Raw genomic sequence first — 282852 nt, forward strand, 5'->3', positions numbered from 1 at the left:
ATAACCTTTTAAGATATATATTTAAGAATATCTACTTAATTCATCAAAATATCACATATTTGCAAAAGTGCTCCCACATTTTCGGAGAGCTCTGTTATCCACCAGCGCGATAGCTGACCGGGAGGTCAAGGCTTCTGCGAGCACAGGTAACTGCTGGCGTATCGTTTTCAACCCCCCTGCGGACTTTTGCTACTCAGGTTAAACATGATGCATATAGTTAGATATATATATAGTAAGATTTGGGGAAACCTGCAGTCAGCTGAGACTGAAGAAGTCACTTGGATGAGTGACGAAACGTTTCTCCCACAAAACGCTACGTCCAGATGAACAGAATCAACTTTTGGAGATATAGTTAGTTAGTTAGGGCTATGGATTGAAAATACACCCCACCCCCAGCGGCTGCACCTCCCGAAGAATTTTGTCTGGGCTCACTTTTTTTATTTAAAAAAAAATCAACAGAAAATTTCACAAACAACACATTTGTACCTTTCAATTGTGTCTGTTTGTGCGTCATGCAAATAAACCTTTGAAATGAATGAAATGACACTAATATTTCACTAGTGTTGTAACATCACATGTCGTTAGTGTAGTCTGCCTGTGTCTTTTCTCTGCGAACAAACATTTTAGAGTTGGTTGTTATATACAGTCTGTATAAGTGTGGTTAATCTAACGAACATTTGTAAGGAGATGGCAGTTACTGTGAATGTACAGCAGGTGATCAGTAATAAACAGTCAGATAATGACTCTGACAATCTCATTCAATCTTGCAGACTGAATGCACCTTCTGTGGAAAGTGGTACCACACAGTGTGTGTGGACTTCCCCTGTGCAGAAGGCGACTACAAATGTTGTGGGTGCTAAATAAACAGAAAAAAGTGATCCCTGTTGTCTTTGCTTACTGATTGTTTTCCACATTGCTGGGATTGCATCTTTCAACATATTTGTGGGTAGATTTGGATGTACCAGGGGTAAGTGCAGCCACTCAGCCTCTACTCAATGTCATCATAGCAGCAGGTGCAGATGTGTCACAAGTTAATCTAGTAGTAGGCTATGGTACTTGGCCACAGGTGGCAGCAGTGGACTGACCTCCATTGGAGACTGCTCCAGCTGCTGTGTGATAGTGGATCTGCTACAAATTGAAGATCATATGCAAGTTTTGGAAATGAACCCTTGTATTATGTTGAAGAACAAAAAAATGACATTGATTTTGTTGCGGGTCATTTTGACCCGTACTGTGTAAATCCACTCAGAATTGTCAAAAAACTGCAATAAAACAATAGCACCTTTATTTTCGATTAGATAAACATGTAGAACACAGACATACAACAGTTAGACTTTCCATAACTATTTTAGGAACAATTTGGTTTTTCGTTCTTACAAACACATTTCTTTTGAACTTGCCCAACGTTCTCAGTTTTTCAATGCTCAACATTTTCTATTTTGTCCACATGATGGACAGAATGTAACTGTGTGCTTTCTGCAGATGTACTTCTTGCATTTCTCACAAAAAGTGCTTGTTTTCAAACAGGAACCTTCCTAACTAAGATTTAAAACAAAAGATTTCTGCGTCTCCTCCAGTCTCACAAACAGATGACAAACCAAGTGACACACCTGAGTCACTGACTTTCTTAAATCCACTCACTCTCACTGGCTCTGTTTATTACTAATCACTGTGTAACTGCTGTGAATTCACAGTAACTGCCGTCTCCTTACAAATGTTCATTAGATTAACCACACTTATACAGACTGTATATAACTACCAACTCTCCAGCCATGTTGATGGATTGCCTATATTGGCTGGAAATATTAATTTCCAGGGAAAAGACACAGGCAGACGATGCTTACAGGATGTGATGTGACAACACTAATGAAATATTGATGTGTCATATTTGTCCAAGGTGTATTTCATTGTTATGGGAAAAGAGAATATTAAAATCATGATGACCAATTGGAGTGGTGATTTCTATGACTTTGTGTATATAATTTGGAATTTTGTACAAATTTAGGCCAATATACGGTGGCCCTGAGAGGCCAAACGGACTGCAACTTCAGAAAACACTTGCAAAAAGGAAAACGCTGCAAAAAGAAAGACGCTGCAAAAAGAAAGACGCTGCACTGCAACTTCAAGAAAAACGCTGCACTGCAAAAAGAAAAATGCTACAAAAAGAAAGACGCTGCAAAAAGAAAAGCGCTGCAAAAGTACACAAAGCACAACGGAAATAGGAAAAAAGACAACGGAAATGTTCCTGGGGAGACAATAACCCGACGGACCAGTTGCACGAACCAAAACATGCTAACCAGTGCGCTAGGACTGGGACACACTTCAAAGAAGTGGAGGAGAGGTAAATGTGTTGTAATCTCATGATTCTAATAATACTACAGATATCTGGAATATACATTCAAAGATAATTCTAACAAAGATAATGTTTAATGTAGCCTTAGAAATGAAGCTTTTTTAAACTCGAGAACAAATACTAATAAGTCAAAGTCATTAAGGAATATTGCAGTTAATGTGTTCAGGTTTTAATTTGGCATTGTGTCTTCATCAGGCAATGTATTGTCCATATTGTGGAATCCAGCTAGTGGGGCAAATTGGAGTTTTTTGTGGGTCCTGTGGAACTAACATTCAAGTTTTAGCACCTTTTATAGAGAATGGTAAGCACTTCACTTTCCTAAGTTCTAGTATTTATTGCTCACCTTTTAATTGCTTCATAATGACTTATATACACCACAGTAGCTTCAGTAGTGAATGTTAAACTTTTTTTTTTTTTTGGGGGGGGATTATTATTCATATGCCATTCCAAAGTACTATATTCATTTCCTTATTCTAAGGTTTTTGTATTGATAAAGACTCTGTATGCCAAGATAAATCAGAATTCCAAAAACGCAAAGGCATGAACTGCTAGGTACTAAGAACTGTATTCTGGTTTAAGCCTGCCACCGGTTCTACAGCATAATTTTAAAAACTAGTTTATGACTTAATAGGGCATATGTACACAGTGACGAAATTCTTCTAACTTCTCTAATTTTGCTCATTTTGAGTTGTCAGCATAGAGGTCTTAATGAGAGTGATAAGTCCTGAATCCTGGTCCATGTTCTTTGAGCTTTTGCTGGCCTTTATTTAAGCACACATCAAGAAGATTAAATACTTGAGTCATGTTTATTGAGACTTGTTTCAGATGTGGTATTTTTTTTTAAAAAACACTTATTAAGTGCATTTATGGATTCCTGCGGTCGTAATTATCTTTTCATGTTTTCTCTTCAACATTAGGCCCAGTCTCAGTCACAGACATCATCACTAAGTATTTCTCTGAGGGCCATACATATGAAGTGATCCTGGATTTTCTTGAAAACAAGCATAATATTTGTATGAGTCTGAGAACATTAAAGAGGAGGCTAAAAGATGCTGGAATGACTAGAAGGACTGACTTTACTCCCACTGACATTGTCATTTCCACTGTTACACAAGAACTGAGAGGCTCAGGTCAGCTTCTGGGTTACAGATCCATGTGTCAGACACTGCGACAAAAGTATAATCTGAAAGTTAAAAGAAATGATGTAATGCACATACTCTCAAGACTAGATCCATATGGTGTTAAGCGTCGCTGTAAACGCAGGTTTGTTCGAAGAGGATATTTTTCAGAAGGACTAAATCAAGTGTGGCATGTGGATGGTTATGATAAGCTGAAGCCCTTTGGTGTTGCTATTAGTGCATGTGTCGATGGATTTTCAAGGAAAGTTATGTGGCTCAGCTGTGGCAGCTCAAATAATGACCCAGGTATCATTGCAAAATATTATATGGAGTGCTTGTCACGGTTTGGTCAACTTCCAGCATGCCTTCGTACAGACTGTGGCACAGAAAATGGCACAATGGCAGCCATTCACTGTGCTTTAAGATCAGACCATGGAGATGAACTTGCAGGAGCCCACAGTCATATGTATGGTACCTCAACTACAAATCAACGGATTGAAAGTTGGTGGTCTTCGTTCAGAAAGCAAAGGTACATGGCTTTTAAAATATATTCTGAAACTAAAATTGAATGGTTCTGAAGGTGTTTCGTGGTCAGCGATATACTTTTTTTTTTTGTGGGTGGGGCTTTATACTCAAATATTAAATTACAGTCACAAACAAACAAAGAAAAACATAGTCACCTACACATTTTTCTCATGTGATGCACAACTGCTTCAAAAAATATAATAAATGGTTTGGTATACCAGTGACATTTGTTTGTATTAAAACAACACACTCAAAAGGAAAATCCTACTCAGACATTCCACAAAGTCCTAAAAAGGAACTATAAAAAACAACAAACAAACTGACATTCAACATTTTAATAAATTTTTATAAATCCTAGAGGCAATGGCATCAGTAAAGATTGATGTATTTAAAATTGAGTAAAATTTATTCAAATTTGTGTGCCTACGTAGTACCAAACTAACATCTAGATCAAATAGTTTACCTGTAGGGAGTCATATAAATAAAAGAACAAGGGATTCTTCAAATTTGAGAACTGTAATATGAGTAATATAAGAACATTGATCCAACATGACAGAAATTTGTTAGAGGAGGTCATTCGTTTCAGACATTTCTTCGACTTTGTGTGCCAAAAAAAAAATACTGATGTTTTCACTAGTTTTTGGATTTCTGTGTGGTATCTAACAAGTGATAACAGCTTCAGTGTTCATGTAGAAACAAAATAGTACATTTATATGGACAGATCTGTATATTACAACTTTTCTTAAGTTCAACCGCCAAATGCAGGAATAACAGAAGGATTAATCATTTTGTTAAATTTTGTTATTTGTGTGAAGTTGCTTTTGTTTTCCTGCAGTGCATTGATGAAACACTTCAAAACATGTGAATAAGCTTTTCTTTGAACGAAATTGCGCACATTTCAATATTCTTAAGATTACGACTTTTGTTTAAAGAGGACAATTACATTGAATCACTTGTGTTATTAAATTTTATATGCCTTGTCATTCCACCATTAGAACTCAGTTCTGGATTGAACTCTTCAGTGACCTGAGGGAGAGGCATCTTTTCAACGGCAGTCATGAACATAAATGCCTTCTACGATATGTCTTCCTCAATGTCTTGCAAAAAGAGCTTGACGAGTACAGAGATCTCTGGAACACTCACACCATCCGACCTGTGCGCCAATCTTGTTGTCCATCTGGTAAACCAGAAGCCATGTATCACCTGCCTCATAGGTATGTATTTAGTCCATGGATTTTATTTCATAGTTTTACTAAAATTTTTCTTCCTCAGTATAGTGTATTGTATGTGCAGGATACCTGTCCAGCTTGCTGTTATTAAACCTTTTGTTCATTTATAAAATGGTTCAGGAACAGTCCATCCCTTATGTGCACTCTTTTCTTTCTTGACCTAACCACTTGAGTTAAGTAAGCAGTATGTCATTTAGGTTTAACAATTTGCCCTAACTGTTACTCACAGCAGGTATCACACACACTTTAGCAATTGAATAGTGTGTTTTGTTGTTTTCACCTTTTTGCTGAATAGAAATTAAAGCTGCCACTTGTGTTTTGCCATTAGTTCTGTTCTCTGACTTCATGCACTTACGTTTTATTTTTATATTTTTTTCCAAAAAAAAAATGTTAGACAATCATATTTTAACTTTGGATCACATCTTGGCTAAAAATGACAAATGTAGATATATGCATAATTAAGATTCTTTAAAATCACAATTTCCAGAACTGACTTTTAATTATAAGATTGACTTTGCGCTTTTGCTGTAACCTTGAAAGATAGTACCTGGAGAAGTGACTGAATTTGTTCATTTTTCTGACTGACCTAAGGTATGGTGGAAGAGAGTGTGGATTCCAAGTGCCTCAAGAAATCCTGCACCAGTTTGATGACATTCTACCTGCTCAGTACAGTCTATGTGGGGACGACAATCTCCAGGTTCATTTCACAAACTTGGAAAGACAGAGTGAGCTCCCTCGACCAGTCAACTGGACTACTGCAGTTGAAAATTATATAACACTCAAAAATATGACTGGACTTTAGAAGTCAATGTAAAATCATCTGCTAGATGTGAGTATAATTACCACTGACACTAATTCTCACAAACCAACTTTAATGAGTATTGAAAAAAATAGTACCATAGTTTTTATATAAATAGTTTCACTACCGTCAACTTTTCAGTGTGTACGCTTTCTACCTGAAGAAATCAAAAGACCATACTGTACAAAATAACTTGTTCCTTTTAATTAGGTGTTGTAACAAACACATTGATTAATTTGGAGATCTGTTTTACAAACAAAGGTTTACAAAAGCATTCAGCGAGACCTGTATTTATGTGGGTTTTTCTTTTTCTAACTCCAAGAACAACTTGCATATCTTACAAAAAATGTAATCAAACACAGAAGTGTTTGATTAAATAAAGCCTTTTAACTGAATTTATCAGATTTTTTTCCCTGTGTTATTATACTAGCGTGTCTCAGTACATTAGAATACTTCAGAAATGTTTTATTTTGTTACATTGGCAATTTCTTAACACAGTGAAATATGTCTAACTTGTTCAATTGCCCCACTATGATACTATGCTTTTGAAATTCCAAAACCTGATTGAACTTTCTGCGATGCATTAAACTTTATGTGATTTACAGAAATTATTAGAAACAAAATTTTCAGATTTTAAAATCACAAACTTCAAATGTTTGCTAAAACCATAAATGTGGCTTAAAAGCAAAAGGACTTGGACCTTAGGGAAGCCCAAACCCAGGAGAGTTCTGGATGCCATAATCCATGGCTTCTTGGAAGTCCTCATAACTGTGTAACACTGGGATTTTGATAGTATTTGCACAGACATCTGCTACAGGGAAGCGTGAAGTGGTCTGGAAAAGAAGTTGTGGCTTTGGCTGAATTGCTGCAGGAGGAATTTCTCCCAGTCCAGTTGCAAACATAAGGATGTCTTCAAGAGACAGACTTCCATTTCTCTCTGAAAATGTAAAGAGAATAAAAGTTATTTCTAATGATAATAAACAGGAAAAAGGGGCCATTACACTTTGCTGACATAAATGTACTCATTTCAACATTTTCAACCAAATTTAATACCTTCTACAGAAAGCAGATAGTCTTGCCAGTAGCTTAGTACTCTTGTCTCCTCTTGACGCCTAGAGCTGCCAGGTGGACCAAATTGCACATGGAAGATGTTCTCAAGAAGATCAGCTGTCTGCCTGGTCTCAGTGTAGCACATGAATGAGAAGAAGAGTGAAGGATGCTGTTCCAGGGCGTTTAGAAAATCCAGTGTTGCTAGACCCTTTCTGAAACTAGAAAACAGTCTAATTTTTAATAAAATGTTTAATGTTATTTGTGCAAGAAAGCAAAACTTCACATCGGAAACTACTGTGTTAAGAAAGTAACCAACATTCTTATCTAGCTAAGACACTCATCCTGCTACAAAAAAAAAGTCCTCCTGAAAAAGGTCTTGCATTTAGAATATGTTTTTTCCATCCTTTAAATTTCACAGGAATAAAAAAAAGTAACAATTTATTCTTCTGAAAAGATTTCGTTAAATGGGCACATAATAGTCTGAATTCTATACCTTTGGATGGAAAGATGGTTTCGGTAGATGAAGTACCACTGAATGTAATCCGCTACTACCTTCTTCTTATCCTCCAGTGTCCTCATGAATCGACAGCATCCTGCTGTCTGGAGCATGCTTGAGTGTTTTTCTGAGATTACTCGGAGCTCACTTAGAGATGTTGCATTCTTTATCTAAAGAGAAAAATATATATTACACACACATACACATGCACAAGTGACATCCTTCGCATGCTGTCTATTAATGTGCGATGTAACAGTCTTGGATTACACACTCCGTAATCATTTCAGGCATCAGTTAGTTACCAAGATTATGTTAAGTGGATAACTAAAACTAAAAATTCGCATTTATTGGTGTTTGTCATAATCATAACATCATAAATTTACCTCTAGTAGAGCCTTCTTGATTTCTTCATCTGGTATATCATCAATTGGTGCCTCGAATGTCTTGTCTTTTCCAACAAGGTACATAAAGAAGTTTGGAGATAAACAACATGGCCCTGGACCACCATGAACAATGGAAACTGCAATCATTCTTCCAACGTAGAAATATTCATTTTCATCTGCAGCTAAAGATAAAGACGATTCATTATAATAAAGTAATTTTGACCATGGAAAAAAATGTGAAAAAAATAGATACAGGCACTGTTTTTGCTGCAGTGGTTATTATTATATTTACATGCTTCCATCTCCCTTTTCTGCTAGGTGAGAACTCATACTTTTCCACTTTCCTTTTCCTCACTCCCTGGCTCACAGAAACTTCACGTGTATGGCAGTCCATTCTCCCTGCAGCACGGACTACATGAGGGCACATCCTTTATCGCTATGCCTGTAATACTCTGCCTATTGCCTTCATATTAAATAATTTTTTGAACAATAATTATTGAAAATATTTTGAAAACATTATACTGCCGCAAGTAGAGGTGGCATGGGGTGCGAAACTGAGACACAGGCATTAGAGCCTTTTAATGCTTGTTTTGTTTGGGTTTCCACCAGAGTGGAATTAACAAAAAATAGAGAGGGCATAGCCTAACATACGAAATAGGAAAATAATGATGTGTAATCTATTTATTTCAACAAAAAAACTGTATTCTGAATACCACCTATTTATCTGTAGTATTATTAGAATCATGAGATTACAACACATTTACCTCTCCTCCACTTCTTTGAAGTGTATCCCAGTCCGAGCGCACTGGTTAGCATGTTTTGGTTCGTGCAACTGGTCCGTCGGGTTATTGTCTCCCCAGGAACATTTCCGTTATCTTTTTTCCTATTTCCGTTGTGCTTTGTGTGCTTTTGCAGCGCTTTTCTTTTTGCAGCGTTTTTCTTTTTGCAGTGCAGCGTCTGTCTTTTTGCAGCGTTTTCCTTTTTGCAGCATTTTTCTTTTTGCATGGGTTTTCTGAAGTTGCAGTCCGTTTGGCCTCTCAGGGCCACCGTACCAATAAGGAATATATGATATCATTTCATTATTTTCAAAGGTTTATTTGCATGACGCACAAACAGACACAATTGAAAGGTACAAATGTGTTGTGCATGAAACGAATTCAGACGTGCTGCAGATGTGTGTCACAGGTTGATCTGGCTGTAGACTGTGGCACTTGGCCAGAGGTGGCGCTGGTTGACTCGAGTCCATGTTAGTGCACAAAGTAAACAGCACGCTGTACTTGTGGAGCAAAAACGCTGAAACCGGAGAAATAAAACGTGCGAGGGGAACGATAACGACGACAAGAGTCTCCCGATCGTTTACTCTTGCTGTCCCGTGAACAACATCGGCGTGGTGTTAATTGTTTGCTGTTTTCGCGATCGCGTCGCGCGTGAGGATATCACGCAGGTAAACTCGCCACATTTTTAAACATTTTGTTGTTCAACAGCATCAAGACTGACGGAGTGTGTTTGAGACAACCTCACAAGTGTCACAGATGACACATTTGGCGTTTTTTTGCTGGTTTGTCGGTAGGAGCTACTGAAACGCAAGACTGCCACACATCTGTTCGACCAACGCCAGTTGATCTAAACGCCAGTTGATCTGGAACACCGGCAGCAGCAACGCTAGGCTAACACTAACTAGCTAGCAAGACTATAAACCTGGTGCTAAACTAAGAGAAGCCACAAAATCAGTTTGAATAAGAGTAAACATTTACTCACCAAGTCAGTGTATCACGTAAAGATCCACAGCAATGACAACAATAATATCTTGAGCTGACGCTTCTCCAGGTTTGCTAAACATATTCCATAACAAATGCTGGCACCATGAACATGTGGACTGATCCGCGAGGGAGGAGGACGGTAGTGACGTGGCATTTTCAAAACACATCTTTCATCCTTCCGCACTAAGAAGCAAAACTTCCAGCTTACTTAGTTTTTCTATGTTAAGACAACTCAAATAAATTGAGTTTATCAGCGTTTTTGCATAAAAAGTACTGGTAACTTATTTAAATCGAGTTCTAATAACAATTTGATAAAAATTGAGTTCAGCCTATTTAATATTTTTAATTAAGCACAATATTTAAAAGTAGAATGAGAAGCAGAACCGCTTTTAGGCCCCTCTTCAGTGGAACCAGCTTCCACTTTGGATTCAGGAGACAGACACTATCTCTACTTTTAAGATTAGGCTTAAAACTTTCCTTTTTGCTGAAGCATATAGTTAGGGCTGGACCAGGTGACCCTGAATCCTCCCTTAGTTATGTTGCAATAGGTGTAGGGTTTTAGTCTAAAGTACCACTCAGTAGTGAGCAGCATAACCTCTGAGGAATTTAAACCGGCAATTCAAAGTTTTATTTATATTGTACCAAGTTACAACAACAGTTGCTCATATTGCTTTATAATGTAAGGTAAAGACTCTACATAATATAGAGAAAACCCCAACAACATATCTGATATAAAGATATTATTTTTTTAATGGTTTTAAGTTACAATATGACAGAGGCTATATGACAAAGAAACTTAAAGTAAAGAAAAAATCTTTTTTAAATTAAAAAATAAAAACTATTTAAAAATTAAAATCAGTAATAACTGTTTCTAAAGCTACATCTACAGGCGTTATTATGTAAACATATGTTTTCAGTGAGATCTGAATCTCTTTTTTGAAAGAGACCTGTGTACAAATCCCCAAACAAAATAGATTACAGTCACTTTTTTCTTTTGTTTTTTTATATAAGGAGACATTTATATATTCACATGATTTTACAGTAAGCAGTAAATGCCCTCTGCACAGTCAGCTTTGCTGCACACAGTTCGTCTTTACACCCACTAGATGGCACAAGAAAATACATTTAACGTTTGTGTCAGTTTTTTCCTTTTTGTTTTCGCTCTCTATATATTTACATAACAAAATATATTTTGTTGGGTTGATATATCACAGCCTTGCATGTTATGCAGTAAGTTGCGTTTTGGTGTTAGCATTTATCAGAAAAGAAAAGAAACAAGTTAAGAAGTCTTTTCTTAACTAAAACAAACCAATTAAAACCAATTTTGAAAAAAAAAACTTTTAGTTGACTGAAATAAATGTTAAAACTAACAACACTGGAAATGTGCTTGGTTTTGTAGTTTTTGCGAATTTGGTTTAAACTACACAACCTAAGAAGGCTTTGACGTATTTTATTACTGAGACATTTTATTGATACTGAGATAGGGTTTTCTACATTACTGGTTCATCAGTAATAAAACACTTTTTTATGCTATCTCTGTATCCTCGGGCTGCTGTTGGAGCTCCGTGTGTGTGTGTGTTTTTTAGAGGGTGTGCCGCTGGTTTCAGCGCTCCGTTGGAACTTGCATCAGACAGACCGGGAATGACCCGGATGTTAATGGTGGAGTCGGTGTGTCGTTGGTGTAACGGGAGTCATATTCGTGTACACACGTCCTCTTGCCGTCCTTTGATATTTAACTGTTATTGATTCTAGAAAAACGTTTCTCTTTCTCGGTATTTAATACAGGATGGTTACTGCTTTTTACGTGTAATCGTGTTTGTTGTACTGACCTTGATTTACGAACAAAAGAATATCTGGCGCTAGCTTGCAAGCTAACACAATTTTTAGTAAAAGGTCGTCTGTCTGGGCTTACACTGGCTCATTAAAACATTTTATTTTGTGTATGTGTCGGTATTCACCTTACGCTCTTTCACAACTATCGAACAAATCAATCCACCTGCATGTACAGGGAGTGCAGAATTATTAGGCAACGTCCTTTCCTTTGGCAAAATGGGTCAAAAGAAGGACTTGACAGGCTCAGAAAAGTCAAAAATAGTGAGATATCTTGCAGAGGGATGCAGCAGTCTCAAAATTGCAAAGCTTCTGAAGCGTGATCATCGAACAATCAAGCGTTTCATTCAAAATAGTCAACAGGGTCGCAAGAAGCGTGTGGAAAAACCAAGGCGCAAAATAACTGCCCATGAACTGAGAAAAGTCAAGCGTGCAGCTGCCAAGATGCCACTTGCCACCAGTTTGGCCATATTTCAGAGCTGCAACATCACTGGAGTGCCCAAAAGCACAAGGTGTGCAATACTCAGAAACGTGGCCAAGGTATGAAAGGCTGAAAGACGACCACCACTGAACAAGACACACAAGCTGAAACGTCAAGACTGGGCCAAGAAATATCTCAAGACTGATTTTTCTAAGGTTTTATGGACTGATGAAATGAGAGTGAGTCTTGATGGGCCAGATGGATGGGCCCGTGGCTGGATTGGTAAAGGGCAGAGAGCTCCAGTCCGACTCAGACGCCAGCAAGGTGGAGGTGGAGTACTGGTTTGGGCTGGTATCATCAAAGATGAGCTTGTGGGGCCTTTTCGGGTTGAGGGTGGAGTCAAGCTCAACTCCCAGTCCTACTGCCAGTTTCTGGAAGACACCTTCTTCAAGCAGTGGTACAGGAAGAAGTCTGCATCCTTCAAGAAAAACATGATTTTCATGCAGGACAATGCTCCATCACACGCGTCCAAGTACTCCACAGCGTGGCTGGCAAGAAAGGGTATAAAAGAAGAAAAACTAATGACATGGCCTCCTTGTTCACCTGATCTGAACCCCATTGAGAACCTGTGGTCCATCATCAAATGTGAGATTTACAAGGAGGGAAAACAGTACACCTCTCTGAACAGTGTCTGGGAGGCTGTGGTTGCTGCTGCACGCAATGTTGATGGTGAACAGATCAAAACACTGACAGAATCCATGGATGGCAGGCTTTTGAGTGTCCTTGCAAAGAAAGGTGGCTATATTGGTCGCTGATTTGTTTTTGTTTTGTTTTTGAATGTCAGAAATGTATATTTGTGAATGTGGAGATGTTATATTGGTTTCACTGGTAAAAATAAATAATAAATAGCAGTTAGCATTTTGCAGCTAATGTGACCTAATTGATATTTTTGGGTATAATGTAGTTAGCAGGTATTCACCCCTTTGGTGTAGATTAATAAAGCACAAAGACACGCCTGCGGGAGATGACATCTATCCTGTTCATATATAATCAGTCTGTATTTTTGTGTTAACTATTCCTTCTTTTAAAATCCAGATTCACATTAAACATTTCAGTTTGCTCACTCACACAGCCCTGAAGTCAGAAATGCATATAGATGTGACGCATTGCTGCAACTAACTGACTGAAATTGTTTCATGCTGATTATTTGGGAAACACTGGTTATATTTAATGATTTCGGGAATCATTTCACCTTTATACCTGAACCTAAATGAAGATGAACTAATGAGATCATACTAATATAAATTGATAATAATCACACATTTTATTAGTGTTGAATGCTTTATTGAACATATTCAAAATACTACATTTGCAATCAGGAAAACACATTTTATTAGTGAGAGAAATAATGTTTATTTGTATTTTCTAATACAATATTTTAACTGGGTTACAAATCAAAGAGTGGCATATGGGTCAGGAGATATCAAAGAGGCATTTCAATAAGATGAATTGAGGCTGCAATGAAACAAAGTAGCAAAGGCCAGACGTTATTTTACCCTGCAGACTGTTAAATGCATGCAGTCTTCTTAACACTTGGAGTGTGAAAGAAATGCAGATGAGAGCCAGGAAACCTAAAGGGAATACTCTGAAAGTGTGAACATGAGTGTGTGGAGGGTAGCAGCCAAAAGCAAATGTGGGCCCAGCAATGTGTTGCAAATGTGCTTTATTTGCATTAACTGTCCCCATTCCTGCAGCTCATTCAGGGTGTATTTGCATACACTGTCTGTGCTGACATTGCAGTTCAGATTGAGTTACCTTAAACTCTGCCTGTATGCACATGAATGCCAATGACGTGGGATTTTCTGAATGTTAGCAGTGATTTTTTTTTTTACCCTGCACCCACTCAGACACACCAGTTATGTTTCTTAAAAACTGGCTCACAAAGAAAACTCTGATGTACCAGGACTGAGTGGATGCTGCTGCCGCCCACTTTTAAATCAGCATCAGCATCTTTTCTGTGTGAGATCTTTGCTACACTCTATACCCAAGAGTATGTGGGCATGTTTGTTCTGGAGGCTACAACGCACAGTACGACATTAGATTAATACAAGGGTGCCAATTGTGTTGAAATGATATTTTTTCAATTCAATTTCATTCATTGCTCTTCCTGGTGGGGTGATGCTCGATCTATGTAAGGTTTTTTAAGGTTTCATCCACTTTTTTCTTAAGATCTATTTTGCAAATAGTTGGTTTTTGAATACTGACACCATGCCAGATGTGTTTCTTTCTTATAATAAATGCATAAGTCAGCAAATATAATCTAAATACTGAATTACTGCCCAAAGATAGTCCTGAAACTACCACCATAAGACTATTAATACACCACAAAGCTTAAACATGTAGCTGCCATCTTGCTGAACAAACATATACAGCCATCTCTCTTCTCTCATATCGTGACGCCCCAGATGAACAGAGACAGACTGTGAGCGATACCAGAAACTGACTTCACCGTGAAACTCTTGTTAGTGAGAATAGTTATTTTCACAATTCAGTTCAAGTATATTTATTTATGTATCCAGCATCTTCTACAACAATCCAGAGGAAAAAAATTAACTCTATAAAGCTTTGGCTAATGGTGACATATTAAAAAAAATGTTATATGTCATATTATGACATTTAACATCAGCTATAACACATTTATGAAGTAGAATCTGTATAAAATACAATGATAAAGGAAAAACAAAAAATAAAGGAGAACAGTAAAATTGAGTTCAGAAAACAAACGTCAAAGTAAAATACAATATACTACTATAAAATAAAAATATATAACACTCTGACTCTACTATAAAGTGGCTCCGAGAAGTAGAATAGGTCAGCAAAATTATAGACATTTATTTTAAACTATTACAATTAACTATTTTAGTCAAATGTTTAATGGTCTAACCTGCATAAATGCAAAGTTTAGATTTTTTTTATTGTGAAGTGTCATTTACTCACCATATACAAGCTACTTCAGTCTAATTGGACCTAAGCATGTAGATAAGAAGAACAGAGGCTACTTTCAGTTTTAATACTTTATTTAAAATACTAGCGACCATTTACAAAGCCTTCATTTAAAAAAACAGATAATGTGCTGACAAAATGACCTTTTTATTTATTTATTTTTACAATAATGTTACCCAAGTCTGCACTCATAAAATTGTCATTCATTTCTCTCCAAATAAATAAAGCTGATCCCATATTGTTATTTTTCTAAACCCAGACTGGACTTTACCAGATATGTTAATGCCTTTAACTGCTTTTTAATACGTTTTTAGTGTTTTGAAAGGGTCCATCTTTGATGAAAAGCAGCCATACTTCCTTTGTAAATATTACCAGTTATTGGAGGGTAAATGTGAAATAAACAAACATAATTCACATTAAAATGAATTTTTAAAATGTGATTTCAAGTAAGATAAGAACAGGATGTTTTTCAAATGACATTGTGTTTACTGTGGGAGGTAAAATTATTCAAATAAAAATGCGTTTTATAAAACATTGATTGAGATGTATCCTAATATTAAATCAAACTGATTTCTTTGAATAATTAAAAAAAATCCTAGTGTCATATCAGCAGTTAAATGTCCGAAGTTATGAAAATCAATCTGTGTAGATGTAATATTTGAGTGTCCAAATAATTTTGGAACACCAGAGCCTTTTCAAACCTATGTTGAGGATTTTGTTACTTGAGGCATTTGAATTTGGATATAACACAAGAGAAGGAGAGAAAAGCATGCATATCTAATTGCAGTCAGGGTTTTTCCACTCAAATTCAGACGTTTGGGGGTGGCGGGGGGTGGTGACTACAGACGTCAGCACAATTGGCCACACATTTAGTTAAGTCACTGAGTCTGTGATAACAAAAGCAGCTGAGCATATATCTGTCAATTCTGGCTCTTTAACCCTCAGATGACTGCCTAAAGTCATAGACGGCCCCAGCTGTAAATCTATTAGTGCCGTTTATTTGTAAAAATATTTAACATCACATTTGTTGACCTACTTCTTCTACTTTTTTTGAAATGAGACACTAATACTGTAGGTTGTATGGCGTAACATTATCAGGTTTTATTTTATTGTAACGTCCCACTTCTAATCAATTTGTGATGTTTTGCAGTGACCTGTGGCTAACAGGTGTTGAGTAGATACTTGAGGTTTGTATTTAATGCTTGAGGTGACAATGAAAACACAGATACTTTGGATTAAAAATTACTGAAACTTATAATTAATCAGAACTTTTTATATTATCTCTTATAAATAAAAATAGTATTGATATGATGTACACAAGCAGAGCCATTTCCTGTGTAAAATATTATAGCTAGGTAGTCTTAAATAACCCACTTGGTCATATTGGGAGCTTAATCAATAGAGGGTTTATAAATAAAATGTATTATAGTTTAGAATAGCCATTTATTGTCATTGTACATGTACAATGGCACTATGGAAAATTATATTTGAAATTAAATGCTTGACTACATGGTTATAAGTAGTTAAAATGTATATTTATTGCAATTCTGATATGTGTCTATCTATCCTCCTCACTAACAAACATGTTTTCCCACGTCAGTAGTGAAATGTTCAGATCTGCCGTTGTCATGACCACCGCTCATACCTGATGAGTCATCACTGACGTGCTGCCAGGGACTGACTGCCGGTCGGTCGGCCTGTTGAATCACATTCTCCTTTTCACTCACACAAACACACACACAGAAAGAGTCATACTTCTTCCTCTCTGCCGCCCTGTTCTAGCTGGTCCCTGAAATAAGAGCACAGCCGTTGTACTTCACTCTCTTCACTCGTCCTATCATTAACAGACTAAATCTTTATGAGCTGGAAGAAGAGCACCCACGCACTGCTAGTAAGTTGGACTTCTAATTAATGTGGCACAAATATCCATGGTACCCAGAAAATGAGTCCAGTGAGACAGCTGATCCCCTCACTTTTGATTTAGTGCCACAGTGAAGCTAAAATTTATGGTTTTGAGTATATACTGTTTGACTTGGCTGCAAAACTGTAACTACTGCGAGTTTAATCTCACTTGGTAGCAAGTGTTAGGAACTTAGATTTGGACACTATAAGCATCAGATGGGCTCATCAGTTACCATTACTCACACCATATATGTGCTCCTAAGGCTACGTCCACACTAATACGTTTTCATTTGAAAACACATCGTTTTCTCTACGCTTTGGCCTCCCATCCACACTGAGACGGCGCTTTTGCTGAAGGAAAACGAAGCGTTTTGAAAATGCTCTCAAAAATATTTGAAAACGGTGCTTTCGCGTCGCGTTGTGGACAGCGAAAACGGAGACTTTCTAAAACGATGACGCATTTTAGTCATGTGATGCAGTCAAGTGACCAATTAAACTAAGATAGCGGAGGGCAATAAACAGCAGTTGTTTTGTTTGCTCTCAATTTTGACAGCCCTATTAAAGATTAATATCAGTTTGTACATGCTCCAGTTAGATTTTCTTCAAATTCTTTAATTCTCACTCGCTTTTCCAACTTTGTACTTTTGTGTTACTCGCAACAACAACTGCACCTCATTGTTAGTCTATTTAAAAAACTCGGTGCAAAGAGCTGGAAAGTAAATAAACTGCAGACAGAAATGAGGCAGACCGAATCGTCTTGCGTTTCACGCATGCCCAGTACTGGAACGTAAGCGTTTTCGTCCGTTTCAATGTGGATGCACAACTCTGTGGAAATGACTGAAAACGATAGTGTGGAAGCGGAGCGTTTTCAGACGAAAACGTATTTTCAAATGTATCCAGTCTAGTGTGGACGTAGCCTAACAGAATAAAATGTGGCACATTTCAACAGAGCCCACTCTCATCCCTGGGGCGTCAATGCTAAAGTATAGTTGTGGTCAAGTTCCCTGTGTGATGTCATGCACACACTGCTTAAGAGCTGCTAGCATATTTGGATGATGTGAACACCAGTACATAACCCAATACTAGTAACCGACTGGTTGCTAGCACCAAAAACCTCCATGTGATTGCTTTGGTCACAAGCAAATTGCAGTAGTTGCTTGTTTGTCTGTAGGATGCTGACTTGGGCCTCAGCGCTGCAACCAACACAAAAGGTGAACTTTTTACCTTGAAGATGAGCAATCTCTGTTTTCGGTTTGTGTTTCACGGTTTCACTGTCACTCAGAGATTAGCTAGCAAGTGTTTACAGACGAGATGGTACTTTCCGTAGAAACTACAGCTGACTACGACAATCTGTTAGTGCCAATCACTGCAATCACAAGGAGGTTTTTGGCAACTGGTCAGGGAATACATGTTTTTCCTGGTGACCAGAGGGTCTCTGACTCCCTCTATGCCTGTGTGACTAGGGCTTTAGTAATCAATTTCCCTGCAACTGCCAGCAACCTTCAGCAATCACTCACATGGTGAGTGATTACATGACTGCAAAACCTCAATATTGCCCAAAGCTAACCAAGTTGTTGTTAGTGCCTTGTAAAAATGAAACTGCTATCTGTAACTGGCTGACACAGCCTCGAGCCCTAATGCTAAAGGATAACGATATGTAACAGGGGCAAACAGGAAGCATACATTGCATTGTGATGAGAACAGGTTGATTCATGTTATCCCAAAAATAGATCCCGCTGATATTGGTGATCCCAGTTTTTCCCTTTAGCACCACAGTGAGACTAAAATTTCTGCTTTGGAAGGAACAAATAAATGAATGAATGAAATGAATGAATGAATTGGTTCAATAAATAATTTGGATCATTTACTAATGCCCTAACTAGGATGCTTTGAGAATTAGTTTTCATGCTCAGTACTTTATGGCTGTATAGCTGCAAAACTGTAAACACTTTGTGTTTACTACAACATTTATGTTGAATATAGTGAATATCAAACCTATTAATCAAGTGCCGCTGCTCTCAAATCTCTCTAACTAATAAGCAAATAAAAGAACAAGAATGCTGAATGTCTTTTTAATGTGCATCAAATAACTGAGCACTGCTTGAAACTAGTGTAATTTGTTTAAACAGTTTTGCTGGTATTCACGATCTCTACAGTTTTTTTTAAATGTCTGGTCATTTTATAAAATAACTACTGAAAAGCCAAAAAGTGAAATGAGGACCGAGGTGGGACTTGCTTTCAGAAGGACTTTGCTCAGCTTTATGTTTACAACTGAGGTCATTATTGGAGGAAATATAGAGTGATATAATATGATGCAGATGATCAGAAGCCCAGTGGATTTTTCAAATGAGCGCAGTATTACCACAGAAAGATCTGTTATCTAAAATATGGGTGCAAAGGTCGTGAGATCTTGATGTGCCAAGTGGTGACCGGCGACCATGAAAGTGAATGCAGCTGGGTGGTGTGTTTGCCTGCCAAAGACGCAGCTAAAGCCACTTTCCTGGGAGAACAGGTCAGGTGCCTACGTGTCTAAATCACCTTGAATGCTGAATTCACCCCTGGATCTCTGCCATGTTTCTTCACTCCACCTTTCACAGACTGGAAAACTGACTTTCTAAATTTCAGGTCCTTCCTGACTCCTTATTGACTCATCAGTGACAACCTCATAAATTAGGGAGAAAGGTTAAATAGTCCCTATTTTATCACACTTATCCTTTTTCTACGAAGACATTTTTACAGCTGTCAATCAGGCTCCAGGTCAGAGGCAACACCTCAACGGTACAAACTAACTGCCTGGCAGAAGACGCCTGTCCACATTTTTGTGCGCTCACAAGTCAAAACCAGTCACCTCGTTTGAAGACCGCAGACAAATTGTAATTAATAGGTACAGTTATGGATTTGGGTCCTGTGTTTGGAAAATCATTGTTTTATCTTGTGATGGAAACTAAATATCCAAATAAGCTGTGTGTTACTATATGTGTCATATTTTAATATACTTCTCTTTTTTTTAAGTATATTTCCCCAAAATATAAACCAGTCCTAGAGATCAAGCAATTGATCATTTATCATCAAAGTCAAGAAAAACTGCATCATTTCTGGTTCACAATGGCTGATTGTCAGGAGGTATGGTTTTATCCTCAAGCTGGGTCTCTGAGGTGCGACTATGCACATAACCACCACTAGTCCCCATGAAAGAATCTGTATTAACTTACTTCCCTGAAGTCGAAGCATATTCCTGTTATTTTTGGCCATTTAAATCAATGAACATGCATAAATTGCAAACGAAGCTGACAAGAAGTCGCTGTTGTCATACTTTTGAAGGAGTAAATTTAAAAATTAGCAGACATGTGGATGTCCTCACAGGTCCTGGAGATCCCATTTGATTATAACATTTATATGAAATTTATGAGAGCGGATCCTTGGATGCTCGCAGATGGGGAAATGATAACATAACAGTAGCATTTACCTTCTTTAGACATAAATAATGATGATCTATGTTAGTTTGGACCTCAAGTGATTTTACTTTCTCAAAGTTTAAAAGAAAGATTTTAAAAGAAACCTATACTCTATTTAAGGAAACAGGTTGAAACCTTGAGCACCTTTGTGGCTTTGTTTGGTAGAAGGGCTGCACATAGTAGTTTTGTACTCTCAAAGAAAAACTGCAAGTGTGTATAATCTGAACTTGTTCATTTGTATTTTATTGCAATGCAAAAAAGTTTATGAGTGTACCTACACAGAGGCACATTTTTTCTGTTAATACTGCTAGTGCAACCTTTCGGCGCTAGAGCATTTATTTATTTTTGATTCATTTATGGTTGACTGAAAGTTCATTGTTTATTTTTCCAGGTACACTGCCACCTACTGTGACAGCACAAAAGAGAAGTGTAGCCTGACTAATTCACAGAAACAATGTGAAAAACTCCGTAATGATGGTGAGATAGTCCAAATTTGATGAATTCACAGGGTGTTTCCTGGCTATAGTTAAGGCAATGACCCTGTGTTACCTTACTTAACTGAAATTCTTGGCCATTTAATAAACAAAAATGTATTTCATGCTCATGTAGCCCCTTTTATGTGCAGGGAAAACACAGATTTATGATGAAAGGGGTTCACAGAATCACATCCACAGGTGGTGTGTTTGGTTACCAGTTACCTGCAAGCTTGTTGAGGCTCACATTTTTACACCCTTCCTGGAGAATGGCAGTTATCCACCCTGTGAATACATTTAAATCTCTCATCGTGTTATTGGTGTGGCTCCTCATCTGTAGCTCGTCTGACGAGTTATATTTAAAGATGTAAAACACAGCAGAACTGGTTTATAGTCAAACATTAAGAGCAATTCACATGCATGCATAAGCAGTGCATTTACTGGTGTTTTGCGTATAAAAAGACCTACACTTTAAAAGGTGTCTGCCAAGATGAGCTCTTTAACAACTGTAAATGTCCTGCTGCTCCACACCACGCTCTTTCTGCTCTTATCTCCTCCGTGCTCTCTTCTTATCTCCCTACCCACCTCTCAGGCTTTTCACTCTGTCCCCCACCCCCCTCGCCATCGCTGTGCTTGGTGCTGAGTGAAGGCAGCAGCTGCCAAGTCGAAGTGCCTGCTACCTGAACTGCAAAGAGAAAGCCGAGCCAGTATTTAGTGTGTATGTATGTGAGAGAGTACCAGGGGAAGCCAGCTGCCTCTGTGCTGGGCAACATGCCAGAGTGACGAGGAAGAGGCAGAATCTGACCTCCTGACCTCCAAGCAGCATCCTCTGACCGAGTTCTCAGCCTTATTCCACCTTTATTTTATTTGTTTTAATTATTCACAATGTACAGATTTACCAGGGAGGTGCACAGAGAAAATGTGGCCACATTAGCTGTAAATATTCTTAAGATTTAGATATATATTTTTGGATTTCCCACCATGCTTTGGTTTGCAGTTGTAAACAAGCCCCCACTTTTAATTCAATCAAACATGTTCACACCCAGCTGCCAGGAATGTAGATGTGTGGCTGATAGGGTGTCTTGAAAACAGTGGGGTTTCATCTTTCCCCCCACCCTGGGTGCTCTTTGAATCTCATTGGATTTAAATAATCTTATCAGACTGATGAGACGACCCAGTGTTAACAGTAGTTGGAAGTGGGGAGTGTCCTCAGGGACTTTGGATTGAGGTTTGAAACTTCTAAAACATAAATTGTGATTAAAATAATCAAAATTCTGTTACCTGTGTGTGACGTTTCTGCTCGGATGTCCCTGAAAAACATAAAATCAGTGAATTATCATGAATATTTAAAACATTTTTTAAAAATAAAGCACAGATGCAATCCCCTTTTCCCATTATTTTCTGAAGGGTTTGACTGCAGTGCTAATTATAAGCCTGAATTATTATAAATAAGAATCAGGGTTTTTCCTGGCATAAAGAGACCTTTTGGGAGACTGGAAGCTTGACTGTTATGGACACGAGTCTTTTTTCCCTTAACAGAGGTTTATGCATCTTCCAGTCATTTCTTGGCCACCTAATATATAAACGTGTATACGTAGCTTTAGTAAAGTACATTCTACTAGTTAATTTTTTCCTTGACTTGAGTGCTGCTAATGTTTTCTTTCTAAAAGCTCTATGGGTGCTGCCAAATTACATCATTTATACCTAAGAAAAAAACCCTAAAATATAATAAAAGTACTCTTTAATGTACAACAATACTACACATATTTCACTTAAATAGCATTAAAGTAGATTATTATTATTTTCCCTCAGCATCCTAGCATTTTGTGTTCTGATGTCTGGAAAATGTAAAAGTGTGCACCTTTTCATAATAAAAGTGGAGGAATTTGTGTGAAATCTAACTTTAAAGATGTGTTTTTCTGTATCTTTTAAGTCACCCTCGTTTCTCCCCTGGAGATTTTTTTTTATTTAATTAATTAATTATTATTATTATGTTTTTTGATTTTATTCATATCACTGATGAGACATGATGCATGTTGCAGGGCTTCATTCGGCGGCGTGCTGACGTTTTTTGCAGGAATGTGTGTGATTTGCGGGGTTTTGCGCCGGGGAGGGTGACGGGAAATGAGGCCGCCTCCCATTGAGTATAAAACCTCCCAGTCCGGCCCCACTCTTCCTCTTTCTGTTACCTGGCTTAGGGGCAGCAGCTTTGGCCGTGAAAACCCAGAAACACCGGTGAGTTTAGCTCCCATTCTTCACATAGAGAGGGACCCGGCCTCGGGCCTTTAACGGTTGTAGTTAAACGTGATTTGTTTAGGCGTTAGCATCTTCTTTGTGCTTCTTTCGTTTAATCCCAAACTTTGCTTTTTCGGTTACGTAACTTGACACTAACCTGTGGATTTAATTTTCGAGGGAATTAATCCTAAAAAAAATGGTAAAGGTCGTTCTCGCCTGATTGTATTTAACATGATAGTTTTTTGTGAGGTTTGTGCGTTAGTGGGTTTACTGGATGCTGTTTTTAAACTTTTGACGAAAGATTTTTTACGAGGGAGGCGAAAATGTAGAGTGGGCAACGGGAACAAAGGAGGGCTGCAAGACCGGAGATCCGAAGATGCTTGAATGGCATTTCTTCTCTCTCCTCACTGAAACAACTGCCCGTATTTATCCGGCAACAGGTGCTTGAAGTCCGGACGAGAGAGCTTCTGAATATTTGGCGATCTTTGTAACTTTATCCGACGTGGCCCAGTGGAGTAACACGTGTCTCGGCTGGCTTGTGGCCGAGTGAGGCCTAGCAGTAGCAGCCGCCTGCTAGCGGCTAAAGCCTAGCGCCCGAGTAGCCATGGAGTTGAATTTCAGTTTTTAACTCCGTATAAATTAAAAAGACAATACGTTTCAGTAGGCTTTGTTTTTGTTTTTTTTCACCGCCTTTCATTATGCCTACATGCCGGGATGGTTTCCTAATGTAGCCGGGCTCAAGATGCGATAGCTTAGTTGTACATGCATGTCTGTTAACGAAGCCTAACGGGTACTTAATAGTAAGCCTAACGCAATTTTTTTATTTTTATTTAATCTTGCCCACAGAAACTAAAACAATGGGAAAGGAAAAGACCCACATTAACATCGTGGTCATTGGCCATGTCGACTCCGGCAAGTCCACCTCCACCGGTCACTTGATCTACAAGTGCGGAGGAATCGACAAGAGAACCATCGAGAAGTTTGAGAAGGAAGCCGCTGAGGTAAGAGCTTGTGTATTTAGTTACATTTTATCCATTTTGTCTTGAAAACAGTTTCTGTTAAAAAGTCCAAGATGGCGGCGTCGGCATGCCTTCCTCTGAGCTCAACTGCCCGGCATGAGGGTGTAACAGCCGTGTGCGCGCATGCGGGGTGGGGCTTATCGCGCGCAGAGCACTGGTGGTGAATGTGCACTTTGTCTGACAGTCTGAGGCCTCCAGTGAAAAGAAATCCTTAAAATTTATACACAAAACAAAGTACAACCTGTTTGAATATGACTTGCATACACTAAGATTTAGAAATACTTTTAATGCTTTTGGAAAATTGTGGGTTTTATGTTTGTACCTATCATAGGTGATTTAATGTCCCTTTTTGAGGAGGGGGGCTCCTGGTAATTTGAATACTGAATGCACTTAAAATTTATATCTTAGGATCCACATTGAAATTTTCCATGTAGATATTTGGATTGTGACCTTAAATTTCATTAATTTCTTCCCGTTCAGATGGGAAAGGGCTCCTTCAAGTACGCCTGGGTGCTGGACAAACTGAAGGCCGAGCGTGAGCGTGGTATCACCATCGATATCGCTCTGTGGAAGTTCGAGACCAGCAAGTACTACGTGACCATTATTGATGCCCCTGGACACAGAGACTTCATCAAGAACATGATCACTGGTACCTCCCAGGTAAAAACAATAAGCTCCAACATGAGGATTTGACTCCTGCAAACTTCGCCTTGCAGCAGACTTGGATCTAATCTGCATCCTGGTGTTCATTTTCAGGCTGACTGCGCTGTGCTGATCGTTGCTGCTGGTGTTGGTGAGTTCGAGGCTGGTATCTCCAAGAACGGCCAGACCCGTGAGCACGCCCTGCTGGCCTTCACCCTGGGTGTAAAGCAGCTCATCGTTGGAGTCAACAAGATGGACTCCACCGAGCCCCCCTACAGCCAGGCTCGTTTTGAGGAAATCACCAAGGAAGTGAGCGCCTACATCAAGAAGATCGGCTACAACCCCGCCGCCGTTGCCTTCGTCCCCATCTCTGGATGGCACGGAGACAACATGCTGGAGACCAGTGACAAGGTGAGGACTGCTAGCCATTCCACACATCTCAATTTGCTAATCTGACTGAACATGGACTAAACAATCAATGACTTTTGTCTGTAGATGAGCTGGTTCAAGGGATGGAAGATCGAGCGCAAGGACGGCAATGCCTCTGGAACCACCCTGCTGGAGGCTCTGGATGCCATCCTGCCACCTTCCCGCCCCACTGACAAGCCCCTCCGTCTGCCCCTGCAGGACGTCTACAAGATTGGCGGTGAGAACTGTCATAGTACTACAAGGCTAGTATTGCACTACACCCATGTTTTTCTGTGCTTTAACAATGTTTTAATTTCTCAGGTATTGGAACTGTACCCGTCGGCCGTGTTGAAACTGGTATCATCAAGCCCGGCACCGTCGTCACCTTCGCCCCTGTCAACCTGACCACTGAGGTGAAGTCCGTGGAGATGCACCACGAGTCTCTGCCCGAGGCTGTGCCCGGTGACAACGTTGGCTTCAACGTCAAGAACGTCTCCGTCAAGGAAATCCGTCGTGGATACGTTGCTGGCGACAGCAAGAACGACCCACCCAAGGGTGCTGAGAGCTTCAACGCTCAGGTTGGTGTGGCGACAATGGTGCTGGGAGTCTTCAGGGTTGGGTTGTATTATGGAATTTGCTAACTTTTAGCGTGTCCACAGGTCATCATCCTGAACCACCCCGGTCAGATCGCTGCAGGCTATGCCCCTGTGCTGGATTGCCACACTGCCCACATTGCTTGCAAGTTCAGCGAGCTGGTTGAGAAGATCGACCGTCGTTCTGGCAAGAAGCTTGAGGACAGCCCCAAGTTCGTCAAGTCCGGAGATGCCGCCATTGTCAAACTGATCCCACAGAAGCCCATGGTTGTGGAGTCCTTCTCCAACTACCCTCCCCTCGGTAAGTTTGCTTCCCAGAAGCCCTACTTGATTTGACTAGGCATAATGTACAGCAGCTAACCCCACCTTTCCCCTGCTCCTATTTCAGGTCGTTTCGCCGTGCGTGACATGAGGCAGACAGTGGCTGTCGGTGTCATCAAGTCTGTTATCCCCAAGGAAGTGTCCGGAAAGACAACCAAGGCTGCAGAGAAGGCTCAGAAGGGCAAGAAATGAATGGCCGTCCAGGGAATCCATCAACAAGACGTGTGCTGGCAGCAGCGGGCAACATCTTCCCTTACATCTTCCTCCCACCCTGGATCATCCTCGCTGAGGCACAGCTCTATACTCAAGGACTGGCTTATGCTGATTAAAACCCATCGCAAGAGTTTTCGCAGGAAAAAGAACTCTATGGCATTGTCACTTACCTGAATCACATGACAGTGCCTCTTCTCAGTTGAGTTTAAGTTGGAAATGGTTTAGAACTGTATCTAAATGTTAAAATGCCACATTTGATTGGAAAGAAGCTGCTGGTAACTAATAAAATATTGTCTCCGAAAAAATTGAAATTGGCTTGTCTGTATCCTTCACAGTTGCAGTTGGTATGACAGGCGAGCCTCTGTCAAGTGCTGCAGCTGTTTTTTATCCATGCTATTTGTGTCCAGTGATGCACTTGTCATCCAATCACCTCCATAGGAGATATGCCACCCCAGCCAATAGCACCCCTTATTTTAGTCTGACACACAGCAAGAGCAATGCACATCCCTCCCTCTCCTCTAGTTCAGTATATAAACACCGGAGAGATCACGCTCTGTCCTTTTTTTGCCTCTGCTCGAAATCTCTGGACGTCTTGGTAGTTGCTGGACACAGGTTGGTGAATTTAATTTAAAATGCAGCTGTTGGAGCTAAATTTTTAGCATTGATGCATTTCCACAAAAGCTGGGGTAGTACAGGGCTTAAATCCTTTAAATCAACTGATGGCTAGAGCCAGAAACCTTAGTAATCCATTCAGTGAAACGTAGCATTAAGAATTCTCATTGAAAGGTTTAAAACGTGCCAGCTCACCTTATTTGCTTCTCCTGGCTCGTTTTAGCCTGTCTGGCTCACTTGTAAGGGTCCACATCAGGATTTTTAGGCAGGCGCTAGGGACAGATGTCAAAAACGAGTTGCCAGGTTGTTTCTGCCAGTCATGGTAGCCCTGTTCTTTCCACCTGCGTGAACGCGCGCATTGACTCTCAATGCTGTATGTTCGGGTGCGCGCTTGCATCAGTTGACAACATGGCGGCTCCGCGCTCCCGACGGGTGCAACATGGAGGAGAGGAGCCGGTTTTCATCCAGCACGCACATGGCGTGTGACTCATCAGCGTCCCACCTCGGTGTCCTTAATGTTTATAGATGGTGTCCTTTATTTCAAAAGGGAAAAAAAGCACCCCCTCCCCAATAGTCTCTTATGTTCAAAACGTATATTAGCATACTGCAGCCATTTACAATTCATACGACTTTGCGTATTTTTTGTTGCGCAAGGACCGCCTAGCTAACAGTACTTAACCTCTAATGCCGCAGTTACAGCAAAGTGGAAAGAAACAGTTTATTACTACATTTTGACAAGTTAATTTTCAATTTAATTGGCTTCATAAAACTCCTGGGGAATGACCAAGAACAAGGCCTGTGAGATAAATTGGAGCCTGAATTATTTCATTTTATTAAACACGAATCCCCCATTAATTTAATAACTGCAGAAAAACAGGGATCCTTAACGTTCGGTGAAGGCAATGAGCCACAATGGCGTTCACTGGGCTCACACCATTTTGGGGACAACTACTATTATATATGGCACATTATGTATTTGAAAAGTGGAAATGACTGCTCCTCATGTTGTTTAAAAACAGTAAATCGAAATGGGAAAGGAAAAGACCCACATTAACATCGTGGTCATCGGACATGTCGACTCCGGCAAGTCCACCACCACCGGTCACCTGATCTACAAGTGCGGAGGAATCGACAAGAGAACCATCGAGAAGTTTGAGAAGGAAGCCGCTGAGGTGGGTGACTGAGGCCTAATCTTAGGCTTTTTACCGCATAAACACTGTATGGGATATAACAGTGAGACTCTGAGGTAAAATGCCGTAACAGTAGACGGTGGGGTGTGGTGGAATAACTGTTCAATGATATTATTTGGGTTAAACCGCCATCTACTGTTAAAAAATACACACTGCCCTCAAGTGCAAAATACGCATAAAGATTTAAATGTTAGGTTAATTTATGTCGTGCAAAATAAGAGTTAAAATCTTGCTTGTATATAATTATATATTTAAGATTACGCAACATTTTAGGGGAAACTGAATTAATTAAACATTGAAAGTGAAATTTATTAAACATTCGATTCATTTTTTGATATAGCGACAAATCACTGCTTTCCCCTTAAGGTGGTTTATAATCTAATGTAAAGACCATACAATATAATATAATCATTATACATGATATATATCATGAAAATTATATGTTATAATTTTTTACTTGTATATTATAACATGAAATGTTCCAATAACCAATGTTTTTGGATACATTCTGTATTCTACGATAGGACTAGGATGAATACAGGATATTAGCACTGAAACCTAGGGCTCAGTAAGGCACAGACATTGAAGGATGCCAAAGAATGCTTAGCAGACCTTGAACACAAGAATTTAACAAAGACAAACACAAGGCAGAAAAATGCAGCATTTTCATAAGAAAACCTGTTTTAATCAATTCACAAAACATACAAAAACATACAAAAACATACAGAAACTATTCTGGTTGACTGTATAAGGTACAAAAAAATGTTGTTTTACATAATTTTTCTCACCTAGCCTGTAAATTTTTTGGTGCTATTAGGCTGAACAGAGGTTCATTTTTTAAAAGTATGCTCTCCTGAATGTAAGCTGAAGAAAAACAGCTTTAGGTCTAGAAAAAAATTATTTAAAAATAAGACTTATTTATGAGGTACTGAATTAACCAAACCGAGTTTTCCCTGCTCATTAAAGTTTTTGTTGCGCGGCAAAACATGTTTTGGCCTTACATCACAAAAGATTTTAACCATTTTTTAGTAGGGTTTACTTTACTTAAGAATAAGTTAATTATATATTTTTTGTTTGCTTATGAAATGGGTAAAAAAACAGTAAAATGCATATACCTCTGAAAACGCTGCAACCAGATTAACAGAATCAACCTTTCAGAATGTACCTCTGTTAAACAAGCTAACTCAGATTGTCTGCCTAGCATAGTTGCATAATCACCCCTTAAAAAGCTCATTATGAGCCAGTTAAAAGGTGATTTTACCTTTTCAGATTAAGGGATTAACTGGAGTTTAGTATTTGTATTTTGTCAAAGGTTCAAGGTCATGAACACTGGTGAAGGATGCTTGTATTTCTATAAGATTAACAATAAATTAAAATAGTAAAGTAAAATTCTCTAAATTCAGTTCTGATAAGGCTGGACTTCAGTTTTCTCAGATCTATGAATAAAACCGATTAAATAAAATCTCTTCTGTTAAACCATTCTGACTGATTCTTCCCTCTACTTTGCTTTTTGTGGTTCAGATGGGAAAGGGCTCCTTCAAGTACGCCTGGGTGCTGGACAAACTGAAGGCCGAGCGTGAGCGTGGTATCACCATCGATATCGCTCTGTGGAAGTTCGAGACCAGCAAGTACTACGTGACCATCATTGATGCCCCTGGACACAGAGACTTCATCAAGAACATGATCACTGGTACCTCCCAGGTAAAAACAATAAGCTCCAACATGAGGATTTGACTCCTGCAAACTTCGCCTTGCAGCAGACTTGGATCTAATCTGCATCCTGGTGTTCATTTTCAGGCTGACTGCGCTGTGCTGATCGTTGCTGCTGGTGTTGGTGAGTTCGAGGCTGGTATCTCCAAGAACGGCCAGACCCGTGAGCACGCCCTGCTGGCCTACACCCTGGGTGTAAAGCAGCTCATCGTTGGAGTCAACAAGATGGACTCCACCGAGCCCCCCTACAGCCAGAAGCGTTTTGAGGAAATCACCAAGGAAGTGAGCGCCTACATCAAAAAGATCGGCTACAACCCCGCCACGGTTGCCTTCGTCCCCATCTCTGGATGGCACGGAGACAACATGCTGGAGCCCAGTGACAAGGTGAGGGATTCAAACACACCCCAGTGTAGACGTCTGCTCGAAGAGTCTTTCTCTTCACTTCCTCTCATTTTCTACACTTTAGATGGCCTGGTTCAAGGGCTGGAAGATCGAGCGCAAGGAAGGCGGAGCCACAGGCACCACCCTGCTGGAGGCTCTGGACTCCATCATGCCACCTTCCCGCCCCACTGACAAACCTCTGCGTCTGCCCCTGCAGGACGTCTACAAGATTGGCGGTAAGTAAAGCCACACAGCACCCTGTAAAACCAGTAAGTCATCACGCATCTCAAGGAAAAAGTAAAACCTGTGTCTCTTCCCACTCGTGGCTGGCTCCAAAAGCGAGTCAGTGCCCACAAACTCCCATTTTTAAATGCCTACAGTAAAAAACTACCTCTAAAGGTAGTTTTTAAAAAGTAATTTATTTGGATTTGGTTAAGGTTTAAAGTTAAGAGGTGTGATTGCTGAGATTGACACAGATTTATTGTTGACTTCCTGACCTCACTTCCACTAATCGGTGTCTGGACTGGACCTTCAGACCCTGTTTGTGCTTTTTGTGCCTTCTGGAACATTTTTAATGCAATAATTTGAATAATGATACGACTTGCTGTGTGGTAAAAACCATCCAAGTTTATGCTTTTAATTAGTTTATTATTCTTTTATTATATACAGATTTGCATCTGTGCAGTGCACCTGCAGAGTTTATGGATAACTTTTAGTGGTTTTTGGACCCTCAAAACTAATATAGCTGCAAACAAAACACAAATAGTCTGACTCCGACAACCGCTGTGTTCCTCTACTCTGAAATCACCAGCAACAAGCTTATTAATTTCCCTCATTGCCGTTTCAGAGCTGTAGCATCAGCATCGTTCTCCTCAGTAGTATCTGAGCACCAGCAGGAAATAATGAAAATACTTAAACAATCTAAAGGTCGACCTTGCTGTCATTACGTTTGCTGACCCCAGCTGCAGGATTGCGTGAGTGTAATGTAGAGCTGATTGTTATGAGAGTCAAAGATGGACAGAAGCAGTACAAATATTTCAGGGGTTTTCTATTTTATGTTTTTTGTTTTGTCACAACAGAAATAACAAAGAAATACCTTATAACAGGATCTGATTGCTGATTTGATGATTGTAAAAGTAACTAAATCACTGGCAAATCACTCGTTGTGTTCATTTTTACGACAAAAAAAGTAATCTAAATACTTTGCAGTGTTGCTTTGTATTGTGTTACATCCAGTGCTTTTAAGAGTGATTAATAAGAAAACTGTAAAACCTCCTTCATAAACATCTTGGGTAGTTTGAAATAATATATCAGGAAAAGCAAAGAGGATATTTAATTATGAAAATCTTGTCACCTCAGTTTAGTTGATAACATTAAAGCCACATTAGATTCCAGAATCAAAACACCTTACTTTTATTGTTTTAAGTTGTTTGAGCTTTATTTAGCTTTAACTATTAAAATGTATTTCTTTGTTTGTATGTTTTTGGACCATTTTATTTCTTTACTGCTGCTATTATTTTAAATTCTATGAAGCTTCTTCTACCTCTGGTTTTACAGGACTTACAAATGTAATTTTATTATTAATACTAAAAACAGTACACAATAAAAACCCAGCTGCCTCTTCCTCACTGTTTTAAGTGTTTAACCAATCAGATCAGTCTTTATTTACAAAAGCAGAAAAGCTTGAATACTAAAAAAAAGACAAGTCAGATATGGAGGAGCGCTGACTTCTCTCCCTCCTGTCAGGTATCGGAACCGTTCCCGTCGGCCGTGTTGAGACCGGTATCCTGAAGCCCGGCATGGTCGTCACTTTCGCTCCCCCCAACCTGACCACAGAGGTGAAGTCCGTGGAGATGCACCACGAGTCTCTGTCTGAAGCTCTGCCCGGTGACAACGTCGGCTTCAACGTCAAGAACGTCTCCGTCAAGGAAATCCGCCGTGGAAACGTGGCCGGCGACAGCAAGAACGACCCACCCCAGGCTGCGGAGAACTTCACCGCCCAGGTAAGCATAAAGAAAAGATTAAACATGTGATAATAAACATGCACACAGTTATTTTTGTAGATTATACATGAAGCAGGTACACAGCAACACTTCAGTATAATGCTTTACGCTGCTTAAATCCAAACTAATCTCAGGGCCACCCATAAATACATACATTTAAAATGAAATAGTTTCTTCTTATTAATTCACTGATTCCTTTCAGTCTTCCGATGGTTTCCATGTTAAGAGTGATTCCCCATTTATTTATTTATTTATCAGGAAAGACTCTGGCCAAGAAGGCACATCATTACTTTACCTCTGCCTCCTGACAGCCCCTACTTCAGTCTAAGTTCTTTAGAAGTAATTTCATTCTTTAATGTCGATATTTGTTGATAATTGTGAACTAATTCACAAAACTGAAAATGAAGCCTTTCTGTTAACAGGTTAATGATAAATGACTTCTCGTGGCTTACCTGCAGCATCTGCAGGCCCCACCAGTGTACCAAAGCCCTGATTTCGGGAATCAGCTCACCCAGTTTGTAAATCAATCATGATTTATTAGTTACACATTTTAACCACTGAGCATTAAAGGGGATCTTTATCAGTTCAGTGTAAAGAGCACTTTGTTTTCTTTAGAGCTGTCAAAGGTTTGAGAAACATCTTTTGTTTTGCTGTTTTAAGGTTTGTCTTGTGCTTTATTTGTCCTGTTTCCCATATCTGCATATGGAAAAAACAAACTGACCACTAAATAATGGCTGACAAACAAATAAAAGCAAAAACAAAATACAGGTGGACCCCTGCTGGATTGTGAAGGTACTGCAGGCAAGAGGTCCTTCACAAATAAATAAATAGCTTTTGTTTGAAAAGTTTTAAACCAAGTATTTTGACACCTTTTAATTAAAATGTAATTTTTTAATTACTCATTTATCTGATTTTTTTTAAATCTGAAAACTATGGTATGCCTCATCACTGTTTATGTCTACATTTATTCAGGTAAAAAATGACAGAATTACATGACTGTCTATCCTATTCTGAGGCGAAGTCTCCCGATAGTAGAGAAAAAAATCAGCAAGTGGAGTTCTTATTTAATGTAGTCTAAGTATTTCCACTTAGGCCTCTTAGCTGTGATTAAACCAAGCATGAGTACGAGAATTTAAACCAGTTTGTTTAAAAGCACATCTTCATCGACAGACATCCCCCTAAGAAAAGCTGCACAGAAAACTAAAAATGTTAAAGTTGAAGGAAATGTTTTTGGAGCTTAATCCAGAAAGGAATACAATCCTGGATAGCCCCCCCCCTCCTCATTTCGGTTATTTCTGTCACAAATAGAAGTCCAGTAATAAACTGAGGAAGGATATTGATCTCTAAGTACAACACTTCCCTCATTTCTCCCTTCATAGGTCATCATCCTGAACCACCCCGGCCAGATCGCCCAGGGTTACGCCCCCGTGCTGGACTGCCACACCGCTCACATCGCCTGCAAATTCAGCGAGCTCAAAGAGAAGATTGACCGTCGTTCTGGCAAGAAGCTTGAGGACAACCCCAAGGCTCTGAAGTCAGGAGATGCCGCCATCATCACCATGGTGCCTGGAAAACCCATGTGTGTCGAGAGCTTCTCCCAGTACCCTCCCCTTGGTGAGTAAAAACGCTGTTTGTCTCGAAGATAATTATGTGTCAGCCTTTCCTTTAAAGCTGCAGTAACAGTGCAGTCGTGGTTAAGATTACTGTGTGCTTGGAATGTTACATCAGGTCGGTTTGTGAGTGTTTCCATGAATTATTTTGGGTTTTATGGTAATTTTATTATCGAGTGAAATTAATTGAAGCTTCATCATGACAAAGTTTGTGTTTTTGGGGTGCTCATTGTGGCCCAAAAAAAATATTTCAGCACCCTGGGCCTTTAAAGGGATCACATCCAGCTCCATATTTGAAAGTGTGGTCAGGTTTAACAATATATCTGTGACTTGAGATCATTTAACCTCATGTGATCTGTCATGATTAATAGAATAGAATAGATCTTTATTGTCACTGTTACAAGAACAGTGAAACACAGTTTGGTATCTCTCCGTTAGCAGCATATAGAAATTTAACATTAAAATTCCTTCAGAATAAGAGAAAAAAAAACAAAAAGAAAAAAAAGAGAAACAAAAAAAATGGACTTGAAGTTTAAGAGGTGCCTACACAGTGAATGTATGTAACAACGTAAGTGTCTACACAGAAATGTACAAGGTATATACAAGTTATATATGCTATATAAAAGAGCAGGTGCAATATAGGGTGCAATGTGATGGCAGTGAACTTTGAGTAAGAGCTAGGACTAGAGGTAGGAATGCTGGTTGCATTATACTACAATAAATGCAGTTTATAAATACAGTGAAAATGTCCATAAATGTTAACAGCACAGTTAACCGTTAACCTTCAATCAGGGTGGAGGTAGGGCATGTTTCTATTGAGCCTGTTTGTCTTTGACCTGATTGACCTGTAGCGTTTATAAAAGGCCCGGGGGGGGGGGGGGGGGGGGGGTGTGTCCAGGTGCGACAGGTCCTTGATGATGATACTGCTTCTCTGCTGAAGTCCGCCAGTATAAATGTCTCTGAAGGGGGTTAGTGAAGTGCCAATTGCCCGCACTGCTGCCCTCTCCACCCGCTGCAGTTTTCTCTTGTCCTCCACGGTACAGCAGTTAAACCGGAGTGTACAGCGGTAGGTCAGAAGGTGGTGGAGCGGTAGAAGTTGATTAGCAGTCAGTTTTGGTCTAATTGGGCCCTGATGCAGCTTCCTGACAAAGTACATTCTTTGTTGTGGTTTTCCTACCTGATGGAAAATGTTTGTGGAGCAGGTAATGTTGGCCGAGATATGGACCCCAGGGAACCTAAAGCTTTCTACCCTTTCTATCCCTTCCCATCAATGTAGAGGGCGGAGTGCTCAGATTGCTTTGTTCGTCTGAAGTCGATTACTCCTTGGCCTTGGCTGTGTTCACATGTAGGTTGTTGTTGTCACCTATTAAATGTTACAGCAAATATTTCTGGCACAGAAGAGGATGAAAAAGTCACAAAGAGGAATGATCTAACCAGCCCTGTTGCAAGACACTTCAATGATAAACATCCAGATTCACCTCTATTCTTTCTAGGCATTGAAGCCATTAAACTAAACCAAAGAGGTGGTAATATTAATTTTATCCCGAAAAAACAGAGAAGCATTTTGGATATTCGGTTTTAAGAGTCTGCACCCTAGAGGCATGAATGAGGATTTTTCTATCAATGAGTTTTTGTGAACTGTACCCTTTTTTAAATTCTTTTTTACCAGTTACTTTGCTCTGTCAATCATTCTCGCATGGGTAATGTTTATCTATTTATTTATTTATATTTATTTTTTCAATAAAAGAAGGAGTAGCATTCTAGATGTCTAGCATTCTGTCTTTCTACAAATGTTTTTCCATGTGATGATGTCCTCTTTTTTTTATCTAACTGCTGCACTGACTTCTTTTTGAATAAATTTTTTTTCTTTTTAATCGTTTTTTGTATATTTGTAATATTCTTATTATGTATTTCATGCATGTATTTTAAGACAGGTGGGGATTATGTCTCCTCACCCCCGTCTTCATCATTAATGACTTAGTCCAGTAGCCGACCTAGTCCACAAGCCGAAACTTGTTGGTCAGGCAATAAAGTTGTTCCTCTTCCCTTCAAGCGTTGCTGGAGTTCCTGTATTGTGACCTATTAAATGTTGCACAATATTCTTTAGTCTAAGGAGCTTGGAAAGAAAAGCGTCTGGACTTCTTTAAGTTGCTTGAAGACGTTTCACCTCGTCTTAATGGGCCCCCTAATGATCCTCTACCTAATCATCGAGCCAGGTGTGAAAACGGGTGTAGGTCACCATCAGCCAAGGTTTCGGGTGAGCTCATTGTGAAACCTAGCCCCACCCTATCATGTGATTTCCTGAGGTCAAATGGCCCAAGATATGAGTGGGCGTTAAGGCGTCTGGGAAGGGATCTCAAAACTGGATTATAGATGGCAGACAGTTTTTTGTTGTAAGCCACCGCCTCTGTTCAAAGATGGTCGCTCACAGTGGACACAAATGGCTTCTTTCACTCCTCTTTCAAACCATCTGTCTTTTCTGTCCAAAATGGGAACATTTGTGTCCTTGAAAGAGTGACCTTTGACCTTTAGATGCAGATGGACAGCCGAGTCTTGTCCCGTGGAGGTGGCTCTTCTATGTTGTGCCATACGAACCTTCACAGACATATTCTTTAATGTAGTTATAACCTGTTATAACTGTTGTTATAACCCATTATGAGACTTAACCAAGCTGTCTTTTGAATTGTGAAGTTCAAACTTAAAAACTTTTTAAGGTTTTGTTTCAAGCCTCTCATTGACTCCTCTCTCCATTTCCTCTCAGGCCGCTTTGCCGTGCGTGACATGAGGCAGACCGTTGCCGTTGGCGTCATCAAGTCCGTCGAGAAGAAGGTTGCCAGCGGTGGAAAGGTCACCAAGTCCGCACAGAAAGCCGACAAAAAGAAATGAATCCTCGTGCAGGAGGTCCACCGACAAGTCGCGTCTCAGCAGCAGCGGGCCGCCCCATCCTCCCTTCCCCCCTTCCATCCAGCGCCGTCTTCTCTGAGGCAGAGCTCTCTACTCAAGGACTGGCTTATGCTGATTAAAACCCATCGGAAGAGTTTCCGTAGGAAAGGAAGGTTCGTGCCTTCAAGGGAAAACTACCATCATGATTACATTTAAACCAAAACAATAAAAATCTCAAACATTGCCAAATGAAAACGCCTCTTTTGTGTTTATTGACTGCAGACAGTGGCAGCACTGGTTCTTTTATGCACTTTTCTGCTCTACCTGAGCACTCAAACACTTCATACATGCCTCATTCACCCATTCATACCAGCATTTTGCTCTATGCTTCAGTGCTTTCTAGCTACCATTTCATATCTTGCCAAAAGGATATTTGGCATACAGCACCGAGCAGAGGGCATCGGGTCAAACAGGTGGTGGGCGGGGTGCAAGGGGTCACCTGTGATGGCCCTGGTTTTCCAGACACAGGAGGATTTGGCGATGGCATCCAGGGGTGACTTAGGCCTCTCGATGATTTCTTGGGTGGTTTTAATTACTCTCAGTGGCAGCAAAAATACAGACATTCTGTACTTAAGTAGCAGTACAAATGCTACTCATAAAAATACTCCAGTAAAACTTATAGTACTGATTTATCTCAAGTAAAGGTAAAGAAGTACAGGCTCTGAAATGTACTCAAAGTAAGAAATAAAAGTAGCTCTTTGTAGGACGTTTCTATTTTTGTGCAAACTAACTGAACCTTGTGTTATAATTATGATAAAATAATATCAGCAGATGGGAACACAGACTTCAGTCTAACTTTCATTTATTCTAATTATACTCAGCTTGAATCTGAAGAAGATGAAGGAAACTAAAAACTATGTCTCTATTTTCTGTTCCCTGCTTTGTTTTTGCCTCTAAACAGGAAAATGTGTACAGTCTCAGCAGGTGGGTGAAGCCTAGAATTAGTTGTGATGGCTCTGTGTTGGCAAAAGAATCAGAACTCACAATTTCTATTGAGAAATATTCTTAATGTACAGGCTGTGATCAGCTGACCTGATACTCTTTGTGGATGTACACAACTGAATTCGAACAGATGTCAGCAGATGTGTCATGAGTTGTCCTGGCTGATTTCCATCCTCTGCACTGACAGTACGCTGTTTATGCTGGAATTCAGTCAATCAATCTCAGCATCATCAGGTAAAATTCACATGAATCTCTGCTACACTGGGTGTAACCTAACTCTGACTGATGAACCACAGCCACTGTGCACCAGTCGCACCCTCATCTTTACTTTTCGAAGTACAGCAAACTAACCTGTTCAACCTGTACTAAATGTAAAGAATTTTCATGTAACTTTAAATAACACAGCTATACCTCGCCTAACCTCTCGTCCTCCTCTCCTGTCCTGTCTTTCTTATCTTCATCTCTGAGTGAAGTTAACTCTCTTTCTTTTCTCTCCCTGTGAAATACAGCAGCTGGACCTTCAGCTAGCAACACATTGTGAGACCAACTGGACACAGTTTAGCCGCTTTTGGGCTTTCTTTCTTTACCAGGGCGTTGGTGTTGTGGGTCCAGGTGAGAATGACAAAAATGTGGGTGCCCAGAAACCTCGAGTGGAGACAGATTCCACCCATTCTCCATTTATAATGAGAGGGGAGTGGACCTGTCTGTGTCTTCTGAAGTTCATGATAAGCTTCAGTTTGTTTTCTAAGCACCAGCAGGACAAGTTCTCTGCTCTCTCATCTCCATCAGAGTATGCAGAGAACAAGAATAAGGATTATTTATGCCCTCATTTATTTCTGCAGTAGAATCAAAGGTGACACAGCCTTCGCATTTTCTTGAAAATGAAACCAAAAAAATCAGAGGATATTTCCAGATTGTGCAAGATTACTTGGAACAGTGTTTGGTTGAATGTATGACACATTCTTTCCACTTAAGTGATCCTGACCTAACACGAGCAGGTAAGAGATAAAAGCCACAAAAACACAAGTAAAGCATTAAACCTCACACTTGATTCATAGAGCCTAAATGCTTCCTGATGTAGTGGTGTCTTTGTGGGAATTCATTGTTGGGCACACTTGAACGTAAAAGGTGTGTGAGCACATACCCCAGCTCATTGCGCAACATTTTCCCATCAGGGGTGATGAAGCTCAAAACCGGATCCCAGGTAGGAGGAGGAGGAAGAGGGCTTCATCCCTAGATTCTGCTTCATGATAACTGAAAGAGAAAGTAATCCTAGAGTAGGAAGTAAAACACAACAGTCAGGGCTTCATCTCCATTTGCAGAGGACGCTGCTCAGGTGAGTCAAACCGCTGTCGGATTGTTTCATTTGCTTCTTTTCACATCACAAATCACTCGCTTCGGTGTTTTACGGCAGAGGTCACAGAGCCGCGGCTCTTTCGCCCCTCAGCTGTGGTTTTTGAAAGCCAAAATGATCGGATCCGGGATCCGTGAAGCCGAACTTAATATAATGTGCGTAAATGATCAGTATTTATTCAGGTTTGGACGTACACGTTTATAAAAGTGTTATACCTGTGGTCGGATCGCTTCGTATTTCTGTGTGGATTGGAGCACGCGCGTAGGAGTCCTTAAACATTACACAGAAATCACTGGTACGCGTGTAACGCTTAGTTTACGCTCGTGGGTCACATTGTACGCATATGCAACCCTTTTCAGTCAAATTTACCTCCATATTTCTTTGGATCTTTGGATCCACTTACGCAATCAGGTTTTCTTAAACATTAACTACACGAACTCCTTCTTAACACTGCTGGCCTGCAGGGATATTAAAGGGACCTCGTACAGCCCTGATGGGGAGGAGCAGTGATGTTCATAAACACAAACAACGCTAACCGGCCCACTGCTACATTTTGTTTATTTGAAAGTTGGGTATTTACCATCTACTAGTATAAATTATCATAGAGCTCATTTAATTTCATGAGACACATACAGCCAAGTTTGATCCAAAGCGTGGCAGACGACTAAAAGTATTGCTCAATAACCTATAAAACATCTCACCTGAGTTTTTTACTGTAAAGAAAATCAAGGTACACGATAAATTAAATAACACATCCTTTAATCAAACGATGCTTTATCAAATTTGATGAACAGCCTGAGATGTAAATCCGTAAAATTACAGAAAAAGCAAAAAGGACTGAGATTGTCCTCTAACTGAAAAGATGACATTTTCTGTTCATTCACAGAAAATCACATTCATTTGACTAATCTGAATAAATGGCCACAGACCCACAGCAAACAAAACAAAGCAAAACTGTAATGAAATAGTGGAATAGTGAAAAAAGAGAAACTTTTCGGTAATGAATTGTCACCCTGACAAAAAACAAAACAAAACAAAACACACCTTAAATTGTATAGTTTAATATTTCTTTCTTTTACTTAGTTTATTTTATTATGCAAGGCCATGGGCTTTATCTTAGTCAGGAGTTGAATATTTCCCTGCTTCTGCAATTTTCTCATCCATTTATTGCTCCAGAGAAGTCTAGAAGTTCATTTTACTCATAAACTTTAAAACAAACCGGCCATGACTGACCGGCCTTTGTTTTTTTACACCCTGTACATTATAAATGTTTTGCTCCCTGCTGACAGCTGAGCTGCTGACATTACATTTCAGCTGGCTTCTGTTTGAATTTTGCTGTACTTTGTTTGGAGGAAGTCTTCTGATATCTGTTAAGTTTTTCACTGTCTCAATGAGAAATTCCTGCTTTTTTGCAGTGGGTAATAAGAAAGTGAATGACGTGTGTATGAATGAAGTGTATGAGAACAGAGCATTGGTAACTTGATTTCAACCAACAGTACAGCACTTTGGTGCAGCTTTTACAGTCAGGTGGTGTTAATGAAAGTCCAGCTGACACAAACTCTGGACTCCAGTGAGTCTGACATGTTCATACCAACTGGGCCCAAAGGGCTCAACTGTCCTGTCAGTTTGTTTAACCAAAGCGTGGAAGGGAGCTGTGAATGTGCAGGATAGCAGCAATGCAGGGTGTGGCCGGATGACTGAAGTGTATGTAGGATGTTGGTCAGGGCTGCAAAAACAACACAACCTTACCATACTGTAATATCATATGGAATACATCAAAGCCAGCAAAGACTAAGCAAACACTTTTTTTTTAGAAACACACAGTCCTAAACTTCAATAATTAAAGACATAAAATCTAACTGTATGATATCTGTTGTAATTTATATAGAATGTATAAATGTTTACCACGTGTTAATAAACCTCTACAATTAGATCAGCAATGTCCAAAGTGTGGGCTGTGGCCCCCTGCTGGGCATTTAAGATGGTGCAGTTGGTCTGCAGAAAAAAACAAAACACAACCATGTAATTTACTATTGTGTAATTAAGATTTACAATTTGAAATGAGTGAGTTAATAAAAAGCTTCGTGTTACTTTTTCTGTTCTGACAGATGTTTGGTCCTGAACTTGTCTCGGGAAAAACAAGTGTAGCAGCGGTTAGCAGCTGCTGCAGGTAAAGCGTTTAAAGTGTTACTGTCAGCTCCAAAAAAAGAAAATTGTCAGAAGATCAAAATGAATCAATGATAACACGAAGAAATAAATGAACAGAGCAGTGGTTAAAGGTTAAAGGTTGGATAGGTTGCAGAAAATTTGCAGATTTTAGAATGGGCAAAGTCAGTGGTGTGTTTCTAATATTTTTTTTTACATCTCCCATATTTACGTTTCATAGATTTAATTAAACGGCAGGTTATTTTATCTGTGTTAAAGGCTGAAATAAACGAGTTATGGAGTTAAAGGACAAACAACAACGATCCCCACGTGAGGCACGGGTGGGAGACAGAGTAAAGCCTGTCGCCAGACCAAAAGAGAAGATTCAGCAGCAGCAGTCAGGTGACACTGCCATAATTTTGGGGGCTTTACGTGAATCTTTAACGCTCACCTCTCTGCTTTGCCTAAAAAAATATTATCTTTGTCACTTTGCAGAGGAGGGGGAGGTGGCTGAGGAGTCCGCCATCCCCACAGATCTGGAGACCTGGATCAAAAATAATGCCGAAGACCTGAAGATCCGGCTGACAGACCGTCGCTGGGCTGCTGAGGTGGTCAACGATTTTCGTGAGAATCTGCTGAAATTCCTTAACAATGAACCTTTATTCAAGTCAGCAGAGTTCCTCAACGCCGGCAGCTACTTTGAGAAAGTTAAGGTGAGATCACAGCTTCTGAATTTTAATTCAGACGTGACTATTTTAATGTTTATGTTTTTTAATCCAGTTTTAAGTATTCGTATGTCCTGCCTTTGTTCTTATTAAGTTCACCTGTTCATCTGATCTTCTGACTGCCTGAAAAACATCAAATCACGTCATCAAATAACTCTTGATGCACGAGTATCACTTCAGTAGTTTCTAAAACATCTCATAGCACCTTAGTGATTAATATATAATGAAAGCCTTCCTGCACATCCCTTCCCAGTCTCTGCTCCTCCTGATTGATGTGATCTGATCTGACTTTTAATTCATCCTCTGCTCCCAGATCCACATGCCTGATGAGTTTGACATGATGCTGACGTTTCCAGGCAGCCCAAACCTACGCCTCAACCCGATGAAGCTCGACGGGGGTCTCTTCTACCGGCTCGATCTCACCCGGCCCACTCGACAACCCATTAAGGATTTTCTTCTGGAGAACAACCTCACCCTCTCGTCGAGCAAGGTCCTGAATGAGATGCATCGCCTGGTCCGCATATTCCTCAAGACCTACAAAGGTTTTCTGCCTCACCTCTAATCTTATACTTCTGTTTCTCCTGCTGGTCTTCTGGCTTTTCCACCTTTTAATGGCTCAAAACTGTTTAGAGAATTTCCTAAAGTTGTCTTGTCAACAGGTCTTAATTGGGTGGGATCTGATCATGGTTTCATGGGATGTAAAACAGACAATCATATTGGGCTAAATTTGGATCAACTTTTACTAAGCAGAGCCCAGTTTTCACGATTATGAGGCTAAATAAAGGCCAGTCAAACAGGCACAAGAAATGATCTTGTTTGATGCTTGTTAGGATCATTTAAAATCAATACCTAGACTGAAAAAAGAACTTGTTAACTCATTTGTGCATTACAGAGACATTTTTTAATTAACACTATCCTGATATTTTTTAAACACAGCTGTATCTTAGTCCCCATCAGAGTTATTATAGTGTCACGTTTTCCATTATTTTCATTTTAGTTCAGTTTAGATGCACAGCAGCAAAACTGTGGTTTTATCATTAACAGCAAAAGAATGTAACAGTGCAAGCACTGCACAGACAAAACTATCCCAGAGTTTATGTGCATATCCATCAAACTCTCTACAGTCAAACTGAACCAAATAAACAAAAAGAGACTAAAGTTGTTATTTTTGCTGATTTTGTAAGTATGCACTATCGTTTCTGTTAGCTTTGCAGTTTTGATTTTGATGTTCGTTAACAAAAAGGTTCATCAACACCAACCCCGAGTCTCCATCACTAGATTAATAAAGTGAGATTAGAAATAATTGAGATTTTTTTTATTCTTTATTCCCAAAATATCTGCAGTGAATAACAATTTTATAACGAGTAGTCAGTAAACTCTGATGTTACTGAACCACAAGTGTTGAGAAGTGAAGCCCAACATGTTCAGATGCATTTTAATCACAGTGGTACCGGCCTCTTAATGTGCACTCTTCAGAGTGGGATCCTTACACAAACAAAAACAGAGTTTTTAACATTTAACCTGTGCCTGTTTTCAGTGCCCGATGAATGCTATCGCTGGGAGGTGAACAGGAAGCGCGTGCACTCTCCGGCTGTCACTTTGTCTCTCTTCAAAACTGACAAGAACAGCGAGGAGCTGATCTCCGTGGACGTGGTTCCTGCGCTCGAGGTAATCACTGAATCTGCTCTGTGGTCATAAATAAGATTACTGACCGCTTTATGTGTGCTGCTCAAAATCACAATTAAAGGTATGAAGCCTGGAGGACCTGTAGTTTTGTCTGAATGGTGCATGATTCACCTTCAGCACTTTTGTAACAATGCTCAGTTTGTTTAACTTGGACATAAGAGAAATCATCACTGGCTTCTTTCTCCTCCCCCCAAAATTACTCATACCCCTTTAAAGTGACGCCGGAAACTATTGGCAAAATAAAACCACACATCTGCATGTATTGTCTGTACTTTAAGGGCTCTGGAAACACTGGGCTCTCCCAGTCTTGTGTTTCTAATGTTTCCCTCTCAGTAACGTAAAATTTTTAAGTCTTTTGTCAAACCTATCTTGTGCATCAACTTGTAACTTTTTTTGGTTTGACAGTTTGAGACTTGTTTTTTTGACTAGTGTCAGTTTCAAAGTTTGCTTATAAAGTGAGACACAGAGCAGTGAGTTTAAGGTGTTTATTCACTTGCAAGGGAAGAAATGCCATACATATTTATTCTGGGAGCAGATAAGCTTCAAAGAAATCAGTTTAGTTACCACAAGGAAAAACTACAGGAATATTTACTCCTTACCAGACAGCAACAGCACATAACACACCTCAAAATGGATTACAATAATAAACATAGCCCCCAGTATGCACCTACATTTTTTTCCCACTATACACAAAGGTCACAAAACTAATTTTGAGGAGATAGAATCACTTGGAAATCTAGCAATGACATCTCCCAAAGGGCAAAACAAAACAGGCATCCCAAAAAAGGCTTGACAGAGGAATAACAACATCAGGATGCCATTGAAACCCACCAAAAAATAAATATTAAACAGTGAACCGGGACAGTTACATGACACGTGGCAAAAGAGTTAACTGTGTTTTGCACCTGCTGCGAGGTAATGTTCCTCCTCGTGTCTGTTTGTAGGTTCAAAGTTGGCCGGCTGCGGTTCGTAATGGCCTGGATGTATCCAACTGGCTGGGAAAGAAAGCTCTTCAAGACATCCGAAGATTGCCGTGTTATTTTGTACCAAAGAGGCAGAAAGGACGAAACCTCAGCGAGGACGCCAAAGGTGAGAGGAAGCTGACTCCTCTCCAGACCCCAAACTCAGAGAGGAGTTTCTGTGTGGTTTGTTTTAAAAAAGACTGGCAATGCAAAGCACATTCATTTCAGTTCAATTCATTTTCAGTTATATAGAGAAAACAGAGAAAACCAGAACAATCACATGACCCCCTATGAGCAAGATCTTCAACGACAGTGGGAAAGAAAAACTCCCTTTTAACAGGAAGAAACCTCCAGCATAACAGCCTGAGCGTTTGGCTCATGGTGATATAGTGATATAGTGATACATACTCTGATTTATCATTATGAAACCTTGTCCGTCTTTAACATAAGGTGAAACAGTGACTGAAAAAAGTATTATCCACCATTCATCCTTTCATTTTCTTAACTGCTTAACCCACAGGTGTCAAATTCCAGGCCTCGAGGGCCGGTGTCCTGCAGGTTTTAGATGGATTCTTGATCCATCACAGCTGATTTAAATAGCTAAATTACCTCCTCAACATGTCTTCAAGTTCTCCAGAGGCCTGGTAATGAACTAATCATTTGATTTGAGTGTGTGTACCCAGGGTGATATCTAGAACCTGCAGGACACCGGCCCTCGAGGCCTGGAGTTCGACACCCCTGACTTAACTGGACAGTTCAGCTAACGGTAGCTATATGACAGAAAATAAGGAAAAGCCTGATAGATTCACTTCAACAACAGCCAGAAAGTTTAAAAAAGTATTATTTTTCTGTAAGATGATACAAATGTTTTGTTTAGGATAAAGGTCGGGGTGTTTCTCAGTGTTTTTCCAGCATCAGCTTTAAAGATTCCCATTATGTTGGAAGCTTCTTGAGCTAGGTCCTTCAGTGTTTTGGGGCAAATATCTGGTGCTATGCTTCAGTGACTCTCAGGGGTGGAGCTCATGTTAACAAAGTGACGGATTCTTGAAGTCACTAAAATATTTGGATGTCCAATTTATGACAGCAGGTTTGTATATGTGTAGAAATCCCAGTTTTGCAGGTAGACGACTGTTTTATTTACATCTTCTCATGGACAAGACATATAATAATATTTAAAACAGTCCAAATCGTGTGAATGGTTTCAGAGATATCGAAGTTTGAGTACTGGGGAAAAACAATCAATACATTTTGATCCATCTTCAGTGTACAGGTATGACACCATGACCGAAGTCCAAAATAATAACAACAACTAAGAGCAAAGACAAAATATAAAATAAGACAAACTATGACAGGTCATAGATAGGTTTGAATCTCTGAAGCTTTATTGCACAATAGACAGTGCTCGGTTTTGTTGTATGCTGTCCGAATACGTGGTGATATTATGTTTTGCCTTCCCTCATCAGAGAGCTGGAGGATCTCTTTCTCTCACATTGAGAAGAAAATCATCACGTCTCATGGTAACAAGAAAACCTGCTGTGAGAGTCGTGACACCAAATGCTGCCGGTGAGACATCTTCTCACACAAGATCTGATCATCTTGGAATCACAGGCCGGAGTAAAGCACTTAAGTGTCGAGTGTCATTTAGACAGAATCTTAATTGATAGATTTAATTGGTTTGACCACAGTATTCAGAGTTGATGATGTCGCTGTGTAAAATGACATAAGTGCAATTACAGATCTTGTGCCATCCTGTGCAGTTCTGTTTTAGAGCTACACTTATTATGCTTGTAGAGCATTTTCGATAAGATAATAAACAAATAATTGAGTAATGTAGAGCTGGGATCAGCTCCAGCCTGCCTGTGAGCCTAGACTGTCTAATTGGCTAATGAAGTGGATGACAAATGTCACAGATTTTAAACTTTTGGATTGTGCCTTTCTGCCATATGTTTTTTTTTTTTGGTTTTTTTTGCAGAAAGCGGTGCTTAATGCTCCTCAAATCTCTGATTGAGGGTCTAAAACAACGTTTTCCTGAAGAGCTGAATGACCTCTGTTCGTACCATGGGAAGACCACCTTCCTGCACACCCTGTCCACCAGGTATTCCTCAAAACTCTCGTTACAGGGGTAGGCTAAAGGTAGAGCTAACGATGGTTGGCTTGAAGTCCTGATTTCTCCTGACGTATGTGTGGGTGATAAATTCATGTAAAAAAGAAATGTGATGTACTGGCGGCTTCCAACTCACTTGCTGTTATGTTTTCCTTTTTGTTCTTATATGTTTATATATATACATATATATATATATATACATATATATATATACGTGTGTGTATATATATATATATATATATATATATATATATATATATATATATATAGATAGATAGATAGATAGATAGATAGATAGATAGATAGATAGATAGATAGATAGATAGATAGATAGATAGATATCTCAACCTTGTTTGAAATTGCATTGTTCAAACATAAATGACTTTACTAATCTCTAAATAAATTAAAGAACTACAAAGTGAATTCCTAAATGAATTTGCTAATGCATATTTTCTTGCACAAGTCATTGTTGAGGCACAAAATCAGCATCTGCAACAGATTATGTTCCCAGCTGTGAGAAGCTCCACCCACCTCCTGTTTAAACCTTCTGTTAGTAAGGGACAGCCAATCAAAAGAAGGTCTAATGCAGTGGTTCCCAAACTGTGCAGTGGCCCCTCTAGTGGCACACGAAGCCACTGCCAATGGGTTGCAGACATACATGCCCATAATGGAAAGAAGTTGAATACAATAATAACATTTTTATTTATTTATTTGTTTTTGGGGAACATAAGTAAAGTAGAGTATTTGATGTTAGTGCATTGATCTTTATTTAACTAAAGTTCAGCTTGGTCCCTGGTTTTGTTGTGAAAAACAAAATAAAAGACAAAATTGTTGCATGTGGAGAATTAATCGTGGCTCAGGGTCCAAAGCTACCCTATTAGACTCCAAGAATAAAAAATATGTAAAGATTAGCACAATCGTTTCCTTTCAGTTGAATAACAAGCAAAACATTTCCTATTTAAATCTCTGCAAAATATTACAAGTAAATATAACAAAGTATATTTATGCTTATTACTAATTATAATGATAAGAATGAGTGACCTGTAATCTGCCCACAAATTGATATGACTCTTAACTTACATACGTGATTTCTCTGATGTTTTCCTCCCTGCATCCTGTCTTTCAGGTATGACGATGCCAAATGGAACCCTCAGGACCTTCCTGTCTGCTTCCTGTATCTTGTCCGGGCGCTGGAGGACTATGCGAGCAGAGGCAACCTCCCTCACTTCTTTGCTCCCGAATGCAACCTCTTCTCGCCGTCCTCCTTCTCTCGTAAAGCTCTGGCTTTCCTCGTCAGTGCCCTGAAGGAGCAGAGGAGGGAGGGCCTGCCCCTACTGAAGCCTCCAGCTCTGGTGCCACCTCTGATGCCCAGGGAAGATTTAGATGAAACCTGCAATGAGACGTTTGAGGAAAGGTCCTTCGTACTGGTTCACTTTGTGGACGCAGCACTGATGAATAAACTGGGTGTAGCATTTACTGTCCTGGTGGGTTATGCCTTCTATATCCTGTTATCCTGTTAAGTAATGAGAAATGTGAAGTATGATGCTGATTAAGTGAAACCCTGTGACCAAAAACTGATTTCAGACATTTCAGGTGAAATCAAATTAACGTCATTGTACATTGTTTGATGTTATGAAGTAGTTATAAAAAAAACATTTTACATCCTGATATTTTCTTTACTTAATAATAGCATTAAACTTCCAGGTGGACCTATAGTGCATGTCGTAGAGCTATTCCATGGCAGCCTTTCGAGCCATGAAATAGTTCATTGATGTCATTAAAGGTTAGGTTGTGTTCACATTATTTACCTTTATTATTATTATTGTTGTTGTTGTTGTTGTTGTTGTTGTTATTTCCCGTTCCCTCACTTTTTCTATCTATGTAGAATTTTAAATCTTTTTGAATTATTGTGTTTTTGTGAAAATCGGATTTAATGTGACTTCCTTGCAACCTAAAAAAACAAAATTAATAAATCTATTTTATAGAGAGGTATTTAAAGTGTAATAAAGGCAAATAATAATAATAATAATAAAATACAAAAACATTAGTTTGAGTTTTTTGTGTGCGTGTGGCTCAATTCACCATTTTAAATGTTGTGTTTTTGAAAAAATTAAGTGTAATATGACTCAGCTTCATAAACAAAAATATTAATAGATCAAAAAGGGAAACTCATCCAACAGCTTTTCCATTAGGTGTAATTATTGCTTAATTAAATAGCAATATATAGAAAAGATAATACATTGGATGATAATTATTGTAATTTTTTAATTGTCTTGCTTTCACAAATAATTATAAAAGAAATGAGGACGGCTTGCTTCGTCTTGAAATTGTTTTGTCTGGTAAAAACTCTGAAGACAAAAATATATTTAATCAACATATATTTAATTAATTAATCCTGTAAACAGATATTTACAGGATGGTAGTGAGACCTGCTAGTGTTTGTTTGGAAAGGGTGGCTCTAAAAAAAGACAGGAGGCCGAGCAGGAAGGCACAGAGTAGAAGATGTTAATATTTCACTGGGAATGACCTGAATGGACAACATAAGAACTGAGTGCATCAGCAAGACAGCTCAGGTTGAGCGGTTAGAGAAGCGAGGCTGAGGTGGTCTGGACATGTGCAGAGGAAGGATAGTGGATATACTGGACAGAAGATGTTGAATATGGAGCTGCCAGGCAGGAAGGAAAGAGGAAGAGGAGGTTCGTGGATGCAGCGAGGAAGGTGGTCGAGAGGGTTAGTGTGACAGAAGAGGATGTTAGAGGCAGGGTGAGATGGAGGCTGATGATCTGCTTTGGTAACCCCTAAAGGAAATAGATTGAAAAGACATAGTAGTTAACAGTGATACAGAAGAAATACACATGAGCATCTTTCAATAGACTTGAAGCACCTGGCAGCCAGCATAAATGCCTCCTCCTGCCTATTAGCGCAGTTATGTTGAATTTTGAAGCGTTGCTTAAATTATAGTGGGAAACAGGGCAAAAAAAGCACTGTGTGTTAATTTATCAGTCAAAACTGCTGATTTTACCTTCAAAAGAAAAAAGTTTAAAACTTTCTTTTATGACGTCTAATATTTTAGCTCTATTGTCATTTTAACTTTATGATATATTTTTAACTTTATTTATTTTTGTTGTTGTTGTTGATGTTTTTAGCTGTTATTATTATTTCACGTTACACGGAACCTTGGCTCTCTCCATCGATGTTTCCTCAAGCCGCGTTTCGGTGAACCCACGACTATAAATATACGTCGCCGGAAACGAAACGCCCTCTTTTAGTGATCCAACATGGCGGTGAGTATCGTCTCACGTCGTACTGTGGCGATGAAATGTGAAGTTACGGTTAAAATCTGCAGTCATCGGAGCAGCAGGCTCATCCTGATGGCTGATCCGTCAACAGAGCCATAGACCTCACTGTGGTTGATCACACTGGGGTCGTATTTGTACATAAAAGTTGGAGAAAAGTGATTAAAAGTAGGAAAGCGAGTAATGCTAACCAGCTAGCCGCTAACAGACTCTGTGAACCCGTGCGCTTCCGCTATTAAAGTTCAGATTGCAGAGACGTTCAGGCCGCTTTTTGAGCGTGTCGTTATTTAATCGAGGTGTTTTTAGGCAGTTTAACGGGGTTGCCAAAAATCAGGACGTGTATGATTCTTGTGTCAGTGCTAACAGTAGCATTAGCAGCGGGGATATGTACGGACATGTTCTCCGGCCGGCATGTGTTGATCTCAGGCTGAAGTAGATCAGATCATTGACAGGACGTAAGAGACTGAAGGAATAAACTGAAGCTCGAGTAAGGCTGGTTTTTTAGCGGAACAGGAGCAGCTAAGATGGTGTGAGGACTTTGGATGATGGTGGTTTTGTCATGTTTTATATTTTTGAGTTGCTGATCCTATGTGTTGTTCCCTTTCAGGACCAGGGTGAGAAGAAGGAGAACCCCATGCGAGAGGTCCGCATTCGCAAGCTCTGCTTGAACATCTGCGTGGGAGAGAGCGGAGACAGACTGACCAGAGCTGCCAAGGTGCTGGAGCAGCTCACGGGGCAGACCCCCGTCTTCTCCAAGGGTAGGTGTCTGTCTCACTTTAGCAAAAAACACAACTTTGTCACAGTTACACAGTACAACCAGGTTCAAAGGTAAAGTCCCTGTGTATATGATAAAGGACAGTACAAATATACAACACAAGAGTGCCATATGGACAGGTGAGGGTAAGACCAAACAGAATCTAAGCTATTGGGATGAAATGGTCTCTGAGGCCTGAGTTGTGAGTATTGAAGACTCTTGTGTTGCCATTATTTGTATTTTACTTTGAAAACTCACTTGCCAATGGCCTCTCTTGGACTTGCGTACCTCCTGACAGGAGATGGTGACTGTAGTCCTCGTTTGGCACACCGGTACATTAGTGATATTGTTGCCTGTTGCAGGTTCTAGTCGGGTCCTCCTGCATAGAAAAACAAAGTTTTCACTTTCTAGCTGTGGTTTAGTCTTAGTTATTAGTTGTACTGTAATAAAATATGCATAATTCACTTAACTGACTTCTGCAACTGGTGCTGATGAGTGAGGGCAACAAGCCAGCAAATCTGTGGTAACGGCTCCGGGTTATGTTTCTGTTCTCGGTTGAGTTTAAGCCTGTTTCTTAAAGTCAAGAAAACTTCTTTGAAAAGTCTATTTTACTGTTAAAAAACAAAAATGATCACCAGACTTTTTCAAATCCTAAAGTCAAATGTAAGCAGCTGAACAGAGGTTATGATTAACCGCGGCACACATCCCGCCTTGTGTTTGATGGGCCAGTAGTAGCTCAACTTTTTAAACTACTTCCTGTAGCCCCTTGCTATGTGTCTAATCTTAAATGTGTACCTCCTTGAGGAGGAATGGACTGCATTTTGGAAATATTTCACTCCGCTTCGTGCTGTTATGGGGACTTAAAGGTTGTTTTTGTTTCCTCCTCCTGCAGCCCGCTACACTGTGAGATCCTTTGGTATTCGCAGAAATGAAAAGATTGCTGTCCACTGCACCGTCCGTGGAGCCAAAGCAGAGGAGATTCTGGAGAAGGGACTCAAGGTCTGTGTCTCCATGTCATGTTTTACCTGCATCCATGTGATCTTTTTCCACTTTTCAGCCCTTGGTGTCGCTTACCCAGACTGATAAATGTTAAGGTTTTATATTGTAGTGTTTAAAATTAGAGTAAAATTTAAAATCATAGAAAACTTTTCAATAAAAAATTCATCGTTCTTCACAAAAAAAATTTGTATTAATGTAGAGTTATTCAAATTGACATGAATATTCAGATTTGTTGTCGTGTTTTGGGGGAATTTTCTTGTGCTGCTGCTGTAAATCGGTTCTCCTCTGCTGCTTCCAGGTGCGTGAGTACGAGTTGAGAAAGAACAACTTCTCCGACACCGGAAACTTTGGCTTCGGCATCCAGGAGCACATCGATCTGGGCATCAAGTACGACCCCAGCATCGGCATCTACGGTCTGGACTTCTATGTGGTGAGGAAGACTCAAATGCCTTTAAGAGTAGATAATTGTAGCGCTTATTTGGTGGGTCAGTAACGGCTACTTGTCTCCTTTTGCTTTGATTGTTCGTGTGTGGGTGCTTGATGTTGTTTGGACCTGTCATTCAAGGTTTTTGAGGGTTTTATGGTTTTAGATGACATTAAGACAACAAATCATAATAAATACGATGTAACGGGGATTTATTTGACTCATTTAATCCTCGGAGCAGCTTCCTGCAGTAGGTTTGTCTCAAGTGCTTATGTTTAGCAGTGTTTTATATTCATGTCAGTTTATTTGATGCCATCATTGTAGTGTGGCCTTTGCAGTGAGGCACAGAGACTTTGTTCTGATGTTGTCCTTCCATTTTTTATTTTTTATTTATTTATTTATTTATTTTGCTCATTTTATAACCACAAAAAAATATTTTAAGCTTGACTAAATTAAATCAGTGAGGGGGAACAAAAGTTCTTTACCTTTTAAAACCGAAACCTAAAAAAAAAAATTTAGCGTGAAAAAATAGCATACAGCTTGACAGGTTTTGCTGTATAATAAAATAAATGAGAATTTGTCTTCAGGGCTGCGATACGCAGATTTTCAGCCTTTTTTTTTTCTTTTTTTTCTTAGTACTTTTAATGTAAATCCAATTTTCCAAAAATACCAGGAAACTTGACTGAGGAAGGTGATTCTTTTGAAATCCCAAATCAGGAAATCGACAGGACTTCAGTATGAATTTATACACAGTGTAACAAACAGCACAGTCACACAAATATAAGTGCTGGAAATGGTGTAGACTTCATCGTACTCTCTACACAGAACACGCTAATTTAAATTGAGCTTTAGACCTCCCACCAGAGGAGGTGAGCAAAGACACGAAGAGAAAGTTAATTTTTAACAAAACAGCCTAGTTTAATTTTAATGTGGTGACAGCTGAATGTGAAGTGCGGTGCAGCTGCATAGACTGTCATTATAAACCCACTCACAGCTGCATGCTGTTTACTCGGATGTGACGTCTGATTTAAAAATCACACCCCAAGCTGATCGTCTTTAACTGAAGCAGTACATAAAAAGTTAAGCTCTGCTTTAATGGAGTTTACTTTCTCCTATTGAAGTCGTGCACTGTGCAGCCAATATTTGCTAATGTTTTTGTAACATTCATAAGTATTAAATGATTGTTTTTATTTCATAAGCGAATCAAGTTTTGAAAACTGTTTTGGGGGCTGTACTGAGGTCAAAGCTTTGGCTTCACAGACGCGCATCCATGCTGCTCGGAGCCTTTTCTGAAGCGCTCTCCCCTGTTTGTTGCGTTCAGGTTCTGGGCAGACCCGGCTTCAGCATCGCCGACAAGAAGCGGAAAAGGGGCCGCATCGGTTTCAAGCACCGCATCCGCAAAGAGGAGTCCATGCGCTGGTTCCAGCAGAAAGTGAGTACACAGATCCTGATTGCTGCCAGATTACGTGTCCTTTATGGAAGAATTACCCTCTGTAGGGCAACACTTTCACCACCAGGGGGAAGAGTTTCCCACTGGGTGTGCAGCTCATTTCCTGTAGAGGCTTGACCTTTTTATAAGACCACTGTTAAGAACGAGAATGTGCTGTTAGTGACCTGCATGAGTGAAGGTTGGGTTGATTTGGTCATAGCAGGTGCTTCTTTACATTTTTTTTTTTAATAGCTGACGTTAATTTTTGAAGTTTTTAAACAGTTTCGAAAGAAAGAAATTTAGAAAACGCTCCTTTAAAAGCGACAAAGAGGAGGAACAGGATGTTTGACTCAGTTTGAGTGTCATAAACCTTTCAAAGCTCAAATGTTGACCAAATGTTAAACCTTTATTTTGAAGGGGAAACCCTGATATTTGTTGAACTTCTAATTCAAGTTAAATGCTGAACATGTATCATAAGATTTGGTGGATAATTTGCTGAAAAGTAGCACCTTTGAATCAGAGGAGGCTGATTGTATTATTATTTTTGAATTATTGAAAAGGGTAATTAAACTATTTTTAAAAGTTTTGCAGCTTTTTAAAAATTCACGTCCTTTTTGAGTGAAACGGTTCTTCTGAAAATTCAAATTCCTTCATGTGTAACCTCTCATTCTCGTCTCCTCTCTTTCAGTACGATGGCATCATCCTCCCCGGCAAGTAAAGGACCACCTTTTGATCTTGTTTGTAACAAAGTAATAAAATGGGAAAAAATAAGTTTTTGTCTCGTGTTTTTTATTTCTCAGATCTTTTAATTGATTGTGGGAGGGGAAAAAAAACTGACATGCAGAAATGTTGTGCCGATTATGAGGGAAAAATTTAAGTGTTAATTTCTGAAATGCAGCAGCATTAATTTTACTTGCGTACAGTAGTACTTTAATGTGCTCGCTTTAAATGCAAACATGTTTAAAACTGGAATAAAATTCTGATAAAAGTACTAACATCCTTCAGTTTATCAACATTCGAGGTATTCTGATTTCCGAGTTGCAGTTTCATTATTTTGCTAATAGTTTTTATTATTATTTAAGCTTTATTTATGCAGGTAGTCCCATTGAGACTCAGTGTCTCATTTACAAGACATTAAAATTGAACAATAAAATGAGTTCTGCTTAACATTCTCACAGCAGTAGAAGAACATGAAACTGCTTAAAGGCAACTTCTTTAAAATACTAGAGGAGTTACAGTTTAAATGTACCCCTGCTGTGACACCAGCAATAATTCACGTCATGCAATAGACACATTAATAAAGAAATAAACATAATGCGTGTTCTGCAAAATGAGTTTATGATAAATCACATGCTAAAGAAAACGATCCTCACTGTGTAACAGGAAGTGTTGAGGTGGTTGAGAAGCAGAAACCATGGCAACAAAGGACAACCCTTCACTTTGCAGAGCTCAGCTAGCGCTCTTCCTGTTTCTCCAAGCACAGAGGAGCAGGTACAACTCCTGCTGGATTAGTGGGTGGATCCATGAAGGTTTATGCTTCATAACTGATCGTGATCAAAGACACTTGACTTCAGTAGGATTGTGATTTATCCTTAAGGCTTTAAATGCCTGCAAAATACTCAGTACGATTTCCAGGCTCCTGCACAGTGCCATGTTGCATGTGATAAACCTGTGTTTTTGCACATGATAAATATATATTTATGCCCAAAATGCTGACTTATTTGATTGTGTAAATTCTTCATGTAACTCTGTTACACAAGGGTGATGTAAAATGTAAATTAAAAAGGAATCTGGTCAAATAAAATTTAATTTTTTTTATACCAAGCGCATACATCTATATAAAGCAAATACATTTTTAATTTTATATTTTTGTTGCATTTTACTCAAAACTATTGTTTCATGTTTACGAGGGACAAGGATAATGAATTTTTTAGGTTTTATTGAAATCGTGCAGTCATGTTTCCTGCACTGATTTTCTGCCCTGAAAAGCAGTAAGTCGTTCGTGTCTCCACTTCTAACGTGACGTCTAAAAAAGAGTGTCCACAATAAACAACAGGCAGAGTCGACTTGTTTTGATCAGATTGTCTTTATTCAGTGAAACTCCACAGAAACCACCCAAACACATCTTCAGCCAATCAGATAAAGTGCAGGATGCAGAGTATTTATCTGTGAAAGTGCTCCACAGCTGCTGGAGTCTCACTGGTTCTGCACTTTGTCTTAGTTTCAGTTAAAACAGGTGAGCCATGACACCACTTAATTCTTTATTTGTATATTTTTATCCTTTTATTCAGATTTTTATGCTTTTTTTTATGTTTTGGGGAAACTTAATTGTTTAGTGTTGAAGCCAAGTTGCTTAACCTTTTTTATTTTTTTATATATTTTTCCAGGCACTGCATCTGCATATTTTTTGTCTTTTTTGTTACGTTTAAGCTACACTACTTAAAATTAAATATTAAATAAATAAATCCTTGACTACATAATCGTTTGTTGCTGGTTTTCTTGAGTTGATCTTGAGTATTTCAAGTTTCCTGATGATAAATCGTCATATTTTTTGCAGTTTTTGTCAGTTTTTTTTCTCTCGCTGTAGCAGACACACACTCCTGCCATCACTCTCTCACACTCACACACACATTCACACTTGTTTTGACAGCCACGCGCTGGCTTAGAAACATCTTGGTGCACAACCTGCGGATTCACAGCGACGTTTGATCAAACCACCCCAGACACAGATAACCTTTTTTCCATCTATCCGTCCTTCATCATCCACCTGTCGCCTCTCTTCCTCCACCGGCTCCACCTTCCCATCCATCCGTTACCTTTTCTGTTTCCAATCCACCTTAAACCTCCTTTGGACCACGCAGTCTCCTATTTATTCTTTTTAAAACAGCTCGGGTGCTGTGGTTGTTTGCATCATCAGTAAGGCTCAGATTCTAACTTCATAAAAATGGAGGACACACGCACGTGGACAGAAATGTGTCTTTGAAGACGTTAAATTGGACAAATACAAGACTGGAACTTTGAACCTGAGTTTCAAATCAATCAGCTTACAATTTTTAAAACAATAAAATAGATTATAGCGTCTGAGCCCGTGATCTTATCTTTTGTTGTGTTTTGTTTGTATTTCACTACTTTTTGGATAAATAAAGTATTTCATCTTCTTATTCTTACATACATGCCCTGTCACTTGTACTGGATATTGCATGTTTTCATGTTAGCTGCCTATAATTGCAAGTTTAAATGTTTAAATCTTCAGTCAGATTGTCGATTTGAACGAAGTGAAACACTCTGGAGCCCATTTCTTACTGAACGTCCATCACAGGAAACGCTGACGTCGGTGCAGAGACACTTTTAGTTCACCTTAATCAGATCAGATATAAGTTGACATGCAGATGAATGGTGATGGCTCAAACTGTGGGAGCACCAGTGTGTGAACATGGGGAAGATGTGCGACTGTCGATCAGACGTCATTATATAAAAAACAAAAAAACAAAGACACGTGTATTTAACTCCTCGACGGTCTGTGGCCTCTGTCGTACCTGAAAGCAATGTCACCATAGCTGTTTTAATAATGTTTGCTGAGTATGCTCACTTCTGTTAATATGAACTTAATATGCATGATAAGTGTGACTTTACCATGTCTACATTCACATTTGAGTGTTTGAGTAAATGTTTTCTCAGATGTTTACATTTATTTTGTCATTTACTCAGCACTTGCGGCAGTTTAAAGGTATTTTTTGTAATTACCCTTTAATTAAACCTGTCACCAGCAGGGGGCAGCACTCTACTGATGTTTGTTGAGATTTTAATTGAGATGTTTTACTTTTGATCTTTCTTTTGATCTACCCCTATTTCCTCGACAGGCTTTGCCTTTTTCCTGACAGCCACAGTAAATACCTTTAAATTTATTAAATTAGTGGCTGGTTAAGCTACGCTGACTTGCTGCAGCACATCGTGTTATTACACAAAAATCTGGCCCGGCCCTAGTTTGCCTCTTACACACAGAACACAGATGCTTTGGACATAAAGTCATAGCAGCTTTTCAGAACTTTAGATCGTTTTTCAAAAAGGTTTGGAACTTTTTTAAAATGTAGAAATTTACAACATGTACCTTTAAGTTTATCTGTTTTGTTCTTAAATTGTGACGTTTACTAAACTTTTCAGAAAAGACATCAGACATGATCCAGATGTTGTCCTGAGGTTGACCCCCTCTGCTCTCCTCTGGTCTCTCTCCTCCTCGGTGTTCCTATGCGGTGGTGCTCTGTGATGAAGACATGCTGCTCTCTCTACTTCGGTTCTTGGCGACCTGCTGCTGGTCTTCGTTGCCCGGGGTGTTGCGGTGCTGCCGGCGCGGTGTTTGGCGATGCGGGAGCGTCAGGGTGCAACAGGAGACTCCAACCGTGGGCTCGGGAAGATCCTCGGCCATAGACCAGCTGTCTGTGGCCGGGTCGTATTTCTGCACGGCCGCCTTGTAGCGTTTCTCCGCTTCATTCCAGCCGCCCAGCAGGTACAGCTTTTCTGCCAGCGAGGACAGACCTGCAGTGCTCACACCAAGAGGCAGCGGGGCGGCCCGGCTCCATGATCCACTCTCAGGAGAGTAGACCTCCATTGACAGCACATCCACCCGCTCTCCACCGGGCCCCAGCTGGCTTCCTCCCACCACGTACACCTTCCCTCCAACGGTGGCGGAGCAGTGCCAGCCGCGGGGCGTCTCCATGGGAGGCTTCTCGGACCAGGTGTCGGTCTCCACGTTGTAGCACGCCACAGAGCGGGAGTAGGCGCAGTTGATGTAGCCACCGGTCACCAGGATGTCTCCGGAGGGCAGAGTGGCGCTGGCGTGGCAGCAGCGGGGCATCTCCATGGGGGCACGCATCTGCCAGGTGTTGGAGGAGGGCAGGTAGCTCTCGCTGGTGGCCAGGAGACCTTCCACGTTGCGCCCGCCAATGGCGAACAGTCGACCGCCGCTGGCAGCCAGGGAGAAGTGTGTGCGGCGCTGACGCATGCTGGCCAGGTGGAGCCAGGTGTTGAAGCGAGGGTCATATCTGATGTAGGGAAATGGATGAGGAGAGAGTCAGTTAAAGGCTCGTTCAGGGAAAAGTGGGGCTCTAATATATCTGATTAGGTAAAACCAAAGTAGCAGGGACGGGTTACTGATCTCAAGGTCCTGTTGATGTATTGGTTATAAATGTTTTTCCAGATGTTCTGCAGTAATATTCTTTTTATTGCTTTAATATTTTCTGAGACGTGATCTTCTATCAAAGTCACCATGATATAATCAAAGAGCAGCATTAACCCCCTTGTGAGCTTCACTACAGTCAGATATCTGAGAGCGTCCTGCTGGTTGTTCCTGCTCCCACCTGCTGAGGGTGCTGACGGCGTGTTTCGCCTGGTTTCGGGCGTCGTTCTGGTCCTCTCCTCCCGCCACATACAGAAAACCATCCATCACAGCCACGCACTGGTTGAAGCTCTTTGCTGGCAGCTGGGTGAGGTGACGCCAGGTGGCTCCTCCGTCACGAGGGTCCCTCCACAGCACCTAAATGCCAAGGTCAAAGGTCAGTTTGGCATTTTATTAGTTTTAACTGAATATAAAGAGTACAAAACTAGCAAATAAGTCCATCTCAGCCCCAGGATCAAACTACATGTCCTCTCACTCATATTTCCCCATTGAGGGACAATAAAGGATATTTCTGTTCTATTTCTATTCAGTATAGTCACACATTTTTAGCACCGACCTCTCGGCTCAGAGCTCTCTCGGTGAGAGACGGACGCCCTCCGACGATGAGCAGAGTCTGATGCCCGGCGCGGACCCGCGTGCGTCGGGACTGCAGGGTGTTTTGCTGGTAGGGCAGGAGGTGGTAGTTCATGGCGTCCACCAGCAGGCGGTGACACTGGGGGTCCTGCATCATGCGCGGCACAGGCTGGATCTGGCTCACCAGCTCGCTGGCCGGGATGGTCTCAAAGCGAACTTGCGACAGAAGCTCTCCGGCGTGAACCTGACGGGAGGCGTCAAAGTCGAGCCACTTCATGGCGAGCTGGAGGAGGAGATGACATCACTGGATATGAGAGATTTAAAGATTTAGCATAAACTCTCTCATTTTCCAGTCCTGCGGCGGCCATAGTTTTTCAGGAAACCCACATCTCCTGATTTCTGTTTGTCATGAAAAAGTTTTAAAATGTCTTGTTTTGGCACTTATGATTTAGGTTTAATTAATATGATTTGTGATAATAACTCACCGTTTGGATTCAGTATGTGTAATTTGTTGTGCTACTAAACCAGTCCGGAGATGGTACCAGTTTAATGTATCTACTGAGATATTCACAGACTCACATATGGTCCAGTTTATAAATAAAATCACTTCTTCTCAGCTGTTTGTCTATTTAAGTTTGTAATGGGCTGAATATTAATAAACAGGCAAGGAGTTATACTTGGGGCCTTATGCTCACAGCCGACCTGCAGCTGACTGGTTTGGATTGATGGGTCTGTGCTGGGTTCTCAACAGCTGGTCTGGGGCCTGTTTTTAGTCCTGGATGAAAATAGAAGGAAGTCCCAGAGGGTCAGCGAGTTAACACTGCAAGTGTCAGGAGTCGCCTCCTAGAAGAGCCGGCACTACTTCTCACCTGAGAAGTTGATATTATTTTCCCCCAAATTCACAGTAAGAAGCATTTTAGTAGAATTTGGATTAAAATAAACTTAAGATTAAACCGCAGCTGTGATTAATTCGGCTGGATGTGCTGGAACGATGTTTTATTAACAAATAAACACGATGTTTGACCTCTGACCTTGAAGGCGGTGACCTCTGAAGGCAGCAGCAGTGAGTCGTCCTGCAGGAAGGCCGAGATCTGCTCCAGGGTCAGCTGGTTGAAGAGCGGTGTCTCTGCAAACTGCACAAAGTTCTCCAGCACAAAGCGGCGGGCGGCGTCGCACACAGGCAGGAGGGCGTAGGCGGCGGCGATGTTCCAGATGTAGACACAGGTCTGCACGTTGAGCTCGGCCAGCAGGAAGTCCACGCACATCTTGAGGAGCTGCGGGATCTGCAGGGTGGCGGCGGCGGACACGGTGCAGCTGATGGTGTACAGGGACATGTGGACGCGACCCAGGTAGGCGAAGGTGATGACATTGGCCAGACCTGCAGATGGGGAGTCACCACATAAACTGAAGAACTTAAGAAAGTTGTTTAGATAAGGAGTGTCATGCATCGGTAGGAGCAATGGATAACTGTTTTATTTAACTGTTTTATTTTAACATTTTATTGCCATTTATACTTGAAAAAACTGATTTTTTTCTGCTTCATAGGATGTAAATCCAATCCAATTTTATTTATAAAGCACTTTAAAATACCCAGCACAGGAACAAAGTGCTGTACAGAAAATAAGTTAAAACAATAGAATAACAGAAAACAGCAAAATAAATAAATAAAAAACATAAAATTAAAACATAAAATTAAAACAGCCCTATGTTAAAACAAAAACAAGATAAAACAGCATCGAATCACCTAAAAACAACTAAAATAAAAAACCAACATCTCACGTGGTGTCAAAGGCCAGGGTAAAGAGGTGGGTTTTCAAGAGTGACTTAAAAACAGGTAAAGAAGTGGCCTGTCTAATCTCTAAAGGAAGCTCGTTCCACAGTTTGGGAGCTGCTACAGCAAAAGCACGATCTCCTCTAAGTTTACGCCCAGTCCTGGGTATCTTCAGGAGCAGCTGATCAGCTGACCTGAGAGAGCGGGTGGGTGTATAAGGCTGTAGCAGCTCAGAGAGATAAGATGGAGCTAGGCCATGGAGAGCTTTAAAAGTAAATAAAAGAATTTTAAAATGAATCCTAAAAGAAACGGGCAGCCAGTGAAGTGAAGCTAAAACAGGGGAAATGTGCTCAAACTTTCGAGTGCCTGTTAAAAGACGAGCTGCGGCATTTTGCACCCTCTGTAGATGACTAATATATAATGCACTGACCCCAATATAAAGTGCATTACAGTAATCCAGCCGAGTGCTAACAAAGGCGTGGATCACTGTCTCAAAGTGCTGCCGTGAAAGAATTGGCTTTATTTTTGCCAGCTGCCTGAGGTGAAAGAAGCTAGATTTTACCACTGCCTTAATTTGATTATCAAACTTCAGATCACAGTCCACTTTGACCCCCAGGTTTGTGACAGTTGGCTCAACATACTGTGCCAGGGAATCTACATACACATTGGGGGTCTCAGTGGAGCTACCAAAAACCATCACCTCTGTCTTTTTATCATTGAATTTTAAAAAGTTAACAGACATCCAAGCCTTAATGTCATCGAGACACTGAAGTAATGGCTGTGTAAGGTATCTGCCTAAATAGTCTGCAGCACGACATGATTCAACAAAAACATCTAAAAGACAGAAAACTATTAACACGCACTCTCTTTTTTTAAGATGTTATTGCTGTAGCATCGGTATAAGAGATGCTGTGATTGGCCATTGTAACAAACTTGGAGGAAGAAGCTGTACATTTGGCCTGGTAACCGTCATGAGGTGCATGAAGTCTGTGGCCAAAGGAGTTTGACTTATGTTGTAAGCTTTATTTGAAGGTTACATGTAAGAATCTAAGCTTTGTCTTAACATGAATTGAACCTACCAAGAGGCGAAAGGGAGGGGAGCTCGAGGCGCTTCATGCTGGGGTCTTTGGCCAGAATCTCCCTGAAGTACTGACTGACTGAGGAGATCACCAGTTTGTGGACATCAAAGGCTTTTGTCTTACAAGCCAACTCCAGATCAGTCAGGAACCTGGGAGGAACAAAGAAGAAGAAAGCTCTAATAAAACTCTAAACTGGTCATTTTCCCAGGTTGTATCGTTCCATAACTGAATTACTGATGTGTTTAATTGAAAGATTCATTAAATGTGTGGGTTTTGCAATGCACTCAATCATAGCTGTAGCCTAAGAAGGTTATATTGTATCATGCTGTTTTGGCGCGTACTGTAAAGTGCCAATAAAAGTTTTTCAGTTCCTTGAAATTTTATTGATGAAATTCTGCCTGAATCTTGAAATTACCCTTGTGTGCCTCAGCAGCCTGTAAACTTAAATTATTGCACAAAAACATATATTACTCTATCACTAACTGAAAGTGTTTTATAGTGTGATGCAGCAGTCAGCATCAAACTAACTTCTCCTGGCGCATCTTGCTGAGCTCCTCCAGCAGGGCGTTGCCGTGCAGGGGTCGCGTGAGCTCGCTGCCCAGGCCGAGGCCTCTCTCTCCGGGCTTGATGACGGGCGGCGGCAGGGGTAGGTTGAGGCTGTTCAGCTGAGCGATGTCCAGAGCTGCCATCTGCTCAATCTTCTTCACCCCGCTCTCCATCACCACAACACCGTCGCCACGGTTCTCCACTTTCAAGGTGGCTGAAACAGCCTCCATGGCGACCTGAGAGATGGTTTCCACGGCAGCCTTCTTCGGACGGGAGGCCTTCTTCTTGGGAGGCATCGTTGGACTGTGGGCGATGTGTTTTTTTTCTTTGTTTTAGTCGATCTTTACTTTAATGACTGAGTTTATTAAATTCACCCACTGAGTAACTTACTTTTACAATAAAATGTACAAACGAGTTGGTTTGATCTTCTTTAGGGGAAAATAAGTGTTCAGTGAAGCAGCCTTGGATCAGTGTTGATAGCTGGGTAGGTTGGTGGTTTCACTCTAACACAGCACACAGCACCTGGAAGAAAACAGAAGCAGAAATTTGGAGTTCACCAACTTGTCCAAGTACTTTGATGTTCAGCCTGGGGGAGCTGATGACCGACCCAACAACCGTCCAGTTGGTCAATGACCAACTTTGCCTCCTGGGCCACAGCTGACCACAGGTTTACAGGAGCTGCTCTTCCCAGGTGCTCTCAAATTCAAGTGCTGACCAGGCCTCAATTTGCTTAGCAAGGAAAACAGCCCTCAGGTCCCTCCCTCACTACCTCGGCAAACACTTTGCCGATCAGCTTTTGGATTATGGTCATTATCAGAGTCAGAATGGATGATCACCTGGGATACACTCATTCACTAACAACCAATCAAATCCACCCCTCAGTCTTCACATCTAGTTTTAAAATGGTGACTCAGCTTGAAGCTTCATGATGTGATTTCCCTCTCTGGTGTAAACAGTCCTGTTACATCATCCCAGTTTCCTTTATAGTTATTGTTATCTGGTATTTCCAGTATTTTATTCTCATACATTTTTTTCATTATTGCTGAAATTTTGTTTAACATCGCAGTTTTTATATTTTGTACATATTGACGAAGCACTTTGGATCCACTTCTTACATTTTCTGTTTACAGTATCACAAAATCCACGAGCTTTTCTTTTCTTTTTTTTTTTTTTTAAATGACATCAGAAACAGCAGTATGCGACATTACGTGATGGCAGAGCTTCAGTTCATCCTTTGTCATTTTTTTTTTTTTTTTTTAATAAATAGGACAGGAATGAGAGAAAGAGGGGGAGAGAAAGAAAGAAAACCAAAGGGGAGAAGAGACGGTGAGAAGGGGGGGGAAGAGAGAGAAAAAAAAAACAAACAAAAAAAAAAAGAACTCCTGGGTCACCTGTATGGAGAAAAAAAACAAACAAACAAAAAAAAAACAAACAGAGGAGACAGCAAACAACAAAGAGCAACATAATAATAGAGAAAACAAAGTACCATCACAATAAACTAGCTAGTCATAGATATCAATATTTACTAAATAATAAACGATATTGTGCAGCACGCAAGATAGACAGCGCACAGTGTGCTTTGAGGCAGCAGCCAAGAAAGCTTTAGTCCGCGTCTGTGAATACCCATGTGTGCATACCTGTGTGGATCAGCATGCTTGCATTCCAAAGGTTTCTCCATGTAATGATCTGCTAGGGAGTGTGGGGGGGCCGCAGCCCCGTCCTCCAGGGTGTGAAGCGGGTATGGAGGAGATCAAAACTCCAGACATCCAGAGGCCCCCAGAACACAAGAGACCAAGGAAGACCAACAGAGGGGCAGCCGCGCCACTGTCCCAGTAAGAGCTGAGGAGAGTCCCAGATGAGGGCTCGCCCAGCAGCCGCGGAGCAGAAGTCAGGGGGAGTTGCAGTGACGCGCCCGTGAGCTCCGCCGGCCCCCAGCTGTGCCTGAGTGACCGAGCCCCAGGCCGAGAGGCCGGGGGCACCCCACCTCCAAAGGGGCCCGAGCGAGCCCCAGGCTCCAGGCCCCGACAAGCGGCCGCCAAGGAGTGAGCCGGTGTGTACCCGGACGCCCACCCCCAGACACAAAGAACCACCAACACACCGACACCTGAGGGAGTCCGCCACCGGCAGGGGAAGTGGTGGTGGGTGGAGATAGGCCTCCAAACCTTGGAGGGCCTGAGATGTCCCCAGAGAGGTGGCGTCTGATACCCAACCTGACATATAGACACAGACATACAGGCACACACAGACACAAACATCCATTCCCACCCTCATGCTCTCATATGCACTCACTCCACACTCAACCAACGTGGAGACAGACATAAAGAGACGCTGTACACACAATCACACTCCCCAAGCGTACTCTACGAACCGGGTCTAGGTACCCTTGCCCCTGGAGGGGGGAATTGCACCCAGACCCAGGTGGTGTTACCCTTTTCCCTGCGGTGGGGAGAGGCAGACCACCCCGACTCCGCAGCAGCAGGGAGGCCCCACACCCCAGACCGCAGTCAGACGGCCAACTCCTCCTACTAGCCCTCCCGCTCCAGCAGGCCGCAGAGAATGGGGGTGGGAGAAGACTCCAAACCTCCCTCCACCCGCTCATTGTAGTGTTGATGCATATGTGTTCTAAGGTGCAATTAAAACCCAGGAGGGCATGGAGCTACCTGCCAAGGAGCAGCAGGTAAGCGCATAGTCCCTCCTGCTAGCCCTCAATGACTAAGTGTATTTAAAATTGAGAGGTGGGCAACGTCGTCAGGGGTGAGGTATACACCCTGATGGTAATTTGGACTCCGTGATTGTGCCCACCCCCAAGATCCTATATGTATGTGTAATGAGAGTGTGAATAATGTGCTTTTCAAAAGTCTCTGTATTATGGTGACTTCAGAATCACTCCCCGCCTACTGACAGATGACCAGTACTCTGACACAACACAACAAACACCGACTGATCATCAGAACCTTTTCCAAATCCCGCAGAGGCTCGCCCGAGGACAAACTCCACGTCTGTAGCTGTGAATGACAGCTGCATGTGTCCTGAGGCTCGGCTCGGGGCGGTGTTTGCGGTTTATAGTGGCCCACTGTTGCACATCACACGCTCCGTATTTCACTCACAAAGCGACCGGGGAATCTTAGTCACGCTCGCAATGAGTCGAGCTCTACAAACTGCCAGAGCAGTGAGGTGACCGAGAGGAGGCGATACATGGATGTTAGAGGGTGTCTGAAATAAACAAAGAGTAGAAATGTTGCATAGGGGACGTCCTGCATATGCTGAAAGCATATAGGTTCAGTTGTGCATGAAGGATGGAGGGTGTCGTCTTGTCTTTTCAGCTGAAAACAGTAACATCTTGTATATTATATGCATAAATGTATTTGTGCAACTGGTCTGGGATATTGTTTACAAACAATTTTCACTGAAAGCTTTCGGATTCTACTTATTCTGGTTTGGTTGGTTATATATCTTAAATCAGGGATGACAAACTCATTTTACATCGTGGGCCGGACTCTCCCCTTTCTGTCAGTGTAAAGAAGTTTGACTGCACATTTAATCTCTGAGAATAATATAAGAATAAGAAGTGCAATATCAACAGCACATCTCAGTTTTTCTGCACGATAAAGAAAAGCTGCTCTGGTAAAACAAAAAATGTATCTGCACGGAGCTTTGGGCCAAAATTGTAAGAAATAAATGTGAAATGAGAACTGATTATTTCTACTGTAGATAGTAAAAAAAAACAACCAAAACCCAGGAACTTTTACATCATTTAATCATTTATCTATTACTTAATAACGTTGGTGTAGTATGAACATCCATTGGGAGAAAAAGCTATAAAAGAAAATATTAGCAATCTTTACTGCAAAGAATCTGTCTGTTTGTGTCTTTTGTCTTTGTGTGGCACTGTTTGGTTCACACTGACAAACACATCCTTCTCTGACGATGCAGGACAAACAACAAATTTCAAATCTTTTGATAAAAACTCCTCATCTGAAACTCGGCGTGTCTGCTTTGTGCTTTATATGCAGCTATTTTCTACATCAGCTGCTGCACTCGTGCGCGATGCAGTGAATGAGCGAAGGTCACGATGACACGGTTATAAATGTTAGTGACACAAACGCAGAGGCCTCCCTGCTCTGTTTGCAGAGTTTTAAAGTGTTGTGGACATGCAGCGATAAACAGAGACGGTGATCTTTGTTCTTGGCTCACAGTTTGTTGATAACGAGCTCTGCCAGTTATAAAACCACACAGCCTTGGAAATAGCAGCTTTGCCCTTGTTGTCATTCCAGAACATGTTCAGTAAGTCCGCATTTCCTTTGTTTAGTGAAGAACTGGGCACAAGTGTAGATTTCAGGAGGGATAAACCATTAAAGCATTAAGAAGCAGAATTTGTCATTTTTGGTGTAACTGTTGCTCTCTTAGCAAAATAATCTGCAAAACTTATGAACGTGTGCTTGCACAACGACTGGACGTAGTAAGGTTTAATATGTTAAAATATATGAGCTTATTTCTAACATGTTATTAATGTGATTTAAGCTTTTTTAGATGGTGTAAATTAATGATGTTGTCTCTCTGCCTCCGTTATGTTTCTCATGCTTCCTTTGCTGCAGAATGTGGCTGATCTAAATCGTTAACAACATCCTCTGATGCGACCACCAGTGTTACTGTATCTGTAATCTGATGCTGTCAAACCTCTCAGCTCATCAAAAAGACGGCTCGGTTAACTTCTAGCCTCATGGAAAAAGTATTCCTACACCCACAACTCAAACATAACTGCAGTGAAACCACCGAGACCACAGACGTGATTCACCGCTCTTTCCACCCTCCTCCCTTAAATAGCGCCTTTGGGCTCCACATAAGGACGGGCAATGGTGGGAGATGGGATAGTACAGGACGGAGCAGCAGCTGTTGTTGGTGTCATATGAAGAGGAGGAGCTCAGAGTTACAAATGGTCACTTGGAGTGTTGCAATCCCTCCTGAAACAGTTGAAACAGTAGCGTTTAGCCGACTGCTAAGCTGCTGTATAACCTCATACATCAGAAGAAGAAGAGTGAAATCACTCCACAGACTTTCGGATCTGTGAGTCTATACAGGGTTTCTGTGACTGTGACCTTGGCCGCTCCCCTTCAGTTTGATGGTAACAGCAACGCAGAGCCATTAAAACATGAAGCATCAGCAGAGATATGAAGACAAAACCAAACGTAAATGTAGAAAATTGAAAATTTACAGCCTGATCTTAAAAGATATGCAAACTTTTACTTATAGAAATTTCAAATAAAGTAAGAATTTCTTTTTCAGTCCCATAAAAATCGCATAAACATGGCACAGAGGCCCCAAGGGGTGCACGATGAAGTGAGATTAGTGGCTCAGCGGGCTATTTCAAGCTTAAAGTCAGAGTTTTCAGTGTCTTTGTGCCTGGCTAAATCACAGCAGTAACATATGCTGAACACAGAACCTGGTCAAGAGCAGGTTATGTTCACAGTTTAAAATCGTCTGACAGACCCAGGTATTCACTAATTCTTTTATTTAAAGCATGATGTAAGTGCAATACAGATTCTTCAAGCTGGTAATCGGAATATTGATTAAACCCAAACTGAGTGCGAGTCTCTTTCACACTGCTGCATCTGCCAGAGCACAGAACACACACCAGGAATACCTACTTCTGTATCTGCTGGCAAACTAAAGCGATTTCCACGTCTCCTTATCAGAGCTCTAAGTCTCAGATATAAACAGCAGCACTGAGGGCGCACTCTGCCATAACATAAATAAACAATAAAATGTTTATTTTACCGCTCAGTGCGATAAATCACCAGATTTAACCATTTTCTGTGACTTAATCTCTTTTTGCAACGACTATGCATTTTAATGATTTTTATCACCATTTTATTATTATGATCATGTGATAATGGAAGCCTAACAGGGAGAGCTGATAAGCACCGTCATACCTGTTAACTCCAGCTGGGATTTCAGGTTTTGTCAGTTAACACAAGGAAAGTCTGTCTTATAGCATACCATGGTTCATTAATTCTAATTAGCAAAGGTGACAATGCAACAGCTGGTTACTGGTCCCAACAGCTGTCAGTGAAGGTGGCCACGCCCCTCAGAGAGAAACTATCCACAGAAAACTGTAAGCAGGTTTATTCCTGCTGTGAAGCTGGATGTTTTAACCTGAAGGTTTATGGGGACTCAGTTTAGGAGCAAGCCTCAAGTGGCCGTAAGAGGAACTGCAGTTTTTTTTTATCACATTCAGGCTAATCAACGCCTGCTATTTAGCTAAATCTGATTAAGCACCTTTTTCTTGGTTTACACAATTTTATGCTCATGGTTGAACACCGGACAGTTTTTGTTCTTCCTCATAAGACAAAGCCTACATCCTAAATCCTAAAGGGAAAAAACGTCCACCGGTATTTTAACCTAACTAGTTTAGAAGAGTAGCTTCAGTCTCTGCAGGCTACTGAATTTCATTCCCTTTCAAAAGTTAAACACAGTGTAGTTATTTATACATTTGTCTACCATATGAAAGATCCCCACTTCAGTCCATGGAGGATACACAAATCCCTTTGAGGTTGAATCAGGAAGGGAAAATCAGCCAAATCCTCTGTGGTGACTCCATTGAAAGAGGAAGCAGCTGAAAGTAGCCTAGCTTAAATGTTGAAGCATTACTTAAATGCATGTTTTACAAGTGTAATTTACTAAATGTGGCCTGTCACAAATATTAATAAGCCCACTCTCTTTCATATAAATGCATCTGGAATAAAAAAAAAGCCACTAGCTGACGCTGTGCTCTCGTAGTTTAAACATAAATAAATCCATCTATCATTTCCTTTAACATGTAACATCTTTAAAATCAAGATTTCAGACAAACTTGCTAACGAAGTGATTCAGTGCTGTGAAAATAATCTTTGCTCTGTGTGGGTCAGCTGTCACAAATATCTGGGACCAAGGTTAGAGGTGTGAGCAGCTGCTCCGTCATCCACCGTACTGGGAACCAGACCTCCACCCCCAGCTCCAACCACCAACAACAACAAATATACCTCTTTCAAAACAACAAGATTGAGCATTAATCAGTTTGAGTTCAGGTGTTATCACAAAAACTGTGAGAAGATCCTGCCTTCTGTGGTTAAATAAAAGCTCTGGACTAAAGCGGATCAGCCCATATGTGTAATAGATTACTCTGAAAGTTATTAATGTAAACATGCAGCCGAACACAAATAGAGTTCAGTTTGAATCGCTGCCAGTGATCACATGATCCATCTGTGGGCTGATTATTTTCTTATTTACAAACATAAACATTTTTAACATTGTTGCCCATTTCAGCTTCAGCTCTGCTTTTCTTTGAATTTGATTATTGAAGTTATGGAGCTGTAATGAGCCTCACAGTTTCTTCTCTGCAGTCTAATAGATGTTTGTTTGTGTCTGGTGGAAAAGAAAAATACATCTTAAATGATGTTGAAAACACTTTTTAACTGTATTAATTTGCTGTTGCCACACGTGCTTTTTCACCTGAAGAAATAGGAACTATTTTACTGTGAAATACAAGGAGGAGGCTGGTAATCTAAGCACTGGAGGTCCAGCTTCAGCTCTGAAATTTTATTTTTAAACCTTGAGCTCTGTGCTCCTGTGAAGCTGCTCTGAGTGTGTCGCACTTCTCAAAGAAGCACAAATTTTGTCCAATAATTGTCACTCTGCAGAAAACGAGCAGCGTCTTTTCAGTTAAACGTGTAAGAGCTGCACAACACAAGCGCAGTCTACAGATTCTGATTTTCCGAGTGTGTTTATTGTTCCTTTTTGTTGTTTTTAAACTTGATTAGAGATGTGTTTTCAATCAGCAGTGATTCAGGAGTGAAAAACTACTTATGAGAGGGAAAAAAACTCTAATGTGCCAATTTAAAAAAAACAACAACTATGTATTAAGTGTGAATTTATCTGCTGCCCTTTGTGACTGGATCACAGTGTGGGAGGTTTAGGAGACGGAGAGCACCTGTCGATGAGGAGGAGCAGCAGCACTCCTCACATCCACAGTGAACACACACAATTATTCTCTCTGGCATAAAGAGCAGCTTAAGTCAGCAAACTTTCATTTATTAAAGTATAATTTTGAATTAATAACTCATATATAAATGCTCTGATTATTTGCTGTTTGATGCTCAGCAGGAAGTGACTGATTTTAGAGCAATTTCACCGATCAGCTGCTTGCTATAGTCTGAAACATCGGCGTTATTTACAGAGTTAAAACTGGTCGTTGATATTGTTTCCACGGACAGAAATAGAAAGCCATCTGATTCATACCTGAATTGTTTGGGAACAACCGTCACACACAGTCTTCTCCATAGTGTGCGTGGAGAGGATATCCCTAATCTGGATTACACATAAACAACACCTTTATACAGACATCTACAGTGTCTGTGTGTAAATTCTGCCTCATTTGTTGCCGGGTAAACCTATTTATCTGGTCTCTCACAGCCTTCAGCTCTCATGTGCGAATTATAAATATTGATGTGAGAATTTCACACGTTTGTTCTTCTTCTTACAAGCTAGAATCTTCTGTTTGTTTCACTTTGTTTGAAATCTTGATCACAAATTTGCCCGTGCTGGAAAATCCAATCAAACTTTTTAAACCAAGAGTCTCAAGAAAAGGCGATCAGCTCGATGTAGAAATGGTTGCATTTATAACATTCATCGTTAAATAAAGAAATTAGTCAATAGAGAAAAGATTCAAAGCTGCTGAGGTCTTACCTGAGCTACAGAGACAGGTGGGCTCATGCTGTTTTCATGCTTGGGCTCCACAACCAACTACAGGCTCACATACTGTGACAGTAATAATAACCCATAATAACTGTGTGCTATACTTTGTGCTATACTGCGTTTATGTCACCTGTACCTGTGCAGCATAAATCCACACGACACAACAGCAGCTCCCGGCTTCTATCACCTTTCACATGTGGCTGCATTCCTCTGCTTATCTCATACGGGTATTTATAGAAGCTGACCAGCACTACAGGCGTGTGTGTGTGTGTGCTCTAACACCCCCTGCGGTACAGTAATATTCCAGCAGCAGCTTCTTCACATTGTTTCCACTCAACAGTTAAATATAAAGATTAGAATAAATTCTAGTTTTTATGATAATAGCATAATTTCATATTGAGATAATTTCATATGTGTTTTGTTTTTATTTCACTTTAATAAAATCTCCTCAACATGCTGTTAAGCATTGAAATTAAATGTATTTTACCTCTTTCTCTGGCCTCGCTCTTGCTCTTCTTCTCTTCCTTTTCGTCTTCTTTCACCGTCTTTCTTTGTTCTGGGTGGTTGTTCACTCACAGGTTCCTCTTAGCTCCGTCCCTCTGTCCTCTGTCCATCTGCAGCAGTGCTGTGTGTGTGTGTATGTGACTGTTTGTGTGTCAGTATCAGGGTCCCCAACAAAGCTGTAACATATGATTCAACCCCCCCTCAGACCCTCCTCTTTCGTTTCCCTTCTCCAGCATCCACCTCCATTTCCAAATACAGGCACCCCCTCATCACCCCTCCCCTCCTAGAATAGAATCCATAACAGGCCTGCTCTCTTCTCACCACCCTCCCTCCTTTGGGACCTCAGGGTGTCAGGTGTTAAACTTGGCTTCTCTCTTGTGTGTCTGTTTTCTTTGTTAGTTTGTTGCTCAGCTTTTTCACACCAGCAAACAGGGTTAGCATGGCTCAATAGTTATTTTATGATTACTGCAAACATTAAGTTGTCTAGTGTTTAGTGGATAGTAATAAATGTGCCTGGAATTTAAATGCAACAAAAACTGACAACTGGAGTCATGCACAGAATTGACATCATATAAAAATATCACCTGTGTTGTCTCACGTAAACATGCACTCAATAAATATCAGCAATTCAAATCCAAACAAACCAGACAGCTACAGGTTTGTGATTCCTGATGAGATGCTTGGATAATGCAGTGGTTCACATATCACATAGCAAGCAAATGACTCCTGGTTTGATCCCAAGAAAAGACACATATCCTCTTGGCGTATGTCAGGAGGGCAACTGGTGTAAAAAAAAAAAAAAATCTGCCAAATCAAACATGTGAAGCTAACTGCTGTGGTGACCCTTTGTGAATAAGGAGGTAGCTGAAAGTAGCTTTCCTTTGTATAAAAGAATAAATTAACTGTAAGTCAACCAACACTCTAGTTTTAGGAATGAATCTTATGACATAACTCTGAGGAAAACATCCAGCTCCAAGTTATCGCATAGTCAGTGATACCAATACATTTAACGTGGAAGACATTTGTGACTTTTTACACAAGCTCCTGGAGACGCTACAGTATATGCAAGTGCATTCAGAAATGTTGAAGCTGGTCCCCTGGAAACAATTGTTGATAGAGGAATTCAATGAATGGGTGTTCTTGTTTTAAAGTGACCCTTCCAGTCAGTCTGTGGTTGACAGCATCTCTGCTTTGTCTGTGCTTATGAACATTTTTTATGTTACTTTAGTGAAGCTTAATCTGTTTGGGGGTATGGTAGCCAAACTGAATAAGATGGGGTGAGTTTACGCCATAAGCTTAGTTTTTTATGTTCATTTTTTTTTTGTGGAAAACAAACTAATACTTTTATAGTAAGTTCACTTTATTGTGTTTATTTTGCTTTCAGATTGTTTTTAAATCATTAAGGGGTAATAAATAAATAAATAATTCTACATCTTAAATGAATGTACGTGTTGAATTACGTTTGACTTATGTTTTGTTTTTGTTTTGTTTTTTTCTTCCTGGCACTGGGCTTTTATTTTTTAAACTCCGTCGTCCCAGGTACCGGAAGTCGCCTCGTTTCTTCCCTTTCTCTGATCGGTCTGGATCAAACCGTTTCCGGGCGACAGGGTACCAGCAGTAAACATGGCGGAGGAACTGCTGGAAACAGTGGAGAGACTTCAGTCCCGGCTCCAGGAGAACCAGGAGCCCCGAAAGGTAACGGCCCAGCAGGTCGACACGGACACATTTGGTGGTCGGCACCGATCGTTCCGCGAAACGTGACCGACAGACGTGAGGAAGCCGCGGTCACGGCGACGGCTCCCAGAAAGTCGTAACGTTTTTTAAATGCTGCGTTCACGGCTCGCTCTCCGACTCTGTCTTCTCACATTTCTCGGTTCAGACTGTGATAATGAAGCATCAGCAGTTTCCTGAAGTGGCAGCTTTATTTGCAACACAATGCTAATCTAATTCATTTGCAGAGTATTAAATTAGCATTGGGATAACTGTATGATAAAGAAAGTATTTAAAAAAGACATTAGGAGAATAAGATCAACAGTTCACATTTCTAATACTTCTCATCATTTCTACATGTTGAAATCATGATATAAACCATAGTTGTACTGTAAATATCTCCACTGTCTGTTGCTGTGTACAACAGATGTTTGGGATTATGATTTGGGTGTAATTTATTATAGGGATAATGAAAGTATACACCAGGGAAATCATACCTGCCACTAATCTGACACTGATTCTGGGCATTGATGTGTTTGGTATATAAACAGTTACTCTTGCCTCCTTAAACCAATATAGCTAATAGGATTTCCATTTCTCACTCATGTGTGAGGCTGCAGCTTCAGCTGTTAACTAGGCCACTGAGGAAGACTCACTCTATAGGTCCCTATAATGACAGTCCTCTGTAGATATTGGGGCAGGTGTCTGTCAGTCAGGAAATTCAACATGTTTTAACACTACAATGCTTATGACAGTTCGTCACTCATTCAAGTGAGTTCTTCAGTCACTCAGTGAAGCAGAGACTGAAAAAGTCACTTGAATGACAAAACATTTCTCCCACTGAAAACGCCACATCCAGATTAACAGAGTCAACTTTCAGGGATTTTATTACCTGGAAGATTGAGCATGCATCAGGTCATTTACTTGTTAACAGAAGCTGCATCTGTGCCAGTCGTACACATTTACACATTTCTAAAATGCAACTTATTGAGTAATAGATTAACAAAAGCTTTTGGCATGGTGTCGTTCATATTTGTGATTTTTTTTACTGTGTCATGCAGAAAACACCAAATTCCCTAAACAGCTCTGCATTTTTAAATCTTACCTCATCACAGTAAGAACAATTCACACAGCCTGTCGTCTCCCTGGATGTTTTAAAATCTGAATCTTTTTTTTTTTCAACCATTTATTTTCAGTTATAGCAAGTAATTGTAATATATTTATATATTGTAATATATATTGTAATATAATTAAACTTATTTAAATTAGTCATACACATTGATTATATAAACTGAAAATGTCATGACCCTCTGTAGCCCACAGAATTGTGGGATTTATTTCAGAGATAGGATACATTCAATTTAAAGTGTGAGTGATACCAATATCTGATTAGATAAAAATACAATATTCTTTTATATATCTAGATATTTCTAATCTTTAAAACACACAAAACATAAAGAAATTTCCCTGACATCAGCCACGTTTGATTATTTATTTACTTGTTTGTTGTATTTGTCTCCTGTTGCCAGCAGGGAAGCTGCAGAGCACCCTCTGGTGGACAAACTATGGAACATCACAACTAATAATATGGTTGAATGGTGTTTCTCCCATCTCTTTACTTTCTTAACTTTCATTTATTGACCATTGTAAATTCAGACACCGATTCAAACACTGCAAATAGCTGATATTGGCTAAGGGATCGGCCAGGCTCTAGTTAAAATATATTAAAAATAAAAAGCTGATCATTTAGTAAATCATAATTATGTAGCAGTGTTTAAATTGATATTTCAGGGACCTTTAGGGACTTTAAATGAAATGCAAATGATTGAATAAAATGTAAATGCATGTTATTTGGCTGTTTAGCTGAATCGTTTGGCCAGTTTGGACAAGACAATATCTGGGTATTTATTGCTAAATGACCATTATCTGTTATTGCATCAATTCAAATTGTAGAGAGGCATTTACCGTATTTATGTGATTTATTATTGTGTCTAACGTAATCTTCTTTTTTTTAAATTTATCTTAACAACAGTATTTCAGAAGGGCGTCACCACAAACACAGTCGTTTCTTAGTATCTCAGTGTGTTCCGACAGCCTGTGAAGGCACCGTGTGGGACGTCACAGTAATTAAGGGGTTTTAACTTGTTATAACGTAGTTGTTTAACCCTACATTTTCAGCTCAATGTAACGATTGTCAGCTCGTTGTTAGTACATATGGATTTATTATCTGCCTTTTATCGGAGCAGCTGCACCAAACACGACATATTTTACCCGAAAACCAAACTCGAAGCTAGAGCATTCGTTAGCCGTTCAGCTAGCTAACGTTAGAAAGTAGTGACAGCTCAGCGGCGACAGGCCTCTGAGATTTACCCGATTCTGGTTAACTGGAGCTGGGCTCCTACTCATGTCCAAACCCGGAGTCTATTGTTAAAGAAAACTGGAGATAAAAGCGTGTAAATGGTGACACACGGCCTCTTGGCTTCGCCTTTGTTTACTGCTGGTGTGTAACAAAGCAGCGTGGATGCGTGTGATGCGTTTGCTGAGCACAAACAAGCTGCACAAGTGAAGCTTTAACTGCAAAAGAAGACGCAAAAATCAGGAGGGAAAAGGTTTTCTAACAGCTCTGCCACGTTAGGCCACCTCATCCTTTAGCAGTGATGGCGCAGAGCTGAGCGCAGATAGTGTGAGTCAGGCAGCAGCTGCAAGTTTCATATGAAGCAGGTCCACGGAGCAGATGGAGCCTCTCTACCGAGAAAATCTCAGAGAGGAAATGCATGAAAATCTGCTTTAACGCCCTGTTTACTTTTCCAGTTTTAATATATAATGAATTGTGATGTACCAGTTGTTTAAGTGACTCGGACTTTGCAGGACAAACAAAAACACAAAGCCTTGCCACTGGGTCCCAAATAATGCAAACCTAATAATGCAATCATGTAATCAAGGCGCACTGAATCTTATCCCTGCCTTTATCTCATCATGCCTGACTGTAACAGACCGATTGCCTTTAAGACCCTCTGTAGTCGCCTTCAGCTACATCTCAGACTTTTTTTTTGAACCGTTTGCAGCAGTACCTTGAAATCCTCGGGCAGAGGACTTATGTCTTCTCCAGAGGCTCGGTTGAAACCTCAGAATCTGTTACTGAACATGGAAAAGGTTGAAAATGGAGAGTTAGTTTATTTCAGACATGGAAAAGTAATATTTTAAGAGGTTACCGATCCAAATACAAAGACTCAAAAGCAGTCAGCTCGTTACAGTCTGACTGGTCAGGAACCAGGCAAACTAAAGACAACAGAAGAATAAATATTGATGGGCGACAAAATGTTTTAAAAATTGATACATTAGAAAAATTGAGAATAATTATTTGAAAATAGCTTAGAGTCTCATTGCATTTCATTTTAGATTCTTTTGAACTGATTCCTGTGTTTTCCTTTACATAAAGGAAAAATCCTTTATGTAAAAAAAAAAAGGATTTTTCCTTTTTATTTTTCCTTCTAAACTGATCTTGGAAAAAGTGCAAATTGAGGCATGAAATGTAGGAAATTAATTGTTGAATGCTCAAAATTTCCTTGAGTTTACCCTAGCTTCCCCGGTTTATTGTTTTTTAATGTAATGTGTTTAATTTAAATGAAATGTTTTTGAGATGTTTTAGTTGGTTTTGCAGTCGTTGAATGGTTGTGTTCAGTGTTCAGACTGTTATTACAGCTGCCGTTCTATGGGATAACATCTTTGGGTTTCAGTAGGGATCCATCTGTAAATGTGTCGACCTTTATTTAAACTAGAAATAGTGCGGGACATTTTTAAGGCAAGCACAAAAGGGTAAATCATCTCGTGTTACTTGTGAAGACTCTGCAGACGTTAAAGAGAAAAGTTAAGAATAAATATTTCAAATTGGCACAGGAAATATACCCTGCTTCTTCATTTTATGTTTTTCTTATTCACTATGACAAAATAACAGGAAACCGCACAAATGTATGAATAAAAATTCATCACCCATGATTCTTTACTCATTATCCAGATGCACTCATTCCAGTGTATGTTATATTAAGGGTGACCGCATGTCCTACTTTTTACCTGGGCCTGTACAGCATATCAGCCCTCCACCCATCTAAGGTATTCAGACAATGTCCCACATTTTAATTGGCTCTGCTGAGTCTCAAAAGGAGGTGTTGTGTGGATGCATCCCTGCTGAAACCTAAAGATGATTAGCATCTGAATCCTCTGTTTTTACTGGGAAATAAAATGAAAAGACAAAAGTGTACAAAGACAAAACCCCCACAAACTTTAGCTCTTGTATATGCTCATAAGAAATTCCTCACATGGTCAATGCCAAACCAGTGCCAAAGAATTTTAGACTGCTAGTAAATACATTATACATTAAAAAGCGACACAAGACGAGCAAATCTCTTCCAGTGTGGATGCAAATTTAGGCCTCTGAAGGTTCTTATCTGTATCATGCTACGATTACATTATGTTGCCTAGCAGTCACCTGTTAACAGGCCACAACAGTCCCAGCAAATTTACTGCTGTTGTTACAATTCCTTATAAGGATTGTTTTTATGAAACACTTGTGTATATGCTTAAACCACAGGTGTCAGGCGGGCCACACTACAGCTCAATTTAATATCACGTGGGTCAGACCACTTATACAGCTGTATAAAAATCCGCCTTTATTTTAACGTAAAGAAGTTCTAAATACATTTAATTAGCTGTCTTATGTGTATTTTAGTACAAAATAATAAAGTTTGTGGTCTTTCCATTTTTAGTCCTCACACTTCACAGTGTTCACTGTCCAAAGCCATTCACTGGGCTAGTTGGGACCAGGTTAGTTGAGGATGAGCTCTCAAAGTTTTTGAAAATTTTAAAGCAGGTTTTATGTGTGAAAACAGTAACAGTGGGCTAATTAGAAGCTTTAGTAAAGTTAACAGTTGTAGCTGATAAACAGGCGCAGCGTGAGCTGGTGGAAATCCAGCCTGGGCTGCTGCTGTGTGTCATAGAAGCACCTCAGGTTCAAATGGATCTGCTGGACTTTTCCACTGCAAAGCATGAAGCACAGCAGCAGCCAAAGTCACAGCGATAATCATCATATCTTCACGTGTTCAGTATCAGGCTGAGCTCACGACCAGCAGAGCCCAACCCTCATGTAACGAGCACTAAATGCAGCATCAGGTTATTCCTTTAACTGTACAACACCAACACGCCAACTCTTCATGTGGATTAAAACAAAGGCAGGAATAATCTCCTCTGTCACCTTTCGGGGGCTCAACAGTAATATTTACCAAAACAGCAGCTTCAGTAACTGTTTTAGGAAAATAAATTTAAACAAACTCATTCTGCTTAATTTCAGCTCTATATTTTTATTGTTGGACTCAACCAGAGTAGCTTTTACACGGTTCTTGATTCAAAATAATTTATCTTACACTCTGTCTCCCTTAAGTCCAACTTTCTTGTGATTGACTGTATCTCACAAACAAAAGGTTTGAAGAACAGGTGGTCACGTCTGCAGTATTTGAGTCTTTGGCTTCGTCTAATATGAACAACCATCACTGTAACATAAAATAAGGAAAGGCTCTGTGGTGGAATCGGGACTCTTTCTCCAAATGATACATTTTTGTTTTTCCTTTCTTTTTATTTCAGCTGCTGAAGACTCTGAAAAGACTCGGGGAGCTTCCTATGACTGTGGACATATTGGTGGTAAGGATGTGTTGCTTCATCATCTCCAAACTGTCGATGCAAAAATCAGAGGGAAAATATTCTAGATAAATGAGTGGGACAGCAAGTTGACAGCTTCCCTCCTGAACTTGTTTCTGACCAGTTAAATCGCTTGCCTGGAGCTGCCAAAGCATGACTGTTAAATCTGGGAATTTCTCTCGTAGGAAACTGGAGTGGGAAAGGCTGTGAACTCCTTCAGGAAACACGAATTAGCTGGAGAGGTGGCAAAAAATCTCGTAGCCAAATGGAAGAAACTGGTTCCTCAGTCTGGAGACAGGTATCGGCTGCACACCTCTGCCTCGACATGCATGACTTTAGCTCTCATGTGTCTGTACGCTGTGTGCTCTCTTTCTGCAATGGTCGTATGTAACGATGACTTTTCAGGACAGAAGATCCAAACCTTCAAAATAAAACCCCAAAATTAAATGGCGTCATCTGCAAAAACTGAGTTCTGTCTCCATCTTTCTTCCTCAGACCCAACAGCCACGGCTCCAGATCTCACACACAGGCTCGAGGCCATGACGCGAGCGGCAGAGGAGACCATAAACGTCCCCGAGAGCCCTCGCCTGAGGAAGACCGCTCCTACGTAGAGGAGGAAGAGGAGGAAAGAGGTTACCACACCAACTATTCGCCCTCACCTCCTCAGCACGACCAGTACAGTCCCCCACAGCGAGGAGGGTATCACTCAGACGAATACGAAAGCCCTGAGCCCGAACCTGAACCCAGCCCGCCACCACCTCCTCCCCCTGTTTCCCGCAAAGACGTCCGCCACACCAAACCAAACAAGGAGCCGAGCAAGAACCACCACAGCGACCGAAACCGAGACGAGGAGCGGCGGCAACGCCACGCACAGACGAATAGCGATAGAGAAGGCGGAGGAAGTCAGGGGAAGAAGCGAAGCGGAGACCGAGAGAGACATCAGAGTCCGGTACAGAAGGCTGCCAAACACAGCAAGAAGTCAACCACGCATGACAGCAGGAAGGAGGAGAAGAAGAAAGGAGGAGATGAAGGTGAGTTCGATACTTGTTATTAATCTCGATCTCTCTTCCACAGCATGTCTTTTGTCCTGTCTTCCTACCGGTCGCAGCAGATGGCCGCCCCTCCCTGAGCTCGGTTCTCCTGGAGGGTTCTCTTCTGTTAAAAGGGAGTTTTTCCTTCCCCCTGTCATTAAAGTGTTTGCTCATAGGGGGTCATATGATTGTTGGCTTTTTCTCTGTATGTATTGTTGTAGGGTCCACCTTACAATATAAAGCGCCTTGAGGCGACTGTTTTTGTTATTTGGCGCTTTATTAATAAAATTCACAAGAGCTACAGCCCCTGCCTATGTAGGCAGCTGCCCCCAACCACTACAGGTAACAATAACCAGCTGCTCGAGTAACTGATAGCAGTGGTTAATCTAAAGATAACAGAAGAAAAAAACATCTGCAGAATTATGAGGACTTTAAAACAGTTTAAAATCAAAACATCTGCAGCTCGCTGAGACAACTTCCTGTTGCCTTGCTTGTGGGCGCATACAGGTGACTGCATCACTCGAGTCTCATTTGAATAACAAATTAACCTTTTAAAAGCAGTTGACCAGTCTTTTTAATCTTTAAAAGACTGCAGTCAAATATCAGGTTCACAGAAAAAAATGTTCATGTTCCACTCAAGATCCCAGTTTATCTAAAGATACCAAACATGTCAGAATTAATTTGTTACATGTAGCCTGAATAACAATTTAAACTATAACTACACCATCTTCTCCTCACTAAAAGCCCATAAATGTCTTACTGAAAGATAATCATCTTCTTGTTGTACTGTGTAATGTTTTACTTTGCTATGAAGGAAATAAGCCGTGAGATTTAGGGGCACTTAAATAATCTTCTTTCTGTCATTTAACTCTTGATTTCTGGTACTTATACCACAGCCAAAACAATTACTATAGAAGGTTAAAGGCAATCATTGTGTGGTCATTTGTGCAGCTCTGTGCAACAGGAAGGTTGTGTGTGTTTTATCAGCTTGGATCAAGAAATATGGCCACAACACAGAGTGACTTCCTGTTCTGAGGAACTGAGCGATCGTAGAAACAGCACGAGAAACTCCTCTGACAGGAAGTGACAAAGTGAAATTTTCAAACTGTTTTCTTGTTTGGTTCATTAACCACAGCATGCATGTGTGAATCAGAAGAGGAGTGTGTGTTGTTTGGTGATTGAGTAATTAGTTAGTCACTAGTAATTAGGAGTTAACAATTTTTATAATGTAATAATAATTAAAACTTCACTTATGAGGAGGCTGTAACGGTCCGTTGTGCTGGAGGGAACGGAGCGTGTCGATTTACCGGTCAGTCTGCATCCTCACCCTCACCTATAGTGATGATCGTTGATGCAATCAGCAGAAATGAGTTTCATCTAAAGGATGCCTGGGCTCTACGTTAGAGATCGGACAAGGAGACGCTGTTCCTCCACATCGACAGGAGCAAGATGAGGTGGTTTAGGCATCTGACTGGGACGCTTCCTGGACGCCTCTTAGGTGAGGTATTCAGGCGTGTCGGTGTTGGTGATGTCACTGTTGGTGCTCTTGCAAATGGCGGTGCGTACAAAAAATTATGGTTATGTCAGTTTGTCATGCACCTCTCGGTTTTTAGCTCATCTGGCCAATAAAATAGAAACGCTTATGCTGTGGCGAGGCACCCGTCTGTCTGTCCGTTCACAAGAATCACTCCTCCTCCTCAGGTTTGAATCTAGTTTACACAGAGTGGTCACCTAATGGGTCTTCACAGACATTGTGCTCAAAGGTCCAGGTCATATTTGTTGTTTTGTGAGCAGTAACATGTGAATTGTGCTGCACCGTTAGCCAGATAGGCTACTACGTCGTTCCGATTGTGGCTTGAACCTCCAGACAAGATTTCTGATTTCTTTGCTTCCTGCCTTAAATTCTACTCTTATAAAAGTGCTGATGTCCATAAATCCAAAATAAAATCCTGGATTAAAGTCTTTGTTTTATATTTGTCATTTGTTGAATATTTTAAGAGAAATTAATGCAGTATAATAAATTATGATCTTCATCTTTTAGGGCGACCACGAGTGCCGAAGGACTCTCCACCTAAGGAGGAAGAAGAGGACTTCGAGGTGCCCACCATGTCCTTCGAGTCCTTCCTCACATACGACGCCCCGACGTCTGTGAAGAAGAAAAAGAAGACACCGTCAGCTTCATCTTCATCGCACAGTCGGCCGTCTCACTCCTCCTCGTCAACGTCGTCTTCCCATCGCACACGAACACCTCCACCTGCATCCTCCTCTTCGTCCTCTTCTTCTTCCAAAGCGCGCAAGGCAAACGGCGCTCAGAGTACCAAGAGGACGCATTCGGGGACAGCGGTGACGACGCCATCGAGAAGCAAGGAGGTACCGACTGTTTTTAAACATGTTATTTATCTTTTTATTTAACCAACATAGAAAATAAGCAAAATGGGGAAATCTGTCAGGTCTGTGCGATGCCATGATCTGTTCAGCTATTGTAAAGAAACTCCTGCTTAACACTGTGAAAAGGTAAAACTAGACCTCTAACAGGTGTTAAATCGTCCTTAAGGATTCAATTCAATTCAATTTTATTTATATAGCGCCAAATCACAACAAAAGTCGCCTCAAGGCGGATGACTTGGAGAGTAGAAGAAAATGACCCAGAGCAGATTTCTGATAGCATCGATGAGCATTTTTTTAATTTCAAGCATGAGTCAGTGTTTAAACCGATGACTCAGCTTTAGTTTTCAGGGTGTAAACGTACTTTTCTAACCTTGGAGTGAGCCGTAACTCAAGCTCCCTCTGTGAGCGTCTTCTGCAGCTGTCAGAGTTTTTTCAGTGAGGAAAACTGCAGCTGACATTTGTGTAGGGTTCCTTCTCTTTATTGATAAAGACCGACAGTGCAGAGGGTTCATCCACTCATTGTGACATTAAAGGCTCTGCAGTGATTGTAGAACTTGCTGCTTGCTGCCGTCGGTTTTGCAGTTAGAACTCTGATGGTGTCATGTTGGTGAAAACATCAGATCCGTGAGATGCCTTTAGCCTTTAGTTTTGCTTTTATCTTGTGGGATTTTGTTTCCTAGCAACAGTTGATAACTCCGGTGTCAAGGTGATGCAGAGAGAAGCAGAAAGTAGAAACACCAACCACAGATTGCAGATACAACATAGGTGTGGCCTCCGGGTCTGAAACGTGAGGCCTGCACAGGAGTGCTTTAAACCTGCATTGTTCATTATAACAGCCAGCAGGGTGCGACTCCTCTGGTTGCAAGAACATGTTTAACTTTGTAAAATTCTGTGGGAAAATTACCTATAAGCCCACATGGTTTATGACTTCAGTAAACACTTTAATGATTCATTTATGGCCTAAACCGCTAGTTTAAGGTCTTATTTAATAAAAAACGTTCCTCATTTTGTAAATTATGATGCAACTGTGAGAAATACAGATGATAAAGCAGAGAAATGCAAACAAAGGTCAGTCCATGTTTATGCTATGCTGAACTAACCGTGTACTGGAAGAGCTTCATATTCAACATAAACAAATAAGAGTGTCAAAAGCATCTTGTGCAAGTGTCAAATGTTGGACAATATTAATACGATTCATTTCAAACTTATTTATATAGCATCAATTCTCAATAAGTCACCTCAGGGTGCTTTTATATTATAACGACCCTATGTTATTAGAATGAAAACTCGATAAATAAGTCAATCTTCGAAAAACAGACACTTGGTGAAAGTGGGGAGGAAGAACTCCATTTTTAATTAAAGGAAGGAACCTTCAGCAGGGACAGTGAGAGGAAGGTATCGGCTGCAACAGTTGAAAGCTGGGTCTCCAGCTGGAATAAAGCAGTTTCCAATGAAAGCGTTCAGTTTAAAAGCTTGACGTCAGAGCATCAGGTCAGCAGCACAACCAGGGGGATGCTGTTGTGTTTTACTGACATTCACAAGGTTCTGCAACATGAGTTTGTCAGACTGAAATGTTCTTGATTGTTTGAGAGAGAAGGTTTAGCAGAAATGACCTTAACTGTGGAAACTCTTGGCCACACAAACACAATCTTTACCTCCTACCTCCCTATGAGTTCATCTATTTCCCCAAAATAAAAACAAAGTGGATGTTTTACAAAAGCAAAAGGATAAAGAGCAGCTCGTGAAACCATCTGAATGTGAACAAGAAGACGACCTTAAACGGGGGATTGGCCAAATCTTGAACTTGTTGAACTCTTCTCTTTCTGAGTAAATCCCTCACTTTGATGAGCTGTTTCCACATCACTGCATCCAGTTACTGTGCAGGTTTAGTATCCATCTCATACCCCAGGACCAGCATTCATTTTAGAGTTGTGCTTCTTCTTCTGTCATATTTAGATTTTCTTTTATTGAGGTCTTGACTTTTGTTTTTATTTTTTGTTTAATTGATACCCTACTTTACCTTTCTGAGCTGTTGTTACCTTTATGATAGTTTCAGACAAATAATGAGTTGTTTCTGATTATTTGGCTGCTATAAGTCATTTCCCATCTTTTGGGATAAATAAAGTGTTTCTTATCTTGTTGTAGGTTTACGAAGCTGTGCCGACTGTTCCTGAAATCCAGCTGCCAGCGATTCAGCCCAATTACAGACCTCTGCCCTCCATTGACATCACACCGCTGTCCCCTCAGAGACGCAAAGGTAAGGCCCTCGCCCCCAATATCAAAACTTTTTCATTATGTTATTTCTCGTTTAACTGCTATGAGAACACCAAACTCTGGCATCAAAAAGGTGAACCCTTCCATGAGTCTTTCTGTGCCTGTATTTGTGCATAAATTAAGCGCCTTAAAATGTTTTCTTTCTTTTTTTAAGTGGTTGTTGTTATAACTTAGAAACAAATACTTTTAGTTAACTTTGTGACATAACGTCTCACTTCATGCAGAAACTTGAGTGCAGTTGTGGCTGAGGAGCAGGTGAAGAGAGGAACCGCTTCTGACTGAATGACAGATGCTTTCTAGACTTTTTTTCCTCATTCTGTATCTTTGCACTTCTGAATCAGGTCACACATGTACCTGCGAGCGATTTCTCACATTCGTGCACATTGCGATCTGATCTGGATTTTCTTGCCAGCATCAGCATATCTGCAAACATTCTTCCTCATCCTCTACATTCAGGCTCACTCTGACGTTCGCTCGCTTCACTTTCAGTTCCTGTGTGCAATGAAGAGGATGATGCAGGCTTCACGGGGAAGCGGTTTAACTCCAAGATGGTGGTCTACTCAGGATCGAAGACCGCCTACCTGCCCAAGATGATGACGCTGTACGAGCAATGCATCCGTGTCCTGCAGAACAACATCGACTGTGAGTGGATATGCAGTATTTCTCTCAGTCTCTGAGCCTCCCTGCAGGGGGCAACAAGGGCCTGATGATGCCACGGAGTTTGACCATGAATATTAAAGCTGATGAGAGGAGTTTAATTTTATCTAAAGTGTAGTATAGCATGTCGTTTTTGAAGTTTAATTTCTGTGTTTTACTTTTATTTCTCTGCCTGCTGCTTTTAAACAACTGCAGGATTTTACGTTTTAGTTTTTAGTTTCATCACAGAGGCATGTGATTGGTTTGATCTGTTTCCCTGTTTGTTAGCAGGATTACTCAGATAGTGATGGACTGATTTGCAGGATAATTTTAGCAATGTAGGTCTGGGCCCACCTTGAACAGAATAGATTTTGGAGTCGGTACAGTTTCAGATCAGGGTTAGCTTTTGTGTATTGAGAAGTTTAGTTTCTCTTTCTCTTTACGATAACTCTAATAACCTTGCCGGAGACTAAGTTCATGAATAGCGTGGGGGCAATTTCATAGCCTTGAAGGTGCTATTGTTTTGCTCTTCACTCACTGTGATGGTCTGTGTAGGTACCAGGTGATCAGAGTTCACAACAAAGGATAAAAGTACAGCAGAAAGTCTCCACAGTCTTTCAAAGTCAGTATCTACTCAAATGTGGTCCTCGCCTGAACTCCACCCAACTGCTTTTTGTGTTGTCGAATAGGAACGTGTCTACGGTCTGCAACTGTGCATGCACATGAACAAAAAGTGTAATCCCACCCTGACGATGCCTCTCTGCTCTTTCAGCGATCGCTGAGGTGGGAGGAGTGCCGTTCGATATCCTGGAGCCGGTTCTGGAGAGATGTACCCCAGAGCAGCTGTACCGCATCGAGCAGAGCAACCAGGTAACATGTCAGACTTCAGTGAAACTTTTAATCTTAAAGCTTAATCTGAGGAAGGAGCGTGGAATCGAAAAATGTAGCCACAAAAATAGCTAAAACGTCCACATTGACCTCTTTGATTTTTATCCTTCAGCCATAAAAGACTGATGGGATATTTTTGTCACCCCGTTGTACCGGTAGGTGAGCGGCGTGGACACCCAGGTTTGTGAATGCGATAACTCGAGAACGAGGCGATGTAAGAGTTTCAGATTGATATCATAGGTGTATCTACTAGGAGGCTGAGTGCTAGCATTGGTGGCCACCGGTGTTTTTATAAGAAGTGAAAAATCTAGAGAATTTTCACTTCTTATTTTATTCCACTGAAATAGAATTAATTTGCACAAACTGCAAAAGTTTTGTTTTCACAATAGAAATATAAGGTGGATAAATCTTTTAGCATCATTTGCTTTCTTTTTCCAAACTTTGTTAAAAACTATCAAGCTGTATTTTATGAAACTTAGGAGGATGAACTCTGAATGGCTGCTACACATGTAACACTTTTACAAGCAGAGCAGTTATTCATCATTAAAGTTCATATTCGTCATTAAAGTCGGTCGCCTTCCTCTTTGTCTCCATCTTTTCTGTCTGGCGCAAGTTTACAGCTTTCCAGAAAATATTATAAAATATAAAGTTTGGATGTTGAGAAAGTTGTATTAATGTCACTTTTTGTCATGAGAAATATGGGCATACGTCCCTTTTTGAAGATTCTTCTCGCCTCCTTTTAGTGGTTCACGGAGGAATCGGACGAGCTGTGGATGCGTCACTGTCGGCGCGACTTCAAGCGGGAGTCTCCGCAGGAGTACGAGTCATGGAGGGAGTTGTACCTGAGGCTGCACGACGAGCGCGAGGAGCGACTAAGGATGCTCACACAGAATATCACGTCTGCGCATGCCAACAAACCCAAAGGTGGGACGAGCTTTTGCAGTTTTGTATAAATCGACACATAAAGCACAAAGAAAAAGCATTTTGGGATTTTCTGTTTGTTTCTGTAGTTATGATTCATGATGGTTTTTTTAATATTTTTAAGGCTGTTGAGTGTTTGACCGAGAGTGTTGTTTCCTCTAACAGGACGTCAGGTTAAGATGGCGTACGTAAACTCTGCCGCCAAGCCGCCCCGTGATGTTCGCCGCCGACAGGAGAAGTTTGGAACCACCAGTGGTTCGACAGCCAGCTCCACAGCAGCTGCAGCTCCTATCAAGTGAGTACAGAATAAGATCAGGGAGAAACTGAGAGGATGTTTAGAGATTTCCTGATAAATATCACAGACTGAGTTTCAAATCACGAGGAGGAAGATCTTCTCTATCGATGCACACGGCTGCAGACAGAGCTGTGTAGGGTTTTTTTTTAATATTCACCACAGTGGCTTTCTTCCTGTGTCCTTCAGAATAAGACCGGCTACCACTGACTACTCCGGAGAATCAAGCCAGTCGTCTTCCTCCCAAAACAACCCTCCTCCCGCTGGTTCATCCCGCTTCTCTGCACCGAGCGGAGTAGGACACGCCGCCCGGGAAAAACCTCAAGTCAAAAGTAAGTCTTGCTGAAAGCACCATTGAGGATTTCTTTTTTTCTGTGTGTGTCTTTTAATCTAACAAATCACTTCTTCCTGTTTCCTTCTTCCCCACAGAAATCGCCCCCATGATGGCCAAAACTATCAAAGCATTCAAGAACAGATTCTCCCGCCGGTAGTGTGAAAGAGACTGAATGTATTTTATGTGATTTTAATTACAGTGTAGCGGAATTGGACTGGAGACCCTCCAACCCTGCGCGCACACTTTCAGCCCCGCAAACATCACATGAACTTTGCAGTATTTGTGGAAAAATGGTTAACTTCCTTTTTTTTCTTTGTTTTTTTTTTTTTGTGGGGGTGGGTTGATGTTTTTTTTTCTGTGGTGACGTCTGTTTTGCGGGTCTTAAAATTAAGTATTTAAATCCTAAACGATGGTACACATGGTAGAAGGACACACACAAACACAGTCAGTCTGTTACTGAATCATGTTTTCCAGCAGACGGTTTTTAAAGAAAGAGTTTTTGGGGGAATTCTTGCTGCGAGGTTAGATTAGAGGATTTTTCTATCGCTTTCTCCGGCAGCACAAAGACTGGAAAGAGGGGAGCAGCTCGTTTTCAGCTGTAACAAAATCAGCCCCAGCAGAACCTTTAATTGTCATTAATTAACATGTACATTTGTACACAGCCAAAACGTGCACAAAAAATTTGTGACTTTTTAAAAAATTTGCCTCAAACCTGCATTCTTTCTAATGGCCAGTAGGGGGCGTCTCTGAAATTATATTGTATAGAAGTCCATGAGTAAATTCTTCTAATGTGATCCGTAAACTCAGTTAACATTTTCCTGAAGAGTTTATGGACTCAGCTGCTAATTTTAAGTCTTAATCAATGAAAAATAAAGTTAATGCTGTAAATTATTTTTGCTAAATAATTTAAATTATTTATGGGTGGCCAAGTCACTATGTTAGCCACCCGAGTTTTAAAACTCTCAACTCAGTGCTGCACTAACCAGTGGGTGATGTCGTGATGGCCACATCCAGCTTTTATATACAGTCTGTGACTAATTGCACTAATCAATTTGTTTCAAATTTTCATTTTTTTTAACCCCTCGCCTGTAAAAGGCTGACAGTGTACTGTCATCACTTGGGTGGCAGGGAGGGCAGCGTAGGATTTTGAAATTGATAGCATCGGTGCATCTACTAAAAATCTCAGTGACCTCGACCTCAAGGTCAGGGCTAGAGGTCAAGTGTATGAATGTGATAACTCAAGAAGAAACTCACCTAGGATTTTCACATTTATAGCATAAGTGCAGTATTTTTACTGCTGTGACCAGACATTGAGCATCAAGGGCTCAACCTTAATGCAGTCAATAACTGAATCAAGTTTTCCTTTCATAAATAATAATAATAATAATAATAATAATAATAATAATAATAATAATGGGGGGGGGGGACATTTGAACAAAGTAGCATTTCCGCAAAAGCTCCCCATCTGGTCAGAAACGATAGACTTGACATGCAAAATGTTAATATTTATGCTTGATTTTCTCTTTTCATAACAATTAAAGAGATTACATTTGTTAAACAATGAACTTAAACGTTTGTTTTTCTCCCTTGTTTCCTGTCTTTGTGCCAAGCCAAGCGGTTCATATTTATCATATGAAAGATGATAGTTTTATCTGTCTTCTAATCAAACTAGTAATGAGCATATTTCCCAAAGTGCGAATCTTTTCCTTGTAAGGGACAGAAAAAGGGCTCTTATTTTAAAAACAGTCAGCTGTTGTTTCCCCTATGACCAAATGATACACTACAGTGGGAAACTTTTACACTTTTACTCTTGTTTTGTCTCTTAATCGCATGCACCGTGGACGTCCCGACACCCGAGACATCAGCTGGATGGTGGGGGACTTTAATCATGTTTTGCCTGGTGCATTTAAAAAAAAATGTGTTTGGCTAAGATGAAAGCACAGCAGAGCGTGCGGCGTCGTAGACTTACTTTAACCCTCCTGTGGCTTCAATTCATGTTTCCCTGCTGTCGAATGTGTGCTTCCCTGTTTTTATCTGCTTCACTGTGACAAACTGATTGAGTGAGGGGAGATTTGGAAAGAGAACCATAAGTTGTCTGCAGCTGCAGTCCATGATGATGATGATGATGATGAAATGTATTTATTTTCAACACTGGGACCTGGCACCCCACAACATGGGCCTGAATGGAAGTAGATTACAAATTGTAATTTTATTAGATTTTAATAAATGTTATATGGTCATTTTTATTAAAATTGACTTTTTTCCCTGAAGCTGTTTGTGTGGGTCTCTTTGTCACTCAGAAAGTCTGCAGTGCAGGAGGTTTATAGAAGTGATCCATCTTACCAAAACTACCTTATATTATTAACATAATAATATCTGTATATTTTTTTCTACGGTTATTATTCTTAACGGCCAGCATCACTTTTAGTAGTTCAGCAATCGCTGAGCGTTTTACAGGGCTCAACGTGATTAAATGAATGAGAGACAGAAACGTTTTTTTTAACAGCTATTAAAAAAACTGAAGCAGGAGCCTCCTTTATTTTTGTTTTTAACCTGTATAATAGTCACTTTCTTTTACACATAACTTTTCCAGATTCCTTGTAATGAACGTGTTTTTGATATGAGGACATCATTAAATCCAGGTTTTTGTACATTTTGCTTTATGCTCATGTCGCTTTTATTTTTATGTGACACTTGTAAACAGTTTGCGACACTGCCGGCGTTTGGTGGTAAGACTCGTGAGCCAATCTGATAGCACATCGCTTGTGTTTTCCTCTTCGCGTCGTAAAGTGGCTACGTTGTAGCAGATGACAATTTCCTGTGGGGATCTTTTTCTTTTCAAAATAAAGTGTCTTGAAAACTCATAAGTTCCATTGAAAAAGCTCTGTTTGCGTTGGAAAGCTGAACTAACTGAATATACCAACCATTTCTTTTCTTCAAACTAAGACTAACCCTTTCTTTTATAACAGTCAAAATCAAAGGCTCCAGATTCACATCACCATGCTGATAATCTACAAGTTCAATTAAATAATCATTTACATAATCATACAAGGCGGGTGTCGGAGTGGAGGATGCCATCCTGTACCTCATACACAGAGCCCACTCACACCTGGATGGGGGAAAAGGCACGGTCAGGATCCTGTTTCTTGACTTTTCCAGTGCCTTTAATACCATCCGGCCCTGTATGCTTCAGGAAAAACTGAACAGGATGGAGGTGGACCCCTGCCTGGTCGCTTGGATCTCCGACTACCTCACCGACAGACCACAGTACGTCAGGCTGAAGGACATCACGTCTGACACAGTGGTCAGCAGCACAGGAGCACCACAGGGAACTGTGCTGTCCCCTCTTCTCTTCACCCTGTACACCTCTGACTTCTGCTACAACTCTGAATTATGCCACATTCAGAAGTTTGCAGACGACACAGCCATCATGGGGTGTATCTGGGATGATCAGGAAGAGGAGTACAGAAGTCTGGTGAGGAACTTTGTCGCATGGAGTCATACAAACCACCTGCAACTCAACACCTCAAAGACTAAGGAACTGGTTGTGGACTTCGGGAGGTCTAGAGCAGGTCCACTGCCAGTTCAGATAGAGGGGGAGGAGGTGGAGGTGGTCAACAAGTACAAGTACCTCGGGCTGTGGGTGGACAATAAACTGGACTGGTCATGCAACACAGAGCACCTGTATAAAAAAGCCCAAAGCCGACTGTACTTCCTCAGGAGGCTGAGGTCTTTTAACATCTGCAGGAAGCTCCTGAGGATGTTTTACCAGTCGGTGGTTGCTGGAGTACTTTTCTATGCTGTGGTGTGCTGGGGGAGCAGCACAGCAAAGAAGGACTCATCCAGGCTGGAGAAACTGATCAGGATGGCTAGCTCTGTGGTCGGCATGAAGCTGGACACTCTGGTGACAGTGACAGAGAAAAGGACATTAAAGAAACTGATGGACATTATGGACAATGCCAGGCATCCTCTGCACACGGCCATTAACAACCAGAAGAGTCTGTTCAGTGACAGGTTGCTTCTCCCCAAGACAAGAACTAACAGACTTAAAAACTCCTTTGTCCCACACGCCATCAGACTGTTTAACTCCTCTCTGGAGGGGAGAGGGAGGGGAAACAGGAGGACAAAGGAGGGGGGAACAACTAAGCTGTAGTGCCTCTTCACCTCACTGTGCAATACCTTTTGTGCAATACTTTTGTAAATAGTCAACAGTGCAATAGACTCAATACTTGAAATGTGCAATTCACTTGTATTTTTATTTTTTATTCCTATTTATTCTATTTATCCCCTTCGTATATTTTATTTATATTGTCTCTGTATTATATATGTGTGTGTGTGTGTGTGTGTGTGTATATATATATATAATATTCTGTAACTCTGTAACTTCTGTCGGTGCTGTGCTTTTTTGGAAATCGAATTTCCCAGAGGAACCCACCCGAGGGATTAATAAAGTTCTATCTTATCTTATCTTATTTTACTTTTAAGGATCTTTATTACTGGGCCACAATACATGCAACACATTAGATATCTTCTCACCTACAAAATGTACAATGCACAGTATCTGAAGCACAAATGAAGCATTTGAATTAAATTCCAAAGGCTATTATTCTGTTCACCGCATTTTAATTTTAAAATTAGCCATTTTTAAAACTTCTCAGTCTTTTAAGTATCAGCTGCTTAATTTGATGTGTTTCCACATGATTATTAGTAATTTAACAGTTCAGAAAGGGAATTTGGTCTGAATGCACGAAAGGAATCTGAAATAATTCAGTGCAAAAAGTTTTTTTTTTAGTTTTTTGGATGTTGGAATCACTGCAGTAATGATAATGAACTGTGGAAAAGACACGTACAGACAGCTCATTCTGGAAAGAAAAAAAGGTTAGACCTTATTTCAAATTTACAGAAAGACAAAGTTACTGCTTAGAATGAGAAGGATCAGTCAAAAAAAAAAAAACGAATAAAAAAACAATTTTTAATGGTAATCAATGTGAGACAGGTGATTTCAATCACACGACCAAGGTGCACATGAGCTAATCAGTGAGTTTGAAAAAAATTAAAGGAGATGTAGAGGTGTAAAAAAAAAAAGTACTTAAGAGATTTTTTCAGGTTTTAAGGGGGTTTTTTCACTGAGTGATAAATAATACTAAACCACGTTTCGAATTGACGCAAACCTTTGAAGTTTTATTTTGAAATTCTTGCACCGGAACTTACCTCGTGACTTCACGTAACTTGACGCAGACGTCACTACACGCTTCCAAGTGAAACTTGCTGAGCTCATTTCACTTTATAAAAACGCTCCAGCGCGAACGCTACGTTTTATTTCTACCTGGAGTGATTAACGAAACCGGCCACGATGTCCGGACACGGTCATGGTCACGGGCACGGATGCGGGTGTGAGGGTGAGCATGAGCCCGCGGAGAGGGGCCTGGAGTATGGACTGTATCAGAAGATCGACCTGGAGAAGCTGCAGTGTCTCAACGAGAGCCGGGACGGAGACGGCAAGCTGGTGTTCAAACCGTGGGACCAGCGGAACGACCGGAACAAGGTAACGCCTCTCCCCCGGGCAGGTGTCCAGGTAGAGCGCACGCTGCGGAGCTGCGCAATATCCAAACTAAACTTTACCGAGCTTTGAGGTGCAGGTTCAGCCTGGTCATGGAGTCAGCAGCTTGACTTCAAGTCCTATAACTTTACCAGATATTGATCTATGAAGGTAAAGTATTGATTTTAGATTGGTTTGTAAATGGGTGCACCAGGAGCAGGGCAGCAAACACGCGCAAAAGACACTGATAGAAACAAAATGGTTATAAAGAGAGAAAAAAACATTACCACAAAGTGATCACAATAAGAGAAAACGACCACAGAATTGCCTTAAAGAGAGAGAGCGCCTCAAAAATGGTTAGAATTAAACAACAAAGACATAAAATGACCAAAGAGGTACACAAATTATCCACAAATAAAGCATAAAATTGGCACATAAAACCATTATATGATCACAGAGGACTCGCATAAACTCAAAAAACCCCCACAGAAGAATGTCAAATGACCACAGAGACATATAATGTGACCCCCGAGCAAAAAAATTGAAATGCAAAGAACAACCACAAAAAGAAGCTCCAAGTTGCCTTAAAGTAGGACAGAATAACATTATGACCATTATAAGCAAAATCTGATGCATAGTGACTTCAAAATATCCAAAGTAAAAACAAAAGAACTGAATAGAGGTTCAAAGCAATCACAGGTATTTATAAAATGACCAAAGAGTGAAACTTGACCACAGAAATACCTTTAAAAACAGAGAGAAAATGGTTACCACAAAATGACCACAGTCAGGTGCATAAAGTGTCCAAAAATAATCAAAGTAATGGGTAAAGCAACCAAACTGAGACGTAAAACAATCAGTGATCGGTAAAGTGAGCACAAAAGTCAGAAACAAGACTCAAAGCACCTGCACAGAGACACAAGAAATTACCAAAAAGACACTCGAAATAACCACGAATTTACTTAAATGGCCTCAAACAATCAAAGCAAGATACAATATGACCACAGAGATGCGTGACAGGATCACAAAAGTGCAAAATAACCATAAATGACCAAAGTCAGGCATGAAATTACTGCAGAGAGCAGCAGAAAAAAAAAATCACCAAAACTGGACCCAAATTGACCTGTCAAGTCAACAGTCAAGGACCCAAATCTGGAGCTGAGAGATTTCAATGTTTTCAGTCTTTTAAGAAGTCGAGAATAAATGTGGGGGAAAAATGTATATTTTCCACCACAGTTAACTGATCGTATTTGGAGGGGGTTTTTTTTTTTGTTTTGTTTTTTTTTAAAAGGACATTTTAAAAATCATGAAAGGTGATTTAAAAAAAAATTGTTTTCTGAAACAATCACAAAATGAGTCACATTTAAATGGAAAACACCTTGAAGTCTTAGAATTTCTCAACAGGGACTTTAATGAAACCTCCCACACAGTCTTACAGATCCAAAAACACTGTTGTTGACTTCAGATATGTAATATTTTCATATGTCATTTATAAAATATTTTTAAAATAAGCCACATTTGACTCTGAGCTTCACAAGAAGCCTCGGGACAGCTGAGGAGGGATCAGCTTTGTGAATATTGTTGTTTATGATTTCCCACGCAGCTGTCTGCTTTTTTTTTTTTTTCACCTGAGCACAGTTTCAGTATGAGACATTGTTGTGTCCGCTTTAATTTTAGTGAAGCTCTTAATTAGAACTGGTGACGTCATATCAAACGCAAACATCTGCGGCTGCCTCTGTTTTCTGTAACCATAACGCCTTGTTTTTCTGCTTGTAGTTTGTGGACAGCGACGCAGATGAAGAGCTGCTGTTCAACATACCGTAAGTCCCAAAATGATAATCATCATCATCATCATCATCATCATCATCATGCCTGCATGTTCTTCTATTTCTGTATGACACAAAAAACACTGTATGCGTCTCAAAGTGATTTAGTGTATAAAATCTGTGGGCAGATACTTTTTATACTACGGAGCCCCGTAAGGGACATGGGGGAAAAAAAAAAATTAAGACTGACTTTTGCTAGATCCCGAGTTAGTTTTGCGAGATCTCGCAAAAGTTCATCGTAATTTTTTTTCTCCCATGTCCCTTGCCGGGCTCCGTATTATACTTTTAAAAAGAAAAGTAAAAAGAAAATATTTGGAAATTACTATTATAGTGCTGTCAGCGTGACGTTAACGCCATAACTGCATCAACGGGGCAAATCTCTGTTAACGAGTTACCGCTGATCGTCCAGTGCGTGGGGCTGGACGGTGTTAACGAGCTAACCGCGCTAACGAGCTAACCACGCTAACGCCATGCAATGATTTTCATTTTCTCGAAAGTTGATAGCGCGCCTTATGTATAAATTCCGGCTGTGCTTACTGACCGCGAACCGATTTTATGTGGTACACGGCGCTCAGCAATCTGTCAAAAAATGTTTTAGTACGACTTTGGTAAGCTACGGAGCTGCACCGCTTAATGGATTGTCGGAGCATTACGGCTACCGTAGTCTGGAGCCTCGCGGAGTAATACGTACTGTGCCTTAACGTAATATTACCGTATTGTGTGTGTGTGTGTATAAGGACCACAAATGGCACCTGCTCAGCGACATGTTTACGAAGCGGATTTCAAACTCCAGGCTGTGAGTCACGCAGTAGAACTTGGGAACAGAGCAGCTGTGAAATCTGTCTTTGTTATGCTCATCGTCTTTTAGTTTACATTTTGACTGCACAATTGTGAGCTTTTTGTTATGCACAAAAACAACATTGTTTTCTTTTATTTATGGAGCATTATTTTTAATAAATGCTCATAATTTATTTTTGAGTAATTTTTTTCATGTACATCTATGCTGTATGTTAATAAAAGTGCCTGTGTGACATCTGGGACACAGCTTTGATTAAGAACTCTGTTTGTTCTTACTTTATGGCTTTAAAAAATATCGAGATATATATCCTATATCGCCATCCAGCTAAATAAATATCGAGATATGAATTTTGGGTCATATCGCCCAGCCGTATGTCAGAGTTTCTGTTTGCACATCAGAAGTCTGTAGCATACTAACGCACGTGTTGCAGATGTGAGACATGACAAATGGTTCAAAGGACATGAGGCCCGTGGGCCAGAATCAGCCCTCTAAAGACCCCACTATCCCACTGGATAAGGACCAAAGTAATTAAGTAATGGATAAACAGTTAAATGTTTTGACATCCTTGATTCTTAAAGGGATTCACTTTTAGTCATGGGGCGAGCAGAAGCTCGGAGTTTCATTAATGTGTTCATCTTCAGGCAGCACGGTTCTCAGGTGCCCCTCAGCAGGCTTCCTGAAAGTGGTCAGTTAGATAAAGATGGGCTGTATCAGTCATTTAGTCAGTGCCTGTATTCACAAACATAAGAATCTTCTAACTTGGGCTGAAAATATCAGCAATTGAAATCGGTCAACAATCAGCCATTCAGAATCCTCTAATAATGAATTATTGTAATTATGTGAACTACAAATTCTGCCTTCTCACTTGGAGTGGCTTTTCAGCAGCACTACACATTTTCTCTTTGCTTAAGAGCCTCTTCAGCCTCTTCGAGTCCTCTTCAACACTTCTGTCAGTATTTATCTTGGGAGTTCATGTAAGAGGTAAAACAATTTGTGATTATCTTTTATCTTTGCCAGATTTAATGCCCAACTATTAGAGGGATTCTTAGAAAACTTCTCAGTATTAACTTCACCAGGATCTACTTTGTGAATACAGGTCCAGCTCCAGTGGATCCCCCTGAATTAAAAATATGGAGCAGCAAAGGTCCCCTTTCATCAGTTATATATAAATTTTAGCCCTGACTCTTGTAATTTTAAGCCAAAGCTGGTTCTAATTTCATTTCTTTGTTTTCCCAGCTCTGCATTTGTTTATCATGACAGCTCCTGCCTCAGCGTCTCAGCGTGCGTCTGCACCAAAGTAACCGTGTGTCATCTCTTTCAGTTTTACCGGCAGTGTGAAGCTAAAAGGCATCATCATCTCCGGAGAAAATGATAGCTCTCATCCAGCTGAGATACGACTGTGAGTGCCTGTCTCTGTGAGTTATTGCAGGAAAACGTAGATGGAAACTGGAGGCGGTGCATCTACATGGTTTGGTCATCGTTTTCCAACTTAGACATGATACTTTTTCTATTTAAGAAAGGAAAACATTAACATTTTAGTTGATTTGTTGTAAGTTGGCTTGATGGTGATGTCTTATGGCTAAATTGTTGGACTTTTGGGGTTTTTGGGGTTTTTTTGGGGCTTTTCAGCTACAAGAACATCCCTCAGATGTCCTTTGACGACACCGGCAGAGAACCCGAACAAGCTTTCAGACTCAACAGAGATCCTGCCGCTGAGCTGGAGTACCCAACAAAGTGAGAGCATGAACGCCAGTAAATGACAGAGTAATACCCAGTAAAACAAAAGAAACAAAAACACATAAAAATGCTCCTGCACTCCAGAGAGATGGATGTTAATCTTTCTGTGGAAGAGCTATAAAACTCATCACACTCACTGCTACATTAAGCATCCAGTTTAATAGCTGCAGGAAGAAAACGCCCACGCAGAAGACGCTTGATGTGTAAATCGCTCACTGCAGTGCACGTGTTAAACAGACATTTTCGTCCAAGTTGACAAATCATCATCACATTATTCTCACTTTTCTGTGGATTCATGAAAAGCAAGTTTTCCGGTGTGTTCTCACGCCACGCGTAACAGACTGCCTGCGTCTCTACATAATGTAGAAATTGTGTGTGTTGGTGTGTTTTCAGCCGAGGTTCAGGGAACTACAGTATGCAGATGAACCTCCTACGTTGTTGGGCCGAATTCGCAGTACTGAGTTGGTCTGTTTGAGTTGGCTATGCAGAGTGACGGTTTAGCGTGTAGGACATCCTTAATTAATGATCCTCACACGCCCGGCTGGGGTGTTGAGGTTGAATGCTGATTGGTTGTTTATCATGGCAAGAATGGATGGGGAGGAAAAAAAAAAACAGTAAAGATTTTAAGAAAGCAGCAGTAGAGAGACAGATGGTGGCTGCAGTGGACACGTTTCCTTTTTAACACTGTTTTACTTCATTTCAAAGACAGTGGCTGTGTCCAAATTCAGGGGCTGCATCCTTGAATGGAGGCCGGGTCCTTCGAAGGATGCAGCCCCTGAATTTGGACACCACTGTTATTTATATATTTGTATATTCTGACTTAAGTTGGCTGAACGATCAACAACAGCACAAGCGAGAGTAACCCACAGGCTCATTTGTTCATGACACTGCCCCCTAGTGACAGTAAACAGCTCCAACATGCTGGAAAAGTCTGGAAAGCTCTCTGAAGGCTCTGCTTGGGTTCAACACACAATCATTGCCGGTCATGTATGAAAACTTGTTTCAGCTGTTGAAAAAAGCCTTTTCTGCCTTCAGTAAGTCAAAATTTTGAGATAATATCTCAAAATTTCAACTTACTGACTCAAACAACTGAGAAAATAACTTGAGAATTTGAGATAATAATCCAAAATATTGATGAACGGATGGCAGAACATGTTTGTTTAAGTGGAAGAAACAAGCTCGCGTGCTAATATACTTTCTATTCTTTTTCTTTTACCCACTCACAGATTTCTTTCATTTTCACTCTGGTTAGGTGTGGGCACGAAAACATTCACCCCAGCCTCTTAAAACTACTTAATTAAGAGTAGAAATAGAAGGTGAAGTTCAGTTAAAAAAACACCAGTTGGGAGGTGGCCTGTTTAATTGAAATTTAAATAAAAGTAGTTACATTTTTCAAAGACTACGAAAGTTGTGGTTGTTTTATTTTGGTTTGGTCTTTCCTTCCTCTCTGAAACTCCAAGTTATAGCTCTGACAGTCTAACGGCTTTCGTTATGTTCGAGCCAAAATGACTGATGCTTGTTGTGAAACTTAATCTGGTCAAAGAAGTGTTTAAAAGATGAGAGGAGACATTTCTTTCGCTTGTCTGTGTTCTTTTGCAGCATTAACGCGCTCATTATAAATGTCATGAACACGCTTACTTCATCCCATCATCCTTTAAGTTTCCACCACTCTGCCAGTTTCTTTTCATAGACTTGTATAATATTACATATAGTTCTCACACTGAGACCACATGATGGCTTTCCTGGAGTACATTTGCATTTCTGCTGTCTTTGTCTTTAACTAAAGGCTCTCTCGTTCTCTCTGCGTGTCTAGAATCGCTCGTTTTTCCAACGTTCAGCACCTCTCCATCCACATCTCGAAGAACTTTGGAGCAGAGAGCACCCGGGTGTACTACATCGGCCTCAGAGGAGAGTATTCAGAGGTTAGTCTCAACTCCAACAACAATAAAGAAAAGCAGTGTTGATGAGCTGCTTCCTGTGTTTCTCTTTTCTAATCAACTGATGTGCTATAAGGGATCATTTCAGCATGTTTATTTGTCACGACTGTGCTTTAGTTTTGTTTTTAGTTTTTTTTTTTTTTTGCCCATGTTTCACTGGTTCAGTCATAATTTTGAACCACTGTTATCAGTGACTATAAGAAGATTCTGATGTAGGGGAACCATTCTGTTGGTTTTTTTTTGTTTGTTTTTGGGGGGGATTTCCCCACCTGTGTTAAAAAACCCAAACTTCCACTACATGATGTTTATTTCTCGAACTGTCTCAGTGAGGCTGGTTCTCTAAAATCCGCTGAGGCAGAATCTTCCTTCAGGGTGTTGTCTGCATTTCAACCTTTTCCCTGAAGGTCCTCTGAGAGCTTCGCAGTTCCAGCTTTAATGAGGACTAAATGTTGGTAACCTCTGTGTGACTAATCTACAGCAACCACAACCTGCAGGATAATCATGTTTACACTTTCCTAAGGAGGAACCTTTGCAGGACAATTACATTAGATTACATTAAATTAAGGTGGGTGCACCTAATAAACAGACGGGTACAGCTAGGTTGTAACCTATGCGTCTTGGAAACAGGATACAAGTGTCTATGGATGAGACTGTTTGGCTTATTTATAATCTTATGTGCGAGAATCTATACTCATGGATGTTTCCAGGAATCAGTTCTGATAGCATCAGTTTTATTCTGGCATTTCCATGATTGATTTGGCCGTTTGCTTCACATCATTAGTACACTCAAACAAGATTTGTTTTTTTGTCACTTATCCTCAGGGCAGCAGATTCATTCCCGAGTACTTTGCCATCTTTCTGACGTTACAGAGTCTCTGTGTGTCAGTCACTTCGCGTGGTCCTGTGATAGCACTTTAAACAGTGTGTATTATTTGTATTATTCCTAAATATTTGTTGCCTCGATGCATTATTTGGTAGACAGCATTATGTGTGCATCAAAGGAGTTACAAAGCACGCTTAAAGTTAAAGATCAGTTCGGCTGTGGCACCATCAGGTTTTTTGTTTGTTTGTTTTTTCTTCTTTTTTTTTTTTAAATGTATTTATTTATTTTTTAGATGATTTTGATTAAGATTAAAGGTGTCTTTAGCTTCCTGATCATCACTGAAGATCTAAACATTTAACTATCGAATGGAAATCACTGAAAATTAGTTAAAGATTAATTTATCAGCATGTTTTGCAGACGTTACTCCAGCTGAAAGCATTTACATGTGACTGGAGAGATGATGGCAGAGAAACATTTGCAGGCACTTCATGAAGTATTTAAAGCTCTTTGCTTTTTGGCCACTTTATTGTGTTGTTCCTTAAAATGCATGGGTAATGGTTATTATTTTTTCTTTTTATGTACTGTTTTGTTGTCACCCTCTACAAATGCTGGGATTTGTATCTGTGACAGTCTTGTTCAAGTCACTGCTAAAAGCAAAATAAAGACTTTGAAGAAGTCTTTTTTCTTTTTAACACAAAATCTACAGTTTTAACACAGTGTGTGAATTGTTTCTTCCTGTTTGCCCCTCTTAAGGCTCACAGACATGAAGTGACCATCTGTAACTACGAGGCCACAGCAAATCCTGCAGATCACAAAGTGGAGAGCATCATCCCGCAAACCAACTTCATTTCCTGAGAGCTCAGAGAGACTGGGAGAAGAGGAGGAGGCTGTTAAGGGTTGTAGTGACATCATTCTGACCGTCACAAAGTCAAAGATGAGTTTAACGCTGCGTACTGGCAGGGTGGTCGAGATCGACCGGGACTGAGCACCGATGTCTGAAGACCAGTGGAGCTTATGTGCATCTGGAAGTGCTAAGATGTATGTCTGATTTCTATGGCAATAAAGGCTTAATGTTGACAAGCACCTGAATAATAAATGCATGAAACATTTCAAACTCAAAGTCTGCTCTTCTCAGTTCAATTGAAAGATAATCACCTCTATAATAACATTACAGGAACTCAGAAATAAAACATTAAAACCTGAAAATTAAACCAAACAAAGTTGTTTTTTGTATTTTATTAAAGTCCTGATTGCCAAGTTTACACCTTGGTTGAAAAACTAGCCTCACACAAAAAGGCTTTCAGGTTTAAAACCTATTAACTAACATGCATAATAAACATACAAATACCAATTTAGTATTTTTAGTAGTTCAATTTAGTTATTGGAGTTGCTTAAATAATTTTAAAGACTTTTGTGAAGCCAGCAAATTGTTCTTTATCAAGTGGAAGATATTTTGTGCCATCTAGTGGATCCTTTTGTCACCGCAGGCATGTTTCACCAGTGTTTCAGAGCCTTTTCTTACCTAATACATTTCTTTCTCTTCCGTTTGTCTCTACAATAATATCACAGTGCTTGTTTGAGTGAAAGGAAGTTTATGAAATCAGGAAGGAAATAAAGCTGCAGTCAGTATTCAAGTTTCTCTTTTTCTTTCACAGCTCTATAATAAATGTGTCACATCCATTTTGCAATTTCCCAGAGCTTTTCAGTGAATACTTATTCCTATTATACCATTAACAATGACCTATACACTCTTCCCCTCCTGCAAATACATCATGGCACTCTTAGTAATAGTCTGCTAGTAAAAATAAATTGAGTCTTCAGTCACTCTGTGGGAGTCATTTACAGGAATGTGTGAGCTCGGTATGAATGGCCTTTTTGTAAAAAAAAAACCCACCTTATTTTTAAAATGCTCCGATGAGCTCATTTTAGGTCAACAAGGAAAAAAGTGGCACATAAACAGTTCTTGCGATATGATATAAACTAACCTCTACATGTGTAAACTATAATAGAAGCAAATTAAATATATACATTTTTTAAAAAGCAATTTACATACAGGATTTTTTTTAAATTCTGAGAAGGAAATTCTTCCAGAAGGAAAATGCTCCATGTCACAAAGCTCAAATCATCTCAAACTGGTCGTTGAAGCATCACAATGAGTTCACTGTACTCAAACAGCCTACATAGTCACCAGATCTCAATCAAATAAAGCACCTTTGGGATGTGGTGAAACAGAGATTCATATCATTGATATGCAGCCAATAAATCTCATGGGAATGCTTTCCATGAAGAATTAAGGCAACTCTGAAGATAAAAGGGAGATTCAGCCTGGTACTAGCTATTCAAACACATCTAGAGCTTTAATGTTTTATTCTAGTGACTAGTGATTTTTGTTTTTTATAAAAATGATCGAAAACCATAGTTAATGAAATTGGAACATTTTAGAATATCTTTTATGGATACAGAAAAAAGTATATGTGTTAAATATAAGCATAGTCATTCAAAAAAGACGTTTGTGCAATAACGGTGTTAACAGTGGGCAGTTAGTAAAGCTATATATGCAGTTAATGGGATTATTTGTGAAGATTTTTTAACTCGAAGTAAAAATATAGAATCGCTCACATTTACTCCCTAATTTGGATATAATGTAAAACTGAAAAAAATTACATTAAAATAAGAATAATAAAAGCAAGAGTATGCGGACCACAGCGGGCGTGGTTACACGATGACGTCTCCACGCACTGTACCGCCCCTTGCTTGTGAGCGGCCAGTAGCGGAAGTTCCGCTCCGTCGTGAACTGGGACAGCAAAGCGGTGAGTGTATGAGTCTGTGTTAGCTAGCGGGCCGTGGGTGTAATTTTAAATCATTTATCCTTACTCGAATGGGACCTTAACGGGGTCCTTTTAGTGCTTAAAGGGTCTCCTAAAAACGGGCGTGGTTTGGGGTCTGAATTTGATTCGTAACGTTTGTCCGAAGTAACCAAAAACAGAGACACACCGGTTGGAGACAATACAGTTAATGTGTGTGTGTGTGCGCGCGTGCGCGACGTTAGCTAGTAGCAGCTGTACTCCCACTGTTCCCGGTTATTTTGTGTGTGTGTGTGTGTGTGTGTGTGTGTGTGTGTGTGGGGGGGGGGGGGTCGGCTAAACCTGGATTAAACCCGAGCGCATGGTCGGGAGTCAGGCAGTGTGTGTTTTTGGGGCAGCAGAGGCTTTGCGCTGCTGAATGCCATCACTACCGAGGATAAGGATGAGGCGCATATCAGTGCTAAGCTTCAGCCATTCATTGTCTCTTTCCTGTTCGACACCACCCGCTTCCTCTGCTTCACACACACCCATATCAACTCATTTTATCCGATGCCGTGAGGCGTTCTACAAATTTCGCTTTGTCTTCTTTGACATCAGCTAGCCAGCCGAGCTGTAACCCTCCATCAGCAGGCGGGGAGCGGGGTTAGCTGCTGCTACTGCTGGTGGTGGAGGGGGAGTAGGATGGTGGCGTGTTTGGTGGTGGTGGGGGGGTGCCTGTCACTCACTGGCGCATATTATCCTGTTGTTTGCCAGCCATCCGTAGCCACTGAGCTGAGTGCAGCAGCCTGCTGCTGCTGCGTGTGTGTGTGTGTGTGTGTGTGTGTCTTTGACGTGCACACGCGCACACACTGCAGCACGCCTCTGGTTTTTGTGTTTGATTTAAATGTAATTGGAGTCACGCAGGATGGAGACTCGTGATGTCCAAACAGGCTACATTTTCTTTCTTTTTTTGGCCTGTTTTACCTAAAAGTAGTGGTGGGAGCTGCTGCTTTTCATTGAATATAGTTAATCATTCGGTCAGTCAACACTGGAGTAGTGCTTTTTCTAAGTGTCACTTCATCACATTACACCCTTTAAAATCAGGGAAAGATGAACTATAAATCGAGATACTATGATGTGATAATGCAGTGTGGTGTTACAGCATTAGTGGTTACATTTCCTGCCTGATTCAGTAACTTTTGAGTGTTCTGTATAGGCAAAAATAGCAAAATTACGGCACGAAGTTACAATGATTTTGATCAATAGTGAGGTCAAATTTCTTTAATATGATATCCAACGCGATTGATGGAAAATGTGTATTTATTATACTTTAAGAAGAACAAACAAGTCTTGTTAGCTCTTGAGACAAAGCTATTTTACAGACTAAAAAGACAGTTTTTATATTTTATGTAGATGTACCTTTTATATAGAAATACTTTTTTGCTACGAAAGATGTCTAAAAAATGTTTCTAATTTAACTGATTATGGTTTTTAATCATTTTTATTGAAAAATACATTTTAAAAATTATCAGAAGCAACTTTATTTATGCAATCTCTGCTGCTCCTTATTACAAACCTGTGGTTAGTGTTTGTTTCAATAAAAGTGGTAAAGAAAAATACTTTATTTATTTTAAAACGGAAAATATGTTTGAGAGTTTTATGTATTGCAATGTACTTGTGTTATTTTTAATTCCAAAAAAAAGAACAGATGGAGTGGTTATTAAAGGAAGAGTTTGATCAATAACACATTACTAGCAGTTTTACTTTTATCGTTCACTACCAGGTGTCTGCATCACACCAAATCTTAACAAACATGTTGTTTGTAGATGTGTTGTGTTTAAAATACTAATTCATCATCTCTTTGGACATCTGCCTCAAGGCTTCCACTGCAGCACGTGTTGTTATTGTATGTCTGTTATTCATGGTTCACTGTCGTGATTAGAAATGGAAAATTACAATCATAGCATTCAGTATAGAAAAACATGCATATATTATGTGTGTGTGTTACAAAAAGTACCTTTATGCTATCCTCTCCATGTCGTTTATCAATTATTATAAAATACTCCGAAGTTATTGTGAAAAATTGCAGTAGTAGACTGATAACATTCATGGTACGAATTAAACGCATCACAATAGCACATATAAATTTACAGCGGGATCATAAATGACCGCGCTTGGTCACTTGAAGTGTTCTTAATAGCATTTTCTCACCTCTAATTTGTTTACTTGGGATGGGAGCAGGAAAAGTGCAGTTTTCTTGGACTACAGTACGAGGTGGGGAAGTTACTTCACTTGGTTCATTTTATGGCTAGTTGTTTCAGTTTGTGTACTCTATATATCTATGGTACTCAACAGGAAGGTATTTAGCTCAAAATTGCAGCATTGACCTCTTCACTATAACAAACCTGTCTGGAGTTCTTTCGAAACTGACTCAGACTACCCCCTCCAAGCTCCCTTCAGTGCGGTTACTGCACCTGAGTGTGATTACCGTGTTCACATCTGCTCACACGCACCACATCATGTGTGAAATAACAGTTTGATTTAAACAGATTGAACAGTGACACAAAATAAACGTGCTTTGAATTAAAGCATCTACTTCCTGGTGGGGAGTTAACGTTTAACGAGAGACAACATCAGAGGGAATTATTTCAAATTGTAATGGGGCACGGCAAATAATAAGAATTGTTCTTACGCGGTTGAAGTATCTAAGTAAGTAAATAAAGTATCCTTTATTTCTCTGACTGCAGTCCACTGTAGAATGGAGGGAAGCAGTTGTTTATGATGTTTAGCTTAGCTTAAACTAACAGGTTAGAAACACTGCCACCAGTTTTTGAAAATACAATGAAAACCTGTTTGAAATTAAAAAGAAAAAACTGTTCAGAACCGGGAATGCTAGAATTTGCAGTCAAACAAAACTGTGAAAAAAGCAGCAGATCCTCATTATTTTGGAGATAGAACCAGAAAGACTTGAACTGATGTAAATCTGAAATGCAATTTGGGATAATTTTTAATTGAACATCAGGAAACAGATCTTCATTTCTGATGCTGAGGTGTTGGTCCTGGCTGTAAATCTTTGAGTACTGGAATGTTATCAGTGGTTTCAGTTTTAGTGTTTGTGAGCTTTAAACATATAATCAAGCTAAACATTTAGTGTAAAGGCAAAAGATTGGCCCCTGGAGCACATGATTTGTAAAATTTCCGGCATATTTTAGATGCCGTTCTTCTCGTCATTCCATAACTGGTTACCATTTGTGGCATGATGCATAAATATGAACGTTTTGGCTGCTTTGTTTTACATAATTATTGAGTAAAGTGAGAGATTTTTGATGATGGAAACTGCAGAGTTAAATAAAACGAGGCTTGTTTCATTTTTTTTAAGACGCAGCTTGAATTGGACTTGATGGTGGTACACTATTTTTAACCAGCAGCCTCCTCCAGAAGCACATAGAGAGTGAGTGAGCCGTTGTTTCTTGGAGCCTACTTTGAAAGCCCACACAATGCTTTGTGCTGGGTCTCTGGGTTATGGGTCATTGTAAATCTGCTGAACAATAACAGGTAGAAAAAACTGTATAACGGAGATTAATTGTTTCTTTGCTTATGCTACCATGTTTCCTGAGCTCGTCCTACTTGTTTGAACAGATTGTCCGATTGTACCTGCACTCCTCCATTTATCTTCTTATCATCTTTCTTTCTTTCACTTCTGCATTCATGCTGCCCACTCTATGTCTCTGCCTGTTCCCTGTCAGCGTCTGGAGTGCAGCTAAATTCAATTTGTTAATGCTGGATTAGTATTTATTTAAAGCAAGCTCTTTAATTGGATTCTTGTGTGTTTCTTAAAAAAAAAGAGCAATTCCTACTCAGTTTAAAATCTTTTGCAGAAAAAACTCAGAAATGAGGTCTGTTTTCCATTTTTACTTAACCAGGAGAACAAGTTTATAAGACAAGGTGAACAATTTTGTATTTGTATTTATAGGTTGCGACATTTTCATGTTTGAGCAGCCAAAATATTATGTAAAATAGCACAATAAAATTAAATACAGTAAGCTCATTTTAAATTGTACAGAAGAGATAATGATAAATAATATATATATATATATATATCCAGAGGAATGATGTATATAATAGAATTGAAACAAAATGTAAAAAATTGCTCAGGTATTTTTAGATGTTCTTCTAGTATCATGATTTTAAAGTTAACTACTGAAGAGAGGTCCTTCAAATTTTTAGGGTAAATATCTGGTCTGTGAAATTGGACTACAGGAGTGGAGCTCATGTTAAGATGGAATGATGGATGCTTGAAGTTCCTGAAATATTTGAACACCCGATCACTGATAGCAGATTTTGTGGTCTGTAAAAACCTCACTTTGGCTTTTAGAGAATATTTTATTCAGTTTCTTACATACAAGTCACATACTATTATTTAAAATGGTCAGGTGAATGGTTTCACACATATGAAGGCATGAATATGAGGGGGGAAAAAAATCATTTTTATTTATCTTCAGTGTAGGGACTTTGTGGGAATTTATGCTTCAGATGAATGTCTACATCATAGCTACGTCATAACTGCAAACCCATCTGAAACCCCTCTGCCGTAACCTGACCTGCAACTCTCTAGAAATGTAAAGTAAATGTCACATTGACGCAGACCAAAACTATTGTGAGTGGCCTGTTCAGTACTGTCAATTCCCCCAATAATAATAATAATAATGACTCCAAAATGATGGCAATTCCTTGAGCGGGATTGCTGAAGCTACCAGAAATGGTGTGATGGAAATGTACAAGGAATCTGAAAAACTTGAGGGATAAATATGAAACATAGAAGGGGAATGAAGTCCCAGCATTTTGTTTCTATTGACTGTCGCTGCATAAAAACACAACCACAAGGTAGCTGACACATAATGTGCTATCACATGCGTTGGCCGCTTACAAATACTTCATTACTACACTGCACTTTTTAGAGTCCATATTCGTGAAGCAGTTAAATTAGTTTTACATAGAATTTCATAAAAATATTGAATAAAATGGCTGCTCAAAAATAATGTTAGTGGTATTTTTAGATATTTTTCTCTCTTTATCCCTTGAGAAAACTGATGATAGATACCTGAATATTTTTTTTTTGAAATTCCCATCAAGATGTTTATTTTTACCCTGGATTTTTTTCAGATAGTTTGATGAAGCAGCATGGAATGACCTAGAAGAAAGGAGCTTAATTACACTGAAAAATTCAGAAATAAAATTTGGGATTTTAGTCAAATGGCTTCCAACCTCGAGATCAAGACGATTTTAACCTGTCCATCAAAATCTATCAGTTATCTAACTTGTGCCTTTTTTAATGAAATATTAAATACTTATATTCCTTAGAGTTCCAAATATTTATTTAAGTTAAATGTGTTTAGATAGAAAAATGTAATTCTTTGATGTTTATAAGTTGTAAGGAATCAGTTATTAATCTGGTGGTCTTTTAGCATAAATAGCTCACTGAACATATTATTTTGTATATTCAGATTTTGAGAGCTGAGCAGCAATATTCTTTTAGTTTTTAACAAGTTGTTTGGATGTAGAAGTACCTTTTTTTTCATGCATATTCACTCTGTGCAGAAAAAGCAGCACAATTTGTTGGAAAACACAAAATGTTAACTTTACAACAAATTTTCACTCTTTGCCCTGCTAATCCTGTTTACCATTAAAAAAAAAAAAGGCTATTTCCTGCAGCTTGCCCATTCATTATTAATCTAGTACTCATTTATCAGTTGATGCAAAAACGAACAGACTTCTATTGTCCACACTTCGGATTTCACATATTTCGGCTGCAGATATGACCTTCAGCTAATGATTTGTCACCTGGTACTGACAGCACGTGCAGCATTTAGCTGCTTGATCTCAACATCTGTGAAATTTTAACAGCTGAGGCGCTGAAGGTTTATACATTAACCTTTGTGCTTCCATATTTCTTTGTCTCCTTGTTGCCCGTTTACCAATTGGACAGTTTGCTGTCTGACCCACCCGTCCCGTCTCCCATATCCTGTCCAACAACATCAGGATGTTAGAGGCTTTTACTGCTGGACTTTACTGTAAAACAACAACCTGATCTCCTGCCTGTTATTGACGGCTGAATCGCGCCAGTCAGCGGTCCATTTTACAGTCAAGAGAGGGCATTTAGTTTATTTGATGAGTCTATTCAGTTGCTGACTACAGAAACCTGCATGGCACAAATGCTTTTTTTTTTTTACTGACTGCTTTACCTTCACCAGCAGCTCCATTATGTGTTTGCATGTGTGAGCGATATGTTGACCTTTGTTGTTCCCGTGTGACAAATGAATGGCTGCACTGATAATGAGGTTTTTATAACTGACACAGAGAGCTGTTGAATGTCACCGCTGATGTCCAAATAACATCCAGTCCTTCTGAGCTACACGCAAGTAACTCTCGACATGCATCTGCACAGCCCCTGGTTTGAATAGGCTGTGCTCTATTTAAATATTTGAATACATCCTGGGGAGGTGAACATTTGGTATTGAATGAGCAGTGAGGCTTAGAGAAGGAGAAATGTAATGAACTTCATAATCCAGTGTAAATATAGCTCTACCAGCATGATTTCCATATATTGGCCTGTGTTCTTTATAATACAGTACACCCAACTCGGTGTTTTTAGTGATGTTCCTGGCTACTGATTTACTGGTCAGTTAAACAGGAGAAGAAAATAAGAGTAATAGATGAGTCTGAAAATAAGAAAGCATTCCAAAAGGAGGCTAAATTAACCCCAGTGTGGCAGGCCAAGTTCAGATATGTCTGTACAGATAATGTGTGTTTATTTAAGCGCCTTTTCAAATCATTAAATATGTTTTTCAGTTATCAGATCATATTTGAAAGTCTCATAAATTGCTTGATGTCAGATTAGTTAAACTGGTTAACCTTAGCAATGCTACCTTACATGCTGCTAGTAGCAGCATGTGCTACTAGCAGCATGTCTGTACATCTGTTTACTCTGTCACAGCTGATGTAAAGAAAACTTACAGAAAAACCAATGTTACTTAAAAAACATTGAAACAGTCGGCGGCTGCCAGATGATTTCATTGAATTTTGTTTACAATCTGCAACCGGCTGGAACTTGCGGTGACTAAATGGTTGCTCGCAGGTTTGAGGGCATTGCACACTCACGACCACTTGCGATTGCACAGGTCACCTGATAGGAGTCAACCTTTGTGCAGTGGTTACAGTCACAGTCTGACTTGGTTTGCAAATCATTACTAATTTATAACCGTTGTAAATTAAGAAAATATGAAAAAGTAGTTTAACCATGTGAGATCTAAGAGATTTATGCTTCTGCGCTATGTCTGTTGTAGGTTGGTCATAGCTGCAAACAGCTTTTTGTTGCTGAGTAGCGGGCAGAACTGTTCTGGTCGTGCGCATCTCTAATTTTATTGCCAAATAAATTTACAGTTGCACGTTATATTAATGGAACTATTTTAAGTTCACAGGACTCATGCAGCACAGTTTGCTCTTAAAATAAGTTTGTGATCATTGCATTTATTGTTGGCTTCTCCACCTGTGACGATATCACAGCCTAGTAACCATTAATGCTGACACTCATGAATGCATGTATGAATGGCAACACTCATAAAAAAACACACATCAACAAACAGAAAGCTGTCTCTCCCTCTCTGTAATCTGAAAACATCTGAGCTTCAATAGTGATTTATCATTGAAATCGTAGCAAAGACTGACAGTATCATACGCTCGCACCTTTCATCTCAGCCGAGCCTCCCAGGGTACAAAATCTGAGAGCCGCGCAACAAGTATAAACTGAGCTCTGAGTGGACATTGTAAGAAATAACTGAATACAATAAATAACTGAATAAATAAATTCAATAAATAACTGAATCTTCATCTGGTTCCTCTTAGTTTTTCCACATTCAGCCAGGTAAAATAAATCCTGCTGCAGTAAATCAAAGAATGTAAATCAATCAGATTTACAATCAATCAGCATGGTTTAAACACCTCGCTTTGGTGGAGTGTGGTATACCGTGGGTAATGTCAGTATGAAGGCTGCGTGTATTAAAGCTGACAGTGATTCAGACCTCTGCCTCTGATTAAATTAACTATTAAGTTAACCTGGTTCATCTTGATAAATTTTTGTCAACTTGGTTCTAGAGAACATGTCAGAGTCCAAAGTTTAAGCCCTCTCTCCTTTGTAATTTTTGTCTTCTGCAAAGCCATCCAATATGCCAGATCATGAGTAGTTTCAAGCCCCTGGGGCACATTCAAGATCCACAAGGAGGCTGTTGGATGACAATGACAAAGATAGAAAGAGAAAGTAAAAGAAGAAGCTACTTTCTGGTGCTCCCTTATTCGTGAGAGGTCACCATAACACCATCAAACTGATGATCTTTTGCTTGTTAGGCGAATATGAAAATCTTATATTATTAAACCAGTTTGATTTGAGATTAGAGCTGATTCTGTTGGAGTAAAGGAGCTGTGTGATATCCAGTGATTTCTAGTATTAAAAACATGTATCCTCCAGAAAAAGCTCCGGAAGATTAGTGTCATGACTCGACTTCCTTCTCTGCTACAGGAATAAAAGAAGCTGCCATGAACTTTGAGCGGATTTTACAGTTTTGATCTGCTGTGTAAAAAGTCTTAGAGTTAACGCGAAGGACTGAAAACTGTGAAAATGCTTAAATTATCTCAAAATGTGTGAATGTTAAATGAAGCATTTTGTTTAGCTTGAAGTCGCTTCTCACTGTGCAATCTGCAGGCAGCTGAAATCTTTTTTTTTTTTTTTTTTTTTTCTGTTCTCGTTTTTGTCTCCAGCACCTCTTACAGTGTATGTGTGGCAACAACATGTCTGTGCCGCTGCTCGCCGAGGCTGTGACGGTGTCTGGGGTGGAGAAGGAGACCGCGGCGGTGAGTGAAAGCACAAAACCTAATATAACTTTATTTACCTCAAACGCTGCTGGAGTGTTTTTTGTGGCCTTAATCAAACAGTGCTTTTAATTTTGACTTTGGCTGCTTGGGCAACTCTGCCCAACTAGAAACAGAAAAACAAGTGAGACAAAGACTATGAGGTACTCAAAGCTGTCACTTGTGACACGAAGTTTGGCGTAAGACCAAATGGAAATTGTTTCTGAGCGGCACTTCACACTTCTGTGAAGTATGGTGAACCTTGGTGTCACATCTGTGCTGTGGAAACATTCAGGCTAACAAGACAGGTGTAATTTAAATTAAAAAAAATAAATAAATAAATAAAAACCCATAACAGTCGCAGAAAAAATGGTGTTTATATACTTACCTAAAAGCAGAACAAGCTCCCGATTAAGTGTGGTTTTGTCATTTAATTTTTTTTTGTTTTTAGGATCACATTAAAATGTTATTTTTAAAACTTTCATTTATTTTACACACCTGACTAAATAATAAGCCACCTACACAAAGACCCACAAATCAATACTAGCCCTCAGAGGGTCCTGGGGACATGTCCTTGGGATCACGAATGTCAGTTTGCTTTATATCTGACAGCACGAAAAAAACTAAAATGCATGCAAATCTGTGTTGCTGCCAATTATTGACCCATCTGAGGGCCTAATAAAAAAAATAATCAAACATTTCTTGAAATGTAGTTAGAACAAATATAGAACTGGCGGGTGCTGGCGCCTATCCCAGCTACCATAGGGCGAGAGGCAGGGTACACACTGGATGGGTCACCAGTCTGTTGCAGGGCTAACACATAGAGACACAGATAGAGATACAAATTTCCACCCAGCACTGTGATCAATATCAAGAAATTGGACTTTTTGTACTTCTGTAGCCGTGCCAGTCCTGTTTTATGGCTCACCTGTAGCTTCACCTGCAGCAGCACATGTAACGAGTGTTACAGCAGAGTAATCAGGCCCATTGTGTCAACACTCAGCTGGATCTCAGAGTGAAAATTAAACAAGTCTCTTATCAGGCTGTTACTGGATACTGTGCAGGGTTTTGTTAAACATCAGATCAAAGCTGACTGTTCCAGCTCTGAACCCTACATGGAAGAAAAGTGTTTTGATCTGCGCAAAGAGCCAATTCTCTGACTTCTAGCAAACAAACATCGAGTTGCCAGTCTTCTGAACTGTCATTAGTCCCTTTCATGGTTTCTCTGCAGGAAGTATCATGTGTGGAAACTCGCAGTGAGAGTAGATCTTGGCAGGAATGTAAGACTGGCACCTGGTTTTCTTCTGCAAACTTGTAGCTGTAGCACTCTGTGTCCAGAAGGCTGGTAAATTGTATTGAAGATCAAAGAGGGTTTTTTTTTTTTTGTTTTTCATCTGTGAAGTGCAAGATGGACTTGAACATACTGTCCAGATCACAGGAAGAAAAGTTTCTGTTACCAATCAGTACTGGGAACAGATAAGGCCTCTGTGTCTGCATTTAGAAGGAAGTGTTTCCCATTTATTTGTGAAGCCTGTGTAAGAGAAAATAATTCTGCTGTCTCCATCTGTGCTGCAGGTGATCTTCCTTCATGGTTTGGGAGACTCAGGGTGAGTAACTTTATTTCTGTTTTCTGTGAGGTGCAGTTAAAAAGTTCAGTTCCAGTTTGCAGTTAAAAAGTTTCTGATCATACCTTGAAGGATATCTTCTTGTGCACCTTTGGGCCGCTTTTTTTTTTTTTTGTAGATCGCCCTGTTGGAGTTTTGTCTGACCACTCGTATTTTTACCTCTTTTGTCAAAACAGTCATTTACCAAGATTTGTATTTTGAGCCAAATCTGAGGGAGCTGCTTTTGGTGAATAGAACAGGTGATGAGCAGAGCCTCAAATGCCATCACCTACAGACCACATCATTTCTGGTTAAAGGTTTCCCTCGCACAGCTCAAAATGTTACAGGGACAAATTCAGAGTGTATGGTGGAGGAAAACCCCAAAAGCATTCATGTAGCAACATAAAGGCATAAAGTATGCTAGGGTGCGCTTGGGTCAGAGAGATGCAGTTTTCATTATCGAATGGTGAGTGTTAGGCTCTCTTAGTGCGGATTCATCTCTGGAGACAATACACAACAGTGCAGCAATTGTGAATACAACCTACAGGCATACATCAAGCAAGCTGCAATTATAATGCCTGCTTTAACCCCACAACACTAACGTCCAGTTTTGTAACACTATCACTAATGCTGGGTATATTTTTATCCGATATAATATACCCAATAAAACAAAGAAATGACGAAACTGTCCACTCACTCCTGGGACACATTAGCCTTGTCAAGTAAAGGTGCATTCTCACTGAATCTCTGACATCTGTGGGAAAAGTTTTTAAAACAAAAGACCAGCTGACTATAAATGTTTTACCATATGAATTTCCCTTGGAAATTACCACTAAGTAATTTTTATTCAACACTTGATGAAAATCACGCGACATTAGTGTTCTAGGGTTAAGAGGCGTCCACACAGGAAACAGCTAGCAGTAACATGGCAACAATGTAGAAAGTCTGCGATATTCAGCGATTTCATGTGATGCCAGGCAAACACAAAGCGAGTCTGCAGTTTCTCAACTTCAAGGCGAGTGATTGAAGTGACTACCACTGAGAGCAAAGATTACCACTGATTGACATACCGTATTATAGGGTAGTAAATATATTAGAGGGTTGCCTAGGTAACCAGAGCCTGAACTATCTGCTAGCAACCACCTGTCAGCTGCAAACCAATTTGCAAGTGAATTGCTTTCTCTGTGGACGCCTGTTTAGGCACGGACACTGTGAGCTCTGTAGGATTTACTGGTCACCCTGCATTCCTGCTCTCACCTGTGGACACAAACCGAGTCAAGCAAAAAGAATCGAATTGCAGATACAAGTATTTTTCTCCAAAAGGCTGTCTGGATTCTCTCTTAGAGGTAGGATGAAGAGCTCCACTATTCAAGAAGGGCTCACAGTAAGAGTCAGTTGAGGTGGTTTGGGTATCTGACCAGGATTCCTTCTGGGCGACTGGGCACTGCAGGCTCTTCGCTGAAACCTGCTGTGTTGTGGTTCAGCTCATCACCAAGACTCTTGATATGTGGATAATAGTTAAAACGTTTTGCATTTCCATTTATGGAGTATAACTGGAACAGTTTTCCAGTGGACTTGCAACAAGGTTCAAGCATTATTCAGTTCAAAGAATTTCCAAAACCTGCTTTTGGAGAAATTTGAAAACGATGCCTGATAGTATATATATATTTATGTTAATCATTATGTCTGTACATAGACATAGACAGGGAAGTGGGTGTGCCGATGATCATGGTAAACCAACAGAGTGTTGAGCATGGTGTAGGGATTAATATTTATGTACCTGCTCCTTCCTACTCCAAGTCGGACATTATGATTGAGTTGGTATTTCATGTCACATAGATTTTGTTGATTTTGTATGCACACATATATCTGTGTATATGTATATGCAGATATGTGTGTTTAATATAGGTTATCATCATTATCACACACAAACCATGTCACTTTGAAAGAGAAGCTGAGGTCTGTGATGAAGTGGTCAAAACAGGATTTCCAGGGAGCGATCTAAAAATGGGAGCCAGGCTGAAAGCAGGCCAGAGATGGAAGAGAAGATGAACTGATTCTTAAAAGCTGCCCAAACCTTTTGGATCACACTTTAAGCGGCACCTAATTGATTTTTTTCCCTTGTAATTATAGTTCACATAATTTGAGTTATTTCCCTTTTTTTGTTTAAATGTTTGTTTCATTGGGCTGAATGTGAGCAGAAAATTCACAGGAGAAACATTCCTACATGTACAAATCATTACATAAACAGCACAGTAGCAGAGGGTGGTGATGCAGAGTTAATGACAATAATTAATTTTAAAATCCTGCATTTGGCTCTTGCTGCTTTTGCACTTGACTTTAATAACATGCATTTAGTGGCCTTTAGTCATGTGTAATTGGTGCCAACATTCATGTGGTTGAATTTCATAAAGCAGCACTTACAACATTATGAATGTCTAATTTAAAAAACGACTTAAATCAGTACATGATGACAGCTTGTCCTCAGTACAGTTTTAGTGCTCCTCTGTAATGGAGATGAAAAATCATTTCTCACATGCTGATCGTTGTACATCAAGAGAAATAATTTTCTACACGCGTTACTTCAGCGTAGAAGTGACTTTCATGGACTTGGTTGTAATGCTTTTGGGGTGGATGTGCTACATATTAGTGGTTTTACTGTTGCTTGATTAGGAACAAAGAGCTGCTCTCTCTGTTTTCTGTCAGGCATGGGTGGGCGGATACTTTGACTGGGATCCGGCTGCCTCACGTCAAGTTTATCTGCCCCCACGCGTAAGTCTTTTTTTCTCATGTCACGATTTGATTTATGCCTCTAAGAATTTTGTTTGTCGGGACTTATGTGGATTGATTTAAAAAAAAAAAAAAAAAAAGACTTGTAGGCAAATAAATGCTCTGTAATGTTTATTTGGTGCGTTTTAAGCCAAATTTTTGCCAGTCATTCAAGTCGTTTGGAGTTAATAATGTGTTACTGTAACGTAGCTCCTGGCTGCTGTTTTCCCATCATGTTTTCATTGCCTCTCCTCCGCTGCAGGCCCCCCATTCCCGTTACACTCAACATGAAGTCGATGATGCCCGCGTGGTGAGTTGGCGTGATGAAAGAGGCGGCCTTTTAGCTCAACACTGGATGCCATTGTTTCCCTGGAAACCACAATAGCCTCCCATATTGCCATTGACAATACTGCAATTGTATCCATTCATTTTCCTTATGCTGGGCTTTACTTGTGTGCAGGTTTGACCTCATGGGTCTCAGCCCCGACTCTCCAGAGGACGAATCTGGAATCAAGAAGGCAGCAGAAAACAGTGAGTTTAATGTGTTTAAATATCGAACAAGGGCCACGTGTGTGGGTTGATAATAGCAGGGAAGCACTAATACGCTGTCATTAAACGGTGATTGGAAAGCTTCCAGACTGCTGCAGCTTCAGTCTGGTTTTACATCCCTCTATTTAGTGGTTAGTATCTTCTCTTGTATGCACCTTAACTCCTTGAAGCTTAAGCTAAAGAGGGTGCTTACACCATTAAATATATAAATGTGAAATACTTAAAGTGCACCTATTATACTGCTTTCCAGCTCTACTGCAATACATTTCTGTCACTAATAGCTCAATATAATCCCTTTTTTATGTGATATTGGGCCTTGGTGGAGCCTTTTAGATCACTCTGAAATGAGCTGTTTTTAGCTCCTCCACATTTAAGACAAATTTCTTCTGATTGGCTGCCACTCACAAGCAGAATGTTTGAGCACCAGGAAGGCAGCGGCTCTGTAGGCACAGCTAGAGCTGCATGCCTGAGATGACCCTATAAATTATCCCCTCTTTATGACATTATTAACAGCCAAGCTTCCAAAATAAGTCTGTGAATCTGAAAATTTTTAGTGCAACTTCAGGGCAAAATGTTTGATGGATGGATTGTTCTTGTTCATAGGCACAAATTGTCCCACCAGAGATTTGGGTCTCCTCCCAGCCTCCAGATTTGAGACTGGAGAATCTTTAGAAATGCTTTAAATTCTTATATCATAAATCCCTCTGCTGTTAAATAGATCAAAAACTCTGCTAAAAATTTAAGGTTTAAACCCCCCCACCACCACCACCACCTGCAATTTTTCTAATCATTTAATGAACATTTAAGAATACAGCACTTTGAGTCAACTGTAGTTGTGATTTGGTGCTGTGTAAATAAAATTTAATTCAATTGTAAGACTATGAGAGGCTTGATTATACTTGATTGTAAGATTAATGTTATGTAGGCGATTTAAAACGGATGTTCTTGACACTGATTAGTTAGTTTGTGAAAAATGTTCAGTCTTTGCGTATGTACTTGTCTGTAAAAAACAAACAAACAAAAAATAAACTTCAAAGAGAAAATCTCTAAAAGTGTGTGCTGTTATCCTCTTATTTAGACTGTTATAAAATGTCACTGCTGTGTATGAAGACTGTCTTCACCCTCTTCAGAGCAGCTATAAAAACTTTTTTCTTTGAATATCCACATGCCAAGTATGGATTACATTTTTTAAGCCAGCTGCAAAGTTGACAGGAAGTCAAGTGGAACATTTTTGTTGGAAATTTGCCACATAAGACTTATTTCTTCCTTCTTCTACACTACCCACCCCTTTGTTTGGCTTCACTAACGGGTTATTCTTGCTTCTCACAGTCAAGGCCATAATCGAGCACGAGGCCAGAAATGGGATCCCTCCAAACCGTATAATACTTGGCGGTTTCTCTCAGGTGGTTTTTTTTTTTGTCTTGGTGCTACATGTTGTGAATTGCATTTACATTATTATATATACAAGATCAATATCGTAAATGCATCTATTAAAGGTTGTCTGCTTCCTGTGTTGCTCCTCAGGGTGGGGCCTTGTCCTTGTATACCGCCTTGACCTGCCAGCACCAGTTGGCTGGTGTTGTGGCCCTCAGCTGCTGGCTTCCACTTCACAGGAGTTTCCCATCGGTACAGTCACAGTTTCACTGCAGAGGAGAAACATCCTTCCCTGCCTGCTCCTCTTTTCAACACAATGCTGATACCTTCATATGATTTTTAACATGTCACCCTGCCAGAAGGTTTTAGTGAGAAAGCTACGCTCAAAGCTAAATTCTACTTCTATGTCTGTCCCACAGGCGTCAAGCGGCAATAAGAACCTCCCAATCCTGCAGTGCCACGGTGAGATGGACGCCATGATTCCCGTGCAGTTTGGTGCCATGACGGCAGAAAAACTGAAATCCATAGTCAACCCTCAAATGATTACCTTTAAAACCTTCCCAGGGCTCCCTCACAGCTCCTGTCCTCAGGTACTGTTGTTCACAAATCACACTGATAACTTCTTCTAAAAAGCTTGTTTTACTTCTTTCAAGGTTGAATCAAATATTTAGCTAATTTACATTTTTGTGACATCCTGATTACATTCACCAAAACAAAAGCATTGCATCATCCACCTGGGTGAATTAGGCAATGTTAATTAAACCTTTAAATGAAGGTTTTTCTCTTGAAATAAAGATAAGGAAATTTTTATTTCAAGAGAAAAATCTTGAAGACAATTACCAGGCCTCTGGAGAACTTCAAGATAGTTTGAGGATGTAATTTAGCCATTTAAATCAGCTGTATTAGATCAAGGATGCATCTAAAACCTGCAGGACACCAGCCCTTGAGACCTCGAGTTCCCCCACCCCTGATTTAGAGGATAAACTCTAAACAAGGGTTGTTGTTTTTTTTTTTTTTTTCCATGATGCACTCTTCCAGCTCAAACTTTGCAGGTAGATCAAAACAGAACCGCTTGGGTCTCTGGTACAATTTTTATTACCCGTGATTTTTAATGTTTCAGATTTGCTTCTAAAGCTGTTCTTTCAAATGTAGATGTCTCTAAAACGCTGTGATTTTAACAGCTTGACACTTGAATCAAAAGAAAAGTCTTAAAGAAGGTTTGCAAATCAAACATTTATACACATATATATGCAGAAAAACAGGGTTGTAGGAGTTTACAGAACGTCCTTCTCTCAATAATGAAGTCTGTGGGCTATATACGAGTCTCCAGCACAGCTTGTTAAGCTTCCTAGTGTCACGGGCTTTGATGTTGTTAGCCCAGCAGATGGCTAGAAAGAAAACTGCACTAGCAACAGAAAAAGTGCAACATTTTGCTGCACACATTTTTCTTGAAAAACCCTAAGTTTCCTGATGAAGTAGAGTCTGCTCTCTCCATTTGTGTGAACAGCCTCAGCGTTACATTTCCAGTCCAGCCTGTTTTTCAGCTGAGATGAGTCCTGAATCATCTGTTCAGCTTCTCCACTGTACCAACATTTGGTCTGCTCTCTTGCAGGAGATGGCAGCTGTAAAGGAATTTATCGAGAAGCTTTTGCCCCGGATCTGACCTCACCTCATCCCCACTGTGACCCCCTTTGAGACACTGACCTTTCACCCCTTTTCTGCCATTCTCCCACAGGAAACAGCCATGAGCACCCCCTCCCACACACATCCACGAGACAGCAAACATACACGAACACGCACATATTTAGTAACGATGATAACGATGATTTGACCCACACTGCTAAACCAACCAAATCTTCTCCTGCGGTCCAGCAACACTCATACTGTTAACAGATTTGTCAAACACACTGATTTGAAGTGCTTGCATTCACACGTCTTAGCCTTCGGAGGGAGAAACACTGAAAACTCAAACATTAAATTCCTGTTTGGCTTCTGTTTTACAACTTCTGTCTGTTGCCTCATTCTCATTTCCCCTCATTTTTACATCATTTAGCTTCTCACTCATTGCTACACTTATCCTTCTGGCATTGCTGTGTGACTTTGTAAATCAAGAAAATCAAGATTAACACAGAGCAAATAAGCAGGTTGGTACTCGCCTGCAAACACACCGCTGTTTAAAGGTGCAGTCAGACCAGATTATGCATCCTAATTCTTTTTCCTGCAGTTTGACGTGCCTTCTTAGCTTCACAGGTGGAGTCGCGTGAAACTTTAATATGTGATTGCTCTCAAGGTGCATGAGTTTGAGGGGAAAAAAGGTGGATTTGGCTTCTTATTCATTCTTGCTTTATGACTACAGCCTAAAAGTTGGGTGCATGAACATAAGCAGTAGAAACACAAATAAAATGCAGCATAATCTACAAGCTTGTAGAGGCCTGCCATGTAATTGCCCCATTTGTTTATGCTTGCAATCCTACCCGCCCTGTCTCCTGAACCCTTCTGTTATCTGGTCTGACTGCAGCTTCACTCCAGTGTTGGGTACCCAACAGAGTTTGACTCGGGGATAGTGAGCGCCAACCCATCCTTTCCAATCATGACTGCGGCCTGTCCAGGTCTTGCATCGTTAACAGCAATGGCTCTTTTTACTAAATCTTGCACACAAGGCTGCCATGCTGCTTCTTTCCTCTTTTTTTTAAATAAATGTGATCAAACATCATGGAAGTATATGATCAGAGTCCAACAGAAATAAAGCTAATCAGTGGATACTCGTGCTACCCTGTGCTGTTTCTTTCAAAGCGTGCACACCTGCAGGTTGATCTGCTTTCTATGTATCTGTATGTGAAAGTACCTCAGTTTGTTCCTTTAGGCCTAAAGGCGAATGACTGATGATGGCTGCAGACCTGCACAGACTGCACACCATGACTGGTTTCAGCAGCGGTTCACCCCCACTAACAGCCGCCTCCTCTTCATGAATTCCTGTTGATTTCCACTATTTATTTTCTTTAAACCTCTGGTAAAACACACTTCCTCTACATTTTCTTCCATAACACCAACACAGTCTCGCTCCCTCCTTTGGGTCCCCACTAATAAAATATGGAAAGGTCAGCAACACTATTATATTCCACTTTAGAAAATAATGGCTATACAAAGGGAGCACTTTGGCAAGAAAATGGTCCAACATAATTGAAGGGTGAAAAAAAATCAAAGTTAATCTTTGAACAACTTGTGATCTTTGGACATAGGAGTGTAACTCTGAGGAGTCGTGTGTGTGCTTAAACATATATATATATCAGGTGTTTTACAGTTTTTCCTTTGTGAATATTGATTTTGCTCTCTTCTTAATTTCCTGTTCTGCTGTATCACTGTTCCCAACCTGGTTTTAAAAACAAAAAACCAGTAGAGAAGGATGAAAGGCATCTGTTTTGATTGTTGTTCACAACTCGATGAATGTGTCTCCTCTCCTCGACTCCTTGTGTATTTTTCTTATTTTTTTGCTCTAATTAGGTCCGTTATTTTCTCTTTGATGTGTTTGCCATTTTTTCTTTCATCATTCCACTCGTTCCTCTCGTCTCGTGTCTTTTCTCCTGGGTTGTGTTGTTGTGGTTTGTTTTATTTTTTACTTTTTTTTTTTTTTTAATGTTGTTTTGTCACTGTTGTCATCTCATCCTTTTTTGTGTTGGTTTATAATGATGAGCATTAAAGAAACGTGTTCAGGTGAGGCTGAGGTGGTCTCTCCTCTTTTTTTTTTTTTTTTTTTTCCAAAACACCTGTATGCGTAATAATAAAAAAAGAAAAAAGTCCGTCTGAGTTGAGCGTCACTCATTTTTCTAATGTGTATCTGCAGATTCATACACACTCATTCATGGGGTTTCCATATTTTTACTCTAATAATAATCTAATCTAATATCTAATAATACTTTAATGGTCGTGGGCAGCGTTTCAAACACTTGATTATTTTGAATGTTTCTATGATATGACGTAGACAACATCAAAGACTTTTATTGATAAATAAGTCACATCTACGCCGAGTCAGCATTAACCTTTGCTGACATGCAGCACATCAGCTTCTGGGTCGAATATTGATTGATGGTGATCCATTCCTGCCCTATCGGTGCTTGAACTTGATCATAGTTTGTGGGCGTCTTCGTCCACTTGCTTTTTAAGGATTAACCATAGATTTGCAATCCGATTAACATGTGAGGAATGTAGCCTTGGATTCAAAATCTGAATTTGATGATTTTGCAGCCACTTAGTTACAAAGTTTGTTTTTTTACTCCATCATGGTGAAAAATGGAGAGAAATTACACCTTGATCCTTGGTAAAAGCTGGTCTTTGAGGATGTTTTAAGTCTTGTCAGTCTGTCAAAGGTGTCTCCTTTTGCTCTGAAGAAAAACTTTGCCCACTGAAGCCAGTTTTGAAGGAGTTCTCACATACTTGGAGCACGTGTCAGTGGCTTTTCCTTCACATGCCTTGCAGTTAGGTTAAGGGTGGCTGTGCCTCAGGAGGTAGCCATGTGTGATGGAAAGAAGCTTAAAGACACTAAATTAAGTGCTTTATGACTCAGACTGGGTGACTGTAGCTTATAGTAAACACTGGATTCACATGTGAGTTTGTATAGATTCAGCTCACTTTATTGATCCCAGGAAAAAAATCATTTGCAGCTAACCTGCATAACCTACAAACCTGAAACATTCATTACAAACACTGTTACATGTCAAGTTACAGATCAACAAACATTGAGGTGAATAGACAAATGGCAATAAAATAAATTGTCTAAATGACATCTGCCAGAGATGTGTGATCTAATAGCCAAGGGACTGAAGTGGTGCAGTACTTCTATGGCACTTTTCTTTTTAATTTGAGCACTCTCTAACTACAAGCCTCACTCACCCACATTATTCAAGTGCTTTTTTCATGCCTAAACACTTTTAATCAACAGGCACATTGGATACATCAGGGGAAACATGAGGTTTAGTGTCTTGCCCACAGACATTTCAACATTCAGGTGATCGAATAACTAAGCAGAGGTCTTTTTAGTTTTTTAGTAAGGTTTTAACATGTGTTTTTTCTTCCTGGACATTCTACTTCTACCACCATGTTTGCTGTTGCACAACTCTCCCATAAAATTCAGTTCAGGGTTTGTTAACTGGCATGTCTCTCTCTTGTGATAGTTTTTATTACGTGGGCTGGAGAAATGCTAAAAGCAAAATAATTTCCCACTAAGGCAAACCCCAGTGTCAATGCAGTGTGATATAAACGCCCAGTTAAGAGTTACCTTCAATTCTCTTTAAATCTTTATGCCATATGTTTACTAATAAATCTAAAAATCAACCTACTGAATTCTAAACAAGTCCTTCAGGATTTTTTTCTCAATAGTTTTCTCACTAATGTTTTTTAAGCTAGGACTGATTAACACAAACCCCTGCAAACAGCTGTTGTTCAAATGGGTCTGAAAGCTTAGTCTGAGGTGCTGGTAACTGTATGAGCTTCTTCTCTGTAGAGGAAAAACGTATTCTTACTTTCATTGGACAGTGCTCACTGTTAACCCGTTTAATCCGTGTTTGGTTGTTTCCGTGACTTTATTTGGAGCAGGAGTGCGTCAGTTCCACTAGCAGCCACACATTGAAGTGAAAATTACATCAAGGGCCAGATATATAAAGTGTATTCACGTGCTTTAATTTAAAGTGAAATGCATATAAAAAGGATACCCTTCTTATGCATAATCTGGGTCATAAAGTCAGCAATAGTCACTGTGGGGCTGTTCCACTGTGCAGGCTACAGTACCAAACAGATAGCTATGTGACAACGAATTGTTTCAGATTTCTTTGAGCAATGATTAACAGCTCTTTCATTCGAGCAATGGCCGCCTCTTTACATACATATGAGAGCAGAGTTGGTGATTTCAGGACTGGCTCCTTCGAAAAACTCTTACTCCGCCTCCTGTACAACGGACCAATCAATGGGACTGGGCGGAGCCAGACGTCTGCGTACTGGAGAAAGAAAGAAAATACGTTAACTATTGGTCGCCATTTTGAGAACCTGCGAACAGCCTTTGGAGGTGGTTGTTGAGCAGTAGACCTTTAATTCTTTTGGTATTTTAAAAATAATTTTTGCCTATATATTAGGACCAATGTCTCGATTCAACAATAATCGTGGCGGCTTTGGAATGAATCATTTCCAGCCGCGCAGAGGAAGTGGGCCCGGCGGCCCCATGCGAGGTGGGCTTATGGGAAACCCAAATTTTCGGCATAATCCTTTCCAGAATCAAAATCAAAACCGGAGGGGACACAACTTCAACAGACCACCACACCAAGGATCGCAGAACACTCCCCAGAAGCCGCAACAGAACCAGTCGCTACCCATCATCCCTCCGCCGACTCCAGGCCCGGCTCTTACGATGGAAGGCCCGATTAAGCAGCAACAGCATCAGAAACCGGCACAAGAGCAGCAGAAATCCACAACCCCTGCGCCCCAACCGAAGGTTCAGTCACCACCACCCACACCTAACGTGACCTCCCCTCAGCCAAACCAGGCAAACAAGAACCTGAACCAGCAGCTGAAGTCACCCGTGGCAAATGCTAACGGTCAGCAGCAGAAGCCGACTCCACACCCAAGCCCGAAAGCAGCTGGGCCGCAGCAAGGTCAGAAACCAAGCCCTCAGCAAAGCCAGAAGCCGGGACCCCAGCAGGGCCAGAAGCCGGGACCCCAGCAGGGCCAGAAGCCGGGACCCCAGCAGGGCCAGAAACCAGGACCTCAACAAGGCCAGAGACCAGGACTTCAACAAGGCCAAAATACAGGGCCACCGGCCATGAAAGTCAGTCAACAGTCACGAGAGACCATGAACACTGACGCAAGTCAGTCAGAAGAGAGCCAATCTAAGGTTTGCTTTATTTAGTTTTAGCTTAATTTTTATAAACGCCCAAGTGGCGTCGGCAGTCGCTATCTGCTAACACTAGCCAAACCAGCCGCGTGGTGCTCGATATGACACTTTAAACAGCCCTGTCGGGCGGAGTTGTTTGTGTTATCCTTACAGTTATTAGGGAAGCAGTCGGGCGCTCGCTCCGGCGGGCAGTCGCGGTGCATAAAAGAATACATCCTGCAACGTTATTGCTTTTAGCTAGCGGCCATCTTGTTCAAGTATAGAAATTAGTTCTATTTTAACGCTTTTAAAAGGAAAAATATATTTTCAGTGATGGGTTTCATCTGTTAACCTGAACAATTTTGGGTGAACTAGTTTGTCGACAGTGGTATTTCATATTATTTTCCGTGTTGGATTATTTTCTTTTACTTCACAAAGCGAGTGAGGGGGATGGGCGAACGGAGATCGAAATACGGACGCGAGCACAAATCATAACATAAAGTTAATCTGAAAATGATGATCTATTGGGCGTCAAATAATTTGTATATTTTTCTGTTTTCTATATATGTATACGAATTAAAAAAAAAAAATTCGGTCTTGTTTTTCTTAGGCTGAGTTCAAGGCGACGCTGTCCATGTTGCTGAAGCCAGGTGAGAAGTCCTACACACAGCGGTGCCGCTTGTTTGTTGGTAACCTGCCCAACGACATCACAGAGGACGATTTCAGGAAGATGTTTGCAAAATATGGGGAGCCCACTGAGGTCTTTATCAACAAGGGGAAAGGCTTTGGTTTCATCCGACTGGTAAGGGGTCACACGCTTGAATTGAAACAGGTTTTTGTTACTGTAATAAGTAAAGGGACTCTTTTAAATAACATTTTTCTTTTATCTAGGAATCTCGGGCACTTGCAGAGATAGCAAAAGCTGAGCTGGATGACACACCGATGAAGGGCAGACCCTTGCGTGTCCGATTTGCTACACACTCTGCAGCGCTGTCTATAAAGAATCTGTCACCATTTGTTTCCAATGAACTCCTAGAGGAAGCTTTCTCACAGTTCGGAATGGTAGAGAGGGCCATCGTGGTTGTAGATGATCGTGGACGCTCTACGGGCAGAGGAATTGTTGAATTTGCCTCCAGACCTGCTGCCAGAAAGGCTTTAGAGAGGTGCAACGAGGGGGTCTTTCTGCTCACTACGTAAGTCTAATTATATTAGTTGAGTAGAAGGGGGGTATTTGAGTTGGAAGATATTTGTAAAAGGTTCTTGAAGCCCTTGCTCTTTTTCTTTCTTTTTTTAAAAAAAAAAAAATTGTATTTCACCTTCTGCAGTTCTCCTCGGCCTGTTGTTGTCGAGCCTCTGGAGCAGTACGATAGTGAAGATGGTCTTCCAGAGAAGTTGGCACAGAAGAACCCCAAATATAAAACGTGAGTACTGGTTTGTTCTTGGTGCAACATCATGCAGATGGCAGGGAAATCTTACTTTTTCCTTAAGTTGCACTAATCATACTAACACCACCATAAAATAGCCAGTGGAATGAACTATGAGTAGGTCTTGAAGCAAGTGCATTTTGGTCTCTTGACGCAATCGTCTTTATTATGCAAATTACTTTCTTCGGGTCATTAGGTCATTTATTTGTGAGTAGCAGATGGTGGGATGGGGAAGGTGGGGGTGGTGGATTCAGCTGTTAAAGGTCAACCTTCTCTGAGGCTCTGCAGATGTTAATCTGAGTAAAATCCCACATTGGCAAACAACAGAAAACTAAACCATTGCATATAGTATAAAATTGGCGACTATTGAATCATTGAAATGAGGAAGTATGGTGTAGTAAAACTAAAGTTTCACTTTGCATTCATTTTATCTTAGAAGATCTTTCAATGCAATTTTTAGTAACTCAGGTGAATGCTGACATGTTCCTGTCAATCTAATGTACTCTACGTTATGGTCTTTGTGTCTTTAGAGAGCGTGAGGAGCCTCCTCGCTTTGCCCGTCCAGGCACTTTTGAATTTGAGTATGCAAAGCGCTGGAAATCCCTTGATGAAATGGAAAAGCAGCAAAGACAACAGGTGGAGAAGAACATGCGTGAGGCCCGTGAGAAACTCGAGAGCGAGATGGAGGATGCTTACCATGAGCACCAGGCCAATCTGCTCCGTCAAGGCAAGTTTAGATATGGAAGACCTGCAATTCTCATAATTTGTTATATATGTCACTCATTAGATGTGGGTTATCCTACTGCTGTAAATGTAATGCGTTGTGTTTTCATTCAGATCTGTTGAGGCGACAGGAAGAACTGAGGCGTATGGAGGAGATGCACAATCAGGAGATGCAAAAGAGGAAGGAAATGCAGCTCAGGTATTTTATGTCATTAAATTGCAGCTGGTTGTTGTTTGGAACAGGTGTTGAGTTCTCTTAAAACATGGACTACATTTGACTAATTATCTGGCATTTTTAAACAGACAAGAGGAAGAGCGACGCAGACAGGAGGAGGAGATGCTTCGGAAGAGAGAGTTGGAAGAACAGATGCGCCGTCAGCGTGAGGAGAACTACAGGATGGGCAGCTTTATGGATGTTAGTTAAACTTAACTTGGGCGTCAAAAACATCAGTTCAACAACCAGTTACTGCCTACATTAATCTTAATTTCTTTGTTTTACAGAGGGACAGAGAAATGAGAATGCATCCTGGTGGAGCTTTGGGCATGGGTGGTAAGTGTCTTTTGTTTAAATTAAGAAATCATGACAGAAATCCAGACACCACAGTGGCTATAAAGGTGACCAAAACATTTTAGGCATTAGATGATGAAATGCACAGTGTTGCAAAAAGACAATTCCAGCCTATTCCTTTACAGTAACTGAAGTATTAAACATTCTGTAATAAAGTAGCTTCTTTTTTAATTAGACGTAGAGTTTAGTGAAATAAAATGGACAAAATAGTCCAGTATGATTTTAAAATGACACAAAGGTAGAACAATTCCATAAGAAGAAAAAGTAAAATAAAAAAAGAGCTAAAACAATAAAATCTAAATGTAAAGTATGAAAAGCTCATAAAGTAGGTCTGTGTAAAAATAATGCACATGTGGAGATATCAGGAAGGGAAGACTTGATTTTGTTAGACCAGATTTGGTAGGAAATGTACAAACAACGTCAGTGCTCTATGTGTAGGCTTGTCAGTAGTGTATTTAAAAAAAAACAAAACAAAAAAACAACTTCTGCAAGCATGCAAATAGAAGCTGTTGGGGGTAGCAGGTGTTAAACGTTTCTAAACTGGTACTTGCTTTGGTGTCAACTTCATTCGTGTTACATTACATTTCCCCCCTAGCAACTAAATGACAGCTGGCTATGTTAGCTTGTAAAGCTTGTAGCTTGTAAAGCTGCTGATAGCTGAGTCAAATATTAGATCAGTATCAGTATTCAGACCAGTATCTATGTGAGTGTTATAGCTCTTGAAATTCTGTTGAGGCAGCTTTACCATCAGCAGGATGTGTCTGAGTTTTTACTCCTCAGCCGTAAAAGACTGGTGGGGTATTGTCGTCACGCAGATGGGCAGGCAGCATGGAGTCCAATCCTAAGTTGGAGACCTACAATTTTTGAAATGGATAAATAGGGGTGTGTAGTAGGAGGCTGAGGGGGGTAGCATTGGTATTTTTAATTCATGTGCTGTATGAATACCTAACATGTTTTCCTGTTTGCTCTTTAGATATGTCCTTTGGTGGATCCTCACAGAAATTCTCTATGAGCGGGCTTGGGTTTGAGAGTCAGCAGGGAATGGGAGGACCAGGAGGCCTGATGGGCAACGAAATGGTAATGTATCCCACTTGTGGGAATTTCAGTAGTTAATATAGTTTTGTTTGGCTTTCCCTTTGGTTGGAGACTCCCAGCCATGTTTTTATTTTTTTGTTTTTTGTTTTTTCTCTTCCTTTCTTCGTGTTAACACGATGTCCAGTTGTCTAAGCAGGATGGCAGAATGAGTGATTTGTGTTCTCAGCTATCACTGGATGGCTTTCTGGTTGTTGAATGTGACACATGCTCACTGCTTTTATAGGGTTTGTTTGTTTTCCTTTTTTTCAGTAGCAAGCCGAGCCCCCTCAGTTAATAGTCCCACAAGCCATTACTGCTTTTAAGCTATAAAACCGTCAGCTTGCACTAAATGATCATCTCAGTGTGTTTCAAACAGCTGTAGAAAAACTTTGCTGGCTCTGCTCACTCCTATCATGCTGTTTGTGTAGTGGACTGCTATTGCAAGCCCTGTCTTATGTGAGCTGGACAGGCACGTTTTCTTGACTGAGGAGAGCATTGGTATCCAGTATTATTTTTTTTATTTTTATTTTTTTAAATTTTTCCATTTTTTTTCTATTACCAATTTCATGCCTCATTTGTCTATCAGGAGAACTGAAGTTGTGTGTGAACAGGCTTCCTTTTTCCACCCTTAAATGTATTTAATTATATTTTTTGAGGGGGGGGCGTTGAAGTGTGGTGGAAAACTTCTGGACCAGCAACCTTTACCTTCTCATCAGTATCTCTTTTTGTAATTGAGCTTTGAAACCTTGTAACACTTTTAGTGCCTGATGACGGTGTAAAGCTTTGAGTTTGACGAAGATTACAGCATGATTAACTGATGGGGGCTGGCGTAGCCTTGTGACTTTGTTCAGATGATGTCGCTGAAAACTGGACCGAGCCTGGGATTTTTGTTTCTGGCAGAATTTAGACCTGAAGTCATTCGTTTCTGTATTACAGTTGACGGATGAAAAGGTTCTATAGTCCTGAATAAAAAGTAATGCTTGAACTTTAAAATAGGGTTTCTGTATTATTAAGACTTGTTACCAAAAAAAGTCTTAATAACAGTCCATTAATTTAGATCTTAATGCAGGGGTGTCAAACATGAGGCCTATTGACATTTGTTTTTTATAATGGGTAGTTCATGTGTAATTAAGCTAACTTAGACTGACGGAATTAAGAGTAAGTGGGTTATGTGGCCCAAATTTTATGTGCTATAAAATGAGTTTGACATACCTGCTTTAAGGCATTTTAAATACACTTTAGGAATTGCTTGCTTCATGGAGTTCATTTTACTTTTATAAAGTTATGCACTTTTGTTTGCAGCAAACCCACCTAACTTGGGTAGGTACACGGTGCAAAGCTGCCATTTAAAAATGGCATGACCCACCCTGCACTAAATAGTTGAAATGGTCATATCAAATGAAGACTGTCAGTACTAGAGCATGTGAAGTTGGGAATCTAATGGCTTTTACCTAAACAGAAATTGGTTAGCCACTTTTTAAGAACAAGTCAGCGCACCTGGAAAGTGGGCTCTGCTTAAGCTGTAATATTAGAATATGTTTGGTTTATTTCCCCCCCAAAAAACATCTGAAGCTCACAGTAGTAGGAATTAAAGGGGGGACAGTTCACCCCAAAGTCAAACGTATGCATTTTTTCCCTGGCCTGTAGTGTGCTCTGGCCATCTCAACTTTCTTACATTTGTGAGTTGCCTAGTTTTGGAGATGAACAACTGGCTTCTCTTCTGCAATAGAACTAAACACTTGGCTTGTGCTCAGAGAGCCAAATTTTTTATTTTATTTTATTTTTGCTGTATTGCTGTCTGATTCTGGTTAACAGCAAAAGACGGTTTCTTTTTTGGGAGGTGGGAAAGATACTGTTCCTTTAAATTTCCTTAATTTGTGTTATTAACGACAAAAAGCACAGAAATTAAAACTCTATCAGACTTTATTCTTTGATCAAAAAATTTTTTGCTCATAACCTTGATACTTTTTTGCTCGTAGTTGTAAAATGAGTTCTAAAAGAAATTCTTCGTGCTTAAAGACATCTTAATTTTGACTTGAAAACAAGAACCTGTATTTCATTTATTACTCGTCTAGAAAAGTATTTACCTCTTTAAAATTTAGAGCACAATTTGCTTTTGAATAGTTCAAATGAATGGTCTTTTAAAAACCATAAGTTTGAGTTTTAAGCCTGTTGGAAGTGATCCTGACAGTCTGAATTTCAGTTTAGTAAAATGAGCAGAAGGTTCATTCACTTCAAGATAATATTTATATTCTGCAATCTGACTACCTCACGTTATTCTCCTTACCTTAGTTGTTCTTTGTTAGCCTCATTTTGCAAATGACAATTTCAGCTATTCTGCTGAATTTCTAGAATGACACTTTTAGTTTCACAGAAGTTGTCTGAATTAGCATTGATGTAAATATTAATGAACTGCTTACTTATTGGAAAAATGTCTTGCACTACGAATATACTCTTTCTGTCTGAGAGACCACACATTTCTGGTAGATCCTATACGTTGTAGTCACATTTGGGACCGTTTAAAAGTTACCATACCCTTTTGTGATACCTGAGCAACAGATTTATAGATATGTTTAAGATCACTCTAAGTCATACAGTTTACAATATTAGTCATGATGCCACCAAATTGTGTGTATATGCAACATTTTCTAAGGAAATCTGAATTCTGGCTGTAACAAATGACTAGAAATATGAGGTTAAACCTCATGTTAGAAATATATTTTTAGCGTCCTATTTTCATGCCGCCTCTCAGAAGTTTAGGCATGTATCTGTTGCCATTGACTAGTAGATACGGCCAGCTGTCATTAATGCCCAGCCTAATCTTGGCATGCACTGGAGAAGAGACCACACTAGGTAGGCACTGACTAACGAAAGCATTACCCTCTCTTCCTTTTCCGTATGTTACCTGTGGCACCTGTGGACCTTCATATTGGAACGAACGGTTTCTCCGGATGTGTCTCCTGCTGGTTCTTTTGTAAACCACTCGCAATATAAAACAAATCACACCTGTGCCATACCTTTTTTACACATCTCCATATGGACATGAACTGTATGCTTATGCACTGACCCTTCCCATACCTTATTACCACCCTCCTGTCTGCCTCCTTGGCACATTGACACCCAACAGCGCAATGAGCGCTTCACTCCGGGTGGTGCGAGGGGAATGGGTCCTGGTAACCCCGGGTATGGCAGGGTCCGCGAGGAGTTTGATGGTCCTGCTAAGAAACCCCGTTTTTAAACGCTGCTCTTTTGATGCTTCCGGCAGCACCATTTGTACAGTTTTTCTCTAAAAACAAAAATGTTGATTCGAATTTCTTGTATTTAAGTTTAAATTGTTACAACATTTTAGCCAATTTACTCAGTTATTGAAAGTCAATATTTTCATTTTTTACTTTGTCTCTAGTCTGAAAAGAGAAGTTACTCGTAGCTGATCCAGTTGTTCTTTTTTGACCATGTATAATTTTTTTTTTTTTTTTTTTTTTTTTTTAAAGATGTGTTATGCTCTGTGAGTCGTCGTGAAGTGATAACTGTAACATTTTTTCTGAACTTCCTATGGCTGTGTTTTGTGCCATGCATTTGGAGTCAACGCATGTACTATAATAAAGAGACATTGGTTCAATCAGGAAAAACCTTTAACCTTTTATTCTTAAAAATGAAACGTGTAGTCCGTTCAGAAAGCAGCAATGGGCTGTTTGCGGAAGTTGAATAATGTGGTTACCTTTGCCACGTTAGCTCTTAAAGATTCTATGTGTTATTTTCTCAAGTCCTGTCCACTTTAGTTCAGTGATTCGTACACAGTCTGAAAAGAATTAACTCGTGGTATGACAGAAATTAGCTGCAAGTACGACATAGCTTTAATCAGCAAATTCCCACATTGAAATATATTGTAAAAATACTTATTCATCAAAGGAATAATCATATATTTACCACCTACTTAAAAAGACTCTAGACTGGGAAGCAATGTTGAACAGGGTTCTCCAGATCATTGAAAACTTAATTAAAATAAGATTTAACACATTTTAATATTTTTACGTTTCCTGTAAATTAGCGATAGCATTTGCAGGAAATTTTTTTATTTTATTTTATTTTTTTTAAGAAAAAGTTGTTAAGATTCATTTTTATAAATTGGTTATTAAAATGGTCACAGTCGCGTTTTAAAGAACTTCATTTATTTTTAATAATGCAGGGTGGCTCTGATATTATAACCCTGTTTTCAAACAAGTATGTTTCCTTTTATTTTTTGAAAAAGGGGAACTTTTAGGCTTTTTCTTGGTTTTTAGGAGAGGCTTTTTCTGAGTTATGTTGCATTCAATGAGTAACTCTGCTTTTACAGTCTTGCCTCAGGACAGAAGAAATATCACACATGGAACCTTTAAGAAAACCTGTGTAATACTGTGTGACTAACAGTGGTCTTACAGAAACATAGTGCTGAAACCGCACAGTCTGTCGTAGACAGGCAAAATCCACTCAAGTGTGTGTCCTTGTGTGCATGTTTGGAAGCTGGAGTTATTTGACTACATTTACATGCAGGTCATTCTGTTATTGCTAGCATTTCAATCATTTGTGAGGCATTCTTTCAGAAGGATAACTGTCATAAAAAATGCACAAAGCAAATGCCACCATCTTTAAAAATGGATGATGTTGTTAAATTGGGATGAAATTGTAGCAGTTTCTGTATTGTTATGTAAAGGATTAATTTTGATAATTATGAAGGTTTCCATAAGGGTGCACTGATGTGACTCTGGACTCCTATAGGTTCTTTAAGGTGTTTAGGTTAACCTTAAGTGGTAATAGTTCAAACAGCACCACGTTTCTGCATCAGTTGAAGTAATACAATTGTATGTAAATGTAGTCAATAATGGTTATGGACGGACTTGAGGCATATTATAGGTCTATAAAAGTTTGTGTGTAAAATGTATCTTTGGGGAAGTGCAGTGGCAAATCTTGACATCAGATATGTCCATATTATACTTAAACGCCTTGGAACATCCATACTTGGATACGTATGTCAAGTCTTAGAATTTCTAAAAGTCTAGTAACTAGCAACCAATGGTTCATCAGAGATCTGACGTTTCAGGCTGTGACGTCATAAATGACTGAGTCACTGTTGGATTTTGGAAAATGATTTTCAGTTATAAAGCTCTAATTTTGCTAGAGCAGCACAAAGACAATAAGTCCCTTTGTAAGAACGCATAAGATGCCCTAGTTTTCAAAACCGCATGGATGTGTGCAGTGGGCTTAAACGACAGTCTGATTTGCATCTTTTCTGTTTCACTGATATGTTCTTGTGTATCAGTTAACTTTTGACAAACCAGCACTACGATCTCATTTAAAACTAGAGACTCCAAGGCTATTGTATCAACTTTGTCAACAGGGCTCATGTGCTGTTTTTTTTCCGAGGACCTGCCTTGTTTGTGGTAAATTTATCACTATTACCTTCTCAGACTGACTTGTATGACAGATTGGGTTACATTCAGGAGAACCCATTCTCAATCTCTGCAGAAATGTTTAACTGTATCTGCATTAATGACTTTAATGGCACCTGCCATTATAATGGCAATAATATCCTGTACTATTAGGATATTCACATTATCTCCGAACACAGCACGAGATCAAGAGACAAGAAGTCCAAATATTTTTATTTTTTTTTCTAATTGTGGGACTGCTCAAACAGTAATAATGTAAGGATGGCCCAACCAAAATTGAGTGCCATAATTAAACGGACACCTTCCTCCATTCACAAGCCTACCTTTACAACCTTTGTCAGAGTTGTCTGGTAAGAGATGGCCTGAAAAGTGAATGTAAGTAATTTTGATCTTTTAATAATTTCAACTTTTGTTATTAAGCAGATTTTATTTTTTGCGTGTATTAACTTGGCTCTGTTCTATTCCACTAGCTTTAACTTTGACATTCTGTGAATCATTGAAAGTATTTTTCATTCAACATTAGTTAAAATTTTGTAGTTGGTGGAAGCTTGCTGACCTCGCACAGCAACTAGCTGATCATTGTAGCTTTTTCTGTTTTTTCTTCATGTAGAAGAAAATGTCCTCCATTTAAACATGGATTACATAAGACATCAAGAATCAAATATTTTTAGTGCACCTGTTAATGTCCTTCACATAATCAAACATGCAATGAAGGTAAGGATTTTAACTTTAATGTCTTCTATCATGTGGCATCCCAGAATCCCACAAAACAAACCTGAAATGGCCACAGAACAGAAGATTTGGATGTGTGGATGCATTCAGTAATGGGAAGGATATAAAGGAGTGTTTATCTCAAATGTTACTTGTGTTTGTGTTATGTACATGTTTTCTTTAACAGGTATGGACGGCTTTAAAGATAATGGACTGTGGCTGAAGTGTGGCTGGGTAGTGAGGACTTGGAAAAGCTGTAGCTAAGAAACTCAAACGCTGGATCTGAAACTAGTGAAAGTAGTGAGATATAATCCCTATTTAATCCTGTACATACAGTACATGATTTCCTTCCAAGAGAGTAGTCTAATGAGGTACATTAATTAGATGTTTGTCATTGTGATATGGTAGTCAAACCCCTGGGAAGTCAACTGGATTGTGATTCTAATCCATCCTTGTAGCATTCCTGATGAATTAGAAAACTTCTTATTTTATCCAATATTGTGTACTTCAAATATTTAGTGCATATTTTCTCATTTAATTTTGAAAAAAAGTTTCAAAAATTCAGTAATAGTAATTCACAATGGAATGCAATAAATTTTAATTAATATATTGCAGATTAATATCTATAAATACACTTAATGGCATTCAGAAAAATCATAACTCACTGATCTGATGTGGGACTGGAATTTAATGCCTTCAAAGTCCACAACACTAAATTTTGGTGGTCGGTGTTGGTCGGTTATTTCTAAATATTCAAAAGAATAACGATATAGGTTTAAGGCACTAATTGTTCTTTGCAACATCAGTGCTTTGAGTATAATTTTCACATAACACTACATCTTAATGATGGATTGTTATGCCAGCTTTTTTAAAAATATATTTTACAAAGAGAAAGCCTGTCTACATGGTTTATACGCTCGTATTAAATGGTCAATTTTGGATGAGCGTTTTTCATTGCAAAATAACAAATCCTATAACTAATAGTTATTTGTACAGATGTATTTGCCAAACTTTTCCTCATTCTTTAGACGAATGATTCCTTTTTAGCGCAGTGGCATGCACTCTGAATTTTTCTCTGACAGTATGCACAGATGACTGGATTTTCAGATTAAAATAAACATTCCTCAGAGTAGTTGTGACATAACTAACTGAAAAAGGATGTTGGAAGTCAAATAATCTCCAACATTTAGGAAACAGTTTAGATCTGCAATCAAAGGTATGTAGGTACCTTTAAAATATGCCCTTTATACATCAAATTCCTTTTAGGTAAAACATTTAGAAATGCATCACTGCTTTTAGATTGAATTACATTTTACTGGCTTAAATATAGTTCTTTTACTTAATAACATAGTGTGCATTTTGAACTTTGTAACGTTGTCTGTGTTGTGTACAACTTGTTTTTCTTTAACAGGTTTGACCATCTGTTAAGGTGTTGGACTATGAAAAGGAAGTTGCCAAGCCAAGACATTGAGAGTCTGTAGCTTCTGTTGGAGCGGTTTTGTAAATGAAACTGTGTCACTCTAAAGGACCAGAGTGATCAGATAATAGTGGCTCTATAGCTTGGACTGTAGGTTAGAATATTTGGGAATTTATATATTTGGCTATTGCTCTCGCACAAGTACACCGTTTTAAGGAAAATTCTTATATTTATGTCTATTGTATGTTTACAGTTGCTATATTTTAATGCAGAAAAAATCCCTTTCTGCTATTTTGACATGAAAATAAACCCTTGACATTCTTCAAGGGGCCCGGTTACCCACTCCACATTTTTGTGTTCCACTTTGTCTTGTGCATATTATACTGACTGTTTTTGCAGCCATGCAATTCACTCTGTCTTCAAGCTAGGTCTTCTGCCTTTAAGGTTTGTTTAAGAGTCCTCAGATTTTTCTTTATCCTTATTTGCCACCTTTGGAAGGACTTTGAGGTTCTTAGTTGTACTGGTCACAGATGATAGATTCCAGATAACAACTAAAATGTGACAGAAGTAGAAAGTATTCTGTAAAATGTATTGAGGACAGTTTGAAGCATTTGACTCTTATAAATTCTAAAATTTAAGTTTTAAGAAGAGCATGTGAATTTGTTACATTTTTATATATGAAAGAAATAACGGAATTTGTTCTAGTTCCTCTTTAAAAGATTAAGAGACTGAGTTTGATATTGCCTACATGTTTTAATGTATTCAAGTAAAAATAGTTGTCATGCTTGCTTATACAGCGCTATCAAACCAAAGCAAGTTACATTACACAAATACATGGATTACACGTTGTAAAAATGGACAAGTTTGGCAGTGGAATTATAAAAACGAAAGAGGAACACATTTACTCAACATCTGAGGTCTGAAATCGATGCCTCTTTATAGATGTATTTGACTGGAATTGTGGTGACAATGGAAAGCTTTGACATTCAAGTGAAGTCGCAGCCACAGGCAAGTGAAACATTGCAGTAAGCAGACTCTTCATAAATGGAAATCAAACTTTTTGACAGTCACTCTTAACAGCTTTAACAATTGTCTAATGATCACACAGCACAGGTGTGAACAATATAGCAACTAATTAAGGTTCATGGTGAGAAAAATGACCTGTTGCCTTCTAGGGGTGTAACGGTACGTGTGTGACGTTAAGTGCTAACATGTATATGTTTCTCTGTAGGAGGAAAAAGACTGCCCGTACCAGTGATATCCACATACAATCTTACTTTTACTGCTACATGATTAGTTTTTTTTTTTTGATTAGTTTTTTTTTTTTTTTTTGCTTAATAAATAAAAATTAATGTCATCTGTTAGACAGTGAGCTGAATCCAGAACCATTTAAGTATTACTCTAGTGACAACTTTCTAGGGGCAAGTAGCTCACAGCCTCTAACCTCATGTTTAACTCATTTTTCCAGTTGGACTAAAATCAAAAAAACTCAGTGTACTAGTTACGCTTCGACTACATGTAGTTCTCGTGTCTCACAGCTCACTGAGCTCAGCTTTTAACATCTTTAGAAACTTTTATTGTATTTCTTCAGTGCAATCCAATCCAAGGTCTTTTTCTTGGTTCAGTAGAAAGAGGTTTTGTTTTTTGTTTTTTCTGATGGCATTGGCAGTCACACCATTAGGATTTCTAAATACACTCTCATAATGTGATTCTGCCTAACCTGTTAAGGAGCAGAAAGTCATTTTCTTTTCCAGAACATGTTTGCTGTACACCAGGTATGCATTGGCCATAAACTCTGGTAGGAGTATTCTTGAAAGCTCAGCCAGAACTCTGTGCTAACTCACACAACATATTTTATATTTAAACATTATATTTAACTGAAACATGAGTGCTCACAACAAACAATACCTATTCTGACAGTTCTGTTGTCCTCTTTTCAGGAGTTTTTTTTTTTTTTAATTTAATTATTGCTAGTGTTTAAACCTTTTTATGATGAAATCATTCCCCAAATATGGGAAAGTATTTCTCTTTATTCTCAATTTAGAGTTTCTTTTGTCAAAGTAAGAATTATGGCCAACTTTTAATTTAAAAAAAAAAAAAAGAGGCTGCTCATAGGATAATTTTGACTTTTGTTAGTCTTTTGTTGCCTCTACCAAAAACATACCACACTGACTGTTACATCCCCACTCCCCACACTTTACATTGTGACTCAAGTTTTATGTAACAACTTTTTACTCCAGCACATAATCTCATCAGTTCTGTCTGAATTACCATAATAGTAAGAGCTACACCAGCAGACCGATCAAGCTCACAGACCTGAGTGAGGCAGGATGTTCGATGCTGTCTTACGGTTGAAGAGGCAGCGGCTTGTTTTGCCTGTCTGGTTGTGCGTGTTTCATGTCTTTGGGTAAAAGAGGTGCATTAGCTGCTGTCAGCCAGCTTGTCAAAGACAAGCTGCCCCAGTCCACAGTAGAGGCTCTTCTCTGCAGTTGGGTTACATTGACGATGAGTAGTTCTGCAGATGTCAGTGGACAGTAAAGCCTGGACTTGTTTGCACTGCAGCCAGAGGTATGCTTACACAGATCAGCTGAACAAGTAAGGTAAGTGTCCCATCCATGTTTATAATGCAAGATGCACAGTTGTCCCATGACTTAACTCTTCTGTCTTCTTATTCCACGTCACTGCTCACAGTGATGTCTTCAGGGCTTCTGGCATCACACTTTCAAAGAATGGCATCACAGTGCAGATCTCTCTTCATACTTCTTGGCAATAGATTTGCTGTAGCCTGTGGAGTGTGTGTGTGTGTGGTTGTAGTACTTTGGCTCCTCTGTATGTGTGCATGAAAACAAGTGTTTGTGTGGATTCAAATATATGGAACACAGTGCTGAAATGAAAGGTATTCTGCTTTTTTTTTTTTTTTTTTTTTAAAGTATTGCCTGGTACATTTAAGCTCCTAAGTGGAAAAAGCAGAAGTCTTGTCTACAACCGTACACGATGTTTTGCATTTTGTTTCCTTTTCTCGAAAACCTATATTTGAAAGTGATTAGTTTGGAAAAAGGCAGGGTGTTTGCAGCAACAAACTGGGGGTGGGGGGACAACCAAAGCCCAGCTCTACCAGAGGCAAAATACTATGAGAAACTGTTCTGCTTTGGCCATAACTTTGTTTTTTGTTTTGAGTGCTTTCTGATTGCAGTTAATCTATTCCTGCTTTGATAAAGTAATAGTACTGTTAAACACCCAGTGGCCTTTCATCAGCACATCCTCAGTCAATCGCAATGCAGTTAAAATCAGTCATGAAAAGTACTTTCACACTGTGTAAGCAGCACTTTTATCTTTGAACCCTCTATCAGCACTACTCCCTCGCCCTCTCTGCCTGTCTGAAATGACATACCGATTGTATTGGTACTGGGTTGGGTTTTTGAAGTGTTGAAGTGACTGTACAGAATGCTGTGGCAAGACTTAACTGGCACTAATAAGTGGTCACACATCCCTTGGGTTTTGGCTTCTCTTCATTGATTGCCAGTAAATTTTAGGTTTCATTTTAAAATTTTAGTTTTAACTGAACAGCTCTACATGGTGAAGCTCCCCAGTATATCTCTGACCTATTGAAACATCATGCTTCCTACCGGTCACTTCAGGTCAGAGGTTACTGTTGGTCCCATGTATTGGGTTCAAAACACGTGGGGATCGGGCTTTTCAGGCACTGGGTTGTGGAATTCTCTTCCACTGTCTTTACGCTGTACAAACTCCACTGACTCTTTTAAAAGCAGCTGAAGACATTTTTATACAAACAAGCTGTTAAAGTGTTTTCATTGTTTCATATTATTATTATTATTATATGTATATTTCAGGGTTTATTGTGAAGCGCTTTGATTTTTATCTGTGAAAGTGCTATATTTAAGATGTCACATACTTTTTGGGTCCCCAACCTTTCTAAGTTGGTGGTTCTTTTTCTTAAAAATATATAACAATACTTTTACAATTTTGTGCATAAATAACTGGTCAGACTTGTGTATGTGGAGCAAATAGAAACACAAATGTGCACTGTTTTTACAAAGGACCACTCATGTTTCAGTAATCTGTTTTAAACAGAACGAGCATGAAAGTTTATACTGTACCATTTCATCATGTAGAGCATTTGGGCTTGAAGTTACGTAGTGTTTGTTGTCAATCTGATTTTAGTTGCATCAAGACAGTTTGCTGCTTCTCATCTGTGGAATGAATTCGGTGTAAAACTAGTGAGAAAACTGTTGTTTTGAAGCTGGGAATTTGAGCTATGAAATGACACATAACCATTTTAGCTTTTGAAAGGGCATGATGCTAACTGTAGATAGGTTAGTAACGCATGTCTGTATTCACTGTGAAATTAATCGTCATTCTACCTTTTGCAAACAATATTTTAAAATGTACCGGCAGGGTGAAAGCTGAGCTGAACATCACACTCCTGGGTGTCTTTTATTGTATCTGGTTGCTGAATAAAGACACTTTTAGGTGAAGGGTGCACTTAACACAAGATATGGGTTAATCTATATTTAAATTAAAAAAAACATTCACACACTCAAAACCTTAGGGTACATCACCATATTCTTCTTTGCCTAATGTACTTCAAACTCACAAGGAAATTATTTGCTGAGGTCATAAAATTAGGTGCAGTATCGTTTTCTTGACTTCATTTAGTCTGGCTTTTGTAATCGGGAGTTGCCCCCTGCTGGCCATTAGAAACAAAGCAGATTTAATTCACTCCCATATTAGCTTCACATTTAAAAACGATGCTCAGTCCACTGTGTGTGTGTATATATACAATCTGTATTCTCAAACACTGTTTTTAGGAACAAACTGATGGTTGCGTGGTTTGTCGGAGAAAATTTGGACAATCGTTTTAAAGAGTGTGTCCAGTGATCAGCTTCAAATGGACCTTTTCCTTTCTTCTCTCAGTACCTCTTATTCCTCATTCCTTCCTGTGACTCATGAATGGCATATCATGCACTGACCAGCCAGCCATTTGAATAAATGTACACAAGAAGACTGTGGCAGTTTCGTATGTTGCTTGTATTTAGATCTCTCATCTCTGTAGGGCTCTGCTGCCCTTGAGTCTCTCGAGCTGTGGCTAGACTGTGTTCAGCCAATGGCGGCTGTGATGATTTCATCTCTGCACTGTGATCCATTTTCTAACCATGCTCTGAGTCCTGATTGACTACAATCCTTCCTTATATCCTGTTGGAGTGTGATGCCAGAACTACCCTTCAGTCCTGTAATGGCCTCTTCAGAAAGGGCCCTGCCCAGAGTCCGAAAGACTGACACTGAAAACGACCACGGCTTCGTCAGTGCTAGGTTTATGGTGTAGCTCCAGTTTGGGGTACCTTTGCAGTAAAACACCTGATGTGTCAGTATGAAAGTCTAGCTTCACATGGCTTTGTAACAGATGGACCTACCTACCTCTCAAGGATTGCAACGGATTCGAACGTTGTCATGAATTTGTCTGTCCTCTCTGCAGTTTCTAATAAATTATTCATGTTCTGGGTGCTGAGATGCCCTTCAGTAACAAACACATGCATACACGTGCACACACTTCATTCATTCACACATTTTACTTACCCTCACACACGATTTTCTCCTAATTTATGTTAGAACCAACTCATTTTATTTTAAACATCTGTCACATGACATACAGCACATACAACACATACACCTACACACACCTACATACCTACACACACAGGCTCTCACTTTTGTGTTTATGCATTGCAACCACAGTGAGTAGTGTTTGAGTAAACCTGGTGATCAGTCCACTGTCAGGCTCTCATTGTCTGTCTCTTGCTGCAGGATCCTCGACCATTAGAGGGAGGCTGAGGATCTTTACGGATTTACCACCGTAAGTGTTGGACAAATGCAGTGTGTCTGCTTAACTTCCAAACATGTAAAATATCATCTGCAGCACTGTAATGCATCTTATTTAGAAACTTACCTTTGAGTGTTTGGTATTTTGTTGGTTGTGAGGCTGCTATGACAAAACTCCTGAGTTACTTTGTCACATGACACAAGTCAAACATCACTGATGTATTTTTTTGTTTCTGTGTTGTAGGGAAAATGAAGATTGTCTTGTAAAATGTCAAAGCTGGAGGAAGCTCGCTGTAACAGGACGCCAGGATGACCTCCAGGCTGGCTCATGTGCAGTTCGTCCTTCAAAACATGGATGTGAAATGTGCGTGCACAGTTTTTTTTTGTTTTTTCTTTTTAAACATTTGAATAGAAACACACTGTGAAATATCTTATTTGCAGCACTTAAGTCTAATAACTCATTACTGTTTCTCAGGTGGCGGAGCAGTACCAGAACTCATCCAGCAGAGGGCAGTCTGCAGTCCAGAGGAGAGATGCGCTGTTTTCTCTTAATAATAAAAGATATAAACCTGAGTTTTGTTTCCATGTCTTACTTTTCACCTGATTACCTGTTTTGTCTAAGTTAGTTTCATTTAAGCGTTACACTAAATTTAAATTGCATTAAATGAGATGTCAAACAGTTTTTCTGTTTAAATTGAGGTTTGGTGCTCTGTAAAAGTTAAAGGAAAACCACCAGCACTGTAGTGTAGTTCATTAAAGTCATTAGGGTTAATTTAATCAAGTGTTACAGTACACGTTACTCATTGAATGCTTGGAAATGGCAGAAAACTGTAAACTAGTGATGTTTACTTTGGTAGACAGGTCCCAGAGGTTGATTCAGAGCCAGGAAAAACCTGCAATCACTCATTGTTGGATTCAGTGCCTCAGCTGTGAAGCACTCTGATAGGAGTCCAGTCCAATTACAATTAAGGCTAAAGGTGCAATGTTTCCGCTGCTGGCCCACACTTGCATCTCAAGTATTGGCTGTCAGTCTTGGAGCAGGTCCAGCCGAGAAGCAGCAAGATGATCCGGAGCAGTCTGAAGGCACAATCTGAATATGTGTCGGATCGTTGTTGTCTGACCTGAGCTCCACCCTGGCACAAAAACAGGCTCCTAAAGGCCAAAAACACAAAGTGAAAACTTGACTTAAATTAGTGCTAAAGTGAGTCACCCGAGCTCAACCTGCCAGAGCATCTATGGAGGGTTAAAATATGTCTTACAAAAAGCTTCAGGCAAACCGGTGTGAATGAAACTCAAAACCAAACAATGACATGATCCAGTGTGATTTAATCCCCCCACAAGATCAAAAACATGCTGTCCTCTTTTACCCTGCGGCTGAAAGTTTAGTTTGCTATGCGGCATTATGTCAGTGCGGTTTGGTGCTGAAAGACTTTTTTTATTTTTATTTTTTTTACTTTCGCCAATGGTTGTCAATTTTCAGAAATGGACCCATGAGTGTGATTTGTAATGCCCGTTTCCCACCACCGTGCTACTGTTGCCCAGTCTAGGACCGCTTCCATGCATTTCCATTAAAAACAGGACCGGTGCTGCTGACTCTGCTGGGCCTAAAGCTGGAATCAGTGGTCATGTGAGGGGCTATTGGCACAGTATTTAACCTACACGATGGGGCTGTGATAATGTGAGCAGTGAATAACTCGCCTTTTGTCTCGCAACTAAGCTTGTGAAATGCATGTTACATAATTCTGTAATTTGTCTTAGGGAGAAAGTGTTCAAGTTTATATTGATCGATTTAGATTTTTGTTATAATATAATAATAACAAGCAAATCAGCGGTTTGTGATCTTAAGCATCAGGACAACACACAACAGATAGCGGCGTCTCAAATATTAAAGATTTACTTAAATTTTAACGTAAGTACTGCAGCATAAATTCACTGTGTTAAACAAACATTATGAAAAAAATAAAGTTGCTAAAATTACAGTCCAATATATTTGGTGACCTCACATGTTATCAAAAATAAATGAGTACATTTTTTTAAAATTTCGAAACCATTAAAATGAATAAAAGTTACTGAAATAACTTAAAAGCAGAAAATGTTGTGATGCTGAAATCGTGAGATGAAGTAAACAATGATTAAATGATGCCAGTTAACTGTATATTCACTTGGGTTTATTCATTTACATCACAGCTTATTTTCTAAGCAGCTCATGCTTTCTGTATGAAAACATCTAAGAAATGTAAGCTGTCAGATTGCTGTTGTGCTACTGAAGCTTAAAGTTTAATTAAATATACCAGACATACAAAGCCAAATAAACGGCCAGTGAAGGAGAACTGTTTTCTCAGAAGGAGTTAAACTTTAACTGTACCAGTAAAAAAATCACATTTTATTTTTCACTAAAGAGGGGTTCAGTGAATGCGCATATGAAGCTGGTGGGGTTCGGTACCTCCAACAAGGTTAAGAACCACTGAGTTAAAGTTTTTGGATAACGCTCAGACAGACATGATATTGTTTCCAAAAAAAATATTAACGTGGACTTTCTCTCTTGGATACATGCTTCAAATCTAAGAGAACAAATATTAACAAACCTTCATAGAGAACAAGTAACAGGTTTCACAAATATATTTCTGCAAAAAGAGCTTCCTGTTCCTGGACACTTCCTCACCTACCACCTGCTCCCTCGACTGTAAGCCGACCTGGTGAAGAGGGAAAAGGAGCGAGGGAGAGTTGGTAGTGTCCACCTGGCCGGCTCCATTCATGCATCATTAATGGCCCTGCATCATTGATGCGGTCCGCTGCCCACAGATAGAAGTGGTACAATGTCCTCCTCATCCACCCCCCGCAGCCTGTAGACAGGCAGGCTATAGATCCAGGTCTTTAGGTGAAGCCATATCTGCCATCCACCTCGTGACCATGCTATCACTTTCACTAGTCTTCATGTGTTGCAGCAGAAATCAGTGTCTACATTAGTTTAGAGAGCATATTTTCAGGTGTATTCTCCTGCAGGCGTAACACACCCACAGATAAATGAGCGGCACTGCTGGAGCTGCTCCCCCGACAGCTGTCCTGGGTTTGGACGCCGGCGGATCGTGGCGGCAGAGAGGCGCCCAGAGGAGTGGAGCTTTGGTCCAGACCTACCTGCTCACCGGCTCCATCCTCCCTCCACCTTCAGCGGTGGGAAACAGGGCAGCTAAAACCCCCCTGAAGCTGCCCTCGCTCGTACCTGGAGCCAAAGGCCCCCGCGGGCGAAGCAGCATGGCTCGTCTCAGGTAAGAAGTAAAGAAACAAAAGGAGAAGTAGAAATAACTTAACTTTCTTGATGCATTCTGACAGGTCAAAGTCCAAACAATATAAAATGACAATAATGTGGAGATTAATTCATATAATTAATAAAACTATATACTAATTAATACATGAATTAGATTGTTACATATCTCTTTTGTGTGCATCATGTTTTCGGAGGAGGAATGATGTCATTCGGTTATTTTGTATCCAGTTATTCTGATCTCAGCCTCTCTTTAGTTTCGTGTCAGTGACGCCTGCAGTATTGCACATTTTTCCTCATGAATGAAAAGAATAAAATCAACATGAAGTCTTAAACATGTTGTTCTTTGTTGTTTTCTAGATTGAGCTGTTTAAATAAATTCTGGCTGAAATTTGTGTTATCAGCATTACCTGACATTATAAGTGACTGATTATACTTTCCTGATTTTCTGTTACACATATTATATGCATACTGCTAAAGTGGTGGATGATCATATTGAAAATATCCAAATAATGAGGTCGGTATATGTAGTACAATCAAGCATGTCTTTATTTTTGTTGTACAGTCAGCAGAAGTCCCACAACAATAATGCTAAATGTAATAAATAGAAAATAAATATACAAAAAAAGCCACTTTAAAAAAATAAGTCAATTATTTAAAAGATCACAAATTAGTTTTTCAGACTGTAGGTCCTGCATGTTGGCATCCTGTACCGATGAACAGATAGAAGCAAGTACACGTCCAGACGATTTTTTCTGCACACGTGAAGCTCAGTGGTCAGCTGGAAACCCTGTGAGCCTAAAGCTCGGGCTTCAGGCTGCTCTGAACACTCAGTTGCACTCTTTTTTTTCCTGCTCTTGGCTCTCTGTGATGTCGGTGAGAAGGGATATAACTAATGTAGTCATCACAAGCGGACAGCTCTGGCTGTGAGAAGCTTTACCCACCTGCTGTTCGAACCTTCTGTTTGAGAAGAAAAGCAAAGGATCTCAAAAAGGAGAGATTTGGGTTTTCACCGAGACCCAGTGTACGATAAATAACGATCATTTTAACTGTGAGTCCTGCAAGACTGGTCTAATGGAGCTGTAAATGTAGGATCTGTGAGGTTTATGTGTTTTCTATGTATGGATTCTTATATATACCCAGCATCTAAAGATACAAATGGTATGTGGTACTAAAGATGTGGACCCCGGGTTGAGAATGAAGGCTTCGGTTATTTACATTATATACTCAGAGTTATATTATTATCCATCAGTCAGGTGAAATCCTATGGAAAAGGAACATCAGGTGTATTAATAACATAAACACTAAAGCCGTCATGTAAATGATACCAGGATGTCCTGGTAACTCACTGACCTTCAGTACCAATCATGCAGCTGTGGCTTTGAAAGTGATTAATCCCACCGTGTGTGTCATCTCCACTATTCACTTTAGCAAAAGTGCCTGTTAAAGCGTGGAGTGGATGCTTGACTGGAATTACACCGGAATTGTTTCCTCTCAGAAGCGACCCAGTTTGATGGCTTCATGTGGGCCGCAGCCCAATGTGCCATAAATCTCAGGCGTGGAAACCGATCTACCGCCTGATGCAGCACCCAGTGGTGTTTCGCTCAGAGGAGGGCGAAACCTGAGTGAGACACAAACACACACTTCAGGCTCTTAAACACACCTCCCTCACTGTCCAGCAGAGTATTTGATGGCATCTGCTTACCCAAGCAGAGCAGGTTTTGAATAACCACCAAGTAAATGAAGAGGAAGTTCTGGTGTGTGTGTGTGTGTGTGTGTGTGTGTGTGTGTGTGTGTGTGTGTGTGTGTGTGTGTGTGTGTGTGTGTGTGTGTGTGTGTGTGTGTGTTGAATCCCTCTGAGAAAAAATACATCTTACTGTGTATAAATGAAGCAGTAGAGTAATGAGGATCCTTAATAGAAGTAAAAGAGTGAGTTGGTCAGTGCAGCACTTTGATCTGAGTGAAATTAGTACACCAACACATTAAAGTGGTGATAAAACTGTAGCTTTACACACTAAATCTGACTATGTGATGCTTTGTTTTATTTTCCTTTTATTTAATTTCTTCTTCTTTGATTTTTATTTTTTTTACAGGCCTGTTGTTTTTTATTAGTATCTTATTAAAATTGTGTTTCTGTTTTTGTTTCATTGTAAGTCTTTCTTGCTTGCATGTCTGCTGCAAACTGTATACAAAGTCTATTGTCCCCAGAAAATCAATACTTATACAGACTTTGTTTCTTTTTGGTAAGGAGATCACTGTTTTGTCCGTATATAGACTATAAATAAAGGAAAAAAGCAGCTTGTGAGAAACCTGCACTTTCTTTGCCGTGCCAGCAGGGGGTCTCACCCCCTTTAGCAAAAAGTGCAAAAAATGACTCACCTGCTCATTGGATTTATGGCACCAATAAACCCTTTTCTGGTGAATGTATGGTCTCAGTTTCTGTGTTAAGTATTGTGAATCTATTGTGAATAAAATCAGGGTTTATGAGGTTTGCAAATCATTTTATTCTGCTTTGTGGGGTTTGTAAATTATGATTCCCATTATGAGTTGAATAGATGATCCTCAAGCTTAATCAGTGAGCCTGGTTCTGCTGGAAGTTTCTTCCTGTAAAAAGGGGTTGTCTGATTGTTGAGGGTTTTCTGTATAATTGTAGAGTCTGTACCTTACAGTATAAAGTGCGTTAAGGTGACTGTTGTTGTGATTTGGGGCTATTCACTAACCAGGGGTTTATGCTGTAATGGCTATAAGACGTAAAATCTTTTTGCCTGTGTAATGAATGCTGCTAAACTTGCTCCTAAATCTCTCAAATCTCTCCTGTTGAACTTTAGCCATTCCCTCCTAGTGTATATTTGATACATACAGTTTTTGTGAATTTTTGAGACTTCTACATCATTAGTGTGATTTCTTTCCCTCAAAAAACCTTGAAAAAAAATAGCAAAGTACATTTTTAAGCAATAATTTAAAAGAAAAGCCAGATACAGCAAATATGATATCAATTAAAAGTCATATATGCGAATTAATGTTTTTAAAAATAGAATAAATTTGAATTTTTCTGTAATTATTTCATGGTTCAGGCTTTAGGATTTATTGGCACACCTATTAAAAACAGTTTCTAATGTCTCTGTTTTATTATTTTATTCATAATTTTGTGCCCGTCTCACTTTGTCACTCATTTTTTAATATACCCTCACAGGGCCACTAACATGGCTGAAGACTGTTACTCTTGTTAGTAATATGCATTACTGAAAATTATTTCCTTTTTTCTCTCCGTCTGGTTCCCCAGTTTCAGTGAACCATCCCTCTTCACCACAAATGAGAACCTCCTGTTCGAGGAACTCTCTCTGAACCGTCGCCCCAGTGTTTTACAGAAACGACCACCACCGCGTCCTTCATTCAGCAAGTCATCCTCCGTGTTCCCCTATAAGACCAGCCAGCCCCACCAGGAGGTCTCGAGCTGCAGTCGACCGACCTTTATTCACCTCTCTCACGCCATCCAGCCGAGCTCGAGGCCAAGACCAGTGAGACGCCACTCACACAACCTTGCTCTGAGCTCAGACATGCTGCACGGTGACTTCCGGCCTTCAGCTTCCCAGTATAAGGAAGAGCCTTTGTCTGTGGTTGGGAAGCCTTGCCTTCTGACCTGCAGTCAGCGCCCGGCTGCTGGTCCGGCTCGCACACAGATTCACGTATTTCTACCCAGCGAGGCCGAAGGAGAGGAGGCAGACAGGGAGTCTGTGGACGAAGGCTTCATGGATGAGCTCGACAGCAAGATAACCTCTCTGAAGCTCCAGCAAGAAGCACCAAAAACAAATACACCCCACACATGACATGAATGATTCCTCCATTGTAGTCCAAGGGCAGCCCTGTCTGCATTATTATCAGTTCTTTTTTTTTTAATTTAAAGGTCTGTGGCTTTTAGGATTTAGGTCAGATTACCTTGTTTGGATGATCTATAGATTGTCCAGGTTTCAACATAGTAATAACACATGAAGAGTGCCCAGTTTTTCCCTTTGTTATTTGGAAGAACCGGACAGAGAGGTCTGACCTCCGACACCTTCAGACTGAACTGTACATTAGCGCTGGACATGACTGAGCATGACGAAGTTGTAGATAAACTAGGTTTCTATGATTTAATGTCAGCATAGGTTTGGTCATGTTTACATTTTTTACACTCTTCATTTCTTCTTATTTTACAAGATAGCATAGAAAAAAAAACATGCATGAAAAAGTAAGGTTTTGCAGATTAATGAGCCACTAACAGAAAATAAAATGTAGTTATGCTGATATATATATTGATGGTTTTATAGCAAATAATCTTGATCATGCTGATACAGTCAGAGATTATTTCTTTCAAAACTATAAAACAGACTGTATAAGCTTAAAATAAAAACCTTTGTGCTCTTTTTAACAGTCCAACATGTGTGTTGTGTATGCAAATTAGTGTGTTTCTACTTTATTCACATGAAGGCACAAAGTGTGTTTACGCCCTGTTTCTGTCAACAGCAGAAATTTGCTGATAACAATGTAAACTATGTTGTGTATTGATAAAATTACTTTTACTGGCGTACAAGATTGGTGCTTAGTTAAAACCAATTTCCTGAACTGTTGTTTACTTCAGAAATTTCTCACTTACTGTAATGTTTTACCTTTCATTGGCCTCGTTTATGTTATTTGGTGTTTATTTGGTTATTTCTGTGAAGACGTTTTAAATGTGTAACATTTGAAACACTGTACAAAATACAATTTATTATTATGATACCAACAAATACAAATAGCAGTTCTATTTGGGTGAGATACATATTATTTTGGCTCCCACCATTGTAGTATTTTTCTTGCCACTAGGAGGCGGAAAAGCAACCCCAAAGATGGGGTAGACCTTGACCGAAGAAGAAGAAGGAAAACAAACGGTCCTGTTGGACTGGACGCATATGATTGTAGCAAGGGGATGCATTTGAAACGTTTTTCTGTTTTGGAGTTTGTTTACCATTGCTTAGTCGCATTTTATTATTAAACTAAAAGAATTGGTGATTTGGGACCACCATGGCCGATACGGGAACTAGCGGATGCGAACGTCTGACCACCAATCAAGTGACTCCTGTGCAGGTCGGCGCGGTAATTCTGTGCACGTTGTTACGGCGGTGAACTACACTTTTTAAAATCATATATCTGCATCCAAAAGAATTATAAACAGAGCGGGTATTTAACATGTGCAGAGGTTATTTATTGCGTGGTGAAAACACGGAGGGAGACTAACCGCAGTCGTAGCTGCATGGATCTGTAAGCAGGTTAGCGTTAGCTTAGCAAAGGCTGAGCTAGTAGTTCTCTCTTTACAGGTCTGCTAATTAATATATCAACAAAACATGGCTAACTCCAAGAAAGTGACTTGTACAGAGGTAATAACACCCATTACCTACAGTCTAACGGAGTATTACAGCCATTTGTCAAACCTTTGTGCAGCAGCCACGCTGTAGTAAGCTAACTTGTTATGGTGTTGCTGCACGCCTAAAACAGAAATTAAACCTTTGCATTGAATCTGTACTGAGTGTGTGTGTGTGTGTGTGTATATATATATATATATGTATGTGTGTGTGTGTGTGTGTGAAACACACCCCGTGTTTATTAAATGGTCCCTGATAAGGTACCTCTATTGCAAACTTAGGCTGCTAAACTTTGCACAAATCCGTGCTGCAGAATTTAGCTTCGCAAAATGCGGTCGTCTTTAACCTGCACCAAACCTGAGCACTGACTAGCCCTACTGATAGTTTTAAAGGTTATTTAATTAATTACACGATGCAGTCAGAGAAGCAGACACTGCTGAGCTTGATCCTGCTGCACATGGAAGCAGTTCACGGTGTTTTTAGTGCTTCAGATCAGCTTATGGTAGCGCTTTTATATCCCTAAAATGAGGTTATATTAATGTGGTATGCACATCCCTGCGGTGTGACCATTTCCTCTGCTTGTGTTTCAAACACCTTAGTTTGAAGAGTGAAGCATCATGGGCATTATGAGTCTGCAGGAGAATTCAGTATCAGCAAAGATGGATATTTTTAGGTCTGAGACAGCTTTTTAGTCTTTCTTTGATTAAACTGGTGTTTGGCAGACATTTCTGTACTTGGTTTTGATTTTAGAGCTTTATTATTAACTGCACAACAACCACCTTGTTTAAATTTGGCTACAGAGTGGTGGGACGTGTTTCCTGCCGTACTTAGGCTTTGTGCAGCTCATATTTCACAGCCCTGTGGTTTTGAAACTCTTAGACACAGTCATGTTCGGTCTTGAGTGAATATCTTAAAAAAAAAAGAAGAAGCATATCTGGTTGAGTTGCGTCAGCGTAGCTAAGTAAAGATTTTAAATGTATCTGTAGTGTTTTAATTATTTTAAAACCCCACCATGCATGAGGAGTGACAGAAATGTTTGGGTCTTTAAAAGAAGTCTCCTTTCAAAACACTAAAACGGACACAGCATAAAATACTCACAGCTATGCAGGAAGTGCAGATATAAATGTTTGGTTTCTAAAATTAGTTTTTATTGGTCAGCTTTCATCTGGTCTTTGCCTCACACACCTCTGTTGTTTTGTATTCTTTGTTTCTGTATATCTTGCTCTTGTCTGTTCTCTTTTATGTTGGCTTTTAACCAGAACCTGAGTGCAAAATTTACTTTTACTGCCTGTAAATACATCTGTTGGAATGACAATAAAAATAATTGAATTCTCAGATTCGCAGTCGTTGCTGCATATCATATTTTATAGAAGTGCAAATCTAGAAATTGCAGAACTAATTGTTCTGTTTTTGTCCATTGTGGACATTAGTGATTGGCTTAGTTACAGAGCAGAGACTTGTGTGTTCTGTAAACTGTCTATTGTCCATCATAGGTAACAGAAGGGACCGATGGAGAGGCTGTGGAGGCAGTTTCAGAAGCAGCAGCATCGGTGGACGCTGGAGAAACGGAACACGTTCATGAATCTTCCCATGAACTTTCCAAAGAGAGGGAAGAGGATAATGATGCTGCTGCTGCTGAAAAAGACATGGAAAGTGAAGAAGCAGAACTTAAAGAAACTGAGACTGAGGTGATCCACTCTGTTGGTTCTACATCTCCATCACAAGCTTTTTCTACAGAGGAGACCGTTACGGTTAATGATGGTGAGCCAGGTAGCACCACAGAGCCCCAAAAAGAGGCTCCTGAGGTGAAATGTGACGAGGGTCTTGAGGTGATATCTGATGAAGGGGTTGAGTCAAAGGCAGAAGATCTTGCAGGGAAGGATGAGAGCCAAGAGGAAAGCCCTGCAGTAGCAGATGTCAGTGAGGATGCATGCATGGACGTAGCTCCTGATCGTGAGGAGGAGAAAGAAATAAAAAACACTGATGAAAACATGGACACAAGCAATGACACTAAGGAGGAAGTCTGCACAGAGCAGGAGTCATCCATCTGCTGTAAACCAAAGGTTTTGACAGCGGGCGATGAACTCGATGAGATGATGGACATCGGTACAGTGGATCAGGTGGAGCAGGAAGCTCAGATGAAAGAGGAGGAACAGAACAGCTTGAAGGATATGGAAAGCAGCCGCTCACCTGATGCTTCTAATACAGGTATAAAGATGCTCTTTGATTGGTACATTTGTAGATGCAAAATAGAATCTTTATGATCTTGTAGGAAATTATCTAAATAAATAAAACTTTTAATATCAGCAAATATGAGAAAACATCTACCCTGACACTCCTTCATCTGCTAAAGGCCAAAAATGTATTTCCTAAAAAGCGACCACTACAAACATTTTGTAACTTTTAAATGCAGACAGGCTTCTTTAAAAAGACCCTTTGACCTTTGTTACCCTGCAACCCTCTGCGAGTCCACGTCAGAGCACACTGAGCTTTAGAAATGCTTTCACTCCTCCTTTAAAGGCAGCATGGCAGAAAGTCTCTCAACAAGGCGTAGTTTTCATCATCCCACTAAATGCTGTGCTTTAAAATTCCCACACAGCCTCAGTGACGGAGGACAGTAACTCTGTTACGGAGGAAGCTGATGTAAAACCCACAACTTCAGACTTGATGCAGTCCAGCTCGTCTCCATCGTCTGAGGCCACAGGAAGTACAGGTGGGTGATCTTAATGCCAAAATACAAATAGTACGAAATTAAAATCTCATTATGTGGAAAATCTTGGCAGCAGAATAAACTTTAATATTAATATTTTCGTTAAATTTATTAAATTTGTAATAAATAAACAGAAAACCACCCCTAGAAATCCACACACATAAATTGTATATAACAAGACTAAAATGGTACGGTTCAAATGAAACGACTATCCTGACTGAACCTTTGTGAAATACTTATGCTTTATTAGAGTCCAAAGATCTTTTCAAATTTGACTGAACAAACCCAATTTTCTTTTTTTTCTTGTTATTGATAGAAATTAAAATGCAGAGATATACATCAAATAAAGTGATACAGATCTGCTGCTGTGTGCTGACCTGTTATGTTTACACATGCAGCCAAAAGGGAACACGCTAATAAAGGAAGTATTTGTCCCTTCTGAAATGGTCAAAGGCAAACAAGCATCTCAGCATTTTGGCTCTTAGTTGGTTAAAATGGTTGTAACTGTGCAACTAAGAAAACACTGAATAAAATTTAACATTGCTGAATATTTTTGAGTTTAATGGCTCACTCCCAACATAAAGCTGCTTTTCGGCTGCTCTGTTATTCACGAGCATGTTTGATTTGGAGGCGTTTTACACCAGGTTCCCTTCCTGAAGCAACCCTGGAGGTATTTTTGTCTCCTCCCAGGGTTAAACGAGGGATCATTGACTGGTTAAATGAATGATTAAACCATGACACCATAGAGCCACTAAAAACACAATCTTTTTTTTAAATATCTTAACACTCAGACCGTCGTTCAGTATGAATTTTGTTTTGTCCGACACAGTGACAGTTGTGAATGTTGTCATTCATTCATGTTCTTCATGTTTTTGTGTTCACTTCCTTTTACACTTGCTCACACGCTGCTCACGTGTTCTTGTAGGAAGAGACAGCTCGTCACCGGCGATGATGTTGAACGGCATGAAAGTCGTCAAGCTTTCTATACCGAGATTAGACGTTGTAAGTAGAAGTAAGATAGAATTTAGGTTTCAGGCTTTTCTTACCTGCTCTATTAATATACGTGAAAGTTCATCGAAAACTATTGATTAGGCTGTCGCCATAAGCTTTCCGTCAAAATAAACAGCATATACATGTACTCCTTGTTCTAGGAGAGGCTGCACACTTCAACCCAAAGTGTCAAGTTGTCTCCTTCACCTCCGTTGGTCACTGTGAAGGACGAGCCGGTGGATGAGGAATATGAACAAGCTCTAATGTCCAGTTCCTCTACAGCAAGTGTGAAAGATGAGCCTAATACTGCAAGGGTGAGACACACTCTGCTTAAGGATTTGTGGAGTTATGCTATTAGATTTGGCAAGCGTATGCAGAGCTGTCACGCAACGATCAGGTGTGGAGACAGTTGCAGAAAGTTTGGGAGATGGAACAGCAGTTACTGAAATGAAATATTTGATATTCAAAACCCATGTAGTGAACAAAAAGGCTGGAAAGGAAGAGGCACATGATGTCTGTAGTGCAAAGGTGTAAAACAACGAGTCCAAAGTGGCTGCAAAAGAACACTTGACACGAGCTGGGAGTATGATGGAGTGGTCCCAAAAAAAGGTGGAAGTTACGACAACGACAGAGGGAGAACAGGCCTGCGTATATGAAGGAGGAGAATCTTTCAGAATCTGAGAATTTGAGATGGTTTGGGCATGTCCATATGACCGGACACCCTGCATTAGACCTAGAACACTGAGAGTGGTTGTCCTCTGGCTTGCTTGTGATAGTTGGAGGGGGTAACTTGTATGTATGGAGCCAGTCTGTGAGCAGCAATGATACCAAGACAAAAAAAAACTGGGACAAGATCAGGTAGACTCACACATGAACTTGCATGTTTCAGGATAATTACTGGTTTCTTCGTTTCATCAGTTCTTTATTCTGGCTATTGTATACTTGGCATGACTGACACTGAGTCTAATAGACGAGAGGTGGGGAACTCCAGGCCTCGAGGGCCGGTGTCCTGCAGGTTTTAGACGTGTCCTTGATCCAACACAGCTGATTCAAATGGCTAAATCAATATCAATATGTCCAGAGGCCTGGTGATGAACTAGTTATTTGATTCAGGGTGATATCAAAAACCTGCAGTGCGTTTCCCACTCCTGTAATAAACCAGAGTGCAGGAAAAGGTTCAGACTCACAGATCTGTACCTCAAACTAGACTTCCTGAAATATCCACGTAGTTCCTAAAGCAACATATTTCTACCAGTATTACACCATTGCCATAAAAGATGGTTAATTCACTACTTTGCAGCATTAAAACCTTTTCACACCTGAAATCTGGAAATTGAAGGAAGAAGAGAATTATTCTTTCTTACATGGAGTTAACAGCAGCAGGAAACCAGCTGCAAACATATGATTACTTGTGTAAGTGATAGGTTTGGTGGCAGAACATGACATGTTGTCACATTTGGACTTTGCAGGTTTAAAACTGTTTAGTGTCAGATCTCACTAGCTTGGACATTTTCATTGTCACGTGGATCTCCTTAGCTGATGTCTAGAAAATTCCACAGCTGTGGGAAACCCGGAGAACACCAAAGAGAAAATCTGTTGCTGCTAGTATAATATAATAATATATAACATCATCAGTCAGGATCTGGTCTGGGTCCAGTTTCTGAGAATGAAGCCTGAATCCCTGAACCGTTACTGACGTTTCTCTCATGTTGAAAGGAGGACCTGAGGATCGGATCCGTGTATTCTGAGAGTTCTGAAACGCAGACGCTGCCCATCGTTAGCCCGCCGTCTTCGCACATGTTCTGCGCTCACTGTAAGAAGAACCTGATGAAGGGACAGACGGCTTTCCAGAGGAAGGGCTCTCCAGCGCTCTTCTGCTCCACCACCTGCCTCTCATTGTCTCAGGCCAGGGGAGCCACTAAAATCTGCCACAACTGCCAAAAGTGAGTTCTGCAGACGAGAGTAGGCTTACTACTGTTATTACTACTGTTTGATGGGTGAAGTAATGTCACCAAATGATACGCCTCAAAGTAAACTGCATTGTAGTTTGATTGAATTTGGATTTCTCCTTGGCCTCTTTTCCTCTCGTTCCTTTAGGTTGATAATTCGGCCTCAAGACGTCATCCTGGCTCCGGATCTCAAAGGACTCATGAAAGAGTTCTGTGGCCAGATCTGCCTGACGTCCTTCAACTACAAGAAAACTGTCTCCAACTTCAGGAAAACTGCTGTTGCTGTGAAAGCTCTACAGACTGTACCACAGTCACTCTGCAGCATGTGCACCAGATACTGTGTCGTAAGTCGAACAGAACAGGACTGCCGCTAATGATTATTTCAATTATTTAATATAGAATTATCCAAACCGTGTTAAAAATGTCCTCGTTGTCTCATGCATTATTTACACCATATGAAACTATGCTGATAGTGTGAACACTCTTCACCTGTGCTGCTCTTTGTCGTCTCTCTGCAGAGCAAACATGAGGTGATACTGAGCGGCGCTGTCCACAAGATGTGCAGTGACGCCTGCTTTAACCGCTTCCGTACAGTAAATAACCTTTCGATGGCGGGCTGCGCCAACTGTGGCTCGTACTGCCACAGCAAACCGCTCATGCTGAAGCTGGAAGAGGGCAGCAAAACCGTGTGCAACCTGGATTGTTTGGGGAAATACAAAGAGGTATGGAAACAGTTCTCTGCTTCATTGCAGATACATTTATTTTGAATTAGTCTTCATTTGAACTCTTGAAAGCCCAGTTTGAGTAACTCAGAAGGCAGAGGGTGGTCTCTGCATGTGGAGCTACCCTTTGAAAAACCTGCAAACTTTATTGGTGGTGTCTAAACTGTTCATTAAAAGAACAGAGGGGGTCTTCAGATTTCGACTCTATAGGGGAAAGAGTTAAATTTTTTAGCACTATTTTAAAGTTGCATGCCTGCAGTGAGTGTCAGCACATGTGGGAAACAAAGCCAGTTAACTTTCTCGCCTCCTCTTTCTTACTCTGAGAGTTAAAACGGTTGAGGTTGTTTGCAACATGCCTCATATTTGTTTTTTAAAATTAATTCACAGAAAAGCAAGATAACCAAGATGACCCAGCCGTGCACAATGTGTCGCACCGCCCGCTTTGTGGCAGAAATGGTGGACAGCAAAAACAGTGATGACTCTGTGGATCTTTTCTGCAGCAGCAGCTGTGTGATGGCGTACAAAGTCCAGACTGTTAGTTCTTCAGGTACGCGATACCAGCTTCTCATTGAAGATTAAACCTTGTACTTGTTTTTGTTAAATGATTGTTTATGATGGATTAATTTGGTTTCAGGTGCTCGGATAAACTGTGATAACTGTGGCAAAAACAGCGTACCGTCCTACCACCTGGCCATGTCCGATACCTCAATCAGGAATTTCTGCACTCTCCCGTGTGTCATGGCTTTTCAGGTATTTACTTAAAGTTATTTAAAGACAAACCTAAGAAAGATTTTTGAAAAATGAAAGCTGGTATTTCAGACTTCTGTTGTTTCTTTTTCTGCGCTTTAGGAAAAATTTAAGCAGTCGCAGAAGCAGGTGAATGTTTTTACGAAGCTGCCCATGGGATCGTCCCAAATTCAGCCCGTTAGTACAACGCCAGTGCAACAGGAGGCAAAAGTGTCCCAGAAAGTGAACTGCTTCCAGTGCTCCCGCGTCATCACTTTTAAACCTGAGCTCATCCAAATGAAGGTAATTAATGGAAACAAATAAATTATGAGTGGAAAGTTTTACATTTAGAGATCAGTAATACCACAACAGTGTTCCTGTGGGCTTTAAATGAAAGTCACGGCATTTCGGATGAGGACCTGAAATGCTTTTGGTCCTCTCGGGTAAAGTCTTGTCAACACTTTCAAGAAAATGAACACAGAAAATAGACCTTGTCCGTTCAGGCTGACATTACTCATGATTTGTACCTTCTGTGTGTGCGTGCAGGACAAGATGGTTTTTCTGTGCAGCGTGGACTGTTCTCACGAGTTTAAGAAAGCCAACAACGTGACGAGTGTGTGCGAGTACTGTATGATCGAAAAGATCACCAGAGACGTGAAGAGAGTCAACAACAAAGACTGTTACTTCTGCAGCGACGGTAAGGAGTCGTGGAAATCGATTCGTCAGCTGTAAGAACCCGATTCTGCTCTGAAATCTGTATTTATTTTACTTATTTCTGTGTGTCCAGGCTGTAAGCTCCTGTTCAGACACGACTTGAGTAAAAACTGGGGGAAGCACTGTCACTCCTGTGTTTACTGCCACTCCGTTTCAAAGAAGCTGGTGACGGCGCAGTACGGAGGCTCGACGGAGGAGTTCTGCTCGGAGGAGTGCAGGTCCAAGTACACCATGCTGTTCTGCCACGTAAGCAAACCGCAGTAAAGATATTAAAATCATAGTTTTACACCAAAGCGGCAATCTCCGTGAGCATGATCTCCTCCTCCACGTAAACACATTGCTTTTCCACTCAGGTTGCAAAGTGCGACACCTGCGGGCGGAAAGGGAAGCTAAAGCAGAGCCTTCCCATGCTCGGGGAAGTCAAACACTTCTGCGACCTCAGCTGTCTGCTGCAGTTCTGCTGTGAGACAGTGGCCACGCAGGGTGAAGTCGTGAAAGGTGCATACCGTGTTTTTATCCCTGTTTGAATCTGTAACTTCATCTGATTTATATATATTTTTTAATGGTGTAGTGGTTAGCACTGTTGCCTCACCGGTTTGATCGGCCTTTTTGGGCGGAGCTTTCTGTGTGGAACCTGTGCGTTCTCCCAGTCTCTGTGTTTCCTCCTGTTTTACTTAAGTGTTGGAGTAATCTAAACTGGTTTCAGGAGTGTGAGGTTCTGAGTCAGCCCTGTGATGGACTGGCATGCTGTCTAGGGTGTAATTTGCCTCAACCTATGACAGCTAGAATAGAGTGAGGCTTATTCAGACATGTTTAAAGTTTAATTAATGACTTTTGAAGCTGCTGCTTTTGATAAAATCAGTTTGGGTTTGATGAGTTTGGCTAAGCTTTCCTTAGCAGTCTTTAAAACTGTAGTAAAGCGAAGTATTACTTTCTTTTGATTGAGTGGCCAGTTTGATGTTAAGGGCTAGCACAGAGAGATGTGCAATCATTTGTGGTCATGTTGACACCTAAGGCCAATTTAGAAGTACTATGTAACATAACATGCACGTCTCAGGATTGTGGGAAGAAACTGTCACCTGGAGAGAATCCACACAGACACATGGTGAACATATAAATTCCTCACAGAAAACCCACAGAGCTCTTACTGTGACCCCACAGCCTTAACCACTGTGCTGCTGTAAAGACAGACCATCAAGAAATGCTAATGTGGTAAATCAAAGAGGCACTGAGGCCTAGATTCATACTGTGTTGCGGACGCAGACAGCTCCGAGACAACACTGTCAGCTTCTTTGATGCCCACCGCATGCACAGTTGTTGCAGTGTAATGTATAATCTCCATGAATGAGTCAATGTGAAGTTGGATGGCACTGACTGTTTCGTTCATCATCTGATGGCAACATTTGCATTGCATGCAAGACTGTAAAACTGAGCTGCTGCAACACTGGACTGCATGTTTGACACCAGCTGTTAACTGTTGTTGTTCTTTAATAAAATATGAATATTTCTGGTACTAACTATTAAGGCAACAAAGCTAAATGTTTACCAGTCGTGCACAACTTAATTCTTTTTTTTTTGATACTTTTTATTTATTTAGGAACATTTTTATGCAGAAAAACAAAACAGACAAACAAAACCAAACAAAACAGACAAAATATTATGAGGTCATGGGAAGACAATATATGCCCGTGTATACAGCTGTACATCCACACATACATATATCAATACTTTGGTATTGCAAGTTCTATGCATTAAAGAGTGCTGCCACAATTTGTAAAGCCCCACAACTTAATTCTTAAACTAGAAAAACTAAAAAATGTTTTGCAACTGGGTCACAAAGTAAGACCAAGAATGCCTCTCTCTGAGGATTTAGGAAGAAGTCGGGAGCGACTTCCTACTGAGACGTTTTAAGTTTGTTGCTGTTTTGCTTTCAGCCAGCACAGGAGAGGCCACACCTGTGATCGCCAACGTCATCTCGCTCGCTGGCACGCCAAAAGGAAAACCTAACACTTCTGATAGAAGTGCCCAACAAAGTACAAAACAAAAACAAACACACGCAAGATATTAAAAAGAAATCATTTTGTACTGTTAATCATCAGTAGCTGCACGAGTTTCATATTTTGCCTTTTTTCTGCAGGTACAGCATCAAACTCTCAGTCAAAGACCTCTGGACACGTAAGTACATTTTTTAAATTCATGTATTCTTTTTGTATACAGTTGTATTTTTTCCAATTCCTTTTTTTCAGTGTAAGTTATGTTTATGAAAAATATATTTCTTAGTTGAAATGACGCACTTTTGCTTTTAAAAGGAAATCTTTGGGACATTTAGTTCAGTCACTTTTAGCTTGAAGGAAGTAGCCCGTGTAGTGTTACAGATGAGTAACTTTAGAGATGTTATTGTCATTTTTCTGTCCTTCAGATCAGCATTCAGACCGAAACGGTGAAGACTCATCCTCCTCCCCCGACTAAAATCCTGAAGAACAAGGCTCTGCTGTGTAGACCGCTGGTGCAGAACAAAGGAGTCTCCTGCAAAACGCAGACGGTCGACGTGGAGGCACAGACGGGTAAAAGAAGCACACAGGCAGTGTCTCTGTCAGGGCAACACCTCCGCTTTACTCTGTGTTTAAAAAGCTTCAAATAGCTGTTCAATCTGATTGATTACAGCTGAATTACTGCTGCTAGCTGCACTTCACAGCGTTTAACGCTCGGGTCACAAACACAGGTTAAAGGGTAAGGGTCATAATCAGCTAAGCTTATGTTGTTATGAAGACAGCGAATGCTTGTGGAGAGGAATCTTATTCAAATGCTTAACTGATGCTTTGAAGTTTGAACTTTCTGGGCAGAGCACTAATGTATGCTCACGATTTTACAGACAAGACTAAATGTAAAGTATTTGTTTGTCTTTGCACACTGTACATGCTTCCTCTTTAAACATACTTACTGCAAGAGCAAACTCTGTGCCATGTTCTTATCTAATCACGACTACTATTCCCTTTTTTTCTCTCTCTGTAGATGATATCTTCCCAAAAATGGTGATCCTGCCTGTTCCTGTGCCGGTGTACCTTCCTGTACCCATGAACATGTACAGCCAGTGCACTCCCAAGCCTGTCGGCCTGCCGTTACCTGTATGTCTAACAATGCAACCACCTTGGAACTTTATTATTTCTAATTAATTCAAAGTTTTCCCATAACTTTTTGTCTTAGAATTTACATTTGTCTTTTTAAGGTTTATTTAGAATAATTAAAATGAGGAATTTTAAGATCAAGATGGATTTTATTTGGGAATCTGTTAACATGCTTGTGACAAAACCATGCACTGTAACACTGTAACAAAAACAGCAGCAAGAAGTAAAACATGTAGCTCAACAAATGGGCGCATATATTTACACATGAACCATAGGCGTGACCCCGTGACCCATAGCATTTTGATTCAGACAGGATGTTCAAATGATTGGCGACCTGTCTGCGGTGTACCCTGCCTCTTGCCCTATGGCAGCTGGGATAGGCTCTCGCCATGGATAAATTACATTACACACTCCTTTAATCTTCAGCTTTGTTTTTGCCCTTACTAAGGTCCCACTCATGAGCTCCTTCTTTCTTTCTACCTCAGCTTCCTGTGCCAATGTTTCTTCCTGTGACAATGGACAGTGCTGAGCGCATTGTGGAAACCATCCAGGAGATCAAACAGAAGATCCCGTCCGATCCATACGAGGCAGAACTCATCCTCATGGCGGAGATGGTGGCCGAAGACGACGAGAATAACGACAAGCCGGAGACGCGCAAAGAGGAAAAAGCGGTGAAGAAAACGCCTGAAAAGCAAGAAGCACCTGTCACAGATGGTGAGACGAAACATTTAATGAGGCCACGAAAAGATGAAAGTAGGGGGTACTCAAGGCCATCAAGCCATCATATTACAGGGTTAAACAGTTAAAGCTATTGTAGTTTTGTGTTTATTAAGTTTTATTTTGTTTGTGCACCAGTGGCTCTTGAAGGAAGTATTGACATATTTGACCAAACTGACTAAAACTAAAGAAATGTTGTCATATTTATAATTTAGTTTTGTAAATGCATAATTAATTAACTTTAATAACGTCAGCGTGCACATGTTAGGATTTCATCCAAGTTATCTGTCAAAGTTGCATCATTTTATTCCCATACAGATAGTTTTGATGTTATTAACAGTGTATTCATGCTGTACTAACAGACAGTGTGATGGTTGTTTTGTAGACCATGTCAGTAACTACAGTGATGACTTGGACACCGACGAACTGGCCACTTTCCTCAACAGCTGGGAGGATGCCTCCTCTGACGCGGGGCCCTTGTCGCCAAGTAAAACCTACGCCAGCGAGAAGTTCAACTCAGTTTTAGATGTATCTGTGGGCATGCCCAGTGAGCCCGAGCCCGCACCACCTCCTGGTCCGCCTCCCATGGACATCGAAGCCGACTTCACTGTTGGTGAGATGATAGGCATACACCCATAATACTGGACGTTCAGGGAGTTTATCTCCAGTTTATCTACATTTCTTTGGACATTTTTACTTTAACCCCTTCAAAGATCTGCTCTGGGCTTTTGCGCGTTTAGTCTCATGTTTGATGTCATGTCATTGCCAGAAACTCTGGAAAGGATGGCCAAACAAAGAGAGCAGTGCAACAAGTCCCCAAGCCCCCCGCCTGCTGCTCCAGTACGACGACAAGCTCACAGGAAAGCCAGAGAGAAGAGGGTAACTGCTGCTTACACATCTAAAGCTGGCTTTATATGCAACAAAACATTAGAGAAGGAGATGATGTAACAAAAAGATGGCGTCGTGTGACCCCTCCACCCATAATTATGTGTCAAAACAGGAAACAGTAGTAGTAGTATAACATAGTAGGTTTTCAACCTTTTCCTTCTTTTTCTTTATTTAAATAAAAGTTTTAAATGTCTCCCTCCTTTAGATGGGGACATAAAAATAACCAGCATGGTTTTATCAAAGAAGGCTGCAGAGCTGCAAGACTTGAATGACTTTGGTCTGTGTTGTCTAAAATGTCCCCATTATACCCATAATGGTCAGAAGAAGCTTCTCGGATGAGAGGTGAAACGTCTTCAAGCAACTTAAAGAAGTCCAGACGCTTTTCTTTGCAAGCTCCTTAGACTACGATGACCTGGATGACTGAGAACCTTCACAGACATATACCCATAATGCATCCTCTATATGTTATCACAGGGTCGTAAGCCACAGCGTCAGTCTAAGGCTGCTGAAACGTCTTCGGCAAAGAGTACTTCCAAAAAGCCCGTGGAAGTAGAAATCCCAAAACTGAAGAGTGAATATGGAGTTGATGCCTGGAAGCGATGGATCCAGTGGAGGCAAACTCAGCCCAACCTGGAGAATCCACGCTTTGGCTGTAAGTCTGAATATAAAATGCATTTGAACACTGCAGCACTTCGGGCTGCATTTCCTGCATTCTCTGACTTTCCTGTCTCTGTTAAGACTTTATAATTAAAAACAAACAAACATGGCTTTTAATCTTGATGTCAGCGCGTCCTCTGGAGCTGAAGGAGGATCTTCTTAGCTGCACCACCGCTGAGCTCAGCTACGGCCTCTGCTGCTTCATCGCTGAGGTGAAACGACCAAACGGAGAGCCGTACTCGCCCGACACCATGTTTTACCTCTGCCTCGGCATCCAACAGGCAAGACATTTTTCTCAGAGAAACTAAGTGTAAATATGGATACACTTAGATATACATGTCATCATATTTATAACCATTTTCTAACATAGTCCAAACTTCCTTTACTTTCCTGGTTCTCTAAACTTTTTGTCTTTCTCTGCAGTATCTTTTTCAAAACGGTCGTGTGGAGAACATTTTCATGGATCGCTTCTATAACAAGTTTTCCATTGAGTTCACCAACTTGCTGCGAGGTTTCAAACCTTCAATCACACCCAGTGGTGAGTTTCCAACACCACCTTTGTCTCTGTCAGTGTTACACAAACGAACGTCTGTTTGCTCAGATTTACAGCGGGTCACTTTCCCTCCGCAGGTTATATCCACTCCCGTGTAGAGGAGGAGTTTTTGTGGGACTGTAAACAGCTGGGGGCGTACTCCCCCATCGTCCTCCTCAACACTCTGCTCTTCTTCTGCTGCAAGTACTTTGGCTTCACCAAGGTGGAGCAGCACCGTCAGCTGTCCTTTGCACACGTCATGCGTTGCACAAAAACCAATCTAAACAACACCAAGACCACATTCCTGCGCTTCTACCCACCGCTGTCCGGACCCGAGGCGGAGTCAGGTACCAACGTGCAGAACGCCAGATTTAAACACACAGAGCTAAACGCGTTGATTTTGCAGTTAAGAGTCGACAGTCCACCTAAAATTAGCAGTCAAACAGATTCTGACTGTTTTCATGTACAAATTATCCTGAAACTTGCACACTGTCTGTATGTGTCCTCTTCAGATGCAGAGGGTGGCCCAGCGAAGAAGCGGAAGGAAGAGGAGAGTAAAGAAGAAATCCTGGAGATGATGGAGAACACGGAGAACCCTCTCCGCTGTCCCGTGAGACTCTACGAGTTCTACCTCTCAAAGTGGTGAGTGTTGTACAACCACTGGTGCACTCGTGATGGATCTGTGGCTGGTTGGACTCCGCTTTCAGCACGTGAACTTTGTGAAGTAAATGGCTGCACAATAATCTTGCATTACCTTTCCCACATAACTGCTATGTTCAGTTTATTTTAAATAGGTATATTTATTTAATCTTTCAGTGTCTAGTTTGTATTTTCTCTCTGTGCCTGTGTAGGTTTCCTTCCAGAGTACAAAAACTTGATTGTTTGCTTCTTCTAAATAAGCTGTAGGTGAGGTTAGTTATCTGTGTTAGGCTGCGACGGACTGGTGACCTTTGCAGGGGCCTCTTGGCCTGCAACAGCTACTTGGTTAAAAAAAGGGATGATGCAGCTCCTGAGCTACAGTCGCTTCTTTTGTGGCGCATATATTGTTTGTTGTCAGATTTTGAGACCTGATATTACAGGAGTAGCTCACAAAACTGTCTAAAACCAGTATTTTGAAAGGTACAAATAAAAACTCACTCAGTGGGCTCAGTTAAGCCCAGAGAGTTTGATCTAAAACCAGAAGAAGAGATCACATCACTTTCAGCATCGCGACAGAAGCTCCAGTTTTATGTTTGTTTATGTAAGAAGGATTTTAACTAACACAAATGCATCATGAAAATATGCCAGATTCAGCCAAACATTATCTTGATTTTTCGTGCTCAGGTTGGACGTATTCCTCTGCTAAACTTTCAGGGCACCAAAGCTCTGGAAGGATCTGCCTGAGAAGTTTAGACTCTGCACTTAACTACCTTCCTCTCATTCATCTCCTTAAATTTGAACTTAACCTCTGAGTTTTCTTACTTGTGACATCATATTGTTTCATTTGTGTTACATGAAGTAGGCTTGTTGGGTTTTTTTAAAGATGCAGTTTCCCATTTGGCAAAATACACTGATCACATGACTTGAATTTGAATGAATGCTTTATTGGCCATATGCAGGTTGCAGGTTATTCCTTCTTTTAGAGGAATAGGAAATATCTTTTTTTAATATTACTTTTAAATTTTATTTAAATTTAAATATGATAATAAGTTACACTTGAAATATTAAGCGTCATAACATTTAAATGAGCCGACATTTGCCACTTGCCTGATCTGCACTACTGCACAACTAATAAAAGGTTAAGTGTTAAATGTCAGTAAAGACTAATAAAACCTGCCACTCATTGATTCTTTTAAAGTTTATTTCTTGTTTGGATGTGGAGGGCTGGATTGAGATGGTCCACTGGCCGACCCTCATTTTACTCTGATTTAACAGCACATTGATCTAAATCTTTGTTCCTGTTTCTTCCGCCCAGCTCGGAGTCGGTTAAGCAGCGAACCAACATGTTCTACCTGCACCCCGAGCGCTGCTGTGTCCCCAACAGCCCGCTGTGGTTCTCCTCCACCGCTCTGGATGACACCACCATGGAGGCCATGCTCATCCGCATCCTCACAGTCAGAGAGCTGCATCTCGACACAAAGCAGCAGACGAGCGATGACCCACCGTTTATACCCGAGGAGGAGGAGGATTCGGAGTGAACGTGAAGTGACCTTTTACCGTAGTTGCAGCTAGTGATGTAAATGTTTGGATATTATCAAAAATGTTCGCTGAACATAAACGGACAGGAAAAAAAAACATTCACAACAGCAGTATGAAACAGCAAAGAGTCACATTTCAAACGCACGTTTGGACAGAACCTCCGATTCACATCGCTTATGTAGAGGTGAGGCTGAGATGCTGGACTCAGCATTAAAGACTGTTTACTGCTCAGCAGGGCACGCAGCTGCCCTCCTGTGTTTATGTGGTTGTGTCTTATGGAAAATACTACTTTTATCTCCTTCCATGTGTTATGATTCCTGACCTTCCTGTGCACACTGGACTTCCAAGTTTTTCTAAAGCTAGCCCTCCATCTCGGAGTGATGGAGGTCCCGAATAGAGAGCTGCATATTGTTAGTTTCACTACATTCACACCTCAGAGGCCAAAATGAACACGTCTGTGTTTGCAGTAGTTAGAATATTTCCTGGGTCAGTACTTTTGCACACCTCAAGAATTGTTGCAATCTCACTTTGAGAAAACACAGTTTTAACATCTGACTGGAGATTTTACCTGAATCATGATTTGATTGATTTTTCTTCCAGATTCCTTTTTAAGTTGTGATGCTAAACGTTGAAAATGTACACAATTCACACGTTGTGTTTTGTGGTTAACAGATAATCCTCAGATACTTTAAATGATCTTATCAACCTGAAAAGAAATTACAGCATCGAACAATGTAAAAATCATCATTGGTGCCTGATTGAAGGGATTAAAGATTTTGGAAGTGATTCAATTACATTTTAAGAAATTAGAGATTTGAGTGTTAGGTAGCTGCTATCCCTCATTATGACTTTCAAGCAATCTGAGAAGAGAAAAGCCTACAACTCTAAAGTTTTAAACTCATTTTGGGATTTCATACTAAACAAACCTTAAAGCAGTGAGTTTTTGCATAATGAGCTCTGGTATTATATGAAAGCAAATAAAGCTGTCCGTTTGTGTATGTCTAGATTATTTTAACCCCCTTAGAGTATGGCTGCCAAGGTTCTCTTGAGTGTTTTCTATTATATGTTCATTTTGAATAATAAAAAAACAACTTCAAAACACTTGTTTTCTTTTGAGACTCTACAATTGCACCTGTGAGAGAGGTCTGCCTCTTAGTCTCGACAGAATCTGTAATGTGATTTGATTTCAGCCCAAACCGTGATCTTTTAATGAACCTAAAAGATCTACCTTTTGTTGCTTAAATCGAACCAGGGTGAAACCTTAAGGGGTCACCACAGTGGATCATCTTTCAGTATCTCATCCTATCCCTTCCATCCTCTATCACACTAAATGCTGCCAATATAACTCTCCATGTCCTCCTTCACTACATCCTTGAATCTCCTCTGTGGTCTTCCTGTTTTTTTTCCTTGATGTTCAGCATTCGTCATCCAGGTAACGCTTTCCCTCTGCGCATGTCCAAACAGCCTCGCCTCTCTAACTTTTGTCTCCACGCTGTTTTCGTTTTTTATCCAAGTCACTTCCAGTGAACTAAACTAAAAAGAAGTAATGCATAAATGGTCTCCGAGCAGAGAGACTTGGAAGGAGAGCTCTCTGAAATAAGGTAAAAATTTATCGATTCAGTCGTTAAAGCGGCTCAAAAGTAGATACAAATGTGATGAATGTGATTTCCAGTTGGTGTGTTTTACTCGGATTACGAGGACGCTTAACGCCGACGGTACTTGTCCCCGCCATGTCCTCATAAACTGCTCATTCCACTTTCACGGTTCTCCGCTGCTCCTAGTGGCTGAGACGATCGCGACCGCGGATTCGCTGCCGCTGCAGTCAATCGTTGACGTTACCGCCAGTGATTGGTCAGAGATACCGCCGCTCCTCCCAGATCGTGCCCCTTTATCGTCACGTGGTCTCTCATTACCCATACAAGAAAGATGGCTACTTCTATGCTAGCTACACCTGGAGCTCTTCTTGTTTTTTCTTGTGGACACTAAAGCGGAGGTAACTGTTGTTTGGTGTGAAACCGAAGTAGTTCTTGAAATACATTTAGCTAGGTCTAAAACAATGGGTAAACAGCTCAGAAACCACTGCTGGTTTGTTTCTCACCTGCTGGCTAATGCAAGGATACTAGCAAAGCATGTATGTGTACAACTAACTGAATGTAAACATTAGCCAGATACAGCTGCAGCTGTCCAGATGCATGGGTTTTCTGCTCAGTTGTATAGTGCCTGGTACAACTGAGCAGAACAGACAAATTTATCCAAGAAGTTACAGAGGAAAGTGGAACAAACTTCTACATGCAGAGCCGCTCAAGTACTTTAGTACAAGTTTGAGGTCTGTGGAAAATCTACTCTAGTGCCAGTTTGTTCATCCTGCTTCACTGCAAATCAAGTGGAAATACTTATTATTATAAGTAATTACATTTAGTACTTAGTGCATTCATTAGTTCAAAGTAGTATCAGTATCAGTTTTTACTTTATAAATAAAATGAGATAGTTTAACTTATTTTCCCAATTTTGTGGGCTATTTACATTTGAGTGAACAAATGTTAGAAATATGAGCTTCTTGAATTTTTTTTTCTACCAAACACACACACATTTATTGCAACTAAAAAGTTACAGTTGTTCTGAATAAGGTTGGCAGCGTGTTGAACATATTGTATGCAAGTACATAAAAGGGATGAGTGTACTGAAAGTATACAATCTACGATACTTATGCAACCTGGATTCATACAGGTGTACTTGAGGAGAAAGAGACTAAGCAATTCATCTGGGCCAGCTTTTATAGCCTGGAACGTCAAGGTGAACTGACTTGTTGACAACCCTCCTATGTTAGTCAATTATCAGTAAGAGCAGTCCTGGACTTCCTTTAGTAGTGGGTGGGGCATAACATTATTTTTAAGCACCCCAGATGTGTTTTGACTTGCATTCGCACACTGAAAACACACCTCAAGCCTCAAACTTTGAATATAAATAAACTGTCTGCTGCAATATTTACATTGCCATAATTGTTGTGCTCAGCAGATTTTTCCAGCTGTCATGGAAAACCGACACAAGCGAGTGAATCCAGAGCAAGATGCCCTGGTGCACATTGTGGCTTGCAGAGACAAACCCTTCCTAGAAGAAAGGTTCATAGACTCCTTTAAAGGTATGTGGTGTATATATAAGACTTTTATAGTGGAACACGAATGGGTGACAAATTAAAGGAAAATTATGCAACCTTGGTAGCTCCAGTGAATGAATATGGTGGTCCCATTAAACTGTAGGGGGGCTTAGACTTTCAAGCAGTGTATTTCTGGTCTTCAGAAGTAAAATTAGACATACTTAAACACAATTTATTTTTGTATATGATGAAGTAAAAATGTGAATATTCCTTTATAAAATATGTCTGGGAAGTTGTGGACTAATCACAGCCACAGTTGGTCTGAAAAGACTTAATTCTACTTTTGCTGGATGTATTTAAAAGGATGATGTCTTATTTGAATGCACAGAGTGCTATATTTATTGCCAAAGTCATGGCAGTTCCAGTGTAAACAGTTTATAGGGAAATTGTTGAACCTAATTTTTATGTTCTTAATAAAATTTTTAGGAAAGGGTGTCTTTACAAACAAAACCATTAAAGCATCTGCCTTTGTTGTCGAGTATCGTGGGAAGATCTTTCTTCGCAAAGACGGGAGGCCTAAGAAGAGAAGCGGTGATACTTTGAATGGTTTCTTATATGAGTTTACATGGAATGGAGAACAGTGGTGGTAAGGTGTTTGTTTTGCATTTTTAAAGTGTTTTGGACTGTTTATTTACAGCTTCCTTTTATTAAGGGGACACTTTTGTATGTGCAGCGTTGATGCTTCCAAAAACGACAAGACCCTTGGAAGGCTTGTGAATGATGATCACATAAGTCCAAACTGTGAAATGAAGAAGATCGTTTATGAGGGGAAGCCACACTTGTGCCTCTTTGCAGTGGAAGAAATACCTCAAGGCAAAGAGATAACTTACAACTACGGCAGCTCCTATTACTCGTGGCGTCCCAAGGTATGTTTATATTATTAAAGAAGCCTTTCTTATGATTTTTATATATTCCACTCACTCCCTCTGAACACACCAGAACAGTTCTCTGTGCTCATTCAGAAGAACCTGACATCTATAAGTGTAAAATAGCGTTACACTTACTCTAGAACTAATAGTGTTTTACAGGAGGCGTTCTCAGTCTGGCTAGTACCAACGAGTAGTCCAAATGTGGTCAGAATGAGAACCCCAGAGTGGCTCTTTTATGATGAGATTGTGATCTGACTTTGGTTCGGATCCTTCTACCAGTCTGAGATTGATGCCTTTCTTTAGCCTGGTGTGCTTTGTTTTCTGGGATGTGGCAGATGTGCAAAGTTTTTGAATTCTTTTTAAGACAAATAAAAAAAATGTTTTGTAACAGTAAAAACTCAATCAAACCAGTACACAAATATGTCCAAATTTACAGTTTGGTATGTAATCATTTCCAAATATTAATGTTTATATTCAGTTTTTTTGTCTTATTTCACATTTACAGGAGTCACGTGATGGACCAAGTACTTCAGACAAAAAAATGTATCAAATTTCATCAACACCCAAGAAAAGAAGAGTACGTAAACAAGCAGCAATTTTGTTTTGGAGTACAGAAGTACAAAAGGTTCCTGGTTCGAACCTTATGGTCTCTCGGGGGCCGTTGTGTTCGGAGTTTGCATATTTTACCTGTGCAAGATTTTATAGTCCATGCTTTTTAGGTATATTTCTAAATTCTACATTTGCTGAAGGTTGTTTGTCTGGAAGGTGTGTAGTGGTCTGTCTCTCTGGTTTTGCACAGTACCTTGAAGCTATGTGTTTGCTAAATGCATATAAAAACATATAAAGTATCTGTTAGTGAACCAAATGTAGTCTGTCAACATGCTCTTAATTTGTATTTTCAGTTTAAAGACTCGGATGATGACAGCGAACTACCAGGTCCAAGTCATGACAGTGACCACTCTGTTGATCTTGGAAGGTCATCCAGGGACAGTTCGCCACATTCTGAGTCAGATTCTCAAGAAATGACGAAAAACTTCAGGAGAGTGTCATCAATTCAGGAGGATGACACTTCGAGTTCTGATGATCATGACTCGGACAAAGACAAGACGTACAAAGAAGACAGATACAAAGGAGACAGATCCAGTAAGGCTGGACTAAAAGGCGGAGGAACATCTTTCACAAAGAAAAATTACTGTTATGTTTGCGGGAAAGGTTATCACAAAATTCCTCGGCATCTTTCAAGGCACATCGATGAAGACCCTGAAATCGCTGAAATCTTTGCTTTACCCAAAAACTCAGCAGAACGTAAAAGTCTGCTGGCCAAATTACGAAAAAGAGGAAACTACAAACATAATCAAGAGGTTCTGAGGAGTAACACAGGACCGCTAAAAGTGGGAAGACGATCATCCCGCTATGTAATGACTGCTGAAAATTTTGTGCACTGCATTTATTGTAAAGTAATGCTTCAAAGCAAAGACCTATATAGGCATGTAGCAAAGTGTGCTAAGCAAACAATAAATGCTGCAACACATGGCGAGACGAGCATCTTGGGGGATGTCACCGAGTCGGAGTTCTCTGAAAAGTTTCCGTCTGAAGTTTGGGAGATACTTTCACCGATGAAACAAGATGAAATTGTATTTTTAATTCAACATGACTACCTTTTCATGAAGATGGCCCAGAGTCTTATTGAGAACAGTGGAAATGATCCGACAAACCAAGAGCGCGTCAGACAGAAGTTGAGAAAAATAGGAAGGCTCTTAATAGAGCTCCATGATAAGAGAATAGTGAGTTTTGAAGCAGCACTTAAACCCAGAAGCTTCTACAAAGTTGTTGCTGCTGTCAGAAACCTCTCTGGTTTTGATGAAAAAAAGCAGAAGTACAGCAAACCGAGCCTTGCCTTGTTTTTTGTAAAGTCTCTGAAAAAACTGGGAGAATTTGTTGTCGCACAGAGCGACAGCAGTAAGCGGGCCGTGAGAGATGTTAACACATTCATGATGCTGTGTGCGAAGGAGTGGAAGGAAACTGGCCCTCACAAAGATGCACCTTCATCAAGTGAACACAAAGTACACAGCCCCTCTACGATACCGTTCACGCGTGACATACAGACGTTCTACACGCACCTGGAAAAGACTTCTGCTTCTGCCATTGAGTGCATGAAGAAGTATGAAACCCCTCAGATGTATAATGCACTTTGCAGAGTCATACTTGCACAGGTGTCAGTCTTAAACAAATGCGCACCCGAGGTTTCAAAAATTACCCTTAAGTCATTCCAGGAGCGGGACGAGACTACCCAGGTGTTGTCCAAGCACTTTATCAGGATTAATATTGCAGGCAAGACTGGGCAGAACGTTGCTGTTTTGTTGACGTCTCAGCTCGTCAGCGCATTAACGTTGCTTATGAGCAAGAGACCAGCGTGCGGAGTACACGAAGACAATCCTTTCTTGTTTGCAAAGCCAGACGGTTCATCCACAAGCCTCTACCACGGAGGCCACTGTGTTCGGGTCTACACAAGAATGTGCTCTGCAAAGAACCCAGAGCACCTCACGTCCGTGCATTTTCACAAGCACATTGCAAGAATTTTTCAGATTCTTAACTTGGAGAATGACGAGCTACCTCACCTTGCTAAACTGCTGGGTCATGACATCCGGGTGGACAGGGATTATTATCGGCTGCCCGAAGCGGCTGTTGAACTCGCAAAAATTGCTAAACTGCTTCTGGCAATGGAAAAAGGCTCTCTTGAAAGATTCAAAGGAACCTCTCTGGATGAGATTGAGATTGAAGGTTTGTGTCCAGTATTATGCAGACATAAACACACATTAGCCTGCCAGTGGTCATTAGATTGTCTTTTAAGGAGTTGTGAATAAATGCAGTCTGTTTTGATCATTCAAGATGAATTGGAGCCAGATATGGAGCAGGGCAGCTCTGTGGTGGACCGTGAAGAGTCAGATTTTCTACCTCAGCAGAGCGGTATGTTGCAAAGATGAGCCTTTCTGCACCTATTAATCTGGAGTGATTATTCTTTTGGACTCCTCAAATGTCTGTACTATTCTTGTGAACACAATGAATCTCAAAATCTCCAACTTCAACACTCTAAGGACTCAAAAATAAGCTGAAGATTTTGGATGGGAGGGTCAAAGAATTCATTCGCTAAACATGATCAGGTTTCACACAAATGTTCATGAGGACAAAATGAAGGGATGCCATATTCCAGTAACCTTTTTAATACCACTTTAAATTTTGTCCAGATGTGTTTATTAATGCAACTAGAAAATCAAAATATTGTTTTTCTAAACTGTTTCCTGTTCTCTCGGGGCCTGCAGGCCTAAGTTGCCCCTACAAGGCTATAATCAGAGGATATTTGTATTTTTAAGCTACAACTTTTAAGTTTTCCACTATATTGGGTTAGCTGTCATGAACAGTACTTGGACAGAGAAAACAACCTTAAAAGGTTATTGAAGTTATGAAGGATTTTTAAAAAGAACTAGACAGTGTTGTCTACTTACATTCAATAATGACTGACTACAATATTCATCACTCTCAGGGAGCTCATTAAAATCCTTTAAGATCTACCCAAACAAAATTTTAAAACATGACCAAAGGTGAGGACGTACTCACCCTCTGTATCCAGGGCGTGCACATAGTTTGCTTCGTTCCACAACATGAATGGTGAATAAACTAAAAAAGGCGAGAGAAACTGCAGCATGCTGTTATTTGTTTGAAACAGATGATAACACATCTTCATCTTTACATCAAAAATAGTTTATGTGAAAATTGTGTTAATGATTTTTGTATTTCAATAATATTTTTGGACTCTTCAGATGATGTGGATCAGCAAGGCGGACAGCTAACTCCTGAGCAGGATGCCATGCAGCACATAAAGGCTTGCAAGGACAAATCCTTCCTGAAGGAAATGTTTATTAATTCCACTAAAGGTTGGTCATGAATCCCTTATAACCGCCCTGTTATGGTTGTTTTTGTAAACTGGCTGTTAGTCTCAGCCCCTGTTGATTGTTGATATGAGACACTGAAAGGTAATCTTATAATAGATCATGTAAACGGTGAATACATCAGGAAACTTTATTGCTACACTTTTCTTTTCGTAAATACTATTTGATTACTATTGGTCTAGTTGTTACCATGGATTGGTCTTATGACTACAAATTAGTAACTGAATCAAACTTTTTTTTTTTTTTTTTTGCATATTTGTAGGGAGAGGTGTGTTCACCAGTAAAGCCATTGAGCCATCCAACTTTGTTGTTGAGTATCGGGGGAACGTCTCAACCTGTGGAGAAACCCGTCCAGAGAAATGTGTAGACACCCTCAACAATTTCTTGTTTCAGTTTTCCTGGAACGGAACAAGCTGGTGGTGAGTTTTCAGCAATATAAGGAGGGTTCTTGTTTTAAAATGTCTAAAAGCTCATGTTTAATAGAAAGCTCTCGTGTATCCTGAGAAAGGTTGATATCAAGTCAGATCCAGGTTTTTAAAAAAAATCTTCATTATGTGCATGAAACATGCTTTTCTTTAACATTACTTTACTCAACCTACTTATAAAGATAGCTTGAACGTGCAGACACTGACTGTCCGTCACCACCATCAGTCCGAGTCACTGTGATAAAATGCATAATTTTAACAGTGGTTGAAGGTTCATTGTGAGCATTTGCCCTGCAGCATTGATGCTTCTGCAGAGGATGGGACTCTCGGACGACTCGTGAATGATGATCACGTAAGCCCCAACTGCAAAATGAAGAAAATTGCTCATGAGGGGAAACCACATCTGTGCCTGTTTGCTCTGAAGAAAATATCTCCAGGCGAGGAGATAACTTACAACTATGGGCAGTCCTCTTACGCTTGGCGATCAGCAGTAGGTTTATTTGGTTTGGTATGATGTTGGATGGACTTCTTTGTTCTTTGTCTCTGTGTGTAAATTTCTAACCTCTGTTCATAACAGTATATGAGAATATTAGGGGTGCAACGATACACAAAATTCACAGTTCGGTTCGGTTCGATACTTTGGTGTCACGGTTCGATATTTTTTCGATACAAAAAAATGTTCATGCCTTTTTAATTTGTCATTTATTAAAATTATAAATATATATTTTAACTCAAAAGTACAGTTTTTAAATTTAACCCTAACCCTTGTGCGTGTTTTTTATTTTGACAGCGAATGCACACCTGCGGACCACTTATGTGCAGCCCTGGTTATTTAGCTCATCATATTGCAGCCAAAGAAATTCTTTTGTCCATGAAACCATAAAGCTGCACTTTCTTTTTGCCTTATAGTCTGATATGTCATAACTTCTCCTGCTGCTTTTACACACGCACTCACATAAGCTCAGCGATTCTCTGCGATCAACCTCTCACATGTTTAAGCTTGCTGCGGGAGATTTCACTTGTCATGTTTGCATAGTAAGCCAACGATTAATAAGACAATGTCAGAGGAATTGGTGCACAAATTATCATCACTCACAGATCAGTGCTGTCGCTCTCTATACACAGTTCGCACGATTGCAAATTGAAAGCAAAAAAAACAAGCGCAAATTCAAACGCGATTTCAATATGTCACATATTGACAGTGGCTCACCGATGCCAATGACATAATTACCCAGCTACATTTCTGAAAGAATGCAAAAGCATTGACATATATTTTTCCTTCCTACGGGCAGGGCAGAGATAGATTTTGGTAGCCCGACTGAAAAAAAATCGCTAGCCCCGGGACATCGGGCTAGCGATATTGCGAGCCCTGTATCTGATTGAGGAATCACTCATCTTTGGAAAAGAGAGTTTATTACAGAGAAATGTCTCTTTCCAAAATAAAAGCTATACTATCTGCTTCTTCTGGGCTATATTCTCAGCAGCATATTAAACATATATAAGGAGAATCATGTGCTAACAGCTGTCTAAATGACTCTGCTAAAGTTGGTAGCATGCTTGCTTGTTTTTTTCTGCTTCCACTTGTCTTTGCACTAGGATGATGTCGGCGTAAATGTGCAGTCATATTCGTTGTGTTCCCACTAGTGCTGTCAGCGTTAATCTCGTTGAAATGACCTTAACGCCACAACACGGCAAATCTCCGTTAACGAGCTACCACCGATCGCCCCGTGCATGGGGCTAGACGGCCAACACGTTAACGAGCTAACTGCGCTAACACACTAAAACCAAAATAATTCCAAACGCCAGATCTGAATGAGGTTCAATTTGCCTGTTGCAAGGAGAGCTTAACTTCTGTCTTGCTAGCTTGCCCTGCGCTCTTCCTTCTGACTATGCTGTCTGTGTTGAGCGCTCAGTGGATCTGCGCTCGACAGTGCAGCCTAGGCGGAGTAGTCGAACGCAGATTCACTGAGCGCTCAACACAGACAGCATCGTCAGAAGGAAAGTTGATAAAATAAATTACAAATGTTGTATTGTTCGATACATATGCGTACCGAACCGAAAGCACTGTATCGAACGGTTCAATATCGATACGAATATCGTTGCACCCCTAGAGAATATATACAGGAAGTTTTCTTTTTGACTTTGCTGTCTTCTTTTTATTTACAGGATCAAAACAAAGAACCACAAACCTCAGAAATGGAGACTGCAGCGTCTTCGACAGTGGATGAAAGAGTAGGTGTTGAACAAGATTTGTTTTATATTAAACACCAGCACTGTAAATGTGACTGCAGACTCGGGATTCATCACTTTATGATGTCTGGTATTTACAAAAGGGTTAAAAGGGTTTAACTTCCCTAAGAGTCCATCGGTAATCTAGCAGCACAGTCTCTTCTGCAGACCTTCTGCTTATAACGACATCTGTGAATAAAAAAAGGCACTAAATACACAGTAGCAGTCATAATGCTGTTAATTCTGAGTCAAAATGCATTGTTTGCAATAAATGCATCCAGTGTTGTGGGTGGTGAAGACAGGGAGTGATTTGATGCCTCTCTTTAATAACTATGATTCAAGTGTAAAGTTCTGTTGAGGTTATTAAAAGCGTTTAAAATCCATCCAAACAGAATTTTAAGCCTAAATATGTCGGCCAAAAACGAAGGAGAACTCGCTCTGAACTAAACTAAGACAGAGAGAACATGGTAGTCTGGACTATCAGCATGAGTATTAAGTGGCTTGTTTATTGTAAAGAAAATCAGAGTGCAGTTAGATTTGTGTGTTGGGTGCATAAATTTGCCTTTTTCTTAATTAATTCTAGGTGGAAAACTCAGATGAGGAATTCAGTTCTGCAGAATGCTTCTCTGATGAAGATTATGTCATTGACAATGAACCAAGCAATGATGACAGTTTTACCGAAAACGATGACCAGGATCAGGAATTTGAAGAAAATGCAGATGACTCGAAGGCCGGTTCTTCCAAAGCGCCGAACGATATGTCGGACTCCGATGAGTCTGACTCTGATGGAAAGTCTAAAGAAACTTCCTTCACTAAGAGAAATTACTGTTACGTTTGTGGGAAACCTCAAACTAAAATTTCTCGTCACCTTTTCACGCATAGAAAGGAAGAACCTGAAATTGCTGAAGTGTACGCAATGCGCAGGAACAGCAAGGAACGCAAAAAGCGTCTGGAGATGTTGCGAAACAAAGGAAACTTCAAACACAACCAAGGAGTCTTGAAGGCTCGCAGAGGAAAACTGAAAGTGGAAAGAAAATCGGAGATGTCCACACTTAAAACACTCGCCACTTGTGTATATTGTAAACGCATGTATGATCGTAAAGTGGTGTGGCATCATATGCAAAAGTGTCCCTCGATGGCATCCAATAAACCTCCAGAAGGCGTTCAAAGTCAAATCTTAACTTTGGTTGCCGCCACTGGACTAACGGACCCTGAACAGATCTCAACAGGTGTGAAGAAGATGTTGAAAAAAATGAAGAAAGACGATATTTCCTCTGTAGTTTGCGAAGATTCTTACATATTACAATTGGCACAATGTTGCTACCACATGAGAGAGAAGAAACAGAATCAGGGATATGTCACTCAGAAGCTGAGGCAAATGGCACGGATCCTGATAACGTTAAGAAAGAAGTCGATAAACAGCTTCGAAGACGCAGTCAAGCCCCAAAACTTCAACGCCGTTGTAGAAGCTGTCCAGGAGATTGCGGGCATCAAAGAGGGGTCGAAGTCGTTTGACAAACCATCTCTCGTTTGGAAGCTTGGAAATTCGCTGAAGAAGATCGCTGACATTAAATACGCCAGGGCTTTGAAGGATGGTGATGAAGAGGTGTTAGAGGAAGCTGAGGCATTTATTAAGCTGTGTACGAAAGAATGGCCCTCCCATGCAAAATCACAACCAAAAACACCCTGCCAGCCAACCTTACAGTTTACACAAGATGTGATGCTGCTCTACAAGTGCCTGAACAGGACAACAGCTTCTGCAGTCCAGAGCCTGATGATGTATGCAGTAACACCGGTCTACAACGCGCTTCTCAAAGTGGTACTTGCATTCGTGTCCTTCTTAAACAAAAATATTCAGGATGTTTCAAGGGTGACACTCCAGTCATTCAAGGAAAGGGCTTCCGCAGAGCTTCAGGAAGATGCTGCTGGTTCACAGACCCAGTTGGAGCAAATTCTGTCCAAGCACAAAGTCACGATTGGTGTTAGTAACTCAAATGGAAAAATATTTGCTCTTACTTTGAGCCCTGAAGTGCTTTCTGCGCTAACGGTGCTTGTGGACAAGAGGGACACATGTGGAGTAGGTAAGGACAATCCCTTCTTATTTGGGAATCCTGGTGGCAAAGGGTCAGACTTTCACAAGGGACACGCGTGTATCAGGATGTTCGTTAATCGCTGTGGTGCAAAGAACCAGGAAGCTCTCAGGTCTCAGTGTTTTCGTAAGTACATAGTAAGAATTTTCCAGATTCTCAGCCTTAAAAATGACGAGCTCACTCAGCTAGCTAAGCTGTTGGGCTGTGACATTCAGACAGACTGGGAGTATTATCAGACGCCCGAGGCAGCTGCCGATGTCGCAAAAATATCAGAGCTTCTGTCGGCACTGGAGAATGGATCTCTCGAACGATTCGAAGGAAAGACTCTGGAGGAAATTGAGATTCCAGGTATGTGACTCAAATCTCTGTTCACCCAAATCCTCCCTCAACGCATTTGCAAAACTCCATTAAGAATGTTTAGAAACCCCGATTGTTTCCATGCATGTTTATTTTTTTCTTGCTGCGTTACCGCCACTTGTTGGAATAATGTTGAACCACTGTCGAGTTCCTTTTTTCCTCTTTCCTTTAAAGATGAATTGCAGCCAGTCATGGAGCCTGTCACCCCCAGAAACAGCGATGCTGAGGAAGATGATGAAGGTTCAGAAGTTTCCTTTGATGTGTGATATAATAGTCGTGCCTGCAGTTATTTTTGAGTGGTATTCGTGTTTATTATGGCAGATGATTCACCTTGTATAGTCCTCAACTGATGTATGGTGGGACAATATTAGCTATTTGCTTATTTCCGAAGGATGTTTCTTTATTAAAAAGTGAGCTGAAATGTTTAAAAATTAAAAAGTACGAAAAATGCAGATATTCTTCTTACAGATCTGTCTTTGTCTTTTCCACAGGTAAAAAAAGCAAAAGAAAACAAAGCCAAAGAAAGAAAAAGAAGAAGGAGATTGAAAAAGAGCAGCCGGAGCCAAATGAACATGAAGCCGTGAACACAGAGAAAGAAGACAAGGCAGAGGACGTGCCGGTGAAGAGTGACATCAGCAAACCTGTGGAGAAGAAATCTTTTAGCACAGCTCTTGAGCCAAGTATTTATTTCAGTGACGATGATGAGGACATGAATGTGAATTTTGACATCGACATAGACACTGATGACGACGATGATAGAAATGAGGAGATTGCTGCAGACGGTCGCTCAAACAGTTCAGGTACAAAGCCCAGGGTAACAGATGAAGATGCAACAACAGAAGTCAAGAAGAGCAACAAGGATGATGACGGAGAGCAGAAAAATACATCTCCAGACGAGCACAGTGCTGATGAAGAGCTCGCAGAGGCAATGGATATCGACACAGAGAACCATGTGGAGGAGGACTATGATGAAGATGATGATTGGATGGATGTGGACAGTAACGCTTCTGCTCCCACTTTAAATGAAGGTAAACTAAATCTGGTGAAAAATGGGTTCATGTTCTGTTAACTGGGAACTGTGGAGAGGTTTGACTCACTAAAGTGGAAATGTGTTTTACTAGTCACAGAAAAGAAGACCAACCTATCGGTGCCCATGGCTCTGATGAAAGAAGTGAAGATAGTAATCCCAAAACTAGACATCGTGAGTCCAGTTTGTTGTTATGTTTTACAACCTGCTGAAAATGACACTTTTAAAAAGTTGAATAAATGTGAGGTCTGTAAGCATCGCTGCATTCTTTACAAACTACTCTTTAAATGTAGGAGAAGGTGCAGCATCCCATCCACATTTCCCAGTTGTCATCTTTGAGTAACAAGCAGCCGGTGGAAGATAAACCCGTCCATGATGACAAGAAACAGAGTGCAAGACCTACTCCACTTACAGAGGTCACAAACAAGCCCAGCTCTGAAAAGGTAGGAAAACTTTCTTCTCTTCCAACGAAGTAGAATTTGTCTGTAAAATATATATTTTCGGTGAAATCATCTGAGCTGAATGTATGAAATATCAGGCCTGTAGAAAGGTGTTTTCCATAATCTATCTATCAATTACAAGGATTAAAACGCTATTGTTGTAGTTTATTTATGTTAAAGTATAAAGTGCCTTGAAGCAAATGTTGTTGTGATTTCGTGCTATATAAATAAAATTGAATTGAACTGAATTGAAAATGATCAAATCCATAAATGTTCTGGATGCCTTTTAAAGTTTTTAAGAGACTAAATGTCCATTAGTTTTATTTTCATAACACATAAAATCTTCTTAAGTCCGACAAACATGCCAGCTGTTTTTCTTTCACTGCACACTCAGATTGATTTCTTTTGTCAGTAAAACTTTGATACCATTAAAGGGATCACTTGGATTATGAGAACAGCTCTATCAGAGGCAGATCTCCCTCGTGCTGTCAGAACAGCTCAGACCCATCAGGGCGTGGTCACAGGATCTCTGTGTTCAGGTGTCTGACTCTGGGAAATTGCTAGCATGGTCTGTGGATTGAAGGTGGTTCTCGCTAGTGAGTTGGAGACCAGCTGAACACCTCCTCATGCTATTGCTGAACTGTCTTTGGGGGCTGTGTCAGAGATCGTCTTTAGCGCACCACGGCAATGGCAATCTGTGTTTTACACGTTTGGGTTTTAGTGTTGTAGCTCATCAGTGCATAAAATGCTGTAAAAATGTGTTTAATCAACTCTGTGATTTACACTTTTACATTTCAGGCAGTGCACATGAACTGCTCCCGCTGCAAAAAGAGCATGATGAAGGGACACACTGCTTACCAGAAGAAGGGCTTCTCAGACGTCTTCTGCTCCAAAAACTGTCTGTTTGAGATGTTTTCTTACAACAAACCAGCCACCAAGACCTGTCACCAATGTCATAAGTGAGTGTTGTTGAAACTGTGCTCTGTTCTCGATGACTAACAGGCACGGACTGTTTTAATTTATTTCTATTAAAGACTTTCATCCACTTGAGGGCAGCATAACCAAAGAGTATATACAACAATATGACATTATAATGACATTAAGTTATAAACTGCATGACGTCACTGTTAGTTAAGCAGCCACCAGATGATTGCTCAGTTTAGACCCGTGTTTCAGAGCAGCTCCTGATGGAATCATCTGGTGAATGAATCGCTTTGTCCAGCAGGTGACGATTATTTAATTAATTTCTCCTGTTTGTCGCTGAGCAGGTAGGATGGTTATAGGATATATAAGTGTCTGTGTTAAGTGTTTGTCCTCCCCTTCGATCAGAGCGATATCGCAGCCTCTGGACCTCATCATGGCTGCTGTGGACACTAAAGGAACTATGAAGGACTTCTGCAGCCCGGCTTGCTTGAGCTCTTTCAAGTCTGCATCCACCCAAATACAAAAGTCAGTCTGCAACATATGCAAAAAAGTCTGCAGTGTAAGCACTTTTTTTTTTCTTTTGATACCTGGGTGTTCAGAGTTTTTATTTTTCCCTTTATTATGGTTAAAAAAAATCGTATTTGTTGCCTTTAATTGCATGTACATGCACATCACAGTGTCTCCTTTAAGAGCTGTATGTCTTTATTATCCCGTTCAATGGCATTTTATTAATATTAATAACTAAACAAAAAAGTTTTTTATAATCCATGATCTTATGTCCACGGCTCCTTTCTCACTGACTTCAGACCAAATGTGAGCTGACCCTGAACGAGGCAGTCATCAGGTTTTGCAGCCACGCATGCTTCGATGATTTCTGCAAGAACAACATGGGCATCTGTGAGAACTGCAGCTCTGTGTGCCGCAGCAAACCGCTCACGCTGAAGCTGGAGGATGATAACAAAACATTCTGCAGCGGTGGTTGTCTGAAGCGGTTCAAAGAGGTGCGGATACATCAGAGAGGGAAAATGCAAAGTTGTGGGACCAAAATGTTGTAATAATCTACACAAAAACCCAAAGATCTCTTTTTAAAAAAACATTTATTCTGCAGAACTCCAGGATGCTCCTACGCTGCACCACTTGCCTCTTTTCTCGACCTGTCTTTGACATGGTTAACTTGAAAAACGATGAGAACGTGGTGCAGCTCTTCTGCGGCCGCTTTTGTGTGAAATCTTACAAGCTGCGACTGACAGATGAGATGGATCAAGGTAATCCACAGTGAATCTGTCAAACGTCCATTTTTCACATCTTTTTACTGGATCTTCAGGTCAAAATCAGAGACGTTATAAAAGACGTATAGCACTCACTTCTTAAAACGAAACAATTTAAACTGTTTTTATCACATACAAGTTATTCTCTCACCAGACATTTAATCAGGTACATCTTGCTAGCACTGTGTTGACCCCTTTAGCTTTCAAAACAGCCATAATCCTTCATGGTATAGTTTCATCAATTTTGGTTCATGTCGGCATGATAGCATCACACAGTTGCTGCAGATTTGTCAGCTGCATGTCAGCAAATATCCTGTTCCACCACCTCCCAAAGGTGCTCGATTGGGTTCTGGTGAGTTCTATTTGAGTGCAGTGAACTCATCGTCATGTTCAAGAACCAGTTTGACATGATCTGAAAATTCTGACATCAGAGGATGGCTGCTTCCAGGCCCTGTGGCAGAGGTTTTGGGCACATTGTAACCACTGAATTTACCAAAACCAAAGTATTCTAGAGTCAAATCTGAGGCCATCTCTCTGACAGCCAAAGCTTGGCTGAAATCGGGTCACAAAGGGATGGAATTGGTCAGCAACAGTACTCGGGTAGGCTTTGGCATTTAACCGGTGCTCAACTGTGCCAAGAAATGATCTTGCACACTGTTAGACCCCCACCAATCTGAACTGTTGATACAAGGCAGAATCGATCAATGCTTTCATATTGTTCTTGCCAGATTCTGTCCATACCATCCCAGTATCAGCAGTAATCAGACAAGGCCACATTCTTCCAATCTTCTACTGTCTAATTTTAATGAGCTCAGTTTTCTTAGCTGAAAGGTGTGGTTGGAACAGCCAGAGAAAGGCTTAGAGTTTCCCCCTCAAAACCCCAGAGATGGTTTAGTGTGAAATGATAATATAATTGAAATTAATGAATTATGTTTGTGTAGCATTTATCTGCATACTTGTGGAGGAATAGGGTGTGAGGAAAATCTTGGGTTGTCATAGATTTCATAAAAAATAGGACCACAGTGCTCTGATGCCACGTCTAAAAGGTAAAATAAAATCATACTGAGCCATGAGAAGCCACAGAATCCAGCAGCGAGGCAGTGTAACTACTGCAAAAACAGTTCAGAATGAATCAGCCTTTCAAGTGGCACTCCTATCTCTTTTTCTTCCTTTTCACTCTTTTGAGGTTTCCTCATATTCAGAAGTGATAGTGTTGTGGTCAAATTTTCACTGTCACTATTTCAAAACCAAAAGCGACTGAATGATAACTTTTTCACAGGATTTACAAATAATCAAAAACTCTTATTTTGTAATAACCATGATGTTGTTATATGAAGATAGTAATAAGACTATTGATGTGTTTGTTAACAAACATGTCTCTATAAAGAGAAATCTAGTAACAGAAAAACATAGAATTCAAATACTGTTGGTAGAAGTCTGTGATGTTGTGACTTGTTGTACTTTTACTTGCTAAATCCAAGCAATCACCTTAACTGTAGGTAAAAGGCTCATCTTACAAATCTCTGCATCCTGTCTTTGCTTTTATTCTGAAAGTTCTTAACAGAAGTATCGATTTCTTTTCCCTTTATTATAATTCTCTTCATTCGTCTTGACATCTTCTATTTAAAAAGTGTCCATATGCCTCCAACATGTGAGATAAATCCAGTAAGTGTTTCTTAAGTGTGTCCCAACAAGCCTTACGTTGACTTTGTGTGGAGGAGGAAAGTTTGGATCATATTTAATAATTTCATCTGTGTGACTCCTAAAGGTTATTGATCAAGTCATGAACAGCAGCTGTATTTTCAGTAATCACATGTCTGATTTCTCCCTTCAGTGAAGAGAAAAAACGATAACCAATCAAAAGAGACAAACACTGTGAGTATGCTTTGTTTCTTTTTCCGCTTCAGTCACAGAAAACAGAGCTTACATTCAAGTCTGGGGAAGATTTCTAATCCCTATATACTAACAGAGGCTCTTCCCACAGGAGGATGCTGTCGAACCAAACGACACAGTGTTGCTCATCGCCGACGAGTGCACGCTCTGTTTCCACTGCAAAAAGAATTTGTTGGAAGGAGAGACACTTTACAAGCCGAAAGACACAGAGGAGTTTTTTTGCTCCATGGCCTGCTTACATGAAAAGCGTTGCGAGATCAAAATACCCATCAAAAAGTGCCACAACTGCTTTCAGTAAGTCTGTATTTTAATTCTCCATTTAAATGAGCAGCGGGGTTAAATGCACAAAAACAAACATTCTACAGATTCAACAGGTTTGTGAATGTGCTAACTTGACATGCTGATCTACAAAAAATTTAATCTCAGTGACTCAGAAATCTCTTTGATCTCTTTCATCTTATTTCTTCAGGGTGATTGCGCGACCTCAAAACATCATCCTGGCTCCGGTGGATGATTCGGGAACTATGAAGGAGTTGTGCAGCGATACATGTCTCTCCTCCGTCACATCCAAAATGAAAAAGGCTGCTACTAAGCCTCCACCAAAAGAGGGACCTAGTTCACAGTGCAGGATGTGTGCCAGATGTTGTTATGTAAGGAAAAGAAATAAAGTAAATTACTCTGAACTCTGTTTTATATGCATTAGGGATTGTAGCGCATTTGTCATGAACTGTTTAAGGATTCTTAGACAACGCTGGAGGCGAGTGTTTGTGACAATTAAAAAAAAAAAGCTGCAGAATATCTCCATCCTTTTACTTTAAAACTTGTTGTTATTATTATCACGTTCATAATATATTTTTGTAATAACTACTCTTAACACATTCCGTTTCCAACCTTAGTGCAAACTCACGGTGACCCTGAACGGCGTGGTCCACAGACTTTGCAGTGACTCCTGCTTCATGAGCTACCGCAAAGTCAACAACCTGCGCTTGTCTCTCTGCGACATGTGTGACGCCGTCTGCTACAACAAATGTCTCGTGGTCAAGCTGGAGGACGGCAGTAAAGCCCTCTGCAGTGATGAATGTCTGGTTAAGTTTAAAGAGGTGCAGAAATAAAAACAAAACAAAAAAACCCCAAACACATTATCTCCATATTTGACAAAAAGACTTGAATGTGCCTAAAACAACACATTTGCCTAAAACAAAGTGCAAAGGAAGGACTCCTTTTTAACAGGAAGAGATTGCTGGCAGGTGGCTAGTTGAGAGGAAAGAGAACGAGGAGCATGTTTTATTATTCTTAGTTATTAGAACTGTTAATTACTAATCATAATCAAGCAACCATGTCTGTGGTAAAGTAGCTATGTGCAGGTAACATGAGGCCATCTTTTATATATTCCCATAATGTATTTGTGCTTAATGTAACTCCATCATATAATCCAGACATCCTGTTACTGTGTCAGTATGAGGAAAGCGCACAGAAATTATTAAATGTTCTTTAAATGTTATTTCAGGACCGGATGTTTGAAAACTAAGGACTTGAGAAATAAAAAGAAATCAGGGCACATTTAACCCATAGAGCATCCGATAATTTAAACGAACTAATAACAGGTCATCACCAGGCTTTGTGTTTCACGTGTTAAGCAAAACATGTGCAGCTTAAATGCAAACAGCAAAGTGTTATAACTTCTGTTTAAGACACTCAGTTCACAGTTTTAAAAACCATTATGAGTCTCACCTTCATAAATGTGGAGTAGGCATAATACTTTACAACATATGTCTAAGGTAATGGTGTTCTTCATCTCACATTTTTCATTCGTTATCTTTGCAGAAAGTTGGCACTCGTCAGCTCTGCCCCATGTGCCAGACGTCCCATCAGCTGTCAGACATGATTGAAAATAAAAATGATGAAGGCAGGCTGGAGTTCTTCTGCAGCAACAGGTGTATGATGGTGTACGAGGCCCAGACCTTCACTGTGACGGGTATCTCCAGTCATATTTCAAACTGCAGAGAAAGTGTGCTCTATTGTGCTGTGCTCGCTGAACTTTGCAGTTGGACAGCAGTTTTTAAGCTTTTAGGTGTCAAAAGCAGAAATATTGTTCATGCTTTTGTCCTTATAGACAAGAAAAGCTCTTCATCTGAAGTTTGTGAGGTTAAAGACGCGAAGCCATCTGTAATACATCTCAACTGCGTAAGTTTTATGTAAAAAATGTCTTCTTTAGTAGCCACACCCAGTTTGGATTCAGTGACAGAATAAATGTTATTAACAACTGAATGATAACAGCAATTCATGATTACAATAAATTCTGTTTATTAAATCTCTTTCCAGTACATTACCACTTACGTTAGAGTCCTCACAGTGCTTCACATGTAGGCCTTTGCTATTAACCTTACACAGTTAATCCAAATCTCTCTTGCCTCTTCATCAAGATCAAAACAGAGCCCATCGATGAGGGGTACAGCCAGAGTCTCACAGCCTCAGTTTCTCATCAGGACATCAAGAAGGAGCCAAATGTAGTAAAGGTAAGATACTCAATCATTATCAATCATTTTCCCCTTTACATTATACAGTAACTTCTTTATTATTTCAGTTAGATGTTACTGGACACAATGATGTCATTTATTGTAACTAGAAAAACATAGACAGCACATTAAATCATCTAAATATCCAGGGGATCATTTAAACAGCACTCCACCCGCGCATCGTCTCCTGTTCTGGTTTTTACAGGAGGACTTAAAGATTGGGTCGGTTTTCTCCTTGACCGATGAATCCAAACCTGCAGAGCCCTCGCTCACCAACACGGATGTCCCTGCATCGTGCTCCGCCTGCAAACAGGTCCTCATGGATGGAGAGACAGTTTACCAGAGGAAAAACCACACTGGCACATTCTGCTCCACTTCCTGCCTCCTGAAATGTTACCAAAAGATACCAGTTTGGAGGACGTGCCACTTCTGTCTTCAGTGAGTCTAACAGTCCCAGTCTTTGGTTGCTGGACTGCTCTTGTGAGAGTGATAACTTAAGATTGTCATTTGTACTTAGAAACATATAATTGTTTGTATGTTGTTAAATGTCTCATCCTTATTTAGGTCTGCTAAGGTTCTGGGTGCATTCTCTGTTCACTCCCTTCTGCTGTTAGGTGTACCTTATACACATGTTAAGTTAGGGGTGGCTGTAGCTCAGGTGGCAGAGCAGGTCAGCCACTAATCAGAAGGTCGGTGGTTCGATCCCAGGCTGCCTCCTGCATGCCAAATATCCTTGGGCAAGATACTAACTCCATGTTTGCCTACTGGTGGTGGTGCCTGCTGGCGCTGTGTGTGAATGACTGAATGTAGTGTAAAGCGCTTTGGGGTCCTTAGGGACTAAGTAAAGCGCTATACAAATGCAGGCCATTTTACCAAGTTCATGGGAAGGTCGCATCTTGTTTTGTGATATATGGTATGGTGGAACACACGCACTCTATATCTGTTCAGTTACAACAGTTGTTTGTCTTAGTTGGGCTGGTTGGAGGCGCCTCGTGCCAGTCATCTTGGGAGTTGCATTCCTTTGCAGATAACATAGTAAAACATTGCTAGGCCTGGCTGAGCAGGTTTCACAGGGCCATATTTTCACACACACACAATAAAAGGGGCGCTACGGGAAGTCCGGCCGAGGTTGACAGGGTTCAAGTGGAAGGAACAGCGCTTGACCGTAGTCGGCTTCCCTCGCGAGTGATCAGACGAAGAGCTCCGTCTTGTGTCTTGTTTTGGTGCTGCTTTGGTTGTCTTATTGTTCCAGCAGGGTTTGTGCTTAGATAAACCCAACAGCTCTAATTATTCTTCTTTTTAGGCTCATTCACAGAATAACTGATGTCCTTTAACTTATTTCAACTTCATCTAAACTTCACTCTATTGAATTTTTTTAATCTTACCGTTCCTCGTTTTCTCAGAGTGATAAGAGAGCCTCAGGACATCCTCGAGGCCCCGCTGGATAACGAGGGGACAAAGAAGGATTTCTGCAGCCAGACTTGCCTGTCCTCCTTCAACTACAAGAAACAAGTGTCCACCAAAATACCCGTGGCTCCTGTCTCATCACACTCACAATGCAGCATGTGCAGCAGATATTGCATTGTAAGAGACCAGGGAACAGTTTCTCTAATCTAATTACACGACACTGCCTGCTATAATAGTTTCATCAGTCGATGATTAAGTTGCAGTTTATTTGTTAGCTGGATTCGTGTGTTCTAAATGAGCCTGACCTCTGTTTATCTTCTTGTAGAGCAAACACGAGATCACGAAAGAGGACGCCATCCACAAGATCTGCAGTGAGCCGTGTTTTCTGCGGTTCTGCGGCATGAACAACATCACAGTCTGTGCGAACTGCCGCGCACAACGTAAAACACCGCTCACGCTCAAGATGGAGGAGGGCGGCAACAAACTTTGCAGTGAAGAGTGCCTGGCCCAATTCAAGCAGGTCTGAAGGATAAAGTTTGCTTTTCCTACTGTTGTGAATGTATTGTGGCAAATATTAAACACATCGGATATGTTAAATAATGAGCCAAAAACCCAGGATTCAGATTGCTTTTGTCACTTAGTGTTAGACAGCTGGGTCTGTATGACATTAAGAAAAGAGGGCATTGCTACACTCATCTGAGGCAGCTTTGGCTGCAAGTTTGCAAGTGTAAGCAGGTTGCAACAAAACTGGATCAAAGGAGGTTCATTTTTCATTTAAGATTTTAGGCAATTTCTAAAAGCAAAATGTTACTTTTTCCTAATCTTCAAAAAATGACACGAGCTGAATTTGAGTCTTTGCTTTTTGTTGTTGCACAGAAAATCCAAACCCCGCAGCCGTGCACAATGTGCCGTAACACTTCTCCGATATCAGACATGGTTGAAAACAAAAGCAGTGAAAATGTTGTGGAGCTCTTCTGCACCAAAAGCTGCGTGTCTGCATTCAAGATCCAGGCTGTCAATTCATCAGGTACGGGACGGATGCTTTGTTCAGCTTCTGTTTGTCTTATTTAGTTCTGTTTGTAACTCAGAAGCTTCAAACTTTCATTGTGTGTTAACTATTTTTTATTTATAAAAGTAAAACCTGGAGATAAAGCATTTTTTAAACTGTATGAAAAGACTTCAAATTCAAAGGTGCAAACATAAATCTGCTCAGTTTCATGCTTTCCTCGATTAAACCTCCCCTTCTCCTCAGCTGCCTCATTGAATTGTGACCACTGTGGTAAGACTGCAGTGCCAACCTGTCACCTTGCCATGTCAGATGCCTCCATCAGAAACTTCTGCACTCTTAAGTGTGGCATGGATTTCAGGGTAATGTATTTAATATATGCTAATAAAACAAAGCCCTCGATTCCCACCCAAAAACATTTAAAAGCACCCAAAGGTGAAATACTTTCTTTACAGCAAGCTTGACTTTAAGATTTTGTTTGTCACATTTCTATCAGAAGTTTTGAACAATGGCTCGCCCATTTCTTTCTTTTGTCTGATTTACAGGAGAGCCAGAATCCAGCAGGAGTCCCCGATCAAAGTCAAAGGGATTTCCTCCATCCACCACCGAAGCTGCTATGCGCCCAGTGTCAAAGCATCGTATTAACTACACCCAAAGTCATCCAGAGAAAGGTACCATTCTCCCGTCCTTTCTTTAAATGTGGAGAACCACAAACAGTGAGGGCTGTGTGGGTTGAAAATTTTGTTGTTTTTTTTCCTCTCTTGATTGTATGCATTGTTAGTTCAACACTGTTTTACACCAGCTGTTAAACTGTCTCTCTGTCACCTGTAAGCTGTTAGAAACATTCATGTTTATGTGGACTGATTTTTATCAAAATATAACCATGTTTGTGTGCAGGAAAAAATATACTTTGCATGTAGTGTGGCCTGTTTTCAAGAATTTAAGAGGGTCAACAGCATCACGGCTACCTGTGAATACTGTAAGAATGAAAGAATCATCAAAGACGTCAAGAGAGTCGGCGGCAAAGACTGCTGCTTCTGCAGCGATGGTAGGGAGAACATGTCAGTGTAGTTTGTTTATGGTCCATTTCACATGATTGGGAAGTTTACTGGAGCCTCATCTTTCTCTTCTCGCAGCCTGCAAGACACTTTTTTGTCAAGAGCTAAAAGGGAAGTGGGGTAAACACTGTCGCTCGTGCAGTTACTGCCAGTCGATATCCAAGAGTCTGGTGACGACACCGGGTGAAGACACGGACATCGAGTTCTGCTCTGAAGCCTGCTGCTCAAAATACAAAATGCTCCTCAGCCATGTAAGTGAAGGGTGATGCTCACACTCTGCACAGTCTGTCTGCTGCAGATGAAGGTTCTTTTTCCTTTTACCCTTGAATATAATTTGTAAAAAGACAATTTAATCACCAATTCTTCTCCTAACTGATTTTTTTCTCAGGTGGCAAAATGTGACACCTGCAGTAACAAAGGGAAACTAAAGCAGAGTCTGCCACTGCTGGGAGAGGTCAAATACTTCTGTGGCATGAAGTGTCTCCTGCACTTCTGCAGTAACAAGGTTCAGATGCTCGACGGAGGTATGCACATTTGCTGTTTCATTTGCTCCTGATGGAGCTTCCTGGTTAAGTGAAGGCTATAATTTGTTCTCGAGTCCTGGGTCAGTTACAGGCTTTATAAATCTGTGCTGCAGTTTAATCAGTTACTGGCACCACTGACTGGCTCTCCTCTCTTTCCAGAAGTCTCTTTATCTCCAGTACCTGCAGCACCAGCAGAGTCCTCTCCTGTCATTGGGAATGTTTTATCTTTGGCTAATGCTCTGACCAGGCAGCACAGCGGCCCAGCAGCCTCTCCACAGCTTGGTACACGCACACACACAGACACATTATTTATTAACACATGGTGATATTTCACCCAGGAAATAAACTGAGTAGTAATTGTGGGAAATTGTGATGCTGTGTGTGTTTTGTTTTAGCTGCTCTGACTATAGTTGTTGCCATGTTTTTTCTGGTTATCATTTCTCCACAGGCTCCATCACTGACATTCAAACAAAGGTCATTGGACATGTAAGTCTGCAAAGATGTTTTAATCAATGTGCCTCTATATAAACTTCTGTTTTGATACATTAGAAGTGGCTAAATTTCAGAATGACCTAATAATATGATCTGTGTTACAAATGAAGTTGTCTTTGTCGTCATTTTGATTTGATCGTAGTTGAAGGTGTTTTTGTGACCTGTCTGTTCTTCAGGCCAGCGTTCAGACTGTCCCAAAGGAGCTCAAGAACAAGTCGATCATCTGTACTCCGCTGGTTCATAACAAAGGGGTCTCCTGTACAGAAGAGGCTCTTAACATAGAGACACAAAAAGGTGAAGCACATAAAATGTCTGTTGTGAAACATGAACAGGTACCATCTTTTCAGAATTAACAGTTTTGGTGTTTACTCAATTTTTTCTTTTCTGTTGTTAGAAGACCGTTGTGATCCTAAAGTCGTAGTCCTGCCTGTCCCAGTGCCGGTTTACGTTCCTGTGCCTATGAACATGTACAGCCAGTACACCCCACAGCCGGTGGGCCTGCCCTTACTGGTAAGTAAAACACATCTTTGATCTTAAACAAATATGAGACCATTACTGTAAGATAAATGCTCTCATTCTTTAAAAGTACTTAAATGTTGCTTTGTCATTTCTAGGTTACATATTTTTTAAAAATCCTTGAAGTTTTTTTCTGTTTGAGGAAAAAAACATTTCTGAGTTGTGGTTCATTTAAAAAACGATGATAATTTATTGAAAGCTGTTTGTCCTGCTGCTTTTAACTTTAAGTACATTTGTCATTTGCCGCATTTCAACCTTTTAAACTCAGTAGAAACCCGAGTTTTAAGTCTGTGTTTCCCACAGCTGCCTGTGCCCCTGGTCCTCCCTGTGAACACAGATGGCTCTGAGGCAACGGTGAAATCCACAAAGGAGAGTTTGCATCCTGAAAACTTACAGGGCGAGCTCAACATCAGGCCTGAGACGGAGATAGAGCAGAGCGAGGAAGGGCAGAAGCATGGAAAAATGATAAAAGAGGAAGAAAGACCCAAGCCTTCATCCCTGGAGGGTAAGAATTGTTTTTAATTACATGAAATAATTACAGAGTTATATTTTTACAGGGACAGGACGACCTGTAGTACTCGGGTAAGAAAAGTTAGTTTCCATCATTTATGGACACATGAACCAAACTGAGCCAAACAACTGTTTGTGTCATTGTTATGATCTCATCAGTCATTTATGACTTAATGTTTCGGTTTACTCGGGATGGACGTGACAGTCACAGCGGTGTCAAAGATCCTGTGTCACCATAGAGGGCTGATTAGTGATGTTTCCTGTAAACAAACACACCTTAGTATTACCTGTTAATAATGTTAATACACAGGTTACTATTAGCTTCAACAACACTTACATACAGTGTGTTTTTCGGGTTAGTAATAATAACAGCTGGCTCTACTCCATTTAGCTGCAGTTGTTGAACTTGCTGGTTTTACTGCTTTGAGATGTCAGAATGTGCTTTGTAAAAGATCTTGGATTATAGGTGCTGTGTTCCTGTAATAAGTGCACATATTTTTTTTCTCTAATAATAAAAAATATCAAGGATAAAAGAACTGTTTCTCTCTCTTGTTTTTTTCATTATTTTCAGACCACACCAGGAGCTGCAGCAGTGACTTGCGTACAGATTTTAAGCCCACTTTTGACAACCAGGAGGATTTCTTTGATACCAGCGCCGGGCCGGTCACTCAGCCGCGAGGCCACAAAACCTCCCCTCCAGTTTCAGATGAGGACATGCCCAGCAGTCCTCTTCCTGACCCCCCACCTCTTTCTCCTCCTTCAGCTCTGAAAACTCCTCAGAGATCACCCGTTGCTCCTCCTGCTCCAATTTTAGTACCACAAACTTTGGACAAAGACAAGAACAAGGTAAGAAACCAGCTGAGCTGGTTAGAAGCTGCGTGATGTTTCCTTTCTGTGGTTTTGACTCTTCTGTGTGTCTCAGGATTGTAACCTGGAGCAGCTTTCAAAGAAAGATGAGCAAGACGCTCCTAAAACAGACTTTACTCAACCAGTGTGTTCAAAGCAAAACACACTCAAGAGTCAATGTGGAGTTGATGCCTGGAAGAGATGGATCAAGTGGAGAGAGTCGCAAACCAACCCGGAGCCCGTTTCTTGTATGTTTTGTAACATTTTTTACTTGTCTGTAAGCTTTAGATTTTTTCCCTCTTTGAAGTGAGTTTAAAAAAATTCAGGTGGAAAAATCCCAGCAAACACTACTATAGTCATAAACATGCTGTTTTCTGCTTTGTTCGTGCATATGTGCAGGTAGAGGATGGAGCTTTTTCTAACTTTTAAGAACTTCATGCTGCTGTTTGAAAATTTCCCCATTTTTCCTGTGAAGAAGTAACTACACCCTCTACATTGTAGAATCTAGCAGGAATAAATTTCTCTTAAGGTCCTGTCACAGCATTTCAGTTCAGTTGAGGTCTGGACTTTGTGACTTTATTCATTCTGAGCCATCCTGCTGTGCTTGGGATCATTGTCCTGTTCCATGATTCAGTTTGGGCCTCACGTTTGACTCAAAGCCAAATACTTTGGTACACAGAGGAGTCCATGGTCGACTCAGTGACTGCACGATGCCCAGGTCCTGTAGCTGGAAAACAAGGTCAAGTTTGACCTTCGTATAGAGACCATAAAATCCATAGTCCTGTGAGAAACCTTTGTTTTTCCATTCTGAGACAATTCATAAAAAAAGAGCAGATGAATACAATTTGAGTGTAACTTTATTTTTTTTGTATTTTGTCTCATGAAGGCAATGATGTCAAAGCTAATCCACTAAAACCTTTTCGTGACTCTTTCATCTGTTAGCTCATGCACTGACGCTGAAGGCGGACCTCCTTCGTTGCTCTGTGGCTGAACTGAGCGACTGCCTGCTTTGCTTCATCAGGGAGGTGAAACAGTCCGATGGAGAGCCGTACTCCCCCGGCAGGCTGTTCTACCTCTGCCTCAGCATTCAGCTGGTAAGACTAGAAATGACAATATATACATTTATAATTATTGACAAATGGGCTGCCTGATCCTGCTGGTTCTTTCTAACTTGGCTCTCTGGCTCCTTCTCTGGGTGGCTCTTGCTTCCGAGATTGATGGGGGTCCAGGAGTGTGGGGCTTGGGTGGGTTCCTTTTGGGGCTGCTGGTGGTCTTGTGCTTTTGGCCATGGTGCCTGGGTTGTGCTGGCCAGCGCCCTTCTTGGACTTTTGGGTCTGTTTGCTGTCCCTCGGCTTCTGTGGCGTTCTGGGCCCTTCTCTCACTTACTACGTCTGCTGGCTGGCTTAAACTATATCTTCATGCTGGCTTTAGACACTAGTGTGCATGTTTTTCACACAGCACGCTGGTGTTCTTGGCTGGGGATTCTGGGCTTCATGACGTTTGTGTTCTGGTGATTTGGGCGGAGTCGATGGAGGTGGACTTGTTTTTACAGCACAAGCTTCCACATTGATGATAAGATTTAGAGGTTGGGTGAGTGTCATGGGGCTTTCATGCTGCTCCGTGGGCACAGTGATCCAACACTCAGCGATTGTTTACTTTTTCTGTTAATTTCTCACCCACCTGTTTGTCATAACCATATCCTGTGTTTAGTGTTTAATGAGCCATATTTGTTTTTGTCTTTCTCTGTAGTTTTTGGTTCAGAACGGTCGGCTGGAGAACATATTCAGTGATCTAATCTACGACAGGTTTTCCACTGAGTTGACCAAGATCCTTAAACCTTCAGTCACAGGTGGAGGTAAATTATCTTCAGCACCTTAGTTTTTTCCTGTCTTTGATATTTTGATCAGGTCCATCAGCTGCCTGCTGTTTTTGGCAGGTTGTGTCCTGTCCTGTGTGGAGGAGCAGTTTCTGTGGGACTGTAAACAGCTGGGGGCGTACTCCCCCACTGTCCTGCTCAACACGCTGCTCTTCTTCTTCTGCAAGTACTTTGGCTTCACCACAGTCGAGCAGCACCGCCGGCTGTCCTTTGCAAACATCACACTCTGCACCAAAACCAGCAAGAGCAACACCAAGACCACCTTCCTACGCTTCCACCCACCTACTTGTACAAACCAGGAAGAGTCAGGTACCAAACCGCTGAGGGCCCAAATGAAATTCATGTATAGTAAATTGTATGACATGGAAGTTTACATTTTTACTTACTTAAGTCATGTTGTTGTGGTTTTTGTGTGTTCTTCAGACACGTATGACGTCCCAGCTAAGAAGGTTAAGAAAAACGAGTCTGAGGAGGATTTGCTGGAGATGATGGAGAACCAGGAGAACCCCCTTCGTTGTCCAGTCAGACTCTATGAGTTCTACCTCTCCAAGTGGTCGGTGTCTCTAACTCCTTAGGGATTTATGCCTTATCACCCTTTATCTCCATCTATCAGCTGTATTACTACTCCTAGTTTGAAATTTGCGAACCCGTTTAATGCATAAGAAACTGAAACAGTTCTGTATCAACGCTAAAATAAGGTATAAAATGTTTAAAATGTATTTACATTTAGAGATGTCTAACTTTAATGACCTCACATTATTATTATTATCTTTTTTTAAAAACACATTTTCTTCTGTTTCATGTAGTCCCGCATCGCTGAGGCAGCGCAGCGATCTTTTCTACCTCCAGCCAGATCGGAGCTGCCTTCCCAGCAGCCCTCTGTGGTTCTTGCCCGCCCCGCTCAATGACAGCAGCGTGGAAGCCACGATCATCCGAATCCTTGCTGTCCGAGGGCTGCAGGGGGGGAGAGAGAGGGTACATGTATGGCCCCGTAACCACTGGATGACCCATCATTTACACCTGATCAGGAGGACTCATTGTTTGAAGGACTTTTTTATTAGGTGCATCAAGATTGATTTAAGAATATATACATAGTAAAAACATCAGCATGATTCAATGAAAGATGGCTGTTTAAAGACACCAGATGTTTCCATCAGCAGCTGGTGGAAGCTAAAAATAGAGCTAAAAGAGACTTTAGAGATTACAGCTGAATTTAAAACTGTTTTTCTTAAACTGTGAATAAGAGTTTCATCATGCCAGCTCCATATGTCAATACTATATCACCAGTTTGCCTTGAATTTTGGCTGATCAGTCAGTCAGCAGGCGTGTGAAAGAAGAAACCTCCCAGCAATATAAAATCTGAACAGAAACCCGCCTCACATCTGTGCAAGTGTTCCTGTCATAGCTCGTTCCACATCAAGTTGGCAGCGATGTTTTGTTTTCTCTTCGTGCTGCTGATTGCGAGAGCTCCGCGTTGGTTAAAAGGCTGATCTGAACCCTATATAACTCCTCTGTGAGGTCAGACACTGATGTAAATTCTTAAAAGTTACAACAAAAAAAGGTGTTTCACAGGTGACATTGCAGTTTTAGCACATAATACATACATTAAAAAAAAAATCAGGAACAAACTAATCATTAACATTTATCTCATTTTAAATGGTGTATATATCTTTTCATTAAACATCTCTGAAAGGAAGCTTTAAAAGTTTGCAACATTAGCTTTCATTGTGTCCTGTACTCTCACCTCTACTTCCTGAATTAAATTTAGACGCACAGAGCCACAGCTGGTTTCTCACAAATACTTCTATGAGTTACTTTGCAGGAAATAGCAAACCAATACATCGGCCCCATCTTCGCACAGTCCTGTCCATCAGGATCTTCTTCAGTCAAATCATTTGGCTCATCATGAAAAAACCAAAATGTCAAACTAAGGGATGAAGAACAGAACGGGCATTAAGTGTAAAAGCTAAACTTTGATTCTGAAAATGAACAAAAACATTTTGATAATTTGTTCCGTGTTCTTTTTATATGCCAGTACTGCATGTCATAAAATCTGGTTCCTCTTTCTCACTGTTTGTGTTTTGTCGCGGTCGTTCTAAGCCCTTCTCTTTCTGCTCACCACCTCACTGTCACTGAGTACCGCTGGTCTCTCTTCTTTCTGTCTTTTCCTTACACTATAATCCACCGTCTAAGGTGACTGTTATTGTGAATAGGCAAACCATGTAGTACATTTCATATGTATGAAGTGTAATATAATGTAATTGGGCTGAATCAAACCTTTCATTCAGCGGTGAGCCGTCCACCCACAACCATCTGCCCTCTACTGCTGAGTCTGTCAGTCCGATCCAGAAAAGGTCGTCATAGCTCTCGATTTTTTGTTGAATAGCTATCCTCAAGAAACTCTAAACAGAAAAAAATGATTAAGTTACTTTGTGAATGATGATGAAACATGAGGGTGAAAACATGAACCTGCAGGAGGGGTTTGTACCTGCTCCTCTTTGCTGTCTATCTTAACCAGGTCTCCTCCTTTAGTGCTACATCCAGTGCTGCTCTCATTCCAGGATGATTTGCTTGTGGAGAAAAAATAGCACTTTTCTCCATGTTGCTTCCAGCCATCTTCACATTTATAACATGGATCATCTTTGAAGAGATTGCATCAAAGACTTCAGTGAAGTGGAAGAAATCATGTTGATGTTTGTGTGATTTGGAGTCTGTCCTGCAGTTACAATCTAACATACTGATTCTGTCAGTCCATCCTTCTCTTTAATCAGAGGATTGAAAAAGCACATCGAAGACAAAATATAAAATTTACTCGTAGTTGTATCAGCAGGTTGTGGGGTTGTAGGTGGTATTGTGCTGTGTGATTGTGTTACTGTTATGAAAAAAATAAACAGATTTTCATAAAATTTCAGTAGAAACTCAATTTGTTTTTTAAATTTGGCTATATATAGGTGTATGTATGTATGTATGTATGTATGTGTGTATATATATATATATATATATATATATATATATTTATATATATATATATATATATATATATAAAGACAAAATATAAAACTTACCCGTAGTTATATCAGGAGGTTGTGGGGTTGTAGGCGGTATCCTGCTGTACGACTGTGTTACTGTTATGAAAAACATAAACAGATTCTCAGAAAATTTCAGCAGAAACACAATTTTTTAAAAAATTTGGTTATATATAGATGTGTGTGTGTCTTGCGCAGACACACATACACACACACACACACACATATGTGTGTGTGTGTGTGTGTGTCCGTGCGCACTTTTTTTGGTGTGATTTGGCGGCAACAGGATTGGAGAATAAAAACAGATAAAAGACCACTTAAAACTTACGCATGTTTATTTCAGTAGGTTGTAGGGTTGTAGTTGGTAATGTGTTGCACGGTTCTGTTACTGGTATGAAAAAGAGATTAAAGAAAAATTGACGTTCATAACTTTTTCATCTTCTTTTTGATTTGAGGGACGCATGATGCTCCCTGGGTGCTGCAGCTACATATTTGTTTATTTGCAGATATTTCTGCAGATACATAAAGCATAAATTAATGTGTCAAGTTTAAAATTCATAACTTACTAATTTTTACTTCAGGCTCCGGACACGTGGGCTGCACTGTACTACATGGTTTGATTTCAGGTGTCTCTAAAACACAAACCCCACAAAACAAAACAAGTTGAAAACCAAACAAATTAAAAACAATAAAATTAAAAATAAATTAACAGTTATTCATCAGGATCAATCATAAGTATGGAACTATTTAAAGTCTTAAAATGCTGGGGAAAAAAACTCAATAAGCAAAGTTTAATAATAATAACAACAACAACAACAATAATAATATCTGTGTGTTCTGTGATTAAATTCCAGAGGTCACAAAGAAACAAAGGTTTAGTACAATAAGCAGGAGTCTCATATTCTTACCTGCGACAACAGTTTTTACAGTTACCTGCTTTAGCTCAAGGTTTCTGAGCATTTCCGTGGTTTTCAAAAGCTCAAACACTTATGAAAAAATAAAAATAAGATAAGAAAAAAATAAAAATCATACAGTAATATTTTTTAAAACATTTTTCAGATATGTTACTCTTTGTAAAGTATAAAGACCTTAAACATATAAATTATGCCAAAAACAATGTGTTAAGAAACATCTGTTCACCAAAGAGTAAAACACATTTATGTTTATGGTTGTGTCCAGCATCCAATTAATGAAACATGTCATAACTCAAGTTATCATGCTGTAAGTTTATGACAGTTTTATTAACCTTGATAAATCAATAACAGACTGTAATAAACTGACTATGTGTTGCATAAGACAGCGCTAGAAGCAAGGACTTGATGCTCATTGCCATAGCAAAGAGGTGATAATACAGTAAAATAAAAAATACAGTATATCCTAAAATAAAATGTATTTTCTTAAATCTTAAATTTATTAATGAAAATGCTGGACAAATTTGTCTTGAAAGCTATTAGAAGTTTTAAATAAAAGTATTTCATTTGATGCAGATGAATTAAAAAGTCATACGTTACATTTTTTTATGCATAATTTTATAGTAAACATTCTGATTGTCATTTATTTTACGATAAATCAGAAAGTTATTTATGTAAACCTACACAAATAAAACTACAAACTCACAGAGATAAGTTACCACGAGAGCCGATACCAGGAGAACAGAGACAACCAGCACGGCCACTCTGAGCTTTAACGCATTGTTTGATTTTTCACGTTGACAGTGAAGAGCTTCACCTGATTTAGAGGAGACACAAGTACATAAACATTTAATAAATAGTTCTAACTCTAATGCATCTGAGCGAAGATGTAAAGATATGTCACTGCTATGACATATCTTTACATTCTATGAGAACAGCATTGTTCATAAAAAGTGTAGATTTTCTCTTCCCTGTTGATTTACCACCACATTAATGTTCTTACCTTCTATGTATTTCTGTGGACAGCTCGTCATGCTGAGGCTTCAAGCTCCCGACTTCAGAGTTAGTCCACCTGTGTCTGAATCACAATAACAAAACAGCAAACTGGTGCTAATTATTTTAACCAATTCCTTCAATATTTACTGAAAATTAAGCATCAAGCTTCACCTCTGCGACCCTCACCTCAGGCTTTTCAAAGAGAAGTGAAACGCAACACCTTTCACAGCTCTCTGTTAAAAAAGCAACAACTTCCTGATGAAAGGATGGGGAGGAGAGCCTATCTACAGCGCAGCTCATCTATTATTAGATTCAAAGAGATACTAGAGCAGAAAAAAATATTAGTGCCAGAGAAGCTTCTCAAACAGCAGTTAAAAAAACCTGCTCAACAGTAATGAGCTGTACGAAAACTCATTTCAAACATGACAAATATGATCATTAACACATCAATAGTTGTGATTATTTACCTTAAACATTAAAATGTAATAAAGTGTTTCATCTGATCAATCTAGTTACATTGTATCAGTGTTATTCGTGCATCTTTATGGGAAATGTTTCTATAAAGACAGAAAAAAAACAAAGCAAAGCTGTTGGTCAGTCTTGACTAACTCTGTAAAATCACTGTTGGTTCTCATCAACTTTGTTACCTGTGATCTCATCATTAACCCCTGATGGTTTCATTTAATTTCACTTGAAAATATATAAAGTGGAACAGTAGAGTAGTTACTGTATGTTTAACAATAAGAGTACATTTTATGGCAGAAACATGTTTCTGTCTTGCTTGCTAAACATTTAATTTATTTCTAACACAGTGCAGCTTTGTGCAGCTACAAGAATGTCAAATGTTTTTGTCAATTACAGTTTCTCTCACTGTTTTCTCACAGCAGTGTCTCACAACGCCGAATGCGAGAAGCAGAGCCACAGGAAACAAGACATTTTGTAATAAGTGACCACACATTAAAATATAGAATAGAATAGAATAGAATAGCCTTTATTGTCATTGTACAGAGTACAACGGAATTGGAGTGCCACTCCCCTGGTGCAAGTTTCAATAATAAATATAAATGTAAAATATAAAAAGTACAAAAAAAACAATCGTAAGTACTCAAACAATAGTATGTACAATATATACAGGATAGCAGCATTAATATAATGACAGTATGAATAGCAGCATAATATAATGACAGTGACAGTATGGAATAGGTTCAATTGTTTTTGTGCTTATTTACTACGGTGATAGCTCTGGGAAAGAAGCTATCCCTGAATCTGTTTGTCCTGGTTTTATGTGACCTGTACCGTCGGCCTGACGGTAATGTATCGGTAAAATATCACCTAATAGTGATGACAGTTGGTTCCTTCTTTTCTTCCAACTTTTTTCTTTCTTGTGTTATCATACATACTGATGTGTCTCAAGTTTTGTGCACAAATGTTGTTTTATTCCTGCGTTGATTTAGCACCACACTGATATATCAGACCTTATATGTAGCTCTGTGGATGGTTCATCATCTTTTTGTGGTATTTATAGCTCTTTCATAAAACTTCATAAAATGTGGCACGCACGCACGCATGCACGCACGCACACACACACACACACACACACACACACATCCAATACAGCCTCGCTTACTCTCTCTTATGTGCAGTATTACTGTGTGCAATTGATCTGTGTATATTTTTACAATACAGATGTCCATATTTATATTCCTAGATTTTGTACTGTACGTTCTTTAGAGTGTACATTTGAACATTTTATTTTTACACTGTCTGTGATATCATATTTTTATGCTATTTTTTTGTTCTGACTTTGTACTGTCCACTTTCTGCTGTGACCAAGCAAATTTCCCTTATCTTATCATATCTTATCTTTGTGAAAGACAGATGAACATCGAGACTCACTTTAAATGTCTCTTTAGGATTTTCAGAAAAACATTTGTAAATTATTTTTTTCACTGTTTTCTAGTGAAACAATTTCCCATTAAGTTTTATAAGGTGAGGATTAGATGTTATCTGCACCCCGTGCTTCAATAACAGTTTTATTTTTCTTTAATTTAAAACTATGAAACTTTATATTTTTGGTATCATCGAGGTCACTTAAGTTTTGCTCTATGGTGTTTCAAATATTATGATATATTGATATATATGTGCATTTTTTTGCTAGTGTGATTTAATGTAGGCAACATTTCAGATCTTGATTTGCTTAAATAACTTGCTCATGTGTGCCATCTGTTTATCTATTTCTAGGGATTTTAATAATGTGCATTTATCTCTTAAAACATTTTATTGATGGATATTTTTATATTATTTTAAATACACTAAAGCTTAACTTCAATAGACTCAAGGCTGGTAAAAAGTACATTGTTCACTATAATTTCTCAAACTGCACACTTACAGTTCAGAGTAATCGCCATGACTTTTTTGGCATTTGTTTTTTATTGTTCACAATTGTTTTATTGGTTACAATTATTTTAATACATTTTAGTTTTTATTTTATATTTTTACTAAAAACTTTTTGAATGGAAGCTTTGCATCTTTGAGCCACTAGCTTTGTAAAAGTATCCTCCCTTCTCTGCTCAGATTATTTTACAGTTTTTTATGAGAGAGAGCGACTGAGATCAGATTTGGGGAATTTGGAGGCCAAGTCAACACCTCAAAGTCGTTATTGTGCTCCTCAAGCCATTACTGAAGTATTTTTGCTTTGTGGCAGGGCCCATTATCTTGCAGAAGGAGGCCACAGCTATCAGAGAATATGGTACCTGACGCACATGCACCTGGCCATCCATTTAACAGCAAATGACAGACCACCTTCTTCTAATACTTCTAATGCACAAACCATTTGTTTGTGCTTGTGGCAATAGGAGGGGTCCGCTTAGGGACACTGACTAGTTGTTGCAATGCAGCCCCGTACACAGCAAACTACAATGCACTGTTCCTCCTTTATGGAAAATCAGATAGCTGCGGAAACCATAGCTAAATTAAGCAAACAGGAAACAACAACAAAGTTCACAAGAGAAACCACACGTTGAAGTGTTAGCGCCTCCTTTTCTTGTTTGTTTCTTCTTTGTTGAACCAAATATAACCAAATACCCTGATATGTTAAAGGACTGAATGTGTACGATAGTTTGGTCTTAATTTATGTGCAGATAATATTGTTTTATCCTTGCATACTTTTTTAACCTATAAATATCAGTTTTGTTTTTCAGAAATGGCTCTTTATCACCACATGAATGTTCTTACCTTTTACCTCTGTGAACAGCTTGTCACACCCAAGCATCAACGATCTGACTTCAGTTAGTCCTTCTGTTTCTGCAACAGAAAAAAAAGTTCTTTATTATTTATTTACATTTAATGCTTCGACACGCAGTAGAAAAACATCTCTTTGTGCTACCTGCAGGTACCGCCTCGAGTCTGAACACTCACTATAAAATCTTGCTCTTCTCTTAATTATTTTCAGAAAAAAATGAGAGCTGCTTATTAAGCTCAGCAAATAAGCTCAGCATATTTTATAGTTTGAACTGACTTTCATATACAGATGATGTCCAATCACTGCTGGTTTCTCACAAATAATTTTAGGAGCTACTTGCAGGATCTATTGAACTAACACATTGTGGCTGGAGCATATCAAACTTTTTGTCAGTCCTGTCTTTACATTAAAATTAATTTATGTATCTATAAGTCTGTTCCTTTTTGTAATCATCTGAAGATACAAAAAATTAAACGTAAAATTTAATTTGTCATAAAATGCAGGACAATTAGATCCAGATGCAGTTTGCAGTGACAGACTGGAGGTTAACCCTTTAAGACCTAGAACCAAGTCCGCCAGAGCTTATATTATATTTTTACATGCTGTAGTGCCATTTTTGGGAGCATTTCAAGTTGCTACACATCAATACAACCATTATAGCCCAAATTTTAATAATATGTCTGCATTAAGTGCATAGTAATTCCATACATTGCAAAAAAGTGCAATAAACTACAAAAAAAATTAAAATCGTTTTTGTTTTTTTAACATATATTTGTAGTTAGAGAAATTTAAGAGGCTTATCCCTCAAAACTGTAAATACAAAAAAGTTACACAAAATAGTTTCCCACCACAGGAAATTTATTTTAAGTGTCTTCATAGTTTTATTTTTGAAATACGCCAATTTTTATATACTGCAGGAAAAATGAAAATAAATATTATAATGCAAATTTGCAAAAAAACAGCATATGCATCAAAATAAACTATTTCCAGCAGTGCAATATGAGTCCTAAGCATCCCAGAAACGACACAGAAAGTCAGAAAGTCAAACATAACTTTTAAAAACACCAGTATAGGCTCATAAGTTAAAAATTATGGCGCTAGCTTACGTGGTTGCAGTGCTACTGGGATTTAAAAATAGTTATGCAAAACAGAGCGTGCCCGCTCCTACCGGCTTTAAAGGGTTAACCAAAAACGTGCTTTTATTGTGGATGACAATGTTCAGAACACAAACTTAACAAAATTCAAAAAAGCACTGGATAAAAAAAGACACCAACACAGTAACATGCAACAAACAAATGCAAAATTACACAAGGTAATGAGGGAAGTGGAAACAGGAGGGAAACTAAACACAGCTGAACACAATAAAGGTGAACAGACAGGAAATCAGACCTCAATCAGGATTTTGTTCTTAAGTATTTTTATTCATCTTTAGGCATGAAAAAAAAAAAAGATTTTTGAACTTTATTTTTTAAAAAACTTTTCAAAAGTGTATTTTTACATGTCCACTTAGATGGATAACATCACCTTTGGAGTGGGTGGCAGGGTATGGAGTGACACATCAGTGTCCAATGTAGTGGTGTGTGCAAGTATACCATCAATACTGACACAAATACAAGAAAACAGTTTTGAATAGCTGTTCACTGTAGTGACCACTATGCGTAATAAGTGATAATCAATCATTCAGCAAGTTCAATTCAGACCTTGGAAAAGTGTCACACAAAAACGTTTGAGTTTGGAGTTTAACTAGAGACAAAATGTTTGATACTGTATTGTATTAACCAAAAACATTTGAGCAGGCTGTGGCTGCATGCAGGAAAACAGCGTGAAGTCCGATATTTGAGAAAACAAACATCTGTCTTGTAGGTTTTCTTCATTTTTTTTCCAGTTAAACTTAATCAGAACACTGAAACTATAAGTTGGCCATGATGTTTGCACACAGTACCAAGTTATTTTACTGTAAACATTCTCTTCCTCTTATTTATGGTAAATCAGATAGTTGTGTCAAATGCTGCTGCATTAACAAAACAGGAAACATGACACACTGTGTATCAGAAAACAACATGGTTGACTGAGCTAACCACACGTTAAGTTATCACATAATCTTAAATAAGCACAGAAAGAGGTAGCCCCTCCTTTCTTTTGTGTTTCATCTTTGTTGGACTAAATTTGATCAGATAGAGAACATTTTAAACTCATATGGCAAAACACTGATTGCAAAATAACTTCCTGTTGACTTTGAAAGGTTGGGAGTTCAGCTTGAATAACAACTTTGATTTCCTTTGTTTTCAGCATCACTGAGGTCATTTAAAACCTTGATGATGCTGACTTGCTGCACCCATCTGTTCCATCTCTGTCTGTCTGTTTGCTTTTTAAAAAATTCACTGATGTACATTTGTTTTTTAAAACAAATTTAATCTTATTATATAATATTTGTTTTATTAAATATCATAATATTTGAAACACCATAGAGAAGTAAACACACATAAATGCACAATTTTAGAGCTAGAGTTTAGAGTTTTTGTAGTAGAATTTTTAGACACACACAAAAACACACACTCACACACTCAAACATTACGTTACTTTTAACTGTTAGCTTTAATGTTGTGTTTATACTACGGTGCAAAGTCACTGACAGTTATTGTTTTATAGAAAGAATGCAGTACCATAAATGAGTTCTGTTGTGCTGTCATTGACCCTTGAAGCACATTGTAGCACAAGCAAGTGTTTTAATAAAGAGCTCCCCCTACCAGCTTAGGGTTGAACACCAAGCTCCCAACTCTGTGGAGCTTCTTTGCTAACGTTCCTCTACATGCCACTATATCTATCTATCTATCTATCTATCTATCTATCTAAACAGATGAAATAGTAACTGTAAAAGTTGGTAACTTCAACTCTGGAAATGAATACACTATGAGCCATTAAAAACACAACAATATTTTTGTATATATTTGATAAGATTTAATGGAGTATGGAAGACACACACACACTGCAGGCATCAGAGGTTTGGAGTTTCACAGTTCGACTTCCTTTAACATCAGTAGTGTGCGTGTCTAGTTTTGACTGCTAGGAGTGCCTGGACCCTGTGTGGCCTTGAGGTCACCACTTTGTTGATCCTCTAAGGCAGGGGTGTCAAACTCCAGGCCTCGAGGGCCGGCGTCCTGCAGGTTTTAGATCTCACCCAAAGTCAACACACCTGAATCAAATGATTAGTTCATTAACAGGCTTCTGGAGAACTTCAAGACATGTTGAGGAGGTAATTTAGCCGTTTAAATCAGCTGTCTTGGATCAAGGACACATCTAAAACCTGCAGGACACTGGCCCTCTAGGCCTGGACTTCGACACCTGTGCTCTAAGGAATCTGATCCCACATGGCAGATACTGTATGTTATTGCACATGGTGAATACTGGGTGGGTGATCATACTGGCCAATGTGCAAAACCAGAATGTCCTGAAGGTGCACTATAGTATTCATTTTAGGCGAGTAAGGAGGCTGGTCTAATGGCCCGTTATTGTTTAGACAGTTGTAGGGCCATGGGAAGTTAACTAAAATACTGTTCCCGTGTATTTTCATATGTCTTATTTAATATTTGTTAGGTAAATTTTCACAGTCTTTAAACCTTGTGTTCAGTGGTGAGCCATAAATCTACAACTACCTTCTCTTTTCTGCAGATTCTGTCAGTTCTTCTCAAATGTCACAAAGAAAGCAAAATATTATATCTCACAGATATCATATCATCAATCTACAACTATCTGAAAGATTTTTCAAACATTCTTGAACATTTGAATAAAATGTCTTCTTGGAAAAAAAAGTGCCAGTACTATGGGGAAGTTTGCTACTTGCAGAGAGTGCAAGGGAACATGTTCTGTGACTGTTTGCTGAGGGTGGACTGAATGTTCAATCAACCCCCATCAAAAAATAAAATAAAATAAATAAATAATGAAAATAATAAAATAAAAATAAATAGTGGCATAGCTTATGTATCTATTAATTTCTCTTAGTAGTACACCCTTTTTTGTTTCAGCCTAACGCAACAAAAGGAGGATGGCACCACCTAGTGGCGCTATTCTGCAACTGTAATTGACAAGGAGGCATACAACTACGTTTTCTGTGATGTTATGTCAAAAACTGCATGTTCAACTGTTTAATACGACTTTTTAAGGCAGAATGAGATGGTGGGTCACTGTGGTGTCCAGTCTGGCCTCATTCCAACACAAGAGACAAGAAGAGACCAATCTTTTCTTTTATATATTCTGTGATCATGACCTCCTGTCTTTCATAGTGAATGATTGGAAGTCAGTGGAAAAAATGGAAGTCAAATTGGAAAGATTGAAAGTCAGCCACCTCCTCTTCCTGTGTCTCCACTGCTCTTCCAGTGTCCTCTCCTTCTTATTTGAGAAGGAAACGGCGCTTTCTCACCTCTACCAGAATCTGTGGCTCCATCTGTGGCCCATTCCGGAGCATCAGAATACTGCTCTGGGGTAAGTGACAACAACTTTTCTCCTTATTATCTCCCCAAGCTGGAGAAAATGAAAAGAAAGACTGTTGATGTTTCCCAGCCTGCTAACCCAGAAACTCTCAACTCTTAAGGTCATTACATTTGCTTTGCTTGACTCACTTACAAAGACTGCTTATTATGTTCCCACACTCTAAAAAATATTTTGTTGCCTCAACTTAAAAAAGTAAGGTAACAATTTCCACTCAGCTTTTTAAGTTACAAATTTTGCATATTATTAAGTAAATTCAGCAAGTAATTTTTAGGTTTGGCTAACTCAACTTGTTTAACAAACCAACATGATTTACCTTGACCTCCACAAGCATAATTAAGTTTATTCAACCTAATATTAATTTAAAATTTCTGGTAAAATTAAGTTGAGAAATTACATTAGTTGAGTTACACCAACGAACTTTTTTACATATATCCTACTCACAATTATCCATGCCAATTAGTTTAGGTTTCTATAGTAGCTTTTCTAAAAATCACACAAAGCCATGTCACTTATTCCAATTGATTATTTTATTACAAAACATTTTCAAAGTAATACACTTCTGTGTCAATACAACATAAATGAAACATTACAGCAGCCCTTTAATTATAAATGACTAAAAAAAAAAAAAAAAAAAAAGTACTTCATGTACATTAACATTAACATAAATTGGTATCAACTTGTTCAACTTGTCGCAGAATCAAGGAAATGACAAAAGATTTTAATGTTCAACAACAGAACAATCCAAAGCTAAGATTATATGTATTACAAACTTTTCTCAAAACTACACTCATCTGGGACTGCATACAAAAACGTAAGAGGCACATCGGAATACTACAGTCCAATTCACATTCGTTTCATGACAGAAGTTTGCACTTAACAGACATTACCCGTGGACTGGTTTAAGCCCATCAAGTTCCAGAAATACCTCTAGAGTGTTCTTTACTTGTTTTGGGTAGCTCAGATTGAGAGTGTATATAAGCCCCATCATTAAGGCACACACTCTGGGCACATCAAGGTCTTCCAGGACTGCTGTTCCTTCAATCACAATTTTAGCGACAGCTTTGAGAGACACTGCTGCACGTCTGGTGACTACAATCTTTACCACTTCTTCTGGGAACTGTTGTTCACCATCCTGGCAAGTAGGTAGTTTAAATGGAAACATGTCAGCATTTTATGTGCCATTTAAAAATAAAACACAAAAGAATGCGAGATTCACCTACCAGCTGTTCTCTGAAGAGATCCTCTTCCTTCTCTTTCAGATACACCTTCAGGCAACGGATTGCGACCTCTCTCTTCATTTCCACCGAACTCTGGAGAATAAAAAAAGCAAAACAAAACTTAAACTTACAGTTTATTAGGTGAAAAGTCAAAACTATTACATTTATGTGACTTGCATTGTGCCAAATATTGATTTTAAATATGTTTTTAAAAGAAATAAAGATTTAATCTTTGTAACTTCAATTTAATAATAATAATAATAATAATAATAATGGATACTTTATTGATCCCCATGGGGAAATTACTTGTTTTTCTCTGCATTTGACCCATTCACTCAGTGAAGCAGTGGGCAGCCCACTAAGCAGGCGCCCGGGGAGCAGTGTGTAGGGACGGTACCTTGCTCAGGGGTACCTCAGGGTAGCCGTTAAGTGGATTCGAACCGCCGACCTTCCGATCATGGGGCGACCACTTTACCTACTGAGCTATCCCTGCCCCAATTTAAACTGTTACACACTGGCCTGCTTTAAATGCCCACTTTGCTAGCAATAGGATAAAGTGACTAAAAGTAAATGTAACCTAAATTTCATCAACAGCACAATTGTGCTTTTGATGAATAGGACCTGAATCAGAGAATGACATGAACTATAACTGTAACTGTAACAACTAATTCATCAATACACCTGCGAGGTACATTATATATACTTTCCAGTTTTAGTAGTAGGTGGGCTAAATGTTTCTCAATTAAATTAGGCAATTCCCCAATTTCTTCATCCTCTTCATTTGCTACATCTTCACACAATGGATTTTCATTATGTTCCTCAAGAGGATCATCTCCTGCATTCAAACGACTGACACACCGCTGTATCAGCTCAGGCTTGAAGTCATCCAATGAGTGAGGAGTGTGTTTTCGGTTCCTATGAGAAGCATATGTTCAAATGAGCAGTTACAATCCCAGTACAGGCAAGGCATAAACAGTCCACCATGGCTATGTTTAAGCCTGTAATGCTTTAAGAGCTCATTCCTTCTTGATGTTTCAAACTTGCAAATTTTGCAAGTCCAATGCATTTTGAAATTTACTGCAACCTTTTGTAATGCAAAGAATTATTGAAGCTTTTGAGTTAACAAGCTATTTTAAGTATAAAACATTCTCTAAAACACTACAATGCAACACTGAAAAAGATTAATCATAAAGACTGAACAAAATTGAATTTTAAAATTGACATCTACAGACTGCAGTTTAAACTTGTAATAAGGTGTCAAATCCAAATGTGCAAGAGAAATTTCTTTTAAACTATTTAAATACCACTGTGGACATGCCACAATCCCACACTTTACATTATGCTTACAATTACAGAAAGCAAATGCAAGTCGTATGCACGCACACACACACACACACACACACACACAATAAATATTGTTTTTTGGGTTTTTTTTGCTAGGTCAACCAACTTTAATCTCAGGCAGAATTCCCAGTCGAGCTTAGAACATCAACACAATTGATAGAAATACTTTTAGTCAGGGATAAATTCACCACATTTTACTCTGTCAGTAATTAGTTACCTCACCCGAGACCATCTTGTGGAAACACGAATTTACTGACACCATGATAAAAATGCAGGCAGCTACTGACCGGTTAATTTGAACATATACGGGTTCAAATTGAACATGCTCTGCTGTCGACATAGTCTATCAGCTAACCAAATGTACCCTGACAAGTGACATGTTTTAATTGTATCTGTACTCTTTTATTTGTGAGGAACGTTTGCTAGCTAAAAGAAACGGCTAGCTAAACTTAAAAAAACAACAACAACTATACTCTGCTAAATTACGATTAAAACCATCAAATTTCAGTTTTTTTTAAATATGACATTTTAGAGTGTACAAATATAACTTGTAATTCATCTATTTAGAATTCAGTACTTACTTAACTCACCGAACACAGTCGAGGGCAAACACACCTCTTCTCCCACGAAGCCACAAGAATCCAGAAACTGTTGCGCACGATACGAACATATGCTACGGGGTTGCCCTTGTCTGTCTGAATGGTCTCAATTCAAACAGGAAGGATGTTGAAACTCATTTTTACATGTTACACAAACTTAATATTTTCTGTTGTTGATTGATGACAAAAGTATTTTATTCAATATACTCAAACATTTAAGTTAAGGAGCTGTTTTTTAATTTTTGTGTTGCACTGACTTCTAACATTGATTATTCAACTCACTAAAACGTGTACATGTAGGCAACTTACTTTTTTTAGCAGAAAAATGCTTTTTTGTTAAGTTCTACCGACAAACACAACGAATATTTTTTAGAGTGCAAGCTCTCCACTTCTGAGGCTGTTGGAAGTGCTGCTAACCTGGTTCTGCCAGAGACTGAAACTATGTAATGGCCTACACAGAGACTTAGTTTGAGGCTCCAGCCAACCACCGGCACTCTGAGGGCTGTGGACCAGTGTTGCCTCCTGCATCAACTGGGAGCTCAGCTGTGCCACCCCAGCCTCCTGTGTCAGCTTGTTTCCTGGTGTCTGCTGAGTTCTCAACGCTGCCACCTGCTGTGGGCTCCACACTGCCAGCGTCTTTGTTCGAGACTATGCCTGCTCTCTTGTGCTGAGAATCAGCCACCACCAGAGCCTGCTGTGTGCCCTGCGCAGCCCCACCCTGAGCCAGATTTTAGTGGGACCATATTTTTGGTCTTTTAGTACCAAACAGAATTGAAATCAATTAATCAGTGCACACTCTTGTACATGTGCATTCGAATGTGCACGTGAAACTGGTCGCATGACACCCAATGCACACAATCACCACTCTGGTTCTTCTCATCAGTGCAGGTGAAACCTTAACTTTCCATGACTGGGGAGGATGGGGTAAAAAACCTCTCAGTGGTAGCACGGTGCATTTAAACATGCCTAAATCATTTTCAGCACTTTCAAAATTTTTGTACATACATAAATCTGTATGTCTGCTGTGCATACAGATTTATGGAAAAAATGGGCCCTTTAAAACTTGACTTTTAATTCCTACAGTAAAACCCATCACCCATGCTGAGAACCTATTTATTTACTTCTAGGCTGGAAATTGTAATCCACTATTATCAAGTTCTTCTAAAAGCTCACTGAAAAGCCTTCATTTGATCCAGAATTGTAGTGAGAGTACTGATGAAGTAGAAAAATGTGCTTTATTTTCCATATTAGCTTAATTTCTTTCCCTTGGACTCTACAGACAGAGGACTCTGCCAGTAGTCCTTGGTTAAATCCAGAGTTGTGAAAAAAATAGCAGTGCCTAACTGGTCAATGAGCTTATTGGCCCGGGGAATGGGATAAGCATTAAATCTCATTTACCTTGCGGTAGTAGACATAGAAATGTATAGACCCATTTTTCTTCATCACAAGAACTATGGGGCTACACCACGCCCTGTGTAACTCTTTTATTACCCCCATTTTCAGCATTTTAGCCAATTCTCTCTGAACAGTTTTCTCTCTGAACAATTTCCCACAGGCACAGCCCTACAGACCCTACAGTTTAGACCAGGGGTCTCCATCTCCAGTCCTTGAGAGCTATTGTCCTGCAGCTTTTAGAAGCATCCCTACTCCAACCAAGCTGAATCAAATGGTTGAATTAGCTCTTTGGAATGCCATCAAGTTTGGCAAAGGCCTGGTAACAAGCCATTCATTTGATTCAGGTGTATTGTAACAAGGATGCATCCAAAAGCTGCAGGACAGTAGCTCTCTTGAACTGGAGTTGGAGACCTCTGGTCTAGACTCTCTGTTGTACAGCCGCTGCTGACATTCTTGGGCCTGCAGCAAATTTTATTGTGACAACATCCCCAAAGTGTGTGGCTTTGCTCTCATGTCCACAAGGTATTGAGTCTCATTTTTTGCTGAGCTTAAACCTTCCTCCCAGGTTTCTTTAATTCGGTCCTACAACCCTTGCTGCTTCTGGCCAAACATTAACTCAAAGGGAGAAAATCCCATGGAGGCCTGGGGAACCTCCCGCATTGCAAACAACAGAGGGTCTAACCAGCCATCCCAATTGCGTTTGTCCTCGTGAATGAATTTATGAATCATGGACTTTAAATTCTGATTCAGCTGCTCCAACAGCCCATCCTCTGTGGTCTTCTGCCCGCTTTACCATGATATCCAGGCCAGATGGTGGCAGTGGACCCATTCCGGTGTCTGCCAGGAGCCCTTCCACAAGCACTGCCATATCCAGCAGACGAGCTTCTCACTCTGTGGGACCGGGCTGCAGCCACCTGGCCACTGTGTTGTGCAGCTGCCTGGTGTAGGCAAAGGGCAGATCCTCTGACCCCATCCAATCTCCCTGGAAATTGCGGCAGTGGTCCGCTGGGGACACCCCCAGCCGTCTTAAACACCGGCCCTTGCTGTTGCCGGGAGGTTGAAGGCCACCACCATGAAACCAACCAATTTACATTAAGTCAACCAATTCTGCATAAAAGAGTGGTCAAATATCAAACCACAATTATGACAGAAGGCTGGTGATGTTGCTCTTTTAGCACATAATACATGAATAAGAAAATCAGACACAGAATAATTATTAAAATGTATTTCATTATAAACAGTGTATATAGTATTTTTTTCATTAAACATTTCTGGATGTCTTTAAATGTTTGCAGCATATCGTCTGCTCATACTGTTGTTCCTGAACTGAAATTTAACCACACAGAATCAAAGCCGGTTTCTCACAAATACTTCTTTGTGGTACTTTGCAGGAATTATCAAACCAATACATTGGCCCCATCCCCACACAGTCGTCTCCATCGGGATCTTCTCCACTCAAATCATCTGCCTCTTGATCCTTCCAAAATGTCAACCTAAGGGATGAAGAACAAAAAGAGCAGTCACAGTAAAACGGGATCACCCAAATGTCGCTAATAGATTGTCTGATTGTTGTATATCTTAGTGTCTTTTCCTTACACTATAAAGCACCTTTAAGGTGACTGTTATTGTGAATATATACATATATATACATATCTATATCTATCTATCTATCTATCTATCTATCTATCTATCTATCTATCTATCTATCTATCTATCTATCTGAAATGTAATATATAATATAATGTAATTGGATTGAATCAAACCTTTCGTTCAGTGGTGAGCCGTCCACCCACAACCATTTGCCCTCTTCTGCTGAGCCTGTCAGGCCGATCCAGAAAAGGTCGTCATATCCCGTCGTTTTTTGTTGAACATTTTTCCCCAAGAAACTCTAAATGAAAAAAAATGATTCAATTATTTTGTAAAACTTTCTGTTCTGGGATGACGAAACATGAGGGTGAGAACATGAACCTGCAGCAGTGTTTAATACCTGCTCCTCGCTGCTGTCTATCTTAACCAGGCCTCCTCCTTTAGTGCTACATTCAGTTTTGCTCTGATCCCAGGATGATTTTCTTGTGGAGAAATAATAGCACTTTCCTCTGTGTTGCTCCCAGCCATCTTCACATTTGTAATATGGTTCAACTTTGAAGAAATTACATCAAAGACAGGCAGGTGGAAGAAATCATGTTTATGGTTGTAAGTATGAAAATATTTCCTGCTTAGGATGTTGTGAAAAAAAAAAACAATGAGCAAAGTTTAATAATACTAATATTTTGTGTTAGTGATTAAATTCCAGAGGTCACAAACAAACAAAGGTTTAGTACAATAAGCAGGAGTCTCATATTCTTACCTGTGACATCAGTTTTTACAGCTACCTGCTTCAGTTCAAGGTTTCTGAGCATTTCCCTGGTTTTCAAAAGCTCAAACACTTATAAAAAAATACAAAAAAGAAAAAATGCAAATCAGTCAGTAACATTTTTGGTTTCATTTGCATTTAAGTTGCAGAGTCTATAGCCAAGGAGAAGATCTTTGTTACTAGAACTTCTCTTATGTCAGTAAATTTGTCCCAATTTTGATCACATTTGAGGAGGTTTTGGTAGCATGCAGGTAAAAAATATATCTATATAAACAGAGAGTAGAGTAACATGGCTACTGAACTGAACGCACAGCACAACCATTTAAAAACTGTTTCATGAACTGTATAGTAAAATGATGATTATTTCTAATTAAATATAGTTGTTATATATATGTAGTATACTGAAAAGTCATATATTTAATTTGTTTAAAAACAAATGTCAGATATTCTTCTTCCACTGACGGTGACAGCACACTAAGACTCATAAAGAAGAATATCTGAGCTGCAGTTTAATTATGATTTTTAATTTATAGGTTACAAATAAAAATAATCAATTACATATATTTAACATATGAATTACAAAAAAACCCATTGTGTTAAAATGCATAGTTCCACCTCAGAGTAAAACACATTTATGAATGACTTTCCCATACATCCAATTTATTAATGATGTTATAACTCAAAATTATGTAATGTTATGGATTTATTAACCTTAAATAAATAAATAATTAACTGTAATAAAGTGCACGTGTTGGTTAAGATGCAGGTGATTAAGCAGGTGATTGTATAGCTCACTGGACTTTAACAGCTAAATTACTGTTAAAATTTATTTTCTTTTCAATTAAAATTCTGGAAAATTTGTCCTGAAGCCTGGATTTTAAAATAAAAGGATTAAATATGATGCAGATTAATTAAAAAGTCACAAGTTAAGGTTTTCTTCACAATTTTATAGTAAACATTCTGCTAATCAATTTACAGTAGATCAGACACTTATCAGTAAAGCTACATGAATAGAACTACAAACTCACAGAGATAAATTACCACGAGAGCCGATACCAGGAGAACACAGACAACCAGCACGGCCACTCTGAGCTTTAACGCATTGTTTGATTTTGCATGTTGGGAGTGAAGAGCTTCACCTGATTCAGAGGAGACAGAAAGTGAACACACAAGTACGTAAACATTTAATAAATAGTGCTAACTGTAGTGCAGTTGAGGAATGCTGTAAAGATATGTGTTTGTGTTTGTCTTGTTTAAAATGATTTTTTTTTAAACAGGTGAGAATCAGAGCTGGATTAGACCAATGAGAAACATGACACAGTTTATGTTACATAACAATATGGTTGACTTTCTTATTCTTTTTCTTCATAAATGAGGTTTTTATATTTTTCTGTGATAAAACCCAGAATACAGACTTAAGATATTTCACCTAAAAGAGTATTGTTTAATTTCAGAACACGTTGTTCTATGAAAACAGCATTGTTCATAAAAAGTGTAGATTTTCTCCTCCCTGTTGATTTACCACCCCATTAATGTTCTTACCTTCTATGTATTTCTGTGGACGGCTCATCATGCTGAGGCTTCAAGCTCCCGACTTCAGAGTTAGTCCAACTGTGTCTGAATCACAATAACAAAACAGCAAACTGGTGCTAATCATTTAATCAATTCCTTCAATATCTATAGAAAATTAAGCATCAAGCTTCACCTCTGCGACCCTCACCTCAGGCTTTTCAAAAAGAAATGAAGCACAACACCTTTCACAGCTCTCTGTTAAAAAAAACAAACTTCCTGGTGACTCTAAAGGATGGGGAGGAGGGTCTATCTACAGCGCAGCTCATCTATTTCAAGACAAATTCAAAATTGTATCAGTGGCCACATTTGATGGTTGATGGTTTCGTTGCAATAATAAGTCCAATGTTTCTAAGAGAATCTGTGTAGACTGCTATTTTTTAAGGAAAAAACGCCATCAGCTCACCATCTGCTACATAAGCATGATATAACCTCTTTTTTGGCCACAGACACAATTTCACTGGTTGAGCTGTGTTTCTGGGTAAAATAAATTAAACTCACTGGCCACGTTATGTATCAGCTGCTTGTTAATACAAATATCTAATCAGTGACACACATACCACAAGAATATTTCATGATTATTGGCTCCAGATGGGCTGGTTTGAACTTTTGAGAAACTGCTGGTCATTTGGGATTTTCCCACACGACAATCTCAAAGATGAGGTGTGAGCAGCAGATCTCTGGGTGAAAAGGTGAGCTGAGTAATTCAAATAACCACTCGCTAAAACCCAGGTATGCAGCAGAGCATATCTGACACACAACCTTGAAACAGCAGCAGAAGGCCACACTGGGTGCCACTGCTGTCAGCTACAAACAGGAAATGGACACTTTGTACCAACTAAGCCTAATTTCAACACCACCATCTATCGGAGGATGATTGCTGACCATGTCCACTTCTTTAGGACCACACTGTACCCATCTTCTGACTGCTGCTTCCAGCACAATAATGCACAAGGTCACAAAGCTCAAATCATCTTGAACATGACAATGACTTCACTGCACTCAAATGGCTATCCATCAATCTCTATGCCAGCTACCACAGGGCGAGAGGCGGTGTACACCCTGGACAGGTCGCCAGCCTGTGGCAGGCCAGCATCTCAGGCCTTTCTCATTAAATAGGGTTGTTATTGAAACTTAGATGAAACTAAAGAAAACAAACCCATCTAATATCTCTCAGGACTGTCATTCACTCTAAATTTAAAATAGTTTCAATTATTAAAAAACGAATAAAAAAGACTGTGAAGTGCAGAAAAGCAGACAGGAGAATTTCAGATAGTATCACTGCACCTGTCACAGAAATAGATGTCTTTACATAACGTATAAAGCTGGAACATATGCGTTGTAAACCAAAAAGGTTCAGGCTGTGCGAAGCAAAATCTGCTATCACAATGGAGGCAGGATGTGAAACCAGAATCCTGAGCTGAAAATAATCCATTAGTGAAGGCTGTTCTTTCAATTCCTCTGTGAAAAAAACAGCAGCTTTCTGCACACCCCCAGACTCCCAACCCCATGCACCTGGGCATTTATACACACATGCACACTCTGTACAGACACTTACACACACCTTCAGGAACGCTTCGCTTGAATCTGACATCCGTGCATTGATATCCGCCCACCATCCCCTTCTGTCCTTTCTATCCGCATGTGATGGAGACTGTAGTGTGTGCAGTTCTGTTTGCTAGTGTATGGTTATCTAATGTCTCTCTTCATGTTTGTGTGCATTGTGTATTTCTAAGACAGTGTGTGTATGTGTGTGTGTGTGTGTCACTCACGCAGCAGATACTCTGCAGCATCTTGGTCATAGTCTGCGTCGTCTGGGAAATGATTGATCTGGGAACACACACCCCTCTTCAAACCTGAAAAAAGACAGAGAAGAAGAAGAGGGGGAGAAGATGATGAAGGTCAAAGAAGAAATCCCACGAAGACATAAAGACAGAATGCACCAAAACAGTAAATAACAAAGGTAAAAGCCAGAAAAGAGGAAGACAGACATGGGAACAAAAAAGAAGAAGAAAAAAGAAATTTTAAAAAATGGGGACAAACCAGGAAGAAAAAGGTTAATATATATAGATATATATCTATATATCTATATATAAAGATAGATAGATAAAGATATAAATATATAGATATAAATATATAGATACATGTATATATATGCATGAATAGAGTGAGAGAGAAATGAAAATCAAGAAGATCACAAAGGCCAGTAAGGTGAGAGATATTAAGACAAATGGCCCAATGACACAGCAAAAGACATATGCCCTAAATGTTTGCAACAACAACAACAACAAAAAAAAAGCAAAACCATAACTTGAGTCATGTCACATATGCTACCTATACATTGCTATGTTTTCTTCTTATTCTCTTTCCCCCTCACCCCAAACCTTTCATAGGGAATTGTGGACCCCCTCTCCAAGAAAGAAAAAAACTGAAACACAAAACAAAGCTGTTGGTCAGTCTTGACTAACTCTGTAAAATCACTGTTGGTTCTCATCAACTTTGTTACCTGTGATCTCATCATTAACCCCTGATGGTTTCATTTAATTTCACTTGAAAATATATAAAGTGGAACAGGAGAGTAGTTTCTGTATGTTTAACAATAAGAGTACATTTTATGGCTGTTGTTGAAAACATGTTTCTGTCTTTCTTGTTTAGCACTATACACACATTTAATATATTCCTAACATACTGTAGCGTTGTGCAGCTGCAAGGACATTAACCCTTGTGTCATACTAGGGTTGTGTTTTTCAAGTATTACAATTTTTCTCACATTATCGCATAGCAGTTTCTCACAATACCAAATGTGAGAACCACAGCCACAGGAAACAAGACCTTTTATAGATAAAGACCAAATGTGAAAATATCACCTAATCTAACAGGTGGTTCCTCCGTTTTTTTCTTTCTTCTTTTTTAGGTTAAATATTATCACATTCACTGCTATGTCGAAAAATTGAATGTGGCTTTAAGTTTTAGGTTCAGTGTTGTTTTATTCCTGCATTAATTTAACACCACACTGATATTCATACCTTATGTGTAGCTCTGCAGACGGCTCATCATGCAGATGTGATATCATGAAAATATTTATTCTGCAAATATTCATGTTTTGAGCTTTAAAAAAAATGGCAGAAAAACATCCTTCTGTGGTATTTTTTGGATATTTCATGAAAGTCTAGTAGACAGTCTCTTTAAAAAAACATTTATTTAGTAAATAATTTAATAAATAAATGTTTTTACTGTTTTCTAATAAATTAACTTCCTGTTAAATGTAATAGGATGAGGATTTTTCAGTAACAGTTTTATTTTCTTTCATTTAAAACGATGAAACAAATTATTTTCAGTATCACTGAGCTCACCTAAGCTATGCTAGTCCCATATTTAGTTAGTCTGATTTCATACAGACGAGATTTCAAATGCTGGTTTGCTTAAATAACTTGCTCATCTGTGCTATCTGTGTATCTTTTTGGGGGAGTTTTGAATGTTTTATTAATCTGCGTTTGTCCCTTATTTTTTTTTTAAATAGATGTATGTTTTTCATTATTATTATTTTAGACATGCCACATCTTTAATTTCAATAGACTCAGGGCAGGAAAAAATTATCACAGTGTTCACCATAATTTCTCAAACTGCACATCTACAGCTCACAGTTGTATCCATGACCTTTCTGGAAGTTTGCATACACAATTTACAAATATTGTTCACAATTATTTTATTTCTTTTTATTAAGCAGTTTTGGAAGGAAGGTTTAAATGCACTACTCAACTTATTTTACAGTTTGAACTGACTTTTAGACACATACAGATTTATGATGTCCAATTACTGCTGATTTACCACAAATACTTCCTTTTTCAGACTTTATAATTTTGCAAAAAGCATTTTTTCCAGACATGGGGTTGAAGTGACTACTCAAATCTGAATGAAGCTCCCTCTTCTTCAGGTTCCTGTTGATTTATCACCACATTAATGTTCGTACCTTGTATGAAGCTCTGTGGATGGCTCATATTGCAGAAGCTTCAATATCCTGACTTCAAAGGTAATCCAGATGTTTCTGCACCACAAAACATTTATTCTGTAAACATTCATGTTTAAATTACGCTTTGACAAACAGCAGAAAAAATATCTTTGCATTATTTAAAAGAGATTCCTCAAAAGTCTTCATCATTTTAAATAGCAGTCTTATTTTTTATTTTATTTAACATTTGCTGCCAAACTGCTGTGAAAGCTCAAGGCATGAGCTCCACTAGACCCCTGAAAATTTGCTGTGGTCTCTGTCACCAAGATGGTAACAACAGCTAAATTGGGAAGCGGAGCCTCCATGCATTGGACTTAATGGTCCAGCACATCCAACAAATGCTTGATTAAATTGAGATCTGGGGAATTCGGAGGCCACGTCCACCTCGAATTCATTTTTGTGCTTTTAAAATCTTTGCTGAACTATTTTGGCTTTATATCAGGGCACATTATCCTGTAGAAAGAAGTCACAGAAGTTTCATTAAAGAGTGTACATGGTCTGCAGCTGTACTTAGGTAGGTGGTATGTGTCACAGTATCACCCACATGGATGGCGGGAGCCACGGTGTCCCAGTAGATCAAAGCATCACACTGCCTCTGCTGGTTTGCATTCTTCCCATAGTGAATCCTGGTGCCACATGTTCCCCAGGTAAGCGATGCACTTGATGTAAAAGAAAATGTGGTTCATCATTCACCTTTTTCCAGTGCTCTGTGGTCCAGTTTTGAAGCTCACATACCCATTGTTGGTGCTTTAAGTGGATAGCGATCAGCATGGGTACCCTGACTGGTCTGTGACTATCCAGATCCAAACAAAACAAACTGCAATGCACTCTGTATTCTGACACCTTAGTATCGGAACCAGCATGCAACCTACAAGAGCTGCAGTTTGGAGATGTAGTCATCTAGCCATCTTGCCCATTTTTCCTGCTTCTAAATGCATGTTGTCATGTGTCAGTTGACCACCTGTCTGGTCATAACATTATGCCTGATCAGTGCACATTCCCTTTAAACATGGACACAACATCCTTCAACATATTTATCCTTGTTTGACGTATTTATCCTCGTGAGCCAAATGGCCGACTTACTCACACGAAACAAAAACGGAGTATCTTCCTTCCTCCTGGGCACACTGGTCTCTGCATAAAGGTCTCAACAGGAAAAACACAAACAACAAAAACCCTGATCCTCCCACACAGAACCTTAAGTTTTAAAACATGCATTTCCCTGATTGCAAAAAACAAGAGAATATACCCTCATCCCATTCCGTACCAGTTCTAAAGCAGTAGGTATGCCACATTGTCTTAAGAGTTTGGTGGAAGTACTCTAGTGCCTCCTGGCTTTCTGGATGATATGCACTAAAGACTTGATGCTTCACAGCCAGGAGCTTCAGTATCTAATCAAATACTTCAGACATAAAGTCAGTACCTTGGTCTGTTTGAGTAATCTTGGGCAAACCAAAAGTGGGACCAAATGTTTACTATTATATATAGAAAGATTGTTACTGTAATCTATTGTTTTTTTTTCTAGGAAACATGGAATGTGGGATGAATCTTCATACAAGGAGACCACTTAAATGAACAGCTGCAGGATTGTCAATTTTCCCAATGTCATTTGTGCCAATGAATCTTTGACCTAGTTTCATAGAAAGAAATTTCCAAACTTTCTGACCCAAACTATTCTGTGAGGCCGGAGACTTCAGCTGATCAGCCAAACTCCAATTCTTCTCAGATGTTTGGAGATGTTTGGTTTGTCTACAAAAATGGCAGCAACGTCAGACATGATGCTGGATGGAGATACAGCCACTTCTCTTTCTATTACAGGGGATAATGCTGGTTGATAATCCAGAAAGGCCTCAAAGGATGGTAGTCTGGTTGCGGATGAAGTGAGTGTTTTGTGTGCATACTTTATCCATGGGAGCGGTGAACTTCAGGAAGCAGGATTAGTGGAAACAACGCAGCAGAAAGCACCTCAAGTTTTTGATTGACCTTCTGAGTTTGACCCTTAGACTCTGAGTGAAATGCAAAAACCAGACTGACTTTTCCTTCCAAAGCCCCAAGAAAAACCTTATTTGCAATATAAACTGGGGTTGAAGACTGGAGTCTATGTCTAAAGGAATATCATGGAGCTAGAAAACACGTTTAATCATTAGTAGCGCTGTAACGACTAGTCAAATAATTTGAATAATTATTCCTTTAAAGCACGGCAAATGTGTTAAACGATGTAAACACGAGTGCTTCATCCACATTTGCGACTAAAAACAGACGTGCAATGCAAACGTGTGAATAAAAAGTCTGACAACAACAAGCCCACACAGCCTGCACATTTAAACAGAAACACTGATAACACAACGATGATGAGTTATGGCAGTAACGATGACGCTGGCACAGCTGAACGTGGAGCCGGAGTCTGTTTACACACCGTGAAGAGCAAAGAGGCGGACCCTTACCGAGACGCTGAGCTCAGGCTGAGTGAAAGAAAACGTGTTTTTAGCGTCCAAAACAGCAGCGCTGTTCCTGTAATCATCATTTAAATCTTTACTGACAAAACCCGAGCGTGAGTCCTCCATCAAAGCGCCTGATCAACACACTCCGACGCAAAGAAAAGCGAACTTTGCAGCTGCTCCATCCACCGCCGTTTGTTTTATATAGAGAAAAATCTGCAGCAAGTCTCCCGAAGTTGTATTAAAATATGCAGGTGAACTGTTAACTGATACGAGACTGGTTAAATTATACAGCTCGCTAAAGGCTGAGGCAGCCGTCCTATTTTACATGGAAGTGATACCTGCAGCAAACAGGGGTGAGTCTAAAGGGGGGCATGGGGTGTACTAGGCCATATTAACTTCAAGGGTTTTGTAACATGTTTTGAATTGAATGTGAAATAATAAAATAATATAAAGTATTTTATTAATTAAATTGCATTAATATTTTAAAGTATAAAAATAAAAGCTTTTTTCACAAGCCAGTAAAAATGTAAATGGGCCATTAAAACTCTGAGCCACTGACCTGAAGGCTGTTAAGTTGGACACTGAATTATTATTAATATTAATTAATGTCTGCACCATTATAACATCTTTTTTTTTTTTTAGCAGCATAAAAACCTCCTATCAATATCAGAAAGCCTTCCAAGAAGACAGAGTTAGTTTAGGTTGCTTATGCATTTTATTTAATTTGACTTTGACTTTTGACTGTACTTTAGATTATTTATATATTTTTGCATTTCAGAAAATGTTTTCTTTAAAAAAATAATTTCAGTATGGCATGTACATACAATCGAAGGGTTTAGTTTTATTTTATTTTTTTGACAGATGTTGTATGCAGTTAAACTTTAAACACTGCAATTTCTAAAATGGAAACCAATGAGCAGTTCATTTTGAAAGACTTGTGTTTTTGCCCATTTGAATATTTATTATTGGCGCATTGGCATGACCATGGGCAGCTAGGTATACACAGTAGCTGTAACAGGCCTGCGATTGGTTGAGATTTGCTCTTACTTCTTGTGCAAACTGAGCATTCTGGATTGTGTTCCTTTATAACCTTGCCAATTGAGGATGAAAGAATGTGGCTTACCCCTGGATGGCAGGTAAAGTTGATGGTGTGGACCTAGTGGATAACTTGTGAGTGGACTGAAGACAGGACATACAGTTGGTTTGTGAAGCTGATTCTGGAATCATGTTTATTCTGCTGAGCCTGTTGAATGACATCTTCATTTTCCCAGGTCAGCTCTACAGAAATACAGGAACCAGAACGGTAAGTCATTGAATTTGCCAAAGAACATTACAGTCTAGGTTGCCTGGAATTGAGATGTTGTAGGTGACTGAAGATATGACAAATTTGGATGATTCTTCGAAAGCTAGTTGAACTGCTAGCAGATCACTATGAGTAGAATGTGCAGAATGTGCACGAGTGTAGTTTACTTTCTTCTTACAGTACGGTACTGTAAGAAGATTGCCCCCACCCCAGAGTCTGAAGCGTTGACCTTTACAACAAACTATTAATGGGGGTGAAGGCTTGGGGTGAAGGTTTTCTCCTGAAAACCTTCTTGAAACAGAAGTAAGGTGATATAGATCCTTGAAAACAATCATAGTATTGTCAAGGTAAAACAAAAACAAAAAACAACCACATTCAGGAAATTTCTGAAGACCTCATTAAATAAGGCTTAGAATACTGCAGCCACATTTATTAGACCAAAAGATATTACCAAGTACTCAAAGTGTCCTCGTGTTTATCAAAAACGTCTTTTCACTTCTTGTTCCTCTAGTGATCTGATTTAGTCAAATACATGGTCTAAGAGTTTTATCTTTCTACTCAACAAAAAGCCAGCTATTGGGCATGGTCCTGCTGAGGATCAGAGAAAGATTAGGTGACTCACATTCAGCAGGCCCAGAGACTGAGTTAGCAGGGCTCATTGTAAGCGGTTTGACTGGAAAAACAAACTTCAACTTAGTTCTTTCTTCCGACCAACTTATATGTGGGTTGTGTCCTTCTAGCCAGGGATTTTCTAGGATCAGATTTGTGAGGTGCAGAAAAAACAAAGAACTCTGCGTACTCAGGGTGGTTTCCATAGATAATGAAATGAATTGGCTCAGTCTGATGTGTAATGGTAGCCAGCTGTTGTCTGTTTAGGGCAAAGATTGAAAGATGAGTGGTTAATAGTTTGGTGGAGATTCCCAGTTGATGAGCTAGCTTTGTTCTACACCAGAGTCAGCAAGGACTTCAGAGAGAGTGCTCTGCTTAAAGTAGATAGTTGCAGGCAGTGATCAGCGAAGAAATAACTTAGCCCTGGGAACACCAACAAGTATCCCAACCTCTACTGCAGACTGTTCTGTTTTGGCTGCACTGGAAAGCTGTCCACAGTAAAGCAACACCTTAGCCTCAAACCATCTGTCTCTCTGTCAGGGATAGTTTTGCTCAGTTGAGCTACATCAACACATCTGGATTTTCTCCCAGGAAGACAGAGAGGAAGAAGCAGGGTGACTGAAAAAGCAGTGGTCGTTGTTCAGGATTTACTTTTTGTTTTCTTTTCACAGGCTCTTACCCTAAGATGACTGACAGCTTTAAATGCTAGGGAAAACAATGCAACTATAAAAGATGGTTCATCACAAGTAGATGAACCATCTGTGCACTGAGCCGGAGATCTCTGGATTGGGTGAGTTCTTTTAAAAAGAAAGTAAAAACTCATCTTTTTAAACTTTTGGCTGACTTTTTGTTTTGATGTTTTAGCATTTTTATTGTGAAGCATTTTGTAATATTTATTCTGAAAGCTCTATATGTAATTTACCTTTACTTTAATCAATGTTTCTTTAACCATAATAAGAAAAAACAAATGTTGTATAATTCTCAATCATGGTTACTTCGGGAAGCTGTGAACATGTGGGCTTTATCATGTTGCATAGTTAATTTCACTCTCTATTAAAATAAAGTAAAAAAAAAAAAAGAGTAAACAACAAAGTTCTTTAAATCAGTCATTCAGCAAGAACATAAAAATGTGTAACAATTTTTTTTGACAAGATACAGCAAGCATGGCATGGTAACAACAACTGTGTGCCATCAGAGTAGATGTACTGATAATCCAAGTTTAATTCAACTTTGCAGCATATGAGTCTCCTATCCTTACCTGTGACATTGCCTTATGTGATTTTCCACCTTAATTCAAATTATTTGAGTGTTTCCTAAAACTACAACAACAAAAACAACAATAAGGCAGTCTGTTTATTTGTAAATGTTATCTTAATTAATAATAAAACAAAGCACACTAAAAGTGAGGGCTTGACATTAATTGACATTGTTATAGTTATGTAATTTTTAAAAAAAACCTTTATCTTTAGATGCCACAGTCACAGTTGAAACAGTCGCCCTTAGTTTTTGTATAAGCAGTATTCACAGTCATACTGAAAACATTCTCCTCCTCTAATTTATGGTAAATTAGATAGCTGTGGGAACCGCAGCTGCATTAACCAAACAGGAAACACAGCAAACTGTGTATCAGACAACAACGTGGTTGACGGAAAAAACCACACAGGAAATTATCACAAAATCTAAGCGTCAACCCCCCACTGTTCTTGTTTGTTTCTTCTTTGTTGGACTAAGTATTACCAAATACACTCATGTGTTAAAGCATTTAGTCTGGTCTAAAGTTTTGTTTTAACTTAGGTTTAGATAATATTGTTTTATCCTTGCATACCTGTTTCAATCTGCAAAAAGCTGTTTTGTTTTTCAGATTTGACTGCATCTCCCTCTTTATCACCACATGAATATTCTTACAGTCTATGTACCTCTATGAACACAGAGGCTTCAACATCCTGACCTCAGCCAGTCCTGCTGTTTTGCATCACAAACACACCCATTTTATTCTTTATTATTTATTAGCATTTAATACTTTGGCAAACAGCAGAATTTTTTGGTATTATCTGCAAATATTTCTTTGGCTGTTGGTGGGCAGATAAGCCTTAAAACTGTCTCATTGCTTTTCTTAGAAGAAACACTTGTGACAGCTTCCTTTTTTACAGGTTTACATTAAAAGAATTTTCTCTTAAATTTTAATGGATTACACTTTATCATAACTTTATGTTTATGGTTTAAAAAAAACACATGTATATATCTGTAAATTCCCCTCACCCCTACAGGCGGTCTATCTGTCAAGCTCGGGTCCTCTACTAGAGGCCTGGGAGCTTGAGGGTCCTGCGCACTATCTTAGCTGTTCCTAGGACTGCGCTCCTCTGACAGAGATCTCAGATGTTGTTCCTGGGATCTGCTGGAGTCACTCGCCTAGCTTGGGAGATTTTTGAAAGGTAGCTTTAATTGTTTGTGACTTTAGCTTTATAAAAGTAGCCTTACTGTACTCCCTGTACTCTCAACTTATTTTATATTTGACTTTCAGAAACATACAGATTTATGGGGTACTTTGCAGGATATATCAAGCTAACACTTTCTGACTGGAGGATATATTTCTAACATTTCCTCCACCCAATCATCTGGTTTATCGCCTCTCAAAAATGTAAAACTAAGAGATGAAAGATATCGTCACAACAAATCACTGTTCATGTTTTTACGACTTTACATTACATCAAAATCCAGTCTGCTGAAAAAGACTAGAGGTTAAAAAAAATTTGACTTTGTTGTGGCAGACAATGTTCAGAACTACAAAAAAAAAAAGGAAAATCAAAAAAGAACTGGAGAAAAAAGAGAGGAACACAGTTTGATGCAACACGACAGACAAATTGAGACTATAAAGTCACATGACGTAATGAAGGAATTAGAAACAGGAGGGAAACTAAACACAGTTGAACACAACAAAGGTGAACAACAGTCAGGAAATAAAACTAAACACAATGCATGGGAGACCAATAAAAAAAGGAACTAAACAAAAACAATGAAGATCAGTGAACTTAACACAGGATAAAGAGATCAAATAAACTCTAATGCAAGTAGAAGCTGGAACTAAGACCTAAAGACTAAAAATACTAAAGAAAACACTTCAATATAAAGTAGTACGTTCACTCTGTTAAAATAAAGGATAAGCTCAATCATGGTGATGTCATCCTGGGGAAGAATAGGTTGTTTTTTGTTTTTGCATGACTTTTTCAATCTTTGACAGTAGAGTCATTTATCTTTTATATTGTGCTTTTAATTTTTTATAGCTATTAGTGTTATTGCATGCTTTTATTGTGAATTTTGTTTTTAGTTTATGTTCCCCCAGACCCCCCCCCCCCCCATTACTAATTTTCTTCTCCTGGGAGAGGTCATGCCATGGAATGAACCCGCCATTAACCAATCAGGGTGAGCCTTTCAACCACCAAAGACCAATAAGAGGGTCTGGCGGTACGGATGGTCATAGCAGCCATGAAAACAGCAGTAATGGACAGAAAGAATCAACCATGATGATGATGATGATGATGATGACGATGACGTGGCCATGGAGACACAGGCAGATGTTATTGAGGGAGGTGAAGCAGAGGGACACCTTTGAGTGGAGCGTCTGGACGTGCCAGGAGATCGTTTTGGTTTCGGCTAGTGTTGCGAAAAGCTAACGGCTGCTGACAAGTGACGAACAGTGGCAGGCAGAGTTCTGAGCTCTGTACCAACTACTGACTAAATCTCAATTGTCGGGTCAAGTACTGACCCAGCCAGACAATTTTTATATTTTGTTCCTGTATATTAATTTTTATGCCCCCTGGTCATGGCTGTTTTTAATTGTTTTTATTGTAAATAAATAAATTTTTTAGCTTTCTTAAAAAGCGCCTCTATTGCTTCTTGGTTAAACACTGCTCTCCACTCCACTCACAAGGATCTTCCTTCTTATTGGGACTTTTCCTTCTACATGAAATTGAAATCAAGACAAATACAAAGGAGTTGGTAACATTTTGGTGTCACTTTATCTTTTTAAAAAGACATTTCTATAAATTTGGAGTTTACCTGGGGATTTTTAGTACCGTTCTAGTTTCTGTTTTCATTCTGCCTGTAGTGCTAATTTTATTCACCAGTAACATTTGAAAAGGTTGTGGTTGCATTCAGGGAAACGCTATGAAGTATGATATTTGAAAAAAACACCATCACAAAAACCCAACGCTATTTTCTGACAACATTTTGTGAATTCAGTCAGCTTTGACTGAATTTACTATATTTAACAAACGATTTTCTTTATTTTAAAAAAGTAAATCACTTTAAATCCAACATTTGTATCTTCAACTCCAGTAAATCTAAACCTTTCACAGAAAACTATAACAAAAAAGGCAATCTTTTAATTATAAATGAGGTCTTAAGTCATCATAAAACAGAATCTCTTTATATCATTGCGGGGGGGTTAGAAATGACTGAAAGATTATTAGGCTCTGTTTTGACTTTTGTTCAAAAAAGAATGACTTCATATAGGGAAATATATCACATATACAGGACACCTTAAACTAGTTTTTTAATTAAGCAGCAAGGCAGAACAAAGTCAGGGCTGCATCAAGACACACGGACTAAACCCCAATTCAACCAGACCCAGAACTGATCCAGAATTAAAACAGGACTACTTTAGGACTTAACCAAGACAGAAGCAGAATCATAACTAGATGATAGTAGCACTAAAAATCATCATAGACCTGCACTACACTTATTTTTTTAATTCTACCAAAGTACACTATTTAGATTTAGAAAAGTTTATATAATTATTTAGCCTTGTTGTGCAAACAAGCCTGCATAACTTAATAAATATAGAATTTGAAAAATAACAAACCTAAAAAGAAACACTAGGTACTAGATACATGAGTACCTATGATACGGTGATACTTTTGGTAAACAACCATTTGACTAACATGTGTGTCTCACCTGCTCTTGTTCCCTCTCTGTTCCTCTCTCTCCCTCTCTGTTCCTCTCTCTCCCTCTTTGTGCTGACAATCATCAAATATACAGTTGAAACCAGATATTTACATACTCTTCAGATAAAAACACAAACACTTTTTTAATTGTAACATCAAATCAGTCTAAATGTTTATTTTTTTTAGGTTGATAAATATAAAAAACACATTTGTTAACTTTAAGAGTAAAGAGAGAAACTATCTGTATTTCTTAATTGTAAATGGCACCAAATTGTATTCAAAATTTTGCCACACTTATGGAGCTCCACAGTTCTTTTCCTGGTGTTTTGGTTGACATCTCTTGATTTTCCCATTTCAAAAAAACAGGCTCTGTGTTTTGTCTTATATGCATCCACAGGTGTGCCACCAATTTACTCACATGGACTCTACTAACCTATCAGAAGCTTCTTAAGCTCAGAATAGAATCGTCTGCAGTTTTCTTATTAATTAACAATAAACTTAGTGTATATGTACTCCTACATTTGATGAAAGTGATAAAAAATAGACAGCTCTGTCTCCCGTTATTCTGACATTTAACTAATTCAAAAGATATTTCAATATTTATCTAAAACAAAAGTTTACTCTAAATTGATGTTGTACAGTAAAAAAAAAAAAGTTCTTGTGTTTTCCATAAAGTGTATGTAAATATCTGGTTTCAACTGTGAATATACTGCTGTGTATTGAAATTCCTCTTGTTTTGCATAGAAATATACTGAACAACATACAAAGCATAATCAATAAAATAACATCTACCAGAGTTTTTTCTTTGAAAGAAGCCCCTTATGTCCATTCTTGTATATCAGTGCATTACTGAAACCGATTTATTTAGCTGTGGAGGGAAACACCTGAAAATATGAAATAAACACACATCAAAAAAGCTAAGACTCTCTAAAAAACAGTATTGTTGTTGTTCAGCTTTTCATTTCGCCATTTGTTGATTCACTCGAAGAGCAAGTAACGTAATATGGGTCAAGTGATCAGTTTGATATCAATCTTTCGTGATTCACCGTCATATTTACATTATTTGTACAGTACGAATGATTTGCTTTGGTACCTGCTCAAACTTCAGTTCTCCTCTGTCTGCCTGGCTGCGTTTCTCCAACAGCGCACTTGCAGGCAGCAGCTCCCCCCGCCCCCTCGCTCAGTTGCTTGTTGTGTGAGCTCGGATCATACCAATATTAGGGGGAATTTAAGCACAGTCGTAAATTCCCACCGTGTGCACTATGTGCTTCGAATATTGTGTGTAGTTTTTGTTTTATACAGTTGTCAGTCAGGCATCTAACTATGAAACAAATTGCACTCCAAAAGACCCCGGGCTTCTGAAAAAACAACCTGGGCTTAAGTCCAGGAAGCCACCCCCCCCTCCGCCACTGCTGAAACTGTTTTTCCAAATAAACATATAAAGAGACCATGATTTTTCAGGGAATACATTTTGTAAATTCAAGATCAGAAAAACAAGAGATTTCACTGGTTATGTTGCTGTCTTAGCACAATTATATTTTATTTGTCAGATTCAGATTTCTGTAAGGGAGTTTCAAATGTAGATAGATTTAGAAACGCTACCTTTTAAAAATAGCATCATTTAAGCCCATGTGTCTCCTTGTAATTGTGTTCTAGGCTATGGCTCAGCTGAAAGTGTACAGTCACTTCTGATTTGTCAAGCAACATAGCTTGCTAACCTATTAATCTCTTAGTAGTACACTCTTAGGATCTCCAGCTTAACACAACAAAAATGAAGAGGGCACCACCTTGTGGCGCTTTTCTGCAATTGTGCTTTAATTCACAAAGGAAGGAGGTGCTGATAGGGGAGAACCTAGTGAGAAATTCTAATGGGGATTTGGAAAAAATTCTGGGATGTTTTCACTGAAGTTGGAATTAAGTTAATGCTGCAGAAATATTTAGACGGAAATGGTGAATGAAATGGGTGACTTTGGTTTGGGTTTGATGGTGCCTGTCCAGATGTGCTAGCTACCAATTTCATAGGCACTAATTCACTTCCAATCCTATCAGAGATGCAAACGTTTGAACTGAGTACTGATAAAAAGCTAGATAGTCATTGTCATATTTAGATCATGGACATCCAATATTGATTTTCAGCTTTGTGCTTTCAGCACAGAGATTGCTTAAGTTTATCCAATTTGTTTTAATGATAATATATACTTTACCAAGGTCTTCTGAATTTAACATTGAGGAACTTTATTCTCAAATTGTTTCACAATCTGTAGATAGGTTATTAACGTAACATGGCAGTTTCACTACCTCACAAGATCAAAATCTTGATTGTTCTCATTTAAAATGATGTAAATGGTTCTATATTTCTTTTTTCTACATGGTTCTGTTTTAAAAACTGACTTGACATTCATTTTTTTAAAAACTTACTGCCAAATCATAATTGTCCTTTGGTCTAACTGTCTCAAACATGATTCAATAAATATTACCTTTTATAAAAATAAAGAAAGCTAATAAATATTGCTAAACACCTGAGCATAATTGTGTAAATGTCTATCAGTCACATTTATCCCTGTACATACATTCTAGAAGTGTATCATGTAAGTCTTGATACAGTTTGTAAAAACTGTGTTGTGGTGTGATGCTGTATTGTGTTTTCAAATTAGGCAAATCCTTTGTATGAAATACAATACTAAATATCAGTGGTGCATAGATGAGGGTAGATGTATGCATGAAATTGAAAACAATAGTGATCGTCCGTTTGAAGCTGAAGTTCTGGCATGTAACAAAAGAAAAAACAAGGCTTGGCTTGACTAAACAGTTATGTGATCTGTGACAGCCGAAGCATCATTCAGTACATCACTGCCTCAGTACCTGATTCAGTGGTTTACATAAGGAAGTGAATAGTCTGTGTGATATGGGTTTTTGTTGTTGTTGTTGTTTTTAAAAACATTTTTTTTGGTGATTTTGTGCGAGAGAGTGAACAACTGTAGAACATCTTTAGAGACATGGAGCCAGTGAGGAAGAGAGGGTGTCCTACCTACGCCCAATTTTTCCAGTTTTTCTTTTTTAAATTGAAAATGCAGTTTAATGTCTTATTGCACTCTGAAATAAATGCATAGTACAAATAAGCAATTGGGGTCAATAACCCCCCCTGAAAACAAATACACCTGAGCACACCAGTTATTAGCAGTTGGTGTGGTTTCTCTGGTGTGGTGTCATGGATTTGCTTCCTTTTTCAGCACAGGTAGGCGGGGCGGTGTGTCACGGGATGCTGGCACACCGGCGGTACATCATACATCATTTGATGGAGCGTTATTTAGGAGCAGCGCGACAGATGTCTTGTGTCGGAGTATTGTCGCCTCCCTGAGTGCCAGATCCATCACCCGCTTGCCTGTCAGCTGCTGGTGAAGCCGTATTTCCGGGATCACTGCAGAGATAAATCGCATCTTTACCTTCGCATCCCGGAGGTTCTCCCCCGAGCCTGTACTACCAGTGTGACAAATCCACCCTGCGTGCGCCGATTACCCCTTTCACTCCGAGTGCGTGTCAGCCCCCTTCCCTGGTTTCCCTCTTGTTTGTTTATCACTGTACACAATCTCCCACCCTGTGTAAATAATCCAGACATTGTAAATAAAGAGCACTTTCTGCATTCCCTGCGTTTCTGTGTGCTCTGCCATAGAGTCCGTTCGTTGAGCCTAACACCCGTGGCATTCTTTCTACAATAGAAATCAAATATTCTTCAGAAAGTGCTTCGCATATCTGTTGCAGAAGTTCCCATAAATGTGTGGCACTTGTAGGTTGCTTTGCCTTTACTCTTCTGTCCAGTTCATCCCAAACCAGCTCGATGGGGTTTAAGTCTGGAGACTTTGCTGGCCACTCCATGTTTTCAAGCTTAACATCTGGTTCTTTTTTCCCGAGGTAGTTCTGGCATAGCTTGGACTTATGTTTTGGGTCATTATCTTGCTGTAGGATAAGCCCCCGATCAACTAGATGCATACCAGAGGGTATTGCATGACGCAGAATGCTGTGCTAGCCATTTTGGTTCAGGGTGCCTCTCGCTCTGTACAAGTCACTGACCACACTTCCTCCTACATGTTTGACATGCTTGCTTACTACGACCACTATAGGGCTTTGGAGTTGACGTCACGCCGCAATGCATTGTGGGAGCGCAGCTCCATTTTCGGGGTCTACGAATCAAAACAAACACACTGTGTTGGAACGATGACGACAAGAAACATGCTTAAAAGCAGCTCAAAAGAAAACGGACGGTATAGAGACCGATTGCGTCCAGAGGCGAAGCAGCGGTACTTGAAAAAAAATAGAGTGCATCGCAAATCTGGACCCATTTGAAATACGGCAGTGGAGTAAAGACCCAGACGACTTACCGCCACTGTCCTACCCCGATATCTTCACGTATCTTGTTTGTGGAGTAAGCGCTTACACAGCGAACCAGTTTCGTAATTACAAGTCACTGGAGGCGCACATCCAATTTACAAATGGCTGGGTGCAAGATTTGGCTATTTTCAAGCCGCCAAACTCTGAGTACGTCGTCAAAGTAAGTCAGCTGGAGTGCACCGAGTGAAATAGCCATTTTCCACCCCCCACCATAATTAATGTTACACATTTATCATTTAACTGATAAAATATCGTTATCATATTATATGCCCATAATTGTAAAGTACATGCAAGTTAACACATTGATAATCGGGTAAATTATTAACGCCAATTTGTGTCCTTCCTGTCTCATTTCATTTATTGTCTTTACATCAACCAATCAAGTCACTCCATTCTATGTTTGATCGCAATTTCTATAACTTCTGAGACCACCAACGATGATATTATTCAGCTATAAAGTGTGATGTGAACATATTTAGAACTTACCGGAATGAAAATGTCTTGAGCACACCAACTGATATCTGGAGACGTAACAGAACTTGATATCAGCTCGTCTCACGGCTGCTATCCAGGCTAGACGCCTTCGTTTGGTAATATCCGATACATGAGCTCCTTCATGTTGCTTCCAGGTTGGGAAAGCATAAAAAGACAATCCAAACTTATTCCCGTGCCGGTCGTAAGATCGAACATTGCAGCCGACCGCACAGCAAGTACGAACCATGGCTATGCTTTCGCTCCTTACTTAGACCCCCAAAATGGCGGATCGGGCCAAAATCCTTTCCACGCCCACCCCCGTGACATCACGCTCCAAAGCCCTATTAAGCTGTGCGTGAAGCTGTTGTACTTTGAGCCGCCTATGCTGTTAACTCTCAATTGTTAATTACTACTTGCTCAATGGAATAAGCTTATAGCAGGGATTTAAGGGTTTGATGGAAGCGTTCAATGGCACTCTGACTCTGGATGAGGAGTGACTGGGCATGTTTTACCTGAAGCTGTTCCAAAATCTCACTAAACATGGGGAAGGAAGTCTGTTCTTTGATCATTCTTGAGAATGCCGAAAACAGACATAAACTGGGTCAGTGCTTAAAACCGAGCCGACAGGCTTGCAGATGACTCCGGCAAGACCAGAGGTGGAGGTTTGTGCATTTATATTAACAATGCTTGGTGCATGAACTCCACTACTACTGAGAGTCACTGCTCACCTAATGCGGAGTTTTTAATGGTCAAATGCAGACCTTATTATCTCCCCAGAGAACTCACTTCGATCATACTCACTGCCGTGTATATACCCCCCGACGCTAATGCTAGGTTGGCCATGAAAGAACTTTCTGCAGCCATTAACAAACACCAGAATAAACACCCCGAGGCTGCTTTTATTGTTGCTGGCGACTTCAACCACACCAACTTAAAGACAGTCCTCCCCAGATTCCACCAACATGTCTCCTGCCACACCAGAGGAGACAAGACTTTAGACCATGTGTATTCCAACCTGGCTGGAGCCTACAAAGCCACACCCCTTCCCCACATTGGACAATCGGACCATCTCTCCCTGTTCCTCACACCTAGGTATTCACCACTCATCCAATGTGTGAAACCTGCTGTGAGGACAATTAAAGTGTGGCCTGAGGGGACAGACGCAGTGCTCCAGGACAGATTTAAAAACACAGACTGGAATATGTTCACCCACACAGACCTGGACCAGTACGCCTCATCTGTACTGGATTACATCTCCGAAACCACAGACAGTGTCACCACCCAGAAACGGATCACCATGTACCCCAACCAGAAGCCTTGGATGAACCGGGATGTTCGTCTCCTCCTGAAGGCCCGCAACACCGCCTTAGGTCAGGAGATGCACACGCCTACAGTACAGCCAGGGCTAATCTAAAGAAGGGCATCAAAAAAGCCAAACACCATTACAAAAAGAAGGTAGAAGAACACTTCTCCAACTCCAACCCCCGACGCATGTGGCAAGGACTCCAGACCATTACAGACTACAGGACCACCAAACCCTCCCCCGCATCCTCTGATGTCTCCTTCCTCAACGAGCTCAACAACTTTTATGCTCGTTTTGAGCGAGGGAACCCCACAACCACAACCAAAGCAGACATGACGCCAGACCACCAACCTCTGACTCTCTCCCCCACCGATGTAGGAGCGGTGCTGAGCAGGATCAATGTCCACAAGGCTGCAGGCCCTGATGGCATCCCCGGGCGTGTTCTCAGAGCGTGTTCTGGGGAGCTTGCAGGAGTACTCACAGACATATTCAATCTGTCCTTGGCCCACGCTGTGGTACCGGCCTGCTTCAAATCCACCTCCATCGTCCCGATACCCAAAAACTCCAACCCATCTTGCCTCAATGATTACCGCCCAGTAGCACTCACCCCCATCATCACTAAGTGCTTAGAGCAGCTGGTCCTAGCACACTTCAAATCCTGTCTCCCCCCCACCCTGGACCCCCACCAATTTGCATACCGCCAGAACAGGAGCACAGAGGATGCAGTCTCCATCGCACTGCACTCTGTCCTCTCACACCTGGACAACAACAACACCTACGCCAGAATGCTGTTTATAGACTTCAGTTCAGCATTCAATACAATCCACCCCTCACAACTCATCAGGAAACTGACAGACCTGGGTATCAGTTCCATCATCTGCAAATGGTTACTGGACTTCCTGACCAACCGCCCCCAACATGTCCGGCTGGATAACCACTGCTCATCTACCATCACAATGAACACCGGTGTACCACAAGGCTGTGTGATGAGCCCTTTCCTCTACTCCCTCTTCACCCACGACTGCAGACCTGCTGATGGTTCCAACACCATCATTAAGTTTGCAGATGACACCACGGTGATTGGCCTCATCAGTGACAACGATGAGGCCGCCTACAGGGAGGAGGTGGATCATCTGGCTGAGTGGTGCGACAGAAACAACCTGCTGCTTAACACCGAGGAGACCAAGGAGCTCATCGTGGACTACAGGAGGAATGCTGACCCACATCCACCCATCCACATTAAGGGGACGGCTGTGGAGCGTGTGAGCAGCTTCAAGTTCCTGGGAGTCCACATCTCCGAGGATCTCACCTGGACGACCAACTGCTCCAAGCTGGTCAAGAAGGCTCACCAGCGCCTCTTCTTCTTGAGGACTCTGAGGAAGAACCACCTGTCCTCAGACATCCTGGTGAACTTCTATCGTTGCACCATCGAGAGCATCCTGACCAACTGTATAACAGTCTGGTACGGGAACTGCTCTGCCTCGGACCGGAAGGCGTTGCAGAGGGTCGTGAAAACTGCCCAGTGCATCGCCGGAGCACCACTTCCTGCCATAAAAGACATCTACAGGAAGCGGTGTCTGAAAAGGGCTGGGAAAATCATCAAAGACCCCAGTCACCCATCACATGGACTCTTCACCCTCCTGCCCTCTGGGAGGCGCCACAGGAGCCTCCGAACTAAGACCACCAGGTACCGGAACAGCTTCTTCCCCACAGCTGTCAGACTCCTGAACTCTGCCTCCTGACATCTGACCCACGTTAAACTCATGGACTGAACATATACACACCCACAATGGACAACTGTACCCTCAAACACACAATAATAACATGGACTGAACCACCACTCACAACCACTAGCACTTTATATAGCCTCTGTAGAAACTATCTATACCCTCACTTATCTTAACTGCACTACTGTATAGCTCTGTGTAAATAATCATTCTGTACATTCGATAATCTTTAATCCTACAACTTGCATAGTTCCCATTTCTGTATAGCTGTATATCTCAGATTCTGTAAAGTTATTTATTTCATATTCTGTATAGTTTTTCATATTTATATCCTGTTCATAATAATAATAATGGATTGGATTTATATAGCGCTTTTCAAGGCACCCAAAGCACTTTACAATACCACTATTCATTCACTCTCACATTCATACACTGGTGGAGGCAAGCTACAGTTGTAGCCACAGCTGCCCTGGGGCAGACTGACAGAAGCGAGGCTGCCATATCGCACCATCGGCCCCTCTGGCCAACACCAGTAGGCAAGTAGGGTAAAGTGTCTTGCCCAGGGACACAACAACCAGGACAGAGAGCCCGGGGATCGAACCGGTGACCTTCCGGTTACAGATGCGATTCCCAACCCCCTGAGCCACGGTCGCCCACAAGCCTCATAGCCTGTACATAGCTTGTACTCACTACAGCCTGTACATACTTATAGTTATAGAATATTCACAACATACTTCATACCGTGTACATTATAACATACCATAATAGACCCATTTCTGTAATATACTCACATATCTATATTATTGCTAATATATATTGTAATATATCTATATCATTAAAGCACTTCTGGATGGATGCAAACTGCATTTCGTTGCCCTGTACCTGTGCATGTGCAATGACAATAAAGTTGAATTCTATTCTATTCTATTCTAAAAGTCTCCAAATTACCACGACATTCATGCCCCTGATGAGTGTATGCAAACTTGACCATAACTATGTCTACAAATTCTGAAAAGAAGTCTTGGCATGATGAGCTCTTGTCTATCTTTATGATTTCAGTAAGAAATAATTACAAGAACTTCCTTAACTTCAAAGTTTTGTGCAAAATTTTAAAGGATAAATAGAAGACTTTATCTTTAATGTAAACTGCATGCTTTAAAATGAGTTGCATTGTAATTGGATTCACTTAAAACTACTTATTTTGAATAATATTGAAATCTCGCTATGCAGTTTAATTTTTTGACAAGCAAATTTTTTGATGTCGACATGCAGCACCCTCTATTTGTGTTTCTGTTTTACTCAATTTTTTCATTTGTCTTTAGGTGTAGTACTTTTCTTTATTATTTATACACAAAATATCTACAGTTTCAAAAGATCATGCAGCAGGTAAAGGTATAATAACATCCCTGTAACTATTTAAGCGGCACAGAAAAACAGACTGAGGTCTTTTTTTTCTTCACACATTTTCCAGGAAATTGTTTTTGTAAATTCTTAAAGATTATGAATAAAGAGAAAAAAATAAGGAATTCACAGGTATCATTGGTGCTTTAACCCATAATACATGAATAAGAAGACCAGGCACAAAAAAGCATTTCACATTTATTTATTTGCAAACAGTATAGATAGATAGATAGATGGATAGATATAGTTTTTTCATTAAACATTTCTTAATGGAAACTTTAAATGTTTGCAGCATTAGCTTTAGAAAAATAGCTCATTGTGTCCTCTACTCTCACTGTTGTTCCTGAACTGAAGTGAGGACACACAGCAGCAGCTGGTTTCTCACAAATACTTCTTTCACGTGCTTTGCATGATTGATCAAACCAATACATTGGCCCCATCCTCGCACAGTCCTCTCCATCAGAATCTTCCCCAGTCCAATCATCTGGCTCATGAAAGAACCAGAATGTCAACCTAATCGATTAAGAACAGAAAGAACAGCAACAGTGAAAGCTGGTAACTTTGATTGTGAAAATGAATAAAAAAAATTTCAGAATTTGTTCAATTTTTTAATATGCCACTACTGCATGTCATGAAACGTGTCTCTTCTTTCCCACTGTTTGTGTTCCCCCCCCCCCTGTCTCTCTGCCCTTCTTCTCTCTCTTCTTTTCTCTCCTCTCTTTTCTCCTACCTCCTCACTGTCACTGGCGGATAGAGGAGGTGGCTGATATCCAGAAATCCTACTAGTGGCTGGATAAAGCTGGACTGAAAGACAGCACAGAGGCACTAATCATAGCAGCACAGGAACAAGCTCTGAGCACAAGATCCATAGAGGCTGGGGTCTACCAAACCAGGGCTGGAAAGTCCCAAGGTCAAAATGGGAGACGCCCCCTAGGATGGTCGAGAAGGCAAGTGGCTCCAAGTGGAGATCCAGAAGAGCGCAGTCCTAGGATCAGCTAAGATACTGGGCATGACCCTCAAGCTCCCAGGCCTCTGGTAGAGGAACTGAGGTCGAAGGATAGACTGCCCGCATGGGCGAGTGGGGATTTTTAAAAAATATATATAATACATATAATATAATATAATATATAATACATTTTTTGAGTAATTTTGCACTTTTTTGTTTACTACATAATTTCATATGTGTTCATTCATAGTTTTGATCTCTTCAGTGAGAATCTACAATGTAAATCGTCATGAAAATAAAGAAAAAACATTAAATGAGAAGGTGTGTCCAAACTTTTGACTGTTTGTGTATGTAATATAATGTAATTGGATTTAATTAAACCTTTCATTCAGCGGTGAGCCATCCACCCACAACCATCTGCCCTCTTCTGCTGAGTCTGTCAGTCCGATCCAGAAATAAATAACAGGGGTTATTTGTTGAATGGTTGTCCTCAAGAAACTCTAAACAGGAACATTTGATTAAATTACTTTGTGAAACTTCCCATCTTTGGATGAAATATGAGTTTGAGATCATGAACCTGCATAAATGTTTTATACCTGCTCCTCACTGCTGTCTATCTTAACCAGGTCTCCTCCTTGAGTTCTACATACAGTTCTGCTTGCATCCCAGGATGATTTTCTTGTGGAGAAAAAATAGCAATTTTCTCCATGTTGCTTCCAGCCATCTTCACATTCATAACATGGATCATCTTTGAGGGGAATACATTAAAGACTTCAGTCATGTGGAAGAAAACATGTTCATTTTTATGTATTAGGACAGCAGTCTCCAACCTTTTTTGCGCCACGGACCAGTTTATGCCCGACAATATTTTCATGGACCGGCCTTTAAGGTGTTGCGGATAAATACAACAAAATAAAACTAGTACCGGTACCGAAAAAAAGAAGATTTATTCATAACACACGTGAAAAGACCCAGGAAAACCGAGTAAACGATAAAAACGATAACAAAATAACGCTGAAGACCGATAAAAACCCTGAAAACTATACATTTCACACCTGAGCCTCAACTCTCGCGGCCCGGTACCGGTCCGAGGCCCGGGGTTGGGGACTGCTGTATTAGGAGACTGGCCTGCAGTTGAAATCTAACATACTGATTCTGTCAGTCCATCATTGTTTCTTTAATCAGAGGATTAACAAAAACATTTCAGTGGCAAAATATAAAACTTACTCGTAGTTATTTCAGAAGGTTGTGGGGTTGTAGTCGGTATCATGGTGTATGATTGTGTTACTGGTATGGATAAGAGATAAAAACATTTTTGTAAAAATTTCAGCAACATCATCTATTTTTTTTATTTGGCTGCAAGACAATTCTCCTTTTATCCCGTTTCCTTAATCAGAGGATAAAACAATGTGTCAAAAACAAAACAAAATCTAAAACTTACTGGTGGTTATTTCAGTAGGTTGTGGGGTTGTAGGCTGTATTATGTTGCACGGTTGTGTTACTGTTTTGAAAAAGAAATTAAAAAATAATTGATTTTCATTAAGTTTTCAGCATGCTGCTCCTTGGGTCCTGAAGCTATATATTTTTATATATTATATATAATTTCATATTTTTATTTATTTGCTTATTAAATCTCTTTTGGCAATTCATAACGTACTAATTTTTACTTCAGGCTCTGGACATGTGGGCTGCACTGTACTACATGGTTTGATTTCAGGCAGTCTCTCTAAAAAAACAATACAAAGAGAAAGATTAGGATTAAAAAAAAAGAATAGCAATTATTCATCAAATGTTTCCTGCTTAAAATCTTAGGAAAAAACAATAAGCAAAATTTAATAATATTATATGTGTTACGTGATTAAATGAAAGAGTTTAGTATAAAATTATATTACTGGAGTCTTATATTCTTACCTGTGACATCGGCTTTTATGGTTTTCTGCTTCAGTTCAAGATTTATGAGATTTTCCCTGGTTTTCAAAAGCTCAAACACTTATTAAAAAAATAAAATAAGAAAAAATTAAAATAGTCAGTAATATTTTTGGTTTCACTTAATCTCTATGAAGTGTATTTGCATTTGTATCTGTAGAGTCTATAGCCAATGAGAAGATCTTCGTTACCAGAACCTTTCTGATGTCATTGTGAAATGAATGCATAGCGCGACCACTTATAAAGTGTTTTATGATTTAACTGAAAAGTAAAACAATGCTTTTAAATGCTTTCTTTTTAATTGAATATAATTTCATTAAAAATCATAATAAAATCATAAAATCATAATTAATCTGCAAGTAATCAACTAATATATAGATATGTGTATCACAATAAAATAAAGCATTAAAAAGCATAGTTCCACCTCAGAGTAAAACACATTGATGAATGACTTTGCCATTCATCCAATTATTTATTATGTCATTACTCAAATTATGACATGTTATGAATTTATATCAGGTTTTCTTAACCATAATAAATCAATAATTGACTGCTATAAACTGACTGCATGTGTTGCATAAGACAGAAGCAAGGACTCGACACTGAGTGTTATAGGAAAGCAGGTGATAATATAGCTCACTGACCTTTGTTAAGAGCTAAAATACTTTCAAAAATTCTTTTTATATTTAGTTAAAGTAGTGGACAGATTTGTTCTGAAGCCTGTTAGAACTTTAAAATATAAGTATTTCATATGATGCAGATGAATTAAAAGGTCATAAGTTGAGTTTCTTTTAAAAAAATTTAATATAAACATTCTGATTCTCATTTAATTTATGATAAATCAGACGCTTATTTAAGTAAAGACATATATATAAAACTACAAACTCACAGAGATAAGTTACCACGAGAGCCGATACCAGGAGAACACAGACAACCAGCACGGCCACTCTGAGCTTTAACGCATTGTTTGATTTTGCATGTTGAGAGTGAAGAGCTTCACCTGATTCAGAGGAGACAGAAAGTGAACACACGAGTACATAAACGTTTAATAAATAGTTCAAACTCTAGTGCAGTTGAGGACAGATGTAAAGATATTTCACCGCTTAATATAATTTCACTGTTTGTCTACTATATAAGTTTAAAACAGGTGAGAACCACAGCTGGATTAGACCAATGGGAAACATGACACACTGTATATTAGACAGCAAAATGGCTGACAAATTTTTTTCTTCATAAATTTCTTCATAAGGTTTTTCATAATTTCATGTGACAAAGCCCTGCTTGAGATATTTTAACTATAAGAGTATTGTTTAATTTCAGGAGCTGTTACATTCTATGAAAACAGCATTGTTCACAAAAAGTGTAGCTTTTTCTCCTCCCTGTTGATTTACCACCACATTCTTACCTTCTATGTATTTCTGTGGACGGCTCATCATGCTGAAGCTTCAAGCTCCTGACTTCAGAGTTAGTCCACCTGTGTTTCACAATAAAAAAACAAAAAGAAACTGGTGCTTATTATTTAATCAATTCCTTCAATATTTACTGAAAATTTAGCATCAAGATTCACCTCTGCGACCCTCACCTCAGGCTTTTCAAAAAGAAGTGAGGCACTTTTCACAGTTCTCTGTTAAAAAAAACCTAACTTCCTGATGACTTGAAAGGATGGGAGGGTCGCAGCTTATCTATTTCAAGACAAATTCAAACAGATACTAGAGTAGAAAAAAAATATTACCGTCAATGACGCTTCTCAAACAGCAGTTAAAAAACCTGCTTAAAAGTAATGAGCTGTACAAAAACTCATTTCAAACATTTGTTTAGCTACAAGTATTAGAAATATTATCATTAACACATCAATAGTTGTGTTTATTTACCTTAAATACAACATTAAAATGTAAAAAACAAAGTGGAACAGAAGACCAGTTACTGTATATTTAACAATAAGAACAAATGTTATATTAGGAACTTTTAAGCCTTTCATGCAGAATGGCTTAAATTGTTGGATATTAGTGTAATATAAGATGCTAAACATTTTCTTGTGCATGAAACAAGTTGTGTTTGGATTTTTGACAGAAATTTTGAATTTTAGTTTTTCAAAATACTCTTTCAAATGTTTTTGAAAACATAATTTGTCATGCTTGTTTACTATTTTATCCTATCCTCTCCTATTTATTCCTAACACAGTGTAGCTTTGTTCAGCTACAAGGACATTACATATGTTTGTCAATTATAGCGATTTCTCTCACTGCACTTTATCTGCACTCCATGTTTCAAAAACAATTTAATTTGTCTTTCATTTAAAATTATAAAGCTAATTATTTTCAGTATCATCGAGGTCACCTAAGCTCTGCTGGTCCATTTTTAGTTAATATGATTTAATAAAGGCAAGATCTCAAATGTTAATTTAAATAACTTGCTCATCTGTGCCATCTGTTTTCATCTATTTTTAGGAGCTTTGAATGTTTTATTAATGTGCATTTGAATCTTAATTTTTCTTCTTCTTTTTTAATAGATAATAGTTTTAGACACACCACATCATTAATTTCATTAAAAAATTCACAGTGTTCACTGTAACATCTCAAACTGCACATCTACGGCTCACAGTAATAACCATGACTTTTCTGGCAGTTGTTTGCATATAAAATTCACAACATATTGTTTCCATTTATTTTAGGATATTTTATTTTTTTATTAAACATTTTTGGAAGGAAGCTCGACATGTTTTTGGTGTTAGCTTAATAAAAGTAGCCTCACTGCACCCTCTGTTCAACTTATTTTATAGTTTGAACTGACTTTTAGACACATACAGATTTATGTCCAATCACTGCTGGTTTCCTACAAATACTTTTATGAGGTGTTTTGCAGGATCTATCACCATTATGTCTGGAGCATAAACGGATGTTTGTTTAGACTCCTTCTCTGTAATTGATCTTTCTTAGTTCATTTCAGTAATCCCTTTCTCCAAACCATCCCTCTGTCTTTTAGATCCCATTCCCACAAGACAGCTCAAAAATGTCCTATCATTAATTTAAGCTTCAATCTGAAATATGATCTATCTCTGTTAATGAGCTATGTACCATAGGTCTCTACGGTTGCAGTAATTAAACCATTACTTTAAAAGCAATGACTTAAACCAGCTATCTGGTTTAAGTTAATTATAGACCAAACCCCACCTTTCCTTTTATTTCAAAGAGTATTTGTAAAAAAAGCTAACTGATCTTCAACAGAAGAATGCTTTGTTTGAAGAGATCTCTGTGCAGTGTTTGAGACTATATAGACACACACCAACTACTTAAACTGCAGGAATGTCTTAACAATATACAGGCCTAGATAATCTCTAATTTCCTGCTTCTAAATTCATATATAACTGAGGTTAATCTGGAATGTATTACCTTGGTCTCCAGTAACACTGTGAAGACTAATGTGCACATTAATCAAATATTTAGGCTTAGACAGATTAGGCTTAAAACTTTTCTTTTGATAAAGCTTGTAGATAAGGCTGGATTAGGTGAGTTTGAACCCTCCCATACTTATGCTGCTATAGCCCTATAGGTTGCTGGGGGCTTTCAATGATTCACAATGTTTTTTTCTTCACTGTTATGTTTCTTCGCTCAAAAATCTGTCAAAAAATGTTTTAGTACGACTTTGGTAAACTACGAAGCTGCACTGCTTGATGGTTTGTCGGAGCATTACAGCTACCGTAGTCAGGAGCCTCGCGGCGTAATCTGGGTCCAAAACTCTGTCTATTTCAGGTCCCAAAGTCAAACAAACACTGAGAGGTAAAAACTGTCTGAATTCTTTCATCTATGATAAAATGATCAGCATTGCTGCTTTACGAGGTGTAACAATTAAGTTTAACATCCAGGCATCAATGAAAATAGAATTTATTAAATTTAACAGAGGTAACAGAAAGTTTGCTTGCTAGTTTCCTCCTAAACATGATATACCATGTTCTGACTGAGAGATTTCTGAAAAAATTAAAACGTACAGCTCTGCTATCACTTCCAGCATAAATGAAGACAGAAAACTAAACAGCAGTGACGTTTGTAGGGTTACTCAAGTTGGACTAGCTGGTATATAATGATGTGCTATGTGATTGCTAGCTACACAGCTATGTTAGCATAACAAACAGTGAAGCAGGAGGATGCTCCATCAGGAACCTCCAGATCTCAGGTTAGCCATTCTACACCGTTCAGCTCACTCCGGATTCACGTCAACCGTCCCCATGGCTTACTGCCTCCACCTGCAAGTAAGAAAAGTTATACAGTATACTCACCATCTACAGAGCTCCTCTCTACTACCTCCCTAACTCAGATGTCGTCTCTCCTCAATGTGACTGCTTAACTGCCACGTTCCAGTCTGCATCTCTGGGCCAATTCCCCCCTCAATCCACGTCCACCGAGCCATGTTAACTAGGCCTCACCAGGTCAAGTTCTGTGTTTTGTTGCCTTTGTTCTTATCACACTTTGAAGTTTTGAGTTTCACAAATGAACATTGTAAAATGTTCCACTGTCTCTGCTCTGGGTTCCTGCACTCGAGTCCAGTTTTTGTACCAGTCTTTTGGTTCTGTGAAACACAGAAGTTAACAGAACTAACTTACGTGACAAACCACTGACACTTCCCCAACATCTCTCTCCCCCTCTTTTGCAGTGACTTTGAGCACACCCACCTGAACCACAACCTACACCCCAGATTCCCCTTTAGCTCCCGGTTCATGTCCACCACTCCTAGAGTCTGATATCCACCATAGCTCACAGCTCATCTTTGGTATTCTAAGCATTAAATCATTGTATGTAAATAAAGCATTGTTGTCATATTTAAATCAGTGCCTCCGACTGTATCTGCGTTTGGGTTCACTCTCTCGGCCTGGCCACACGCTGTACCATTCACATGCCCATTGGTGGCGCTTTAAGCAGTGGATAGGGATTAACACGGGTACCCTGACTGCAGACCCATATACAACAAACCTTGCTATCAGAACCAGCATGCATTTTTTGGCAGCTTGTTTATTGGATCACCCACATGGGCCAGCTTTCCCTCCCCATGTACATTGGTGAACATTGGCTACCCATGACACAGTTCCTGGTTCACCTTGGACCACTTATTATAAATAATAACCACTACAGACTGCGAACACCCCTCAAGAGGTGGAGATGATCTGACCCAGTTGTCTAGCCAAAACTTAGACCTTGTCAAACTTACTCAAATGCTTATGGTTGCCTATTTGTCTTGCTTCCTGCTTCTGTTGTTCAGCTTCTGTCTAATATATCCCGCCCTGGGTGCTCAAGGCAGGAGGTGAATTTCGCATTCATAAGGATGATGCTATAGGTTACGGCACTCCTTAGGAATGAGAGAAAGATTAGGTGAGCAACACTCAGCAGATTTAGAGACTGAGTTGGCAGGGAAGATTGTAAACAATTCGACAGGCAAAACAAACTTATACTTTTAGTTCTTTCTTCCGACCAGCTTATGTGTGGGTTGTCTTTATGTTAAGATGAGTGTGTTAATGGTTTGGTGGAGAGTCACAGTTGCTGATTTAGCTTTGTACTACACCAGAGTCAACAAGGAGCTCTTTTGGAAGGAGATAGTTGTAGGCAACGATAAGCAGGGCTTGACACTGATTGACATTTTTAGTTATATTTGTCTTGTAGGCTGTCTTAACCGTTTGAGTTAAAGTTTTGCATTTGTCACAGTTGTGAGCCATACCTTTGGGTACACAATAATTTTACAGCCTTACTGTAAACATTCCCCTCCTCCTTTAATTTATGGTAAATTAGATAGCTACATCAACCAAACAGGAAACGCAGCACACTGTGTATCAGACAACAACATGGTTGGTTGAAGAAACCACACGTCAACTTATCGCATAGTCTAAGAGTTAACCCCTCCTTTTTCTTGTTTGTTTCTTCTTTGTTGTACTAAATATTACCAAATACACTAAAAGGTTAAAAGATTCAATGTGGTCTAAGTTTTGTTTTAGCTTGGCTGCAGATAATATTGTTTCGGGGTATGCATCTCTGCATACCTGGAACAACTGCAAAAACTTTTGTTTTGCAGATTTGACAGCATCTCCCTGTTTTTCACCACACAAATGTTTGTAATGTCTGTGTAACTCTGTGAACCGCTCATCATGCAGAGGCTTCAACATCCTGACCTCAGTTAGTCCCGCTGTTGGTGCATCACAAAAACACTTTCTTCAAAAATGATTTATTATTTATTAACATCTAATGCTTTGACAGTCAGCAGAAAAACATCTGTTCTTACTGTCTTATTGTATCTATCTATCTATCTATCTATCTATCTATCTATCTATCTATCTATCTATCTATCTATCTATCTATCTATCTATCTATTCACAAAAAATCATCTGTCAGTCCATTTGTTTTTGTAATTATCACAGGATATAAACATTTTAAGTGGAAGCTGGAACTAAGAACTAAAGTCTGAAAATACTAAAGAAACACTTTAATATAAATTGAACTAATAGGTTCACTCTCTGTTCAAATAAAGGATAAACAAAATATATGTATTTTGATAAACAAAATATATGTATTTTGTTTATCCTTTATTCAGTAAGATGAATTCAGAACTTGGAAATGTGACACACAAAACAGAATAAGCAAGTGCAAACAATAATAATTGTTGTGTGTCACCAGATTCAATTACGCCAATGGTCCAAGTTTAATCCAATTGTGCAACATAAGAGTTTCCCAGTCTTACTGGTGAGAATGCTATTTACAATTTTTCACCTCACTTCAATCTTCTTATCTGTTTCTGTGATTTTCATAAGCTCAACCATGTGAAATTGAAATCCAGACAAATTCAAATTAGTAACTTTTAGTAACTGTTTATAAATTTGGAGTTTACCGAGGGACAATTTTTTTTAGTACTTTTTTAGTTTCTATTTTCATTCTGCCTCTAGTGCTAATTTTATTCACTAATAACATTTGCACAGGTTGTGTTTGCATTCAGGAAAATGGTACAAAGTATAATATTTGAAAAAACTGCATCTTAAAACCCGCCGCTATCCTCTGACATTTTGTGAATTCAGTCAGTTTTGATTGAATTCACTATATCCAACAAACGATTTGCTTTATAGAAAAAAAAGTAAATCATTTTATCTTCAGCATTTTCAGACATGTGTACCATCAACTCCAGTAAATTGAAAGTATAAAACTATAATAATAACAACAGGGCAAACCTTTAATTATAAATTAGGTCTTAACTAATGAGACTAACAACACTACAAGGAGGGGCTTGGCAAACATTGCCATGTAAACTCAGATAATAGTAGATATATATTTTTATCTTAATTTAGATGCTGGATTCATCTGTCTTGTAGCTTGTTTTTCTTTCTTTCTTTGGAATTAATTAAAACAAAGAAGTCATAAGCTGGCCATGATGTTTATGCACACAGTATTTCACAACTTTACCGTAAACATTCACTTCCTCTTATTTATGGTAAATCAGATAGCTGTGACAAACATAGCTGCATGAACCAAACAGGAAACAGAGCACACTGTGTACCAGACAACAACGTGGGTGACTGAGGAAACCACAAGTTAAATTATCACATAATCTAAGAATTAGCCACTCCTTTCCTTGTTTGTTTTTTCTTTGCTGTACTAAATGTTCAGATACACTGAACGCGATCTCAAGTTTTGTTTTAATTTGTCTGCGGATAATATGTTATCCCTGCATACCAGCAAAAAGCAATAACCTGCATCATTGTCCAGATTAGTGGTTGTTTGATGAACAGTCCATTTTGACTAAAGTGCCGTCTTCTTCAGCTGTCAGTTGATTTTTCACCACATGAATTTTATTACCTCCTGTGTTGCTCATCTTGGATGGCTCATCATGCCAGGCTTTGACATCCTGATATCAGAACTGGACAAAAACCTTTATTCTGTAGAATTCATGTTTTACTCAAGCTTTGACAAACCACAGAAAAAAAATCACTTTCTATTATTGCAGACAATTCTTTTGGTAGACAGATGAGCCTTAAGACTGACTTTAAATATATGTTAGTTTTAATATAAGGTTCTTTATGTAAAATAGCTTTCTAATAAATGTTAAACATGAAGATTTGACTTGAAGAACACTTTCTGTTTCCTTTCATTTGAAACGATGAAACTATAAATATAACTTTTAACATCACCAAGGTCACTGAAGATATGCTGGTCGACTTTTAGTCCAGAGCCAAATTTGGAAAAATCAACTTTCTGCACCTCTCTGTTCCATTTCTGTGTTTTTTGTCATTTTGAAATGTTAAGTGAACACTTACACCTTAAAACACATATTTTATAGATGTATTTTCCATGGATTGTGCAGTAGGAAAAAAAGTATAAGATTCAAGATCCTTTATTTGTCACATGCGTAGTTATACAAGTACAACATGCAGTGAAATGTGTCCAATAAAAGGCCGCGGGTCGGACTCGAACCAGCCACTCTCAGCTATGCGCCATACGATTGCATGCTCATCCATCTGAGCAAAACTTGCTCTCAGTTTGAGAAATTTCTCAAACTATATAATAAAATATTTGAACTGCCAACTGTGGTAGAATCAAATATAAATAGTAGACAGCAGAAATAAATAGCAATAATAAGAGACACACACATTAGAGAATGAGTTGCAAAGGGCTCATGAGTAAAGACTTGGTCTGAATAGAGTCCGCGTGTGAGTGGTCTGGGTTATGAGGGTCACAGACTTGCTCCTGTAACCCTTATCTCATCCTTTACTCAAACCATGGCTCAGATTAGTGAGGGTGGTGGGCAGGGTGGTGTATGGGAAAACAGTGTTTATTGACAGTCTGAATGGCACAGGGGAAGAAGCTGTTGGTGAGTCTGGAGGTGTAGGACCTGATTGACCTGAGGCACCGACCACAGGGCAGTGGGTCAAACAGGTGGTTGGCAGATTGCAAGGAGTCACCTGTGATGGGCCTGGTTTTCCTGTGACAGAAGGATCTGGTGATGGCGGTGCTAATTACCCTCAGCGCAGCCTTCCTGTTCTCAGTAGTGGCCCCTGAGTACCAAACACCCAGGCAGTAGGAGAGCATGCGCTCCACTAAGGAGCAGTTGAAGGCTAGCAGCTTCTGGTCCTGGTTATTCTTCTTCAGGACAGGGAGGAATCCAGCCGCTGCTGAGCCTTCTTTAAGCAACTGGCTATATGGCCTTTAACAAGAGGTGAAATTGCTCAATTTTGAATGGAATTTTTCAAATAAACCATTGATCTACAGTTGATCAGTTACACGTTTTTACAACTTCTCCATCCACCCATCCGCCTGTTCGTCCATCTGTCCGTCCAGGGGAACACCGAAGCTTTCTCAGGCTAGCCAACAGATATAATCTCCCCAGTGTGTCCTGGGTCTAACCACTGGCCTCCTCCAGGTAGGACATGCCCAGAATACCTCACCCAAGGGGTGTCCTGATCAGATGCCAGGAACACCTCAACTGTCTCCTTTTAATGAGAAGGAGTAGCAGCTCTATTCTGAGCCCACCTCGAATGTCTGATCTCCTCACCCCGTCTGTGAGGGAGAGGCCAGCCACCCTTCAGAGAAAGCTAATTTCTGCTGCTTATATCCACAATCTCATTCTTTCAGTCACTATCCAGAACTCGTGACTGTAGGTCAGCAGTGTCAGTGTCAGCATCACACCAGCTGTGACCACTCCCACTCCAAACTTCCCTCATTTGTGAAGAAGATCCCAAGAAACTCCTCCACATGGGGCAGTAACTTCTTCATGACCCAGAGTGGGTGCTCCACCCTTTTTCAGCTGAGGGCCACTCCTTCGGACCTACATGGCCAGACAACTCAGAATCCTGGAGCACCCTCGACAGGATACCTTGAGGCATGCGGTTGAATGTCTTTTTCAATTCCACAAACTGTATTTTGTGGACTTGAACAAGGCATTGAACCCTGTTTGGCAAACTCCCACACACTCTCACCCATGCTCATCCAGAGTTTGCGACCTGGAAGAAAAGCCCATTGTTCCTCTTAGATCTGAGGTTCAACTAATGGACAAACTCTTTCCAGTACCTGTGAGTAGACATCCTCAGGAGGCTCAGGAGTGTGCTCCTCTAAAGATGGAGCACACCTCTTCTTAAAGATGGGAACTAATACCCCAATTTGCCAGTCCAGTGGCACCACCCCAGATCTTTATGCGATATTGCAGAAGCATGTCAACCCAGACTGGTCTACAACATCTAGATCACAGGTGTCGAACTCCAGGCCTCGAAGGCCGGTGATCCAACGCAGCTGATTTAAATGGCTAAATTACCTCCTCATCATGTCTTAAAGTTCTCCAGAATCCTGGCAATGAACTAATCATTTGATTCAGGTGTATTGAAACAGGGTGATATCTAAAACCTGCAGGACACCGGACCTCAAGGCCTGGAGTTGGACACCCCTGATCTAGATCATTTCAGGAACTCAGGGGCTGTAGCTCATCCCCTTCATGGGGCCTGCCACAAAGAAGTTAGGTGGGGAAGTCAAAACCTCCCCACCTGCAGTATACATTGTGTGAGTAGAGCACTACTTTCCCCTCCTGAGTTGATTGAGTAATATTGAAGTCTGTTTATGTAGTTTAAGTTTCTTACAGGCAAAAGTTTCAGATGTCGACATGCAGCACATAATATTTATTCACATTTATTTTATTATACACGATACAGAATTTGTTTTTTCATTGAGCATAAATACATGAAAATACATGCTGACCTGAATTTTAGACACATACAAATATATGGTGTCCGACCACTGCTGATTTCTCACAAATACTTCTACGAGATCTTTTGCAGGAGTTATCATACCAATACACTGGCCCCATCCTACCACAGTCCTCTCCATCAGGATCTTTCCCTTTCCAATCATCTGGCTCAAAAAACCTCCAAAATGTCAAACTAAAGGATGAAAAACAGAAAGAATGTTAAGAGTCAAGTAAAGTAAGTAAGTAAAAGCTGAACTATGATTCTGGAAATGAACAAAAGTGTTTTTGTAATGTGTTCAGTCTTTTTTTACGCCACTATTGGATGTCATAAAATTTGTCTTCTCTTTCCCTGTGTTTGTGTTCTGTCCTGGTCTCTGTGTGTGTTTCCTCTCTTTCTTCACTTTCCACTTACCTCCTCACTCACTTTAATAAAATGCTACTGGGATTGTCTGATTTTTGCGGTCCCTTTTTTCCTCACAGTATAATGCACCTTAAGGTGACTATATATGTATATATTAGGGGTGCAACAATACTTGTATTGATATTGAACCGTTCGATACAGTGCTTTCGGTTCGGTATGCATATGTATCGAACAATACAAGACTTTTTATTTATTTTATCAACTTTTCTTTTGACGATGCTGTCTGTGTTGAGCGCTCAGTGGATCTGCGTTCGACTACTCCGCCTAGGCTGCACTGTCGAGTGCAGATCCACTGAGTGCAGCGCAAGCTAGCAAGACAGAAGCTAAGCTTGTTGCAACATGGCAACTGCCCCAACGCTATCCAAAATTGAACCTCCCCACCCTCATTCAGATCTGGCGTTTGGAACTATCTTGGTTTTCATGTGAAGCATGACCCTGATGGTAAGCGCATCATGGACAAAAGTAAAACAGTATGTCGGATGTACCACGCAATGCTCAATTGGTGGGAACTAGTGCGTTAGCGCAGTTAGCTTGTTAACGTGTTGACGCCGTCCAGCCCCATGCACGGGGCGATGCGCGGTAACTCGTTAACGGAGATTTGCGGCGTTATGGCGTTAATGTAATTTTAACGAGATTAACGCTGACAGCACTAGTGGGAACACAACGAATATGACTGCACATTTACGCCGAAAAAATATCGAACCGTATCGAACCGAACCGTGAATTCTGTGAATCGTTGCACCCCTAATATATACATATATATCAATACTTTGGAGTCACGGTTCAATATTTTTTCGATACAAAAAAATGTTCATGCCTTTTTAATTTGTCATTTATTAAAATTATAAATATATATTTTAACTCAAAAGTACAATTTTTAAATTTAATGTTGCTGAAAGAACAAAAATAATAAAAATAATTAAATCTATCTAATCGAGGAATCACTCATCTTTGGAAAAGAGAGTTTATTACAGAGAAATGTCTCTTTCCAAAATAAAAGCTATACTATACGCTTCTTCTGGGCTATATTCTCAGCAGCATATTAAACATATCAGGTCCCCATAAGGAGAATCATGTGCTAACGGCTGTCTAAATGACTCGGGTAAAATTTGTATCATGCGTGCTTGTTGTTTTTGTCTGCTTCAACTTGTCTGTGCACTAGGATGATGTTGGCGTTTATATAGATCGATAGATAGATAGATAGATAGATAGATAGATAGATAGATAGATAGATAGATAGATAGATAGATAGATAGATAGATAGATAGATAGATAGATAGATAGATAGATAGATAGATAGATAGATAGATAGATAGATAGATAGATAGATAGATAGATAGATCGATCGATCGATCGATAGATCGATAGATAGATATATATGTGTGTGTGTGTGTGTAATGTTGTATAATCTAATTCGATTGAATTAAACCTTTCATTTAGTGGGGAGCCATCCACCCACAACCATCTGCCCTCTTCTGCTAAGTCTGTCAGTCCGATCCAGAAAGGGATGTCATGTATCTCCATTTTCTGTTGAACATTTTTCCTCAAGAAATTCTAAACAGGAACATTTGATTAAATTATTTTGGGAATCTTTCAGTCCTGTGATACTGAAACATCAGGATGAGAACATGAACCTGCAGAAATGTTTTATACCTGCTCTTCTTCGCTGTCTATTTTAACCAGGTCTCCTCCTTTAGTTTTACATACAGTTCTGCTCTCATTCCAGGAGGATGAATTGGTGGAGAAGTAATAGCAATTTCCTCCATGTTCCTTCCAGTCATCCTCACATTTATAACATGGTTCATCTTTGAAGAGATTACAGGAAGATATTTCTTCAGGTGGAACAAATCATGTTTATGTTTGTGAGATTTGGAGGCAGAAGGAGGTGCCTCTGTGCTGCAGTTACAGTTTATCTTATCATTTCTGTCAGTCCATCAACTTTATTTCAATCACAGGATAAAAACATTGTCAAAGACAAAATCTAAAACTTACTCATGTTTACTTCAGGACGTTGTGAGGTTGTGGTTGTAGGCTTTATTGTGCTGTAAGGTTGTGTTACTGTTATGAAAAAGAAATTTAAAAAAGTTTACTCAATAAATTTTTCATCACAATCGTCTCTTTGTAGCAGGATGCTCTTTTGATCCTGTATATGTTTTTATTCCATCTCTTTCTGCAGATACAAGTCATGGCGAAAAGTTAATAACTTACTTATTTTCATTTCAGGCTGCAATGGACATGTGGGCGTCACTGTATTGCATGGTTTGATTTCAGCCAATTTCTCTGAAAAAAAATAAAACAAAAACAAAACAAACAAAAAAACAGAATAGAAAATGAATGTTGGGAAAGTAAAGTAAAAGTTTAGGAGAAATGTCGTGTTATGTGATTGAATTCCAGAGGTCATAAACAAAATTGAAAGTCCACAATTGCAGTGTAGGAGTCTCATTTTCTTACCCGTGACATGAATTTTTACAGTTTCCCGCTCCAGTTCAATTTTTCTGAGCATTTCCTTGGTTTTCAAAAGCTCAAACACTTAAATAAGAAAAAAAATGTAACTCAGTCAGTACTGTTTTTGGCTTCACTTAATCTCTGTAAAGAATATCTGCCTTTGATTTTCCAGAGTCAATAGCCAAGGAGAAGGTCTTGTTACTAGAACTGCTATTATTTCAGCAAACTTGTAGTCACGATTTTGTTCACACATGAGCAGGCTTTGGTAGCATGCAGGTAAACAATATACCCATATAAACAGAGAGTAGAGCAGGGGTGTCAAACTCAAATACACAGTGGGCCAAAATTCAAAACTGGAACAAAGTTGCGGGCTAACGTTAATATTTATTGAAAAAAAAAAAATCTTCCTCCAGATATAAGAATGAATCTTTTCTTATGGACTCAAACAAGTTTTGCTGAAAAACTGAATATGGAAAAGCAAAGCTTAATACTAAACAATATATATATTAGCTGTATAATACCAGTAGGCCAGCTCTAATAGTAATTTGGTATGGCTTCGCGGGCCAAATGTAATTAGGCTGCGGGCCAAATTTGGCCCGCGGGCCAGAGTTTGACACCTATGGAGTAGAGTAACTTGGCTGATTTTGGTTCAGCTTAAAATCTTCTTTTTTTTAATTGATGTGTTTATTTTTGTCTTGGACATCACTGATATGTGACAAAGAAGGTGTGAATTCCTTCAGATTTGGTCTGAGTGTGATAAAGAATATTTAACAAAACATCCTGTCAAAATTACATTCATGAGGTTGCACTAAAGCCGGTAATAAATTTCTGACATATTTTGATTATGTCATAACCTATTATAGATATGTTATAACACAATTTTCATCTTTTTTTAGTTATGAATTGATATTTCATTAACTGAATGCAGTATGAATCAAGTATTTTATTATATAACTGTATGGTAAAATCATATGTTTTAAATGTTATATAATTAGTATGTTTATGCTAATATTAAAAATTAATATAATTAATATGTTAAAATAAATGGCAAGTCAGACATTTAGTCAGACAACTTTCACTGATGGCTAGTGTGTTGCCTGAGACTCATGAAGAAGAATGTCTGAGTTGAAGTTAGATTATTTTTAACATGTCAATTACAAATAAAAATAACAAGTTAAATATGTTAACATAAATTACTATAAAAATAATTTAATGTAAAGTAAAACATTATGACTGACTATTTCTGACAGGTTTTAATAACTTTAATAAATACAAATTTGACTGTATATGTTGCTTCTGTAGCGCTACAGGAGCAAGAACTTGATGCTTATTGTGGAAATTAGGTGATAGTATAGTTCACTGGACATTATTAACAGCTAAATTACTGTTAAAAATGTTTTTATTTTAATTAAAATACAGGACAAATGTGTCCTGAAGCCTTTTAGAATTTTAAAATAAAAGTATGATGTAGATTAATTAAAAAGTCATAAATCACAATTTTATTGTAAAGATCCTGATTCTCATGTAAATTTATGATAAACCAGACACATGAAAAGCTACATAATGCTACATGAATAAAACTACAAACTCACAGAGATAAGTTACCACGAGAGCCGATACCAGGAGAACACAGACAACCAGCACGGCCACTCTGAGCTTTAACGCATTGTTTGATTTTGCATATTGAGAATCAAGAGCTTGACCTGATTTAGAGGAGACAGAAAGTGAACACACGAGTACATAAACATTTAATAAATAGTGCTAACTCAACGCAACGGGAATCTTGACACACTGTATATTAGACATCAACACACTTTCTTATTTTTTTCATAAATTGATAAAACCCTGAACACAGGCTTAAAATATTTTAGCTACATCGGGATCATTTTCCACTACATATCACATTGTATGAAAACAGCATTGTTCATACAAAGTGTAGATTTTTCTCCTCCCTATTGATTTACCACCACATTAATGTTCTTACCTTCTTTGTATTTCTGTGGACGGCTCATCATGCTGATGCTTCAAACTCCTGACCTCAGAGTTAGTCCACCTGTGTCTGAATCACAAAAACAAAACATCAAACTGGTGCTAATATGGAATCAGTTCCTTCTATATTTAAAAGAAAGATTAGCATCAAGATTCACCTCCGCGACCCTCACTTCAGGTTTTTCAAGTGAACCACAACACCTTTCACAGCTCTCTGTAAAAAAACCAACTTCCTGATAGGTAGGGAGGAGGGTCTTTCTACTGCTTACTTCAACTATTTTGAAACAAATAAATAATACGTCTTTGTACATTTATTAATACAGCAAGTTTGATAATAATACAGTAATTATTTTTAGTTTCTATGCCTGACGTTACATTAGTGTATTATGACATGCTAAAGGTTTTCTCTTGCGTGAGTCAAGTTTTATTTTGCTACACAGACTTGTAATTTTAGTTTTTTACAATAAACTACCAAATATTTTTTAAAACATGTTTCACTCTTGCTTGTTTAACACTATACAAACATTTCAGTAAGGACAGATCATTCAAAGGAATAAACATGATTCATTGATGAACAAAATATAGATAAATGTTTGGCGGTTTGCCCGTCTCAGCTGAACGGAACCCCAGCTGTGAAAGGGATTAGAGCAGGACCCGAGCCTATACGCTGATGGTGATGATGAAGGTGGCTTGAGAGATGAGAGGTGGAGATGGGGAGGAGGTGGGTTGCACAAAAGCATCTGCAAAGGAGAAAGACAGATGCGCAGTGAGATATAAAGTACGTGGCATGAGTGCTGATTGGCCTGGAAAAGGCCGGGATAAGGTGATTGGACTAGACCAGTGATGACACAAACAGCTTGACAGTGTGGCAAAGTGGAAGTGATAAAGCTTATATTTAGCTGGCATAATCAAACTTTATCAAAATTTATTTTATTGCATTCGTGTTGACTTGGTAAAGTAAAACTGTGAATACGTTTGCTTTAAAGGGTATTTTACAAGCTGAAGAATAAACTTTTGTTTGTATCTTTTCACATTGGATTTTACTGATTTGATTCTGATTCAGTTTTGACTCAGACAGTCAGAAATATTATAATTTTGATCATTTATCAGTACATATCCATATTTTTATATAAAAACAAAGCTGACACTTGTGAGACTTCATCAGAGGTGTGAGCATCACAGCAGACACCTTTGTGTCAACGTAACTGAGGAGAAAACAGAAAAACATGAAGGAGATTTTCCTGGCCTGTTTTTTTTTATAGCAGATAAAATGTTACTTAAAAATATTCTGCAGTTGTTAAAAAATGGAAGAAAACCATGAAACAACATATGAACATTACCTGATGCTGCTGAGAGCAAATTTACAGAGGTTTTGTTGGAGACCCAGCTAAGTATTTTGCAATTTGGTATAGTTTGTAAAAGTTTTCTTCATACTGAACAGCAGAAATTAGGCTTTCTTGTCAGAGGTCATTTTTGAAAAAAAAAAAAAACAACCCCTAAACAGTGGCCTACAGCGCTGTAAACAATGGTAGACTGGTGCGCAATAAGCAAGCAAATAATTCAGAAAACAGAGATTTGAGATGGGAAACTGTTCTTGAAGTACACTGAGAGAGAGAGGGAGAGGGAGAGAGAGAGAGGGCGAGAGAGAGAGAGCTGTGCAGGAAGTGCCATTTTATTGTGGTGAAAACAATAAAATCACAAAACAGACAAAGTAGGAAGTGTACTTTTCATCCTCTTTTGCTGCTGGTTCAGTGAATTCTGGTTGGAGAGTGACGAAACCTACAGCTTCAGAATCTGTGAGATGTCGGATTCCAAACACCCAACGGCATGTATATGTACGTGTCGTCGGGTGAACGGAGGGATGTGTTTGTGTCTGTGTTCACATCTTTGTGGAGAATCTGTTTACTTGCTCTCATTTGCTGTTTTAGCTGTTTGGTGGTTGTTGAAATGGTTTTGTGAGTTTTAACCTGAGATTCTGGGGTTTGTGGCAAAATACATTTATATTTAAAAATCGATTCAGGATTTAATGAATCAATATCACGTTATTTAAGCTAAAATTGATTTTAATCGGAAAATAAATTTTTTAAACCCACCCTTAGGCGCACCCCCTAGGGTTGTTGAGAATGACTTCCAGACAGATGGACAAACCGATGGTGACTAACCAACCGGACAAAGAACACGACCACAGTGATAGATGTAGCTATACCGAGTGATAGCAACATCAGGTAAAAGGAGCACAAGAGCTCAAGAAGTACCAAGGGCTGAGAGAAGAGCTTGAACTGTCTCTGTCCAGAAGAGCACAGGAGTCTCTCCCAGGCCTCTGGTAGAGGACCTGAGCTTGAAGGATAAAAGACCGCCTGCAGGGTGAGAGGGGATTTAAAAAAAATTGAAGCTGTAAACAGCGATGAGAGGGCCCCTGCACTACCAGACCCGCTTAGGTTGTTCTGTGCTGTGGTCGACTTGACTTGCAGCTTGGGTGTGCTGTGGGTCAGCAGAGTGAACACCTCTTATGCCCACTAGGTGGCAATGGAGAACACCCACTAACTGTGTGCCCTGATTTATATCATGCCTCAAACCACCAACTGAGCCAATTTTACACAGGTATCTGTACTGCTACCTAAGTAAAGAATGCCTGGTCTTTTGCCACCTCTGCATTTGCCAATGTTATGGGAATGTTCCCGACTAGCGGAGAGTGCAAAGGAACATTAGCAAAATAGCATGCTAACCCATTAATCTCTTTTAGTAGTACAGCCTTATGCTCCAGCTTAACACAACTAAAAGGAAGGGGGCACCATCTTGTGGCAGTATTATGCAATTGTGCTTTAATTCACAAAGAGGCAGACAATTTCTTCTTCTATGGCATTATGAAAGTAATAGTGGGTCAATGTAGTGTCCAGTCTGGCCTCAGTCTAACATAAAAAGAAGAAGAGAGAAAACTTTTCTTTTTTACAGACTGTGATCATGACCTCTTGTCAATTATACTGAAAGAGTTGAAGCCAGTGAAATAATAAACACAAATATGTTGCTAAACTGATGTATTTTAGTAAACATGTCATTTAATGTCCCTTCTCTGAACAGCTGCGTATACACCCACAGTAAATGAACAATGATGAGCCTGATTCCCTGAATGTGATTTTGTTAGATGTTATGAGAGTGTTTTTCTTACTTACTAAATTATTCTGTCATCATCCACTTTAGTTATCTTCTGTGGGCTTTCAGGTCCTTTGGTGTTGCTGAAATGACAAGTTCATTCAACTTATCAGGCATGCTTTAGCTGCTCCTTGTGTACCTTGCTCCCCCAGAGTACTAATATCATCTCTCCTTGTTTTCCCAGTGTGGATCCCTCCTTTGGCCACAAGAAGTGGATCCCTGTTCATCATTACCTCACCTGCTGCTGCAAGAGCTAGTTGCTTTTCTTGGGGTGGCTGTGGCTCAGGAGGTAGAGCAGCTCACCTACTAATCAGAAGGCTGGTGGGTTGATCCCTGTCTACAAGGCAATTATATTTGAGCAAGATACTAATTCCAGTGCATCCACCAGAGTGTGAATGTTAGAAAGCACTTACATAGAAACAGTATGAAAAAGCCTGTGCCTCCCCTAGTCCTGAAAATCACCATTTGTTCTCATTGCTGTTACCTGTAATCATTTTGTTAAATTACAACAACTTTAGAAACGAATCACGGTCAACATACAACGCATACAAATCAAATCAAATCACTTTTATTGTCACATCACATGTGCAGGTACATTGGTACAGCACATGTGAGTGAAATTCTTGTGTGCGAGCTTCACAAGCAACAGAGTTGTGCAAAATACAATAATGTAAACAAGCAAAATACAAGAATGGCTACATCTGAAACTAATAAATATATGTACAATATATAACATCTAATGTGAATTGCAGAAGCATCAAGTGAGGACTGATTTCTTTTTTGTGGATTATTTTTTAAGTATATATGTTTTTTTCCCTTATTTTTAACAGGCTTTAGGTGCATAAATGTAAACAGTCATTGTGCAGCATAAAAGAGGAACTTAGTGGCCAAAATACAATTGTTCACTATCTATGGAGCATGACTTAGCTTTTTCTTAACTTTTCAAAATGTATCAGTGTTTGTGAACAATGACCTGTATCGACCTTTAGCATTGTTGGTGGCTTTCCAGATGTACACACACATTCAAGACAAGCTGGATGATCGCTCTCATCTTTAGTCCAAAGGATGTGGGGTTCATGTTTTCCAAATATAACTTTAGATTTCAGTTTGTCTGATTATAGAACAGTTTTCTACTTTGCCTCAGTCAACTTTAAATGGGCTTTAACCCAAAGAAGATGGTGGTGTTTCTGGTTTCTGGATTATGGTGCCATCATCATGGCATCATCTCTACATGACAGAGCTTTGACCTGCATTTGCGGATAGCACAGTTAGCTGTTTTTACAGACAGTGATTTCTGGAAGGGTTCCTGAGTCCATGCATGGATATTCAGGTTTGCCACTTGTGAACAGAGTTTGTTCAAGATTGTCTGAATCGTTTGATTTATGTACTGTAGATAAGATATTGAAAATCTTCTCAATTTTTCACTGAGGAACTCTGAAATTGTTCAATTTGTAGACGGGTCATTGATGTGACATGGCAATTTCACTGTCTTACCAGATAAAAACGAAGCTTATACGTAAGTTCATTAAGGAAGATCTGTAGTCACACATCGATCTGCTTCCTGGATGTTTTGGATGCTTTGCATCACTTTCATGCTGTTAAGCTCACATCCAATCATCTTTCTGCCTGCCTTCTTCAGGCCAATCAGCCTCCACTTGGCATGCTTTAAATCTCACTGCTCATCTGTCACTCTCCCTTGCAGTCGCCTCCCTGGAACCCACCTCCTCTCCCATGTTACTCAGGCTCCATCCAAACCTCCATCTTCATCGCCATCACTAGCGTCTAGACTGTGGGAAGTACTTCCCTAATTCTTATCACCACTGGGATTCAATTTTGCTGTCATGGCCCATCTGAATCTAATCACCAAATAGTTTAATTAATTTCTGTATATCAATAAATCATGTTCAGTTGCTTCTAATGATCTCTGCTTATTTAAATGTTAGTTAATATTGTCCTCATTTAAAATGCTGCAAATGGTTCAAAATGTATGTTTTACATGGACGTGTTAAAAAAATACTTTATTTTTTAAAAACTTTGTGCCAAATACTTGGCCCTGTGTGAAAAATTCAGCCTTTGTCTCGTCAGTTCATTTTGTCCAGTCTCTTATTGTCGACTTGTGAACTCTGACTTTAACTGAGACCAGACAGGCCGGGATTTCTTTAGATGTTGTTCTGGCTTCTTTTGTGAGCTCCTGCATGAGTCGTTGATGTCTTCTTGGAGTAATTTTGGTAAGTTGGCCCCTAATTGAAAGATTCCCCACTGCTTTCTTCATTTGTGTATAATGACTCTGACTGTGGTCACTGGAGTCCCAAAGCCGAAGAAGTGGCTTTGTAACCATTTCCAGACTGACAGATGTCAATGGTTTTAAGTGATTTCTTGATTCAACAGGTCTGACAGCAATCAGTAACCACATTATTTTCAAATATTGAAAACACAATGACAAGAAGTCAGCAGACTGGAGGTGTTTATTTCCATCAAGCACAATAGTTTTTTCTAGATCAGTGTCATTCAAACTCTTCCAGGAAATAGTTTTTGCAAAAGCTTAAAAAAATAGAAAAAAACAAAATAAATGGTTGGAAACTGTTTCACAGAAAGCACGAGAACAGCGGCTCATAATAACAATGTGAATGAAGACAAAAGATATAAGACACGAAATATTATTCAAGTATATATCTGGCATGTAACTGGTGACCTGTTGAGGGCGTACTCCTCCGCTCACCTTCTGACACTTGGGACTACACCCCTCCCCCTCCTTCTCCCCCCACCAAAATGTTTAACCTGATTAAGCAGGTAAAGCAATTAGAAGGATAGGTTTTCCATGTTATATTATTCAACACTTCTCTTTAAGTTTGTCCTTGTAGTTTCTTTTAAGAGTTGGTGACATCAGAGTTGAAAAGTGTCATTTCACTATCTTTACCCTGTACTTAGATTGTTTTGTACGCTGAACTTGATGTAAACTGAATACAAACTGTCCAGTTAAGTTATTTCTTTGAGGTATAGTGCACCATTTATCAAACCAACACTTCAGGCCAGGAGCGCCACCTTTTACCTCCGTCCTGTCACAGACTTCCCCATCAGGATTTTCCTCATACCAGTTGCTGGTATGAGGAACCAGTTGTCTGGTTCTTTGTTGTTCCAGTAAATCACCCTAAGAGATAAAAACAAACAAACAATAATAGCTTCAGTAAAAACTGGTATTTTTAATTCCGGGAATAAAAAACTATTTTAATAACAGTGAAACTTATTTATTAGTGATGAGCTGCTCACCCACAACCATGCACCCTCTTTTGTAGTTAAGTGTTCTTTTCTAAACACTAATATAGACTTAAGTGTCACCTCAGCTGGTACAATCCAACTTTTATTATGCACAAGTATTGGTTAGCATTGCTGCCTCACAGCAATTTCAATTCCACCATTAGTACTTCACAGCACTAATGTACAGTAGTTTACAATTTCACAGATAGTGACAGAAGTTCATGTTACAGATAGAGACCATTGTGCATTAATGCATTCATCAGAACAAATGAAAAACCCATAGTGGTAGTATATCACTTTTATCCAGATCAGTAGATGTTTTAAGTGTGGAGACTGATTCATGCTGTTTTTATAATATACTGCAGGGGTGCAGGGGAAGGTAGGACTGAGTCCCCAGGAGGGGCAATTGCAAGCCTTGAATGAAAAGGTGTTTTTGTTTTTTTGCATTTTTTTAAAAATTTCTTGTAATATGTATCATAATTGAGACAAATGATGCAAAATGGTTATGCCCACCCTGCACTTGGACTCAGTCACCTACACAGAATAACTGCATTAGCAACTTTCTGTCAAAAGAAATGTGCGCAGACACAATGAACAGGTTAAGAATGATTTAGCTATAAGCAGAATCAGTGACACAATCGAAATAACTCAGCACAGCTTAACACCATCAAATCCTTTAATTTCAAAAAGAGCCAGAGAGAGTGAAGCAGCAGCAGGTCTGTCTCCAAATGATGTGACTCAAACTGAGATCATGTAGCACCAACCAAACGTTATTCCAAGCGATCCCTCATTCACCTGTAAGCTTATCAACACTAACACCAAATGACATTAAGCTTTATTGTATGTTGGCCCAGTGGTTCTTAACGGGTGTGCCATGAGGTAAGCAAGACATTTTGAGGAAGTAGGTGTTCTTCAGGGAGATGAAACAGCATTTTAAAATGCCACAATGAAAAAAAAAAAGAAAAATGTAGGGAGTCACATATATTGTCTATAACAATTTTTGTTGCTAGTTTTAATTAAATGTGAGCTGCAAGCCTACACTCTTGCCATGTTTTCATGTCTTGTGTGTGTGTGAATTGTCTTGTGTATTGACTTTCAAGTATCTTTCATGTCAGATGTGATTTTGTATTTGATGAGCGCGAAATCGTCTCTTCACAGACTTCCTGTGGCTGCAATAAAGTGCTGAAGTCAGAAGATGGCCAGTGCATTTGTGAGCTGACAGCACATATAAATTCTGTTTCTTTGGTAATTTAAAGCAGATCAGAAATGTTATTGATTTTAAATAAAGTTTATGAATAAAAGTGTTTAAACTCACAGAAGTAGAACGTCAAAAAGACAGCAGTTGCCAGGAGAACACAGACAACCACCACCGCCCCTATTTTTGTGGTGACCATTGACCCTCTGTTTACTTGTTCATGTTGAGGTTCAAAAACTTCGTCTGTTGAATATTTAGAGGAGACAGAGGGTGGAATAATTAAATAACACAAAATAGTGTAGCTGTGTACAGGTAAAAGGACTGTAATATGATCTAGTATTTATGAGTTATAGCATTTAAAGGTTGCAGGACCACAGCTGCAAAGAAACACTGACATGCTAAATAAGGGATAACTACATGTTGAATACATCACAAGCCCCAATCGTTCCTGTTTTTATCATTTTCTAAGTTACTTTAAACTTACAATTAAATGTCTGTCTTGGCATTTTCTCCTATCAATAAAGCTTAACAAAGTCTGAATGCTTATATTTTGCAAATGTGCAAAGTAAATATCATCATCTAGACTTGCAGCATGATGATAGATTTTAAGATATGTGCAGATGATCCTGTTTTTATTCCAGAATAAACATATTATGTTCAAACAGCTTTTATACAGAACAAAAGAAGAGTCGTCTTTACCTTCCCCCACATCGCTGTCTGAATGGCTCATCGTTTCAGGCTTAAAGATCCTGAGTTCAGCGTTAGTCCAGCTGTCTCTGAATAATAGAAGTACTTTAATAAAGATTTATGTTTTACTGAAGCTTTTGACAAAAGCAGAAAAACACAAGTACTTGGCGATATTTCTCCTGAAGCTATGTTTGCTCTTACCTCTCTTTAGAATGTTCAAAAGAAACACTGTACCTAATTTTCATGTTTCACAACTTTTTCATGAATCATAATAACAGGGAGGAGACTTTCACCACAGTCTACTTCCTCATATTTGAATAACACTTTTCACAAAATCCATTTTTATACATTTCATGGAAACTACTGTTCTTTTGTAAATTAATAAAAATAGCACAAGGACCACAGCCCTGCAGGCGCTGCAATCTTCTCCAGAGTTTGATTGCAGGACTCACAACCTTCATCTCTTTTCCCCTTCCTCTTTCCAGTTGTTCAGCACCAAGAGCTCAGACAAAAAACTGACATCACCAGGAATTAGGCAGAGAGCTACTAAATCCAAAATATAACCTCACAGTGGATAAGGAACAAAAAGAAAAAGTAGCCTTCAAAATAAAACAGGAAAAACTCAGAAGACAAAAACCATATAATCATTTTCCAGAGAGGACTCTCTTTTAACTTGTGGATTTTACATTTTAATCAACTATACATGCATGCATGGTTGATAACCCACTATCTTCTTCAGGTCATCTTCTACCTTTACTGGTCTTGTGGTCTCAGCGAAAGCTCAAGAGAGACAGAGTATTCTGAACTCTTGTCTTTCCTCTTTCACTACTAGCTGTCAATCTCACTCACACTGCATCCTGTAGTCATGAAGTCACAACTGCTCTCCAAAGTTTTCTTTTTACCATTACATTGTTGTCTGCGTATGACAACAATGAACTTGAGTGACATCCCATTTTCATCTGAAAGGTGTTTTATTGAGTTCAGGTCAAGACTCTGTCAGTCTTCCACACCAAACTCACTTATAAATGTCTATATGGACCTTGCTTTGTGCACTGGCAGCAGTCATGTTGGAACAGGAAGGGCCAGCCACAAACTCTTCCCACAAAGAGCATTAAATTGTACAAAATATCTTGGTATGCTGAAACGTTAAGAGTTCCTTTCACTAGAACTAAGGGCCCGGGCCCAGCTCCTGAAAAAACAATCCCATTAATGTACAAACTGTAGCTGCTGCCTCTGTCCTCTAGATGGAGCTTTAATAACTGAATCAAGACCATCTGCTGGATTAAAATAGGAGGCTAGAGGCAGAGATAAGGTGCAGACTAACCAGGCTTTTATTCACCAAGATTAACAGAAAGCAAAACATAAGAAAAACTAAAACAATACAGCACAGAGATGTAGCAGGACAGTTATCCAAAGTGTAAGTCACTTGTTTTCCAGCCATAGGACCTGAGCACCTTGCAGTCATTGTTTAAACCATGAACTTCTCTGTACACCAAAGTATTCAAGAGTCAAATGTAACGCAGAGAGAACAATGATCCCAGGAACAGCAGCAAATCTGCAAAACAATTCTGAAAAGGAAAATAGTCAACATGTTGCAATGGCCCAGCCAAACTACACACTTCAGCAGGGCCGTGCAGAGAGGTTTAAAGGGGCGGGTGCTCAAAGTTAAAAAGGGGCACATTGAACCAGGCTGAATAACAACAACACACATTCATCAAGAATCTAATATGGGCAACAAGGCAAAGCAAACGTAGCCAATGTTTTAGCTGTTAAGGGGTTGCTGCTGATAGTGCTGGAGGGCAGGGCTGTGTTGATCTGAGACTGTAGACAGTAAAAAGTCCATAGGAGAGATGGTAGCTGATTAAACAAGTATCATGAGATAATAACAAAATGCAAAGATTGGTGACAGCGCTTGGAACCATAAGGCAACAAAAAACTGTGAGAAATAAATTAGGCTCTGCCTGTGATTCACTCTTTGCTTCTCTTCTTCCTTCCATCCCATCATTTCATATATCACTCTCCACTTGCTGTCTATGTGAGAACAAGGCACAACTTGCTATTGCGATAAACTATAATTTAATTATCCACACTTAACAACTCTTGCACTTAATCTATAATAAAATGATGACAGAAAAATGTTATAGCACTGCCTTTAGTAGCCTCACACAGCTCCTGCTGTTTCCTCCTCATGTCCTTACCAGGCATGTCTGGACAATGTTATATCATGAGTAATATTTTTTTTTAAAAAATCCATCTAAATAAAACACACACATGCACGCACACACAGGGACATTTTAGACCTTCTTCAGAATACTGTATATACTATGGGCATCATGGTGCTGATCCAGAATCTTTTTTTTATTATTATTTATTACTAGAGCTACAATAATAAAGCAATGAGGAGGGGGAAGTAATAAATATGAAATAATGTATTTATGATGATTCCATTTGTTTCACACAAAGCTTATTACATATTTAAACTGTAGAGATACAATAATTTTACTGCTGTAAAATTCAAATTTTGTCTTATTTAAAATATAAATCTAATATAATCTGCTTCTTAATGTATGTTCTTTAAAATACAGCGTGTGTTTTTAATATATTATAATTATAATAATGCATAATTATGTGGACATGCATATTAGATCATTTTTTAGTGAAATATAATCCCTCCAGAAAGGCCGGAAAAGCCCGGAAACTTACTTTAAAACTAAATATGCTCCTAAAACAGTGACAGAGCTACAGACCCATGACAGCCTTACACAGGTAGCCAGCAGCTATGACCAGCACTACTTGTGCAGTTAATAAAAGGACAGGTAATGTTTGTCGCGCTGTTGCACACACAGCACGCTCGTTTGTTTCAGTTCATCAGTTGCAACAAGACAACTTACCAACGTGTACGTAATAAGCTAATACTCCTGTGTGCTACACACTACAGTGTACGCTGTACACCTACTTACTGGTTTTGTCGCATCAGTCTGTGTCTCTGAGTTAACTTGTGTTTCTCCTACAGCTCCGTGTGGTGTTATCTGTTTAAGTATATCCGGTTTTATGGTGGAAGTGTTTTGGGTACCGGAAGTGAGAAAATAAAGGTTGAAGTTGTTTGCTCTACAAGGTGTCGTCTCTTTCCCTACCGAAAACCACGACATGGTGTCAGAAGTGGGATCGTTGTAAGTGCCTTATCATCGGGGAGTGACAGCAAGCGACTTTGGGAGTGGTAAAGAGTTTTCTCGAGACGAAAGATGTCGGACGAAGAAGCGGGAGCTAGCGCAACAGTTATGCGGCCTCGCACGCCACCGCTCCACCAGCGAGCTAACGGCGGCTACAATGCTAACGCTAACCTACCGCCGAATGCCACTTTCACCATCCAGCCCCCCGAGATGTTCGATTTCTCGAAGCCACAGCATTGGGAAAAATGGATACGGAGGTTTGAAAGGTTTCGACTCGCAAGCAACCTACACCTTAGCTCCGAGGCTAACCAGGTGAACACTCTCATCTACTGCATGGGGGATGAAGCAGATGATATCCTCCGAGGACAAGCGTTATCTGACATACAGAGACAGCAGTATCAAGCAGTAAGAGACACTTTGGAGATGTACTTTGTTCCCAGGAAAAACATTATCTATGAGAGAGCCCGCTTTAATCAGAGAACACAGCAAGCTAATGAGACTGTAGACTCGTTTGCCACTGCACTTTGCGCTTTAGCTGAAAACTGCAGTTATGGTGCGCTGCACGATGAGTTAATAAGAGATCGCCTCGTCGTGGGTCTGAAGGACATCAGCCTAGCGGAGAGACTTCAAATGGACAAAGATTTGACGTTAGAGAAAGCGGTTAACCAAGCCAGGCAGTCAGAAGCCATCAAGAAGCAGCAGTCGGACATCAGAGGGGAAAATAAAATGGAAATAGATGCTGTGTCAGCTAAGCACAAGGAACAAAGGCATTCAACGTTCAAACCCCGTGGAGATCGCAAATACACATCAAAGGACAAAACATCTAATGGGAGATCATGCTACAGGTGTGGGAAAACCCCTGCACATGGTAAAGAAAGCGATGTTACACCCGTGTTTCTTGGTTCTGTAGACGTAGGCTCAGATCCTTGGTATGCAGATCTCACTATCAGAAACCACAAGGTCAGATTTAAGATAGACACAGGAGCTGACGTATCTGTTATCCCTGCCCAGACGTTTTACAGCATAAACCAGAACGAGACAGGGTTATGCAAACCAGATAGACCGTTGTTTGGTCCGAGTGGTTCCCCACTTGACGTGTTGGGTATGAGCAGAGAAACACTTTGCAAAGGTGAACAGGGAATACAGGAAAATGTGTACATTATCAAAGATTTGCACGTAGCACTGTTAAGCAGGCCGGCAAGCGTCAAGCTGAACCTAGTGTGTAGAGCCGACAGTATCGACATGAATGTGCTGCACGGAAAATACCCGAAACTGTGTCAGGGTTTAGGCTTAATGCAACAACCTTATTCAATCAAGTTGAAGCCTGAGGCTGTGCCTTTTTCCCTGGCCACACCAAGACGGGTCCCCATCCCTTTGTTAGGAAAGGTGAAACGGGAACTGGAAAGAATGGAGTCCATGGGAGTAATCAGCAGAGTTGAAGAACCAACAGAATGGTGTGCAGGTATGGTCCCAGTGCCAACAAAAAACGACTCTGTGCGTATTTGTGTTGACCTCACTCACCTCAATGAAGTAGTGTGCAGAGAAAAGTACATCCTGCCTTCGGTTGAACAGACTCTAGGTTCTCTGGCGGGAGCTAAAGTCTTCAGCAAGTTGGATGCAAACAGAGGCTTCTGGCAGGTCCCATTGTCACCAGAGTCAGCACACTACACGACATTCATTACACCCTTTGGGCGCTTCTACTTCAACAGACTTCCTTTTGGAATAGCGTCTGCCCCAGAACATTTTCAGCGTAGAATGTCAGTAATCCTTAATGGGCTGCCAGGCGTGGTCTGTCACATGGATGATATTCTCATTTGGGGACAGGATCAGCAGGAGCACAACGCCAGACTGCACACAGTGCTCAATAAACTACAAGAGGCCGGTGTCACACTAAACCTGGAGAAATGTGACCTGAGCAAACAGGAAGTGAAGTTTCTTGGACACATCTTGTCTGCGGACGGAGTACAGCCAGACCCAGACAAAATTAGAGCAATTTCAGAAATGAAAGAGCCATCAAATGTCAGTGAAATGCACAGCTTTCTTGGGATGGTAAACCAATTAGGCAAATTTATCCCAGGACTTGCTGAAAAAGATAAGCCCCTAAGAGACCTGCTCTCGAAGAAAAATCAGTAGGTTTGGAGCTGCGCACAGCAAAAAGCATTCAGGCAGCTGAAAGGCGATCTGACGTCAACTCCCATTCTTGCACTCTATGACCCAAACAAAGAGTTAAAACTGTCTGCAGATGCTTCCTCCTATGGACTGGGAGCAGTCCTATTTCAAAAAGAGGGAGAGCAATGGAGACCTGTTGCATATGCGTCTCGTTCTTTAACGGAAACAGAACAGAGGTATGCACAGGTGGAGAAGGAGGCGCTTGGACTAACATGGGGTTGTGAAAGATTCAAAGATTTCCTCATCGGGAGACACTTCTCCTTAGAGACTGACCACAAGCCACTCATCAGCCTGTTAGGCCAGCAAGCCCTAACCGAGCTTCCACCCAGGATCCAACGATTCCGCCTAAGGCTTATGAGGTACAGCTACACCATCTCACACACTCCTGGTAAAGCACTCCATACGGCAGATGCGTTGTCACGTGCACCTGTTAACCAAGACCCTGATTCAAAAGCTACAGCTGAATTTCTGGAAGACACAAATATTTATGTGGATGAAATTGTCAAATGCATGCCTGCTACCTCGACATACATCACACAGGTAAAAGAACAGCTAAAAACCGACAGCATATGTTCAGAGGTCATGACTTTTTGTCAGAGCAGCTGGCCAGAATACAGCCATCTCGTAGGCCCAATCAAAGCATATTGGCCACACAGAGAGACCTTAACTGTACATGACAATCTGCTACTGAAAGGCACCAGACTAGTAATCCCCACTGCTATGCGCCACTCTGTCCTAAGTGCCCTACATGAGGGGCACCAGGGAATGTCTAGATGCAGAGAGAGAGCCAGAGAGGCAGTGTGGTGGCCTGGTCTGAGTGGGCAAATAAACGAACTTGTGAAAAACTGCACCATTTGCATCAAAGAGCGTACTAACCCAGTACAACCTTTAATGCCAAGCCAACTCCCGGAGAGGCCATGGCAAAAAGTTGGTGCAGACCTTTTTACACTCAATGACAGCAACTATGTGCTTTTGGTGGACTACTACTCGAAATTTGTGGAAGTAGCCAAACTTACCCCCACCAGATTGGAAGATGTTATAGTACACCTAAAATCTGTCTTTTCCAGACATGGAATTCCAGAGCTTTTCTACACAGACAACGGACCTCAGTTTTCAGGACAACAGTTCAAAGACTTTGCAGCAACGTATGGGTTCAGACATGTAACAAGCAGTCCTAGATTTGCACAGAGCAATGGCGAGGCTGAGCGTCATGTCCAAACTGTGAAAAACCTGCTAAAGAAGGCAAAAGACCCATATCTTGCACTTCTAGCTTACAGAGCAACACCACTGGCTAACGGATATAGCCCGGCGCAACTACTGATGGGACGGAGACTGCGCACGCCAGTTCCCCAGCTTCCTTCCCTGCTCAATCCCAGCCTGCCCAATAAGAATACAGTGTTGGCAAAAGCGAGAGAGAGAAGGGCGAGGGACATCGGGCGACTGAACTTCCTCCACTCGCACCGGGGCAACCAGTGTGGATTACAGACACTAGGCGTGAAGGGACTGTCATAGAGTAGCTATGTTTCTGCAGTAGGTTCTAAGAAGTAACGAAAGTACAGTTTCCCATATGCAGTAAATGTTTCAATAAGTTGTTGTTTTCTGCGAAAGGAGGATGTGGTGTTATCTGTTTAAGTATATCCGGTTTTATGGTGGAAGTGTGTTGGGTACCGGAAGTGAGAAAATAAAGGTTGAAGTTGTTTGCTCTACAAGGTGTCGTCTCTTTCCCTACCGAAAACCACGACACTCCGGACCGCTAAAAATGTTCGTGCTCTTTGTGAGCTCGTTCCCGGCTCGTAACCAGCGCGTTCTGCCGTCAAGGGCGATCATTGGTTAAATATGATCATGTGACTGATGCAAGCCAGATCCTTTTATTTAGCAAAACTGTGATTAATATAGTTAAATATTATTGTTGAGGGGCACAGACAGGACTCCGCACGCACACACACATTAAAATTTTTTTTTTTTTTTTTAAAGTTGCCTCAACAAAAGGGCACTTTGGGCACCCATCAGGAAAGGGGCGGGTGCTCAAGCCCCTCTAGCCCCCCCCCCTCTGCACGTGCCTGCTCAGCTTGTGGTACTGTGGTGAGAGATTAATGAGCGGAGTGAGACTGATGGTCATACTGCTGCTTCTACTACTGCTAATATACTACTAATAATGAGGTTATTGCTTCTAAAGGTGATAATCTTTGCTGCTAATCTGCTAATCTGGAACAGTATAGTTTGACATATTCAAGTCATCAGGACTTTTTTACTTCCAGTTTTGTTTTGTTATTTTCTGAATGAATGTGAATCCCAGGCCCACATCACAGGTGTAGGTGTAAACAAAGGGAAGGTCTAATTGTAGGTGTCCTAGAATGGGTGAAAAGAGCAGATGAGTCTGGAGATCTTCAAAAGTAATCTTACACTCAGGTGTTAGCTTAAATTTGGCCGCATGTTTATGTTTTAGTGGATTCAACAGTTTGGAAAGTTGGGAGAAATTTGTGGCAAGCTAGCACAGGCAGTGTGGTAAATTTAGCCAAAATAAAGTAATTGAAATTTACTCAGTAGATATTCATCATGATAAAAGAGGATCTTTGTAAACCAGTTCGACCAGGAACTCGGACATTACATACAAATGGAAGATACTTCCAGGGATGAACAGCTGGGCTGATGTTTGGTGAAGAAGTTTGGGATCGAACCGAAAAAAAGACAGAATTAATAAATGTCAATTGCTGAGAGGCTGCCACGACCACTTGGGACAGCTTGACCTAATAGCACGGCGTTTCTTTTTGTTAATGTTAATTATGATAATGTAAGAATACAAACCTGTAAGTAATGTTTTATATTGCATTCATTTCTCTCATCTTAGAAATAATATTAGTTTATTTTGAACTCAAAGATGAAATTCATGTCAATGTCGGTTTCCCTAATATTTAATCAATGAAAGTTAATTTGAGGCTTTACAGAGAAAAGATAAGTGAAGCTTTGCATCCCTCATCTAAAAGATACAACTGCAGTTAGCTATAAGATATCGGGAATTTGATTTTCAAAACTTTAAATACTGACATTTTTTGCTACTAAAGCAATACTGCGTGATACATGAATAGTATACGTGTCAAGTTTTACATTGATAGTAAACATTTATCTGCTCTGGGTTTCATGGTCTGGAAACATTTACCACAAATGTGTAATGGAAACATTTTGTTATCTGATCATGTGACGTGAGAAAAAGTCAGTCCCTTCACTGCTGCTTTTAGTTTAGATAAAACTTTATTAATCCCTCGGGTGGGTTACTCCGGGAAATTCAGTTCAGTTCACTTTTCGCCTCATTATTAACACTTGACTGGTTCTATTCTTTCTTTAAATTTCACCAAGTATTCTTAAAACACTGAAAGTGGCCTCAAGTTTGCTGGTACTTAAATAAAACTTCCTAGTCTCACTGACAAAAAAATTTAAATAAAATTGTACAGAAAGCAAATTCATAGAATCAGTGGCTAATCCTCGTACATGTTTTAGGATTGTGGAGGAAGAGAAAATGCAAATTTCACAGTGAAAGGCCCAGGAAGGTTTGAGCCCAGAATGTTGTTGATGTGAGGCAACAGTGCTAAACACTGCACCACCATGCCAACTAAGTTTTATGCAGATAAAAATATTTTACTCCAGGATATATGTTTTTCTTCTATTCTGGGAAGTTTTGTTCAGACTAGTGGTTGTTTGATGATCAACACTCACGTCTCACTGGAGCTCTGTTTTTCTTCATCTTTGTGTTGATGAATTTAAAGGACTGAGAGTTCCTCGTGCTTAAATAGTTAAATTTTCCTTAAATTCACATCAATGAAACATTCTGTCATTTTAGGATATAGATAATTTGTTGGTCAATAAGCTGATATCTTTTAGACATCTGGTATATTTAGCTTAGATTTAGAGCAGGGATCGTTTACTGAGAAAAGTATGACAGTGTTCACTGAAACCACACAGTAAATCATCTTCGTATGAACTGTTCTGGAAACGTGTGAGAGTAACACCAACAAGATGAAAGTATTTATTACTCAAAAATACAGTACAACTAATATATATTATATGAGTTAGTTATATTATATTTATAAAGCATAAAACTTGGATAAATGGTAACCAAACTCTTCCATTAAACTGAAGTTTTTGTATTTTTTTATAAATTTCTTAATGAAAAAATGAGGCAAATTTTTCATTTCCACAGCAGCAACGCCGCCGTACACCACAACAATACTGTTAATAAAAACAAATCACCAAAATATGTTATTCAGATTTATTCAAGTATATTTTATTTTTTACTAAAAGCAAATCTAGAAGAGATATACAGTTTAGATATTAACTTTGTAAACAAATCGCAACTCCAACGTCTGTATCTTTTACTGACACTCTTTTATAGACTGACTGAACTTTAGACAGTTGCACATTTACAATGTTCAGTCACTGTTTGTTTCTCACAAATACTTCTATGACGCGTTTTGCAGGACCAAAGCTTAGCTCCACCTTTTGCCTCCAGCCTTAAACAGCTTTGCTCATCAGGATTTGCCCCTTTTGTCCCATTCTTTAAGTCTTGATCTTTGTTTTTCCAAAAGGTCAAACTAAGAATTAAAACAAAACAGAAGATGTTCAGTAAAAAATGGTGACTTTCATTCTGGAAATGAATACAAATATTTTCACAATAATTGAACCTTGTGTTCAGCGGTGATCCGTCCGTCCAAACCCATGTGTTGTTTTTAGCTAAGTATATCAGTCCGATCCAGAACTTATCATCAGAGTTATTGGTTCCTTTTATTTTACTCTCCAGGAATTCCTGAAAGAATTTGTATTCAAATTATTCTGAGATGTTTCTGTTATGAGATGATGAAACAGCAGGATGTGATAAAATACATGAGAACATGAATCTGCAGCAGTGTGTTATACCTGCTCCTCCTTGCTGTTTATCTTAACCAGATCTCCTTTTTTAGCTCCACATTCATCTCTGCTCTCGTTCCAGGAGGTTTTAGCGATGGAGAAATAATAGCACTTTCCTTTATGTTTCTCCCAGCCATCTTCACATTTACAACCCGTCTGATCTTTGAAGAGATTACAACAACAACTTCAGTCTGGCGGAAAACGTCATTGTTCATGTTTTGTCCTCTTTCTGTCACTCCAACAGTCAATGTTTCTTTAAGCATCATCAGAGGATAAAAGTAATAAAAAGAAAATATAAAAATATAAATGTAAAAATACTTGAAAATTTACTTTTTGCATCAGGACATTGTGAACATGTAGGCTGCACCGTGCTCCATGGTTTTGGTTCTATTTTGGGGAAAAAAGGGGATCGGACTGTCATCTGTCTGATTTAAACTCGTCTTCGTGTGGTTTGGGAGCAGCAGGAGGCTTCTTCTGTCCTCCGTTTATATTCTAACTTCCTCTTTCTGTCAGTCCATCAATGTTTATTTAATCATCATCAGAGGGTACAAATATGTCAAAGACAAAATTCAAAACTTACTTTTCATTTCAGGAGACTGTGGACATGTGGACTATACTGTATTGTATAGCTTCTTAGCACAATTTTTTTTTAAATTAATCTCTTGTTCATCAAGAATGTCTCTGTTTTTCAAATACTGAACAGAAATTAACAAAAGTCTTATACAACAGGGTTTGGATATTCATGTAAGATCAGCTGTTGTGAACGTTGTAAATGAGAGTTTAGATGTCTGAAAAAATCCACCTTCGATCCAGCATTGCAGCTTTGGAGTTTCACATGCTTACCTTTCTGTTTGTTTCTTCCCTCTCTGTGATGTCCTTGCTTGAATGCTGATTTAAAAAAGTGTAAGACAAAAAACAAAGAAATCAGTCAACAGCAAACTAAAAGACATGTAGATGTTTGAATTCCTTAAATTAAAAAAAGTATTTTATGACATGAGCCCTAAAAAGTTAAAACAAGTAAACACATCCACTTGAGAAATGTTAAACAGAAAGATTATCACTTTGCCCTCATTTTATTTTTTTTTAGAACACTATCCTTGTAAATATTATGAAAGAAAATTAAAATTGTAGCGCTCACAGGTAACACACAGAGCAATGACAGCAGCAGCCAGGAGAGCAATGACAACCAGCAGGACCGCTCTCTCTGAGAGTAGCTTCGAATGTCCGCTCAGCTCTGCTTGTTGAGGAAGCTCTGAAGAGTTAGCAAAGACAGAGATGTCACAGATATGAGAGATAAACGTGTACAGATTGCTGTCACAACAACGTGAGTTTAGAATATACAAGGTGCGATCAAGAATTTCTGACTCAGAAGAGTCACAAATAAGATGCTTCTTACAGCTGGCAGTTTAGAAAATAAAACACAATAACCCAGGTAATTTTATGTCGCCGATATTAGATATAAAGACTGTAGTCCTTCATGTGGACTTTCATTGAGCTGCAGTTTACTGGTTCTCTAAGTACCACCCAGGAAGACATGAAATAACTTTAGCTGAGAACTCCTCAACCAAACAACCTCAAACACAACGCTTCACTTCCTGTGGTTTCCAGCATTGCTCCTACTTTAGCATCAGATTAAGAGTTATTGAGAAATGTTAAAAGAACACAAGAAAACCTCTGAGTAAATGTTTGATTTTGTTTTTAATATTTTTATGATCCACTTTGTGATTTTGATCCTGAAAGCTCCTGTATATTTATATTTTACCTTTACTCACTGCTTGAAGTGAGATGAAACTCCTTTAAAGATACTTTCTCAGTTTCCTTTTTTCTGGCCTTTTTCTGGCTTTATAAAATAGGCGAAGTGAAGAGTGACAGGAAAGTGGAGGGAGAGAGAGGGTAAGACATGTGGCAAGGCCTGTGATGAGCAGACGATTGGCAGCTCATTCCAGTGAGCTAAACCAGCACCCACTTAAATGAAAATTAGACACCAGTATATCTCGATGCTTTATACATATATATACATATATATATGTATGTTTATAGTTACATGTAGACAATATCCATATCAATTTTATTTCCATCATTTTAACACTGACAGTCTACGACACCACCGTAAGTTTGTTAGTGAACAAATGCACATCTTTTTTTCCTTTTACGGGAACGCTGTCCATTGAATAAAATTCTGTCCATGTAATTTCTCTTTAACTTAATAAGGATATTTATTACCTTCTATTACCTTATTATACTTTAGATTAAAAAAAACTTTCTGTTTTTTCAGTACTACTTTTAATGTTTGAAGCCGATTGGCAAATTGCTCCCTTCTTCTGGGTTCTTCCTTGTAGAGTCTTTATTGATTGTTGGGGCTGTTTTTGTGAAATGCTGCCATATAAATAAAACTAAATGGAATTTAACTGATCTATTTGGTGCACACATTAACTGTAAAAATGCTATATACAGTAACATACAGCAAGATTTTTGGAGAGATTCAAATTAATTCATCCCCCCCCCCTTTTTTTTTTCATTGATTCACTCTCATTTTTTGTTTCCAAAGTCAGCGCTCTGTGTGACTTAAGAACATGTTTTTATTTTTAAGTAAAAAATACAAAATAGATTTATCTGATGGCTGTTTGCTTCCTGATCGATACTGAGTGCTGTTCAAAGTTCATCCTCCTGTTAAATAAAACCTCGTCTGTACCTACCAGACACATCTGTCGTGGACGGCTGAGTCCTTGAAATATTGACTTGAGAGAAAGTGGGATTAGCCACTGGAGAAGCTCTTTCTACAACACAAAACATGAAACCAGACTCTTAGTTAGTTAGAAATTCTTGTCTGTTGATAAATTTTATTTTAAAAATTCCCTACAAGGTTGTACTTAAAAAATAAAACAAGAAAACCACAAGAAACTGCTATTTTGAGTTTTTTTTCTGAGAAATCTTATTACTTATTAGAAAGATGAATATACAGACTCACCATTGGTCTCCCTCTTTGCTTTTATAAACCTCACATTAGAATAAAGCACTTCTTCTTCAGGCATTTTAATGCTTTGTGCTACCATCAGTGAGACTGAAAGAGAAGTTACACAACACACAGACAACATGAAAAACAACTTCCTGTAAAACGGAAGAAAGGGGAGGGCTTTATAAACCACAACTCCACAATATCTGACTTTTTCAATCTCATGTCATTTTCAAAAGAAATGTTTCACATCCATTTTTTGTGTGGATAAAATAAATAAATAATAAATATATAAAAAACGAAGAGGTAATTGAGATGACCAGACCGAATAACTGTTCGTAAGCACAAAGAAGTTGTAAATAATTCTCTTCATCTGTAATGAATCAATCAGTGTGCAATGCTTTCCTTTAAAAGTTAAGATCTTAAAATGTCGAAATGTCTTTTGTTATGACCTAAGATAATCTGTTGCCTTGAAGGTGTGTGTGTGTGTGTTGGTGGAGCTGCTGATTGGTTTGTAAAAGTTCCTGTGGCTGGACTGGATAATTGAATGGACCTGAGCATCTTAAACTCCAGCTGACAGCCACGTCTGTCCACTCCTTGTCGCGTCTACAAAGAACAAAGAACCAAGCAGTTGCAAGTAGCACCAAGTAGTTGTATGAGAAGCCTGAACAGAAGTCCATTAGGGAATTTTGTGAGCTAAGTTGTGTTTCTGATATGCTGTTAGTTAAGAGTGTTTTGTAGAGAAATGTAAATACTTATCCACTGCATATATTGAGCACTGCAGCAGTAGCAGGAGTGAGACGAGTGTTTGTGTTGAAATCCATTTTGGTTATTGGTTAGAAACATTGGTTCAATAATTGTTTTTTGTTTTCCTTTTATTGTCGCTTAGAGAACAGTAGGGATTACTGGATACTTTTATTTGTTGACATGGCACTGCTAACCTCCAAAGCAGATAAACTGCTGCTTAGCATCTTCAGCTGTTCTGTGTTGCTAGCCTTTTCTGGGAGTGGCAGGAGTGAGGAGTTGTGCGTCATGTTATGTCGAGGGTACCCCTAGACCACTAGGCAAAGTAACACTTTCCTGTTCTAGGCAAACAGATAATTTGTTATTACATAAAATAAGCTGTAAAATCTTTTAATTCTTTTTATTTAGCAAGTGTAACTCGTGGCAAAACCTGCAACAGACAGCCCATCATGTCCATTTCAGGCTTTGCCTCTCCAAAGCATGAAAAGCACACACATGCAGAAGTTGCAGTAACAACAGATACAGATATTTTATTTCAAGGCAACATAAAAATAATCACCGGAAAGTGATTAAACAGACATTATTAACACATTTACATATTAGCATCTACAGCACCTGGGAATGTACTTCATATGTTTGTTTTTTATTCACTAGCAAATTCTTGGCTTTAAATATTCTCTCCCCCTGCTGGTAATGAAACTTCTGCATGCATATCCTTTCACATTTTGGGAAGGCAAAGCATTTTGAGCACACCCCACCTCCATTTTGACCTATTTTTGATGGTTTGAAGTCAACAAGTCATTTATAGCAGCTTAAATTCCTGCCATAATTTTTTAAGTACCAGAAATCACTTTTGGCAAGCGATCACTTTTTGGCACTGGCACATGAAACAAGCATTCCTCAAGCTGCTGGGTAAGGTGCTCGTAGCTTTGCTCATTTGAGTCAGGGAAAAAAGTCCCTCGCATGAGTGCGGCTTGAACCGTGGTGTCCCAAGTGCACTGTCTCTCGATGAGGACGTGGTCCCCTGCGACCAACCCAAATGCATCAGTGGCATCATCATCATCGTTGTTGTCATCGGCACCATCGGCAGTGTCGCCAACAACATCAGCAGCAGTAGGACCGAGGACTGAAGGACACAAAACGTGTGTCGGAAGGTGCAGCAAGTACATATGTAGGGGTTGTACTGTGCTGTACTGTCCCATGTGTGCAAGCTGGGTCTAGGCAGGTAAGCATTGTAAGTTGGTGTGTAGGTCGGTGGATAGAGAGCAAGTGGTTTCAGGGACACAGAAGAACAAGATCAAGAACCTCATGGTGGGTCAGAATGACTCTTCTGTTTTGTTGCAGGTCAGACTGACCCATCTTAAAATTAAATAATCTAAATTAAGTACAAGAGCAAAACAAAGAGTCAAGGCCGCAATCAGTTGCAAAAGCACTAGCGTCTAAATGAATGTTGTCTCTGTTGTCATGAGTAAATGGACACTCGCCCTGCAACGCCTCTGTGTGTGTATCGGGTACTTGTCACCATTTTATTTTCTGGAAGGCACCATGTGGTTCACTTGAGTGCTGAACTCAGTCCTGTTGCGTCTCCAAAGACAACATCCCACCCCCAACAAAACTCACACCCAAACACCCAAATAGTGATAACACTTATACACCCACCCAAATCCATCAAGTGAATGCTGGTGTGATACACTTTTAATCTTGCAACCACGCAATTTAAACAGAGCTTTAAAGTCAACATTTGGCATTACAGTCTTTGTTCTTCAACAAAGGCTGAACTCTCGTGAAACGCTTTCATGTTATTTCTTTAAGTAGTCTCCAGGACCAGTTCTCCA

The 282852-nt window shown here is 39.6% G+C and overlaps 18 protein-coding genes and 3 long non-coding RNA genes across 43 annotated transcripts; 11 read left to right on the forward strand and 10 right to left on the reverse strand.

Annotated features, from left to right (window-relative positions):
* The first annotated feature begins 2233 nt into the window (after positions 1–2233).
* Positions 2234–4982, forward strand: LOC309699620. Its single transcript, XR_014274414.1, has 3 exons — positions 2234–2341; positions 2549–2654; positions 3271–4982. It is a non-coding gene; the product is annotated as an uncharacterized lncRNA (long non-coding RNA).
* Positions 4983–6206: 1224 nt separating this feature from the next.
* Positions 6207–10469, reverse strand: LOC309699617 (G2/M phase-specific E3 ubiquitin-protein ligase-like). 2 transcript variants are annotated; one of them, XR_014274412.1, is made up of 5 exons: positions 9712–10469; positions 7954–8135; positions 7568–7740; positions 7078–7292; positions 6207–6961 (listed from the first exon to the last, which is right to left on the reverse strand). XR_014274412.1 is itself a non-coding variant. In XM_082522726.1 (5 exons), the coding sequence occupies exons 1-5, from the start codon at positions 8767–8769 to the stop codon at positions 6726–6728; spliced, it is 858 nt and encodes a 285-aa protein (XP_082378852.1). In that variant the 5' UTR covers positions 8770–8878; the 3' UTR covers positions 6207–6725. The 2 variants fall into 2 exon arrangements, 1 of the variants encoding a protein (XP_082378852.1); XM_082522726.1 differs by lacking the exon at positions 9712–10469 and adding an exon at positions 8718–8878.
* Positions 10470–15323: 4854 nt separating this feature from the next.
* LOC309699622 lies at positions 15324–27853 on the reverse strand. The gene is made up of 3 exons (XR_014274415.1): positions 27036–27853; positions 22079–22107; positions 15324–21482 (listed from the first exon to the last, which is right to left on the reverse strand). It is a non-coding gene; the product is annotated as an uncharacterized lncRNA (long non-coding RNA).
* On the forward strand, positions 22925–26539 carry LOC309699615 (elongation factor 1-alpha). The gene is made up of 8 exons (XM_082522724.1): positions 22925–23032; positions 23879–24033; positions 24532–24711; positions 24808–25104; positions 25189–25339; positions 25423–25679; positions 25761–25995; positions 26083–26539. Exons 2-8 carry the CDS (start codon positions 23890–23892, stop codon positions 26205–26207), a joined length of 1389 nt encoding a protein of 462 aa, XP_082378850.1. The 5' UTR covers positions 22925–23032; positions 23879–23889; the 3' UTR covers positions 26208–26539.
* LOC309699616 (elongation factor 1-alpha) lies at positions 26745–36872 on the forward strand. The gene is made up of 8 exons (XM_082522725.1): positions 26745–26840; positions 27860–28012; positions 29552–29731; positions 29828–30124; positions 30207–30357; positions 31868–32124; positions 33504–33738; positions 36496–36872. The coding sequence occupies exons 2-8, from the start codon at positions 27869–27871 to the stop codon at positions 36618–36620; spliced, it is 1389 nt and encodes a 462-aa protein (XP_082378851.1). The 5' UTR covers positions 26745–26840; positions 27860–27868; the 3' UTR covers positions 36621–36872.
* Positions 36873–38175: 1303 nt separating this feature from the next.
* LOC309698577 (cyclic GMP-AMP synthase) lies at positions 38176–48622 on the forward strand. The gene is made up of 10 exons (XM_082521105.1): positions 38176–38231; positions 38795–38955; positions 41398–41520; positions 41614–41831; positions 42157–42385; positions 43381–43511; positions 44474–44618; positions 45955–46054; positions 46464–46586; positions 47722–48622. The coding sequence occupies exons 3-10, from the start codon at positions 41415–41417 to the stop codon at positions 48113–48115; spliced, it is 1446 nt and encodes a 481-aa protein (XP_082377231.1). The 5' UTR covers positions 38176–38231; positions 38795–38955; positions 41398–41414; the 3' UTR covers positions 48116–48622.
* Positions 48623–49781: 1159 nt separating this feature from the next.
* Positions 49782–54268, forward strand: rpl11 (ribosomal protein L11). Of its 2 annotated transcripts, none has more exons than XM_082521440.1 (6): positions 49782–49879; positions 50499–50649; positions 51538–51644; positions 51943–52074; positions 53390–53500; positions 54186–54268. In XM_082521440.1, the coding sequence occupies exons 1-6, from the start codon at positions 49874–49876 to the stop codon at positions 54213–54215; spliced, it is 537 nt and encodes a 178-aa protein (XP_082377566.1). In that variant the 5' UTR covers positions 49782–49873; the 3' UTR covers positions 54216–54268. The 2 variants fall into 2 exon arrangements, with proteins under 2 accessions (XP_082377566.1, XP_082377567.1); XM_082521441.1 differs by lacking the exon at positions 49782–49879 and adding an exon at positions 50397–50418.
* Positions 54269–55564: 1296 nt separating this feature from the next.
* klhl43 (kelch-like family member 43) lies at positions 55565–72028 on the reverse strand. Of its 2 annotated transcripts, XM_082522007.1 has the most exons (8): positions 71857–72028; positions 63030–63161; positions 62622–62942; positions 62094–62242; positions 60275–60621; positions 59227–59526; positions 58852–59027; positions 55565–58536 (listed from the first exon to the last, which is right to left on the reverse strand). In XM_082522007.1, the coding sequence occupies exons 3-8, from the start codon at positions 62933–62935 to the stop codon at positions 57741–57743; spliced, it is 2082 nt and encodes a 693-aa protein (XP_082378133.1). In that variant the 5' UTR covers positions 62936–62942; positions 63030–63161; positions 71857–72028; the 3' UTR covers positions 55565–57740. The 2 variants fall into 2 exon arrangements, with proteins under 2 accessions (XP_082378133.1, XP_082378132.1); XM_082522006.1 differs by having other exon boundaries at positions 62622–63161.
* Positions 72029–73458: 1430 nt separating this feature from the next.
* Positions 73459–90305, forward strand: eloa (elongin A). The gene is made up of 12 exons (XM_082522534.1): positions 73459–73568; positions 79218–79274; positions 79457–79569; positions 79767–80302; positions 82344–82672; positions 84836–84947; positions 85454–85606; positions 86373–86470; positions 87232–87412; positions 87575–87704; positions 87891–88033; positions 88131–90305. The coding sequence occupies exons 1-12, from the start codon at positions 73497–73499 to the stop codon at positions 88190–88192; spliced, it is 1986 nt and encodes a 661-aa protein (XP_082378660.1). The 5' UTR covers positions 73459–73496; the 3' UTR covers positions 88193–90305.
* Positions 90306–93074: 2769 nt separating this feature from the next.
* On the forward strand, positions 93075–101816 carry pithd1 (PITH (C-terminal proteasome-interacting domain of thioredoxin-like) domain containing 1). The gene is made up of 6 exons (XM_082521039.1): positions 93075–93580; positions 95351–95394; positions 97521–97598; positions 97829–97933; positions 99750–99858; positions 101450–101816. The coding sequence occupies exons 1-6, from the start codon at positions 93389–93391 to the stop codon at positions 101549–101551; spliced, it is 630 nt and encodes a 209-aa protein (XP_082377165.1). The 5' UTR covers positions 93075–93388; the 3' UTR covers positions 101552–101816.
* Positions 101817–103422: 1606 nt separating this feature from the next.
* On the forward strand, positions 103423–122473 carry lypla2 (lysophospholipase 2). 2 transcript variants are annotated; one of them, XM_082522535.1, is made up of 10 exons: positions 103423–103506; positions 112291–112383; positions 113956–113987; positions 116691–116756; positions 117016–117063; positions 117214–117284; positions 118632–118705; positions 118827–118928; positions 119096–119266; positions 120289–122473. In XM_082522535.1, exons 2-10 carry the CDS (start codon positions 112306–112308, stop codon positions 120337–120339), a joined length of 693 nt encoding a protein of 230 aa, XP_082378661.1. In that variant the 5' UTR covers positions 103423–103506; positions 112291–112305; the 3' UTR covers positions 120340–122473. The 2 variants fall into 2 exon arrangements, with proteins under 2 accessions (XP_082378661.1, XP_082378662.1); XM_082522536.1 differs by lacking the exon at positions 103423–103506 and adding an exon at positions 106876–106930.
* Positions 122474–124658: 2185 nt separating this feature from the next.
* Positions 124659–143286, forward strand: sfpq (splicing factor proline/glutamine-rich). Of its 2 annotated transcripts, none has more exons than XM_082522729.1 (12): positions 124659–125553; positions 126143–126334; positions 126424–126725; positions 126858–126953; positions 127487–127683; positions 127794–127878; positions 127983–128094; positions 128181–128229; positions 129221–129324; positions 132449–142747; positions 142958–143077; positions 143189–143286. In XM_082522729.1, the coding sequence occupies exons 1-10, from the start codon at positions 124804–124806 to the stop codon at positions 132557–132559; spliced, it is 1998 nt and encodes a 665-aa protein (XP_082378855.1). In that variant the 5' UTR covers positions 124659–124803; the 3' UTR covers positions 132560–142747; positions 142958–143077; positions 143189–143286. The 2 variants fall into 2 exon arrangements, with proteins under 2 accessions (XP_082378855.1, XP_082378856.1); XM_082522730.1 differs by having other exon boundaries at positions 142699–142747.
* Positions 143287–150827: 7541 nt separating this feature from the next.
* On the forward strand, positions 150828–168360 carry zmym4.1 (zinc finger MYM-type containing 4, tandem duplicate 1). 3 transcript variants are annotated; one of them, XM_082521106.1, is made up of 27 exons: positions 150828–151078; positions 152847–153561; positions 153953–154066; positions 154989–155065; positions 155215–155367; positions 156770–156996; positions 157151–157346; positions 157521–157724; positions 158112–158271; positions 158359–158474; positions 158574–158753; positions 158997–159147; positions 159238–159410; positions 159518–159662; positions 161099–161197; positions 161302–161339; positions 161584–161728; positions 162177–162289; positions 162775–163003; positions 163392–163619; positions 163776–163885; positions 164369–164546; positions 164681–164832; positions 164975–165089; positions 165182–165430; positions 165596–165725; positions 167038–168360. In XM_082521106.1, exons 1-27 carry the CDS (start codon positions 151016–151018, stop codon positions 167258–167260), a joined length of 4683 nt encoding a protein of 1560 aa, XP_082377232.1. In that variant the 5' UTR covers positions 150828–151015; the 3' UTR covers positions 167261–168360. The 3 variants fall into 3 exon arrangements, with proteins under 3 accessions (XP_082377232.1, XP_082377234.1, XP_082377233.1); XM_082521108.1 differs by lacking the exon at positions 150828–151078 and adding an exon at positions 151085–151260; XM_082521107.1 differs by lacking the exon at positions 150828–151078 and adding an exon at positions 151268–151368.
* An 803-nt stretch (positions 168361–169163) lies between these two features.
* On the forward strand, positions 169164–198379 carry LOC309698815 (uncharacterized protein). Of its 4 annotated transcripts, none has more exons than XM_082521513.1 (48): positions 169164–169254; positions 170274–170400; positions 170842–171001; positions 171089–171281; positions 171790–171861; positions 172187–174065; positions 174174–174251; positions 175103–175216; positions 175494–175650; positions 175954–176146; positions 177823–177888; positions 178469–180323; positions 180507–180572; positions 180824–181360; positions 181454–181533; positions 181653–181802; positions 182598–182758; positions 183129–183282; positions 183530–183724; positions 183832–183988; positions 185826–185866; positions 185976–186178; positions 186354–186534; positions 186781–186984; positions 187709–187859; positions 187998–188068; positions 188308–188400; positions 188606–188838; positions 189804–189984; positions 190133–190327; positions 190684–190834; positions 191060–191175; positions 191359–191484; positions 191711–191861; positions 191950–192122; positions 192260–192395; positions 192555–192677; positions 192844–192881; positions 193064–193181; positions 193282–193397; positions 193707–193908; positions 194485–194759; positions 194836–195007; positions 195702–195853; positions 196509–196614; positions 196696–196944; positions 197059–197188; positions 197442–198379. In XM_082521513.1, the coding sequence occupies exons 2-48, from the start codon at positions 170292–170294 to the stop codon at positions 197728–197730; spliced, it is 10752 nt and encodes a 3583-aa protein (XP_082377639.1). In that variant the 5' UTR covers positions 169164–169254; positions 170274–170291; the 3' UTR covers positions 197731–198379. The 4 variants fall into 4 exon arrangements, with proteins under 4 accessions (XP_082377639.1, XP_082377642.1, XP_082377641.1 ...); XM_082521516.1 differs by having other exon boundaries at positions 196509–196608; XM_082521515.1 differs by having other exon boundaries at positions 193285–193397.
* Positions 198380–198386: 7 nt separating this feature from the next.
* LOC309698817 (uncharacterized protein) lies at positions 198387–201770 on the reverse strand. 2 transcript variants are annotated; one of them, XM_082521519.1, is made up of 11 exons: positions 201755–201770; positions 201576–201650; positions 201279–201389; positions 200570–200647; positions 200228–200293; positions 199990–200049; positions 199701–199760; positions 199448–199507; positions 199124–199275; positions 198913–199037; positions 198387–198562 (listed from the first exon to the last, which is right to left on the reverse strand). In XM_082521519.1, the coding sequence occupies exons 2-11, from the start codon at positions 201604–201606 to the stop codon at positions 198400–198402; spliced, it is 906 nt and encodes a 301-aa protein (XP_082377645.1). In that variant the 5' UTR covers positions 201607–201650; positions 201755–201770; the 3' UTR covers positions 198387–198399. The 2 variants fall into 2 exon arrangements, with proteins under 2 accessions (XP_082377645.1, XP_082377644.1); XM_082521518.1 differs by having other exon boundaries at positions 201740–201761.
* Positions 201771–209815: 8045 nt separating this feature from the next.
* Positions 209816–212820, reverse strand: LOC309699408 (uncharacterized protein). Of its 2 annotated transcripts, XM_082522425.1 has the most exons (4): positions 212449–212820; positions 211222–211429; positions 210518–210607; positions 209816–210429 (listed from the first exon to the last, which is right to left on the reverse strand). In XM_082522425.1, exons 1-4 carry the CDS (start codon positions 212526–212528, stop codon positions 210181–210183), a joined length of 627 nt encoding a protein of 208 aa, XP_082378551.1. In that variant the 5' UTR covers positions 212529–212820; the 3' UTR covers positions 209816–210180. The 2 variants fall into 2 exon arrangements, 1 of the variants encoding a protein (XP_082378551.1); XR_014274327.1 differs by lacking the exons at positions 209816–210429; positions 210518–210607 and having other exon boundaries at positions 211029–211429; positions 212440–212820.
* Positions 212821–215084: 2264 nt separating this feature from the next.
* Positions 215085–232251, reverse strand: LOC309698828 (CD209 antigen-like protein A). 10 transcript variants are annotated; one of them, XM_082521545.1, is made up of 11 exons: positions 232173–232241; positions 231090–231151; positions 225348–225502; positions 221745–221819; positions 219547–219630; positions 217748–217972; positions 217234–217344; positions 216200–216277; positions 215840–215991; positions 215616–215740; positions 215085–215345 (listed from the first exon to the last, which is right to left on the reverse strand). In XM_082521545.1, the coding sequence occupies exons 6-11, from the start codon at positions 217776–217778 to the stop codon at positions 215186–215188; spliced, it is 657 nt and encodes a 218-aa protein (XP_082377671.1). In that variant the 5' UTR covers positions 217779–217972; positions 219547–219630; positions 221745–221819; positions 225348–225502; positions 231090–231151; positions 232173–232241; the 3' UTR covers positions 215085–215185. The 10 variants fall into 10 exon arrangements, with proteins under 10 accessions (XP_082377671.1, XP_082377673.1, XP_082377670.1 ...); XM_082521547.1 differs by lacking the exons at positions 219547–219630; positions 231090–231151 and having other exon boundaries at positions 217748–217848; positions 217926–217972; positions 232173–232251; XM_082521544.1 differs by lacking the exon at positions 231090–231151 and having other exon boundaries at positions 232173–232251.
* Positions 232252–240557: 8306 nt separating this feature from the next.
* LOC309698816 (uncharacterized protein) lies at positions 240558–247615 on the reverse strand. Its single transcript, XM_082521517.1, has 10 exons — positions 247516–247615; positions 244648–244716; positions 244132–244242; positions 243228–243305; positions 242974–243042; positions 242758–242817; positions 242544–242603; positions 241913–242064; positions 241698–241816; positions 240558–240883 (listed from the first exon to the last, which is right to left on the reverse strand). Exons 2-10 carry the CDS (start codon positions 244676–244678, stop codon positions 240649–240651), a joined length of 915 nt encoding a protein of 304 aa, XP_082377643.1. The 5' UTR covers positions 244679–244716; positions 247516–247615; the 3' UTR covers positions 240558–240648.
* Positions 247616–253903: 6288 nt separating this feature from the next.
* Positions 253904–258881, reverse strand: LOC309698826 (CD209 antigen-like protein C). 2 transcript variants are annotated; one of them, XM_082521535.1, is made up of 7 exons: positions 258791–258867; positions 256813–256890; positions 256570–256641; positions 256354–256419; positions 256015–256166; positions 255791–255915; positions 253904–254133 (listed from the first exon to the last, which is right to left on the reverse strand). In XM_082521535.1, exons 1-7 carry the CDS (start codon positions 258819–258821, stop codon positions 253959–253961), a joined length of 699 nt encoding a protein of 232 aa, XP_082377661.1. In that variant the 5' UTR covers positions 258822–258867; the 3' UTR covers positions 253904–253958. The 2 variants fall into 2 exon arrangements, with proteins under 2 accessions (XP_082377661.1, XP_082377662.1); XM_082521536.1 differs by lacking the exon at positions 256813–256890 and having other exon boundaries at positions 258791–258881.
* Positions 258882–264392: 5511 nt separating this feature from the next.
* Positions 264393–270475, reverse strand: LOC309698834. The gene is made up of 4 exons (XR_014274191.1): positions 270428–270475; positions 267095–267171; positions 266516–266638; positions 264393–265093 (listed from the first exon to the last, which is right to left on the reverse strand). It is a non-coding gene; the product is annotated as an uncharacterized lncRNA (long non-coding RNA).
* Positions 270476–276671: 6196 nt separating this feature from the next.
* LOC309699073 (uncharacterized protein) lies at positions 276672–282376 on the reverse strand (the record flags this gene model as incomplete). Its single annotated transcript, XM_082521928.1, has 10 exons — positions 276672–277007; positions 277098–277219; positions 277330–277481; positions 277651–277707; positions 278164–278208; positions 278459–278572; positions 280017–280097; positions 280289–280381; positions 281859–282143; positions 282373–282376. 10 exons carry the CDS (start codon positions 282374–282376, stop codon positions 276821–276823), a joined length of 1140 nt encoding a protein of 379 aa, XP_082378054.1. The 3' UTR covers positions 276672–276820.
* Between the last annotated feature and the right edge of the window lie 476 nt (positions 282377–282852).

Source organism: Aulonocara stuartgranti, assembly GCF_965226115.1.
Source record: "Aulonocara stuartgranti genome assembly, chromosome: 22".
In the NCBI taxonomy this organism is placed as follows: Eukaryota; Metazoa; Chordata; class Actinopteri; order Cichliformes; family Cichlidae; genus Aulonocara; species Aulonocara stuartgranti.

Coding starts and splice junctions, on each gene's coding strand:
- LOC309699617 (XM_082522726.1), bottom strand. CDS start 8,769: ATGCTAACCAGTGCGCTCGGACTGGGATACACTTCAAAGAAGTGGAGG. Junction 8,136..8,717: donor TTCAAAGAAGTGGAGGAGAG/GTAAATGTGTTG, acceptor CTTTATCTTTAG/CTGCAGATGAAAATGAATAT. Junction 7,741..7,953: donor TCAAGAAGGCTCTACTAGAG/GTAAATTTATGA, acceptor TTTTCTCTTTAG/ATAAAGAATGCAACATCTCT.
- LOC309699615 (XM_082522724.1), top strand. CDS start 23,890: ATGGGAAAGGAAAAGACCCACATTAACATCGTGGTCATTGGCCATGTC. Junction 25,105..25,188: donor TGCTGGAGACCAGTGACAAG/GTGAGGACTGCT, acceptor TTTTGTCTGTAG/ATGAGCTGGTTCAAGGGATG. Junction 25,340..25,422: donor GGACGTCTACAAGATTGGCG/GTGAGAACTGTC, acceptor TTAATTTCTCAG/GTATTGGAACTGTACCCGTC.
- LOC309699616 (XM_082522725.1), top strand. CDS start 27,869: ATGGGAAAGGAAAAGACCCACATTAACATCGTGGTCATCGGACATGTC. Junction 28,013..29,551: donor TTGAGAAGGAAGCCGCTGAG/GTGGGTGACTGA, acceptor TTTGTGGTTCAG/ATGGGAAAGGGCTCCTTCAA. Junction 33,739..36,495: donor CTCCCAGTACCCTCCCCTTG/GTGAGTAAAAAC, acceptor ATTTCCTCTCAG/GCCGCTTTGCCGTGCGTGAC.
- LOC309698577 (XM_082521105.1), top strand. CDS start 41,415: ATGGAGTTAAAGGACAAACAACAACGATCCCCACGTGAGGCACGGGTG. Junction 42,386..43,380: donor ATTCCTCAAGACCTACAAAG/GTTTTCTGCCTC, acceptor GCCTGTTTTCAG/TGCCCGATGAATGCTATCGC. Junction 46,055..46,463: donor CGTGACACCAAATGCTGCCG/GTGAGACATCTT, acceptor TTTTTTTTGCAG/AAAGCGGTGCTTAATGCTCC.
- rpl11 (XM_082521440.1), top strand. Junction 50,650..51,537: donor GACCCCCGTCTTCTCCAAGG/GTAGGTGTCTGT, acceptor CTCCTCCTGCAG/CCCGCTACACTGTGAGATCC. Junction 51,645..51,942: donor TTCTGGAGAAGGGACTCAAG/GTCTGTGTCTCC, acceptor TGCTGCTTCCAG/GTGCGTGAGTACGAGTTGAG.
- klhl43 (XM_082522007.1), bottom strand. CDS start 62,935: ATGCCTCCCAAGAAGAAGGCCTCCCGTCCGAAGAAGGCTGCCGTGGAA. Junction 62,243..62,621: donor AGCAAGATGCGCCAGGAGAA/GTTAGTTTGATG, acceptor TGTTCCTCCCAG/GTTCCTGACTGATCTGGAGT. Junction 60,622..62,093: donor CCCCTCCCTTTCGCCTCTTG/GTAGGTTCAATT, acceptor CCCCATCTGCAG/GTCTGGCCAATGTCATCACC.
- eloa (XM_082522534.1), top strand. CDS start 73,497: ATGGCGGAGGAACTGCTGGAAACAGTGGAGAGACTTCAGTCCCGGCTC. Junction 80,303..82,343: donor GAAGAAAGGAGGAGATGAAG/GTGAGTTCGATA, acceptor TTCATCTTTTAG/GGCGACCACGAGTGCCGAAG. Junction 87,705..87,890: donor GCAGCTGCAGCTCCTATCAA/GTGAGTACAGAA, acceptor TGTGTCCTTCAG/AATAAGACCGGCTACCACTG.
- pithd1 (XM_082521039.1), top strand. CDS start 93,389: ATGTCCGGACACGGTCATGGTCACGGGCACGGATGCGGGTGTGAGGGT. Junction 97,599..97,828: donor CATCCAGCTGAGATACGACT/GTGAGTGCCTGT, acceptor GGGGCTTTTCAG/CTACAAGAACATCCCTCAGA. Junction 99,859..101,449: donor TCAGAGGAGAGTATTCAGAG/GTTAGTCTCAAC, acceptor GCCCCTCTTAAG/GCTCACAGACATGAAGTGAC.
- lypla2 (XM_082522535.1), top strand. CDS start 112,306: ATGTGTGGCAACAACATGTCTGTGCCGCTGCTCGCCGAGGCTGTGACG. Junction 118,706..118,826: donor TACTTGGCGGTTTCTCTCAG/GTGGTTTTTTTT, acceptor GTTGCTCCTCAG/GGTGGGGCCTTGTCCTTGTA. Junction 118,929..119,095: donor TTCACAGGAGTTTCCCATCG/GTACAGTCACAG, acceptor TCTGTCCCACAG/GCGTCAAGCGGCAATAAGAA.
- sfpq (XM_082522729.1), top strand. CDS start 124,804: ATGTCTCGATTCAACAATAATCGTGGCGGCTTTGGAATGAATCATTTC. Junction 125,554..126,142: donor CAGAAGAGAGCCAATCTAAG/GTTTGCTTTATT, acceptor TGTTTTTCTTAG/GCTGAGTTCAAGGCGACGCT. Junction 129,325..132,448: donor GCCTGATGGGCAACGAAATG/GTAATGTATCCC, acceptor GACACCCAACAG/CGCAATGAGCGCTTCACTCC.
- zmym4.1 (XM_082521106.1), top strand. CDS start 151,016: ATGGCCGATACGGGAACTAGCGGATGCGAACGTCTGACCACCAATCAA. Junction 155,066..155,214: donor CTATACCGAGATTAGACGTT/GTAAGTAGAAGT, acceptor TCCTTGTTCTAG/GAGAGGCTGCACACTTCAAC. Junction 165,431..165,595: donor CGGACCCGAGGCGGAGTCAG/GTACCAACGTGC, acceptor TGTCCTCTTCAG/ATGCAGAGGGTGGCCCAGCG.
- LOC309698815 (XM_082521513.1), top strand. CDS start 170,292: ATGGAAAACCGACACAAGCGAGTGAATCCAGAGCAAGATGCCCTGGTG. Junction 183,989..185,825: donor GACAGATGAGATGGATCAAG/GTAATCCACAGT, acceptor TTCTCCCTTCAG/TGAAGAGAAAAAACGATAAC. Junction 191,862..191,949: donor CTGCTGCTTCTGCAGCGATG/GTAGGGAGAACA, acceptor CTCTTCTCGCAG/CCTGCAAGACACTTTTTTGT.
- LOC309698817 (XM_082521519.1), bottom strand. CDS start 201,606: ATGACGAGCTGTCCACAGAAATACATAGAAG. Junction 200,294..200,569: donor TGTAAAAACTGTTGTCGCAG/GTAAGAATATGA, acceptor TTTGTGTTTTAG/AGACACCTGAAATCAAACCA. Junction 198,563..198,912: donor GGCTCACCGCTGAATGAAAG/GTTTGATTCAGC, acceptor TTCATCCCTTAG/TTTGACATTTTGGTTTTTTC.
- LOC309699408 (XM_082522425.1), bottom strand. CDS start 212,528: ATGTTCGTATCGTGCGCAACAGTTTCTGGATTCTTGTGGCTTCGTGGG. Junction 210,608..211,221: donor CCCACCTACTACTAAAACTG/GAAAGTATATAT, acceptor TTTATTCTCCAG/AGTTCGGTGGAAATGAAGAG. Junction 210,430..210,517: donor ATCTCTTCAGAGAACAGCTG/GTAGGTGAATCT, acceptor CCTACTTGCCAG/GATGGTGAACAACAGTTCCC.
- LOC309698828 (XM_082521547.1), bottom strand. CDS start 217,778: ATGATGAGCCGTCCACAGAAATACATAGAAG. Junction 216,278..217,233: donor TCTCGTGGTAATTTATCTCT/GTGAGTTTGTAG, acceptor TTTTTTTATAAG/TGTTTGAGCTTTTGAAAACC. Junction 215,346..215,615: donor GGCTCACCACTGAACGAAAG/GTTTGATTCAAT, acceptor TTCATCCCTTAG/GTTGACATTTTGGAAGGATC.
- LOC309698816 (XM_082521517.1), bottom strand. CDS start 244,678: ATGATGAGCCGTCCACAGAAATACATAGAAG. Junction 243,043..243,227: donor CATAAAAGCCGATGTCACAG/GTAAGAATATAA, acceptor TTGTTTTTTTAG/AGAGACTGCCTGAAATCAAA. Junction 242,604..242,757: donor ACCTACTGAAATAACCACCA/GTAAGTTTTAGA, acceptor TATCCATACCAG/TAACACAATCATACACCATG.
- LOC309698826 (XM_082521535.1), bottom strand. CDS start 258,821: ATGATGAGCCGTCCACAGAAATACAAAGAAG. Junction 256,891..258,790: donor TCCACAGAAATACAAAGAAG/GTAAGAACATTA, acceptor TTCTTATTTAAG/TGTTTGAGCTTTTGAAAACC. Junction 254,134..255,790: donor GGCTCCCCACTAAATGAAAG/GTTTAATTCAAT, acceptor TTCATCCTTTAG/TTTGACATTTTGGAGGTTTT.